The following is a 288,358-nucleotide window of genomic DNA, read 5'->3' as shown; positions in this document are numbered from 1 at the left end:
TGCCAAGAATCTTACCATTAGCCTAGTACTCTGTTTTCCTGTTATTCCTTCCAAAATGAATCACCTCACACATTTCTGCATTAAACTCCATTTTCCACCTCTCAGCCCAGCGCTGCAGCTTATCTATGTCCCTCTGTAACTTGTAACATCCTTCCGCACTGTCCACAGCTCCACCAACTTTAGTGTCATCTGCAAATTTACTCACCCATCCTTCTACGCCGTTCTCCAGGTCATTTATAAAAATGACAAACAGCAGTGGCCCCAAAACAGACCCTTGTGGTACACCACTAGTAACTGGACTCCAGTCTAAACATTTCCCATCAACCACCACCCTTTGTCTTCTTCCAGCTAACCAATTTCTGATCCAAACTGCCAAATCTCCCTGAATCCCATGCTTCCGTATTTTCTGCAGTAGCCTACCGTGGGGAACCTTATCAAACGCTTTACTGAAATCCATATTCACCACATCAACTGCTTTACCCTCATCCACCTGTTTGGCCACATTCTCAAAGAACTCAATAAGGTTTGTGAGGCACGACCTACCCTTCACAAAACCGTGTTGACTATGTCTAATCAAATTATTCCATTCCAGATGATTATACACCCTATCTCTTATAAACCTTTCCAAGATTTTGCCCACAACAGAAGTAAGGCTCACTGGTCTATAGTTCCCTAGCTTCCCAGAGAATCCTAGGATAAATCCCATCCGGCCCAGGGGTCTTATCTATTTTCACATATTCCAGGATTGTTAACGCCTCCTTCTTATGAACCTCAAGCCCTTCTAGTCTAGTAGCCTGAATCTCAGTATTCTCCTCGACAACATTGTCTTTTTCCTGTGTGAATACTGACGGAAAATATTCTTTTAGCACCTCTCCTATCTCCTCGGACTCCAAGCACAACTTCCCACTACTGTCCTTGACTGGCCCTACTCTTACCCTCGAGATTCATTTATTCCTGACATATCTATAGAAAGCTTTAGGGTTATCCTTGCCAATGACTTCTCATGTCCCCTCCTGGCTCTTCTTAGCTCTCTCTTTAAGTCCTTCCTAGCTAACTTGTAACTCTCGAGTGCCCTAACTGAACCTTCATGTCTCATCATTAGATAAGCCTCCTTCTTCCTCTTGACAAGTGTTTCGACTGCTTTAGTAAACCACGGTTCCCTTGCTCGACCACTTCCTCCCTGTCTGGCAGGTACGCAATTATCACAAGCTCCACATTTCCATTGTGCCATCCCCTGCAGTTTCTCTCTCCATCCGATGTATCCTAAGTCTTGCCTCACCGCATCATAATTGCCTTTCCCCCATATATAGCTCTTGCCCTGCGGTATATACCTATCCGTTTCCATCACTAAAGTAAACGTAATCGAATTGTGGTCACTATCACCAAAGTGCTCACCTACCTCCAAATCTAACACCTGTCCTGGTTCATTACCCAGTACCAAATCTAATATGGCCACGCCTCTCGTTGGCCTATCTACATACTGTGTCAGGAAACCCTCCTGCACACATTGGACAAAACCGGACCCATCTAACGTACTCTAACTATAGCGTTTCCAGTCAATATTTGGAAAGTTGAAGTCCCCCATAGCAACTACTCTGTTGCTTTCGCTCCTATCCAGCACCATCTTTGCAATCCTTTGCTCTACATCTCTGGAACGTTTCGGAAGCCTATAGAAAACCCCTAACAGGGTGACCGCTCCTTTCCTGTTTCTAATCTCAACCCATTCTACCTCAGTACACGAGTCCTCATTAAACGTCCTTTCTGCCACAGTAATACTGTCCTTGAATAACAATGCCACCCCTCCCCCTCTTTTACCACCTTCCCTGAGCTTACTGAAATATCTAAACCCCGGCACCTGCAACAACCATTCCTGTCCCTGCTCTATCCATGTCTCCGAAAAGGCCACAACATCGAAGTCCCAGGTACCAACCCATGCCGCAAGTTCACCCACCTTATTCCGGATGCTCCTGGCATTGAAGAAGACACACTTTAAACCACCTTCCTGCCTGCCGATACACTCCTCCAACTTTGAAACCTTACTCATGACCTCACTACTCTCAACCTCCTGTATACTGGAGCTACAATTCATGTTCCCAAGCCCCTGCTGAACTAGTTTAAACCCTCCCGAAGAGCATTAGCAAATTATCCCCCCGAGAATATTGGTACCCCTCTGGTCCATGTGTAGACCATCCCGTTTGTAGAGGTCCCACCGACCCCAGAATGAGCCCCAATTATCCAGCAATCTGAAACCCTCCCTCCTGCACCATCCCTGTAGCCACGTGTTGTAAGGTTTTCGGGCAATTCGGCCCTTTTTGGACTGCCCAAGGATAAAACCCAGAGACTGTAAACTGGACACTTTTCAGCCAAGGGAACGTAACCAGATTTCCCAGCAGGCTTGGTCCGCTGAGCTGAGTAGGGGCATAGGTATTTACAAACCCCCCCAGGAGCTACAAGGAAGAAGGAGCCAGACAACTAGATGAGATTAAAACACAGACAAAGGGGCATGGTAATGCTGTAAGGGGCCTGCCTGCAAGCAGGACAATGGGATGGTCATAGCCCCATGCAGATGTAAATGACTTGGCCTCCACCAGAGCAGAATCCAATTAACACCCCATCAACATAGCAAGGTGAGAATAGCAGCCATCTCCGGAGCAGCTGGAAGACTTTGAAAATCTTCACAAGAGAGCTTAACCTTGTTATCCCAAAAAGCAGACTGTCTGGGCTCAGTATATTGCGCTGGAAAAGCCCCTTGAAGATAAACGGTAGAAAAAAACAAGTTGGAGGCGGACCTGGGGGAGGTACTCCAATCCTGACAGAAGCCACCGGCAGGAACTCACTGGGTGGAGGGGGCGGAGCCGGCGCCAAATTCAAATCGCGGCAGGTCTGCCTGGCTGGAAGGAGCGGACCTGCGAGGAGAACCCGGAAGCGAACAGCTCTGACCGGCTCAAAGGGGGCGGGACCAGCGGGAACTTTAAACTTGGACCGATACAACGCAAAGGGGGAGGAAAACCCGGAAGTCGACAGCTCTGACCGGCTCAAAGGGGGCGGGACCAGCGGGAACTTTAAACCTTATGAATTCAATGCAAAAGGGGCTGGCCGAACACAGGAAAAAGCCAGGTAAAACGGATATAAAAGGGGCTGTGTTTCGATTGAGGGTCTCTTGGCTTGACCTCTCCACCTTTGACTTGACCTCCTGCAGCCTGTGACTGTAAGTACCCTGCAGCAGCTTGCGAAACTCCCTTGACCTTGATAGTGGTTGAGGCTTTGGGGAAGGGGACTTGATTTGTGTTCTGTGTCATTGCTAAAACTGTGTAACAATAAGATTTTTCGTTGTGTCCGTTATAGTACTTTCTGAATAGACTTAGTTTGTGTTAGAGTTTAAGATTTTATTATAATTTCTTCTGTTTGATGATTTTGACCTGGGTTTTGCAATAAACCTTGATTTGCTGATAATTGGAGTCGTTTAAATTCTTCAATCTCGCACCAGCGATCTCTGACCAAGTCATTGTTAAGATATTCCTCACCTTAAATCCGGGTTCGAGAATCTAGGGTCATCTTCAACGATTCACTCAGGACAGGCTGCTGGTTAGGTAATAAACAGCAGTGTCCTATTCTCTCTCTTGGGAAAGCTACTTCAGCGAAGTAGGAACCGGGTGGGTGTTGCACCACCGGCAAGAGAGAGAATCACCTGGGCATTGGTGGGGGTCTGGATATCTGTGTGATATAAGCCTCAGGCTTCCGGTTAGGGATAAACGGCAGGCTTGATTCAGTGCTCTCTTCCGTGGAGGTGTCCCAGTGCGGCATCCCCTGGCCTCTGAAGTTTCAGTGCCAGCTGGAGAGAGACACACACAGATACTCAAACCCCAGATATCGGCCCAGTAGTGGAGTAGCAGAGATGGCACCCTCTACAATGGCGACCGCGGCAGGACACCGGTGGCGTGGAGTATGTGACTTGGCAGAGGGGGTGAGGGAACGAAGTAAAATGGAGGAGAGAATCTTCTCGTATATGTGGCAAAAGGTCAACCTCACCAAACCTTGGGTCTCAGAACTAATCAATGCGGAGCAACCGGTAATGGCAGCGGCTGCATGGACAGAAAGTAAGGCGCACAAAAGGCACTTGGAGAAGGCAGTTTGGCTGGTCTGCCTGTCCCAGCAGGTAGTCAAAACAGAGCAAAGGATCGAAGAGTTAGAGCAGGAGGCTAGCGCAGCGGAACGACTGCGGGAGGAATTGGCAGAAATGAAACAGGAAAGCGAGTCTAACCGGTGCGAGAAGGACTATCTCCACTGCCAGATAGTGGAGGGTAAAGAAAAGGAACGGAGGCTCCAGGAACTCTATGCTCGGAGTACAGAGCAGTGTAGGAAGCTGGAGGGGAAGTTCCGGGACATCCAGGCAGCGTACCGAGTGGCTCGCGAGGAAGTAGGGGACTGTGTCCATGGGCCGTGCCAGGCACGAATAACGGAGTTGGAGGAGACCTTGTCCAAGGTCAGGGGACAGATACACCTGGTAGGTCCAGGGGGGTTCCCTAGGGGCAAGGTGTTCCTCGCAGCGGATGATTCCCCAAAGGCCAAGGGGAATAGACCGCCTCCTGAGGCACCGGGATCGTGCCCGGGTCGGCAGGCGGGGAACGGGGAGTCCAGGAAGGGACGGGCCCAAGGGGGAGCAGAGAGGGATCCCCAGGTAACAGCATCTCCTGTGTGGGTAGTTAACCCAGGGGTGGTAGGGCGAGAGGACACAGGAGAAGAAGAGTCAGACAGTGAGGCGGAGGAGCAGGAACCCCAGGTAGGGCAGATGTGCCCTGTCAGGCAGAGAAGGTATGGTCCCCCGGCGGGGCTGGCAGATAGGGGACTGGTTGAGGGCGACATTATCATTCCTCATGGGGCATCCGCGCTCAGGGGGATGGTGGCCCACGTTCCCAGGCTAACTCCAAAAGGGGATCCGTCGCTTCATTTTATGGAGGTGGAGCAGGCAGCCAGCATTAATGACTGCGACGAGGGGGAGCAAATAAGGATGCTCCTGATGACCCTAGATCCCCAACTATGCAGGGCAGTGACCTCCGGGAATGGGGGAAGACCTGACACATGGGCGGCAGCACAGACTGCTGTTCTGGAGGCGATGGGCTTGAATCTGGGGAGCCCTTTCATGAGGGTGGGGGAAACCGAGCAGCAACCAGGGGAATCTCCCACCATGTTCGCAGACAGGCTGTGGATTGTCTATATGGAGGCATGCGGGGTTCCCGCGGATAGACGGAATTTAGGGGAAAGAACCGCCCACTGGCTGAAGACCCTAGTTGCCAACTGTCTCCCTAACGTTAGGGCGAAAGCCGAACACTGGTTCGACCCGCAGACCCCGGCCCTTAATGAGGAAGAGGTCCTTAGGAAACTTACCCTCGCATATCGTAATGGGGAGAGGGGTGAGGACAAGCCCCTTAAGGGTAGGGTGCATGAAATCGCGCCAGCAGCCCCTAAGAGAGAGTGGAAGCATGAGGGCACCCGGACCTCCGACAAGAAACCGGTATGCTACGGGTGTGGGAAGGCCGGGCATTTCAAGAGGGAATGTAAAAACCCTAGCAAGCAGGAGAGGGCTCCCGCAGTAGAGAGTCAGACCCCGGCGGCAGGAGCAGCTGCCCCGGAAACCATCGAGGTAAAGAAACTTTTAGCCTTTTTGCAGAGCCTAGCAGCTGGGTCGGGACAGGTGGCAATGGCAACGGGCCAGGGCCTGCCCGCACCCACACCACAAGAACCCGTATGACTACCCAGGGAGCAGCCTCAGGAAAAAGGGAGCGCAGGGATAGTTCTAGCCCCAGACCCTGGGCCGGTCCAGGTGCAGGGTCCCATTCTGCAGGCTGCCTCAGGGGCTATTTGCAGTTTAAATCCCTTAAGGTGGGACCCATGCGAACGCCACATCAGCCAATTTAAATTGTTCCACCCCATAAGGGCAAGAAAGAGCAAGGTGGGGGGAAGACTGGGGGTGGTAGTGGAGAAACCCCCCGTAGAATTAACGACGGTGGGGGAGGTCCCTGACTCCACGGTCACACAACCGGTGACAAGGTGCTGTCCCGAAGGGGCAGTCCCAAAGAAATCGACAGTGCTGCAAGCACCCAGCCCAGGGACAGTAACGATTCCCAAGCCCTTACCTGTGGGTCAGGTGGCCTGCCTTAGTATAGAGGCTAAGGAGGCGGAGGAAGTGGAAGTATCACCTTGGGTTTGGGAACCATTCAGGGGACGAAGGAGCAATCGGGTCTCCAAGCCCCCGGTAAGATGGTCCCCATCACACCTCCCTAGAGCCCGGTCCCGCAGTAAGGGGGCCCGAGTAGAAGGGAGCGCTGAGGGATCTCCGAACCCTGTTGGGGAAGGAGGGGCAAGGGGCAGTCCGGACCCCCGGGAGGGGACGGTCTGGCCCGAGCCGTTGGACCAAACAGGTGAACTGCCCCAGTTTAGCGGGGTCCAGTTTTAATTTGGCCACCCGGAGACGGGTGGCATTGTATATAGCATTCCCCCCCCGTTAGTTCTAATTAGTGTGTAGTAGTGTGTGGGTTAAGTAGGATCGTGGGATCACAGAAGCGCATAGTGCAGTGGTATAATGATTGAGCAGCAGGCACTAGGACCCTGGTGGAGCCGGGCTGTGGACACAGAACCACAGACAGGCTGCGGCAATTTCATGTTGATTTCACAACTTCAAAGCGGGAGCTGCTGCTGCCGCTGGATAGAAGCCATGCACTTTAAGGTAGGTAGTTCTGTAGAGGCAAGGATGTGTTTTGTCTGTTTTACAGATGGGGCACCCGACGATGTGGAGCTTGCTGATGATCTTGGCGATGGTGGGACCGGGAGAACTCCGCAGAGGCGAGACAGAAGAGTCCTTCGTCTACGGGTGCTCTGGCAGCAGAGCCCCTCTTGTCACTACCGGACAGGGAGGCCAGGTGGCCACAGAGCAGACCCGCTACTCACACCTGGGGAGGTGGCCTGGGTGGCTGGGGTCGAACTCGACCAGGTACTCCAGCCACCAGAGCTTCACCTATGGAGAGGCCTCTGTACTCTGCGAGGAGATACAGGTGGCGACTGACCGGGTTAGGGTGACCGAGGGCAGGCGGGTGTGTTTAACCTGTGAGGGGGACGTTCCTTTGGGGAGATGGTGGTGGCTCAGGAAGCTGAGCCTGGACATGAGGGATCGGTCCTCGGACTGGGAACGCCTGGACAACAGCACCTACCGGACCATCACGGGGTCACCGGGTAGGATCACCGTTTGCTGGGATAAGTGGTGGGCTTCCGACCAGGGCATTTATTTATGTTTGTGGGGTTCGGCCAAGGCATGTCCACAAGGGGCATCGATCACTTTTGTTAGGTGGTGGCAGAACCCAGGGAACGGGATGAATTGACCGCAGTGGGGAGGGATGTGTAACGCCCAGGGAAGGGATGATTGTAAAAGCTACCGAACTGCTGGTTCAGGTAAAGCGACCCCTGCCCACAGCCCAACCAATCGACCCTCACAACTGTCCGATCACCACCAGGGGGGCCTGAGAATGGTTTAGTGTTTGTCCCCACAAAGAAAATGTTGTACCAGGGGGTACATTATGCTGTCGCCTCAGTTGTACTGAACCTCTCAGCTGCAGGTATCGACGATGGAGGAAAATGAAGAGCCTTCAACGGGAAGAAGCGAAGTGCAGCCAAGAAAAGAGGATCCTTAGTGAAATAAAGAGATTCAAATGTAAATAGTTGTATGGATTCGCGGGTTTCAGTTACTTGATTGTGATATATGTACAGGGACCCTTACGTTTGGGGTTCCGGTGAAATGTGTGTATGTTACTGTGTGTTTGAATTAAGTGTGGTCTTGTCTTTCCCTTTCAATGAAATTAGGGGTAGCCTAGATTAAGGGAACTGTCTTGGGACTTGTAGTTTTGCATGTTGTTGAGGGGGGGCCTACGGTCCACACAAAAGGAAATGATTGCCCTTCACCTGTGTCGATACGGTCCAAGCAGGTAGGGACGTATCGAAGGGGCATCTGTAAGGTTTTCGGGCAATTCGGCCCTTTTTGGACTGCCCAAGGATAAAACCCAGAGACTAAACTGGACACTTTTCAGCCAAGGGAACGTAACCAGATTTCCCAGCAGGCTTGGTCCACTGAGCCGAGTAGGGGCATAGGTATTTACAAACCCCCCCCCAGGAGCTACAAGGAAGAAGGAGCCAGACAACTAGATAAGATTAAACACAGAGACAAAGGGGCATGGTAATGCTGTAAGGGGCCTGCCTGCAAGCAGGACAATGGGATGGTCATAGCCCCATGCAGATGTAAATGACTTTGCCTCCACCAGAGCAGAATCCAATCAACACCCCATCAACATAGCAGCGATCTCCAGAGCAGATGGAAGACTTTGAAAATCTTCACAAGGGAGCTCAACCTCGTTATCTCGAAAAGCAGACTGGAGGCGGAGCTAGGGGAGGTACTCCCATCTTGACAGGTCTGACCGGCTCAAAGGGGGCAGGACCAGCGGGAACTTTAAACCTTATGGATTCAATGCAAAAGGGGCTGGCCGAACACAGGAAAAAGCCTGGTAAAACGGATATAAAAGGGGCTGTGTTTCGATTGAGGGTCTCTTGGCTTGACCTCTCCACCTTTGACTTGACCTCCTGCAGCTTGTGACTGTAAGTACCCTGCAGCAGCTTGCGAAACTCCCTTGACCTTGATAGTGGTTGAGGCTTTGGGGAAGGGGACTTGATTTGTGTTCTGTGTCATTGCTAAAACTGTGTAACAATAAGATTTTTCGTTGTGTCCGTTATAGTGCTTTCTGAATAGACGTAGTTTGTGTTAGAGTTTAAGATTTTATTATAATTTCTTCTGTTTGATGATTTTGACCTGGGTTTTGCAATAAACCTTGATTTGCTGATAATTGGAGTCGTTTAAATTCTTCAATCTCTCACCAGCGATCTCTGACCAAGTCATTGTTAAGATATTCCTCACCTTAATTCCGGGTTCTAGAATCTAGGGTCATCTTGAGCGATTCACTCAGGACAGGCTGCTGGTTAGGTAATAAACAGCAGTGTCCTATTCTCTCTCTTGGGAAAGCTACTCCAGCGAAGTAGGAACCGGGTGGGTGTTGCACCACCGGCAAGAGAGAGAATCACCTGGGCATTGGTAGGGGTCTGGATATCTGTGTGATATAAGCCTCAGGCTTCCGGTTAGGGATAAACGGCAGGCTTGATTCAGTGCTCTCTTCCGTGGAGGTGTCCCAGTGCGGCATCCCCTGGCCTCTGAAGTTTCAGTACCAGCTGGAGAGAGACACACACAGATACTCAAACCCCAGATATCGGCCCAGTAGTGGAGTAGCAGAGATGGCACCCTCTACAGTGTTCAACTCCTCTCTCTCCCTATTCCTCATCTCGCTATCACGTGGCACGGGCAACAACCCAGAGATAATAACTCTGTTTGTCATAGATCGAAGTTTCCACCCTAGCTCCCTGAATTCCTGCCTTACATCCCTATCCGTTTTCCTACCTATGTTGTTGGTACCTATGTGGACCACGACTTGGGACTGCTCCCCGTCCCCTTTAAGGATCCCGATAACACGATCCGAGACATCACGCACCCTGGCACCTAGGAGGCAACACACCAACCGCGAGTCTCTCTCGTTCCCACAGAATCTCCTATCTATCCCCCTAACTATGGAGTCTCCAATGACTCATGCTCTACTCCTCTCCCCCCTTCCCTTCTGAGCAACAGGGGTAGACTCTGTGCCAGATACCTGTACCCCATGGCTTACCCCTGTCATGACTACTTACCAGTTCCCCCCAACAGTATCCAAAGCGGTATAGTTGTTACTGAGGGGAACGACCGCAGGGTATCCCTGTACTGACTGCTTCCTCCCAGCCCCTCTCAACGTGACCCATCTATCTTTATTCTTCGGAGTAACTACATCCCTGAAGCTTCTATCTATGACCACCTCTGCCTCCCAAATGATCCGAAGTTCATCCAGCTTTAGCTGCAGATCCCTAACGCGGTTTCTGAGGAGCTGGAGATGGTGCACTTCCCACAGATGAAATCAGCAGGGACACTGACGGTGTCCCTCACCTCAAACATTCTGCAGGAGGAACATTTCACTGCCTTCCCTGTCATCCCCTCTAGATAGGAAAAGAAAAAGAAATTCACTCCCTTGCTCAGCAAGCACTCACTCAGCAACCTCTACGCCGCGCACGATAACACCTGAGGGAAAAGAAAAGAAAAACTACTTACCAGTCACCAGCCAATCCCTTACCTGCAGGCTGTGACATCACGGTTCAACTTCCTTTTACTTCTACCTGCCCAGGCTATTAGAATAGATGGCATTGAGGTACGTAGGGAAGAGGTGTTGGCAATTCTGGACAGGCAGAAAATAGATAAGTCCCTGGGGCCTGATGGGATTTATCCTAGGATTCTCTGGGAAGCCAGGGAAGAGATTGCTGGACCATTGGCTCTGATTTTTATGTCATCATTGGCTACAGGAATAATGCCAGAGGATAGCAAATGTGGTCCCTTTGTTCAAAAAGGGGAGCAGAGGCAACACCGGCAACTATAGACCAGTGAGCCTCACGTCTGTAGTGGGTAAAGTCTTGGAGGGGATTATAAGAGACAAGATTTACAATCATCTAGATAGGAATAATATGATCAGGGATAGTCAGCATGGCTTTGTGAAGGGTAGGTCATGCCTCACAAACCTTATCGAGTTCTTTGAGAAGGTGACTGAACAGGTAGACGAGGGTAGAGCAGTTGATGTGGTGTATATGGATTTCAGTAAAGCGTTTGATAAGGTTCCCCACGGTAGGCTATTGCAGAAAATACGGAGGCTGGGGATTGAGGGAGATTTAGAGATGTGGATCAGAAATTGGCTAGCTAAAAGAAGACAGAGGGTGGTGGTTGATGGGAAATGTTCAGAATGGAGTTCAGTTACAAGTGGCGTACCACAAGGATCTGTTCTGGGGCCATTGCTGTTTGTCATTTTTATCAATGACCTAGAGAAGGGCGCAGAAGGGTGGGTGAGTAAATTTGCAGACGATACTAAAGTCGGTGGTGTTGTCGACAGTGTGGAAGGATGTAGCAGGTTACAGAGGGATATAGATAAGCTGCAGAGCTGGGCTGAGAGGTGGCAAATGGAGTTTACTGTAGAGAAGTGTGAGGTGATTCACTTTGGAAGGAATAACAGGAATGCGGAATATTTGGCTAATGGTAAAGTTCTTGGAAGTGTGGATGAGCAGAGGGATCTAGGTGTCCATGTACATAGATCCCTGAAAGTTGCCACCCAGGTTGATAGGGTTGTGAAGAAGGCCTATGGAGTGTTGGCCTTTATTGGTAGAGGGATTGAGTTCCGGAGTCAGGAGGTCATGTTGCAGCTGTACAAAACTCTGGTACGGCCGCATTTGGAGTATTGCGTACAGTTCTGGTCACCGCATTATAGGAAGGACGTGGAGGCTTTGGAGCGGGTGCAGAGGAGATTTACCAGGATGTTGCCTGGTATGGAGGGAAAATCTTATGAGGAAAGGCTGATGGACCTAAGGTTGTTTTCGTTGGAGAGAAGAAGGTTAAGAGGAGACTTAATAGAGGCATACAAAATGATCAGGGGGTTAGATAGGGTGGACAGTGAGAGCTTTCTCCCGCGGATAAAAATGGCTGGCACGAGGGGACATAGCTTTAAACTGAGGGGTAATATATATAGGACAGAGGTCAGAGGTAGGTTCTTTACGCAAAGAGTAGTGAGGCCGTGGAATGCCCTACCTGCTACAGTAGTGAACTCGCCAACATTGAGGGCATTTAAAAGTTTATTGGATAAACATATGGATGATAATGGCACAGTGTAGGTTAGATGGCTTTTGTTTCGGTGCAACATCGTGGGCCGAAGGGCCTGTACTGCGCTGTATCGTTCTATGTTCTATGTTCTATGCCCTCGAGCCTTCCTCTTGATCTGTAAAGCGGTACTTCCCAATTTATCTCCACAAACTTGCCCATGTGATATCAATAACTCAGGTCAGTTCATTCTTCCTCTGGAAGGCAACTTAACAATTCATCCCAATTTTTAAGAACATCCTCATTTCCAATTTGATTTGATGTATGTCAAATTCACAGTCATCTGGATTGGGTTCCTCAATTTGAGTTAGAATCATTAAAACCACCTTTTTCTCTCCTTCCCTTTCAAAGTACCTTTTAAGCATATTCACATGACACACTCGGTGAGTCTTCCTTCTATCTGGTGTTTTTACCACATAATTCACCTCACTTAATTTCCTTTCAATGTAATACGGCCCACAAAACCGAGCTTTTAAAGGCTCCCCTACCACTGGTAACAATAGTAAAACTTTATCCCCACTGGCAAAACTACAAACCTTGGATTTCTTGTCCACTAACCGTTTCATCACAATTTGTGCAATTTTCAAATGTTGTCTCGCCAATTCACCTGCTCTATTTAATCATTCCCTAAAATTTGACACGTAATCCAATAGTGTAATTTCCGATTTCTCACCCACCAATTTTTCCTTAATCAGTTAAAGTGGTCCTCTTACCTCATGACCAAAAATTAGTTCAAAAGTACTAAATTTGGTAGACTCATTAGGTGCATCCCTAATTGCAAACAATACGAATGGGATTCCTTTATCCCAATCCTCTGGATAATCGTGACAATACGCCTTCGATATTGTCTTTAATGTCTGATGTCACCTTTCTGACGCTCCCTGCGATTCTGGATGGTACGCAGTTGATTTAAATAGTTTTATTCCTAAGCTATCATAGAATCATAGAAGTTTACAGCATGGAAACAGGCCCTTCGGCCCAACCAGTCCATGCCGCCCAGTTTTTACCATTAAGCTAGTCCCAGTTGCCCGCACTTGGCCCATAACCCTCTATACCCATCTTACCCATGTAACTATCTAAATGCTTTTTAAAAGACACAATTGTACCCGCCTCTACTACTACCTCTGGCAGCCCATTCCAGACACTCACTACCCTCTGAGTGAAGAAATTGCCTCTCTGGGCCCTTCTGAATCTCTCCCCTCTCACCTTAAACCTATGCCCTCTAGTTTTAGACTCCCCTACCTTTGGGAAAAGATGTTGACTATCTACCTTATCAATGCCCCTCATTATTTTATAGACCTCTACAAGATCACCCCTAAGCCTCCTACGCTCCAGGGAAAAAAGTCCCAGTCTATCCAGCCTCTCCTTATAACTCGGACCATCAAGTCCCGGTAACATCCTAGTAAATCTTTTCTGCACTCTTTCTAGTTTAACAATATCCTTTCTATAATAGGGTGACCAGAACTGCACACAGTATTCCAAGTGTGGCCGTACCAATGTCTTGTACAACTTCAACAAGACGTCCCAACTCCTGTATTCAATGTTCTGACCAATGAAACCAAGCATGCCGAATGCCTTCTTCACCACCCTGTCCACCTGCGACTCCACCTTCAAGGAGCTATGAACCTGTACTCCTAGATCTCTTTGTTCTATAACTCTCCCCAACGCCATACCATTAACTGAGTAGGTCCTGGCCTGATTCGATCTGCCAAAATGCATCACCTCGCATTAATCTAAATTAAACTCCATCTGCCATTCGTCGGCCCACTGGCCTAATTGATCAAGATCCCGTTGCAATCCTAGATAACCTTCTTCACTATCCACTGTGCCACCAATCTTGGTGTCATCTGCAAACTTACTAACCATGCCTCCTAAATTCTCATCCAAATCATTAATATATATCACAAATAACAGTGGACCCAGCACCGATCCCTGAGGCACACCACTGGTCACAGGCCTCCAGTTTGAAAAACAACCCTCTACAACCACCCTCTGCCTTCTGTCGTCCAGCCAATTTTGAATCCAATTGGCAACCTCACCCTGGATCCCATGAGCTTTAACCTTCTGCAACAACCTACCATGCGGTACCTTGTCAAAGGCTTTGCTAAAGTCCATGTAGACAACGTCTACTGCACTGCCCTCATCTACCTTCTTGGTCACCCCCTCAAAAAACTCAATCAAATTTGTGAGACATGATTTTCCACGCACAAAGCCATGCTGACTGCCCCGAATCAGTCCTTGCCTCTCTAAATGCTTGTAGATCCTGTCTCTCAGAATACCTTCTAGCAACTTACCTACTACAGACGTTAGGCTCACCGGTCTGTAGTTCCCAGGCTTTTCCCTGCTGCCCTTCTTAAACAAGGGCACAACATTCGCCACTCTCCAATCTTCAGGCACCTCACCTGTGGCTGCCGATGATTCAAATATCTCGGTTAGGGGACCCGCAATTTCCTCCCTAGCCTCCCACAACATCCTGGGATACATTTCATCAGGTCCCGGGGATTTATCTACCTTGATGCGCTTTAAGACTTCCAGCACCTCCTCCTCTGTAATATGCACACTTCTCAAGACATCACTATTTATTTCCCTTAGTTTCCTAACATCCATGCCTTTCTCCACCGTGAATACCGATGAGAAATATTCATTCAGGATCTCACCCAACTCTTGTGGCTCTGCACATAAATGCCCTTGTTGATCCTTAAGAGGCCCTACTCTGTCCCTAGTTACTCTTTTCCCCTTTATGTATCTGTAGAATCTCTTTGGATTCTCCCTTGCATTATTTGCCAAAGCAATTTCATGTCCCCTTTTTGCCCTCCTGATTTCCCTCTTAACTCTATTTCGACTATCCATAACTTTGAATAACTTTGAAGTAAAATTTGATTCCGATTGAATTTCTGTGGGTAGTCCATATCTAGTAAAGAATTTAAGTAACTCCTCCACAATCCTTTTAGCTGTAATATTACGTACGGAATAGCCTCTGGAAACCTAGTAGACACATCCATTATAGTCAAAAGACATTGATTCCCACTTTTTGTTTTAGGAAGCGGTCCTCCACAATCGATTAGGATCCTTGTAAAATGTTCTTCAAATGCTGGAATGGGTATTAAGGGCGCTGGTTTTATCACTGCTTGAGGTCTCCCTATCACTTGACATGTGTGACATGATTGACAAAATTTAACTAAATTTAAGTCCAGGCCAATAAAAATGTTTCTGGATTTTAGCTTGAGTTTTCCTTATTCCCAAATGACCTCCCACTGGTACCTCATGTGCAACCCGCAACACCTCCTTTCTATACCCTACCGGCAATACTACTTGATGAACTTCTCTCCCACTTTTCATCCGCCTGCATATGTTCAGGTCTCCATTTTCTCATCAAGGCATCATTTTTAGGGTAATAACTCTCTGGTATACTCTCAGATTCCTCTTCAGTATATGCTTTCTGGTATATCCGTTTTATTTCTACATCTTTCTGTTGTAACTCCGCCAATTTTCCTGAACTAAAATTATCCGCCTCATCCTCCACCTGTTCTTGTTCTTTTTCAAGCATCTTATCAAAAATCGTTTCTGATAATTGCACTTCAACTTCATCTTCACTCTTTGATTTCTCCTCTTGTCATAACCTGTGACTTTGCGATCTTGTTACTACACAATCCGGAAAAATCACAGGATATTCGTCCTTCAACACTTATGCTGACTGATTTTCCACTGGCTTATCAACCACCATAGGCATCACTCCCACCTGCGATCCAGCTATACCATTACCCAAGATAAACCGTATTCCTGGACAAGATAGTTTATCTATTACTCCTACTACCACTTCACCACTCATCACTGGACTTTCCAACCTTACCTTATATAATGGAACACTACTCCTCTCACCCTGAATTCCACATATCACCACCTTTTCTGGCAACATTCTTGCCAAACTACATAATTCCTCATCTCTTACCATTAAAGATTGACTAGCCCATGTATCTCTTAAAATTGTGACTTCTTTACCTGCTCCTCCTGATACACATGAGTAAACTTTACCCACACAAGTAAATTCCTGAAAGACATCTGGCATCTTCTTTTTTTTTTTAATAAATATTTTATTGAAAATTTTTGGTCAACCAACACAGTACAGTGTGCATCCTTTACACAACATTATAACACTACAGATAATAATGACCTTTTTTATATAAACAAAAAACAACAAATAAATAAATATTAAATAACAAAAATGAAAACTAGCCCTAATTGGCAACTGCCTTGTCACAGGCTATACCCCCCCCCACCCACCCACCCCCATCCCTCCCCCCCCCCCCCAAGTCCTGGGCTGCTGCTGCTGCCTTCTTTTTTCCCCCATCTATCTTTCCGCAAGATATTCGACGAACGGTTGCCACCGCCTGGTGAACCCTTGAGCCGACCCCCTTAGGACGAACTTAATCCGCTCTAGCTTTATGAACCCCGCCATATCATTTATCCAGGTCTCCACCCCCGGGGGCTTGGCTTCTTTCCACATTAGCAATATCCTGCGCCGGGCTACTAGGGACGCAAAGGCCAAAACATCGGCCTCTCTCGCCTCCTGCACTCCCGGCTCTTGTGCAACCCCAAATATAGCCAACCCCCAGCTTGGTTCGACCCGGACTCCTACTACTTTTGAAAGCGCCTTTGTCACCCCCACCCAAAACCCCTGTAGTGCCGGGCATGACCAAAACATATGGGTATGATTCGCTGGGCTTCTCGAGCACCTCGCACACCTATCCTCCACCCCAAAAAATTTACTGAGCCATGTTCCAGTCATATGTGCCCTGTGTAATACCTTAAACTGAATCAGGCTTAGCCTGGCGCACGAGGACGACGAGTTTACCCTGTTTAGGGCATCTGCCCACAGCCCCTCCTCGATCTCCTCCCCTAGCTCTTCTTCCCATTTCCCTTTTAGTTCGTCCACCATAGTCTCCCCTTCGTCCCTCATTTCCCTATATATATCCGACACCTTACCATCCCCCACCCATTTCTTTGAGATGACTCTGTCCTGCACCTCTTGTGCCGGGAGCTGCGGGAATTCCCTCACCTGTTGCCTCGCAAAAGCCCTCAATTGCATGTACCTGAATGCATTCCCTTGGGGCAACCCATATATCTCGGCCAGCGCTCCCAGACTTGCGAACTTCCCGTCCACAAATAGATCTTTCAGTTGCGTTATTCCTGCTCTTTGCCACATTCCATATCCCCCATCCATTCCCCCCGGGGCAAACCTATGGTTGTTTCTTATCGGGGACCCCCCCAATGCTCCGGTCTTTCCCCTATGTCGTCTCCACTGTCCCCAAATCTTCAGTGTAGCGACCACCACCGGGCTCGTGGTGTAGTTCCTCGGTGAGAACGGCAATGGGGCTGTCACCATAGCCTGCAGGCTGGTCCCCCTACAGGACGCCCTCTCTAATCTCTTCCACGCCGCTCCCTCCTCCTCTCCCATCCACTTACTCACCATTGAAATATTAGCGGCCCAATAATACTCACTTAGGCTCGGTAATGCCAGCCCCCCCCTATCCCTGCTACGCTGTAAGAATCCCTTCCTCACTCTCGGAGTCTTCCCGGCCCAAACAAAACCCATGATGCTCTTTTCTATCCTTTTTAAAAAAGCCTTCGTGATCACCACCGGGAGGCACTGAAACACAAAGAGGAATCTCGGGAGGACCACCATCTTAACCGCCTGCACCCTCCCTGCCATTGACAGTGCTACCATATCCCATCTCTTGAAATCTTCCTCCATCTGTTCCACCAACCGCGTTAAATTTAGCCTGTGCAATGTGCCCCAATTCTTAGCTATCTGGATCCCCAGGTAACGAAAGTCTCTTGTTACCTTCCTCAACGGTAGGTCTTCTATTTCTCTACTCTGCTCCCCTGGATGCACCACAAACAGCTCACTCTTCCCCATGTTCAATTTATACCCTGAAAAATCCCCAAACTCCCCAAGTATCCGCATTATTTCTGGCATCCCCTCCGCCGGATCCGCCACATATAGTAGCAGATCATCCGCATATAAAGATACCCGGTGTTCTTCTCCTCCCCTAAGTATTCCCCTCCATCTTCTGGAACCTCTCAGCGCTATCGCCAGGGGCTCAATCGCCAGTGCAAACAGTAATGGGGACTGAGGACATCCCTGCCTTGTCCCTCTATGGAGCCGAAAATATGCCGATCCCCGTCCATTCGTGACCACACTCGCCACTGGGGCCCTATACAACAGCTGCACCCATCTAACATACCCCTCTCCATAGTGGGCAGCACGGTAGCATTGTGGATAGCACAAATGCTTCACAGCTCCAGGGTCCCAGGTTCGATTCCGGCTTGGGTCACTGTCTGTGCGGAGTCTGCACATCCTCCCCGTGTGTGCGTGGGTTTCCTCCGGGTGCTCCGGTTTCCTCCCACAGTCCAAAGATGTGCGGGTTAGGTGGATTGGCCATGCTAAATTGCCCATAGTGTCCAAAATTGCCCTTAGTGTTGGGTGGGGTTACTGGGTTATGGGGATAGGGTGGAGGTGTGGACCTTGGGTGGGGTGCTCTTTCCAAGAGCCGGTGCAGACTCGATGGGCCGAATGGCCTCCTTCTGCACTGTAAATTCTATGATTCTATGAAAACCAAATCTCCTCAACACCTCCCACAGATAATCCCATTCCACTCTATCAAATGCTTTCTCGGCATCCATCGCCACTACTATCTCCGTTTCACCCTCTGGTGGGGCCATCATCATTACCCCTAACAGCCTCCGTATATTCGTGTTCAGCTGTCTCCCCTTCACAAACCCAGTTTGGTCCTCGTGAACCACCCCCGGGACACATTCCTCTATTCTCATTGCCATTACCTTGGCCAGGACCTTGGCATCCACATTTAGGAGGGAAATTGGTCTGTAGGACCCGCATTGTAGCGGATCCTTTTCCTTCTTTAAGAGAAGCGATATCGTTGCTTCAGACATAGTCGGGGGCAGTTGTCCCCTTTCCTTTGCCTCGTTAAAGGTCCTCGTCAGAACCGGGGCGAGCAAGTCCAAATACTTTCTGTAAAATTCAACTGGGAATCCGTCCGGTCCCGGGGCCTTTCCCGTCTGCATGTTCCTAATTCCTTTCACCACTTCTTCTACCGTGATCTGTGCTCCCAGTCCCACCCTTTCCTGCTCTTCCACCTTGGGAATTTCCAGCCGATCCAAAAAATCCATCATTCTCTCCCTCCCATCCGGGGGTTGAGCTTCATACAATTTTTTATAAAATGTCTTGAACACTTCATTCACTCTCTTCGCCCCCCGCTCCATCTCTCCTTCCTCATCCCTCACTCCCCCTATTTCCCTCGCTGCTCCCCTTTTCCTCAATTGGTGTGCCAGCAATCTGCTCGCCTTCTCCCCATATTCATACTGTACACCCTGCGCCTTCCTCCATTGTGCCTCTGCAGTGCCTGTAGTCAGCAAGTCAAATTCCACATGCAGCCTTTGCCTTTCCCTGTACAGTCCCTCCTCCGGTGCTTCTGCATATTGTCTGTCCACCCTCAAAAGTTCTTGCAGCAACCGCTCCCGTTCCTTACTCTCCTGCTTCCCTTTATGTGTCCTTATTGATATCAGCTCCCCCCTAACCACCGCCTTCAACGCCTCCCAGACCACTCCCACCTGAACCTCCCCATTGTCATTGAGTTCCAAGTACTTTTCAATACATCCCCTCACCCTTAGGCACACCCCCTCATCCGCCATTAGTCCCATGTCCATTCTCCAGGGTGAGCGCCCTCCTGTTTCCTCCCCTATCTCCAAGTCTACCCAGTGTGGGGCATGATCCGAAATGGCTATAGCCGTATATTCCGTTCCCCTCACCTTCGGGATCAATGCCCTACCCAACACAAAAAAGTCTATGCGCGAATAGACTTTATGGACATAGGAGAAAAACGAGAACTCCTTACTCCTAGGTCTACTGAATCTCCACGGGTCCACACCTCCCATCTGCTCCATAAAATCCTTAAGCACCTTGGCTGCTGCCGGCCTCCTACCAGTCCTGGACTTCGACCTATCCAGCCTTGGTTCCAACACCGTGTTAAAGTCTCCCCCCATTATCAGCTTTCCCGTCTCTAGGTCCGGGATGCGTCCTAGCATTCGCCTCATAAAGTTGGCATCATCCCAGTTCGGGGCATACACGTTTACCAAAACCACCATCTCTCCCTGTAATTTGCCACTCACCATCACGTATCTGCCCCCGTTATCCACCACTATAGTCTTTGCCTCGAACATTACCCGCTTCCCCACTAATATAGCCACCCCCCTGTTTTTCGCATCCAGCCCCGAATGGAACACCTGCCCCACCCATCCTTTACGCAGCCTAACCTGATCTATCAGTTTCAGGTGCGTTTCCTGTAACATAACCACATCTGCTTTAAGTTTCTTAAGGTGTGCGAGTACTCGTGCCCTCTTTATCGGCCCGTTGAGCCCTCTCACGTTCCACGTGATCAGCCGAGTTGGGGGGCTTCCCACCCCCCCCCCTTGCCGGTTAGCCATCATCTTTTTCCAGCTTCTCACCCAGTTCCCACGCAGCTGTATCTCCCCCAGGCGGTGCCCCCCCGCCCATCCTCTCCCGTACCCACTCCCCCCTTTCCCCAGCAGCAGCAACCCAGTAATTCCCCCCTCCCACCCCGCTAGCGTAATTACTCCCCCCATGTTGCTCCCAGAAGTCAGCAAACTCTGGCTGACCTCGGCTTCCCCCCGTGACCATGGCTCGCACCGTGCGACGCCCCCTCCTTCCTGCTTCTCTATTCCCGCCATAATTATCATAGCGCGGGAGCCAAGCCCGCACCTCTCCCTCGGCCCCGCCTCCCATGGCCAACGCCCCATCTCCTCTCCCTCCCCACCTCCCCCCATCACCACCTGTGGGAGAAAGAAAAGTTACCATACCGCAGGATTAGAACATAAAACCCCTCTTCGCCCCCCCCATTCGCCCCACCACTTTGTTCGAGCGTTCTTTTTCATAATCCACTCATTCCAGTTTTTCTTCTACAATAAAAGTCCACGCTTCATCCGCCGTCTCAAAGTAGTGGTGCCTCCCTTGATATGTGACCCACAGTCTTGCCGGTTGCAGCATTCCAAATTTTATCTTACTTTTGTGAAGTACCGCCTTGGCCCGATTAAAGCTCGCCCTCCTTCTCGCCACCTCCGCACTCCAGTCTTGATAAACGCGGATCACCGCGTTCTCCCATTTACTGCACCGAGTTCTCTTCGCCCATCTAAGGACCATTTCTCTATCCTTAAAACGGAGGAATCTCACCACTATGGCTCTGGGAGTTTCTCCTACTCTCGGTCCTCGCGCCATCACTCGGTATGCTCCCTCCACCTCCAACGGACCCGTCGGGGCCTCTGCTCCCATTAATGAATGCAGCATCGTGCTCACATATGCCCCGACGTCCGCCCCCTCCACACCTTCAGGAAGGCCAAGAATCCTCAGGTTGTTCCTCCTTGCGTTGTTTTCCAGTGCCTCCAACCTCTCCACACATCGTTTCTGGTGTGCCTCCTGTATCTCCGACTTCACCACCAGGCCCTGTATATCGTTCTCATTCTCGGCTGCTTTCGCCTTCACGACCCGAAGCTCCTGCTCCTGGGTCTTTTGTTCCTCCTTTAGCCCTTCGATCGCCTGTAGTATCGGGGCCAACAACTCTTTCTTCATTTCCTTTTTTATCTCCTCCACGCAGCATTTCAAGAACTCTTGTTGTTCAGGGCCCCATATGAAACTGCCACCTTCCGACGCCATCTTGGTTTTTGCTTGCCTTCCTTGCCGCTGTTCTAAAGGATCCGCTGCAATCCGGCCACTTTCCTCTCCTTTTTCCATCCGTGTCCAGGGGGAACACCCTCCTGGTTTACCGCACGGTGTTTTTAGCCGTTAAAATTGCCGTTGGGGCTCCTATCAAGAGCCCAAAAGTCCGTTTCACAGGGAGCTGCCGAAACGTGCGACTCAGCTGGTCATCGCCGCACCCGGAAGTCTTGACATCTGGCATCTTCTTAACAATTACTTCTTGGACAGGCTGTACAATCGTTTACACCTCCTTAGCTTCCCTTGGGCTTTCCTTTACCACTCTAACAAACCCCACTGTCTTATCCTGTTTTACCACATCAGCCTTCCCAGTGCTTTTCTTCAACCACCAACACTGACTTTACATGGCCTAGTTTATTACAGTGAAAACATCTGAAACTTTTCATTTCTTTTCCACCCTCCTGGATTTATTTTTTAATCTGAGGTACACTCTCTTTATTGTCTCCCATCAGATCACCTTTACATTTACCACTTGAGTATTTCTCATGCCCCAGTTTCTATCCCTCACCGGCTGAAACTGATGTCGGAAACCAATCTTTGATTTATGAACTAATTCATAATCATCTGCCATCTCCGCTGCTAATGTTGCAGTTTTAACCCTCTGTTCTTCCACATGAGTTCTCACTACATCAGGAATTGAATTTTTAAACTCCTCCAAAAGTATAATTTCTCTGAGAGCTTCATACGTTTGGTCTATTTTCAAAGCCCTTATCCACCTATCAAAATTCCTCTGTTTGAGCCTTTCAAACTCCATGTATGTTTGGAAAAATTATTTCCGTAAATTTCTAAACCTTTGTGAGTAAGCTTCAGGCACTAGCTCATATGCACTTAAGATGGATTTCTTCACCTCCTCATACGTTCCAGATACCTCCTCCAGTAGTGTTGCAAACACTTCACTAGCTCTACCTACCAGCTTGGTTGAATCAGTAACACCCACATGTCCTGTGGCCATTTCATCTGTTTAGCTACCTTCTCAAATGAAATGAAAAAGGCTTCTACCTCCTTCTCGTCAAACCTTGGCAATGCTTGGACATATTTAAATAGATTCCCACCAAGCCTTCGACTTTGACGCTCTTTCTCACTATCTTCATCGCTATCATCCAACTGTACGATTCCCTTTACGTCTGCGCCAATTTTAACTGATTGTCATGTTTCATGGCCATTTTCTGAAGTTCAAACTCCCTCTCTTTATCTTTTCCCCTGATCTGTATCTCCCTTTATTTTTCTTTCTGTTCTGCTAGGGCTATTCTTTCTTTTCTCATTTCTTCTCTCTCCTTTTCTTTTTCCTCTCTCTCACTCTCGTATTCAAGCTGCTTTAATTCTTTCTCATGTTCCATTTGTTTAATTTGCAACTGAATTTTTGCCATTTCCAATGAGTCAAACTCTATCTCAGGCAACTTTAAATGCTTAACCACCGCCATAATTACCTCATGTTTTCTCATTTTGTCAGGTAATGTTAACTGCAATGTTCTTGCCAAATCTAACAGTCTGCTTTTTTTTTTCTGTCCGTAAGGTACTACGTGTGACATTCTCCACCCCCAAAAACGTCTGAGCCTCTGAAAGCGCCATTGCGCACTCTCCTCACTTAAACTGAAATACCACACCGGAAAAGCAACAATTCTGCACTGCCTTTAGGTTCACAAAAAACAATCCAATAGATAGACTTTTATCCCGGACGAGCCCCCAATTGTTATAGGCGAGTCGTTTTCAGAACCCCAAAATGTATCACGGAGATCAACCAACCTCCCCCCTTTAATGTATTTGTTGCTTCTCCTAGCACATGGCTTTTTCCCGAGGTGTGGGATTACAATTATGGACACGTGGGTTTTTAAACACAAAACACTGTTTATTCCATGAACTCAACTTAACTTCATAAATAAACATTGGATCTCTTAACACCCCTTACTTCAAAGATAACTCCGAAAATATTGCAACAGTAAATAATTCCTCAAAACGTTCCTTCAAACTTCCAAGAGACTTAACACCTTTAAACAGAATCACATCAGGTTAAAGGCTTTACTATTATGAGTTTAAATCACCCAAATGATCCAGAGAGTCTTTAATGGCTGAGATCCAGCTCACTGCAAACACAGACACTCCGAAGCTCTTTTCAAACTGCAAAACTAAACTGCAAAATGGCTGACCTGACATCAACTCCACCCACTCTCTGACATCACTGTTTTCTTAAAGGTACATTGCTTAAACATCCATGTCTTAAAGGTACTCTCACATGACAACAGTTATTTTATCATCATAATTTGAACAAGGCACCATTATTTTGGGAACAGCTTTATAACTCTGAAACTCCGTACAAAACATCACCTCATAACGGTGACCGACTCCAAAACTGCTGCTTTGAAATGTAAGTAAGCCCAGAATAAATGTAATTCAGAACAGAGCGACAATTAAATATTTTCGCAAGTGAATAGCAATAATGTGGAGCTAACCGACACATGGACTGATTCGGGTGGAATGAAGGGGAATCTGGGTAAGCACACGATGTATAGAAGTATATGAAGGTTTGGTGGCACGAGGTACTGTCAACTTGCTTCGTGTAGGACACATATCACAGTATAGTCAGGTTTGGCTGCACGACCAGCTCTTCATTTTCGGGAGCGGGAGAGAGAGAGGGTGCCGGAGCGTAGCGAGTGCAGCTTGGGATTCAGGTGAGTGTTTCAACTTGCCCCCAGGTTCCAGGGGCCTTCATTTTCGTGAGCGGGAGAGAGAGAGGGAGCCGGAACGCAGCGAGTGCAGCTTGGGATTCAGGTAGGTGTTTAAACTTGACCCCAGGCTCCAGAGGCCTTCGTTTCCGGGAGCGGGAGAGAGAGAGGGAGCCGGAGTGCAGCTTGGGAATCAGGTAGGTGCTTAAGAGTTTGATTTTTACCTCTATTTAAGTTGGGCGGTTGCTAAACCCGAGACACTACACTTGTAGTGTCTCCCACCCTTCCACCTCCTCTAACCTAAGGGGGTGAGTGAATATCAGGTAAGCTCTCTCTTTTCTTTTTCTTTTATCCGCAAGTTATAGCTTCAGATTTTCGGCGGGCGCAGTGGCCAGGGGTCTGTCGGGAAGGTAAGTTTACCCCTTAAAAACATACCTTGCAGGAGAAGCGGCCTTCAGATTTTCGGCGGGAGCAGTGGCCAGGGGTCTGTCGGGAAGATAAGTAGCTGGGAGAAATTTAACACTTCGTGCGTTGTTAAGTATTGTGATTGGTAAGTAAAATCCTTGTTCCTTTCACTTATTCGTTATTTGATATATTTTTAATCAGTTAAGGTAAAATGTAAAAATGGCAGGAGATCATGGACCCATGTTATGCTCCTCGTGCTCAATGTGGGAGTTCAGGGACGCGGCTGATGCCCCTGACTCCTTCATGTGCGGGAAGTGTGTCCAGCTGCAGCTCCTGTTAAACTGCATGACGGCTCTGGAGCTGCGGATGGACTCACTTTGGAGCATCCGCGATGCTGAGGAGGTCGTGGATAGCACGTTCAGTGAGTTGGTCACACCGCAGATTAGGATTGGTGAGGGAGACAGGGAATGGGTGACCAAAAGGCAGAGAAATAGCAGGAAGGAAATGCAGGTGTCCCCTGCGGTCATCTCCCTCCAAAACAGGTACACCATTTTGGATACTGTTGGGGGAGGTGACTCACCAGGGGAAGGCAGTAGTAACCAGGCTCATGGCACCGTGGCTGGCTCTGCTGCACAGAAGGTAGGGGAAAAGACTGGCAGGGTTATAGTCATAGGGGATTCAATCGTAAGGGGAGTAGACGGGCGTTTCTGTGGTCGAAAACGAGACTCCCGAATGGTATGTTGCCTCCCGGGTGCACGGAGTCAGGGATGTCTCAGATCGGCTGCAGGACATACTGAAGGGGGAGGATGAACAGCCAGTTGTCATGGTGCATATAGGCACCAACGATATAGGTAAAAAACGGGATGAGGTCCTACAATCAGAATTTAGGGAGTTAGGAGATAAGCATAAAAGTTGGACCTCAAAGGTAGTAATCTCGGGATTGCTACCAATGCTACGTGACAGTCAGAGTAGAAATTCAAGAATAGTCAGAATGAATACGTGGCTTGAGAGGGTGCAGGAGGGAGGGGTTCAGATTTTTGGGACATTGGAACCGGTTCTGGGGATGGTAGGACCATCACAAATTGGATGGTCTACACCTGGGCAGGACTGGAACCGATGTCCTATGGGGTGCTTTTGCTAACACTGTTGGGGAGGTTTTAAACTAATGTGGCAGGGGGATGGGAACCAGATTAGGAAGTTAGAGGTCAGTGAAGAGCCAGCGACTAAAGCCAGTAAGGTTCTAGATAACAAACTCAATGTGACTAAGAGGAAGAGTAGATAGGGAAGAGATGAAGAACGCAAAGGGACAGGTGGTCTGAGGTGCATTTGTTTCAATGCGAGAAGTGTAACAGGTAAGGCAGATGAATTTAGGGCTTGGATTAGTACCTGGGAATATGATGTTATTGGTATTACGGAGACTTGGTTGAGGGAAGGGCAAGACTGGCAACTAAATATCCCAGGGTATAGATGCTTCAGGAGGGATAGAGAGGGAGGTAAAAGGGATGGAGAAGTTGCATTACTGGTCAGAGATGATATCACAGTTATGATTAAGGAGGGCACGATGGAGGATTCGAGCACTGAGGCAATTTGGGTAGAGCTAAGAAATAGGAAGGGTGCACTAACATTTTTGGGACTTTACTACAGGCCTCCCAAAAGCGAGCGTGAAGTAGAGGTACACATATGTAGACAGATTATAGAAAAATGTAGGAGCAATAGGGTGGTCGTAATGGGAGATTTTAACTTCCCTAACATTGAATGGGACTCATGTAGTGTTGGAGGTGTAGATGGAGCAGAATTTGTAAAGAGCATCCAGGAGAGTTTTTTTTAGAGCAATATGTAAATAGTCCAACTCGGGAAGGGGCCATACTGGACCTGGTATTGGGGAATGATCCCGGCCAGGTGGTTAAAGTTTCAGTCGGTGATTACTTTGGGAATAGCGATCACAATTCCGTAAGTTTTAGAATACTCATGGACAAAGACGAGAGTGGTCCTAAAGGAAGAGTGCTAAATTGGGGAAAATTCGGCAGGAGCTAGGGAATGTGGATTGGGAGCAGCTCTATAAGGGTAAATCCACATTTGAAATGTGGGAGTCTTTTAAGGAAAGGTTGATTTGAGTGCAGGACAGACATGTCACTGTGAAAATGAGGGATAGAAATGGCAAGATTAGGGAACCATGGATGACGGGTAGAACTGTGAGAATAGCTAAGATGAAAAAGGAAGCATACATAAGATCTAGGCGACTTAAATCTGATGAAGCTTTGGAGGAATATCGTGAAAGTAGGACAAATCTCAAACGCGCAATAAAGAGGGCTAAAAGGGGTCATGAAATATCTTTGGCTAACAGGGTTCAGGAAAATCCCAAAGCATTTTATTCGTATATAAGGAGCAAGAGAGTAACTAGAGAAAGGATTGGCCCACTCAAAGACAAAAGAGGGAATTTATGCGTGGAGTCAGAGGAAATGGGTGAGATTCTTAATGAGTAATTTGCATCGGTATTCACCAAGGAGAGGGACATGACGGATGCTGAGGCTAAGGATGGATGTTTAAATACTCTAGGTCAAGTCGGCATAAGGAAGGGGGAAGTTTTGGGTATTCTAAAAGGCATTAAGGTGGACAAGTCCCCAGGTCCGGATGGGATCTATCCCAGGATACTGAGGGAAGCGAGGGAAAAAATAGCTGGGGCGTTAACAGATATCTTTGCAGCATCCTTGAGCACGGGCGAGGTCCCGGAGGACTGGATAATTGCTAATGTTGTCCCTTTGTTTAAGAAGGGTAGCAGGGATAATCCAGGGAATCATAGACCTGTGAGCTTGACGTCAGTGGTAGGCAAACCGTTGGAGAAGATGCTGAGGGATAGGATCTATTCACATTTGGAAGAAAATAGACTTATCAATGATAGGCAGCATGGTTTTGTGCAGGGAAGGTCATGTCTTACAAACCTAATAGAATTATTTGAGGAAGTGACAACGTTAATTGATGAGGGAAGGGCTGTAGATGTCATATACATGGACTTCAGTAAGGCGTTTGATAAAGTTTCCCATGGCAGTTTGATGGAAAAAGTGAAGTCGTATGGGGTTCAGGGTGTACTAGCTAGATGGATAAAGAACAGGCTGGGCAACAGGAGACAGAGAGTAGTGGTGGAAGGGAGTGTCTCAAAATGGAGAGAGGTGACTAGTGGTGTTCCACAGGGATCCGTGCTCGGACCACTGTTGTTTGTGATATACATAAATGATCTGGACGAAGGTATAGGTGATCTGATTAGCAAGTTTTCAGGGGATACTAAGATTGGTGGAGTTTCAGGTGGCGAGGGGGACTGTCAGAGAGTACAGCAAAATATAAATAGATTGGAGAGTTCGGCAGAGAAATGGCAGATGGAGTTCAGTCCAGGCAAATGCGAGGTGATGCATTTTGGAAGATCTAATTCAAGAGCGGACTATATGGTCAATGGAAGAGTCCTGGGGAAAATTGATGTACAGAGAGTTCAGGTCCATTGTACCCTGAAGGTGGCAACGCAGGTCAATAGAGTGGTAGAGAAGGCATACAGCATGCTTGCCTTCATCGGACGGGGTATTGAGTACAAGAGTCGGCAGGTCATTTTACAGTTGGATAGGACTTTAGTTAGGCCACATTTGGAATACTGCGTGCAGTTCTGGTCACCACATTACCAGAAGGATGTGGATGCTTTAGAGAGGGTGCAGGGGAGGTTCACCAGGATGTTGCCTGATATGGAGGGTGCTAGCTATGAAGAAAGGTTGAGTAGATTAGGATTGTTTTCATTGGAAAGACGGAGGTTGAGGGGGGACCTGATTGAGGTCTACAAAATTATGAGAGGTATGGACAGGGTGGATAGCAACAAGCTTTTTCCAAGAGTCAATTACATGGGCTCACGATTTCAAGGTGAGAGGGGAAAAGTTGAAGGGAGATGTGCACTGAGTGCTGAATTTGGTGCATTTGAGTGCTTTAGTAAGAGTTTGGTGACCGAGGGAGTATAAGGCTTCATTTTTATCTAAAGTTTAGTCTTTCTTTTATTTAGTTAATTAACTTAAAAGGTGCTGTTTGGTTTAGAAGAAGGTGAATTTTCAATCTGCTTTAAACAGGCTTCTACTTGCAGCTGGAGCTTGTTAATTAGTTAATTGGATTAGGCCAGTTTTCAGAGGCTAGATTCACAGTATAAAAGTGATCCCCTACAGTGCAGACTTTGTTTGCACTGAGTGCTGAATTTGGTGCTTTTTGAGTGCTATAGTAAGAGTTTGGTGACCGAGGGAGTGCTGAATTTGGTGCTTTTTGAGTGCTATAGTAAGAGTTTGGTGACCGAGGGAGTTAGGTGAGGAGGGAGTAAGGTGCTCCTTTCATTTTGTTTCCGACATTTCCGCAAAGAGTGCGAAGAGAGCCAGGAGTTTCCAGAAAGTGGAGCTGACTGGAAGCAGAGTCGGAGGGCGGAGATCTAGTTGGTCCACAGGGAAGCTATATTCTGTCAGGTAAGAGGGGATGGAGGCTAGGCCAGTTGCATGCTCCTCCTGTAGGATGTGGGTGGTGAGGGGTACCACCGGTGTCCCCGCTGACTATACCTGCGGGAAGTGCACCCAACTTCTGCTCCTCAAAGATCGTGTTAGGGAACTGGAGCTGAAGCTGGATGAACTTCGGATCATCCGGGAGGCAGAGGGGGTGATTGAGAAGAGTTACAGGGAGGTAGCCACACCCAAGGTACAGGACAAGAATAGCTGGGTTACAGTCAGGGGGAAAAAAACCAAACAAACAGGCAGACAGTGCAGGGATCCCTCGTGGCCGTTCCCCTTCAAAACAAGTATACCGTTTTGGATGCTGTTGGGGGGGGGGAATGACCTACCGGGGGAAGGTCCTAGCGACCAGGTCTCTGGCACTGAGTCTGGCTCTGGGGCTCAGAAGGGAAGGGGGAGAATAGAAAAGCAATAGTTGTAGGAGATTCAATGGTTTGGGGAATAGATAGGAGATTCTGTGGTCGCGAGCGAGACTCCCGGAAGGTATGTTGCCTCCCGGGTGCCAGGGCCAGGGATGTCTCGGATCGTGTCTTCAGGATCCTTAAGGGGGAGGGGGAGCAGCCAGAAGTCGTGGTGCACATTGGTACCAACGACATAGGTAGAAAAAGGGGTGAGGAGGTAATAAACAAGTTTAGGGAGTTAGGCTGGAAGTTAAAAGCCAGGACAGACAGAGTTGTCATCTCTGGTTTGTTGCCGGTGCAACGTGATAGCGAGGCTAGGAATAGGGAGAGAGTGCAGCTGAACACTTGGCTGCAGGAATGGTGTAGGAGGGAGGGCTTCAGGTATTTGGATAATTGGAGCGCATTCTGGGGAAGGTGGGACCTGTACAAGCAGGACGGGTTGCATCTGAACCAGAGGGGCACCAATATCCTGGGAGGGAGGTTTTCTAGTACTCTTCGGGAGGGTTTAAACTAATTTGGCAGGGGAATGGGAACCGGATTTGTAGTCCAGCAACTAAGGTAGCCGATATTCAGGACGCCAAAGCGTGTAATGAGGCAGTGGGGAAGGGAACACTGACAAAGGAGAGTACTTGCAGGCACGGAGATGGGTTGAAGTGTGTATACTTCAACGCAAGAAGCATCAGGAATAAGGAGGGTGAACTTAAGGCATGGATCGGTACTTGGGACTACGATGTGGTGGCCATCACGGAAACTTGGATAGAAGAGGGGCAGAAATGGTTGTTGGAGGTCTCTGGTTATAGATGTTTCAATAAGATTAGGGAGGGTGGCAAAAGAGGTGGGGGGCGGGGTGGCATTGTTAATTAGAGATAGTATAACAGCTGTAGAAAGGCAGTTCGAGGAGTATCTGCCTACTGAGGTAGTATGGGTTGAAGTCAGAAATAGGAAAGGAGCAGTCACCTTGTTCCTTGTTAGGAGTTTTCTATAGGCACCCCCCCAATAGTAGCAGAGATGTGGAGGAACAGATTGGGAAACGGATTTTGGAAAGGTGCAGAAGTCACAGGGTAGTAGTCATGGGTGACTTTAACTTCCCAAATATTGAGTGGAAACTCTTCAGATCAAATAGCTTGGATGGGGTGGTGTTTGTGCAGTGTGTCCAGGAAGCTTTTCTAACACATTATGTAGATTGCCCGACCAGAGGAGGGGCAATATTGGATTTAGTACTTGGTAATGAACCAGGGCAAGTGATAGATTTGTTAGTGGGGGAATATGTTGGAGATAGTGACCACAATTCTGTGACTTTCACTTTAGTAATGGAGAGGGATGGGTGCGTGCAACAGGGCAAGGTTTACAATTGGGGGACGGGTAAATACGATGTTGTCAGACAAGAATTGAAGTGCATAAGTTGGGAACATAGGCTGTCAGGGAAGGACACAAGAGAAATGTGGAACTTGTTCAAGGAAGAGGTACTACGTGTCATAGAATAGAATCATAGAAGTTTACAGCATGGAAACAGACCCTTCGGCCCAACCAGTCCATGCCGCCCAGTTTTTACCATTAAGCTAGTCCCAGTTGCCCGCACTTGGCCCATAACCCTCTATACCCATCTTACCCATGTAACTATCTAAATGCTTTTTAAAAGACACAATTGTACCCGCCTCTACTACTACCTCTGGCAGTCCATTCCAGACACTCACTACCCTCTGAGTGAAGAAATTGCCCCTCTGGGCCCTTCTGAAACTCTCCCCTCTCACCTTAAACCTATGCCCTCTAGTTTTAGACTCCCCTACCTTTGGGAAAAGATGTTGACTATCTACCTTAGCTATGCCCCTCATTATTTTATAGACCTCTATAAGATCACCCCTAAGTCTCCTACGCTCCAGTGAAAAAAGTCCCAGTCTATCCAGCCTCTTCTTATAACTCAAACCATCAAGTCCCGGTAACATCCTAGTAAATCTTTTCTGCACTCTTTCTAGTTTAATAATATCCTTTCTATAATAGGGTGACCAGAACTGCACACAGTATTCCAAGTGTGGCCGTACCAATGTCTTGTACAACTTCAACAAGACGTCCCAACTCCTGTATTCAATGTTCTGACCAATGAAACCAAGCATGCCGAATGCCGCCTTCACCACCCTGTCCACCTGCGACTCCACCTTCAAGGAGCTATGAACCTGTACTCCTAGATCTTTTGGTTCTATAACTCCCCCCAGCGCCATACCATTAACTGAGTAGGTCCTGGCCTGATTCGATCTGCCAAAATGCATCACCTCACATTTATCTAAATTAAACTCCATCTGCCATTCGTCGGCCCACTGGCCTAATTGATCAAGATCCCGTTGCAATCCTAGATAACCTTCTTCAGTATCCACTGTGCCACCAATCTTGGTGTCATCTGCAAACTTACTAACCATGCCTCCTAAATTCTCATCCAAATCATTAATATAAATCACAAATAACAGTGGACCCAGCACCGATCCCTGAGGCACACCACTGGTCACAGGCCTCCAGTTTGAAAAACAACCCTCTACAACCACCCTCTGTATTCTGTCGTCCAGCCAATTTTGAATCCAATTGGCAACCTCACCCTGGATCCCGTGAGCTTTAATCTTCTGCAACAACCTACCATGCGGTACCTTGTCAAAGGCTTTGCTAAAGTCCATGTAGACAACGTCTACTGCACTGCCCTCATCTACCTTGATATTAGGAGAGCTACGAGAGGGCATGAACAATCTTTGGCGGGTAGGATCAAGGAAAACCCCAAGGCCTTTTACACATATGTGAGAAATATGAGAATGACTAGAGCGAGGGTAGGTCCGATCAAGGACAGTAGCGGGAGATTGTGTATTGAGTCTGAAGAGATAGGAGAGGTCTTGAACGAGTACTTTTCTTCTGTATTTACAAATGAGAGGGGCGATATTGTTGGAGAGGACAGTGTGAAACAGATGTGTAAGCTCGAGGAAATACTTGTTAGGAAGGAAGATGTGTTGGGCATTTTGATAAACTTGAGGATAGACAAGTCCACCGGGCCTGACGGGATATATCCAAGGATTCTATGGGAAGCAAGAGATGAAATTGCAGAGCCGTTGGCAATGATCTTTTCATCCTCACTGTCAACAGGGATGGTACCAGGGGATTGGAGAGTGGCGAATGTCGTGCCCCTGTTCAAAAAAGGGACTAGGGATAACCCTGGGAATTACAGGCCTGTTAGTCTTACTTCGGTGGTAGGCAAAGTAATGGAAAGGGTACTGAAGGATACGATTTCTGAGCATCTGGAAAGACACTGCTTGATTAGGGATAGTCAGCACGGATTTGTGAGGGGTAGGTCTTGCCTTACAAGTCTTATTGAATTCTTTGAGGAGGTGACCAAGCATGTGGATGAAGATAAAGCAGTGGATGTAGTGTACATGGATTTTAGTAAGGCATTTGATAAGGTTCCCCATAGTAGGCTTCTGCAGAAAGTAAGGAGGCATGGGATAGTGGGAAATTTGGCCAGTTGGATAATGAACTGGCTAACCGATAGAAGTCAGAGAGTGGTGGAGGATGGCATATATTCAGCCTGGATCCCAGTTAACAGTGCCGTACCGCAGGGATCAGTTCTGGGTCCTCTGCTGTTTGTGATTTTCATTAATTACTTGGATGAGGGAGTTGAAGGGTGGGTCAGTAAATTTGCAGACGAGATGAAGATTGGTGGAGTTGTGGATAGTAAGGAGGGCTGTTGTCAGCTGCAAAGAGACATAGATAGGATGCAGAGCTGGGCTCAGAAGTGGCAGATGGAGTTTAAACCTGAAAAGTGTGAGGTTGTGCATTTTGGAAGGACAAATATGAATGCGGAATACAGGGTTAACGGTAGAGTTCTTGGCAATGTGGAGGAGCAGAGAGATCTTGGGGTCTATGTTCATACATCTTTGAAAGTTGCCACGCAAGCGGATAGAGCTGTGAAGAAGGCCTATGGTGTGTTCATTAACAGAGGGATTGAATTTAAGAGCCGTGAGGTGATGATGCAGCTGTACCAAACTTTGGTAAGGCCACATTTGGAATGTACAGTTCTGGTCGCCTCATTTTAGGAAGGATGTGGAAGCTTTGGAAAAGGTGCAAAGGAGATTTACCAGGATGTTACCTGGAATGGAGAGTAGGTCTTACGAGGAAAGGTTGAGGGTGCTAGGCCTTTTCGCATTAGAACGGAGAAGGATGAGGGGCTACTTGATAGAGGTTTATAAGATGATCAAGGGAATAGATAGAGTAGACAGTCAGAGACTTTTTCCCCGGGTGGAACAAACCATTACAAGGGGACATAAATTTAAGGTGAAAGGTGGAAGATAGAGGAGGCATATCAGAGGTAGGTTCTTTACCCAGATAGTAGTGGGGGCATGGAATGCACTACCTGTGGAAGTAGTTGAGTCGGAAACATTAGGGACCTTCAAGCAGCTATTGGATATGTACATGGATTACGGTAAAATGATATAGTGTAGATTTATTTGTTCTTAAGGGCAGCACGGTAGCATTGTGGATAGCACAATTGCTTCACAGCTCCAGGGTCCCAGGTTCGATTCCGGCTTGGATCACTGTCTGTGTGGAGTCTGCACGTCCTCCCCGTGTCTGCGTGGGTTTCCTCCGGGTGCTCCGGTTTCCTCCCACAGTCCAAAGATGTGCAGGTTAGGTGGATTGGCCACGATAAATTGCCCTTAGTGTCCAAAATTGCCCTTGGTTTGGGTAGGGTGCTCTTTCCAAGATCCGGTGCAGACTCAAAGGGCCGAATGGCCTCCTTCTGCACTGTAAATTCAATGATAATCTATGATTAATCTAGGACAAAGGTTCGGCACAACATCGTGGGCCGAAGGGCCTGTTCTGTGCTGTATTTCCTATGTTCTATGTTCTATGTGCGTGGAAATTTTTTTTACGCAGAGGTGGTAGAGGCGGGCACGATAGCATCATTTAAGATGCATCTAGACAGATATATGAATGAGCGGGGAACAGAGGGAAGTAGATCCTTGGAAAATAGGCGACAGGTTTAGATAAAGGATCTGGATGGGCGCAGGCTGGGAGGGCCGAAGGGCCTGTTCCTGTGCTGTAATTTTCTTTGTTCTTTGTTCTTGTTCTCTTTTACTCCAATCCAGTGTCTCCGAATCGCCATTGCAAATACTAGATTTGTTGCAAATTTACTGAACCGAAGCGGAATTCCACAATTGCCCTGGTGGAATATTAACTCACGTCGTAGCTAATTAACCCAGATCCTAGATTGATCATCGATGAGGTAATGTTGCCCGGATGCTTGACTAACTATTCAGCCATTGATGTACTTGGCTAATACTTTCACTGAACACAGCTCTGCGATTTCAAAGGAAAAGCTGTGCCCACGGAGTCAAGCTGCCAACTCATCCCATGTCACGCAGATAAGAAACACCTTGGGATAGGATGTCATTGTCAGTCACTCCCCTATAAGTGCGGTAATAAAGGCAGGAAACTCTCCCGATGTGTGTTTCGATTCAAGGTGACGGATGTTGAGTCTGTAAAAATGCCTAAGACGATGAATGCTCTGCTATTCGTTCTTGGGCTCCTAATTGTTGGCGTTGAAGAGTTAATCATTCAATCAGCTTCCAAAGGTAACAGTCCTTCACTTCTCCAATCTCTGACCAGCCCATCTTTAAACTATTCTACTTTTTAAATTTTTTCTCTCTGCTTTCATAATGAGGTTTTGATTGTTTGACTGAAGAAGATTGTGACCGGCGGGTTTAGGATTTTAATCTAAACTAATTCTACCACAAATTGTGTCTGGATGCCTGACCGGGTGAAGGGAAAGACAGATGTTCAGAGTTGAGCCAAGCACACAAGCAACGCGCGGTCAAACTGTTGTCCCCTTTTGCAGTGATAGTCGCCAGCCGGAATGTGGATCATGTTTCGAAGTAAGGTTACAGCCCAGATTCTAGAAAGGGATAAACTCACAAAACCTGAGGCAGGCTCCTGCTCCTTGATTGACGGTGTGAGAAATTGAAATTAAAAAAAAAAATTCACAGGATGCTGAACTCCCGAGACACATTTCCCGACATCCCAGTGTGCAGTTTCACAGTTTCAGAACTGACAATTGTGAGCAATGCTGCAACAATATGCACCCGAACAAGAAGAACCCAAAGCAGGAGCAGACCATTCAGTCTGACCAAGCCTGGTATTCGGGGGAAAGTATAACTTCCCTCCCTCCACCTCCCTCCAGCCCCACAGCTACATCCACAAACACATCTGCTCTTTTATCATTTCCGTCCAGGCAAAAATAAACTTCGCTATTCTCACTTTGCCGACGTTAAATGTTGGATCATTCCCTACAGTCTGGGGGCAGAGGAATCCAGGTTTCACTAGTGTGAAGACATGCCTCCTCATCTCACTCCATAATGACCAGTAGTCTAATGCGGCAGCGGGATGGAAACCAATGTAGCGAGTCAGAGGGTAGTAAAGAAGGGGACAGAAACGAGTTCGGAGAAAAGTGGAAGGCAGAGAAATAGTTTGAACTGCCTAGAATGGCAGGAGGTGGGAACCAGAGCAGTAGGTCAACGGGAGAAATAACTGAGGGAGAGCTACAGACTGAGGCCAGTGAGATTAAGAGGAAGAGCAGGCACGGAATGGTTGGTCAACGCAGCGGGGCTGGTGGGCTGAAGTGCATCAGGTTCAATGCGAGGAATATTTCAGGGAAGGGAGATGAACTTAGAGCTTGGATTAGTCCGTGGAATTATGAGGTTGTTGCTATAACAGAAACTTGGTTGAAAGAGGGAAAGAATTGGCAACTAAACATTCCAGGATTTAGATATGTAGTGGAGATGCCGGCGTTGGACTGGGGTGAGCACAGTACGAAGTCTTACAACACCAGGTTAAAGTCCAACAGGTTTGTTTTGATGTCACTAGCTTTCGGAGCGCTGCTCCTTCCTCAGGTGAATGAAGAGGTCCCGGAGAGACCTCTTCATTCACCTGAGGAAGGAGCAGTGCTCCGAAAGCTAGTGACATCGAAACAAACCTGTTGGACTTTAACCTGGTGTTGTAAGACTTCGTACAAGGATTTAGATACTTCAGGCAGGACAGAGGGGTTTCAAAAGGGGTGGGGGAGTTGCATTACTGGTTGAGGACAATATCACAGCTGTGCTGAGGGCGGACACCTTGGCGGGTTCATGCAGGGAGGCAATCTGGGTAAATCTCAGGAATAGGAAGGGTGCTGTCACAACGTTGGGGATTTACTATAGACCTCCTAACTGCCAGCGGGAGATAGAGGAGCAGATATGCAGACACATTGGATTGGATTGGATTTGTTTATTGTCACGTGTACCGAGGTACAGTGAAAAGTATTTTTCTGCGAACAGCTCAACAGACCTAATGTACATGGGAAGAAAAGGAAATACATAATAGGGCAACACAAGGTATACAATGTAACTACATAAGCACTGGCATCGGATGAAGCTGGTGCAGGAGTGAGGGTTTCCGTTATCTGGAGCACTGGGAGCTCTTCCGGGGCAGGTGTGACCTATATAAGAAGGAAGGGTTGCATCTAAACCGGAGAGGCATAAATATCCTGGCCGCGAGGTTTGCTAGTGTCACACGGGAGGGTTTAAACTAGTATGGCAGGGGGGTGGGCACGGGAGCAATAGGTCAGAAGGTGAGAGCATTGAGGGAGAACTAGGGAATAGGGACAGTGTGGCTCTGAGGCAGAGCAGACAGGGAGAAGTTGCTGAACACAGCGGGTCTGGTGGCCTGAAGTGCATATGTTTTAATGCAAGAAGTATTACGGGTAAGGCAGATGAACTTAGATCTTGGATTAGTACTTGGAACTATGATGTTGTTGCCATTACAGAGACCTGGTTGAGGGAAGGGCAGGATTGGCAGCTAAACGTTCCAGGATTTAGATGTTTCAGGCGGGATAGAGGGGGATGTAAAAGGGGAGGCGGAGTTGCGCTACTTGTTCGGGAGAATATCACAGCTATACTGCGAGAGGACACCTCAGAGGGCAGTGAGGCTATATGGGTAGAGATCAGCAATAAGAAGGGTGCAGTCACAATGTTGGGGGTTTACTACAGGCCTCCCAACAGCCAGCGGGAGATAGAGGAGCAGCTAGGTAGACAGATTTTGGAAAGTATAAAAACAACAGGGTTGTGGTGATGGGAGACTTCAACTTCCCCAATATTGCCAGGATGTTGCCTGGAATGGAGATTAGGTCTTACGAGGAAAGGTTGAGGGTGCTAGGCCTTTTCTCATTAGAGCGGAGAAGGATGAGGGGCGACTTGTTAGAGGTTTATAAGCTGATCAGGGGAATAGATAGAGTAGACAGTCAGAGACTTTTTCCCCAGGTGGAACAAACCATTACAAGGGGACATAAATTTAAGGTGAAAGGTGGAAGATATAGGAGGGATATCAGAGGTAGGTTCTTTACCCAGAGAGTAGTGGGGGCATGGAATGCACTGCCTGTGGAAGTAGTTGAGTCGGAAACATTAGGGACCTTCAAGCAGCTATTGGATAGGTACATGGATGACGGTAAAATGATATAGTGTAGATTTATTTGTTCTTAAGGGCAGCACGGTAGCATTGTGGATAGCACAATTGCTTCGCAGCTCCATGGTCCCAGGTTCGATTCCGGCTTGGGTCATTGTCTGTGCGGAGTCTGCACGTCCTCCCCGTGTCTGTGTGGGTTTCCTCCGGGTGCTCCGGTTTCCTCCCACAGTCCAAAGATGTGCGGGTTAGGTGAATTGGCCAATGATAAATTGCCCTTAATGTCCAAATTGCCCTTGGGGTTGGGTGGAGGTGTTGAGTTTGGGTATGGTGCTCTTTCCAAGAGCCGGTGCGGACTCAAAGGGCCGAATGACCGCCTTCTGCACTGTAAATTCAATGATAATCTATGATTAATCTAGGACAAAGGTTCGGCACAACATCGTGGGCCGAAGGGCCTGTTCTGTGCTGTATTTTCTATGTTCTATGTTCTATGTTTGACTGGAACTCACTTAGTGCCAGGGACTTAGACGGGGCAGAGTTTGTAAGGAGCATCCAGGAGGGCTTCTTAAAACAATATGTAGACAGTCCAACTAGGGAAGGGGCGGTACTGGGCCTGGTATTGGGGAAAGAGCCCGGCCAGGTGGTAGATGTTTCAGTAGGGGAACATTTCGGGAACAGTGACCACAATTCAGTAAGTTTTAAAGTGCTGGTGGACAAGGATAAGTGGTCCTAGGGTGAATGTGCTAAATTGGAGGAAGGCTAATTATAACAATATTAGGCGGGAACTGAAGAACCTAGATTGGGGGCGGATGTTTGAGGGCAAATCAACATCTGACATGTGGGAGGCTTTCAAGTGTCAGTTGAAAGGAATTCAGGACCGGTATGTTCCTGTGAGGAAGAAGGATAACTACGGCAATTTTCGGGAACCTTGGATAATGAGAGATATTGTAGGTCTCGTCAAAAAGTAAAAGGAGGCATTTGTCAGGGCTAAAAGGCTGGGAACAGACGAAGCCTGTGTGGAAAATAAGGAAGGTAGGAAGGAACTTAAGCAACGAGTCAGGAGGGCTAGAAGGGGTCACGAAAAGTCATTGGCAAATAGGGTTAAGGAAAATCCCAAGGCTTTTTACACGTACATAAAAAGCAAGTGGGTAGGCAGAGAAAGGGTTGGCCCACTGAAGGATAGGCAAGGGAATCGATGTGTGGAGCCAGAGGAAATGGGCGAGGCACTAAATGAATACTTTGCATCTGTATTCACCAAAGAGAAGGAATTGGTAGATGTTGAGTCTGGAGAAGGGTGTGTAGATAGCCTGGGTCACATTGAGATCCAAAAAGTCGAGGTGTTGGGCGTCTTAAAAAATATTAAGGTAGATAAGTCCCCAGGGCCTGATGGGATCTACCCCAGATAACTGAAGGGGGCTGGAGAGGAAATTGCTGAGGCCTTGACAGAAATCTTTGGATCCTCACTGTCTTCAGGTGATGTCCCGGAGGACTGGAGCCTAGCCAATGTTGTTCCTCTGTTTACGAAGGGTAGCAAGGGAACTACAGGCCGGTGAGCCTTACTTCAGTGGTAGGGAACTAACTGGAGAGAATTCTTCGAGACAGGATCGACTCCCACTTGGAAGCAAATGGACGTATTAGTGAGAGGCAGCATGGTTTTCTGAAGGGGAGGTCGTGTCTCACTAACTTGATAGATTTGTTCGAGGAGGTCACAAAGATGATTGATGCAGGTAAGGCAGTGGATGTTGTCTATACGGACTTCAGTAAGGCCTTTGACAAGGTCCCTCATGGTAGACTAGTACAAAAGGTGAAGTCACACGGGATCAGAGGTGAGCTGGCAAGGTGGATACAGAACTGGCTAGGTCATAGAAGGCAGAGAGTAGCAATGGAAGGATGCTTTTCTAATTGGAGGGCTGTGACCAGTGGTGTTCCGCAGGGATCAGTGCTGGGACCTTTGCTGTTTGTAGTATATATAAATGATTTGGAGGAAAATGTAACTGGTCTGATTAGTAAGTTTGCAGACGACACAAAGGTTAGTGGAATTGCGGATAGCGATGAGGACTGTCAGAGGATACCGCAGGATTTAGATTGTTTGGAGACTTGGGCGGAGAGATGGCAGATAGAACATAGAACATAACAGCGCAGTACAGGCCTTTCAGCCCTCGATGTTGCGCCGACTTGTGAAACCATTCTAAAGCCCATCTACGCTATTCCCTTATCGTCCATATGTCTATCCAATGACCATTTGAATACCCTTAGTGTTGGCGAGTCCACTACTGTTGCAGGCAGGGCATTCCACACCCTTACTACTCTCTGAGTAAAGAACCTACCTCTGACATCTGTCTTATATCTATCACCCCTCATTATGTCCCCTCGTGCTAGACATCACCATCCGAGGAAAAAGGCTCTCACTGTCCACCCTATCCAATCCTCTGATCATCTTGAATGCCTCAATTAAGTCACCTCGTAACCGTCTTCTCTCTAACGAAAACAGCCTCAAGTCCCTCAGCCTTTCCACATAAGATCTTCCCTCCATACCAGACAACATTCTGGTAAATCTCCTCTGCACCCTTTCCAATGCTTCCACACCCTTCCTATAATGCGGCGACCAGTATTGCACGCAATACACCGAATGCGGCCGCACCAGAGTTTTGTACAGCTGCAACATGACCTCATGACTCCGAAACTCAATCCCTCTACGTTAGCTTTTATTAGTAAAAGCTAACGCACCGTAAGCCGTCTTAACAACCCTCTCAACCTGAGTGGCAATTTTCAGGGATCTATGTACATGGACACCGAGGTCTCTCTACTCATCCACACTGCCAAGAATCTTACAATTAGCCCAGTACTCTGTCTTCCTGTTATTCCTTCCAAAATGAATCACCTCACACTTTTCTGCATTAAACTCCATTTGCCACCTGTCAGCCCAGTGCTGCAGCTTATCTATGTCCCTCTGCAACTTGTAACATCCTTCCGTACTGTCCACAACTCCACCGACTTTAGTGTCATCTGCAAATTTACTCACCCATCCTCCTACGCCCTCCTCCAGGTCATTTATAAAAACAGCAGTGGCCCCAAAACAGATCCTTGTGGTACACCACTAGTAACTGGACTCCAGTCTGAACACTTCCCATCAACCACCACCCTTTGTCTTCTTCCAGCTAGCCAATTTCTGATCCAAACTGCTAAATCTCCCTGAATCCCATGCTTCCGTATTTTCTGCTGTAGCCTACCGTGGGAACCTCATCAAACGCTTTACTGAAATCCATATACACCACATCAACTGCTTTACCCTCATCCACCTGTTTGGTCACCTTTTCAAAGAACTCAATGAGGTTTGTGAGGCACGACCTACCCTTCACAAAACCGTGTTGATTATGTCTAATCAAATTATTCCTTTCCAGATGATTATACACCCTATCTCTTAAAAAACTTTCCAAGATTTTGCCCACAACAGAAGTAAGGCTCACTGGTCTATAGTTACCGGGGTTGTCTCTACTCCCCTTCTTGAACAAGGGGACAACATTTGCTATCCTCCAATCTTCTGGCACTATTCCTGTTGACAAAGATGACTTATAGATCAAAGCCAAAGGCTCAGCAATCTCATTCCTAGCTCCCCAGAGAATCCTAGGATAAATCCCATCCGGCCCAGGGGACTTATCTATTTTCACCCTTTCCAGAATTGTTAACACCTCCTCCTTATGAACCTCAAGCCCTCCTAGTCTTGTAGCCTGAATCTCAGTACTCTCCTCGACAACATTGTCTTTTTCCTGTGTGAATACTGACGAGAAATATTCATTTAGCACCTCTCCTATCTCCTCGGACTCCAAGCACAACTTCCCACTACTGTCCTTGACTGGCCCTACTCTTACCCTAGTCATTCTTTTATTCCTGACATATCATTCGAAAGCTTTAGGGTTATCCTTGATCCTACCTGCCAAAGACTTCTCATGTCGCCCCCTGGCTCTTCTTAGCTCTCCCTTTAGGTCCTTCCGAGCTAACTTGTAACTCTCGAGCGCCCTTACTGAACCTTCATGTCTCATCTTTACGTAAGCCTCCTTCTTCCTCTTGACAAGTGTTTCGACTGCTTTAGTAAACCACGGTTCCCTTGCTCGACCACTTCCTCCCTGCCTGACAGGTACATACTTATCAAGGACACGCAGTAGCTGTTCCTTGAACAAGCTCCACATTTCCATTGTGCCCATCCCCTGCAGTTTTCCTCTCCATCTGATGCATCCTAAGTCTTGCCTCATCGCACCATAATTGCCTTTCCCCCAGATATAACTCTTGCCCTGCGGTATATACCTATCCCTTTCCATCACTCAAGTAAACGTAATCGAATTGTGGTCACTATCCCCAAAGTGCTCACCTACCTCCAAATCTAACACCTGTCCTGGTTCATTACCCAGTCCCAAATCCAATACGGCCTCGCCTCTCGTTGGCCCATCTACATACTGTGTCAGGAAACCCTCCTGCACACATTGGATTTGTCAACGGACCCATCTAAAGTACTCGAACCAGAGCGTTTCCAGTCAATATTTGCAAAGTTAAAGTCCCCCATAACAACTACCCTGTTGCTTTCGCACCTATCCAGAATCGTCTTTGCAATCCTTTCCTCTACATCTCTGGAACTTTTCGGAGGCCTATAGAAAACCCCTAACAGAAAACCCCTAACAGAGTCCGGATTAAAACCTAGCAGCATTTAGATTGTTTGGAGGCTTGGGCGGAGAGATGGCAGATGGAGTTTAATCCGGACAAATGTGAGGTAATGCATTTTGGAAGGTCTAATGCAGGTAGGGAATATACATTGAAAGGTGGAACCCTCAAGAGTATTGAAAGTCAGAGAGATCTAGGTGTACAGGTCCACAGGTCACTGAAAGGGGCAACACAGGTGGAGAAGGTAGTCAAGAAGGCATACGGCATGCTTGCCTTCATTGGCCGGGGCATTGAGTATAAGAATTGGCAAGTCATGTTGCAGCTGTATAGAACCTTAGTTAGGCCACACTTGGAGCATAGTGTTCAATTCTGGTCACCACACTTGTGGAGGCTTTAGAGAGGGTGCAGAAGAGATTCACCAGAATGTTGCCTGGTATGGAGGGCATTAGCTATGAGGAGCGGTTGAATAAACTCGGTTTGTTCTCACTGGAACGACGGAGGTTGAGGGGTGACCTAATAGAGGTCTACAAAATTAGGAGGGGCATAGACAGAGTGGATAGTCAGAGGCTTTTCCCCGGGGTAGAGGGGTCAATTACTAGGGGGCATAGGTTTAAGGCGAGAGGGGCAAGGTTTAGAGTAGATGTATAAGGCAAGTTTTTTACACAGTGGGTAGTGGGTGCCTGGAACTCGCTACCGGAGGAGGTGGTGGAAGCAGGGACGATAGTGACATTTAAGGGGCATCTTGACAAATACATGACTAGGATGGGAATAGAGGGATACGGACCCAGGAAGTGTAGAAGATTGTAGTTTAGTCGGGCAGCATGGTCGGCACGGGCTTGGAGGGCCGAAGGGCCTGTTCCTGTGCTGTACATTTCTTTGTTCTTTGTTCTTTGTTATTTATATACCTACAGAAAACTGGGATTTCCACTTTATCGAAAGAGAAAATGCTGGAAAATCTCAAAATGTCCGGTAGCATCTGGAGGGAGAGAAAATGGCTAGCGTTTCGAGTCAAATGACTCTTTGTCAAAGCTAACAGATAGAGAAAGTGGAAAATATTTATACTGTGGAATAAGAATTAATTTGCTTTTACTTCCACTTTATGTTGGTTGCCAGCCTTTTCTCATAATCAGTCTTAGCTTCTCTAATTATCTTCTTTCATCTTCCCTCTGAATCTTCTCTCTGCGTCTTGGTTCTCTACAATCTTTTCTACCTTCGATCTGTCATAAGCACTCTTTTTATTCCTTATATTAATTTTTGTCTCCTTTGTCATACTCGTACCCTGCTCAGGAAATATACGTGATTGTGAATCAGGACCATTTATGATTTGAAGGTAACCGAATGACCAGCTACAGTTTTTCCCCTCCAACTTGTCTTTCCCATCTAACTGTCCCAGCTCCCCTCATGCCCCATTGAGGTTACCCCCCCCCCATTAACTCTGGATTACCCCCCCCCCCCCCCCATTAACTCTGGATTACTGATTTTCCGTAACCATCATCAGCATTCAAGTTATGATAAAATGATCACTGAGTCCGAAATGTTCCCCCATTGACAGCCCGCCCACATCAGTTCCACGAACCAGGTCGAACAGTGCGTTGTTTCTTGATGGACTGGACATAGATCGCTTTAAAAAAGTTTCCTGAACATTACCTAAACACATTTGCCCCTTTCCGGCCTTTACAAATCAGTTGTTTCAGCCTGCGTTCGGGTAATTGCAGACCCCGCTTACAACTGCTCAATGATGTTTGCGTTATTCTGTAATTCCAGCGCATTCTTTTAAATTAAAAAGAACAAAACGTTTTAATGAAATGTACAGATTAAATTTATTTTTTTAAATATACATTTAGAGTACCCAATTCATTTTTTTCCCAATTAAGGTGCAATTTAGTGTGGCCAATCCACCTACCCTGCACATCTTTGGGTTGTGGGGGTGAAACCCACGCAGACACGGGGAGAATGTGCAAACTCCACACGGACAGTGACCCAGACCCGTGATCGAACCTGGGACCTCGGCGCCACGAGGCCGCAAGTGCTAACCCACTGCTCCACCGTGCTGCCCACCAGATTACATTTATTGATGGAAAGAGTAAAATGATAAATTTTATTAATAAAGACGCCGAGAAGCAAGGTGCAAAAAACGCTAAAATTCCGAGGTCGTGCAGGAGCACAGCTTCCGAATATTTGAAGACGGCAGGGCATATTTAAAGTGGGGCGAACAATCCATACGGTGTTTTGGACTTTATAATAATGAGTAAGAAAACAAGAAAGCAATCACACCTGAAAAAAGAACTGCTTTTTTGAAGAATATGAAAACAACACACAGGTTACATAAATGTACCACATGAATGGCTCCAGGGAGTCGGAACTTCAGTTTATTAGATAGAGGAATGATGCTGAGTCCACTTGTCTTATAAAAGGGAATGTTGCTCGGATATTTAATCAAGACATTCCAAATCATGAAGAGGTTTGGTCAGAGAAGATGGGAGAGAAACGTCCCATTGATGCAATTTTCGAAAATCCACAGAGACCGAGTTAAGATGATTGGTGAAAGCAGAAGATATCTTTCTTGACATCCAATGTTTACCTTCCCAGGTGCACTACCTGAGAGCTGATTGATTCAATGACTTCCACTAGAATGTTATAGTCATCTGTAGGGTAAAACTATGAAGCTCCATGGCAAAACGTCGGGTTGGTCAATTGCACATGAATAGAGCCAGGGTGACACGAATGGTCCTAAGATCTTACACTTTGTTTAAACGCTTCTCTCTTTCCATCAGTAGAATCCAGTAGTCCTATCATAGTGCATTAAACATTTATGTGCTTACTTACCCAAGGGACTTTGGAAAACCAGATGCACTAGATCTCCGTGTTTCTTGTTTTCCAAACCATTTTTCCCCTCCACAAAAGATGAAATATGTATGTCAGACAAGGCTTCATTTTCTGAAAACCATCATCGCTGAATCGAATTTTACCTTTCTTGTAAGGAGGCATTGTTAAATAATAATTTCCAACATTTTCCCAATAACTGTCAGTTGGCTATGTAATGTTCAATTCTCCGTCTTACTCCTACCTGCTTCCATGAATAGAATTGTCTCAGGTCTCAGAAATATTCTATCTCAATCTGACTAAAAGCCTGTCTTCGATTCAGGACAAAGATGGAGTCTGTGCCTGTCATAGGCCCATACAGAGAGTGATTATAGCACAGTATTCCTCACAGAACCATCCCTCTAATCCTCCCGATGACGTAAAAATATTCTCTTTTCCTTTCATCTCCGACTTCATTCCTCTCAGCACATATTTGACCTCATATTTCCCAAACATATGGTAGTATTTCACGATTCTATTTTGTCTCGGTTTTGGGGTCAATAGATTGGAATGTACTCTATTCTGTGTGTGCATGGAACTCATCAAAGATGTTAAATGTTTTTTTTGCAGCCTCTGAATTTATTTTGTTATTCAACAGTTGATCCTGGCCGAGATACTTATTAACTACTTAACCAGGAAACATCCACAATAAATGTACGCATCTTGCACCTTTACACTTCTAATAATATTAATCTTTTAGTGTCACAAGTTATTGTGAAAAGCTCCGAGTCGGCACATTCCGGAACCTGTACCTGGCTCCATTTAACCGATCCACATCTTAATTAATCATTCACAGCCACACACACACACACATTAGTGTAATATCCCTACAACATATTTTTAAAAGTAACATGATTTCTCACATGGATGGCAGGATGTCCCGATTTAATACCACTCCCTACATCAAAAGAGGAGATTTCTCCTCAATCCTGCCATTATTTCCTACTTTTCTTGCAGCAAGTATGCTCACTGATTCGTTGCACAGTCAGTTAGAAGAAAGAGCAATACAGCACTGGAACAGGCCCTTCTGTAATCCAAGCCTGTACCGGTCATAGTACCAGACTTGGCCAAAATCTTCAGCACTTCCTCGTGCCGTATCCCTCTTTACCCATAAGAACTTCTTTATCAAACGTCTCATCAGTCTTCTTTGTTCCAAACTAACCTTTCAGCATTGCAGCATTCTATTAAATCAATCAGGAGGTGGCTCTGGAAATAGGGGATGCATTGGTGGTCATCTTCCTGGATTCTATACTCTGGATCTGTCCCTGCAGATTGGAGGGTAGCTCACGTCACTCCGATATTGAAAAAGGGAGGTCGAGAGAAAGCAGGGAATTATAGACAAGTAAGCCTAACATCGGAAGTGGGGAAAATGCTTGAATCCCTTATCAAGGACTTTATAGCAGAACATTTAGAAAGCAGTGGCAGTGATCCAGCCAGAATCAGCATGGATTTATGAAGGGAAATCATGCTTGACAGATCAGTTGGAATTCTTTAAAGAGGTAACCAGTACAGTGGACAACGGAGCCAGTCGATGTGGTATATTTGGACTTTCAGAAGGCGTTTGACAAAGTCCCGCATAAGAGATTATTGTGCAGAATTAAAATGCATGGGATTGGGGGAAATGGATTGAGGTGGATGGAAAACTGGTTGGCAGAGAGGAAACAAAGAGTAGGAATTAACGGGTCTTTTCCAAATTGGCAGGCAGTAACCAGTGGGGTACCACAGTGATCGGTGCTGGGACCCCAGCTATTCACAATACATATTAATGATTTGGGTGAGGGAACAAAATGTAACATCTCAAAGTTTGCAGATGATACCAAATTAGGTGGGAGGGTGAATTGTGATGAGGATGCAGGGCGGCGGGATTCTCCGATCCAGTGGCTAAATGTTGATGCAGATGTAAAAGCCGGATGTTTTACAATGGCGTGAATGGGCCGCTGTGAGTAGCAATTCTGGCCCGCAAAAGGAGCTAGCACAGGAGCCGCGAGAAGTGGGGATCAGACCGACGCATCAATGACGCTGGCCCTCACTCAGTCGTAAGATCCGCAAGATTGCCGCCGCCCGCCGGGCCGCCCCAAGGTTCAGGGACCTGGATACGCTGCTGGACACGGGAGAGGAGAGGAGGGCGGTCCTGTGCCCCACACGTGGACACCACCAGTCCGGCGTTTGTGGAGGGAGGTGGGCAATTCTGTCAGCGCCACAGGGCACAAACAGAGCCGCGATAAGATGCACGACCTTACGAGAGCAGGCAGGGTGAGTACACAGCAACGTGCCCCTGACACCACCCCGCATACCACCCACACATATGAAAGGTGCCCCCAGGGTGACGGCACAACCCCGATGTGACCCATATGGGCTGCACCCACCCATGCGGGTGCCCCGTGCTGCCCTGCCATCATTTACCCACCATCAGCGCTGCCTGCATCGGGCCGCCAAACCCTGATGTTTGTTTCTCCCGCCCCCACGCCCCACTGCCCACAACCACAGGGAGAGAACCGGAGGGGTTCTACCCATACCGCACCCCCTCACCGTCCATGAGTGAACAGAGGGCCGCAGGCAGAGCCGAGGGCCGGGAGGTTGCCGGCTGCCAGGTCGAGGCGAACCAACAAGTGAGACTCCCCCGCCTGACGTCAGCCCCCTCACCCCATCCCCCCCACTCCACCCCCTCCACCGTCCCCCACTGCACCCCCCTCACTCCACCCCCCCCACTCCACCCCCTCACCCCATCCCCCACTGCCCCCCCTCACTCCACCCCCTCCACCGTCCTCCACTGCACCCCCCTCACCCCATCCCCCATTCCACCCCCTCCACCCTCTCCCACTGCACCCCCCTCACCCCATCCCCCCATCCCCCACTGCACCCCCCTCACTCCACCCCCCCCACTCCACCCCCTCACCCCATCCCCCACTGCCCCCCCCTCACTCCACCCCCTCCACCGTCCTCCACTGCATCCCCCTCACCCCATCCCCCACTGCACCCCCTCACTCCATCCCCCCCACTCCACCCCCTCCACCCTCTCCCACTGCACCACCCTCACCCCATCCCCCACTGCACCCCCCTCACCCCATCCCCCACTCCACCCCCTCCACCCTCTCCCACTGCACCCCCCTCACCCCATCCCCCCATCCCCCACTGCACCCCCCTCACTCCACCCCCCCCACTCCACCCCCTCACCCCATCCCCCACTGCCCCCCCCTCACTCCACCCCCTCCACCGTCCTCCACTGCATCCCCCTCACCCCATCCCCCACTGCACCCCCTCACTCCATCCCCCCCACTCCACCCCCTCCACCCTCTCCCACTGCACCACCCTCACCCCATCCCCCACTGCACTCTCCTCACTCCATCCCCCCCACTCCACCCCCTCCACCCTCTCCCACTGCACCCCCCTCACCCCATCCCCCACTGCACCCCCCTCACCCCATCCCATGCAACACCCCCCCACCCCATGCCCCACTGCACCCACTGACCTCCTTTCGTCTGTTTAATGATATGTGTTGTCTTGTGTCTTACAGGACAAGCCGCCGGTGGTCCTGGCCCATCTAGCATTGCAGGCCCATGGCCAGTGCCAGGCCCAGTGGCCCCCGTGGCACGCAGACCACGGCGGGGAGGCGGGAAGACCTTCCACTGACAGGGTGACCAAGGACACTGAGAGAAAGAGGACGACACCCGGGACACCGAAAGCCAAGACACAGGCACCCTATCCCCTGATGCACACGACACCGAGAGCACTGCCACACAGAGCACGCCAACCCAGAGGACTGATGGGCCGGACAGTGACACGCACACGGGGGCAACACAGGCCAATCGGGCCAGGGGTCGACCGCAGGAGACCCCGGATTTTGGCCCTGACGACGACCTTGACTTCTCGGACTGATGTAACCCAGACCCTCCACCATCGCGAGACACTCGCTGCGGTCGGGCACTTTAGCCATGAGGCTTCTGGGACACTCACTGGTGCGCACCGCACAGCCGCTCTGGTACAGCAGGTGGAGGTAGGAGCAGCCGAGGGGCCGGACGGTCGGAGGGCAGCCCAGCCGCGGCATCCAGCTGCCGCCCAGAAGGGTGCCGGGTTCCTGGACTTACCAGACCCACCCACAGACCCGATGCGTTTGGAAACCCAGGGAGTGGACAACGGGATGACAGCCGCCTTCCAGAATCTGCAGACGCAGGTGGAGGAGTCCATCCGCTCCAGGAGCAGCGAGTGGTACCGGTCACGGCTGCCTCCCAGGCCGACACCGCACGGGTGGCGTCCGCGATGGAGGCAATCGGGACAACGGTTTCGACCATAGGTCAAGGTTCTGCAAGTCCTGGGGCTTCCCCATGTCCCAGAGCCAACTGGACATTGCCGCCGGGCTTCGGGGTCTGGCGGAGTCTCAGCAGGCCTTCTCTGAGAGCATCGGCGACATCTCCCAGGTGCTGCTGGCGTTGCACAAGCCCAGAGGGAGGTGGCAGGGTGACAGTCCCAGGCAGGGATGACCCACTCCCTGAGCTCCATCGCTGCTGAGGTTCGGACCCTGGTCGACAGCACAGCGGGCCTCCAGGACTGGCAGCGCCAGGTGTCGGTGGTGCCTCGGGGCTTGTCTCCGCTCGCACCCCCATCCCCTGGAGAGGCCCGGGGACACCGGGCACACCGAGGGAGGAGGAGGTGCTGGGGCCCGTGCCGGTGACTCCTGCAGGGGAGGTCCCGGAACACCGCGGCACCTCGGACTCCCCTCGTCCCATCCCTGGTGCACCTGGTGGACAGCGGGCAGAACAGGGGGGCTCCATGCCATCCAGGATGCCCGAGGAGCAGCCTGGCCCATCCAGGTTGGGCCGACCCAGGAAACGAGCGCCAACGGGGAGCCAAGTCGCAGGACAGGAAGTCTCAGCCGTCCGCCTCCACTCCTGCTGTACCGTCTGGGGATGTAAGGCCAGGAAGTTCGACACCTAGTAAGTTGGCATGGGTGCAGGGCACAGTTTAGTTATAGGGGCTAGGGCACGTGTATGTAACCTTTCTAATTAAACTCACTGTTACACCAATGCAAGCTGCCTCTGGGATATGTCCGATGATGGTGGGTTCGGGTAGGGGACTGAGTGCCGCGGTGGTCGACGGGTAAAGGAATGTTGAGCCCCGGTGGGTGTAATGTGTGCCCCCCCCCCACCCGGACGTCCACGCCACCCCGCCCCCAGCGATTCGACAGGGCCATGTGAAGGAGTGTCCAGGCCACATACAGGGACTACCCAGGTGGAGGGGGCAAATGTGGCCATGAGTCAGACATTGTCTAACGATTTGGAGCTGACAGCTCATCGCAGAGCGGGTTGTCATCATCCTCCATGGCATCGAGCACAGCCGCTTCCACAAGCAACCGTGTGAGCCCAGCCCATTGTGCCACAGGTGGATGTGTAATGGAGGGTGTGGTGCATGAGGTTGTGTGGGAGGTAAGGGTGGTGGGTGGTGGGGGAGGTGGGGGTGCGGGGAGGTGACGTGGTGCCAGTGCCACTGCTCAGCGAGCCTCTGCCCCCCTAGTTGGTGAAGCGTGCTCGCTGGCCCTGCCGATGGCATTGTGCAGCCTCCCGTCCATATACGGCCCCCATGTCCCGTCGATTGCCCCGCCCCTCCCCATCCTCCTCATCTGGAGAACGGTGCCCTTCCACGGGCTCCCCCTCTGCCTCCTATTCCTCCTCCTCCAGCACATCGCCCTCTGCTGGGCGATGTTGTGCAGGACACAGCAGACCAGAACGATGCAGCTGACCCTCTCCGACGGGTACTGGAGGACCCCCCACAGAACGGTCCAGGCACCTGAAGCGCATCTTCAGCAGCCCAAAGCACCTCTCGACCACACCCCTGGGCGCTGCATGGACATCGTTGTAGCAGCGCTCCTCGTCGGTCTGTGGCCTCCGTATTGGCTTCACCAGCCACGACCGCAACAGGTAAACCTTGTCGCCCAGCAACCAGCCCTGCAGTCTGGGGGGGGGTGGGGGGGGGGGGGGGGGGCGGGGGGCGTCCCTCGAACATGGCGGGGATGAACGATTGGGCCAGGATAAATGCCGGGGTAGCGGGTGCAGACGTGCAGGATCTTCATCCGATGGTCACAGACCACCTGAACGTTCATGGAGTGGGACCCCTTCCTGTTCATGAACACGGCCCTGTTATCCGCTGATGGCCACATGAACCCCATCGATCGCCCACTGGACCATGGGCATCCTGGCCACGGCAGCGAATCCCGCACCCGGGCATCCTGGCTGGCCCGGAACCCGATGTAGCGGCCGGCGATGGCATACAGGGCGTCGGTCACTGCACGGGTGCACCGGTGCCTGCGAGATGCCGGACAGGTCCTGACTCGGCAACTGGAACATAAAAGTTCAAGGCCACCGTCACCTTAAAGGCCATCAGGAGACGCTGTCCCCGCCCCCCCCGCAGTCCCACGTGGTGCCAGGTGTGCAATCAGGTGGTGAATATGGGCGATGGTCTCCCGGCTCATCCAAAGTCTCCTCCAGCATGTCCCGTCCGGCAGCTCCTCGAAGGACATGCGGCGCCAGTATACACGAGGCCTCATCGGCTGCCACCTGGCCCCCTGCAGCCCGTCCCTCTGCTGCAGCTGCCGCCACCTCTTTAAGCAGCCTGCGCATACGCTGCCACAGGGCCGCATGCAGGGCAGCCGCCGCCGCCACGGCGGCCAACATCGCTGGCTGGTGCCCAAAGATGATGATCTGCAGGGCGTGGGGGTGGGGGTAGGCAACAGATTGAACCATGGCGCATGGTCCCTTCCACAAGCCGCCCAGGTTGGTCGATTGTGCCACGCTTGCACCACACAAATGCATGCCCATCAACCGCTGGCCGCACCCTCTGTGCCCCGGCTCCTGTTGCCCGTGCCTCCTGATAGCGCCACCGTTGGATGGCAGTGCCCTTGGTGGGGGATGCCATGGAAGCCCCTACCTCCTGGTGGGCGCCATCGGCTGGGTGGCCGGCCCCCCGGGGGTGGGGGTTGGGTCTGTCACCCATCCACAGGGTCGGGGTCTCGCGCTCAGCGAGCGCCCAGGGTCGGTGCCCATTAGCCTGGCCACCAGGGGGATTCAGTCTGAGGATTCAGGGTAAACCATTTTGGACAGAGATAAGGAGACACTTATTCACACAAATAATAGTGGCACATTCCCGGCCGGCAGAGCTGTCCTCCCCACGAACCCCCCTGAATCTGGAGGCCCTTCCCCCGTCAGCCCCTCGCCCCCAGCCACGGCCGTGCCCGTCCCGACACCCGTGCGTCCCCCCATGCCGGCCCCTTAGCTCCTGCTTCCGAGTCTTGAGTCAGCGACTTGCGCACGATTTTTAAAAGCCGGTTGGGGGCGCCGCCGTGACCTGGGATCTGGACTTCAGTCCATCACCGGGGAATCACCGGGGCCCAGCGAATCGCTAAACGGGCATCTCCGGCGATTCTCCGGGCCGTTCGGCGCCGAGGACAACCATGCTGGTTTCGCTTGTTGGCAGAATCGCAAAACGGCGTCGGCATATCGTTGGGAACAGAGATTCTCCAAACCGGCGTGGGCTGAGAGAATCCCACCCAGAGATCCAACAGCAATATCTGGACAGGTTGGACGAGTGGGCAAACCAATGGTAGATGCAGTATAAGTTGAATAAGTGTGACGTTATTCATTTTGGAAGCAAGAACAGGAAGACAGATTACTACCCGAATGTTTGTAAATTGGGAGAGGGGAGTGTGCAGCGGGACCTGGGTGTCCTTGTGCATCATTCGCTGAAGGTAAGCATGCAGGTGCAGCAGGCGGTAAAGAAGGCTAATGGTATGTTGCCCTTCATTGCGAGAGGTTTCGAGTATAGAAGCAGGGATGTGTTGCTGTGATTTTCCAGGGTCTTGGTGAGGCCACACTTGGAGTATTGTGGGCAGTTTTGGTCTCCTTCTCTGAGGAAGGATGTTCTTGCTCTCGAGGGAGAGCAGCGAAGGTTTACCAGACTGATTCCAGGGATGGCGGGACTGTCATACGAGGAGAGATTGACTCGGTTGGGATTGTTCTCGCTGGAGTTCAGAAGAATGAGGGGGGACCTCATAGAGACTTATAAAATTCTAACAGGACTGGACAGGGTAGATGCAGGGAAGATGTTACCAATGATGGGTGTGTCCAGAACCAGGGGTCACAGTCTGAGGATTCAGGGTAAACCATTTTGGACAGAGATAAGGAGACACTTATTCACACAAAGAATGGTGAGCCTGTGGAATACATTACCACAGAAAGTAGTTGATGCTAAAACTTTGAATATATTCATGATGCGGCTGGATATAGCACTTGGGGAGAATGGGATCAAAGGTTATGGGGAGAAAGCAGGATTAGGCTATTGAATTGGATGATCAGCCATGATGGTGATGAATGGCGGAGCAGGCTCGAAGGGCCAAAACACCTCCTCCTTCTCCTATCTTCTATGTATCTATGTAATCCCCCCATTTCACCTCCAAACCTTTAATATATAGAACAAGAAAACGTGGGAATATCACTTATATCCCACTGGACAAATATCTCGCAGGCACTGACAAGTAACCTTTCTTTCCCACTGAGCCAATTGTGTGTCCAGTAGGCTACATTCCGCAGGAACCCATGGAGACTTATTTGTAACCACTCTGTCATGTGGGAATTTGTCAAGAGTCGTGATATAATCTATGCAGCCCACACCATGCCAACAGCAATGGAGATACTATAATTATGATAGATGATAGAGCATTCAGATAGTTTTAGTCCAACAAAAAAGTTGACCTGGGTTCGTTTGCGGAAATTAACTACCGTCACCAATCTTACTTGTCACTTGCTCAATCTTCATTCAACTTAGTCAGTCACGGTCTTCTGTTAACATCCCCGCTGACTGTCTTCGATTAATCTGCGCCTTTTGAAGTGACAGTTTATCCTGTCCCGATGAACTGATTCCAATAAATTGACCACAACTGAGGTTCGATTGACTGACCTGCCATTGTTCGATATATAGAACATAGAATACAGAACGTTACAGCACAGTACAGGCCCTTCGGCCCATGATGTTGTGCCGACCATTTATCCTAATCTAAGATCAACCTAAGCTACACACCTTCAGTTTTCTGCTGTCCATGTGCCAGTCCAAGAGTTGCTTAAATGCCCCTAATGACTTTGACTTCACCACCTCCGCTGGCAGTGCGTACCACCTGGTATCGGGGACGGCACAGTGGCACAGTAGTTAGCACTGCTGCCTCACAGCTCCAGGGACACGGGCTCAATTCCAGCCATGTGTTTGTGGAGTTTGCACTTTCTCCACTTCTCCGTGGGTTTCCTCCGGGTGCTCCGATTTCCTCCTACAGTCCAAAGGTGAGCTGATTCGGTGTATTGGCCATGCCAAATTGCCCTTAGTGTCCAAATGTGTGCCGTTTATGAGGGGTTACAGGGATAGGGCAGGGGAGTGGGCCTCGGTATGAAGCTTCAAGGATTGGATCAAGTCCAACTGGGGTGGGTTATTGATTTTTGGAAATCGTATAATTGATGTGTTTTTATCAGTGTTTGTAGATAGGTCTTGACAAGCAGACAGATCTCATCTCTCCTGTACACGGCATCAAGCTTGGGTTAATAAAGCCGTCTTATCCAGGTTGTTGTCTCTGTTCCTCTCTGTACTGAGTTGAGCCATAACCACAGGGAAGAACCCCACGTGAAATCTGACTCAATACAGAGGTTTTGAAAACGCTCCTATAGCATCCTTATGCACTGTGGGAAATATGTGGTTAATCCTATCATGTCATCAAACGTATCTGTTATTGGATTTAAAAGACCTAGATTTTCCTTTGCACATAGATGGCAGAGGAGATCTTCCTACTTGTGAGGTGCAGGTTCGCTGGGATTATGGAAATGGGGTGCCGGAGTTTGTCTGGTTAGGTTGCTCTTTTGGATGGTCGCTACAGGCTCTCTGGGCCTCATGGCCTGATTCTGCAACGTAGGGGTTATACGGTTCTATAACTGAAAGTAGCTGTTCTTTTAAAACTGATTTCGCATTTTTAAACCAAAACATAACATTTCCACTTTGAATGGCCTTTAGTTATGGCAAGTGTTCTAATATCATTTTCTAAAATAAAGATATGGTATATTCCACGTTGGTTGAAGAATAGCATGTAGATTTAATAAACCCAAAATAGAAACTGTTAATGGATACTACAGAGTTAGTCGCAATAGCACTGTCCAGCCAGCTGCCAATTTCAGCATTAGGCATTCGCACATTCAATCAATAATTTATTCATTTTATTTTGAAATTCAGAATTTTTGAGTCTCTGCAACTTGCCTGGAACAATGTGCCGGAAGAGGGATTGCAAACCGGAAGAGGACTATTTCCCTTTACATTGCTACCATGGTTTGGAATGTTGCAAGATCCGCTTTCAGCCACTCGACAGCATTGGAGCCCCAGTAGACCGTGGTCCTTTTCTTCAGTGAATGACTTTCATTGGCTCTCTGATTGTTTGCGAGCAGATACAGTCACTCTGTATTGCTAAACAAGGCTGTACTCAGAATTAAGATTAATTGCATTTACCACTGCTTTCAATCCTTTCCTTATTTCTCGTTAATATTTGTCTGTCTGCATTCGGGATAACTGAGGCAGCAATGTGGGTAGTAAGAAACCTGGGAATCACAGAAAGTGCTGAGAAGAGCTTCGGAAGTCTTAAAAATAACACATTCTGAGCGTGATGCTGCAACCTGATGAATCCCATAATGTGCGGACTCTAACCATTGTGCGTTCAATGGAATTAGACCATAAGACATATGAGCAGAGATTGGCGATTCCACATCTCGAGTCTGCTCTACCATTCAATGAGATCATAGCTGATCTGATGTGACAATCCTCACGTCCACTTTGCCGCCATATTCAAACAAACAAAGAACAAAGAAATGTACAGCACAGGAACAGGCCCTTTAGCCTTCCAAGCCCGTGCCGACCATGCTGCCCGACTAAGCTACAATCTTCTAAACTTCCTGGGTCCGTATCCCTCTATTCCCATCCTATTCATGGATTTGTCAAGATGCCCCTTAAATGTCCCTATCGTCCCTGCTTCCACCACCTCCTCCGGTAGCGAGGTCCAGACACCCACTACCCTCTGCGTAAAAAACTTGCCTCGTACATCTACTCTAAACCTTGCCCCTCTCACCTTAAACCTATGCCCCCTAGTAATTGACCCCTCTACCCTGGGGAAAAGCCTCTGACTATTCACTCTGTCTATGCCCCTCATAATTTTGTAGACCTCTATCAGGTCGCCCCTCAACCTCCGTCGTTCCAATGAGAACAAACCTAGTTTATTCAACCGCTCCTCATAGCTAATGCCCTCCATACCAGGCAACATTCTGGTAAATCTCTTCTGCACCCTCTCTAAAGCCTCCACATCCTTCTGGTAATGTGGCGACCAGAATTGAACACTATACTCCAAGTGTGGCCTAACTAAGATTCTATACAGCTGCAACATGACTTGCCAATTCTTATACTCAATGCCCCGGCCAATGAAGGCAAGCATGCCGTATGCCTTCTTGACTACCTTCTCCACCTGTGTTGCCCCTTTCAATGACCTGTGGACCTGTATTCCTAGATCTCTTTGACTTTCAATACTCTTGAGGGTTCTACCATTCACTGTATATTCCCTACCTGCCAAAATGCATTACCTCACATTTGTCCGGATTAAACTCCATCTGCCATCTCTCCGCCCAAGTCTCCAAACAATCTAAATCCTGCTGTATCCTCTGACAGTCCTCATCGCTATCCGCAATTCCACCAACCTTTGTGTCGTCTGCAAACTTACTAATCAGACCAGTTACATTTTCCTCCAAATCATTTATATATACTACAAACAGCAAAAGTCCCAGCACTGATCCGTGTGGAACGCCACTGGTCACAGCCCTCCAATTAGAAAAGCATCCCTCCATTGCTACCCTCTGTCTTCTATGTCCTAGCCAGTTCTGTATCCACCTTGCCAGCTCACCCCTGATCCCGTGTGACTTCACCTTTTGTACTAGTCTACCATGAGGGACCTTGTCAAAGGCCTTACTGAAGTCCATATAGACAACATCCACTGCCCTACCTGCATCAATCATCTTAGTGACCGCCTCGAAAAACTCTATCACGTTAGTGAGACACGACCTTCCCTTCACAAAACCGTGCTGCCTCTCACTAATACGTCCATTTGCTTCCAAATGGGAGTAGATCCTGTCTCGAAGAATTCTCTCCAATAATTCACATAACTCTTGATTCCCACACTGATCAACCATCTGTCTATCTCAACCTTGAACACATTTAACGATCCAGCCTCTACAATTCTCTGCAGTAAATAATTCCACAGATTCATTTTCTTCTGAGAGAAAAAATTCCGCTTCATCGGTGTCCCAAATTATAAGACCATAAGATATAGGAGCAAAATGAGGCCACTTGGCCCATCAAGTCTGCTCCGCCATTCAATCATGGCGGATATTTTCTCATCCCCATTCTCCTGCCTTCTCCCCACAACCCCTGATCCCCTTATTAATCAAGAACGTATCTATCTCTGTCTTAAAGACACTCAGTGATTTGGCTTCCACAGCCTTCTGCGGCAAAGAGTTCCACAGATTCACCATCCTCTAGCTGAAAAAAATCCTCCTCATCTCTGTTTTAAAGGATCGTCCCTTTAGTCTGAGATGGTGTCTTCTGGATCGGGTTTTTCCTACAAGTGGAAACATCCTCTCCACGTCCACTCTATCCAGGCCTCGCAGAATGAGAGGAGAACTAGCTAAGGTAGACTGGGAGCAAAGACTTCATGGTGAAGCAGTTGAGGAACAGTGGAGAACCTTCCGAGCGATCTTTCACAGTGTTCAGAAAAGGTTCATACCGACAAAAAAGAAAGACGGTAGAAAGGGGAAAAATTGACCGTGGATATTGAAGGAGGTGAGGGAGAGTATCAAATTGAAGGAAAAAACATCCAAAGTGGCAAAAATTAGTGGGAGACTAGAGGACTGGGAAGTCTTTAGGGGACAACAGAAAGCTACTAAAAAAGCTATAAAGAAGAGTAAGGTAGACTATGAAAGTAAACTGGCTCAGAACATAAAAGCAGATAGTAAAAGCTTCTACAAATATATAAGACAAAAGAGAGTGGCTAAGGTAAATATTGGTCCTTTGGAAGATGAGAAGGGAGATTTAATAATAGGAGACGGGGAAATGGCTGAGGAGCTGAACAGGTTTTTTGGGTCAGTGGAGGACACAAATAACATGCCAGTGACTGATGGAAATAAAGATATGATAGGTGAGGACCTTGAGATGATTGAAATCACTAAAGAAATATCTAATGTATTGCGCAAGCTAATGGGGCTAAAGGTAGACAAGTTTCCTGGCCCTGATGGGATGCATCCCAGAGTGTTAAAAGAGATGGCTAGGGAAATTGTAAACGCACTAGTGATAATTTATCAAAATTCACTAGACTCTGGGGTGGTCCCAGAGGATTGGAAAGTAGCAAACGTGACACCAATGTTTAAAAAAGGAGGTCGGCAGAAAGCGGGTAATTATAGGCCGGTAAGCTTAACTTCGGTTGTAGGGAAAATGCTGGAATCTATCATTAAGGAGGAAATAGCGGGGCACCTGGAGGGAAATTGTCCCATTGGGCAGATGCACCATGGGTTCACAAAGGGTAGGTCGTGTCTGACTAATTTGGTAGAATTTTTTGAGGACATTACCAGTGCAGGAGATAACGGGGAGCCAATGGATGTGGTATATCTGGATTTCCAGAAAGCTTTTGACAAGGTGCCACACAAAAGTTTGCTGCATAAACTAAAGATTCATGGCATTGAGGTTAAAGTGGTAGCATGGGTAGAGGATTGGTTAACTAACAGAAAGCAGAGAGTGGGGATAAATGGGTGTTTCTCTGGTTGGCAAACTGACTTCCCATGTCCGTGCAACATCGTGGGCTGAAGGGCCTGTACTGCGCTGTATCGTTCTATAGAACATAGAACATAGAACAATACAGAGCAGTACAGGCCCTTCGGCCCACGATGTTGCACCGAAACAAAAGCCATCTAACCTACACTATGCCATTATCATCCATATGTTTATCCAATAAACTTTTAAATGCCCTCAATGTTGGCGAGTTCACGACTGTAGCAGGTAGGGCATTTCACGGCCTCACTACTCTTTGCGTAAAGAACCTACCTCTGACCTCTGTCCTATATCTATTACCCTTCAGTTTAAAGTTATGTCCCCTCGTGCCAGCCATTTCCATCCGCGGGAGAAGGCTCTCACTGTCCACCCTATCCAACCCCCTGATCATTTTGTATGCCTCTTTTAAGTCTCCTCTTAACCTTCTTCTCTCCAACGAAAAAACCTCAAGTCCATCAGCCTTTCCTCATAAGATTTTCCCTCCATACCAGGCAACATCCTGGTAAATCTCCTCTGCACCCGCTCCAAAGCCTCCACGTCCTTCCTATAATGCGGTGACCAGAACTGTACGCAATACTCCAAATGCGGCCGTACCAGAGTTCTGTACTCTGCAACATGACCTCCCGACTCCGGAACTCAATCCCTCTACCAATAAAGGCCAACACTCCATAGGCCTTCTTCACAACCCTATCAACCTGGGTGGCAACTTTCAGGGATCTATGTACATGGACACCTAGGTCCCTCTGCTCATCCACACTTCCAAGAACTTTACCATTAGCCAAATATTCCGCATTCCTGTTATTCCTTCCAAAGTGAATCACTTCACACTTCTCTACATTAAACTTCATTTGCCACCTCTCAGCCCAGCTCTGCAGCTTATCTATATCCCTCTGTAACCTGCTACATCCTTCCACACTATCGACAACACCACCGACTTTAGTATCGTCTGCAAATTTACTCACCCACCCTTCTGCGCCTTCCTCTAGGTCATTGATAAAAATGACGAACAGCAACGGCCCCAGAACAGATCCTTGTGGTACTCCACTTGTGACTGTACTCCATTCTGAACATTTCCCATCAACCACCACCCTCTGTCTTCTTTCAGCTAGCCAATTTCTGATCCACATCTATAAATCACCCTCAATCCCCAGCCTCCGTATTTTCTGCAATAGCCGACCATGGGGAACCATATCAAACGCTTTGCTGAAATCCATATACACCACATCAACTGCTCTACCCTCATCTATCTGTTCAGTCACCTTCTCAAAGAACTCAATAAGGTTTGTGAGGCATGACCTACCCTTCACAAAGCCATGCTGACTATCCCTGATCATATTATTCCTATCTAGATGATTATAAATCTTGTCTCTTATAATCCCCTCCAAGACTTTACCCACTACAGACATGAGGCTCACCGGTCTATAGTTGCCGGGGTTGTCTCTGCTCCCCTTTTTGAACAAAGGACCACATTTGCTGTCCTCCAGTCCTCTGGCACTATTCCTGTAGCCAATGATGACATAAAAATCAAAGCCAAAGGTCCAGCAATCTCTTCCCTGGCCTCCCAGAGAATCCTAGGATAAATCCCATCAGGTCCCGGGGACGTATCTATTTTCAGCCTGTCCAGAATTGCCAACACCTCTTCCCTCCGTACCTCAATGCCATCTATTCTATTAGCCTGGGGCTCAGCATTCTCCTCCACAACATTATCTTTTTCCTGAGTGAATACTGACGAAAAATATTCATTTAGTATCTCGCCTATCTCTTCAGACTCCACACACAACTTCCCATCCCTGTCCTTGACTGGTCCTACTCTTTCCCTAGTCATTCGCTTATTCCTGACATACCTATAGAAAGCTTTTGGGTTTTCCTTGATCCTTCCTGCCAAATACTTCTCATGTCCCCTCCTTGCTCGTCTTAGCTCTCTCTTTAGATCCTTCCTCGCTACCTTGTAACTATCCATCGCCCCAACTGAAATTTCACACCTCATCTTCACATAGGCCTCCTTCTTCCTCTTAACAAGAGATTCCACTTCCTTGGTAAACCACGGTTCCCTCGCTCGACGCCTTCCTCCCTGCCTGACCGGTACATACTTATCACAAACACGCAGTAGCTGATCCTTGAACAAGCCCCACTTATCCAGTGTGCCCAACACTTGCAGCCTACTTCTCCACCTTATCCCCCCCAAGTCACGTCTAATGGCATCATAATTGCCATTCCCCCAGCTATAACTCTTGTCCTGCGGTGTATACTTATCCCTTTCCATCATTAACGTAAACGTCACCGAATTGTGGTCACTGTCCCCAAAGTGCTCTCCTACCTCCAAATCCAACACCTGGCCTGGTTCATTCCCCAAAACCAAATCCAACGTGGCCTCGCCTCTTGTTGGCCTGTCAACATATTGTTTCAGGAAACCCTCCTGCACACACTGTACAAAAAACGACCCATCTATTGTACTCGAACTATATCTTTTCCAGTCAATATTTGGAAAGTTAAAGTCTCCCATAATAACTACCCTGTTACTTTCGCTCTTATCCAGGATCATCTTCGCCATCCTTTCCTCTACATCCCTAGAACTATTAGGAGGCCTATAAAAACTCCCAACAGGGTGACCTCTCCTTTGCTGTTTCCAACTTCAGCCCATACTACCTTGGAAGAAGAGTCCCCATCTAGCATCCTCTCCGCCACCGTAATACTGCTCTTGACTAGCAGCGCCACACCTCCCCCTCTTTTGCCTCTTTCTCGGAGCTTACTAAAACACCTAAACCCCGGAACCTACAACATCCATTCCTGTCCCTGCTCTATCCATGTCTCCGAAATGGCCACAACATCGAAGTCCCAGGTACCAACCCATGCTGCCAGTTCCCCTACCTTGTTTCGTATACTCCTGGCATTGAAGTAGACACACTTCAAACCACCTACCTGAACACTGGCCCCCTCCTGCGACGTCAAATCTGTGCTCCTGACCTCTATACTCTCATTCTCCCTTACCCTAAAACTACAATCCAGGTACCCATGCCCCTGCTGCATTAGTTTAAACCCCCCCAAAGAGCACTAACAAATCTCCCCCCCAGGATATTTGTGCCCCGCAGGTTCAGATGTAGACCATCCTGTCTGTAGAGGTCCCACCTTCCCCAGAAAGAGCCCCAGTTATCCAGAAATCTGAATCCGTCCCGCCTGCACCATCCCTGTAGCCATGTGTTTAAATGCTCTCTCTCCCTATTCCTCATCTCACTATCACGTGGCACGGGCAACAACCCAGAGATAACAACTCTGTTTGTTCTAGTTCTGAGCTTCCATCCTAGCTCCCTGAAAGCCTGCCTGACATCCTTGTCCCCTTTCCTACCTATGTCGTTCGTGCCAATGTGGACCACGACTTGGGGCTGCTCCCCCTCCCCCCTAAGGACCCGGAAAACACGATCCGAGACATCACGTACCCTTGCACCTTGGCGGCATCACACCAAACGTGAGTCTCTCACGCTCCCACAAAATCTCCTATCTGTGCCCCTGACTATAGAGTCCCCAATTACTAATGCTCTGCTCCTCTCCCCCCTTCCCTTCTGAGCAACAGGGACAGACTCCGTGCCAGAGGCCCGTACCCCATGGCTTACCCCTGGTAATTCCCCCCCCCCCCCCCACAAGTATACAAAGCGGTATACTTGTTTCTCAGGGGAATGACCGCAGGGGATCCCTGCACTGACTGCTTTTTCCCAGTCCCTCTTACAGTTACCCACCTATCTCCAATCTTTGGTGTAACTAATTCCCTGAAGCTGCTATCTATGACCCCTTCTGCCTCCCGAATGATCCGAAGTTCTTCCAACTCCAGCTCCAGTTCCCTAACTCGGTCTTGGAGGAGCTGGAGATGGCAGCACTTCCTGCAGGTAAAATCAGCAGGGACACTAACTGCATCCCTCATCTCAAACATCCTGCAGGAGGAACATTGCACTCCCTTCCCTGCCATTCCTCTTACTTTCTACCAAGATCTGGCTAACAACTAAATTAAATTTTTTATAAAAAATAATAATAATATAATAAAATATGGTACTTACCTCAGACCAATGGGTTTTATTATTAGGTTAGAGGAGGAGGGCGGGTGGGAGACACTACACGTGTAGTGTCTCGGGTTTCCTCTCCACCAGAATTTATTGGTGAGGGTCTTCCCAGACGTCCGCGGGTCGACTTCCTGTTCCCGCCTAAAAAACTAATTAAAAAAAAAGAAAAATTCTCAGCTCCTGCTGAAATTAACTAACCAGCCAGCTCCACTCCCGCCGAAATCGACTGGCCTGCCCCTGCAAAGACAAGTGCTTTTAAAGGACAGACTTACCTCCCAGCAACCACTTCCGCAATGCTCCCGCTGAAACTGACTCACCAGCTGATTCTCCCGCCGAAATCGACTCGCTCTACGCCTTCCTCCCTGCCTGACCGGTACGTACTTATCAAGAACACGCAGTAGCTGATCCTTGAACAAGCTCCACTTATCCAGTGTGCCCTACACTTGCAGTCTACTTCTCCAACCTATCCCCCCCAAGTCTCGTCTAATGGCATCATAATTGCCCTTCCCCCAGCTATAACTCTTGCCCTGCGGTGTATACTTATCCCTTTCCGTCACTAGCGTAAACGTCACCGAATTGTGGTCACTGTCCCCAAAGTGCTCTCCTACCTCCAAATCCAACACCTGGCCAGGTTCATTACCCAAAACCAAATCCAACGTGGCCTCGCCTCTTGTTGGCCTGTCAACATATTGTTTCAGAAACCCTCCTGCACACACTGTACAAAAAACGACCCATCTATTGTACTCGAACTATATCTTTTCCAGTCAATATTTGGAAAGTTAAAGTCTCCAATAATAACTACCCTGTTACTTTCGCTCTTATCCAGGATCATCCTCGCCATCCTTTATCCATGCTCTATCCATGTCTCCAAAATGGCCACAACATCGAAGTCCCAGGTACCAACCCATGCTGCCAGTTCCCCTACCTTATTTCGTATATTCCTGGCATTGAAGTAGACACACTTCAAACCACCTACCTGAACACTGGCCCCCTCCTGCGATGTCAAATCTGTGCTCCTGACCTCTATACTCTCATTCTCCCTTACCCTAAAACTACAATCCAGGTTCCCATGCCCCTGCTGCATTAGTTTAAACCCCCCCAGAGAGCACTAACAAATCTCCCCCCCAGGATATTTGTGCCCCTCAGGTTCAGATGTAGACCATCCTGTCTGTAGAGGTCCCACCTTCCCCAGAAAGAGCCCCAGTTATCCAGAAATCTGAATCCCTCCCGCCTGCACCATCCCTGTAGCCACGTGTTTAATTGCTCTCTCTCCCTATTCCTCATCTCATTATCACGTGGCATGGGCAACAACCCAGAGATAACAACTCTGTTTGTTCTTGTTCTGAGCTTCCATCCTAGCTCCCTGAAAGCCTGCCTGACATCCTTGTCCCCTTTCCTACCTATGTCGTTAGTGCCAATGTGGACCACGACTTGGGGCTGCTCCCCCTCCCCCTTAAGGACCCGGAAAACACGATCCGAGACATCACATACCCTTGCACCTGGGAGGCAACATACCAAACGTGAGTCTCTCACGCTCCCACAAAATCTCCTATCTGTGCCCCTGACTATCGAGTCCCCAATTACTAATGCTCTGCTCCTCTCCCCCCTTCCCATCTGAGCAACAGGGACAGACTCCGAGCCAGAGGCCCGTACCCCATGGCTTACCCCTGGTAAGTCCCCCCCCCTTCCCCCACAAGTATCCAAATTACTATTGCTCTTCTGCGCTTTAACCCTCCCTTCTGAACATCAGAGCCAGCCGTGGTGCACTGCCCTGGCTGCTGCTGTTGTCCCCTGATAGGCTATCCCCCCCGACAGTAACCAAAGGGGTATACCTGTTCGAGAGGGGGACAACCACAGGGGATTCCTGCACTGACTGCCTGCCCTTTCTGGTGGTCACCCATTTCTCTGCCTGCACCTTGGGTGTGACCACATTTACATAACTGCGATCTATGACGCTTTCCGCCACCTGCATGCTCCTAAGTGCATCCAATTGCTGCTCCAATCGAACCGTGCGGTCTGTGAGGCGCTCTAGTTGGGTGCACTTTCTGCAGATGAAGCCCTCCGGGACGCTGGAAGCCTCCCGGACCTGCCACATCTCACAGTCAGAGCACTGCACCCCTCTAACTGACATTGCGTCAATTAATTAGTAAATTAAAAGTTAAAATTAAAACAAAAAGTTACTGTTAACTATCTGTTTCCCAGCATTAGATTTCAATTATAAACGTGGAAGCTAAATATAGTCCTCTCCGATACCCTCTAAATTATAATTAAGTAATTATGTTTAATTAGTTACCAATGCTTAATTGTTTTAATTTAGTGTAGATTCCCAACCAGCCACTCAGGTCACAGCTTTTCTGTGCTGTCACTTCCGTCCTCCCTCCTGTCCCCCCCACACACACACAATTTGAAAAGTTAATAAAAGTAAAAATGAGTAAAAATCACTTACTTACCTTCTGAGTGTTTTGATGTTCTCAGATTCTCTCCTTGACAGAGACTGCTCCTCCTCCTCCGAACGGCTCCCGAAACTAGGCTGTGATCTTTTTAAATCTCTGCTCCGAGTCGCAGCTCCCGCTCTTTTTAAATCTCCGCTCCGACTCGCAGCTCCCGCCCTTTTTAAATCTCCACTCTTAAAAAAGAAAATCCCTCGGCGTGGGTTTACAATTATGGACACGTGGGTTTCTAAACACAAAATACTGTTTATTCCATGAACTCAACTTAACATCTTAAATAAACATTGGATCTCTTAACACCCCTTACTTCAAAGATAACTCCAAAATATTGCAACAGTAAATAATTCCTCAAAATGTTCCTTCAAACTTCCAAGAGACTTAACACCTTTAAATAGAATCACATCATAAGAACATAAGAACTAGGAGCAGGAGTCGGCCATCTGGCCCCTCGAGCCTGCTCCGCCATTCAATGAGATCATGGCTGATCTTTTGTGGACTCAGCTCCACTTTCCGGCCCGAACACCATAACCCTTAATCCCTTTATTCTTCAAAAAACTATCTATCTTTATCTTAAAAACATTTAATGAAGGAGCCTCTACTGCTTCACTGGGCAAGGAATTCCATAGATTCACAACCCTTTGGGTGAAGAAGTTCCTCCTAAACTCAGTCCTAAATCTACTTCCCCTTATTTTGAGGTTATGCCCCCTAGTTCTGCTTTCACCCGCCAGTGGAAACAACCTGCCTGCATCTATCCTATCTATTCCCTTCATAATCTTATATGCTTCTATAAGATCCCCCCTCATCCTTCTAAATTCCAACGAGTACAGTCCCAGTCTACTCAACCTCTCCTCGTAATCCAACCCCTTCAGCTCTGGGATTAACCTAGTGAATCTCCTCTGCACACCCTCCAGTGCCAGTACATCCTTTCTCAAGTAAGGAGACCAAAACTGAACACAATACTCCAGGTGTGGCCTCACTAACACCTTATACAATTCCAGCATAACCTCCCTAGTCTTAAACTCCATCCCTCTAGCAATGAAGGACAAAATTCCATTTGCCTTCTTAATCACCTGTTGCACCTGAAAACCAACTTTCTGCGACTCATGCACTAGCACACCCAGGTCTCTCTGCACAGCAGCATGTTTTAATTTTTTATCATTTAAATAATAATCCCTTTTGCCGTTATTCTTACCAAAATGGATAACCTCACATTTGTCAACATTCTATTCCATCTGCCAGACCCTAGCCCATTCACTTAGCCTGTCCAAATCCCTCTGCAGACTTCCAGTATCCTCTGCACTTTTTCCTTTACCACTTATCTTAGTGTTGTCTGCAAACTTGGACACATTGCCCTTGGTCCCCAACTCCAAATCATCTCTGTAAATTGTGAACAGTTGTGGGCCCAACACTGATCCCTGAGGGACACCACTAGCTACTGATTGCCAACCAGAGAAACACCCATTAATCCCCACTCTTTGCTTTCTATTAATTAACCAATCCTCTATCCATGCTCCTACTTTCCCCTTAATGCCATGCATCTTTATCATATGCAACAACCTTTTGTGTGGCACCTTGTCAAAGGCTTTCTGGAAATCCAGATATACCACATCCATTGGCTCCCCGTTATCTACCGCACTGTTAATGTCCTCAAAAAAATCTACTAAATTAGTTAGGCACGACCTGCCCTTTATGAACCCATGCTGCGTCTGTCCAATGGGACAATTTCCATCCAGATGCCTCGCTATTTCTTCCTTGATGATAGATTCCAGCATCTTCCCTACTACCGAAGTTAAGCTCACTGGCCTATAATTACCCACTTTCTGCCTACCTCCTTTTTTAAACAGTGGTGTCACGTTTGCTAATTTCCGATCCGACGGGACCACCCCAGAGTCTAGTGAATTTTGGTAAATTATCACTAGTGCATTTGCAATTTCCCTAGCCATCTCTTTTAGCACTCTGGGATGCATTCCATCAGGGCCAGGAGACTTGTCTACCTTTAGCCCCATTAGCTTGCCCATCACTACCTCCTTGGTGATATCAATCCTCTCAAGGTCCTCACCTGTCATAGCCTCATTTCCATCAGTCACTGGCATGTTATTTGTGTCTTCCACTGTGAAGACCGACCCAAAAAACCTGTTCAGTTCCTCAGCCATTTCCTCATCTCCCATTATTAAATCTCCCTTCTCATCCTCTAAAGGACCAATATTTACCTTAGCCACTCTTTTTTGTTTTATGTATTTATAGAAACTTTTACTATCTGTTTTTATATTCTGAGCAAGTTTACTCTCATAATCTATCTTACTCTTCTTTATAGCTTTTTTAGTAGCTTTCTGTTGCCCCCTAAAGATTTCCCAGTCCTCTAGTCTCCCACTGATCTTTGCTACATCAGGTTAAAGGCTTTACTATTATGAGTTTAAATCACCCAAATGATCCAGAGATAGTCTTTCATGTCAGACATCCAGCTCACTGCAAACACAGACACTCCCAAGCTCTTTTCAAACTGCAAAACTAAACTGCAAAATGGCAGCTCCACCCACTCTCTGACATCACTATTTTCTAAAGGTATATTGCTTAGACATCCATGCATTAACTGTACTCTCACATGACACCTTGTAATGGTTTGTTCTATCCGTGGGAAACGTCTCTGACTGTCTACCCTATCTATTCCCTTGATCATCTGATTAACCTCTATCAAGTCACCCCTCATCCTTCTCCGTTCTAATAAGAAAAGACCTAGCACCGTCACCCTTTCCTCGGAAGACCTATTCTTCATTCCAGGCAACATCGAGGTAAATCTCCTTTGCACCATTTCCAAATCTTCCACATCCTTCCGAAAATGAGGCGACCAGAACTGTACACAGTACTCCAAATGTGGCCTTACCAAGGTTTTGTACAACTGCATCATCACCTCACGGCTCTTAAATTCTAGCACACCATAGGCCTTCTTCACAGCTCTATTCAGTTCAGTGGCAACATTCAAAGATGTATGAACATAGACCCCAAGATCTCTCTGCTCCTCCACATTGCCAAGAACTCTACCGTTAACCTTGTATTCTGCATTCATATTTGTCCTTCCAAAATGGACAACCTCACACTTTTCAGGGTTAAACTCCATCTGCCGCTTCTCAGCCCAGCTCTGCATCCTATCTATGTCTATTTGCAGCCGATAACAGCCCTATCCACAATCCACAACTCCACTACTCTTCGTATCGTCTGCAAATTTACTGACCCACCCTTCAACTCCCTCATCCAAGTCATTAATGAAAATCACAAACAGCAGAGGACCCAGAACTGATCCCTGCGGTACGCCACTGGTAACTGGGTTCCAGGCTGAATATTTGCCATCCACCACCACTCTCTGACTTCTATCGGTTAGCCAGTTCGTTATCAAACTGCCCAGATTTCCCACTATCCCATGCCTCCTTACTTTCTGCATAAGCCTTACTAAAATCCATCTACACTACATCCACTGTTTTACTTTATCCACGAGCTTGGTCAACTCCTCAAAGAATTCAAAAAGACTTGTGAGGCAAGATCTATCCCTCACAAATCCGTGCTGACTATCCCTAATGAAATGAAAATGAAAGGAAAATCGCTGATTGTCACAAGTAGGCTTCAATGAAGTTACTGTGAAAAGCCCCTAGTCGCCACATTCCGGCGCCTGGTACGGGAATTGAACCGTGCTGCTGGCCGTCCTTGGTCTGCTTTAAAAGCCAGCGATTTAGCCCAGTGAGCTAAACCAGCCTCTGTAGTAATCAAGCAGTGTCTTTCCAGATGCTCAGAAATCCTATCCTTCAGTACTCTTTCCATTACTTTGCCGACCACCGAAGTAAGACTAACTGGCCTGTAATTCCCAGGGTTAGCCCTAGTCCCTTTTCTGAACAGGGGCACGACATTCGCCACTCTCCAATCCCCTGGTACCATCCCTGTTGACAGTGAGGACGAAAAGATCATTGCCAACGGCTCTGCAATTTCATCTCTTGCTTCCCATAGAATCCTTGGATATATCCCGTCAGGCCCGGGGGACTTGTCTATCCTCAAGTTTTTCAAAATGCACAACACATCTTCCTTCCTAACAAGTATTTCCTCGAGCTTACCAATCTGTTTCATACTGTCCTCTCCAATAATATCGCCCCTCTCATTTGTAAATACAGAAGAAAAGTACTCGTTCAAGACCTCTCCTATCTCTTCAGACTCAATACACAATCTCCCGCTACTGTCCTTGATCGGACCTACCCTCGCTCTAGTCATTCTCATATTTCTCACATATGTGTAAAAGGCCTTGGGGTTTTCCTTGATCCTACCCGCCAAAGATTTTTCATGCCCTCTCTTAGCCCTTTCTTCAGTTCCCTCCTGGCTATCTTGTATCCCTCCAATGCCCTGTCTGAACCTTGTTTCCTCAGCCTTACATAAGTCTCCTTTTTCCTCTTAACAAGACATTCAACCTCTCTTGTCAACCATGGTTCCCTCACTCGACCATCTCTTCCCTGCCTGACAGGGACATACATATCAAGGACACGTAGCACCTGTTCCTTGAACAAGTTCCACATTTCACTTGTGTCCTTCCCTGCCAGCCTATGTTCCCAACTTATGCACTTCAATTCTTGTCTGACAACATCGTATTTACCCTTCCCCCAATTGTAAACCTTGCCCTGTTGCACGTACCTATCCCTCTCCATTACTAAAGTGAAAGTCACAAAATTGTGGTCACTATCTCCAAAATGCTCCCCCACTAACAAATCTATCACTTGCCCTGGCTCATTACCCAGTACTAAATCCAATATTGCCCCTCCTCTGGTCGGACAATCTACATACTGCGTTAGAAAAGCTTCCTGGACACACTGCACAAACACCACCCCATCCAAACTATTTGATCTAAAGAGTTTCCACTCATTATTTGGGAAGTTAAAGTCGCCCATGACTACTACCCTATGACTTCTGCACCTTTCCAAAATCTGTTTCCCAATCTGTTCCTCCACATCTCTGCTACTATTGGGGGGCCTATAGAAAACTCCTAACAAGGTGACTGCTCCTTTCCTATTTCTTACTTCAACCCATACTACCTCAGTAGGCAGATCCTTCTCGAACTGCCTTTCTGCAGCTGTTATACTATCTCTAATTAACAACAGTACGAAGTCTTACAACACCAGGTTAAAGTCCAACAGGTTTGTTTCGATGTCACTAGCTTTCGGAGCGCTGCTCCTTCCTCAGGTGAATGAAGAGGTCTGTTCCAGAAACACATATATAGACAAATTCAAAGATGCCAAACAATGCTAGGAATGAGACCATTAGCAGGTGATTAAATCTTTACAGATCCAGAGATGGGGTAACCCCAGGTTAAAGAGGTGTGAATTGTATCAAGCCAGGACAGTTGGTAGGATTTCGCAGGCCAGATGGTGGGGGATGAATGTAATGCGACATGAATCCCAGGTCCCGGTTGAGGCCGCACTCATGTGTGCGGAACTTGGCTCTCAGTTTCTGCTCGGCGATTCTAATTAACAATGCCACCCCCCCCCCCCCCCCACCTCTTTAACCAGCTTCCCTAATCTTATTGAAACATCTATAACCAGGGACCTCCAACAACAATTTCTGCCCCTCTTCTATCCAAGTTTCCGTGATGGCCACCACATCGTAGTCCCAAGTACCGGTCCATGCCTTCTGTTCACCCACCTTATTCCTGATGCTTCTTGCGTTGAAGGATACACACTTGTCAGTGTTACCTGGAGGGAAAATCTTGTGAGGAAAGGCTGATGGACTTGAGGTTGTTTTCGTTGGAGAGAAGAAGGTTAAGAGGAGACTTAATAGAGGCATACAAAATGATCAGGGGGTTAGATAGGGTGGACAGTGAGAGCCTTCTCCCGCGGATGGAAATGGCTGGCACGAGGGGACATAGCTTTAAACTGAGGGGTAATAGATATAGGACAGAGGTCAGAGGTAGGTTCTTTACGCAAAGAGTGGTGAGGCCGTGGAATGCCCTACCTGCTACAGTAGTGAACACGCCAACATTGAGGGCATTTAAAACTTTATTGGATAAGCATATGGATGATAATGGCATAGTGTAGGTTAGATGGCTTTTGTTTCGGTGCAACATCGTGGGCCGAAGGGCCTGTACTGCGCTGTATCGTTCTATGTTCTATGTACCTTCCCTACTGCCTCACTACATGTTTTGACGTCCTGAACATCGGCTACTTTAGTTGCTGGACTACAAATCCGGTTCCCATTCCCCTGCCAAATTAGTTTAAACCCTCCCGAAGAGTACAAGAAAACCTCCCTCCCAGGATATTGGTGCCCCTCTGGTTCAGATGCAACCCGTCCTGCTTGTACAGGTCCCACCTTCCCCAGAATGCACTCCAATTATCCAAATACCTGAAGCCCTCCCTCCTACACCATTCCTGCAGCCACGTGTTCAACTGCACTCTCTCCCTATTCCTAGCCTCGCTGTCACGTGGCACCGGTAACAAACCAGAGATGACAACTCTGTCTGTCCTGGCTTTTAACTTCCAGCCTAACTCCCTAAACTCGTTTATTACATCCACACCCCTTTTCCTACCTACGTCGTTGGTACCAATGTGCACCACGACTTCTGGCTGCTCCCCCTCCCCCTTAACGATCCTGAAGACACGACCCGAGACGTCATGGACCCTGGCACCCGGGAGGCAACAAACTATCCGAGAGTCTCGCCCGTGCCCACAGAACCGCCTGTCTGTACCTCTAACTATTGAGTCCCCTATAACTAGTGCTCTCCTAATCTCCCCCCTTCCCTTCTGAGCCCCAGAGCCGGACCTCGTGCCAGAGACCCGGTCACTGCAGCCCACCCCTGCTGGGTAATCCCCCCAACAGTATCCAAAGCGGTATTCTTATTTTTGAGAGGAACGACCAAAGGAGATCCCTGCACTGACTGCTGCCTCCTCTTCCCACCTCTAACTGTTACCCGGCTACCTTTGTTCTCAGGTGTAACTATGTCCCTGCAGCTTCTATCTATTACCCCCTCAGCATCCCGAATGATCCTCAGTTCCTCAAGCTCCAGCTCCCGTTCCCTAACACGGTCTGTCAGAAAATGTATAGAAGACTGCATGCCAAAGAAAACAGTTGTTTCCCAACCGGAAACCATGGCTCAATCAGAGAATTGACTCCCAGGTCTCAGGCATTCAAGTCATTTGACGCTGACCAATACACAAAATTCAGGTATGACCTCTGCAAAGTCATCAGCGATGCTAAGAGACAATATCAAACAAGAACAAAGAACAAAGAAATGTACAGCACAGGAACAGGCCCTTCGGCCCTCCAAGCCCGTGCCGACCATACTGCCCGACTAAGCTACAATCTTCTACCCTTCCTGGGTCCGTATCCTTCTATTCCCATCCTATTCATATATTTGTCAAGATGCCCCTTAAATGTCCCTATCGTCCCTGCCTCCACTACCTCCTCCGGTAGTGAGTTCCAGGCACCCACTACCCTCTGCGTAAAAAACTTGCCTCGTACATCTACTCTAAACTTTGCCCCTCTCACCTTAAACCTATGCCCCCTAGTAATTGACCCCTCTACCCTGGGGAAAAGCCTCTGACTATCCACTCTGTCTATGCCCCTCATAATTTTGTATACCTCTATCAGGTCGCCCCTCAACCTCCTTCGTTCCAGTGAGAACAAACCGAGTTTATTCAATCGCTCCTCATAGCTTATGCCCTCCATACCAGGCAACATTCTGGTAAATCTCTTCTGCACCCTCTCTAAAGCCTCCACATCCTTCTGGTAGTGTGGCGACCAGAATTGAACACTATACTCCAAGTGTGGCCTAACTAAGGTTCTATACAGCTGCAACATGACATGCCACTTCTTATACTCAATGCCCCGGCCAATGAAGGCAAGCATGCCGTATGCCTTCTTGACTACCTTCTCCACCTGTGTAGCCCCTTTCAGTGATCTGTGGACCTGTACTCCTAGATCTCTTTGACTTTCAATACTCTTGAGGGTTCTACCATTCACTGTATATTCCCTACCTGCATTAGCCCTTCCAAAATGCATTACCTCACATTTGTCCAGGTTAAACTCCATCTGCCATCTCTCCGCCCAAGTCTCCAGACAATCTAAATCCTGCTGTATCCTCAGACAGTCCTCATCGCTATCCGCAATTCCACCAACCTTTGTGTCGTCTGCAAACTTACTAATCAGACCAGTTACATTTTCCTCCAAATCATTTATATATACTACAAAGAGCAAAGGTCCCAGCACTGATCCCTGTGGAACACCACTGGTCACAGCCCTCCAATTAGAAAAGCATCCCTCCATTGCTACCCTCTGCCTTCTATGGCCTAGCCAGTTCTGTATCCACCTTGCCAGTTCACCCCTGATCCCGTGTGACTTCATCAGACCAAGGTAGAGTCACAGACTAAAGTCACGGATGGTCGTCGGCTGTGGCAACATAACGGGCTACAAAGCAAAGCCGAGCAGGATCTCCGGCAGCAGTGTACCCCTTGCCATGAATCCAATGGTGAGGGGTGCACTATGCTCGGTTCGAGCAGGAAACCATCGATCCGCTGTAGAGTGCCCCAGCAGCCCCGGACACACCCATACCCACCGTCACAGCTTCCGAAGTCATGTTCGCCTTCTTCAAAATGAACGCTGGAAAGGTTCATGCACTAAGGTCTTGAACGGACCAGCTGACAAATGTGTTTGTGGACACTTTCAACCTCTCCCTACTCTGTTCCGAGGTCCCCACCTGCTTCACGAAGACCACCATCATATCGGTACCACAGAGGAACCAGCCTCAATGTGCCAGAGGCTTTGGCATCGATCATAATGAAGTTCTTTGAGAAGTGCATTATCTCCACGCTTGCAGAATGCCTAGAACCAGTGTCATTCGCATACCGCCGCAACTGGTCCTCAGCAGACGCCATCTTCCTGGCCCTACACTCATTCCGTGGTCAGCGTGACTCCTCACCCATGGGACTGAGGCAGTGCCCAGGCACGGACCACCATTACCACAGACACTTTGCTGCACACACACTGACCATCTGTGGTTCTGCAGAGTGACACTGTGTGGGTAGCATGGTGGCCAGCACAATTGCTTCACAGCTCCAGAGTCCCAGGTTTGATTCCGGCTTGGGTCACTGTCTGTGCGGAGTCTGCACATCCTCCCAGTGTCTGCGTGGGTTTCCTCCGGGTGCTCCGGTTTCCTCCCACAGTCCAAAGATGTGCAGGTTAGGTGGATTGGCCATGATAAATTGCCATTAGATTAGGTCGGGTTACTGGGTTACGGGGATAGGGTGGAGGTGTGGCCTTAAGTGGGGTGCTCTTTCCAAGAGCTGGTGCAGACTCGATGGGCCGAATAGTCTCCTTCAGCACTGTAAATTTGATGATGATGATGATGATGATGCCCCCACCCTCTACCACCTCCGTACCCCACCCTCCGCCGCACCTCCCACCCAGTTGGCACCCACAGATGACCCAGCCAGGACCACAGCCACAGTAACCTCTACGGGTGCCACGGTGCATATCCCTACTGGGGGAAGTTCCAGCCGACGGTGCCCCTGGCATCAGGCACAGGCGTCATGGCCAAGGCCCCCATGTTGCCCGCCACCGATGGGGGATGCATGCAGCCCAAAGTGCCAACGAAGACCATCATGCAGCCTGGTGTGTGATGAAACATATTTTGCAGAAGACCTATAATAATTAGGTAGTGTTAGTAGATTGTTATTTTATTTATTCTGGCTACCTTTACCACTCACTTATTTAGAAGAAATTATTTAAACTAGATGTTGGTCATGCATCATTCACATTGGCCACTCTACAGAACACGACATGGTACCAGAATTGACGATTAATTAAGAATGAGATAATTCTGCAAACAATTCCGAACTATTAAAGAAAACATGGAAGGAGAAGAAATAAAACATATTTTTTTCTACTAACCTTGCAAATTACTGGCAACTTGTGCTTAACGCGCGGAACTTGGAAGCCCAGGATGAAAGGTATCAAGGGACGGGGATGGAAACCAGAGCTATGGATCAGAGGATAGGGAAGCTTTTGAACAGGCAGAAATCGAATGCAGCAAGTCTGTGAGGAAGGATAGACAGTTGATGGGGAAAAGTTGCACTCAGTGGAATCGGTTAATGTCTGTCTGTTGCAATGCAAGGAGCGTCAGGAATAAGGAAGATGAACTTGGAGCATGGAGGAGGGAGGGGAGGGGGAGGCGGGTGGGAGGGAGGAGGGTGAGGGGGATGGAAAGAATCCCCAAGACTACACTGCAGGGCATAAGAAACATGGGTGGCCTGGCCCTCCTGAAGCTGGCCAGTCACAGCTCAGGGAGTAAGGGAACCGAGGAAAGAATGGGTGAGAATGGAAGACTCGGGATTGGTCATAGAATTTACAGTGCAGAAGGAGGCCATTCGGCCCATCGAGTCTGCACCAGCTCTTGGAAAGAGCACCCTACCCAAGGTCAACACCTCCACCCTATCCCGTTAACCCAGTAACCCCACCCAACACTATGGGCAATTTTGGACATTAAGGGCAATTTATCATGGCCAATCCACCTAACCTGCACATCTTTGGACTGGGAGGAAACCGGAGCACCCGGAGAAAACCCACGCACACACGGGGAGGACGTGCAGACTCCGCACAGACAGTGACCCAAGTCGGAATCGAACCTGGGACCCTGGAGCTGTGAAGCGATTGTGCTAACCACAATGCTACCGTGCTGCCCTCCCAGGTGTCTTGCCTCCCAGGTGCCAGGGTGCGTGATGTCTCGGATCGTGTTTTCCAGGTCCTTAAGGGGGAGGGGGAGCAGCCCCAAGTCGTGGTCCACATTGGTACCAACGACATAGATAGGAAAAGGGATAGGGATGTAAGGCAGGAATTCAGGGAGCTAGGGTGGAAATGTAGATCGAGGACAAACAGAGTTATTATCTCTGGGTTGTTACCTGTGCCACGTGCTAGTGAGACGAGGAATAGGGAGAGAGAGGAGTTGAACACGTGGCTACAGGGATGGTGCAGGAGGTAGGGCTTCAGATTTCTGGATAATTGGGGCTCATTCTGGGGTCGGTGGGACCTCTACAAACGGGACGGTCTACACCTGGACCAGAGGGGTACCATTATCCTGGGGGGGGGGGGGGTAAATTTGCTAATGCTCTTCGGGAGGGTTTAAACGAGTTCAACAGGGGCTTGGGAACCTGAATTGTAGCTCCAGTATACAGGAGGTTGAGAGTAGTGAGGTCATGAGTAGGGTTTCAAAGTTGCAGGAGTTACCGGCAGGCAGGAAGGTGGTTTAAAGTGTGTCTACTTCAATGCCAGGAGCATCCGGAATAAGGTGGGTGAATAAGGTTGGTAACTGGGACTTCGATGTTGTGGCCATTTCGGAGACATGGATACAGCAGGGACAGGAATGGTTGTTGCAGGTGCCGGGGTTTAGATATTTCAGGAAGCTCAGGGAAGGTGGTAAAAGAGGGGGAGGGGTAGCATTGTTAGTCAAGGACAGTATTACGGTGGCAGACAGGACGTTTGATGAGGCCTCGTCTACTGAGGTAGTATGGGCTGAGGTTAAAAACAGGAAAGGAGAGGTCACCCTGTTAGGGGTTTTCTATAGGCCTCCGAAAAGTTCTAGAGATGTAGAGGAAAGGATTGCAAAGATGATTCTGGATAGGAGCGAAAGCAACAGGGTAGTTGTTATGGGGGACTTTAACTTTCCAAATATTGACTGGAAACGCTATAGTTCGAGTACTTTAGATGAAATGAAAAATGAAATGAAAATCGCTTATTGTCACAAGTAGGCTTCAAATGAAGTTACTGTGAAAAGCCCCTAGTCGCCACATTCCGGCACCTGTTCGGGGAGGCTGATACGGGAATTGAACCGTGCTGTTGGCCTGCCTTAGTCTGCTTTCAAAGCCAGCGATTTAGCCCTGTGCTAAACAGTCCCTAACGGGCTGAAAGGATGGGTCCGTTTTTGTCCAATGTGTGCAGGAGGGTTTCCTGACACAGTATGTAGATAGGCCAATGAGAGGCGAGGCCATATTGGATTTGGTACCAGGACAGGTGTTAGATTTGGAGGTAGGTGAGCACTTTGGTGATAGTGACCACAATTCGATTATGTTTACTTTTGTGAGAAGAAGGTTAAGAGGAGACTTAATAGAGGCATACAAAATGATCAGGGGGTTAGATAGGGTGGACAGTGAGAGCCTTCTCCCGCGGATGGAAATGGCTGGCACGAGGAGACATAGCTTTAAACTGAGGGGTAATAGATATAGGACAGAGGTCAGAGGTAGGTTCTTTACGCAAAGAGTAGTGAGGCCGTGGAATGCCCTACCTGCAACAGTAGTGAACTCGCCAACATTGAGGGCATTTAAAAGTTTGTTGGATAAACATATGGATGATAATGGCATAGTGTAGGTTAGATGGCTTTTGTTTCAGTGGAACATCGTGGGCTGAAGGGGCTGTACTGCGCTGTATCGTTCTATGTTCTATGTTCTATGTACCGCAGGGCAAGAGTTATATCTGGGGGAAAGGCAATTATGATGCGATGAGGCAAGACTTAGGATGCATCGGATGGAGAGGAAAACTGCAGGGGATGGGCACAATGGAAATGTGGAGCTTGTTCAAGGAACAGCTACTGCGTGTCCTTGATAAGTATGTACCTGTCAGGCAGGGAGGAAGTTGTCGAGCCAGGGAACTGTGGTTTACTAAAGCAGTCGAAACACTTGTCAAGAGGAAGAAGGAGGCTTATGTACAGTTGAGACATGAAGGTCCAGTTAGGGCGATCAAGAGTTACAAGTTACAAGAAGGACCGAAAGAGAGAGCTAAGAAGAGCCAGGAGGGGACATGAGAAGTCTTTGGCAGTTAGGATCAAGGTTAACCCTAAAGCTTTCTATAGATATGTCAGGAATAAATGAATGACTAGGGTAAGAGTAGGGCCAGTCAAGGACAGTAGTGGGAAGTTGTGCTTGGAGGTCGAGGAGATAGGAGAGGTGCTAAATGAATATTGTTCGTCAGTATTCACACAGGAAAAAGACAATGTTGTCGAGGAGAATACTGAGATTCAGGCTACTAGACTAGAAGGGCTTGAGGTGCATAAGGAGGAGGCGTTAGCAATCCTGTTTAACATGTTAAAACATCTGGAAAGGGTAAAAATAGATAAGTCCCCTGGGCCGGATGGGATTTATCCGAGGATTCTCTGGGAAGGTAAGGAGGAGATTGCTGAGCCTTTGGCTTTGATCTTTAAGTCATCTTTGTCTAAAGGAATAGTGCCAGAAGACTGGAGGATAGCAAATGTTGTCCCCTTGTTCAAGAAGGGGAGTAGAGACAACCCCGGTAACTATAGACCAGTGAGCCTTACTTCTGTTTTGGGAAAAATCTTGGACAGGTTTATAAGAGATAGGATGTATAATCATCTGGAAAGGAATAATTTGATTAGAGATAGTCAACACGGTTTTGTGAAGGGTAGGTCGTGCCTCACAAACCTGATTGAGTTCTTTGAGAAGGTGACCAAACAGGTGGATGAGGGTAAAGCAGTTGATGTGGTGTATATGGATTTCAATAAAGCGTTTGATAAGGTAAGGGGCATCTTGACAAATACATGAATAGGATGGGAATAGAGGGATACGGACCCAGGAAGTGTAGAAGATTGTAGTTTAGTCGGGCAGCATGGTCGGCACGGGCTTGGAGGGCCGAAGGGCCTGTTCCTGTGCTGTACATTTCTTTGTTCTTTGTTCTTTGTTCCCCACGGTAGGCTACTGCATAAAATACGGAGGCATGGGTTTCAGGGTGATTTAGCAGTTTGGATCAGAAATTGGCTAGCTGGAAGAAGAAAAAGGATGGTGGTTGATGGGAAATGTTCAGGCTGGAGTCCAGTTACTAGTGGTGTACCACAAGAATCTGTTTTGGGGCCACTGCTGTTTGTCATTTTGACCTGGAGGAGGGCGTAGAAAGATGGGTGAGTAAATTTGCGGATGACAATAAAGTCGGTGGAGTTGTGGACAGTGCGGAAGGATGTTACAAGTTACAGAGGGACATATGTCAGATGCAGCGCTGGGCTGAGAGGTGGCAAATGGAGTTTAATGCAGAAAAGTGCGAGGTGATTCATTTTGGAAGGAATAACAGAAAGACAGAGTACTGGGCTAATGGTAAGATTCTTGGCAGTGTGGATGAGCAGAGAGATCTCGGTGTCCATGTACATAGATCCCTGAAAGTTGCCACACAGGTTGAGAGGGTTGTTAAGAAGGCATACGGTGTGTTAGCTTTTATTGGTAGAGGGATTGAGTTTCGGAGCCATGAGGTCATGTTGCAGCTGTACAAAACTCTGGTGCGGCCGCATTTGGAGTATTGCATGCAATTCTGGTCGCCACATTATAGGAAGGATGTGGAGGCTTTGGAGCGGGTGCAGAGGAGATTTACCAGAACGTTGCCTGGTATGGAGGGAAGATCTTATGAGGAAAGGCTGTGGGACTTGAAGCTGTTTTCGTTAGAGAGAAGAAGGATAAGAGGTGACTTAATTGAGGCATACAAGATGATCAGAGGATTGGATAGGGTGGACAGAGAGAGCCTTTTTCCTTGGATGGTGATGTCTAGCACGAGGGGACATAGCTTTAAATTGAGGGGAGATAGATATAAGACAGATGTCAGAGGTAGGTTCTTTACTCAGAGTGGAATGCCCTGCCTGCAACAGTACAACAAACAACAAAGAACAAAGAAATGTACAGCACAGGAACAGGCCCTTCGGCCCTCCAAGCCCGTGCCGACCATGCTGCCCGACAAAACTACAATCTTCTACCCTTCCTGGGTCCGTATCCCTCTATTCCCATCCTATTCATGTATTTGTCAAGATGCCCCTTAAATGTCACTATCGTCCCTGCTTCCACCACCTCCTCCGGTAGCGAGTTCCAGGCACCCACTGCCCTCTGCGTAAAAAACATGCCTCGTACATCTCCTCTAAACCTTGCCCCTCGCACCTTAAACCTATGCCCCCTAGTAATTGACCCCTCTACCCTGGGGAAAAGCCTCTGACTATCCACTCTGTCTATGCCCCTCATAATTTTGTATACCTCTATCAGGTCTCCCCTCAACCTCCATCGAGTAGTGGACTCGCCAACACTAAGGGCATTGAAATGGTCATTGGATAGACATATGGACGATAAGGGAATAGTGTAGATGGGCTTTAGAGTGGTTTCACAGGTCGGCGCAACATCGAGGGCCGAAGGGCCTGTACTGCGCTGTAATGTTCTATGTTCTATGTTGTTGCTAGTGGTGGCAGCCACACTGAAAACATGGAACCTGATGACACTACAATTCAGCTGAACCAAGAAATCCGCCTCAGTCGCCATCTACAGTAATCACAAATTCCCACCAACCATGCCAGATGCCACTTTTAAGAAGTGGATACAGGACGGGGCAATGCTCGTGATCAGGGCCTTCTACATGGGGGCAGACTCACAAACCTCGACGGGCTGATGGAGAGACTAGAACTACCGAATGGTCAAGAACTCCGACACTTACAAATAGAACATAGAACATAGAACAATACAGCGCAGTACAGGCCCTTCGGCCCATGATGTTGCACCGAAACAAAAGCCATCTAACCTACACTATGCCATTATCATCCATATGTTTATCCAATAAACTTTTAAAGGCCCTCAATGTTGGCGAGTTCACTACTGTAGCAGGTAGGGCATTCCACGGCCTCACTACTCTTTGTGTAAAGAACCTACCTCTGACCTCTGTCCTATATCTATTACCCCTCAGTTTAAAGTTATGTCCCCTCGTGCTAGCCATTTCCATCCGCGGGAGAAGGCTCTCACTGTCCACCCTATCCAACCCCTGATCATTTTGTATGCCTCTATTAAGTCTCCTCTTAACCTTCTTCTCTCCAACGAAAACAACCTCAAGTCCATCAGCCTTTCCTCATAAGATTTTCCCTCCATACCAGGCAACATCCTGGTAAATCTCCTCTGCACCCGCTCCAAAGCCTCCACGTCCTTCCTATAATGTGGTGACCAGAACTGTACGCAATACTCCAAATGTGGCCGTACCAGAGTTCTGTACAGCTGCAACATGACCTCCTGACTCCGGAACTCAACCCCTCTACCAATAAAGGCCAACACTCCATAGGCCTTCTTCACAACCCTATCAACCTGGGTGGCAACTTTCAGGGATCTATGTACATGGACACCTAGATCCCTCTGCACATCCACACTTCCAAGAACTTTACCATTAGCCAAATATTCCGCATTCCTGTTATTCCTTCCAAAGTGAATCACCTCACACTTCTCTACATTAAACTCCATTTGCCACCTCTCAGCCCAGCTCTGCAGCTTATCTATATCCCTCTGTAACCTGCTACATCCTTCCACACTATCGACAACACCACCGACTTTAGTATCATCTGCAAATTTACTCACCCACCCTTATGCGCCTTCCTCTAGGTCATTGATAAAAATGACAAACAGCAACGGCCCCAGAACAGATCCTTGTAGTACTCGACTTGTAACTTAACTCCATTCTGAACATTTCCCATCAACCACCACCCTCTGTCTTCTTTCAGCTAGCCAATTTCTGATCCACATCTCTAAATCTCCCTCAATCCCCAGCCTCCGTATTTTCTGCAATAGCCTATCGTGGGGAACCTTATCAAACGCTTTGATGAAATCCATATACACCACATCAACTGCTCGACCCTTGTCTACCTGTTCAGTCACCTTCTCAAAGAACTCGATAAGGTTTGTGAGGCATGACCTACCCTTCACAAAGCCATGCTGACTATCCCTGATCATATTATTCCTATCTAGATGATTATAAATCTTGTCTCTTATACTCCCCTCCAAGACTTTACCCACTACAGACGTGAGGCTCACCGGTCTATAGTTGCCGAGGTTGTCTCTGCTCCCCTTTTTGAACAAAGGGACCACATTTGCTGTCCTCCAGTCCTCTGGTGCTATTCCTGTAGCCAATGATGACATAAAAATCAAAGCCAAAGGTCCAGCAATCTCTTCCCTGGCCTCCCAGAGCATCCTAGGATAAATCCCATCAGGCCCCGGGGACATATTTTTTTCAGCCTGTCTAGAATTGCCAACACCTCTTCCCTACGTACCTCAATGCCATCTATTCTATTAGCCTGGGGCTCAGCATTCTCCTCCACAACATTATCTTTTTCCTGAGTGAATACTGACGAAAAATATTCATTTAGTATCTCGCCTATCTCTTCAGACTCCACACACAACTTCCCATCGCTGTCCTTGACTGGTCCTACTCTTTCCCTAGTCATTCGCTTAGTCCTGACATACCTATAGAAAGCTTTTGGGTTTTCCATGATCCTACCTGCCAAATACTTCTCATGTCCCCTCCTTGCTCGTCTTAGCTCTCTCTTTAGATCCTTCCTCGCTACCTTGTAACTATCCATCGCCCCAACTGAAACTTCACATCTCATCTTCACATAGGCCTCCTTCTTCCTCTTAACAAGAGATTCCACTTCTTTGGTAAACCACGGTTCCCTCGCTCGACGTCTTCCTCCCTGTCTGACCGGTATATACTTATTAAGAACACGCAGCAGCTGATCCTTGAACAAGCTCCACTTATCCAGTGTGCCCAACACTTGCAGCCTACTTCCCCACCTTATCCCCCCCAAGTCACGTCTAATGGCATCATAATTGCCATTCCCCCAGCTATAACTCTTGCCCTGCGGTGTATACTTATCCCTTTCCATCATTAACGTAAACGTCACCGAATTGTGGTCACTGTCCCCAAAGTGCTCTCCTACCTCCAAATCCAACACCGGGCCTGGTTCATTACCCAAAACCAAATCCAACGTGGCCTCGCCTCTTGTTGGCCTGTCAACATATTGTGTCAGGAAACCCTCCTGCACACACTGTACAAAAAAGCGACCCATCTAATGTACTCGAACTATATCTTTTCCAGTCAATATTTGGAAAGTTAAAGTCTCCCATAATAACTACCCTGTTAGTTTCGCTCTTATCCAGGATCATCCTCGCCATCCTTTCCTCTACATCCCTAGAACTATTTGGAGGCCTATAGAAGACTCCCAACAGTGTGACCTCTCCTTTCATGTTTCTAACCTCAGCCCATACTACCTCGGAAGATGAGTCCCCATCTAGCATCCTCTCCGCCACCGTAATACTGCTCTTGACTAGCAGCGCCACACCTCCCCCTCTTTTGCCTCCTTCTCTGAGCTTACTAAAACACCTAAACCCCGGAACCTGCAACATCCATTCCTGTCCATGCTCTATCCATGTCTCCGAAATGGCCACAACATCCAAGTCCCAGGTACCAACCCATGCTGCCATTTCCCCTACCTTATTTCGTATACTCCTGGCATTGAAGTAGACACACTTCAAACCACCTACCTGAACACTGGCCCCCTCCTGCGACGTCAAATCTGTGCTCCTGACCTCTATACTCTCATTCTCCCTTACCCTAAAACTACAATCCAGGTTCTCATGCCCCTGCTGCATTAGTTTAAACCCTATTCCTCATCTCACTATCACGTGGCACGGGCAACAACCCAGAGATAACAACTCTGTTTGTTCTAGTTCTGAGCTTCCATCCTAGCTCCCTGAAAGCCTGCCTGACATCCTTGTCCCCTTTCCTACCTATGTCGTTAGTGCCAATGTGGACCACGACTTGGGGCTGCTCCCCCTCCCCCTAAGGACCCGGAAAACATGATCCGAGACATCACGTACCCTTGCACCTGGGAGGCAACATACCAAACGTGAGTCTCTGACGCTCCCACAAAATCTCCTACCTGTGCCCCTGACTATCGAGTCCCTAATTACTAATGCTCTGCTCCTCTCCCCCCTTCCCTTCTGAGCAACAGGGACAGACTCCGTGCCAGAGGCCCGTACCCCATGGCTTACCCCTGGTAAGTCTTCCCCCCCACAAGTATCCAAAGCGGTATACTTGTTTCTCAGGGGAACGACCGCAGGGGATCCCTGCACTGACTGCTTCTTCCCAGTCCCTCTTACAGTTACCCATCTATCTCCAATCTTTGGTGTAACTAATTCCCTGAAGCTGCTATCTATGACCCCCTCTGCCTCCCAAATGATCCAAAGTTCTTCCAACTCCAGCTCCAGATCCCTAACTCGTTCTTGGAGGAGCTGGAGATGGCTGCACTTCCTGCAGGTAAAATCAGCAGGGACACTAACGGCATCCCTCACCTCAAAAACTTTCTCCGCTAGGAGACGATGAGGTACCCCATGGCCCCGAGAGAGACATTGCTGGAGGAACTGTTGGACATGGTGGACAGTATGGAGAAGGGGAGCTGTGGGGACATTTATGGATGAGTTTTAGAAAGGGTGATAACACCATTAGACGGAGCAAGACAGAACTGGGAGGACGAACTGGGGACAGAGGTAGGATGGGGACTCTGGAGTGAAGCACTGAGCAGGGCGAACTCCACCTCCTCCTGCGCAAGGCTCAGCCTAATGCAGCTCAAAGTGGTGCACAGAGCGCACCTGACCAGAACCCGAATGAGCAGGTTCTTCCCAGAGGTGGAGGACCTAAAGAGAGGCGATGTCCAAGGTTGTGGGGAGGGTGGAGCCGTGTCTGAGAGTGGCAATCTTCGGGGTATCGGACCAGCCAGATTTACACATGGGGAAGGGGGCCAACACCCTGGCCTTTGCTTCCCTAATCACACGCCGGAGAATCCTGCTCGGCTGGCGATCGGCAGCACCACACACAGCTGCAAACTGGCTGGCAGACCTGTTGGAATTTCCCCACCTGGAGCAGATCAAATTCACCATCCAAGGGTCGGACAAGGGCTTCCATAATGCGTGGGGGGCATTCGTCAGTCTGTTCAACCTGCTCAAAGCCAATAACAGATAGGAAGGGAGGGGAAGCAATGAGGACAAACAGGATCACACAGAACAGGTAGGAACAAGGGGGAGGTCGGCAAGGAAGGAACTCAGGGAAGGGACTTGGGAAAGGAGTGAGGGGGAGCAGAGAGCCTCCTCCAGCAAAACCATAGGAGCAACAGCAACAATTACAACATGAAATAAAGACGCATGGTGGAAGAAGGGGGCAAAATGGAGCCTGATTAACAAAAGGGGGTAAGGGAGGGAGAGGGGATAAGGTTGGAGGGGGGGGGGGAGAAGGAAGCAAGGATATGGGGAAGGCCAATGAAAGGAGAACATGTAAATTGGACCTAATAACCGTCTCATTCTGTAACTATTATGAGTTTTATATGTCTAACTGTTAAACAGTTAAAATTGGAAAGCTCTATTCAAAATATTTGTAAAATTCTTTGTCTCGTGATCAGCCCTTACCTCTCCATTCTCACACGAATACACCAGCTTGATCTGCAATTACTGCACCCCCCCCCCCCCCCAAACCCCCACCACCAACCACACTCTGTATCCCGCAAACATTTCCAAATGGTAACGTTTGTGAACGAGTCTTGGAAAGGCCTGGGTTCAAATTCACTCTCAGCGACAGAGCAGTTTCAAGACAATTAAATTACAAACCTGCGTCATCAACGATGATCAGTAACTGAGTGGACTGCTGTAAATAAACGACCCCCCCTCCCCATCCCGCAGGGAGGGAAACCTGCTGCCCTGAGCTGATATGGACCGGAGCTGATATGGACCGGAGCTGATATGGACCTGAGCTGATATGGACCTGAGCTGATATGGACCTGAGCTGATATGGACCTGAGCTGATATGGACCTGAGCTGATATGGACCGGAGCTGATATGGACCGGAGCTGATATGGACCGGAGCTGATATGGACCGGAGCTGATATGGACCGGAGCTGATATGGACCGGAGCTGATATGGACCGGAGCTGATATGGACCGGAGCTGATATGGACCGGAGCTGATATGGACCGGAGCTGATATGGACCGGAGCTGATATGGACCGGAGCTGATATGGACCTGAGCTGATATGGACCTGAGCTGATATGGACCTGAGCTGATATGGACCGGAGCTGATTTGGACCGGAGCTGATTTGGACCGGAGCTGATTTGGACCGGAGCTGATATGGACCGGAGCTGATATGGACCGGAGCTGATATGGACCGGAGCTGATATGGACCGGAGCTGATATGGACCGGAGCTGATATGGACCGGAGCTGATATGGACCGGAGCTGATATGGACCGGAGCTGATATGGACCGGAGCTGATATGGACCGGAGCTGATATGGATGTGGATCCCTGTGCTGGGAGAGCCACAATGGGATATGAGATTTGCAAACCCAATGCTTTCCCCAATTGTTAAATATGCTTCACGGGAAGTTGACAGATCGCTAAAGCCCACAGGGACTGATAGACTGCTAGTCAGGGAATTTGGGGATTTTAATTCAGCAACAGTGAAGGAACAACAATATGTTTACAATTCAGCCAGGGGAGTGGGTTGGGAGGGAGGATGCTGGTTGCCTCACAAGCCTCTTTGAATTCTTTGAGGATGTGGCGAGACACATTGATGAATGTCGGGCAGTGGATGTGGTGTATATGGATTTCAGTAAGGCATTTGATAAGGTTCCCCATGGTAGGGTCATTCAGAAAATCAGGGGGCCTGGGATACAGGGAAATTTGGCTGTCTGAACAAAGAACTAAGAAATGTACAGCACAGGAACAGGCCCTTCGGCCCTCCAAGCCCATGCCGACCATACTGCCCGTCTAAACTACAATCTTCTACACTTCCGGGGTCCGTATCCTTCTATTCCCATCTTATTCATGTATTTGTCAAGGTGCCCCTTAAATGTCACTATCGTCCCTGCTTCCACCACCTCCTCCGGTAGCGAGTTCCAGGCACCCACTACCCTCTGACTATCCACTCTGTCTATGCCCCTCATAATTTTGTAGACCTCTCAACCTCCTTCGTTCCAGTGAAAACAAACCGAGTTTATTCAACCGCTCCTCATAGCTAATGCCCTCCATACCAGGCAACATTCTGGTAAATCTCTTCTGCACCCTCTCTAAAGCCTCCACATCCTTCTGGTAGTGTGGCGACCAGAATTGAACACTATACTCCAAGTGTGGCCTAACTAAGGTTCTATACAGCTGCAACATGACTTGTCAATTCTTATACTCAATGCCCCGGCCAATTGAGGCAAGCATGCCGTTTGCCTTCTTGACTACCTTCTCCACATGTGTTGCCCCTTTCAGTGACCTGTGGACCTATACTCCTAGATCTCTTTGACTTTCAATACACTTGAGGGTTCTACCATTCACTGTATATTCCCTACCTGCATTAGACCTTCCAAAATGCATTACCCCACATTTGTCCGGATTAAACTCCATCTGCCATCTCGCCGCCCAAGTCTCCAAACAATCTAAAGCCTGCTGTATCCTCTGACAGTCCTCATCACTATCCGCAATTCCACCAACCTTTGTGACGTCTGCAAACTTACTAATTAGACCAGTTACATTTTCCTCCAAATCATTTATATATACTACAAACAGCAAAGGTCCCAGCACTGATCCCTGTGGAACACCACTGGTCACAGCCCTCCAATTAGAAAAGCATCCTTCCATTGCTACTCTCTGCCTTCTATGGCCTAGCCAGTTCTGTATCCACCTTGCCAGCTCACCCCTGATCCCGTGCGACTTCACCTTTTGTACTAGTCTACCATGAGGGACCTTGTCAAAGGCCTTACTGAAGTCCATATAGACAACATCCATTGCCCTACCTGCATCAATCATCTTTGTGATCTCATAGAATCATAGAATCATAGAAGTTTACAGCATGGAAACAGGCCCTTCGGCCCAACCAGTCCATGCCGCCCAGTTTTTTACCATTAAGCTAGTCCCAGTTGCCCGCACTTGGCCCATAACCCTCTATACCCATCTTACCCATGTAACCATCTAAATGCTTTTTGAAAGACACAATTGTACCCGCTTCTACTACTACCTCTGGCAGCCCATTCCAGACACTCACTACCCTCTGAGTGAAGAAATTGCCCCTCTGGGCCCTTCTGAATCTCTCCCCTCTCACCTTAAACCTATGTCCTCTAGTTTTAGACTCCCCTACCTTTGGGAAAAGATGTTGACTATCTACCTTATCTATGCCCCTCATTATTTTATAGACCTCTATAAGATCACCCCTAAGCCTCCTACGCTCCAGGGAAAAAAGTCCCAGTCTATCCAGCCTCTCCTTATAACTCAAACCATCAAGTCCCGGCAACATCCTAGTAAATCTTTTCAGCACTCTTTCTAGTTTAATAATATCCTTTCTATAATAGGGTGACCAGAACTGCACACAGTATTCCAAGTGTGGCCGTACCAATGTCTTGTACAACTTCAACAAGACGTCCCAACTCCTATATTCAATGTTCTGACCAATGAAACCAAGCATACCGAATGCCTTCTTCACCAACCTGTCCACCTGTGACTCCACCTTCAAGGAGCTATGAACCTGTACTCCTAGATCTCTTTGTTCTATAACTCTCCCCAACGCCATACCATTAACTGAGTAGGTCCTGGCCTGATTCGATCTGCCAAAATGCATCACCTCACATTTATCTAAATTAAATTCCATCTGCCATTCGTCGGCCCACTGGCCTAATTGATCAAGATCCCGTTGCAATCCTAGATAACCTTCTTCACTATCCACTGTGCCACCAATCTTGGTGTCATCTGCAAACTTACTAACCATGCCTCCTAAATTCTCATCCAAATCATTAATATAAATCACAAATAACAGTGGACCCAGCACCGATCCCTGAGGCACACCACTGGTCACAGGCCTCCAGTTTGAAAAACAACCCTCTACAACCACCCTCTGCCTTCTGTCGTCCAGCCAATTTTGAATCCAATTGGCAACCTCACCCTGGATCCCGTGAGCTTTAACCTTCTGCAACAACCTACCATGCGGTACCTTGTCAAAGGCTTTGCTAAAGTCCATGTAGACAACGTCTACTGCACTACCCTCATCTACCTTCTTGGTCACTCCCTCAAAAAACTCAATCAAATTTGTGAGACATGATTTTCCACGCACAAAGCCATGCTGACTGCCCCGAATCAGTCCTTGCCTCTCTAAATGCTTGTAGATCCTGTCTCTCAGAATACCTTCTAGCAACTTACCTACGACAGACGTTAGGCTCACCGGTCTGTAGTTCCCAGGCTTTTCCCTGCTGCCCTTCTTAAACAAGGGCACAACATTCGCCACTCTCCAATCTTCAGGCACCTCACCTGTGGCTGCCGATGATTCAAATATCTCGGTTAGGGGACCCGCAATTTCCTCCCTAGCCTCCCACAACATCCTGGGATACATTTCATCAGGTCCCGGGGATTTATCTACCTTGATGCGCTTTAAGACTTCCAGCACCTCCTCCTCTGTAATATGCACGCTTCTCAAGACATCACTATTTATTTCCCTTAGTTTCCTAACATCCATGCCTTTCTCCACCGTGAATACCGATGAGAAATATTCATTCAGGATCTCACCCAACTCTTGTGGCTCTGCACATAGATGCCCTTGTTGATCCTTAAGAGGCCCTACTCTGTCCCTAGTTACTCTTTTCCCCTTTATGTATCTGTAGAATCTCTTTGGATTCTCCCTTGCATTATTTGCCAAAGCAATTTCATGTCCCCTTTTTGCCCTCCTGATTTCCCTCTTAACTCTATTTCGACAATCTCTATACTCTTCAAGGGATCTACTTGATCCCAGTTGCTTATGTACGTCATATGCCTCCTTCTTCTTTTTGACCAGAGTCTCAATATCTCGAGTCATCCAGGGTTCCCTACTTCTACCAGCCTTGCCCTTCACTCTAAAGGGAATGTGCTTACCCTGCACCCTTGTTAACACATTTTTAAAAGCCTCCCATTTACCAGCCGTCCCTTTGTCTGCCAATAGTCTCCCCCAATCTACCTCTGCAAGTTCCTGTCTGATACCATCAAAATTGGCCTTGCCCCAATTAAGAATTTTAACTCTTGGGCCAGACCTATCATTCTCCATAGCTATCTTAAAACTAATGGAATTATGGTCACTTGTCCCAAAGTGATCCCTCACTAGCACTTCTATCACTTGCCCTTCCTTATTTCCCAAGACGAGGTCAAGTTTTGCCCCCTCTCTAGTCGGTCCATCCACATACTGAATGAGAAATTCCTCCTGAATACACTCAACAAATTTCCCTCCATCCAAGCCCCTAATGCTATGGCTGTCCCAGTCAATGTTGGGAAAGTTAAAGTCCCCTACTACTACCACCCTATTATTCTTGCAGCTATCTGTAATCTCCTTACATATTTGCTCCTCAATTTCCCGCTGACTATTTGGGGGCCTGTAGTACAGTCCTACCAAGGTGATCTCTCCCTTCTTATTTTTCAGTTCCACCCATATAGACTCAGTGGGCGAACCCTCGGATATATCCCCTCTAAGTACTGCCGTGATGTTCTCCCTAATCAAAAACGCCACTCCCCCTCCTCTCTTACCTCCTGTTCTATCCTTTCTATAGCATCTGTACCCCGGAACATTGAGCTGCCAGTCCTGCCACTCCCTTAGCCATGTTTCAGTCATAGCTATAATATCCCAGTCCCATGTGCCCGTCCATGCCCTGAGTTCATCCGCTTTGCCCGTCAGGCCCCTTGCATTGAAATAAATGCAGTTTAATGTAGACCTTCCTTGCTCTCTGCCCTGCTTTCTCTGGTCATGCTTTACACACTCTCCCTTCCTGCCTTTTGTTTCTGTCCCCACTGACTTCCTACATCGGTTCCCATCCCCCTGGCACATTAGTTTAAACCCTCCCCAACTGCACTAGCAAACACCCCCCCGAGAACATTGGTTCCGGTCCCACCCAGATGCAGACCGTCCGATTTGTACAGGTCCCACCTCCCCCAGAATCGGTCCCAATGTCCCAGGAATTTGAAACCCTCCCTCTTGCACCATCTCTCAAGCCACGTATTCATCCTAGCTATCCTGTCATTCCTACTCTGACTATCACGTGGCACTGGTAGCAATCCTGAGATTACTACCTTTGAGGTCCTACTTTTTAGTTTAACTCCTAACTCCCTAAATTCAGCTTGTAGGACCTCATCCCGTTTTTTACCTATATCGTTGGTGCCTATATGCACCACGACAGCTGGCTGTTCACCCTCCCCCTCCAGAATGCCCTGCAGCCGCTCCGAGACATCCTTGACCCTTGCACCAGGGAGGCAACATACCAACCTGGATTCTCGTTTGCGTCCGCAGAAACGCCTGTCTATTCCCCTTACAATTGAATCCCCTATCACTATAGCTCTGCCACTCTTTTTCCCGCCCTTCTGTGCAGCAGAGCCAGCCACGGTGCCATGAACCTGGCTGCTGCCACTTTCCCCTGGTGAGCCATCTCCCCCAACAGTTTCCAAAACGGTAAATCTGTTTTGGAGGGAGATGACCGCAGGGGATCCCTGCACTGCCTTCCTACTCTTCCTCTGTCTGTTGGTCACCCTTTCCCTATCTGCCTCAGTAATTTTAATCTGCGGCGTGACCAACTCACTGAATGTGCTTTCCACAACTTCCTCAGCATCGCGGATGCTCCAAAGTGAGTCCATCCGCAGCTCCAGAGCCGTCAAGCGGTCTAACAGGAGCTGCAGTTGGACACACTTCTTGCAGATGAAGGAGTCAGGGACACCAGAAGGGTCCCTGACTTGCCACATCTCACAAGAGGAGCATGACACGGGTCTGAGCTCTCCTGCCATGACTTAAACCTGAAGTTAAATTTGAACTACACTACACAGCTAGGAGAAAGTCAAAGAGAGAGAAATCACTTCCCAGTTACAAGCCAATCACTTACCTGCTGGCTGTGATGCAATTGCTCCAGAGACTCCCTCACAGGTCTCCTCGAAAAACTCTACCAAGTTAGTGAGACACGACCTCCCCTTCACAAAACCATGCTGCCTCTCACTAATGCGTCCATTTGCTTCCAAATGGGAGTAGATCCTGTCTCGAAGAATTCTCTCCAGTAATTTCCCTACCACTGAAGTAAGGCTCACTGGCCTGTAGTTCCCGGGATTACCCTTGCTACCCTTCTTAAACAGAGGAACAACATTGGCTATTCTCCAGTCATAGAATCATAGAAGTTTACAGCATGGAAACAGGCTCTTCGGCCCAACCAGTCCATGCCGCCCAGTTTTTACCATTAAGCTAGTCCCAGTTGCCCGCACTTGGCCCATAACCCTCTATACCCATCTTACCCATGTAACCATCTAAATGCTTTTTGAAAGACACAATTGTACCCGCCTCTACTACTACCTCTGGCAGCCCATTCCAGACACTCACTACCCTCTGAGTGAAGAAATTGCCCCTCTGGGCCCTTCTGAATCTCTCCCCTCTCACCTTAAACCTATGCCCTCTAGTTTTAGACTCCCCTACCTTTGGGAAAAGATGTTGACTATCTACCTTATCTATGCCCCTCATTATTTTATAGACCTCTATAAGATCACCCCTAAGCCTCCTACGCTCCAGGGAAAAAAGTCCCAGTCTATCCAGCCTCTCCTTATAACTCAAACCATCAAGTCCCGGCAACATCCTAGTAAATCTTTTCTGCACTCTTTCTAGTTTAATAATATCCTTTCTATAATAGGGTGACCAGAACTGCACACAGTATTCCAAGTGTGGCCGTACCAATGTCTTGTACAACTTCAACAAGACGTCCCAACTCCTATATTCAATGTTCTGACCAATGAAACCAAGCATGCCGAATGCCTTCTTCACCACCCTGTCCACCTGCGACTCCACCTTCAAGGAGCTATGAACCTGTACTCCTAGATCTCTTTGTTCTATAACTCTCCCCAACGCCATACCATTAACTGAGTAGGTCCTGGCCTGATTCGATCTGCCAAAATGCATCACCTCACATTAATCTAAATTAAACTCCATCTGCCATTCGTCGGCCCACTGGCCTAATTGATCAAGATCCCGTTGCAATCCTAGATAACCTTCTTCACTATCCACTGTGCCACCAATCTTGGTGTCATCTGCAAACTTACTAACCATGCCTCCTAAATTCTCATCCAAATCATTAATATAAATCACAAATAACAGTGGACCCAGCACCGATCCCTGAGGCACACCACTGGTCACAGGCCTCCAGTTTGAAAAACAACCCTCTACAACCACCCTCTCTGCCTTCTGTCGTCCAGCCAATTTTGAATCCAATTGGCAACCTCACCCTGGATGCCGTGAGCTTTAACCTTCTGCAACAACCTACCATGCGGTACCTTGTCAAAGGCTTTGCTAAAGTCCATGTAGACAACTTCTACTGCACTGCCCTCATCTACCTTCTTGGTCACTCCCTCAAAAAACTCAATCAAATTTGTGAGACATGATTTTCCACGCACAAAGCCATGCTGACTGCCCCGAATCAGTCCTTGCCTCTCTAAATGCTTGTAGATCCTGTCTCTCAGAATACCTTCTAGCAACTTACCTACTACAGACGTTAGGCTCACCGGTCTGTAGTTCCCAGGCTTTTCCCTGCTGCCCTTCTTAAACAAGGGCACAACATTCGCCACTCTCCAATCTTCAGGCACCTCACCTGTGGCTGCCGATGATTCAAATATCTCGGTTAGGGGACCCGCAATTTCCTCCCTAGCCTCCCACAACATCCTGGGATACATTTCATCAGGTCCCGGGGATTTATCTACCTTGATGCGCTTTAAGACTTCCAGCACCTCCTCGTCTGTAATATGCACACTTCTCAAGACATCACTATTTATTTCCCTTAGTTTCCTAACATCCATGCCTTTCTCCACCGTGAATACCGATGAGAAATATTCATTCAGGATCTCACCCAACTCTTGTGGCTCTGCACATAGATGCCCTTGTTGATCCTTAAGAGGCCCTACTCTGTCCCTAGTTACTCTTTTCCCCTTTATGTATCTGTAGAATCTCTTTGGATTCTCCCTTGCATTATTTGCCAAAGCAATTTCATGTCCCCTTTTTGCCCTCCTGATTTCCCTCTTAACTCTATTTCGACAATCTCTATACTCTTCAAGGGATCTACTTGATCCCAGTTGCTTATGTACGTCATATGCCTCCTTCTTCTTTTTGACCAGAGTCTCAATATCTCGAGTCATCCAGGGTTCCCTACTTCTACCAGCCTTGCCCTTCACTCTAAATGGAATGTGCTTACCCTGCACCCTGGTTAACACATTTTTAAAAGCCTCCCATTTACCAGCCGTCCCTTTGTCTGCCAATAGTCTCCCCCAATCTACCTCTGCAAGTTCCTGTCTGATACCATCAAAATTGGCCTTGCCCCAATTAAGAATTTTAACTCTTGGGCCAGACCTATCATTCTCCATAGCTATCTTAAAACTAATGGAATTATGGTCACTTGTCCCAAAGTGATCCCTCACTAGCACTTCTGTCACTTGCCCTTCCTTATTTCCCAAGAGGAGGTCAAGTTTTGCCCCCTCTCTAGTCGGTCCATCCACATACTGAATGAGAAATTCCTCCTGAATACACTCAACAAATTTCCCTCCATCCAAGCCCCTAATGCTATGGCTGTCCCAGTCAATGTTGGGAAAGTTAAAGTCCCCTACTACTACCACCCTATTATTCTTGCAGCTATCTGTAATCTCCTTACATATTTGCTCCTCAATTTCCCGCTGATTATTTGGGGGCCTGTAGTACAGTCCTACCAAGGTGATCTCTCCCTTCTTATTTTTCAGTTCCACCCATATAGACTCAGTGGGCGAACCCTCGGATATATCCCCTCTAAGTACTGCTGTGATGTTCTCCCTAATCAAAAACGCCACTCCCCCTCCTCTCTTACCTCCTGTTCTATCCTTTCTATAGCATCTGTACCCCGGAACATTGAGCTGCCAGTCCTGCCCCTCCCTTAGCCATGTTTCAGTCATAGCTATAATATCCCAGTCCCATGTGCCCGTCCATGCCCTGAGTTCATCCGCTTTGCCCGTCAGGCCCCTTGCATTGAAATAAATGCAGTTTAATGTAGACCTTCCTTGCTCTCTGCCCTGCTTTCTCTGGTCATGCTTTACACACTCTCCCTTCCTGCCTTTTGTTTCTGTCCCCACTGACTTCCTACATCGGTTCCCATCCCCCTGGCACATTAGTTTAAACCCTCCCCAACTGCACTAGCAAACACCCCCCCGAGAACATTGGTTCTGGTCCCACCCAGATGCAGACCGTCCGATTTGTACAGGTCCCACCTCCCCCAGAATCGGTCCCAATGTCCCAGGAATTTGAAACCCTCCCTCTTGCACCATCTCTCAAGCCACGTATTCATCCTAGCTATCCTGTCATTCCTACTCTGACTATCACGTGGCACTGGTAGCAATCCTGAGATTACTACCTTTGAGGTCCTACTTTTTAGTTTAACTCCTAACTCCCTAAATTCAGCTTGTAGGACCTCAGCCCGTTTTTTACCTATGTCGTTGGTGCCTATATGCACCACGACAGCTGGCTGTTCACCCTCCCCCTCCAGAATGCCCTGCAGCCGCTCCGAGACACCCTTGACCCTTGCACCAGGGAGGCAACATACCAACCTGGATTCTCGTTTGCGTCCGCAGAAACGCCTGTCTATTCCCCTTACAATTGAATCCCCTATCACTATAGCTCTGCCACTCTTTTTCCCGCCCTTCTGTGCAGCAGAGCCAGCCACGGTGCCATGAACCTGGCTGCTGCCACCTTCCCCTGGTGAGCCATCTCCCCCAACAGTTTCCAAAACGGTAAATCTGTTTTGGAGGGAGATGACCGCAGGGGATCCCTGCACTGCCTTCCTACTCTTCCTCTGTCTGTTGGTCACCCATTCCCTATCTGCCTCAGTAATTTTAATCTGCGGTGTGACCAACTCACTGAATGTGCTATCCACAACTTCCTCAGCATCGCGGATGCTCCAAAGTGAATCCATCCGCAGCTCCAGAGCCGTCAAGCGGTCTAACAGGAGCTGCAGTTGGACACACTTCTTGCAGATGAAGGAGTCAGGGACACCAGAAGGGTCCCTGACTTGCCACATCTCACAAGAGGAGCATGACACGGGTCTGAGCTCTCCTGCCATGACTTAAACCTGAAGTTAAATTTGAACTACACTACACAGCTAAGAGAAAGTCAAAGAGAGAGAAATCACTTACCAGTTACAAGCCAATCACTTACCTGCTGGCTGTGATGCAATTGCTGCAGAGACTCCCTCACAGGTCTGCTTCTCTGCACCTCCTTCAGGTGAGCACCAAATTCCCTTAACTAGTTAATTAATTTGATTTTTTTTTGTCACTCCCCTCTTACCCGAACTCAGCCTTACCCAAACTCAGATACACTCTGTTTGCCTTCAGCACTGTTTCTAAAGGCACTTCAGCCACACCCTTTGTATCCTTCCTGATTTACAGTCAGCCAATAGGCCTGCTCCCAAAACTGATCTCTCTCCCGAACAGCTGACCTGCAAGGTAAGGAAGTGGTTAATCAGTACTTACCTCACCCACGGCGCGCCCTTTTAAACTGTCCCCTCTGCCTCGCAGCTCCCGCGCTTTTTGAAACTCCCGCGCTGTTTCCAAGGTCCTGGCTCCCTCTCTCTCCCGAACAGCTGACCTGCAAGGTAAGGAAGTGGTTAAGCAGTACTTACCTCACCCACGGCGCGCCCTTTTAAACTGTCCCCTCTGCCTCGCAGCTCCCGCGCTTTTTGAAACTCCCGCGCTGTTTCCAAGGTCCCGGCTCCCTCTCTCTCCCGAACAGCTGACCTGCAAGGTAAGGAAGTGGTTAAGCAGTACTTACCTCACCCACGGCGCGCCCTTTTAAACTGTCCCCTCTGCCTCGCAGCTCCCGCGCTTTTTGAAACTCCCGCGCTGTTTCCAAGGTCCCGGCTCCCTCTCTCTCCCGAACAGCTGACCTGCAAGGTAAGGAAGTGGTTAAGCAGTACTTACCTCACCCACGGCGCGCCCTTTTAAACTGTCCCCTCTGCCTCGCAGCTCCCGCGCTTTTTGAAACTCCCGCGCTGTTTCCAAGGTCCTAGCTCCCTCTCTCTCCCGAACAGCTGACCTGCAAGGTAAGGAAGTGGTTAAGCAGTACTTACCTCACCCACGGCGCGCCCTTTTAAACTGTCCCCTCTGCCTCGCAGCTCCCGCGCTTTTTGAAACTCCCGCGCTGTTTCCAAGGTCCTGGCTCCCTCTCTCTCCCGAACAGCTGACCTGCAAGGTAAGGAAGTGGTTAAGCAGTCCTCCGGGACATCCCCTGAAGACAGTGAGGATCCAAAGATTTCTGTCAAGGCCTCAGCAATTTCCTCTCCAGCCTCCTTCAGTATTCTGGGGTAGATCCCATCAGGCCCTGGGGACTTATCTACCTTAATATTTTTTAAGACACCCAACACCTCGACTTTCTGGATCTTAATGTGACCCAGGCTATCTACACACCCTTCATCATCTACCAATTTCTTCTCTTTGGAGAATACTGATGCAAAGTATTCATTTAGTACCTCGCCCATTTCCTCTGCCTCCACGCATAGATTCCCTTGCCTATCCTTCAGTGGGCCAACCTTTTCCCTGGCTACCCTCTTGCTTTTTATGTACGTGTAAAAAGCCTTGGGATTTTCCTTCACCCTATTTGCCAATGACGTTTCGTGACCCCTTCTAGCCCTCCTGACTCCTTGCTTAAGTTCCTTCCTACTTTCCTTATATTCCACACAGGCTTCGTCTGTTCCCAGCCTTTTAGCCCTGACAAATGCCTCCTTTTTCTTTTTGACGAGGCCTACAATGTCTCTCGTTATCCACGTTTCCCGAAAATTGCCGTATTTATCCTTCTTCCTCACAGGAACATGCCGGTGCTGAATTCCTTTCAACTGACACTTGAAAGCCTCCCTCATGTCAGATGTTGATTTGCCCTCAAACATCCGCCCCCAATCTATGTTCTTCAGTTCCCGCCTAATATTGTTATAATTAGCCTTCCCTCAATTTAGCACATTCATCCTAGGACCACTCTTATCCTTGTCCACCAGCACTTTAAAACTTACTGAATTGTGGTCACTGTTCCCGAAATGCTCCCCTACTGAAAATTCCACCACCTGGCCGGGCTCATTCCCCAATACCAGGTCCAGTACCGCCCCTTCCCTAGTTGGACTGTCTACATATTGTTTTAAGAAGGCCTCCTGGATGCTCCTTACAAACTCCGCCCTGGCACGAAGTGAGTCCCAGTCAATATTGGGGAAGTTGAAGTCTCCCATCATCACAACCCTGTTGTTTTTACTCTTTTCCAAAATCTGTCTACCTATCTGCTCCTCTATCTCCCGCTGGCTGTTGGGAGGCCTGTAGTAAACCCCCGACATTGTGACTGCACCCTTCTTATTCCTGATCTCTACCCATATAGCCTCACTGCCCTCTGTGATGTCCTCCCGCAGTACAGCTGTGATATCCTCCCTAAACAGTAGCGCAACTCCACCTCCACTTTTACATCCCCCTCTACCCGCCTGAAACATCTAAATCATGGAACGTTTAGCTGCCAATCCTGCCCTTCCCTCAACCAGGTCTCTGTAATGGCAACAACATCATAGTTCCAAGTACTAATCCAAGCTCTAAGTTCATCTGCCTTACCCGTAATACTTCTTGCAGTAAACATATGTACTTCAGGCCACCAGACCCGCTGAGTTCAGCAACATCTCCCTGCCTGCTGTGCCTCAGAGCTATACTGGCCATATTCCCTAGTTCTCCCTCAATGCTCTCACCTTCTGACCTATTGCTCCCATGCCCACCCCCCTGCCATACTAGTTTAAACCCTCCCTTGTGACACTAGCAAACCTCGCAGCCAGGATATTTATGCCTCTCCAGTTTAGATGCAACCCGTCCTTCTTATATAGGTCACACCTGCCCCGGAAGAGCTCCCAGTGGTCCAGATAACAACCCTCCCTCCTAAACCAGCTGTTTAGCCACGAGTTTAGCTGCTCTATCTTCCTATTTCTAGCCTCACTGGCACGTGGCACAGGGAGTAATCCCGAGATTACAACCCTAGAGGTCCTGTCTTTTAACTTTCTGCCTAGCTCCCTGAACTCCTGCTGCAGGACCTCATGGCCCTTCCTGCCTATGTCGTTAATACCAATATGTACAATGACCACTGCCTGTTTGCTCTCCCTCTACCCGTTCGGAGACATCCTGGACCCTGGCAGCAGGGAGGCAACATACCATCCTGGAGTCTCTTTCACGCCCACAGAAGCGCCTATCTGTGCCCCTGACTATAGAGTCCCCTATTACTACTGCTCTTCTGCGCTTTGACCCTCCCTGCTGAACATCAGAGCCAGCCGTGGTGCCACTGCTCTGGCTGCTGCTGTTTTCCCCTGATAGGCTATCCCCCCCGACAGTATCCAAAGAGGTGTACCTGTTCGAGAGGGGGACAACCACAGGGGATTCCTGCACTGCCTGCCTGCCCTTTCTGGTGGTCACCCATTTCTCTGCCTGCACCTTGGGTGTGACCACATTTATATAACTGAGATCTATGACGCTTTCCGCCACCTGCATGCTCCTAAGTGCATCCAATTGCTGCTCCAACCGAACCATGCGGTCTGTGAGGAGCTCCAGTTTGGTGCATTTTCTGCAGATGAAGCTATCCGGGACGCTGGAAGCCTCCCGGACCTGCCACATCTCACAGTCAGAGCATTGCACCCCTCTAACTGACATTGCGTCAATTAATTAAAATTAAAAGTTAAAAAAAAAAAAAAATTCTTTAAGGTTACTGTTAACTATCTGTTTCCTAGCACTAGATTTCTAATATAAATGTGAAAGCTAAATATAGTCCTCTCCGATCTCTGGCTTAGATACCCCTCTAAATTATAATTCTGTCTGGATGCAGAATTGGCTGCTGAAAGAAGGCAGCAAGTGGTAGTGGATTTCCGCCTGTAGGTCGGTGACCAGTGGTGTCCCTTAGGGATCTGTTCTGGGATCTCTGCTCTTTGTGCTTTTTATAAATGAGGAATGATGTGGAGATGCCGGCGTTGGACTGGGGTGAGCACAGTTTTACAACACCAGGTTAAAGTCCAACAGGTTTGTTTCAATGTCACTAGCTTTCGGAGCGCTGCTCCTTCCTCAGGTGAATGAAGAGGTCTGTTCCAGAAACACATATATAGACAAATTCAAAGATGCCAAATAATGCTAGGAATGCGAGCATTAGCAGGTGATTAAATCTTTACAGGTCCAGAGATGGGGTAACCCCAGGTTAAAGAGGTGTGAATTGTCTCAAGCCAGGACAGTTGGTAGGATTTCGCAGGCCAGGAGCAGGAGGAGGCCTTTAGGCCCTTCGAGCCTGCTCCGCAATTCATCACGATCATGGCTGATCATCCAACTCAATAGCCTAATCCTGCTTTCTCCCCATAGCCTTTGATCCAATTCGCCCCAAGTGCTATATCCAGCCGCCTCTTGAATATATTCAATGTTTTAGCATCAACTACTTCCTGTGGTAATGAATTCCACAGGCTCACCGCTCTTTGGGTGAAGAAACGTCTCCTTATATCTGTCCGAAATGGTTTACCCTGAATCCTCAGGCTGTGACCCCTGGGGCGAAATTCTCCTCCCCGCCCCGCCACATTTCTGCGCCGACCGGCCGGCGGGAGTCTCCATAACACCGGCGGTCAATGGGGTTTCCCATTGTGGGGCAGCCCCACGCCGTCGGGAAACCCCCAGGCACCGGCAAAACGGAGACTCCCGCCGGCGGAGAATGACGACCCTGGTTCTGGACACACCCGTCATTGGCAACATCTTCCCTGCATCTACCCTGTCTAGTCCCGTTAATTTTTTTAAGTCCCCATGAGATCCCCCCTCATTCTACTGAACTCCAGTAAGGTAAGCTGGGCAGCACGGTAGCACAGTAGGTAGCACAGTTGCTTCACAGCTCCAGGGTCCCAGTTCGATTCCCGGGTCTGTGTGGAGTCTGCACCATCTCTCCGTGTCCGCGTGGGTTTCCTCCGGGTGCTCCGGTTTCCTCCCACAGTCCAAAGATGTGCAGGTTAGGTTGATTGACCATGAAGCATTTCCCTCAGTGTTCAAAAAGGTTAGGTAGGGTTACTGGGTTACAGGGATAGGGTGGTGTTCTTTCCAAGGGCTGGTGCAGACTCGATGGACCGAATGGCCGCCTTCTACACTGTAAATTCTATGAAAATTCTATGAAAAGACAAGGCCCCAGCAATTTCCTCCCTGACTTCCCTCTGTATTCTGGAGTGAATCCCATCCGGCCCAAAAGGTGTATCTACCTTAATATCATTTAAAAGACCCAATACCTCCTTCTTTTCAATGTTAACATGATCCAGACTGTCCACACCCTACCCAAGAATCATCTTCTACAAAGTCCTTTTCTTCAGTGAACACTGATGCAAAGTACTCATTTAGTACCTCACCCATTTCCTCTGGGCCAACACATAGATTCCCTCCACTGTCCTTGAATGGTCCTTTCCCTGGCCACCCTCTGATTTTACATATGAATAAAAACCTTCGGGATTCACCTTAATCCTACTTGCCAAGGAATTTTCATGATCCCTCCTCGTCCTCCAAATGTACCACTTCAGTACTTTCCTACTTTCTTTATACGCCTCAAGGGTTTCGACTGTCCCAACCCTTCTAGGCCGTACACAATTCTCCTTTTTCTTTTTGACGAGGTTCGCAATATCCCTTTTATCCAAGTTTCCTAAACTTCCCATACGTATCTTTTATTCTCTCAGGAACGTAAAAATACGGCAATTTTCGGGAACCTTGGATGACGAGTGATATTGTAGGCCTCGTCAAAAAGAAAAAGGAGGCATTTGTCAGGGCTAAAAGGCTGGGAACAGACGAAGCCTGTGTGGCATATAAGGAAAGTAGGAAGGAACTTAAGCAAGGAGTCAGGAGGGCTAGAAGGGGTCATGAAAAGTAATTGGCAAATAGGGTTAAGGAAAATCCCAAGGCTTTTTACACGTACATAAAAAGCAAGAGGGTAGCCAGGGAAAGGGTTGGCCCACTGAAGGATAGGCAAGGGAATCTATGTGTGGAGCCAGAGGAAATGGGCGAGGTACTAAATGAATACTTTGCATCAGTATTCACCAAAGAGAAGGAATTGGTAGATGTTGAGTCTGGAGAAGGGGGTGTAGATAGCCTGGGTCACATTGTGATCCAAAAAGACGAGGTGTTGGGTGTCTTAAAAAATATTAAGGTAGATTGAAGGAATCTATAATTTATAGGATCTTAACCTGTCGAACCACGCCAAGTTTGGGGGAAGCTTAGTTGATGAATCAAGTCCTGGCGCAATACGACAAGTTGTAAGATTTGTAATATTTATCGACTGTGTTAAGTTGTTCGATTCCTTGTATTATTCGACTGTGTATAGTTGAAGGAATTTATATCATCTCTGCTATTCGGTTATCAGTAGCACTTTGCGAATACTGGAACTCAGCAGAAATTTGCAGTATAAACTCCTCAGGTGCCAAAAAGAATTGTTTTATTTGTAGTCGCTTGATTACAATTTGAAAGTCATTTAAAAGGCAATTCGTAGACAATTCGAAGCTTTCAGAGAATTACAGACATTATCTTTCTTTGCTTAGGCAGACAGCTCGAAAGTAACTTTTAAAAGGTCAAAGTCTGGCAATGAAACATGAAAAGAGAGAGAAAGCTAATCTTCAGCTAAACTCAAACTCAAAGTCAAAAGTGGACTAACATCACTGACACAGACTGTTAAACTGACAGAACCCCCAAAAGACATAAACTAAAATGGAGACTAGAATCAAAGGCAAAAAACTGACTAAACTAACAGAAAGACAAAACTTAACCTACAAAGACAATACTCACAAAGACAACAAAACCCAACCTAACCTAAAATGGCCGGGAGAAACTTTTCAGTTATACACTTTCATATCTGTCTTAAATCGTCTAATTACACCCCAATATAATCCTAATTGGTTTGGGTTAGACTCAAACACATTTGATTTGATGGCAAGCCGTCCATCTTCAATGTGCAACATCAGCTTTTCTGACCTAGCTGTTATCTGCATTGTGAACCATGGTGCTGCGTATTCAATCCCTTGACCTTGACAATTAGCACAAGACAGTGTCATTATCTTGAAAATATGCATTTGCCAGAACAACGGACTTCAGTAAAAGTGAATTATGCTGTATAAATGGGTATTTAAAACTGGGGCTCAACATTTATGCTTAAACAGCTATCTTTTACCTATACTAGTTGTATTTGAAATACTTGGCTTCTACAATAAGTCCCCAGGGCCTGATGGGATCTACCCCAGAATACTGAAGGAGGCTGGAGAGGAAATTGCTGAGGCCTTGACAGAAATCTTTGGATCCTCGCTGTCTTCAGGGGATGTCCCGGAGGACTGGAGAATAGCCAATGTTGTTCCTCTGTTTAAGAAGGGTAGCAAGGATAATCCCGGGAACTACAGGCCGGTGAGCCTTACTTCAGTGGTAGGGAAATTACTGGAGAGAATTCTTCGAGACAGGATCTACTCCCATTTGGAAGCAAATGGACGTATTAGTGAGAGGCAGCACGGTTTTGTGAAGGGGAGGTCGTGTCTCACTAACTTGATAGAGTTTTTCGAGGAGGTCACTAAGATGATTGATGCAGGTAGGGCAGTAGATGTTGTCTATATGGACTTCAGTAAGGCCTTTGACAAGGTCCCTCATGGTAGACTAGTACAAAAGGTGAAGTCACACGGGATCAGGGGTGAACTGGCAAGGTGGATACAGAACTGGCTAGGCCATAGAAGGCAGAGGGTAGCAATGGAGGGATGCTTTTCTAATTGGAGGGCTGTGACCAGTGGTGTTCCACAGGGATCAGTGCTGGGACCTTTGCTGTTTGTAGTATATATAAATGATTTGGAGGAAAATGTAACTGGTCTGATTAGTAAGTTTGCAGACGACACAAAGGTTGGTGGAATTGCAGATAGCGATGAGGACTGTCTGAGGATACAGCAGGATTTAGATTGTCTGGAGACTTGGGCGGAGAGATGGCAGATGGAGTTTAATCCGGACAAATGTGAGGTAATGCATTTTGGAAGGGCTAATGCAGGTAGGGAATATACAGTGAATGGTAGAACCCTCAAGAGTATTGAAAGTCAAAGAGATCTAGGAGTACAGGTCCACAGGTCATTGAAAGGGGCAACACAGGTGGAGAAGGTAGTCAAGGAGGCATACGGCATGCTTGCCTTCATTGGCCGGGGCATTGAGTATAAGAATTGGCAAGTCATGTCGCAGCTGTATAGAACCTTAGTTAGGCCACACTTGGAGTATAGTGTTCAATTCTGGTCGCCACACTACCAGAAGGATGTGGAGGCTTTAGAGAGGTTGCAGGAGAGATTTACCAGAATGTTGTCTGGTATGGAGGGCATAAGCTATGAGGAGCGATTGAATAAACTTGGTTTGTTCTCACTGGAACGAAGGAGGTTGAGGGGCGACCTGATAGAGGTATACAAAATTATGAGGGGCATAGACAGAGTGGATAGTCAGAGGCTTTTCCCCAGGGTAGAGGGGTCAATTACTAGGGGGCATAGGTTTAAGGTGAGAGGGGCAAGGTTTAGAGTAGATGTACGAGGCAAGTTTTTTACGCAGAGGGTAGTGGGTGCCTGGAACTCGCTACCGGAGGAGGTAGTGGAAGCAGGGACGATAGGGACATTTAAGGGACATCTTGACAAATATATGAATAGGATGGGAATAGAGGGATACGGACCCAGGAAGTGTAGTTTAGTCGGGCAGTATGGTCGGCATGGGCTTGGAGGGCCGAAGGGCCTGTTCCTGTGCTGTACATTTCTTTGTTCTTTGTTGTTCTTTCCTGAATCCTAATCAACTGTCACTTGAAACACTCACACATGGGCCGATGTCGCTTCACCCTCCATCAGCCGCGCACTTGAAGTTTTCCTTTTTTTTTTTAAGGAGAGCAAGGGCGATCAAACTGCTTGAGAACTTCACCAATGTTCTCGCTGTCTGCCTTGCTTTCGAAGGCAAAGGCGTCAAAATTTCAATTGCTTGGGGACATGCTGCAATCAGCTCTCATCAGTCTGTGCCTGGAGACCAAAAGCTGCAACATTGCGCCTCGCACCTTAAACCTATGCCCCCTAGTAATTAACCCCTTTACCCTGGGAAAAAGTCTTTGACTATCCACTCCGTCTATGCCCCTCATAATTTTGTATACCTCTATCAGGTCGCCCCTCAACCTCCGTCATTCCAGGGAGAACAAACGAGTTTATTCAACCGCTCCTCATAGCTAATGCCCTCCATACCAGGCAACATCCTGGTAAATCTCTTCTGCACCCTCTCTAAAGCCTCCACATTCTTCTGGAAGTAATGCGACCAGAATTGAACACTATACTCCAAGTGTGGCCTAACTAAGGTTCTATACAGCTGCAACATGACTTGCCAATTCTTATACTCAATTCCCCGGCCAATGAAGGCAAGCATGCCGTATGCCTTCTTGACTACCTTCTCCACCTGTGTTGCCCCTTTCACCTGTCCATCAAGATCTTTCTGACTGTCAATACTCTTGAGGGTTCTCCCATTCACTGTATATTCCCTGTCTGTAATAGATCTTCCAAAATGTGTCACCTCACATTTTTCCGGATTAAACTCCATCTGCCATCTCGCCACTCAAATATCCAAACGATTGAAATCCTGCTGTATCCTCCGACAGTCCTCATCGCTATCCGCAATTCCACCAACCTTTGTGTCGTCTGCAAACTTACTAATCAGACCAGTTACATTTTCCTCCAAATCATTTATATATACTACAAACAGCAAAGGTTCCAGCACTGATCCCTGCGGATCACTAGTCACAGCCCTCCAATTAGAAAAGTTCTGTATAATTGTAACATAATTTTCGGTATTTTATACTCTATACCCCGTCCTCTGAAGGCAAGCATGTCATATGTTTTCTTTATCACCATTTCCACCTGTGCTGCCACTTTTAAGGATCTGTGGACCTGCACGCCCAGATCTCTATGTGTCTCTCTGCTCCTGATGGTTCTGCCATTTATTTTTAGCTTCCAGCTGAATTGGATCTACCAAAATGCATCACCTCTCATTTGTCCGGGTTAAATTCAATCTGCCATTTCTCTGCCAATTTTGCAGCCTATCTCTGTCCTGCTGTATTCTCTGGCAATCTTCATCACTATCCACAACTCCAGCAATCTTAGTATCATCTGTAAACCCGCTACGTTTTCTTCCAAGTCATTTATATAGAACATAGAACGATACAGCGCAGTACAGGCCCTTCGGCCCACGATGTTGCACCGAAACAAAAGCCATCTAACCTACACTATCAGAAAGAGCCGAGATCCCAGGACTGATCCCTGCGGAACACCACTAGTTACAGACCTGCATTCGGAAAACACTCTTCCACTGCTACCCTCTGTCTTCTGTGGCCAAGCCAGTTCTGGATCCATCCAGCTATTTCATCCCTAACCTCTTGTGATTTAATCTTTTGCATCCGCCTGCCATGAGGAACCTTATCAAACACAACATCCACAGATCTTCCCTCATCCATCATTTTTGTCACCTCCTCAAAAGCTCCAATCAAATTAGTGAGACATGACCTCCCTCGTATAAAACAATGCTGTCTGTTTCTAATCAAATCATTCACTTCCAAATGTACATAGATCCTATCTCTGACAATTTTTTCAAATGCCGCTGGGTCGCGACCAACCTTTTGATCTCGGCCTCCAGAGCTCTTGTCGCTCTGGTCCATCGACACCTCTAACTCGAGGATCATCTTCCCCGGCACCTCCCTCTTCTTCCCCAGTTCATCGATCGTCATTTCCATGGAGGCCAATGCCTCCGCTACTGGGGGTTCGATTTCCGGCTTGGGTCACTGTCTGTGCACGTTCTCCCCGTGTCTGTGTGGGTTTCCTCCGGGTGCTCCGGTTTCCTCCCATAAGTCCCGAAAGACGTGCTGTTAGGTGAATTGGACATTCTGAATTCTCCCCGTGTACCCAAACACGCCCTGGAATGTGGCGACTAGGGGATTTTCACAGTAACTTCATTGCAGTGTTAATGTAAGCCTACGTGTGACAATAAAGATTATTAAAAGCTACCTTGACCGCCACCTGGATTTCCACCTTTATTGCCTCCCTCTTTGCAGTCAGCACCTTTACGAGGAATGCCTGCCACCCATCTCTATATATGTGTGCGCGTGGCGGTGGGGGGGGGGGGGGGTGCGGGGGAGGCCTTTGTTCGGGGTGTGGTCTCCCTCTCTCTGGGATGTCCGGGGTCCCCCTGTGGGACCGCCGGCTGCTGTTGGTGACCTTTCCCTCTGATCATGCCGTCACTTCGGCCTCTCGAGCCCCCATTTAGCTGGCATAATGTTTCTGCTCTTTCTCTTTCTGAATTGTGAGATGCTCCCAACTGTTCCGGATAATTTCGACTGAAAGTGCCAATATTTGTGATGTTCTGGAGGAGAGCCTCCTGATGTGCATCTGCCCAGCACATCACTGTCACCGAATGTCACCGTGAGGCAAAGATGGGGAGAATCTGAGACACACAAATTGAGACCATTATTTAGTTTACAAACTTCCCTTTATTATCAAGCAAGCAGTTTCTTTCTTTGCGCTCCACATTTGGCACAGAATTTTTAGAGGGACGACGATCATTGGATGAAATTCTGGAGATTTTCCTCAATCAGGTAGCACTTCTCCCTCTGTTGAAGGACCTTCTCCTCCGTCTGAACCATTCATGTTGAGGTTATCTCCCTCGCCATTGTTGTTATTCCGATTGAAAAATCCGACCTATGAAGACCCAGAATTAAATATGAGACCTGGAGAGAATAAGAAATAGGAACAGGAGGAGGCCATTCAGCCCCTCGAACCTGCTCCGCTTTCGAACATTCAATAGGATCATGCCTGGTCCAACATTCGTCACGTCCACTTTCCTGCCCTTTCCCCGTAACCGCTGATTCCCGCCCTGACCAAGAATCTATGTATCTCAGCGTTAAATATACACACGGACTCTGCACCCACAGCTCTCTGCAGCGAGGAGTTCCAAAGATTCGCAACCCTCTGAGAGAAATAATTCCTCTTCATCTCAGTCTGAAATTGCCCCCTTCATTCGGAGACTGGCCCGAGACTCTCTCTTGAGGGGAAACATCCTCTCAGCATTGACCCTGCCCCCTCAGAATCCTCTATGTTCCAATCAGATCACCTCTCACTCTTCTAAATTCCATCGAGTAGAGTTCCCTCCTGTTTAACCTTTGTTCAGAAGGCAATCTCTCCATTCCGGGAATCATCCTTGTGAATCTTCTCTGAAACGCCTCCAATGGAATAATATATCTTCTGAAGTAATGGGAAAGAAACTGCTCCCAGTGCTCCAGATGTGGTCTCACAAGTACATTGTACAATTGCAGCAAGACTCCCCATTCTAATACTCCAACCCCCTTGGAATAAGGACCAATTTTACATGAACCTTCCACATTACCTGCACAAGTACCCACAAGACCCTGTGTGTTGCCGCTTGCTGCAGTTTTTCTCCATTTGAATAATAATCTGTTCTTCTGCACCCCCTTCCAAAATTAACAACTTCATATTTTCACACATTCTCCTGCATTGGCCAACTTTTTGCCCACTTCCTTCTCTTTACAAACTGTTTGTATCCATCTCACAATTTGCCTTCCCATCTACTTTTGTGTCATCTGTAAATTTGTCAGCTGTACATTCACCTCCTTCCCTCATCTCATTTATATAAATAGGAAACAGTTGCAGCCCTAGCACTAATCCCTCTGGAATCCATTGGGTACAGGACGCCCAACTTGAAAAATAATCCCTTAACCTCACTCGCTGTTTCCTGCTCATTCTCCATTCTCGATCCATGCCAATATACTGCCTCCAACACCACGGACTCTCATCTTCTCACTTAACCATTTGTGAGGTACCTTGTCAAATGCTTTCTGGGACTCCAAACACACCACATCTACTGGTTCCCCTCTATCTACTCTGCTTTAGGCTCCCTCAAAATACTCCAAATAATTAGTCAGACACTCCCTCAGCACTGACCGTCTGGCAGTGCAGCACCCCCTCAGTACTGACCCTCTGACAGTGCAGCACTCCCTCAGCACTGACCGTCTGGCAGTGCAGCACCCCCTCAGTACTGACCCTCTGACAGTGCAGCACTCCCTCAGTACTGACCCTCTGACAGTGCAGCACTCCCTCAGTACTGACCCTCTGACAGTGCGGCTCCCTCAGTACTGACCCTCTGACAGTGCAGCGCTCCCTCAGTACTGACCCTCTGACAGTGCGGCACTCCCTCAGTACTAACCCTCAGACAGTGCAGCACTCGCTCAATACTCATATAGATATAGAACATTCCAGCGCAGTACAGGCCCTGCGGCCCTCGATGTTGCGCCGACCTGTGAAACCACTCTAAAGCCCATCTACACTATTCCCTTATCGTCCATATGTCTATCCCATGACCATTTAAATGCCCTTAGAGTTGGCGAGTCCACTACTGTTGCACGGTAAGGGCAGCACGGTAGCACAAGTGATTAGCACTGTGGCTTCACAGCGCCAGGGTCCCAGGTTCGATTCCCCGCTGGGTCACTGTCTGTGCGGAGTTTGCACGTTCTCCCCGTGTCCGCGTGGGTTTCCTCCGGGTGCTCCGGTTTCCTCCCACAGTCCAAAGACGTGCAGGTTAGGTGGATTGGCCATGCTAAATTACCCGTAGTGTCCATAAGGGTTGGGAGGGGTTATTGGGTTGCGGGGATAAGGTGGAAGTGAGGGATTAATGTGGGTCGGTGCAGACTCGATGGGCCGAATGGCCTCCTTCTGCACTGTATGTTCTATGTAATCTATGTTGCAGGCAGGGCATTCCACGCCCTTACTACTCTCTGAGTAAAGAACCTACCTCTGACATCTGTCTTATATCTATCTCCCCTCAATTTAAACCTATGTCCCCTTGTGCTAGACATCACCACATTAGGAAAAAGGCTCTCACTGTCCACCCTATCCAATCCTCTGATCATCTTGTATGCCTCAATTAAATCACCTCTTAACCTTCTTCTATCTAACGAAAACAGCCTCAGGTCCCTGAGCCTTTCCTCATAAGATCTTCCCTCCCTACCAGGAAACATTCTAGTAAACCTCCTCTGCACCCTTTCCAATGCTTCCACATCCTTCCTATTATGCGGCGACCAGAATTGCATGCAATACTCCAAATGCGGCCGCACCAGAGTTTTGTACAGCTGCAACATGACCTCATGGCTCCGAAACTTAACCCCTCTACCAATAAAAGCTAACACACCGTACGCCTTCTTAACAACCCTCTCAACCTATGAGGCAACTTTCAGGGACCTATGTACATGGACACCGAGATCTCTCTGCTCATCCACACTGCCAAGAATCTTACCATTAGCCCAGTACTCTGTCTTCCTGTTATTCCTTCCAAAATGAATCACCTCACACTTTTCTGCATTAAACTCCATTTGCCACCCCTCAGCCCAGCGCTGCAGCTTATCTATGTCCCTCTGTAACTTGTAACATCCTTCTGCACTGTCCACAACTCCACCGACTTTAGTGTCATCTGCAAATTTACTTACCCATCCTTCTACGCCCTCCTCCAGGTCATTTATAAAAATGACAAACAGCAGTGGCCCCAAAACAGATCCTTGTGGTACACCACTAGTAACTGGACTCCAGTCTGAACATTTCCCACCAACCACCACCCTTTGTCTTCTTCCAGCTAGCCAATTTCTGATCCAAACTGCTCAATCACCCTGAATCCCATGCCTCCGTATCTTCTGCAGTAGCCTACCGTGGGGAACCTTTTCAAACGCTTTACTGAAATCCATATACACCACATCAACTGCTTTACCCTCATCCACCTGTTTGGTCACCTTCTCAAAGAACTCAATAAGGTTTGTGAGGCACGACCTACCCTTCACAAAACCGTGTTGACTATCTCTAATCAAATTATTCCATTCCAGGTGATTATACATCCTATCTCTTATAAACCTTTCCAAGATTTTGCCCACAACAGAAGTCTATAGTTACCGGGGTTGTCTCTACTCCCCGTCTTGAACAAGTAGACAACATTTGCTATCCTCCAGTCTTCTGGCACTATTCCTGTAGACAAAGATGACTTAAAGATCAAAGCCAAAGGCTCAGCAATCTCCTCCCTAGCTTCCCAGAGAATCTGAGGATAAATCCCATCCGGCCCAGGGCACTTATCTATTTTCACAATTTCCAGAATTGCTAACACCTCCTCCTTGTGAACCTCAAGCCCTTCTAGTCTAGTAGCCTGAATCTCAGTATTCTCCTCGACAACATTGTCTTTTTCCTGTGCGAATACTGATTAAAAATATTCATTTAGCACCGCTCCTATCTCCTTGGACTCCAAGCACAACTTCCCACTACTGTTCTTGACTGTCCCTACTCTTGCCTAGTCATTCGTTTATTCCTGACATACCTATAGAAAGCTTTAAGGGTTATCCTTGATCCTACCTGCCAAAGACTCCTCATTTCCCCTCCTGGCTCTTGTTAAGCTCTCTCTTTAGGTCCTTCCTAGCTAACTTGTAACTCTCGAGCGCCCTAACTGAACCTTCATGTCTCATCTTTACATAAGCCTCCTTCTTTCTCTTGACAAGTGACCTTCTGACAGCACAGCACTCCCTCAGTACTGACCCTCTGACAGTGCAGCACTCCCTCAGTACTGACCCTCTGACAATGCAGCACTCTCTCAGTACTGACCATCTGACAATGCAGCACTCTCTCAGTACTGACCCTCTGACAGCGCAGCACTCCCTCAGTACTGACCATCTGACAATGCAGCACTCTCTCAGTACTGACCCTCTGACAGTGCGGCACTCCCTCAGTACTGACCATCTGACAATGCAGCACTCTCTCAGTACTGACCCTCTGACAGTGCAGCACTCCCTCAGTACTGACCATCTGACAATGCAGCACTCTCTCAGTACTGACCCTCTGACAGCGCAGCACTCCCTCAGTACTGACCGTCTCTACAGTCAGAGGGTGTTACCCTCCCAGTGCCTTCCCTGTCCACAGTCACAGGGAGATCTCTCCCAGTGTCTTCCCTGTCCACAGTCCAAGGGAGATCCCTCCCAGTGCTTACCCTGTCCACAGTCAGAGGGAGATCCCTCCCAGTGTCTTCCCTGTCCACAGTCCAAGGGAGATCCCTCCCAGTGCCTACCCTGTCCACAGTCAGAGGGAGATAAGCTCAAAGAGTCCAGCCTGTCAAAGTTGGAAGTGTGGAGCAATGTTCACTGAAGCCAGACTGCAACTCACTTTGTAAAGCGCGATGATTAACAAAATGAGCAGGACTAATCCACCAATGCTGCCACCAATTATCATCGGCAGGCGGTTCACCTCTTCCACAACGTCCACCTCCGTCTCCAACTGCACGTTCAAAAAGGAATTTTAAAGATGTAAACAGGGTAAGACTTGACTCTCCGTCTGCACCAGCTGGAACCCCTTCAAGTCACTCACCACCCTGACTTGCAAATATATCGGCCGTTCGCTGGGCAACATCCTGGAACTCCCCACCTGACAGCACAGTGAGTGTACCTAAACCTCATGGACTGCAGCAGCTCAAGAAAGCACAGTCCCATAGTGGTTAGCACAGTTGCTTCACAGCGCCAGGGTCCCAAGTTCGATTCCCTGCTGGGTCACTGTCTGTGCGAAGTCTGCACGTTCTCCCCGTGTCTGCGTGGGTTTCCTCCGGGTGCTCCGGTTTCCTCCCACAGTCCAAAGATGTGCGGGTTAGGTGGATTGGCCATGCTAAATTGCCCTTAGTGTCTGAAAAATGTTAAGTGGGGGTTACTGGGTTACGGGGATCGGGTAGATACGTGGGCTTCAGTAGGGTGCTCTTTGTAAGGGCCGGTGCAGACTCGATGGTCCAAATGGCCTCCTTCTTTCAATGTAAATTCTCTGATTCTATGAAAGCAACTTAGCACCAGCTTCTGAAGTCTCACAATACCAGGTAAGTCCAACAGGTTTGTTTCTAATCACTAGCTTTCGAAGCTGGTAAAAATGGAAAGTGTGGACAGGTTGGGTCAAAGGGCCTGTTTCCATGCTGTAAACCTTTATGACTCTATGACCTGCTCAGGGATGCGGACTTTGCACATATGGCACAAGGACTCTGCTTATGCGGGACGCGGTCTCTGCCTATACGGGACGCGGACTCTGCCTATACGGGACGCGGACTCCGCCTCTCTAGAACCTTAGTTAGGCCACACTTGGAGTATAGTGTTCAATTCTGGTCGCCACACTACCAGAAGGATGTGGAGGCTTTAGAGAGGGTGCAGAAGAGATTTACCAGAATGTTGCCTGGTATGGAGGGCATTAGCTATGAGGAGCGATTGAATAAACTCGGTTTGTTCTCACTGGAACGAAGGAGGTTGAGGGGAGACCTGATAGAGGTATATAAAATTATGAGGGGCATAGACAGAGTGGATAGTCAGAGGCTTTTCCCCGGGGTAGAGGGGTCAATTACTAGGGGGCATAGGTTTAAGGTGAGAGGGGCAAGGTTTAGAGTAGATGTACGAGGCAAGTTTTTTACGCAGAGGGTAGTGGGTGCCTGGAACTCGCTACCGGAGGAGGTAGTGGAAGCAGGGACGATAGGGACATTGCAGGGGCATCTTGACAAATACATGAATAGGATGGGAATAGAAGGATACGGACCCAGGAAGTGTAGAAGATTGTAGTTTAGTCGGGCAGCATGGTCGGCACGGGCTTGGAGGGCCGAAGGGCCTGTTCCTGTGCTGTACATTTCTTTGTTCTTTGTTCTTTGTTGACGCAGACTCTGCCTATACAGGCAGCACGGTAGCATTGTGGATAGCACAATTGCTTCACAGCTCCAGGGTCCCAGGTTGGATTCCGGCTTGGGTCACTGTCTGTGCGGAGTTTGCACATCCTCCCCGTGTGTGCGTGGGTTTCCTCCGGGTGCTCCGGTTTCCTCCCACAGTCCAAAGATGTACAGGTTAGGTGGATTGGCCATGATAAATTGCTCATAGTGACCAAAATTGCCCTTAGTGTTGGGTGTGGTTACTGGGTTATGGGGATAGTGTGGAGCTGTTAATCTTGAGTGGGGTGCTCTTTCCAAGAGCCAGTGCAGACTCGATGGGCCGAATGGCCTCCTTCTGCACTGTAAATTCTATGATACGGGACCCAGACTCCGCCTATACGGGACATGGACTCTGCATATACGGGATGAGAACTCTGCATATAAGGGACACGGACTCCGCATATACGGGACACGGACTCTGCATATACGGGATGAGAACTCTGCATATAATGGACATGGACTCCGCATATACGGGACACGGACTCCGCCTATACGGGACGCGGACTCTGCCTATACGGGACATGGACTCTGCATATACGGGATGAGAACGGCATATAAGGGACACGGACTCCGCATATACGGGGCACGGGCTCCGCATATACGGGGCACGGGCTCCGCATATACGGGACACGGACTCCGCATATACGGGACACGGACTCCGCATATACGGGACACGGACTCTGCCTATACGGGACACGGACTCTGTATATACGGGACACGGACTCTGTATACACGGGACACGGACTCCGCATATACGGGACACGGACTCCGCATACACGGGACATGGACTCGGTCTGTACGGGACATGGACTTTATATATACGGGACACAGACTCTGTATATACGGCACATGGGCTCCGCATATACGGGACATGGATTCTGTATATACAGGAAATGGCCTCTGCCTATACTTGACACGGTCTCTGCCTAAACGGGACACGGACTCTGTCTATGCGGGACACGGACTCTGCCTGGATGGTACACGGACAGGGACTCCGCTTATAAGGGACACGGACTCCGCATATACGGGACACTGGCTCCATATATACGGGACACGGAATCTGTATATACGGGACACGGACTCTGTATATACGGGACACGGACTTTAGATATACGGGACACGGACTCTGTCTACAAGGGACACGGACTTTGTCTATATGGGTCACGGATTCTGTATATACGGGACACGGACACTGTATATACGAGACACGGACCCTGCCTGTACGGGACATGGGCTGTGCCTATACGGGACATGGACTCTGCCTAAACGGGACACGGACTCTGTCTACATGGGACACGGAATTTGTCTATATGGGACACGGACTCTGTATATACGGGACACAGACTCTGTATATAAGGGACATGAACGCTACATATACGACACACGGACTCTGCATGTATGGAACATGGACTCCGCATATACGGGACACGGGCTCTGCATATACGGGACACGGACTCTGCCTAAACGGGACACAGACTCTGTCTACATGGGACACGGACTCTGCCTATACGGGACACGGACTCTGCCTATACGGGACACGGACTCTGCCTATACGGGACATGGACTCTGCATATACGGGACACGGACTCCGCATATACGGGACATGGACTTTATATATACGGGACACAGACTCTGTATATACGGCACATGGACTCCGCATATACGGGACACGGATTCTGTATATACAGGAAATGGCCTCTGCGTAAACGGGACACGGACTCTGCCTATACGGGACACGGACTCTGCCTATACGGGACATGGACTCTGCCTATACGGACACTGACTATGCCTACACGGGACACGGATTTTGACTATACGGGACACGGACTCTGTATATACGGGACACAGACTCTGTATATACGGGACACGGACTCTGCCTATACGGGACATGAACTCTGCCAATACGGGACACGAACTCTGCCTATACGGGACACGGAACCTACCTATATAGGGCACAGATGCTGCACATAGGGGACACGGATGCTGTAAATATGGGACTCGGACGTTGCATATAGGGAACAAGGACTCCGCATATAGGGGACAGGGACTCCGCATGTAAGGGACACGGACTCCGCATATACGGGACACGGGCTCCATATATACGGGACATAGACTCTGCATACACGGGACACGGACTCTGTCTGTACAGGACACGGACTCTGTCTGTACAGGACACGGACTCTGTATATACGGGACACGGACTTTAGATATACGGGACATGGACTTTAGATATACGGGACACGGACTTTAGATATACGGCACATGGACTCCGCATATACGGGACTCTGCCTACAGGGGACACGGATTCTGTATATACGGCAAATGGACTCTGCCTCAACGTGACACGGACTCTGTGTATGCGGGACACGGGTGCTACCTATATGGGACACGGACTCCGCATATACGATACACGGACTCGGTCTATAAGGGACACGGACTCCGCATATATGGCACATGGATTCCGTATATACGGGACATGGACTCTGCATGTACGGAACATAGACTCCGCATATACGGGACACGGACTCCGCATATACAGGACACGTCTCCGCATATACGGGACATGGTTTCCGCATATACGGGACACTGACTCCGCATATACGATACACGGACTCTGTCCATAAGGGACACGGACTCCGCATATATGGCACATGGACTCCGTATATACGGGACACAGACTCTGCATCTATGGAACATGGACTCCGCATACACGGGACACGGGCTCCGCATATACGGGAGACGGACTCTGTCTATACGGGAGACGGACTCTGCACTTACGGGTCACGGACTCTGCACATGCGCGACACGGACCCGGCCTATATGGGACATAGACTCTGCCTATATGTGATGCGGACTCTGGCTAGATGGGACACGGACTCTTTCTATACGGGACACGGACTCCGCACATGTGGCACACGGCTTCTGTATATACGGGACATGCACTCTGTATATACGGGACATGGACTCTGCCTATAGGGGGCACGGACTCCGCATATACGGGACACGGACTCCGCATACACGGGGCACGGGCTCCGCATATACGGGACACGGGCTCCGCATATATGGGACACGGACTCTGCCTAAACGGGACACGGACTCTGTCTACATGGGACACGGACTTTGTCTATACGGGACACGGACTCCGCATATACGGGACACAGACTCTGTATATACGGCACATGGACTCCGCATATACGGGACACGGATTCTGTATATACAGGAAATGGCCTCTGCCTATACTTGACACAGTCTCTGCCTAAACGTGACACGGACTTTGTCTATGCGGGACACGGACTCTGCCTGTATGGTACACGGACTCTGTCTACAAGGGACACGGACTTTGTCTATAGGGGACACAGACTCTGTATATACGGGACACGGACTCTGTATATAAGGGACACGGACTCTGCCTATACGGGACATGAACTCTGCCTATATGGGACACGGAAACTACCTATAAAGGGCACAGATGCTGCACATAGGGGACACGGATGCTGCAAATACGGGACTCGGACGTTGCATATACGGAACAAGGACTCCGCATATACGGGACAGGGACTCCGCATATACGGGACACTGGCTCCATATATACGGGACACGGACTCTGCCTACACGGGACACGGATTTTGACTATACGGGACACAGACTCTGTATATATGGGACACGGACTCTGTATATACGGGACACGGACTTTAGATATACGGGACACAGACTCTAGATATACGGCACATGGATTCCGCATATACGGGACACGGACTCTGCCTACAGGGGACTACGGATTCTGTATATACGGCGCATGGACTCTGCCTAAACGTGACACGGACTCTGTGTATGCGGGACACGGACTCTGCCTGTACGGGACACAGACTCTGTCTACAAGGGACACGGACTTTGTCTATATGGGTCACGGATTCTGTATATACGGGACACGGACACTGTATATACGAGACACGGACTCTGCCTGTACGGGACATGGCTGTGCCTATACGGGACATGGACTCTGCCTAAACGGGACACGGACTCTGCCTAAACGGGACACGGACTCTGTCTATATGGGACACGGACTCTGTATATACGGGACACGGACTCTGTATATAAGGGACATGAACGCTACATATACGACACACGGACTCTGCATGTATGGAACATGGACTCCGCATATACTGGACACGGGCTCTGCATATACGGGACGCGGACTCTGAATATACGGGATGCGGACTCTGCATATACGGGACGCGGACTCTGCCTAAACGGGACGCGGACTCTGTCTACATGGGACACAGACTTTGTCTATATGGGACACGGACTCTGTATATACGGGACACGGACTCTGTATATAAGGGACATGAACGCTACATATACGACACACGGCCTCTGCATGTATGGAACATGGGCTCCGCATATACGGGACACGGGCTCTGCATATACGGGACGCGGACTCTGAATATACGAGACGCGGACTCTGCATATACGGGACGCGGACTCTGCCTAAACGAGACACAGACTCTGTCTACATGGGACACGGGCTCTGCATATACGGGACGCGGACTCTGAATATACGAGACGCGGACTCTGCATATACGGGACGCGGACTCTGCCTAAACGAGACACAGACTCTGTCTACATGGGACACGGACTCTGTATATACGGCACATGGACTCCGCATATACGGGACACGGATTCTGTATATACAGGAAATGGCCTCTGCCTAAACGGGACACGGACTCTACCTATACGGGACACGGACTCTGTCTACATGGGACACGGACTCTGCCTATACGGGACACGGACTCTGCCTATACGGGACATGGACTCTGCATATACGGACACGGACTCTGCCTACATGGGACACGGACTCTGTATATACGGGACACGGACTCTGTATATACGGGGCACGGACTCTGCCTATACGGGACATGAACTCTGCCAATACGGGACACGAACTCTGCCTATACGGGACACGGAACCTACCTATATAGGGCACAGATGCTGCACATAGGGGACGCGGATGCTGTAAATATGGGACTCGGACGTTGCATATAGGGAACAAGGACTCCGCATATACGGGACAGGGACTCCGCATATACGGGACAGGGACTCCGCATATACGGGACACGGGCTCCATATATACGGGACATAGACTCTGCATACACGGGACACGGACTCTGTCTGTACAGGACACGGACTCTGTATATACGGGACACGGACTTTAGATATACGGCACATGGACTCCGCATATACGGGACATGGACTCTGCCTATACGGGACACGGACTCTGTGTATGCGGGACACGGGTGCTACCTATATGGGACACGGACTCCGCATATACAGGACACGGACTCCGCATATATGGGACACGGACTCCGCATATACGATACACGGACTCTGTCTATAAGGGACACGGACTCCGCATATATGGCACATGGATTCCGTATATGCGGGACACGGACTCTGCATGTATGGAACATGGACTCCGCATATACGGGACACGGACTCCGCATATACGGGACATGGTTTCCGCATATACGGGACACGGACTCCGCATATACGATACACGGACTCTGTCCATAAGGGACACGGACTCCGCATATATGGCACATGGACTCCGTATATTCGGGACACGGACTCTGCATCTATGGAACATGGACTCCGCATATACGGGAGACGGACTCTGTCTATACGGGAGATGGACTCTGCACTTACGGGTCACGGACTCTGCACATGCGCGACACGGACTCGGCCTATATGGGACATAGACTCTGCCTATATGTGATGCGGACTCTGGCTAGATGGGACACGGACTCTTTCTATACGGGACACGGACTCCGCACATGTGGCACACGGCTTCTGTATATACGGGACATGCACTCTGTATATACGGGACATGGACTCTGCCTATACGGGACACGGACTCCGCATATACGGGACACGGATTCCGCATATACGGGACACGGGCTACGCATATACGGGACAAGGACTCTGCCTAAACGGGACACGGACTCTGTCTACATGGGACACGGACTTTGTCTATACAGGACACGGACTCCGCATATACGGGACACGGACTCCGCATACACGGGACACGGACTCGGTCTGTACGGGACACGGACTTTGTATATACGGGACATGGACTTTATATATACGGGACACAGACTCTGTATATACGGCACATGGACTCCGCATATACGGGACACGGATTCTGTATATACAGGAAATGGCCTCTGCCTATACTTGACATGGTCTCTGCCTAAACGTGACACGGACTCTGTCTATGCGGGACATGGACTCTGCCTGTATGGTACACGGACTCTGTCTACAAGGGACATGGACTTTGTCTATATGGGTCACGGATTCTGTATATACGGGACACGGACACTGTATATACAAGACACGGACTCTGCCTAAACGGGACACGGACTCTGTCTACATGGGACACGGACTCTGCCTATACGGGACACGGACTCAGCCTACACGGGACACGGATTTTGACTATACGGGACACGGACTCTGTATATACGGGACACGGACTCTGTATATACGGGACACGGACTCTGCCTATACGGGACATGAACTCTGCCAATACGGGACACGAACTCTGCCTATACGGGACACGGAACCTTCCTATATAGGGCACAGATGCTGCACATAGGGGACACCAATGCTGCATATACAGGACTCTGCCGATACGGGGCACGGACTCTGCACATACGGGACATGGACTTTGCGTATAGGGGACACAGACTCTGCATATACAGGACACGGACTTTGCACATACGGGACACGGACTCCGCATATTCGGGACACGGACTCCGCATATTCGGGACACGGACTCGGTCGATACGGGACACGGACTCCGCATATGTGGCACACAAATTCTGTCTATACGGGGCACGGACTCAGCGTATATGGGACACGGACTCTGCGTATACGGTACGCGGACTCTGCCTATACGGGACACGGACTCGGCCTATACGGAACACGTACTCCGCACATACGGGCATGGACTCCGCACATACAGGAGACGGACTCTGCCTATACGGGACGCGGACTCTGCCTATATGGGACACGAATGCTGCATATACGGGACACGGACCCTACCAATATAGGGCATAGATGCTGCACATAGGGGACACGGATGCTGCAAATACGGGACTCGGACGTTGCATATAGGGATCAAGGACTCCGCATATATGGGACACGGACTTTGCACATACGGGACATGGACTTTGCATATACAGGACACGGACTCCGCATATTCGGGACACGGACTCTGTCTATACGGGACACGGACTCTATCCATACGGGACACAGACTCCGCATATACGGGACACGCACTCCGCATATTCGGGACACGGGCTCTGTCGATACGGGACACGGACTCCGCATATATGGCACACAAATTCTGTCTCTACGGGACACAGACTCTGCCTATACGGGACACAGACTCTGTCTATATGGGGGACAGACTCTGCGTATACGGGACACGGACTCTGCGTATACGGGACACGGACTCGGTCTATATGGGACACGGACTCTGCCTATACGGGACACAGACTCTGCCTAAACGTGACACGGACTCTGCCTATACGGCACACGGACTCTGCACATACGGCACACGGACTCTGCACATACGGCACACGGACTCTGCACATACGGGACAAGAATGCTACCTATAAGGGACATGGATGCTGCATGTACGGAACACGGACTCTACCCAAAAAGGACACAGATGCTGCACATACGGGGAATGATCGCTGCACATACGGAACACGGACTCCGCACATACGGGACACGGACTCCGCATATACGGGACGTGGACTCTGCATATACGGGACGTGGAGTCTGCATATACGGGACGTGGAGTCTGCATATACGGGACACGGACTCCGCATATACGGGACATGGAGTCTGCATATACGGGACGTGGAGTCTGCATATACGGGACGTGGACTCTGCATATATGGGACGTGGAGCCTGCATATACGGGACGTGGAGTCTGCATATATGGGACACGGACTCCGCATATACGGGACGTGGACTCTGCATATACGGGACGTGGAGTCTGCATATACGGGACGTGGAGTCTGCATATACAGGATGTGGACTCTGCAGATATGGGACGTGGACTCCGCCTATACGGGGTGCGGACTCTGCATATACGGGACGTTGACTCTGCATATATGGGACGTGGACTCTGCATATACGGGACGTGGACTCTGCATATACGGCACACGAACTCTGTCTATACGGGACACGGACTCCGCATATACGGGATACGGAATTCGCATGTATGGAACATGGACTCTGCCTATACGGGACACGGACACTGTTTATACCGGATGTGGACTCTCCCTATACGGGACACGGACTCTGCATATACATGACATGGGCTGTGCCTATACAGGACGTGGACTCCGCCTATACGGGTCACAGACTCCGCACGGGACGTGGAGTCTGCATATACGGGACGTGGAGTCTGCATATACGGGACGTGGACTCTGCATATATGGGACGTGGACTCCGCCTATACGGGGTGCGGACTCTGCGTATACGGGACGTGGACTCTGCATATACAGGACGTGGAGTCTGCATATACGGGCGTGGAGTCTGCATATACGGGACGTGGACTCTGCATATATGGGACGTGGAGTCTGCATATACGGGACGTGGAGTCTGCATATACGGGACACGGACTCCGCATATACGGGACGTGGACTCTGCATATACGGGACGTGGAGTCTGCATATACGGGACGTGGAGTCTGCATATACGGGACGTGGACTCTGCATATATGGGACGTGGACTCCGCCTATACGGGGTGCGGACTCTGCATATACGGGACGTTGACTCTGCATATATGGGACGTGGACTCTGCATATACGGGACGTGGAGTCTGCATATACGGGACACGGACTCCGCATATACGGGATACGGAATCCGCATGTATGGAACATGGACTCTGCCTATACGGGACACGGACACTGTCTATACCGGACGTGGACTCTCCCTATACGGGACACGGACTCTGCATATACATGACATGGACTGTGCCTATACAGGACGTGGACTCAGCCTATACGGGGCACAGACTCCGCACATACGGGACGTGGATACTGCATATACGGGACGTGGACTCTGCATATACGGGACGTGGACTCTGCATATACGGGACGTGGACTCTGCATATACGGGACGTGGACTCTGCATATACGGCACGCGGACTCAGCATATACGGGACACGAACACTGTCTATACGGGACACGGACTCTGCCTATACGGGACGCGGACTCAGCATATACGGGACACGGACTCTGCATATACGGGACACGGACTCTGCACATACAGGACACAGATGCTGCACATACGGGGCACAGACGCTGCACATACGGAACACGTACTCCGCACATACGGGCATGGACTCCGCACATACAGGAGACGGACTCTGCCTATACGGGACGCGGACTCTGCCTATACGGGACGTGGACTCTGCCTATACGGGACGTGGACTCTGCCTTTATGGGACACGGATGCTGCATACACGGGACACGGACCCTACCAATATAGGGCATAGATGCTGCAAATACGGGACTCGGACGTTGCATATAGGGAACAAGGACTCCGCATATATGGGACACAGACTCCGCATACACAGGACTCTGCCTATATGGGGCACGGACTCTGCTGATACGGCACATGGACTTTGCGTATAGGAGACACAGACTCTGCGCGTACAGGACACGGACTTTGCACGTACGGGACACGGACTCCGCGTGTACGGGACACGGACTCCGCATGTACGGGACACGGACTCCGCATGTACGGGACACGGACTCCGCATGTACGGGACACGGACTCCGCATGTACGGGACACGGACTCCGCATGTACGGGACATGGACTCCGCATGTACGGGACACGGACTCCGCATGTACGGGACACGAACTCCGCATGTACGGGACACGAACTCCGCATGTACGGGACACGGACTCTGTATATACGGCACATGGGTTTGCACTGAGTGCTGAATTTGGTGCTTTTTGAGTGCGATAGTAAGAGTTTGGTGACCGAGGGAGTATAAGGCTTCATTTTTATCTAAAGTTTAGTCTTTCTTTTATTTAGTTAATTAACTTAAAAGTTGCTGTTTGGTTTAGAAGAAGGTGAATTTTCAATAAGCTTTAAACAGGCTTCTACTTGTAGGCACTTGCAGCTGGAGCTTGTTAATTAGTTAATTGGATTAGGCCAGTTTTCAGAGGCTAGATTCACAGTATAAAAGTGATCCCCTACAGTGCAGACTTTGTTTGCACTGAGTGCTGAATTTGGTGCTTTTTGAGTGCTATAGTAAGAGTTTGGTGACCGACGGAGTGCTGAATTTGGTGCATTTTGAGTGCTATAGTAAGAGTTTGGTGACCGAGGGAGTTAGGTGAGGAGGGAGTAAGGTGTTCCTTTCATTTTGTTTCTGACATTTCCGCAAAGAGTGCGAAGAGAGCCAGGAGTTTACAGAAAGTGTAGCTGACTGGGAGCAGAGTCGGAGGGCGGAGATCTAGTTAGTCCACACGGCAGCTATAATCTGTAAGGTAAGAGGGGATGGAGGCTAGGCCAGTTGCATGCTCCTCCTGTAGGATGTGGGTGGTGAGGGATACCACTGGTGTCCCCGCTGACTGTACCTGCGGGAAGTGCACCCAACTTCAGCTCCTCAAAGACCGTGTTAGGGAACTGGAGCTGAAGCTGGATGAACTTCGGATCATCCGGGAGGCAGAGGGGGTGATTGAGAAGAGTTACAAGGAGGTAACCACACCCAAGGTACAGGACAAGGATAGCTGGGTTACAGTCAGGGGGAAAAAAAACAAACAGGCAGACAGTGCAGGGATCCCTCGTGGCCGTTCCCCTTCAAAACAAGTATACCGTTTTGGATGCTGTTGGGGGGGGGGGTGACCTACCGGGGGAAGGCCCTAGCGGCCAGGTCTCTGGCACTGAGTCTGGCTCTGGGGCTCAGAAGGGAAGGGGGGGAGAATAGAAAAGCAATAGTTGTAGGAGATTCAATGGTTAGGGGAATAGATAGGAGATTCTGTGGTCTCGAGCGAGACTCCCGGAAGGTATGTTGCCTCCCGGGTGCCAGGGCCAGGGATGTCTCGGATCGTGTCTTCAGGATCCTTAAGGGGGAGGGGGAGCAGCCAGAAGTCGTGGTGCACATTGGTACCAACGACATAGGTAGGAAAAGGGGAGTGGAGGTAATAAACAAGTTTAGGGAGTTAGGCTGGAAGTTAAAAGCCAGGACAGACAGAGTTGTCATCTCTGGTTTGTTGCCGGTGCCACGTGATAGCGAGGCTAGGAATAGGGAGAGAGGGCAGTTGAACACGTGGCTGCAGGAATGGTGTAGGAGGGAGGGCTTCAGGTATTTGGATAATTGGAGCGCATTCTGGGGAAGGTGGGACCTGTACAAGCAGGACGGGTTGCATCTGAACCAGAGGGGCACCAATATCCTGGGAGGGAGGTTTTCTAGTACTCTTCGGGAGGGTTTAAACTAATTTGGCTGGGGAATGGGAACCGGATTTGTAGTCCAGCAACTAAGGTAGCCGATATTCAAGACGCCAAAGCGTGTAATGAGGCAGTGGGGAAGGGAACACTGACAAAGGAGAGTACTTGCAGGCACGGAGAGGGGTTGAAGTGTGTATACTTCAACGCAAGAAGCATCAGGAATAAGGTGGGTGAACTTAAGGCATGGATCGGTACTTGGGACTATGATGTGGTGGCCATCACGGAAACTTGGATAGAAGAGGGGCAGAAATGGTTGTTGGAGGTCCCTGGTTATAGATGTTTCAATAAGATTAGGGAGGGTGGTAAAAGAGGTGGGGGGGGTGGCATTATTAATTAGAGATAGTATAACAGCTGCAGAAAGGCAGTTTGAGGAGTATCACCCTATTGAGGTAGTATGGGTTGAAGTCAGAAATAGGAAAGGAGCAGTCACCTTGTTAGGAGTTTTCTATAGGCCCCCCAATAGTAGCAGAGATGTGGAGGAACAGATTGGGAAACAGATTTTGGAAAGGTGCAGAAGTCATAGGGTAGTAGTCATGGGCGACTTTAACTTCCCAAATATTGAGTGGAAACTCTTTAGATCAAATAGTTTGGATGGGGTGGTGTTTGTGCAGTGTGTCCAGGAAGCTTTTCTAACACAGTATCTGTGGTCTCGAGCGAGACTCCCGGAAGGTATGTTGATTGGTATGAAGGTATGAAGATTGTCCGACCAGAGGAGGGGCAATGTTGGATTTAGTACTGGGTAATGAACCAGGGCAAGTGATATATTTGTTAGTGGGGGAGCATTTTGGAGATAGTGACCACAATTCTGTGACTTTCACTTTAGTAATGGAGAGGGATAGGTACGTGCAACAGGGCAAGGTTTACAATTGGGGGAAGGGTAAATACGATGTTGTCAGACAAGAATTGAAGTGCATAAGTTGGGAACATAGGCTGGCAGGGAAGGACACAAGTGAAATGTGGAACTTGTTCAAGGAACAGGTGCTACGTGTCCTTGATATGTATGTCCCTGTCAGGCAGGGAAGAGATGGTCGAGTGAGGGAACCATGGTTGACAAGAGAGGTTGAATGTCTTGTTAAGAGGAAAAAGGAGACTTATGTAAGGCTGAGGAAACAAGGTTCAGACAGGGCATTGGAGGGATACAAGATAGCCAGGAGGGAACTGAAGAAAGGGATTAGGAGAGCTAAGAGAGGGCATGAACAATCTTTGGCGGGTAGGATCAAGGAAAACCCCAAGGCCTTTTACACATATGTGAGAAATATGAGAATGACTAGAGCGAGGGTAGGTCCGATCAAGGACAGTAGCGGGAGATTGTGTATTGAGTCTGAAGAGATAGGAGAGGTCTTGAACGAGTACTTTTCTTCTGTATTTACAAATGAGAGGGGCGAAATTGTTGGAGAGGACTGTGTGAAACAGATTGGTAAGCTCGAGGAAATACTTGTTCGGAAGGAAGATGTGTTGTGCATTTTGAAGAACTTGAGGATAGACAAGTCCCCCGGGCCTGACGGGATAAATCCAAGGATTCTATGGGAAGCAAGAGATGAAATTGCAGAGCTGTTGGCAATTATCTTTTCGTCCTCACTGTCAACAGGGGTGGTACCAGGGGATTGGAGAGTGGCGAATGTCGTGCCCCTGTTCAAAAAAGGAACTAGGGATAACCCTGGGAATTACAGGCCAGTTAGTCTTACTTCGGTGGTAGGCAAAGTAATGGAAAGGGTACTGAAGGATAGGATTTCTGAGCATCTGGAAAGACACTGCTTGATTAGGGATAGTCAGCACGGATTTGTGAGGGGTAGGTCTTGCCTTACAAGTCTTATTGAATTCTTTGAGGAGGTGACCAAGCATGTGGATGAAGGTAAAGCAGTGGATGTAGTGTACATGGATTTTAGTAAGGCATTTGATAAGGTTCCCCATGGTAGGCTTATGCAGAAAGTAAGGAGGCATGGGATAGTGGGAAATTTGGCCAGTTGGATAACGAACTGGCTAACCGATAGAAGTCAGAGAGTGGTGGTGGATGGTAAATATTCAGCCTGGATCCCAGTTACCAGTGGCGTACCGCAGGGATCAGTTCTGGGTCCTCTGCTGTTTGTGATTTTCATTAATGACTTGGATGAGGGAGTTGAAGGGTGGGTCAGTAAATTTGCAGACGATACGAAGATTGGTGGAGTTGTGGATAGTAAGGAGGGCTGTTGTCGGCTGCAAAGAGACATAGATAGGATGCAGAGCTGGGCTGAGAAGTGGCAGATGGAGTTTAACCCTGAAAAGTGTGAGGTTGTCCATTTTGGAAGGACAAATATGAATGCGGAATACAGGGTTAACGGTAGAGTTCTTGGCAATGTGGAGGAGCAGAGAGATCTTGGGGTCTATGTTCATACATCTTTGAAAGTTGCCACTCAAGTGGATAGAGCTGTGAAGAAGGCCTATGGTGTGCTAGCGTTCATTAACAGAGGGATTGAATTTAAGAGCCGTGAGGTGATGATGCAGCTGTACAAAACTTTGGTAAGGCCACATTTGGAGTACTGTATACAGTTCTGGTCACCTCATTTTAGGAAGGATGTGGAAGCTTTGGAAAAGGTGCAAAGAAGATTTACCAGGATGTTGCCTGGAATGGAGAGTAGGTCTTACGAGGAAAGGTTGAGGGTGCTAGGCCTTTTCTCATTTGAACGGAGAAGGACGAGGGGCGACTTGATAGAGGTTTATAAGATGATCAGGGGAATAGATAGAGTAGACAGTCAGAGACTTTTTCCCCGGGTGGAACAAACCATTACAAGGGGACATAAATTTAAGGTGAAAGGTGGAAGATATAGGAGGGATATCAGAGGTAGGTTCTTTACCCAGAGAATAGTGGGGGCATGGAATGCACTGCCTGTGGAAGTAGTTGAGTCGGAAACATTAGGGACCTTCAAGCAGCTATTGGATAGGTACATGGATTACGGTAAAATTATATAGTGTAGATTTATTTGTTCTTAAGGGCAGCACGGTAGCATTGTGGATAGCACAATTGCTTCACAGCTCCAGGAACCAGGTTCGATTCCGGCTTGGGTCACTGTCTGTGCGGAGTCTGCACGTCCTCCCCGTGTCTGCGTGGGTTTCCTCCGGGTGCTCCGGTTTCCTCCCACAGTCCAAAGATGTGCAGGTTAGGTGAATTGGCCAATGATAAATTGCCCTTAATGTCCAAAATTGCCCTTGGTGTTGGGTGGAGGTGTTGAGTTTGGGTAGGGTGCTCTTTCCAGGAGCCGGTGCAGACTCAAAGGGCCGAATGGCCTCCTTCTGCACTGTAAATTCAATGATAATCTATGATTAATCTAGGACAAAGGTTCGGCACAACATCGTGGGCCGAAGGGCCTGTTCTGTGCTGTATTTTCTATGTCTATGTTCTATGGACTCCGCACATACGGGACATGGACTCTGTCTATATGGGAAAAGGACTGTCTATACGGGACACGGACTCTGTCTATACGGGACACTGACTCTGCCTATACGGGACACGGACTCTGTCAATAAGGGATACAAAAGCTGCATATATAGAACATAGAACAATACAGCACAGTACAGGCCCTTCGGCCCACGATGTTGCACCGAAACAAAAGCCATCTAACCTACACTATGCCATTATCATCCATATGTTTATCCAATAAACTTTTAAATGCCCTCAATGTTGGCGAGTTCACTACTGTAGCAGGTAGGGCATTCCACGGCCTCACTACTCTTTGCGTAAAGAACCTACCTCTGACCTCTGTCCTATATCTATTACCCCTCAGTTTAAAGCTATGTCCCCTCGTGCCAGCCATTTCCATCCGCGGGAGAAGGCTCTCACTGTCCACCCTATCCAACCCCCTCATCATTTTGTATACCTCTATTAAGTCTCCTCTTAACCTTCTTCTCTCCAACGAAAACAACCTCAAGTCCATCAGCCTTTCCTCATAAGATTTTCCCTCCATACCAGGCAACATCCTGGTAAATCTCCTCTGCACCCGCTCCATATATGGGACACGAACTCCTGCCATGTGAGAGTACCTTTAAGACATGGATGTTTAAGCAATGTACCTTTAAGAAAACAGTGATGTCAGAGAGTGGGTGGAGCTGAGGTCAGGTCAGCCATTTTGCAGGTTAGTTTTTCAGTTTAAAAAGCAGCTTGTGTGTGTCTGTGTGTTTCCAGAGAGCTGCAGTTTGGAGTTTGAAGGAGCTTGAGAGTGTCTGTGTTTGCAGTGAGCTGGATCTCTGCCATGAAAGACTATCTCTGGATCATTTGGGTGATTTAAACTCATAATAGTGAAGCCTTTAACCTGATGTGATTCTATTTAAAGGCGTTAAGTCTCTTGGAAGTTTGAAGGAACATTTTGAGGAATTATTTACAGTTGCAATATTTTCTGAGTTATCTTTGAAGTAAGGGGCGTTAAGAGATCCAATGTTTATTTAACATGTTAAGTTGAGCTCATGGAAAAAACAGTGCTTTGTGTTTAAAAACCCACGTGTCCATAATTGTAATCCCACCCCTAGGGAACAAGCCGTGTGCTCGGAAAAGCAACAAATACATCAAAGGGGAGGTTGGTTGAACTCCATGATACATTTTGGGGTTCTGAAAACGCCTCACCCACAACACTCCGCATATATGGGACACGGATTCCGCACATATGGGACACGGACTCCGCATATAGGGGACACGGACCCCACATATACGGGACACGGCCTCCGCATATACAGAACACGGACTCCGCATATATGGCACACGGCCTCGGTCTATACGGGACACGGACTCTGTCTACATGGGACACGGACTTTGTCGATATGGGACATGGACTCTGCCTATACGGGACATGGACTCTGCCTATACGGGACATGGAATTTGTCTATACGGGACACGGACACTGTCTGTACGACGCAAGGGTTCTGCCTGTCCGGGACACGAAAGCTGCATGTACGACACACAGACTCTGCATCTATGGGACATGGACTCCGCATATACGGGACACGGGCTCCATATATACGGGACATGGGCTCCGCATATACGGGACACGGGCTCCGCATATATGGGACATGTCCTCCGCATATACAGGACACGGACTCGGTCTATACGGCACACGGACTCTGTCTACATGGGACACGGACTTTGTCGATACGGGACATGGACTTTGTATATACGGGACTCAGACTCTGTCTATACAGGACATGGACTCTGCCTATACGGGACATGGAATTTGTCTATACGGAACACGGACACTGTCTGTACGATGCAAGGATTCTGCCTGTCCGGGACATGAAAGCTGCATATACGACACACAGACACTGCATCTATGGGACGTGGACTCCGCATATACGGGACACGGGCTCCATATATACGGAACACAGGCTCCGCATATACGGGACACGGGCTCCGCATATACGGGACACGGGCTCCGCATATATGGGACACGGACTCCGCATATACAGGACACGGACTCGGTCTATAAGGGACAGGGACTCTGTATATAAGGGGTATGGACTCTGTATATACGGGACACGGACTTTGTATATACGGACAGGGACTCTATCTATACGGGAATGGACTCTGTCTATACAGACAGGGATTCTGTCTATCCGGGACACAGACTGTGCGTATACGGGAACGGACTCTGTCTATACAGACAGGGATTCGGTCTATACGGGACACGGATTTGGCCTATACGGACAGGGACTCTGTCTATACGGACAGGGACTCTGTCTATACGGACAGGGACTCTGTCTATACGGACAGGGACTCTGTCTATACGGGACACGGATTCGGTCTATACGGACAGGGACTCTGTCTATACGGGAAACGGATTTGGTCTATACGGACAGGGACTCTGCCTATACAGGACACGGATTTGGGCTATACGGGACACGGACTCTGTCTATACGGGACATGGATTTGGTCTATACGGACAGGGACTCGGTCTATACGGACATGGACTCTGTCTATATGGGACACGGATTTGGTCTATACGGATAGGGACCCGGTCTATACGGGACATGGACTCTGTCTATACGGGACACGGATTTGGTCTATACGGACAGGGACCCGGTCTATACGGGACATGGACTCTGTCTATACGGGACACGGATTTGGTCTATACGGACAGGGACTCGGTCTATACGGGACATGGACTCTGTCTATACGGGACACGGATTTGGTCTATACGGACAGGGACCCGGTCTATACGGGACATGGACTCTGTCTATACGGGACACGGATTTGGTCTATACGGACAGGGACCCGGTCTATACGGGACACTAGTATTGTGGTTGCTTGCACAGTTTGGTGAGCACTATCTTGTGCCAGTTGTGCTTGGTGGGTGCTGCATGTGAGGGCCCTCCCGAATGTGAACAAACAAACTGATCGTGTCCAAGAGAAAAAAGAGGAAATGTCTGTGGTCTGGGACTGTGTCCCAGGAAGCGTTTCCCACTAGCAAAGCACTCACCGTCGCTTCCTTGAAAGGGGCAGTCACCTCGGATATGTCCACATACTTGTCCCCATCGTAACTCAGGCTGACTTTACTGACAAGCAGCAACTCCTTCACTTTGAGCTGCAGAAAGGGAGAATATTACTGACTGAGACACTGGTGTGGACAGAACCCAACTATTCAGACCAAATGTATGTTCCTTGTCTTTATACAGCAGAGAGAACAGAATGAGGAACATTGTCCAGGGGTGCCCTGTACACAATAAACAGGACAAATCCTACCCAGCCAATTCCCGATCTATCCGTCTTCTCTCCTTCATCAGCAAAGTGAGGGAAGGAGTCATCAACAGTTCTATCAAGCGGCACTTACTCAGCAATAACCTGCTCACGGGCGCTCAGTTTGGGTTCTGCCAGGGTCACTCAGCTCCTGACCTCATTACAGCCTTGGTTCAAACATGGACAAAAGAGCTGAATGCCAGAGGTGAGGTGAGACTGACTGCACTCAGCGTCAAGGCAGCATTTGACCGAGTGTGGCATCAAGGAGCCCGAGCTAAACTGGAGTCAATGGGAATCAGGGGGGAAACTCTCCGCTGGTTGGAGTCATACCCGGCACAAAGGAAGATGGTTGTGGAGGTTGGAGGTCAATATCTCAGCTCCAGGACATCACTGCAGGAGTTACTCAGGGTTGTGTCCTCGGCCCAACCATCTTCTGCTACTTCGTCAATGATCTCCCTTCCATCATGTGGTGGGGATGTTTGCGGATGACTGCACAATGTTCAGCACCATTCGCGACTCCTCAGATAATGAAACAGTCCCTCTGACTGTGCTGCACTCCCTCAATACTGACCCTCTGACTGTGCTGCACTCCCTCAATACTGACCCTCTGACAGTGCAGCACACCCTCAGTACTGACCCTCTGACAGTGCAGCACTCCCTCAGTACTGACCCTCTGACAGTGCAGCACTCCCTCGGTACTGACCCTCTGACAGTGCAGCACTCCCTCAGTACTGACCCTCTGACAGTGCAGCACTCCCTCAGTACTGACACTCTGACAGTGCAGCACTCCCTCAGTACTGACCCTCTGACAGTGCAGCACTCCCTCAGTACTGACCCTCTGACAGTGCAGCACTCCCTCAGTACTGACCCTCTGACAGTGCAGCACTCCCTCGGTACTGACCCTCTGACAGTGCAGCACTCCCTCAGTACTGACCCTCTGACAGTGCAGCACTCCCTCAGTACTGACCCTCTGACAGTGCAGCACTCCCTCAGTACTGACCCTCTGACAGTGCAGCACTCCCTCAGTACTGACCCTCTGACAGTGCGACGCTCCCTCAGAACTGACCCTCTGACAGTGCAGCACTCCCTCAGTACTGACCCTCTAACAGTGCAGCACTCCCTCAGTACTGACCCCCTAACAGTGCAGCACTCCCTCAGTACTGAGCCTCTGACAGTGCAGCACTCCCTCAGTACTGACCCTCTGACAGTGCAGCACTCCCTCAGGACTGACCCTCTAACAGTGCAGCACTCCCTGAGTACTGACTCTCTGACAGTGTGGCACTCGCTCAATACTGACCCTCTGACAGTGCGCACTCCCTCAGTACTGACCCTCTGACAGTGCAACACTCCCTCAGTACTGACCCTCTGACAGTGAGGCACTCCCTCAGTACTGACCCTCTGACAGTGCAGCACCCCCTCAGTACTGACCCTCTGACAGTGCGGCACTCATTCAGAACTGAACCTTTGACAGTGCGGCACTCCCTCAGTACTGACTCTCTGACAGTGCGGCACTACCTCAGTACTGACCCTCTGACAGTGCGGCACTCCCTCAGTACTGACCCTCTAACAGTGCAGCACCCCCTCAGTACTGACCCTCTAACAGTGCAGCACACTCTCAGTACTGACACTCTGACAGTGTGGCACTCGCTCAATACTGACCCTCTGACCGTGCGCACTCCCTCAGTACTGACCCTCTGACAGTGCAACACTCCCTCAGCACTGACCCTCTGACAGTGCAGCACTCCCTCAGTACTGACCCTCTGACAGTGCGGCACTCCCTCAGTACTGACCCTCTGACAGTGCGGCACTCATTCAGAACTGAACCTTTGACAGTGCAGCACTCCCTCAGTACTGACCCTCTGACAGTGCGGCACTCCCTCAGTACTGACCCTCTAACAGTGCAGCACCCCCTCAGTACTGACCCTCTGACAGTGCGGCACTCATTCAGAACTGAACCTTTGACAGTGCAGCTCTCCCTCAGTACTGACCCTCTAACAGTGCAGCACCCCCTCAGTACTGACCCTCTGACAGTGCGGCACTCATTCAGAACTGAACCTTTGACAGTGCAGCTCTCCCTCAGTACTGACCCTCTAACAGTGCAGCACCCCCTCAGTACTGACCCTCTGACAGTGCGGCACTCATTCAGAACTGAACCTTTGACAGTGCGGCACTCCCTCAGTACTGACCCTCTCACAGTACAGCACTCCCTCAGAACTGACCCTTTGACAGTGCAGCACTCCCTCAGTACTGACCCTCTGACAGTGCGGCACTCCCTCAGTATGACCCTCTGATAGTACAGCGCACCCTCAGTACTGACCCTTTAACAGTGCAGCACTCACTCAGTACTGACCCTCTGACAGTGCGGCACTCATTCAGAACTGAACCTTTGACAGTGCGGCACTCCCTCAGTACTGACCCTCTCACAGTACAGCACTCCCTCAGAACTGACCCTTTGACAGTGCAGCACTCCCTCAGTATGACCCTCTGATAGTACAGCGCACCCTCAGTACTGACCCTTTAACAGTGCAACACTCCCTCAGTACTGACCCTCTGACAGTTCATAGAACATAGAACAATACAGCGCAGTACAGGCCCTTTGGCCCACGATGTTGCACCGAAACAAAAGCCATCTAACCTACACTATGCCATTATCATCCATATGCTTATCCAATAAACTTTTAAATGCCCTCAATGTTGGCGAGTTCACTACTGTTGCAGGTAGGGCATTCCACGGCCTCACCACTCTTTGCGTAAAGAACCTACCTCTGACCTCTGTCCGATATCTATTATCCCTCAAAGAACAAAGAACAAAGAAATGTACAGCACAGGAACAGGCCCTTCGGCCCTCCAAGCCCGTGCCGACCATGCTGCCCGACTAAACTACAATCTTCTACACTTCCTGGGTCCGTATCCTTCTATTCCCATCCTATTCATATATTTGTCAAGATGCCCCTTAAATGTCCCTATCGTCCCTGCCTCCACTACCTCCTCCGGTAGTGAGTTCCAGGCACCCACTACCCTCTGCGTAAAAAACTTGCCTCGTACATCTACTCTAAACCTTGCCCCTCTCACCTTAAACCTATGCCCCCTAGTAATTGACCCCTCTACCCCGGGGAAAAGCCTCTGACTATCCACTCTGTCTATGCCCCTCATAATTTTGTATACCTCTATCAGGTCGCCCCTCAACCTCCTTCGTTCCAGTGAGAACAAACCGAGTTTATTCAATCGCTCCTCATAGCTAATGCCCTCCATACCAGGCAACATTCTGGTAAATCTCTTCTGCACCCTCTCTAAAGCCTCCACATCCTTCTGGTAGTGTGGCGACCAGAATTGAACACTATACTCCAAGTGTGGCCTAACTAAGGTTCTATACAGCTGCAACATGACTTGCCAATTCTTATACTCAATGCCCCGGCCAATGAAGGCAAGCATGCCGTATGCCTTCTTGACTACCTTCTCCACCTGTGTAGCCCCTTTCAATGACCTGTGGACCTGTACTCCTAGATCTCTTTGACTTTCAATACTCTTGAGGGTTCTACCATTCACTGTATATTCCCTACCTGCATTAGCCCTTCCAAAATGCATTACCTCACATTTGTCCAGGTTAAACTCCATCTGCCATCTCTCCGCCCAAGTCTCCAGACAATCTAAATCCTGCTGTATCCTCAGACAGTCCTCATCGCTATCCGCAATTCCACCAACCTTTGTGTCGTCTGCAAACTTACTAATCAGACCAGTTACATTTTCCTCCAAATCATTTATATATACTACAAAGAGCAAAGGTCCCAGCACTGATCCCTGTGGAACACCACTGGTCACAGCCCTCCAATTAGAAAAGCATCCCTCCATTGCTACCCTCTGCCTTCTATGGCCTAGCCAGTTCTGTATCCACCTTGCCAGTTCACCCCTGATCCCGTGTGACTTCACCTTTTGTACTAGTCTACCATGAGGGACCTTGTCAAAGGCCTTACTGAAGTCCATATAGACAACATCTACTGCCCTACCTGCATCAATCATCCTAGTGACCTCCTCGAAAAACTCTATCAAGTTAGTGAGACACGACCTCCCCTTCACAAAACCGTGCTGCCTCTCACTAATACGTCCATTTGCTTCCAAATGGGAGTAGATCCTGTCTCGAAGAATTCTCTCCAGTAATTTCCCTACCACTGAAGTAAGGCTCACCGGCCTGTAGTTCCCGGGATTATCCCTGCCACCCTTCTTAAATAGAGGAACAACATTGGCTATTCTCCAGTCCTCCGGGACATCCCCTGAAGACAGCGAGGATCCAAAGATTTCTGTCAAGGCCTCAGCAATTTCCTCTCCAGCCTCCTTCAGTATTCTGGGGTAGATCCCATCCGGCCCTGGGGACTTATCTACCTTAATATTTTTTAAGACACCCAACACCTCGTCTTTTTGGATCACAATGTGACCCAGGCTATCTACACCCCCTTCTCCAGACTCAACATCTACCAATTCCTTCTCTTTGGTGAATACTGATGCAAAGTATTCATTTAGTACCTCGCCCATTTCCTCTGGCTCCACACATAGATTCCCTTGCCTATCCTTCAGTGGGCCAACCCTTTCCCTGGCTACCCTCTTGCTTTTTATGTCAGTGTAAAAAGCCTTGGGATTTTCCTTAACCCTATTTGCCAATGACTTTTCATGACCCCTTCTAGCCCTCCTGACTCCCTGCTTAAGTTCCTTCCTACTTTCCTTATATGCCACACAGGCTTCGTCTGTTCCCAGCCTTTTAGCCCTGACAAATGCCTCCTTTTTCTTTTTGACGAGGCCTACAATATCATTCGTCATCCAAGGTTCCCGAAAATTGCCGTATTTATCTTTCTTCCTCACAGGAACATGCCTGTCCTGTATTCCTATCAACTGACACTTGAAAGCCTCCCACATGTCAGATGTTGATTTGCCCTCAAACATCCGCCCCCAATCTATGTTCTTCAGTTCCCGCCTAATATTGTTATAATTAGCCTTCCCCCAATTTAGCACATTCATCCTCGGACCACTCTTATCCTTGTCCACCAGTACTTTAAAACTTACTGAATTGTGGTCACTGTTACCGAAATGCTCCCCTACTGAAACATCTACCACCTGGCCGGGCTCATTCCCCAATACCAGGTCCAGTACCGCCTCTTCCCTAGTTGGACTGTTTACATATTGTTTTAAGAAGCCCTCCTGGATGCTCCTTACAAACTCCGCCCCGTCTAAGCCCCTGGCACTAAGTGAGTCCCAGTCAATATTGGGGAAGTTGAAGTCTCCCATCACCACAACCCTGTTGTTTTTACTCTTTTCCAAAATCTGTCTACCTATCTGCTCCTCTATCTCCCGCTGGCTGTTGGGAGGCCTGTAGTATACCCCCAACATTGTGACTGCACCCTTCTTATTCCTGATCTCTACCCATATAGCCTCACTGCCCTCTGAGGTGTCCTCTCGCTGTATAGCTGTGATACTCTCCTGAACAAGTAGCGCAACTCCGCCTCCCCTTTTACATCCCCCTCTATCCCGCCTGAAACATCTAAATCCTGGAACGTTTAGCTGCCAATCCTGCCCTTCCCTCAACCAGGTCTCTGTAATGGCAACAACATCATAGTTCCAAGTAGTAATCCAAGCTCTAAGTTCATCTGCCTTACCCGTAATGCTCCTTGCATTAAAACATATGCACTTCAGGCCACCAGACCCGCTGTGTTCAGCAACTTCTCCCCGTCTGCTCTGCCTCAGAGCCACACTGTCCCTATTCCCTAGTTCTCCCTCAACGCTCACACCTTCTGACCTATTGCTCCCGTGCCCACCCCCCTGCCATACTAGTTTAAACCCGCCCGTGTGACACTAGCAAATCTCGCGGCCAGGATATTTATGCCTCTCCGGTTTAGATGCAACCCGTCCATCTTATACAGGTCACACCTGCCCCGGAAGAGCTCCCAGTGGTCCAGATAACAGAAACCCTCCCTCCTACACCAGCTGTTTAGCCACGTGTTTGTCTGCTCTATCTTCCTATTTCTAGCCTCACTGGCACGTGGCACAGGGAGTAATCCCGAGATTACAACCCTCGAGGTCCTGTCTTTTAACTTTCTGCCTAGCTCCCTGAACTCCTGCTGCAGGACCTCATGCCCCTTCCTGCCTATGTCGTTAGTACCAATATGTACAACGACCTCTACCTGTTTGCCCTCCCCCTTCAGGATTCCCTCTACCCGTTCGGAGACATCCTGGACCCTGGCACCAGGGAGGCAACATACCATCCTGGAGTCTCTTTCACGTCCACAGAAGCGCCTATCTGTTCCCCTGACTATAGAGTCCCCTATAACTATTACTCTTCTGCGCTTTGACCCTCCCTTCTGAACATCAGAGCCAGCCGTGGTGCCACTGCTCTGGCTGCTGCTGTTTTCCCCTGATAGGCTATCCCCCCCGACAGTATCCAAAGGGGTATATCTGTTGGAGAGGGGGACAACCACAGGGGATTCCTGCACTGACTGCCTGCCCTTTCTGGTGGTCACCCATTTCTCTGCCTGCACCTTGGGTGTGACCACACTTACATAACTGCGATCTATGACGCTTTCCGCCACCTGCATGCTCCTAAGTGCATCCAATTGCTGCTCCAACCGAACCATGCGGTCTGTGAGGAGCTGCAGTTGGGTGCACTTTCTGCAGATGAAGCCATCCGGGACGCTGGAAGCCTCCCGGACCTGCCACATCTCACAGTCAGAGCACAGCACCCCTCTAACTGACATTGCGTCAATTAATTAAAATTAAAATTTGTCTTTTTTTTTTAATAAATACTTTTTTAAATTACAAAGTTACTGTCAACTGTCTGTTTCCTAGCACTAGATTTCTAATAGAAATGCGATAGCTAACTATAATATCCTCCGATCTCTGGCTTAGATATCCTCTAAATTATAATTAAGTTATTATGTTTAATTAGTTCCCAAATACTCAAAAAAATTTAGGTTAGAATCCCAACCAGCCACTCAGGTCACAGCTTTTCTGTGATGTCACTTCAGTTTCCCCCCGACACACACAATTTGAAAAAAAGGTATAAAAGTAAAAATCACTTGCTTACCTTCTGAGATGTTCTCAGGTTCTCTCGCTGACAGAGACTGCTCCTCCACCTCCAATCCTTGGCCTGCACAATGCTAATAATGTAATAATATAATATGGCACTTACCTTACACCAATGGGTCTTATTATTAGGTTAGAGGAGGAGGGTGGGTGGGAGACACTACACGTGTAGTGTCTCGGGTTTCCTCTCCACCAGAATTTATTGGGGGGGGGGGGCGGGGGGGACTTGCCAGAGGTCGAACTTCCGGTTCCCGCCGAAATCCAAAGGGCTGCTCCTGTAAAGGTAAGGTTTTTAAACTCACTACTCACCTCCCAGAAGGCCCCTGCGCACCGCTGCCGCCGAAATCCAAAGGGCTGCTCCTGTAAAGGTAAGGTTTTTAAACTCACTACTCACCTCCCAGAAGGCCCCTGCGCACCGCTGCCGCCGAAATCCAAAGGGCTGCTCCTGTAAAGGTAAGGTTTTTAAACTCACTACTCACCTCCCAGAAGGCCCCTGCGCACCGCTGCCGCCGAAATCCAAAGGGCTGCTCCAGTAAAGGTAAGGTTTTTAAACTCACTACTCACCTCCCAGAAGGCCCCTGCGCACCGCTGCCGCCGAAATCCAAAGGGCTGCTCCTGTAAAGGTAAGGTTTTTAAACTCACTACTCACCTCCCAGAAGGCCCCTGCGCACCGCTGCCGCCGAAATCCAAAGGGCTGCTCCTGTAAAGGTAAGGTTTTTAAACTCACTACTCACCTCCCAGAAGGCCCCTGCGCACCGCTGCCGCCGAAATCCAAAGGGCTGCTCCTGTAAAGGTAAGGTTTTTAAACTCACTACTCACCTCCAAGAAGGCCCCTGCGCACCGCTGCCGCCGAAATCCAAAGGGCTGCTCCTGTAAAGGTAAGGTTTTTAAACTCACTACTCACCTCCCAGAAGGCCCCTGCGCACCGCTGCCGCCGAAATCCAAAGGGCTGCTCCTGTAAAGGTAAGGTTTAAAGCTATGTCCCCTCGTGCCAGCCATTTCCATCCGCGGGAGAAGGCTCTCACTGTCCACCCTATCTAACCCCCTCATCATTTTGTATGCATTAAGTCTCCTCTTAACCTTCTTCTCTCCAACGAAAACAACCTCAAGTCCATCAGCCTTTCCTCATAAGATTTTCCCTCCATACCAGGCAACATCCTGGTAAATCTCCTCTGCACCCGCTCCAAAGCCTCCACGTCCTTCCTATAATGCGTTGACCAGAACTGTACGCAATACTCCAAATGCGGCCGTACCAGAGTTTTGTACAGCTGCAACATGACCTCATGACTCCGGAACTCAATCCCTCTACCAATAAAGGCCAACACTCCATAGGCCTTCTTCACAACCCTATCAACCTGGGTGGCAACTTTCAGGGATCTATGTACATGGACACCTAGATCCCTCTGCTCATCCACACTTCCAAGAACTTTACCATTAGCCAAATATTCCGCATTCCTGCTGTTCCTTCCAAAGTGAATCACCTCACACTTCTCTACATTAAATTCCATTTGCCACCTTTCAGCCCAGCTCTGCAGCTTATCTATATCCCTCTGTAACCTGCTACATCCTTCCTCACTGTCGACAACACCACCGACTTTAGTGTCGTCTGCAAATTTACTCACCCACCCTTCTGCGCCTTCCTCTAGGTCATTGATAAAAATGACAAACAGCAACGGCCCCAGAACAGATCCTTGTGGTACGCCACTTGTAACTGAACTCCATTCTGAACATTTCCCATCAACCACCACCCTCTGTCTTCTTTCAGCTAGCCAATTTCTGATCCACATCTCTAAATCTCCCTCAATCCCCAGCCTCCGTATTTTCTGCAATAGCCTACCGTGGGGAACCTTATCAAACGCTTTACTGAAATCCATATACAACACATCAACTGCTCTACCCTCGTCTAACTGTTCAGTCACCTTCTCAAGGAACTCGATAAGGTTTGTGAGGCATGACCTACCCTTCACAAAACCATGCTGACGATCCCTGATCATATTATTCCTATCCAGATGATTATAAATCTTGTCTCTTATAATCCCCTCCAAGACTTTACCCACTACAGACGTGAGGCTCACCGGTCTATCATTGCCGGGGTTGTCTCTGCTCCCCTTTTTGAACAAAGGGACCACATTTGCTATCCTCCAGTCCTCTGGCACTATTCCTTAAGCCAATGATGACATAAAAATCAAAGCAAAAGGTCCAGCAATCTCTTCCCTGGCCTCCCAGAGATTCCTAGGATAAATCCCATCAGGCCCCGGGGACTTATCTATATTCAGCCTGTCCAGAATTGCCAACACCTCTTCCCTACGTACCTCAATGCCATCTATTCTAATAGCCTGGGTCTCAGCATTCTCCTCCACAACATTATCTTTTTCCTGAGTGAATACTGACGAAAAATATTCATTTAGTATCTCGCCCATCTCTTCAGACTCCACACACAACTTCCCATCCCTGTCCTTGACTGGTCCTACTCTTACCCTAGTCATTCGCTTATTCCTGACATACCTATAGAAAGCTTTTGGGTTTTCCTTGATCCTACCTGCCAAATACTTCTCATGTCCCTCCTTGCACGTCTTAGCTCTCTCTTTAGATCCTTCCTCGCTACCTTGTAACTATCCATCGCCCCAACTGAAACTTCACACCTCATCTTCACATAGGCCTCCTTCTTCCTCTTAACAAGAGATTCCACTTCTTTGGTAAACCACGGTTCCCTCGCTCTACGCCTTAGTCCCTGCCTGACCGGTACGTACTTATCAAGAACACGCAGTAGCTGATCCTTGAACAAGCTCCACTTATCCACTGTGCCCATTACTTGCAGCCTACTTCTCCAACCTATCCCCCCCAGGTCACGTCTAATGGCATCATAATTGCCCTTCCCCCAGCTATAACTCTTGCCCTGCGGTGTATACTTATCCCTTTCCATCATTAACGTAAACGTCACCGAATTGTGGTCACTGTCCCCAAAGTGCTCTCCTACCTCCAAATCCAGCACTCCCTCAGTAATGACCCTCTGACAGTGCAGCACTCCCTCAGTACTGACCCTCTGACAGTGCAGCGCTCCCTCAGTACTGACCCTCTGACAGTGCGGCACTCCCTCAGTACTGACCCTCCGACAGTGCAGCACTGCCTCAGAACTGATACACTGACAGTGCAGCACTCCCTCAGTACTGACCCTCTGCCAGTGCAGCACTCCCTCAGTACTGACCCCAAAACAGTGCAGCACTCCCTGAGTATTGACTCTCTGACAGTGTGGCACTCCCTCAGTACTGACCCACTGACAGTCAGCAGTCCCTCAGAACTGACCCCCTCACAGTACAGCTGTCCCTCAGTACTGACCCTCTAACAGTGCAGCACTCCCTCAGTCCCGGCACACAGACAGTCCAGCACTCCCTCAGTACTGACCCTTTGACAGTGCAGCACTCCCTCACTACTGACCCTATGACAGTGCAGCACTCCCTCAGTATGACCCTCTGATAGTACAGCGCACCCTCAGCACTGACCCACTGACAGTGCAGGAGTCCCTCAGAACTGACCCTCTCACAGTACAGCACTCCCTCAGTACTGACCCTCTGACAGTGCGGCTCTCCCTCAGTACTGACCCTTTGACAGTGCGGCACTCCCTCATAACTGAACCTCTGACAGTGCAGTACTCCCTCAGTACTGACCCTCTGCCAGTGCAGCACTCCCTCAGTACTGACCCTCTGCCAGTGCAGCACTCCCTCAGTACTGACCCTCTGACAGTGCGGCACTCCCTCAATACTGAGCCTCTGACAGTGCAGCACTCCCTCAGTACTGACCCTCTGACAGTGCAGCACTCCCTCAGTACTGACCCTCTGACAGTGCGGCACTCCCTCAGTACTGACTCTCTGACAGTGCGGCACTCCCTCAGTACTGACCCTCTGACAGTGCGGCACTCCCTCAGTACTGACCCTATAGCATTGCAGTGCTCCCTCAGTACTGACCCTCTGACAGTGCAGCACTCCCTCAGTACTGACCCTCTGACAGTGCGGCACTCCCTCAGTACTGACTCTCTGACAGTGCGGCACTCCCTCATTACTGACCACGAACAACACAATGCGATGGGGTGATTGCAGACAGTGATGATTTTAGATTAGGTCCATACCTCCGCAATAGCTGACGACATCAACTTCCCTTGGAGACGGAAAATCACTACACCATGGTACTCCAGCACTGCCACCTCGCAAAGCAGCTCCGTGCACAGTGCAATCCCACAGTCCTGGAAAGAAAAGGATGAGATTTCCGAGTTTTTGACAAAATCCTGCATCCTGCAGCAGAGTGTGGGCAGTGCAGACAGAGACAGTAGGGCAGGAGTCACGGCAAACTCTCCATTAAATACATCTTAGAAAGACCTGGAATTGTTCAAGCGAGGCATCATTTCAAAATTTACCCATGACACGAATCTGGGAAATGAAACAGCAGATGATACAAAGATCTGTAGAGGGACAGGTAGTATTGAGGAAGCAAGGGGGCTGCAGACGGATTTGGACAGGCTAGGAGAGTGGGGAATGAAGTGGCAGATGGAACACAATGTGGAAAAGTGTGAGGTTCTGCACTTTGGAAGGAGGAATGGAGGCATAGACTATTTTTTAAATGGGGAAATGCTTCGGGAAGCAGAAGCACAAAGGGACTTGTGAGTCCTTGTTCACGATTCTCTTTAGGTTAATGTGTAGGTTCAGTCGGCAGTTAGGAAGGCAAATGCAATGTTGGCTTTAATGTCGAGAGGGCGAGAATACAAGACCAGGGATGTACTTCTGAGGCTCTGATCAGATCCCATTTGGAGTATTGTGAGCTGTTTTGGGCCCCGTATCTAACGGAGGATGTGCTGGCCTTGGAAACGTGTGGTAGTCACCACTAACTGTATATTAGATGTAGTACGGTAAGGCACTTGTACTAGAGGTACAGGGGTAAATCCCTGCCTGCTGGCCGCCCAGTACACGGGTGAGCTCTGATATTTTTCCCCTTATCCGGCATACGCCCACTTACGCAATGGAGCTCCTGAAAGGACATTACGTTCGGCTGGTTAACAAACTCTACGCCAGGCACTTCCTGTCCACGTGACAGCAACTCCCCGGTGAGTCCCTAGATGATTTCTGGCGTGCCCTGCACATCCTGGCGAGGAACTGTGACTGCCAGGCAGTTTCGGCAGTCGAGCATACAGAGTTTTTAATCAGAGACGCTTTTGTTACGGGCATAGGATCGGCGTACATCTGCCAGCACTTATTGGAAGGGGGTACGCTTGACCTTGCGGTGACCAGGCAGCTCGCAAATTCACTAACAGATGCCTCCCGTTATGTACGCCCCTGACCGCACGACACCCTCGTGGACATCGTGGGCCCCACCAGCTACTGCCCCCTACCCACCCCAAGCTTGTGCGGCAGCCAGCCAACCCCGGGGGGCCCAAATGCTACTTCTGCGGGCAGACCAAACGCTCCTGGCAGCGCTGCCCAGCGCGGAGCGCAACCTGCAAGGGCTGCTTTACGCAAAGGGACATTTTGCTGCTGTGTGCCAGGCCCGGTCGATCGCTGCTGTTTCTAAGCCCAGCGTTTCTACACCCCCCGCGTGCGCCCCGTGGGCGCTGCCATCTTCGGTGCCATTTTGGACGCCGCCTCAGGACCCCTGCTTGTCGGGAACTTTGTCTGGCCGTTCATCGCCTGCCACCACCGCCGACCAGCTCGGGGCCCACCAGCACCAGCCGCAGCTCGCCTCCCCCACGCTCGGCCAGTCCCGGCCTCACAACCGCAACAACTACAGTGAAAATCGACAGGCACAAGACTTCCTGCCTTCTGGACTCCGGGAGCACGGGCAGCTTCATCCACCCCACTACGGTGCTGCTCCCTCGCGGTACACCCCGTTACCCAGAGAATCTCCCTGGCCTCCGGATCCCATTCCGTGGAAATCCGGGGGTACTGCATCGCGACCCTCACCATCCAGGGCGTAGAGTTCAGCAGCTTCCGGCTCTACGTCCTCCCCCACCTCTGCGCTGCCCTGTTGCTTGGCCTGGGCTTCCAGTGCAACCTCCAAAGCTTAACTTTAAAATTTGGCGAACCCCTACCCCCCCATACCGTATGCGGCCTCACAACCCTGAAGGTCGATCCACCTTCCTTGTTTGCAAACCTCACCCCGGATTGCAAACCCGTTGCCACCAGGAGCAGATGGTACATGCCCAGGACAGGACCTTCATCAGGTCAGAGGTCCAGCGGCTGCTGCGGGAAGGGGTCATCGAGGCCAGCAACAGCCCCTGGAGAGCCCGAGTGGTAGTAGTAAAGACTGGGGAGAAACACAGGATGGTCATTGACTACAGTCAGACCATCAATCGGTACACGCAGCTCGACGCGTACCCCCTCCCACGCATATCTGATATGGCCAATCAGATTGCGCAGTACCGGGCCTTCGACAGTAGACCTCAAATCCGCCGACCACCAGCTCCCCATCCGCAAGGCGAACCGCCCGTACACTACGTTTGAAGCAGATGGTCGCCTCTATCATTTCCTTAGGGTTCCCTTCGGCGTCACAAACAGGGTCTCGGTCTTCCAAAATGAGATGGACCGAATGGTTGACTGGTACGGACTGCGAGGCACCTTCCCGTACCTAGACAACGCCACCATCTGCGGCCACGATCGGCAGGACTACGACGCTAACCGTCTCAAATTTCTCCACACCGTCTCACGTGCAATAAGGAGAAATGCGTGTTCCGCACCAACCGCTTAACCATCCTTGGCTATGTTGTAGAAAACGGAGTTCTAGGGCCCGACCCCGACCGCAGGAGCCCCCTCATGGAACTCCCCCTCCCCCACTGCCCGAAGGCCCTCAAATGCTGCCTGGGCTTTTTCTCCTATTATGCCCAGTGGGTCCCTAACTATGTGGACAAGGCCCGCCCACTCATCCACTCCACAGTTTTTTCCCCTGACGGCTCAGGCCCGCCAGGTCCGCCAGGCCTTCAACCGCATCAAGGCCGACATCGCCAAGGCCGCGATGCACGCGGTCGACGAGTCCCTCCCTTTTCAGGTTGAGAGCGATGCATCGGACGTCGCAGGCAGGCCGGTGGCATTCTTTTCCTGCACCCTCCACGCCTCCAAAATTCGGCACTCCTCTGTTGAAAAGGAGGCCCAAGCCATCGTGGAAGCTGTGCGGCACTGGAGGCATTACCTGGCCGGCAGGAGGTTCACTCTCCTCACTGACCAACGGTCGGTTGCCTTCATGTTCAATAACACACAGCGAGGCAAGATCAAAAATGATAAAATCTTAAGGTGGGGGATCAGCTCTCCACCTACAATTACAAGATTTTGTATCGCCCCGGCAAGCTCAACGAGTCCCCCGATGTCCTGCCCCGAGGTACATGTGCCAGCGCACAAGTGGACCAACTCCGGGTCCTACACGATGGTCTCTGTCACCCGGGGGTCATCCGGTTCTTCAACTTCATAAAGTCCCGCAACGTGCCCTACTCCATTGCGGAGGTCAGAGCTGTCACCAGAGACTGCCAGGTCTGTGCGGAGTACAAACTGCCCTTCTACCGGCCGGACCGAGTGCACCTGGTGAAGGCCTCCCGCCCTTTTGAACGTCTCTGCATCGACTTCAAAGGGCCCCTCCCCTCCACCGACCGAAACACGTACTTCCTGAACGTGGTTGATGAGTACTCCCGGTTTCCCTTCGCCATCCCATGCCCCGATATGATGTCTGCCACGGTCATTAAAGCCCTCAACAGCATCTTCGCCCTGTTCGGTTTCCCCGCTTATGTCCACAGCGACCGGGGATCCTCCTTTATGAGCGATGAGCTGCGTCAGTTCCTGCTCAGCAAGGGCATCGCCTCGAGCAGGTCGACCAGCTACAACCACCAGGGAAACGGGCAGCTGGAGAGGGAGAATGGGACGGTCTGTAAGGCCGTCCTGCTGGTCCTACGGTCTAAAAATCTCCTGGCCTCCAGCTGGCAGGAGGTCTTCCCCGATGCGCTCCACTCCATCCGATCGCTACTCTGCACTGCAACTAACGAAACCCCCCATGAACGTCTCCTTGCCATCCCCAGGAAGTCCACCTCCGGTGTTTCGCTCCCAACATGGCTGGCAGCTCCAGGACCCGTCCTCCTCCGCAAACACGTGCGGACCCGTACAATTCCGTAGTAATTGATAGTTCATCAAAAGGGTCCAGGGGAGGTTCACATGATCCCTGGAATGAAGAACTTGTCGTGTGAGGAACGGTTGTGGACTCTGGGTCTGTACTCATTAGAGTTTAGAAGGATGAGGGAGGTCTTATTGAAACTTACAGGATACTGCGAGGCCTGGATAGAGTGGACATGAGAGGATGTTTCCACTTGTAGGAAAAACTAGAACCAGAGGACACCATCTCAGACTAAAGGGACGATCCTTTAAAACCGAGATGAGGAGGAATTTCTTCAGCCAGAGGGTGGTGAATCTGTGGAACTCTTTGCCGCAGAAGGCTGTGGAGGCCAAATCACTGAGTGTCTTTAAGACAGAGTTAGATAGGTTCCTGATTAATAAGGGGATCAGGGGTTATGTGGAGAAGGCAGGAGAATGGGGATGAGAAAATATCAGCCATGATTGAATGGCGGAGCAGAATCAATGGGCCGAGTGGCCTAATTCTGCTCCTATGTCTTATGGACTAAAATTCAGGGAAATCGAGGGAGACAGCAGAAAGACGGCTGAAATTGAAGGAAGGAGAAAGGGATCCAGTTTGAGGTCAGGAATGAGGAGCCAATAAAAACTAACAGGTGCAATTTCCAACTGGAGTGCAGGGAGAACGAGAGCTGGCGGTGTCAGTACATCAGTCCCTGACAGAGACAGGACATGGTGAGGAGATTGTGTCATGTGAGAGCACCTTTAAGACATGGATGTTTAAGCAATGTACCTTTAAGAAAACAGTGATGTCAAAGAGTGGGTGCAGCTGAGCAGATCAGCCATTTTGGAAGTTTCAGTTGGAAAAAGCAGCTTGTGTGTGTCTGTGTGTTTCCAGAGAGCTGCAGTTTGGAGGAAAAGAGCTTGGGAAGTGTCTGTGTTTTGCACTGAGCTGGATTTGCTGTGATGTCTGCCATGAAAGACAATCTCTGGATCATTTGGGTGATTTAAACTCAGAATAGTAAAGCCTTTAACCTGATGTGATTCTGTTTAAAGGTGTTAAGTCTCTTGGACGTTTGATGGAACATTTTAAGGAATTCTTTACAGTTGCAATATTTTCTGAGTTATCTTTGAAGTAAGGGGTGTTAAGAGATCCAATGTTTATTTAAGATGTTAAGTTGAGTTCATGGAATAAACAGTGTTTTGTGTTTAAAAACCCACGTGTCCATAATTGTAATCCCACACCTAGGGAAAAGCCGTGTGCTCGGAAAAGCAACAAATACATTAAAGGGAGAGGTTGGTTGAACTCCATGATACATTTTGGGGTTCTGAAAACGCCTCGCCCAGAACAATTGGGGGCTCGAGGGGGATAAAAGTCTATCTATTGGATTGGCTTTTGTGGACTTAAAGACAGTGAAGGATTGTTGCTTTTCCGATGTGGTATTTTAGTTTAAGTGGGGAGTGTGTTGTGGACAATGGCTCTTTCAGAGTTTTTGGGGGTGGAGACTGTCACACGCAGTACTTTACGGACAGAGACAAAAAGCAGACTGTTGGGTCTGGCAAAAACATTGTAGTGAACATTAGCTGACAAAATGCGAAAAGATGAGGTAATTATGGCGGTGGTTAAGCATTTAAAGTTGTCTGAGATAGAGTTTGACTCATGGGAAATGGCAAAAATTCAGTTGCAAATTAAACAAATGGAACATAAGAAAGATTTAAAGCAGCTTGAATATGAAAGAGAGAGAGCGGAAAAAGAAAGAGAAAGAGATAGAGAGGAAAAAGAAAAGGAGACAGAAGAAAGAAACAAAGAAAGAGATAGAGAGGAAAGGAGAGTCTGAACTTCGGAAAATGGCTCTGAAACATGAAAATCAGTTCAAATTGGCAGACGCAAAGGGACATGTACAGTTGGAGGAGATAGAAGATAGAACATAGAAAATACAGCACAGAACAGGCCCTTCGGCCCACGATGTTGTGCCGAACCTTTGTCCGAGATTAATCATAGATTATCATTGAATTTACAGTGCAGAAGGAGGCCATTCGGCCCTTTGAGTCTGCACCGGGTCCTGGAAAGAGCACCCTACCCAAACTCAACACCTCCACCCAACACCAAGGGCAATTTTGGACACTAAGGGCAATTTATCATGGCCAGTCCACATAACCTGCACATCTTTGGACTGTGGGAGGAAACCGGAGCACCCGGAGGAAACCCACGCAGACACGGGGAGGATGTGCAGACTCTGCACAGACAGTGACCCAAGCCGGAATCGAACCTGAGACCCTGGAGCTGTGAAGCAATTGTGCTATCCACAATGCTACCGTGCTGCCCTCAAGAACAAATAAATCTACACTATATCATTTTCCCGTAATCCATGTACCTATCCAATAGCGGGTTGAAGGTCCCTAATGTTTCCGACTCAACTACTTCCACAGGCAGTGCATTCCATGCCCCCACTACTCACTGGGTAAAGAACCTACCTCTGATATCCCTCCTATTTGGGCAGCACGGTAGCATTGTGGATAGCACAATTGCTTCACAGCTCCAGGGTCCCAAGTTCGATTCCGGTTTGGGTCACTGTCTGTGCGGAGTCTGCACATCCTCCCCGTGTCTGCGTGGACTTCCTCCGGGTGCTCCGGGTTCCTCCCACAGTCCAAAGATGTGCAGGTTAGGTGGATTGGCCATGATAAATTTCCCTTAGTGTCCGAAATTGCCCTTAGTGTTGGGTGGGGTTACTGGGTTATGGGGATAGGGTGTGGAGGTGTTGACCTTGGGTAGGGTGCTCTTTCCAAGAGCTGGTGCGGACTCGATGGGCCGAATGGCCTCCTTCTGCACTGTAAATTCTATGATATCTTCCACCATTCACCTTCAATTTATGTCCCCTTGTAATGGTTTGTTCCACCCGGGGAAAAAGTCTCTGATTGTCTACTCTATCTATTCCCCTGATCATCTTATAAACCTCTATCAAGCCGCCCCCTCATCCTTCTCTGTTCTAACGAGAAAAGGCCTAGCACCCTCAACCTTTCCTCGTAAGATCTACTCTCCATTCCAGGCAACATCCTGGTAAATCTCCTTTGCACCTTTTCCAAAGCTTCCACATCCTTCCTAAACTGATGCGACCAGAACTGTACACAGTACTCCAAATGTGGTCTTACCAAGGTTTTGTACAGCTGCATCATCACCTCACGGCTCTTAAATTCAATCGCTCTGTTAATGAACGCGAGCACACCATAGGCCTTCTTCACAGCTCTATCCACTTGAGTGGCAACTTTCAAAGATGTATGAACATAGATCTCTCTGCTCCTCCACATTGCCAAGAACTCTACCGTTAACCCTGTATTCCGCATTCATATTTGTCCTTCCAAAATGGACAACCTCACACTTTTCAGGGTTAAACTCCATCTGCCACTTCTGAGCCCAGCTCTGCATCCTCTCTATGTCTCTTTGCAGCCGACAACAGCCCTCCTCACTATCCACAACTCCACCAATCTTCAGATCATCTGCAAATTTACTGACCCACCCTTCAACTCCCTCATCCAAGTCATTAATGAAAATCACAAACAGCAGAGGACCCAGAACTGATCCCTGCGGTACGCCACTGGTAACTGGGATCCAGGCTGAATATTTGCCATCCACCCCAACTCTCTGACTTCTATTGGTTAGCCAGTTCGTTATCCAACTGGCCAGATTTCCCACTATCCCATGTCTCCTTACTTTCTGCAGAAGCCTACCATGGGTAACCTTATCAAATGCCTTACTAAAATCCATGTACACTACATCCACTGCTTTACCTTGATCCACATGCTTGGTCACCTCCTCAAAGAATTCAATAAGACTTGTAAGGCAAGACCTACCACTCACAAATCCGTGATGCCTATCCCTAATCAAGCAGTGTCTTTCCAGATGCTCAGAAATCCTATCCTTCAGTACCATTTCCATTACTTTGCCTACCACCGAAGTAAGACTAACTGGCCTGTAATTCCCAGGGTTATCCATAGTCCCTTTTTTGAACAGGGGCATGACATTCGCCACTCTCCAATCCCCTGGTACCACACCTGTTTACAGTGAGGACGAAAAGATCATTGCCAACGGCTCTGCAATTTCATCTCTTACTTCCCATAGAATCCTTGGATATATCCCGTCAGGCCCGGGGGACTTGTCTATCCTCAAGTTTTTCAAAATGCCCAACACATCTTCCTTCCCAACAAGTATTTCCTCGAGCTTACCAGTCTGTTTCACACCGTCCTCTCCAACAATATGGCCCCTCTCATTTGTAAATACAGAAGAAAAGTACTCGTTCAAGACCTCTCCTATCTCTTCAGACTCAATACACAATCTCCCGCGACTGTCCTTGATCGGACCTACCCTCGCTCTAGTCATTCTCATATTTCTCACATATGTGTAAAAGGCCTTGGGGTTTTCCTTGATCCTACCCGCCAAAGATTGTTCATGCCCTCTCTTAGCTCTCCTAATCCCTTTCTTCAGTTCCCTCCTGGCTATCTTGTATCCCTCCAATGCCCTGTCTGAACCTTGTTTCCTCAGCCTTACATAAGTCTCCTTTTTCCTCTTAACAAGACATTCAACCTCTCTTGTCAACCATGGTTCCCTCACTCGACCATCTCTTCCCTGCCTGACAGGGACATACATATCGAGGACACGTAGCACCTGTTCCTTGAACAAGTTCCACATTTCACTTGTGTCCTTCCCTGCCAGCCTATGTTCCCAACTTATGCACTTCAATTCTTGTCTGACAACATCGTATTTACCCTTCCCCCAATTGTAAACCTTGCCCTGTTGCACGCACCTATCCCTCTCCATTACTAAAGTGAAAGTCACAGAATTGTGGTCACTATCTCCAAAATGCTCCCCCACTAACAAATCTATCACTTGCCCTGGTTCATTACCAAGTACTAAATCCAATATTGCCCCTCCTCTGGTCGGACAATCTGCATACTGTGTTAGAAAAGCTTCCTGGACACACTGCACAAACACCACCCCATCCAAACTATTTGATCTGAAGAGTTTCCACTCAATATTTGGGAAGTTAAAGTCACCCATGACTCCTACCCTGTGACTTCTGCACCTTTCCAAAATCTGTTTCCCAATCTGTTCCTCCACATCTCTGCTACTATTGGGGGGCATTTAGAAAACTCCTAACAAGGTGACTGCTCCTTTCCTATTTCTGACTTCAACCCATACTACCTCAGTAGGCTAATACTCCTCGAACTGCCTTTCTGCAGCTGTTATACTATCTCTAATTAACAATGCCACCCCCACCTCTTTTACCACCCTCCCTAATCTTATTGAAACATCTATAACCAGGGATCTCCAACAACCATTTCTGCCCCTCTTCTATCCAAGTTTCACATTGTAACCTCAAGTACCGATCCATGCCTTAAGTTCACCCACCTTATTCCTGATGCTTCTTGCGTTGAAGTATACACACTTCAACCCATCTCTGTGCCTGCAAGTACTCTCCTTTGTCAGTGTTCCCTTCCCCACTGCCTCATTACACGCTTTGGCGTCCTGAATATCGGCTACCTTAGTTGCTGAACCAAATCCGGTTCCCATTCCCCTGCCAAATTAGTTTAAACTCTCCCGTAGAGTACTAGAAAACCTCCATCCCAGGATATTGGTGCCCCTCTGGTTCAGATGCAACCTGTCCTGCTTGTACAGGTCCCACCTTCCCCAGAATGCGCTCCAGTTATCCAAATACCTGAAGCCCTCCCTCCTACACCATTCCTGCAGCCACGTGTTCAACTGCCCTCTCTCCCTATTCCTAGCCTCGCTATCACGTGGCACCGGCAACAAACCAGAGATGACAACTCTGTCTGTCCTGGCTTTTAACTTCCAGCCTAACTCCCTAAACTCGTTTATTACCTCCACACCCCTTTTCCTACCTACGTCGTTGGTACCAATGTGCACCACGACTTCTGGCTGCTCCCTCTCCCCCTTAAGGATCCTGAAGACAAGATCCGAGACATCCCTGGCCCTGGCACCCGGGAGGCAACATACCTTCTGGGAGTCTCGCTCGCGACCACAGAATCTCCTATCTATTCCCCTAACCATTGAATCTCCTACAACTATTGCTTTTCTATTCTCCCCCCTTCCCTTCTGAGCCCCAGAGCCAGACTCAGTGCCAGAGACCTGGCCGCTAGGGCCTTCCCCCGGGAGGTCATCCCCCCCAACAGCATCTAAAACGGTATACTTGTTTTGAAGGGGAACGGCCACGAGGGATCCCTGCACTGTCTGCCTGTTTGTTTTCTTTCCCCTGACTGTAACCCAGCTATTCTTGTCCTGTACCTTGGGTGTGCTTGCCTCCCTGTAACTCTTCTCAATCACCCCCTCTGCCTCCCGGATGATCCAAAGTTCATCCAGCTTCAGCTCCAGTTCCCTAACACGGTCTCTGAGGAGACATTTGGGTGCATTTCCCGCAGGTATAGTCAGCGGGGACACCGGTGGTATCCCTCACCACCCACATCCTACAGGAGGAGCATGCAACTGCCCTAGCCTCCATCCCCTCTTACCTTACAGAATATAGCTGCCCTGTGGACCAACTGGACCTTCGCCCTCCCACTCTGCTCCCAGTCAGCTACACTCTCTATAAACTCCTGGCTCCCTTCACGCTCTTTGAGCAAATGTAGGAAATGAAATGAAAGGAACACTTTACTTCCTCCTCGCCTAACTCCCTCAGTCACCAAACTCTCACTGTAACACTCAAATGCACAAAATTCAGCACACAGTGCAGAGGCGGGCACAATAGCATCATTTAAGATGCATCTAGACAGATATATGAACGGGCGGGGAACAGAGGGAAGTAGATCCTTGGAAAATAGGCGACAGGTTTAGATAAAGGATCTGGATCGGCGCAGGCTGGGAGGGCCGAAGGGCCTGTTCTTGTGCTGTAATTCTCTTTGTTCTTTGAGTTCATTGAATAAATATTGCTTTGTGTTTAAAAACCCACGTGTCCATAATTGTAATCCCACGCCTCGGGAGCAAGCCGGGTGCTCGGAAAAGCAAGAAATCCATTAAAGGGGGAGGTTGGTTGAACTCCATGATGCATTTTGGGGTTCTGAAAACACCTCGCCCATAACAATTGTTAAAGGTGCAAATTCAATCCTTCGATATATTCACAGAGGAATTGGACAGAAACACCAGCAAGCTATTCTGAACCCAATTTGGAAATCCTGCTTCGACACCAGCGGTAGGATTGGGTCCAATCCTGGGCCCCACACGTTCAGAGAGCTTGGAGAGGGAGTGGGCGAGTTTTCCCAGACTGTTCCCGGGGTGAGAGACTTCAGGTTAATACGGGACAGGCTGGAGAATCTAGGAATGTCCTGCTTTGAGCAGGGAAGCTTTAGGGGGAGTTAGCACAATGTTTAGCACTGCTGTCTCACAGTGCCAGGGACACGGGTTAACACTGCTGTCTCACAGTGCCAGGGACCCGGGTTAACACTGCTGTCTCACAGTGCCAGGGACACGGGTTAACACTGCTGTCTCACAGTGCCAGGGACACGGGTTAACATTGCTGTCTCACAGTGCCAGGGACCCGGGTTAACACTGCTGTCTCACAGTGCCAGGGACCCGGGTTAACACTGCTGTCTCACAGTGCCAGGGACACGGGTTAACACTGCTGTCTCACAGTGCCAGGGACACGGGTTAACATTGCTGTCTCACAGTGCCAGGGGCCCGGGTTAACACTGCTGACTCACAGTGCCAGTCATCCGGGTTAACACTGCTGACTCACAGTGCCAGGGACCCGGGATAACACTGCTGTCTCACAGTGCCAGGGACCCGGGTTAACACTGCTGTCGCACAGTGCCAGGGACCCGGGTTAACACTGCTGTCTCACAGTGCCAGGGACACGGGTTAACACTGCTGTCTCACAGTGCCAGGGACACGGGTTAACACTGCTGTCTCACAGTGCCAGGGATCCGGGTTAACTCTGCTGACTCACAGTGCCAGGGACACGGGTTAACACTGCTGTCACACAGTGCCAGGGACCCGGGTTAACACTGCTGTCTCACAGTGCCAGGGACACGGGTTAACACTGCTGTCTCACAGTGCCAGGGACACGGGTTAACACTGCTGTCTCACAGTGCCAGGGATCCGGGTTAAAACTGCTGACTCACAGTGCCAGGGATCCGGGTTAACACTGCTGTCTCACAGTGCCAGGGACACGGGTTAACACTGCTGTCTCACAGTGCCAGGGACACGGGTTAACACTGCTGTCTCACAGTGCCAGGGACTGGGTGGTTAACACTGCTGACTCACAGCGCCAGTAATCTGGGTTAACACTGCTGTCTCACAGTGCCAGGGATACGGGTTAACACTGCTGTCTCACAGTGCCAGGGACCGGGTTAACACTGCTGACTCACAGCGCCAGTAATCCGGGTTAACACTGCTGACTCACAGTGCCAGTGTCCCGGGTTAACACTGCTGTCTCACAGTGCCAGGGACCCGGGTTAACAATGCTGTCTCACAGTGCCAGGGACCGGGTTAACACTGCTGTCTCACAGTGCCAGGGACCCGGGTTAACACTGCTGTCTCACAGTGCCAGGGTCCCGGGTTAACACTGTTGTCTCACAGTGCCATGGACCCGGGTTAACACTGCTGTCTCACATGTGGGGTTACAGGGATGGGGTGAGGGAGTGGGCCTATGTGGGCTGCTTTTTGGAGGGTTGGTGCAGACTTCAAGGGTTGAAAGGCCTTCTGCACTGCAAGAATTAAATGGTTCTATGGGAGATTGTAAAGTAAAGTAACCTTTATTGTCACAAGTAGGCTTCCCCTAACACTGCATTGAAGTTACTGTGAAAAGCCACTAGTCGCCACATTCTGGCGCCTGTTCGGCTACACAGAGGGAGAATTCAGAATGTCCAATTCAGCTAACCGCATGCGGTTCAGGATTAGTGGGAGGAAACCGGAGCACCCAGAGGAAACCCACGCAGTCACGGGGAGAACGTGCAGAGGGAGGGGCGGGGGGGTGATGGTGGGTAACCAGACGGACACAGAGGGGGGGGGGGGTAACCAGACGGACACAGAGGAGGGGGTAACCAGACGGACACAGGGGGGGGGGTCGGTAACCAGACGGACACAGAGGGGGGGGGGGTAACCAGACGGACACAGAGGGGGGGGGGGTAACCAGACGGATACAGGGGGGGGGGGTCGGTAACCAGACGGACACAAGGGGGGGGGGGAGGGTAACCAGATGGATACAGAGGGGGGGGGGGGTAACCAATGGTCACAGAGGGGGGGGTGTAACCAGACGGACACAGACGGGGGCGGGGGGGGGGGGGGGGTAACCAGACGGGCACAGAGGGGGGGGGATAGTGGGTAGAAGGTGAGAGCATTGAGGGAGAACTAGGGAATAGGGCCAGTTTGGCTCTGAGGCAGAGCAGACAGGGAGAAGTTGCCGAAAACAGCGGGACTGGTGGCCTGAAGTGCATATGTTTTAATGCAAGAAGTATTACGGGTGAGGCAGATGAACTTAGAGCTTGGATTAGTACTTGGAACTATGATGTTGTTGCCATTACAGAGACCTGGTTGAGGGAAGGACAGGATTGGCAGCTAAACGTTCCAGGATTTAGATGTTTCAGGCGGGATAGAGGGGGATGTAAAAGGGGAGGCGGAGTTGCGCTACTGGTTAGGGAGAATATCACAGCTGTACTCCGGGAGGACACCTCAGAGGGCAGTGACGCTATATGGGTAGAGATCAGGAATAAGAAGGGTGCAGTCACAATGTTGGGGGTTTACTACAGGCCTCCCAACAGCCAGCGGGAGATAGAGGAGCAGATAGGTAGACAGATGTTGGAAACGAGTAAAAACAACAGGGTTGTGGTAATGGGAGACTTCAACTTCCCCAATATTGACTGGGACTCACTTAGTGCCAGGGCAGAGTTTGTAAGGAGCATCCAGGAGGGCTTCTTAAAACAATATGTAGACAGTCCAACTAGGGAAGGGGCGGTACTGGACCTGGTATTGGGGAATGAGCCCGGCCAGGTGGTAGAAGTTCCAGTAGGGGAACATTTCGGGAACAGTGACCACAATTCAGTAAGTTTTAAAGTGCTGGTGGACAAGGATAAGAGTGGTCCTGGGGTGAATGAGCTAAATTGGGGGAACGCTAATTATAACAATATTAGAACATTACAGCGCAGTACAGGCCCTTCGGCGGGAATATTAGGCGGGAACTGAAGAACCTAGATTGGGGGCGGATGTTTGAGGGTAAATCAACATGACATGTGGGAGGCTTTCAAGTGGCAGTTGAAAGGAATTCAGGACCGGCAGGTCCCTATGCGGCAGAAGGATAAATACGGCAAATTTCGGGAATCTTGGATGACGAGAGATATTGTAGGCCTCGTCAAAAGTAAAAAGGAGGCATTTTTCAGGGCTAAAAGGCTGGGAACAGACGAATCCTGTGTGGAATATAAGGAAAGTAGGAGTCAGGAGGGCTAGAAGGGGGTCACGAAAAGTCATTGGCAAATAGGGTTAAGGAAAATCCCAAGGCTTTTTACACGTACATAAAAAGCAAGAGTAGCCAGGGAAAGAGTTGGCCCACTGAAGGACAGACAAGGGAATCTAGGTGTGGAGCCAGAGGAAATGGGTGAGATACTAAACGAATACTTTGCATCAGAATTCACCAAACAGAAGGAATTGGTGGATTTTGAGTCTGGAGAAGGGTGTGTAGATAGCCTGGGTCACATTGAGATCCAAAAAGACGAGGTGTTGGGCATCTTGAAAAATATTAAGGTAGATAAGTCCCCAGGGCATGATGGGATCTACCACAGAATACTGAAGGAGGCTGGAGAGGAAATTGTTGAGGCCTTGACAGAAATCTTGGATCCTCACTGTCCTCAGGTGATGTCCCGGCGGACAGGAGAATAGCCAATGTTGTTCCTCTGTTTAAGAAGGGTAGCAAGGATAATCCAGGGAACTACAGGCCAGTGAGCCTTACGTCAGTGGTAGGGAAATTACTGGAGAGAATTCTTCGAGACAGGATCTACTCCCATTTGGAAGCAAATGGACGGATTAGCGAGAGACAGCATGGTTTTGTGAAGGGGAGGTCGTGTCTCACTAACTTGATACAGTTTTTCGAAGAGGTCAGAAACATGATTGATGCAGGTAGGGCAGTGGGTGTTATCTATATGGACTTCAGTAAGGCCTTTGACAAGGTCCCTCATGGCAGACTGGTACAAAAGATGAAGTCACACGGGATCAGGGGTGAGTTGGCATGATGGATACAGAACTTGCTCGGTCACAGAGGCAGAGAGTAGCAATGGAAGGGTGCTTTTCTGATTGGAGGGCTGTGACTAGTGGTGTTCTGCAGGGATCAGTGCTGGGACCTTTGCTGTTTGTAGTATATATAAATGATTGGGAGGAAAATGTAACTGGTCTGATTAGTAAGTTTGCAGACGACACAAAGGTTGGTGGATTTGCGGATAGCGATGAGGACTGTCAGAGGATACAGCAGGATTTAGATTGTTTGGAAACTTGGGCGGAGAGATGGCAGATGGAGTTTAATCCAGACAAATATGAGGTAATGTAGTTTGGAAGGTCTAATACTGGTAGGGAATATATAGTGAATGGTAGAACCCTCAAGAGCATTGAAAGTCAAAGAGATCTAGGTGTACAGGTCCACAGGTCACTGAAAGGGGCAACACAGGTGGAGAAGGTAGTCAAGAAGGCATACGGCATGCTTGCCTTCATTGGCCGGGGCACTGAGTATAAGAATTGGCAAGTCATGTTGCAGCTGTATAGAACCTTAGTTAGGCCACACTTGGAGTATAGTGTTCAATTCTGGTCGCCACACTACCAGAAGGATGTGGAGGCTTTCGAGAGGGTGCAGAAGAGATTTACCAGGATGTTGCCTGGTATGGAGGGCATTAGCTATGAGGAGCGGTTAAATAAACTCGGTTTGTTCTCACTGGAACGACGGAGGTTGAGGGGCGACCTGATAGAGGTCTACAAAATTATGAGGGGCATAGACAGAGTGGATAGTCAGAGGCTTTTCCCCAGGGTAGAGGGGTAAATTACTAGGGGGCATAGGTTTAAGGTGCGAGGGGCAAGGTTTAGAGGAGATGTAGGAGGCAAGTATTTTACACAGAGGGTAGTGGGTGCCTGGAACTCTCTGCCGGAGGAGGTGGTGGAAGCAGGGACGATAGTGACATTTAAGGGGCATCTTGACAAATACATGAATAGGATGGGAATAGAGGGATACGGACCCAGGAAGTGTAGAAGATTGTAGTTTAGTCGGGCAGCATGGTCGGCACGGGCTTGGAGGGCCGAATGGCCTGTTCCTGGGCTGTACTTTTCTTTGTTCTTGTAACCAGACGGACACAGAGGATGGGCGGGGGGGGGGGGGGGTAACCAGGCGGACACAGAGAATGGGCGGGGGGGGTAGCCAGATGGACAGAGGCTGGGGGGGGGGGATGTGAAAAAATGAAAATGAAATGAAAATCGTTTATTGTCACAAGTAGGCTTCAAATGAAGTTACTGTGAAAAGCCCCTAGTTGCCACATTCCGGCGCCTGTTCGGGGAGGCTGTTACGGGTATGTGGGTAACCAGACGGACACAGAGGGGGGGGTGGTGAGGGGGAATATTTTTTGCACAGCGAGGTGTGATCTGCAATGTGCAGCCTGATACCAGCAGGAGCAGATTGAACAGAAACTGTCCAAAGGGGGAATTGTAAAAATGGTGGAAACTGGCGGAGAGCGGGAAAGAGAGGGAGATTGGGATTAGCTGGATAGCTCGAGCAGGGAGCAGCAGAGATACTCTGGGAGACTGGTCTCCTGCAGGTCTGTGGGATTTAGCCGGGATTCTCCAGTGCAAGTTGTGCTTCGCGACGATGAACATGATGCGCCAAATCTCCCATTGACTGCAGCCGGAAGGGAAACTTCCGATCCTGAGAATGGACACAGAATCACACCCTTCATCTTTCTCCAATGTCCGACACCATTGTCGGGTCAGTGAACAGTTATTACCAATCTGATGTAGTCTTGAGCCTCCCTCGCTGTTCCGGACTGCACCGCTGCCAATCGCTGAGCAAGAGGCTGGCAGACTGAACGGTTACCCTGGTGAAAGTGGACACAAAGGAGAGAAGACCAGACATGAGCATCGTCAGTGCCACCTGGCAAATTGCAGTCATGATGACAGGAAACATCTGCCAGTAACGTCCCAATGCCAGTCATTGTGACCAGCTTGTATGTGAACCAACAGTCCCGTTAACCCGCTGTGTCCTTCCCAAAACCAACACCAACTCGCCATATTCAAAACCCTGGAAATTAAAAATCCCAACCCCGTCTCCAACATCCTGCCAGCGTCATTACCTCCTCCAGAACCTACACCCTCCCTATCTCTGTAACCTCCTCCAACCCCCTACACCCTCCCCATCTCTGTAACCTCCTCCAGCCCCCGACACCCTCCCCATCTCTGTAACCTCCTCCAGCCCCCGACACCCTCCCCATCTCTGTAACCTCCTCCAGCCCCCGACACCCTCCCCATCTCTGTAACCTCCTCCAGCCCCCGACACCCTCCCCATCTCTGTAACCTCCTCCAGAACCTACACCCCTCCCTATCTCTGTAACCTCCTCCAACCCCCTACAACCCTCCCTATCTCTGTAACCTCCTCCAGCCCCCGACACCCTCCCCATCTCTGTAACCTCCTCCAGCCCCCTACACCCCTCCCTATCTCTGTAACCTCCTCCAGCCCCTACACCCCTCCCTATCTCTGTAACCTCCTCCAGGCCCAACACCTCTCCCTATCTCTGTAACCTCCTCCAGCCCCCGACACCCTCCCCATCTCTGTAACCTCCTCCAGCCCCCTACAACCCTCCCTATCTCTGTAACCTCCTCCAGAACCTACACCCCTCCCTATCTCTGTAACCTCCTCCAACCCCCTACACCCTCCCTATCTCTGTAACCTCCTCCAGCCCCCTACACCCTCCCCATCTCTGTAACCTCCTCCAGCCTTTACAACCCTCCCCATCTCTGTAACCTCCTCCAGCCCCGACAACCCTCCCTATCTCTGTAAGTACCTCCAGCGCCCAACAACCCTCCGTATCTCTTTAACCTCCTCCAGGCTGGAGAACCATCCCCATCTCTCGAACCTCCTCCAGCCCCTACACCCCTCCCTATCTCTGTATCCCCGACAAACCTCCCTATCTCTGTAACCTCGTCCAGCCCCTACACCCCTCCCTATCTCTCTAAACTCCTCCAGCCCCTACAACCCTCCCCATCTCTCTAACCTCCTCCATCCCCGACAACCCGCCCTATCTCTCTAAACACCTCCAGACCCTACAACCATCCCTTTCTCTGTCATCTCTTCCAGATCCTACATACCTCCCTATTTCTCTAAACTCCTCCAGCCCCTACACCCCTCCATATCTCGGTAACCTCCTCCAGCTCCTACAACCCTCCCTATCTCTCTAACCTCCTCCAACCTCGACAACCCACCCTATCTCTCTAACCTCCTCCAGCCCCGACAACCCTCCCTATCTCCCTAACCTCCTCCAGTCACCTACAACCCTCCATATATCGGAAACCTCCTCCAGCTCCTACAACCCTCCCTATCTCTCCAACCTCCTCCAGCCACGACTACCTTCCCTATCTCTCTAACCTCCTCCAGCCCCTAGACCCCTCCCTATCTCTCTAAACTCCTCCAGACCCTGCACCCCTCACTATCTCTCTAACCTCCTCCAGCCCCAAGAGCCCTCCCTACGTCTCGAACCTCCTCCAGCCCCGTCAACCCTCCCTATCTCTCTAACCTCCTCCAGCCCCGACAACCCTCCCCATCTCTGTAAACTCCTCCAGCCTCTACACCGTTCCCTATCTCTCTAACAACCTTCAGCCTCGACAACCCTCCCTATCTCTGTAACCTCCTCCAGCCCCTATACCTCTCCCTATCTCTCGAACCCCCTACAACCCTCCCTATTTCTCAAACCTCCTCCAGCCCCTACACCCCTCCCTATCTCTCTAACCTCCTCAAGCCGCGACAACCCTCTCTATCTCTCTAACCACCTCCAGCCCCGACAAACCTCCCTAACTCTATAACCGCCTCAAGTCCCTACAAACCTCCCTATCTCTCTAACCTCCTCCAGCCCCGACAACCCTCCCTATCTCTCTAACCTCCTCCAGCCCCGACAACCCTCCCTATCTCTGTAACCTCCTCCAGCCCCGACAACCCTCCCTATCTCTCTAACCTCCTCCAGTCACCTACAACCCTCCCTATCTCTGTAACCTCCTCCAGCCCCGACAACCCTTCCTATCTCTGAAACGTCCTCCGCTACAAGCCTCCCTACCTCTCGAACCTCCTCCAGACCCTACACCCCTCTCTATCTCTCTAACCTACGACAACCCCGACAACCCTCCCTATCTCTCTAACCTCCTCCAGCTCCTACAACCCTCCATATCTATCCAACCTCCTCCATCCACTGCACCGTTCCCGATCTCTCTAACCTCCTCCAGCCCCGACAAACCTCCCTATCTCTCTAATCCCCCCAGCCCCTACAACCCTCCCTATCTCCCTAACCTCCTCCAGTCACCTACAACCCTCCCCATCTCTGTAACCTCCTCCGCTACAAGCCTCCCTATCTCTTGAACCTCCTCCAGACCCTACACCCCTCCGTATCTCTGTAGCCCCGACAACCCTCCCTATCTCTGTAACCTCGTTGAGCCCCGACAACCCTCTGTATCTCTCTAACCTCCTCCAGCCCCGACTACCTTCCCTATCTCTGTAACTTCCACCAGCCCCTACACCCCTCCATATCTCTGTAACCTCCAGCAGCCCCTGAACCTCTCCCTATCTCTCTAACCTCCTCCAGCCCCAAGAGCCCTCCCTACGTCTCGAACCTCCTCCAGCCCCGTCAACCCTCCCTATCTCTCTAACCACCTTCAGCCTCGACAACCCTCCCTATCTCTGTAACCTCCTCCAGCCCCTATACCTCTCCCTATCTCTCTAACCCCCTACAACCCTCCCTATTTCTCAAACCTCCTCCAGCCCCTACACCCCTCCCTATCTCTCTAACCTCCTCAAGCCACGACAACCCTCTCTATCTCTCTAACCACCACCAGCCCCGACAAACCTCCCTAACTCTATAGCCGCCTCAAGTCCCTACAAACCTCCCTATCTCTCTAACCTCCTCCAGCCCCGACAACCCTCCCTATCTCTGTAACCTCCTCCAGCCCCGACAACCCTCCCTATCTCTCTAACCTCCTCCAGTCACCTACAACCCTGCCTATCTCTGTAACCTCCTCCAGCCCTGACAACCCTTCCTATCTCTGAAACGTCCTCCGCTACAAGCCTCCCTACCTCTCGAACCTCCTCCAGACCCTACACCCCTCTCTATCTCTCTAACCTACGACAACCCCGACAACCCTCCCGATCTCTCTAACCTCCTCCAGCTCCTACAACCCTCCATATCTATCCAACCTCCTCCATCCACTGCACCGTTCCCGATCTCTCTAACCTCCTCCAGCCCCGACAACCCTCCCTATCTCTCTAACCTCCTCCAGCCCCGACAAACCTCCCTATCTCTCTAACCCCCCCAGCCCCTACAACCCTCCCTATCTCCCTAACCTCCTCCAGTCACCTACAACCCTCCCCATCTCTGTAACCTCCTCCCCTACAAGCCTCCCTATCTCTCGAACCTCCTCCAGACCCTACACCCCTCCGTATCTCTGTAGCCCCGACAACCCTCCCTATCTCTGTAACCTCGTTGAGCCCCGACAACCCTCTGTATCTCTCTAACCTCCTCCAGCCCCGACTACCTTCCCTATCTCTGTAACTTCCACCAGCCCCGACACCCTCCATATCTCTGTAACCTCCAGCAGCCCCTGAACCTCTCCCTATCTCTCTAACCTCCTCCAGCCCCGACATCCCTCCCTATCTCTCTAACTGCCTCCAGCCCCTACAACCCTCCCTATCTCTCTAACCTCCTCCAGCCCCGACAACACCCCCAATCTCTGTAACCTCCTCCAACCCCGACACCCCTCCCTATCTCTCTAACCTCCTCCAGCCCCGTCAACCCTCCATATCTCTCTAAATTACAGCCCTACAACCCTCCCTATTTCTTAACCTCCTCCAGCCATTACACCCCTCCCTATCCCTCTAACCTCCTTCAGCCCCGACAACCCTCCCTATCTCTCTAACCTCCTCCAGCCGCTACAACCCTCCCTGTCTCTGTAACGTCCTCCAGCCCCTACACCCCTACATATCTCTGTAACCTCCACCAGCCCCATAACCTCTCCCTATCTCTCTAACCTCCTCCAGCCCCTACACCCCTCCCTATCTCTCTAACCTCTTCCAGCCCCGACAACCCTCCCTGTCTCTGTAACTTCCTCCAGCCCCTACACCCCTCCATATCTCTGTAACCTCCACCAGCCCCATAACCTCTCCCTATCTCTCTAACCTCCTCCAGCCCCGACAACCCTCCCTATGTCTCTAACATTCTGCAGACCCTATAACCCTCCCTTTCTCTGTCACTTCTTCCAGCCCCTAAACCCCTCCCTATTTCTCTAACATCCCCCAGTCCCTACACCCCTCCATATCTCGGTAACATCCTCCACCTCCTACAACCCTCCCTATCTCTCTAACTCCTCCAGCCCCGACACCCCTCCCTATCTCTTAAACGCCTCCAGCCCCTACAACACTCCCTATCTCTCTAACCTCCACCAGCCCCTACAGCCCTCCTACCTCTCCAACCTCCTCCAGCCCCGACAACCCTCCCGATCTCTGTTACCTCTTCCAGCCCCTACGCCACTCCCTATCTCTCCAACCTCCTCCAGCCCCTACACCACTCCCTATCTCTCTAACCTCCTCCAGCCCCGTCAACCCTCCTTATCTCTCTAACCTCCTCCAGCCCCTACAACCCTCCCTATCTCTCTAACCTCCTCCAGCCCCTACAACCCTCCCTATCTCTCTAACCTCCTCAGCCCCGAGACCACTTCCTATCTCTCTAACCTCCTCCAGCCCTCACAACCCTCCCTATCTCTCTAACCTCCTCCAGCCCCTACAACCCTCCCTATCTCTCTAACCTCCTCAGCCCCGAGACCACTTCCTATCTCTCTAACCTCCTCCAGCCCTCACAACCCTCCCCATCTCTCTGACCTCCTCCAGCCCCCTACAAACCTACCTATCTCTGTAACCTCCTCCAGCCCCGACAATCCTCCCTCCCTGTCTCTCTAACCTAATCCAGCCTCTACACCCCTCCCTATCTCTCTAACCCCCTCCAGTCCTGACAACCCTCCCTATCTGTCTAACCTCCTCCAGCCCCTACAATCCTCCCTTTCTCTGTAACCTCCTCCAGCCTATTCTACATCACTGCATATCTCTGTAACCTCCTCCAGCTCCTACAACCCTCCCTATCTCTCTAACCTCATCCAACCACGACAATCTTCCATATCTCTCTAACCTCAGACCCCTACAACCCTCCCAGTCCCTCTAACCTCCTCCAGCCGTGACAACCCTCCCTATCTCTGTAACGTCCTCCAGCCCCTACACCCCTCCATATCTCTCTAACCTCCTCCAGCCCCTAGACCTCTCCCTATCTCTCTAACCTCCTCCAGCCCCGACAACCCTCCCTATCTCACTAACCTCCTCCAGCCCTTACAACCCTCCCTATCTCTCTAACCTCGTCCAGCCCCCTACAACCCTCCCCATCTCTGTAATCTCCTCCAGCCCCTAAACTCCTTCCTATCTCTGTAACCTCTTCCAGCCCCGACAATCCTCCCTATCTCTCAAGCCACATCCAGCCCCGACAACCCTCCCTATCTCTCTAACCTCCTCCAGCCCGTACAACCATCCCTATCCTGTAACCTCCTCCAGCCCCTACAACCCTTACTATCTCTCTAACCTCCTCCAGCCCCTAGACCTCTCCCTATCTCTCTAACCTCCTCCAGCCCGACAACCCTCCCTATCTCACTAACCTCCTCCAGCCCTTACAACTCTCCCTATCTCTCTAACCTCATCCAGCCCCCGAGAACCCTCCCCACCTCTGTCACCTCCTCCAGCCCCTAAACTCCTCCCTATCTCTGTAACCACATCCCGCCCGTACAACCCTCCCTATTCTGTAACCTCCTCCAGCCCCTACAACACTCCCTATGTCTGTAACCTCCTCCAGCCCCTACACCCCTCCCTATCTCTCTAACCTCCTCCAGCCCCTACAACCCTTACTATCTCTCTAACCTCCTCCAGCCCCTACAACCCTCCCTATCTCTCTAACCTCCTCCAGACCCTACACCCCGCCCTATCTCTCTAACCTCCTCCAACCACGACAACCTTCCCTATCTCTGTAACCTCCTCCAGGCCTTTCGCCCCTCCCTATCTCTCTAACCTCCTCCAGCCCCGACAAGCCTCCCTATCTCTCTAACCTCCTCCAGCCTCTACACCCCTCCCTATCTGTCTAACCTCCTCCAGCCCCTACAATCCTCCCTTTCTCTGTAACCTCCTCCAGCCCCTATAACCCTCCCTATCTATCTAGCGTCCCCCAGCCCGAAAACCCTCCCTATCTCTCTAACCTCCTCCAGCCCCTACGTCCCTGCATATCTCTGTAACCTCCTCCAGCCCCTACATCCCTCCAGATCTCTGTAACCTCCTCCAGCTCCTACAACCCTCCCTATCTATCCAAACTCCTCCATCCACTACACTGCTCCCTATCTCTCTAACCTCCTCCAACCACGACAACCCTCCATATCTCTCTAACTCAGGCCCCTGCAACCCTCCCTGTCCCTCTAACCTCCTCCAGCCGTGACAACCCTCCCTATCTCTGTAACGTCCTCCAGCCCCTACACCCCTCCATATCTCTCTAACCTCCTCCAGCCCCTAGACCTCTCCCTATCTCTCTAACCTCCTCCAGCCCCGACAACCCTCCCTATCTCACTAACCTCCTCCAGCCCTTACACCCTCCCTATCTCGCTAACCTCGTCCAGCCCCCTACAACCCTCCCCATCTCTGTAACCTCCCCCAGCCCCTAAACTCCTCCCTATCTCTGTAACCTCTTCCAGCCCCGACAACCCTCCCTATCTCTCTAACCTCATCCAGCCCCCAACAACTCTCCCTATCTCTGTAACCTCCTCCAACCCCTACACTCCTCCCTATCTCTGTAACCTCCTCCAGCCCCGACAATCCTCCCTATCCCTCAAACCACCTCCAGCCCCGACAACCCTCCCTATCTCTCTAACCTCCTCCAGCCCGTACAACCCTCTCTATCCTGTAACCTCCTCCAGCCCCTACAACCCTCCCTATCTCTCTAACATCCTCCAGACCCTACACCCCGCCCTATCTCTCTAACCTCCTCCAACCCCGACAACCGTCCCTATCTCTGTAACCTCCTCCAGCACCTACAACCCTCCCTATCTCTCTAACCTCCTCCAGACCCTACACCCCGCCCTATCTCTCTAACCTCCTCCAACCACGACAACCTTCCCTATCTCTCTAACCTCCTCCAGCCCCGACAAGCCTGCCTATCTCTCTAACCGGCTCCAGCCCCTACACCCCTACCTATCTCTCTAACCTCTTCCAGCCCCGACAAACCTCCCTATCTCTCTAACCTCCTCCAGCCCCTACAACCCTCCCTATCTCTCTAACCTCCTCCAGCCCCTACAACCCTCCCTATCTCTCTAACATCCTCCAGACCCTACACCCCGCCCTATCTCTCTAACCTCCTCCAACCCCGACAACCGTCCCTATCTCTGTAACCTCCTCCAGCCCCGACAACCCTCCCTATCTCTCTAACCGGCTCCAGCCCCGACAACCCTCCCTATCCTTTGGATTTCCCTCCCTCCCTTTGGATTTCAGCGGGAGCGGTGCACAAGGGCCTTCTGGGAGGTAAGTTTTTACTTTAAAAACCCTTACCTGGTCCCGTTTCTGTTCTTCTTTTCTGTTTTTTTTTTAAGGCGGGAACCGGAACTTCGACCCACGGACTTCTGGGAAGGTTTCCCCCCCCCCCCCTCCTCCCACCCCCCCCCCCCTCCCCCCAACCAATAAATTCTGGTGGAGAGGAAACCCGAGACACTACACGTGTAGTGTCTCCCACCCGCCCTCCTCCTCTAACCTAATAATAAAACCCATTGGTGTGAGGTAAGTGCCATATTATATTATTATATATATTTTTTTATTTAAAATTTTTTTTATTTATTAACCAGATCTTGGTAGAAAGTTGGAGGAATGGCAGGGAAGGGAGTGCAATGTTCCTCTTGCAGGATGTTTGAGGTGAGGGATGCAGTTAGTGTCCCTGCTGATTTTACCTGCAGGAAGTGCTGCCATCTCCAGCTCCTCCAAGACCGAGTTAGGGAACTGGAGCTGGAGTTGGATGAACTTCGGATCATTCGGGAGGCAGAAGGGGTCATAGATAGCAGCTTCAGGGAATTAGTTACACCAAAGATTGGAGATAGGTGGGTAACTGTAAGAGGGACTGGGAAGAAGCAGTCAGTGCAGGGAACCTCTGCGGTCGTTCCCCTGAGTAACAAGTATACCGCTTTGGATACTTGTGGGGGGGGGGGGGGTACTTACCAGGGGTAAGCCATGGGGTACGGGCCTCTGGCACGGAGTCTGTCCCTGTTGCTCAGAAGGGAAGGGGGGAGAGGAGCAGAGCATTAGTAATTGGGGACTCTATAGTCAGGGGCACAGATAGGAGATTTTGTCGGAGCGAGAGAGACTCACGTTTGGTATGTTGCCTCCCAGGTGCAAGGGTACGTGATGTCTCGGATCGTGTTTTCCGGGTCCTTAATGGGGAGGGGGAGCAGCCCCAAGTCGTGGTCCACATTGGCACTAACGACATAGGTAGGAAAGGGGACAAGGATGTCAGGCAGGCTTTCAGGGAGCTAGGATGGAAGCTCAGAACGAGAACAAACAGAGTTGTTATCTCTGGGTAGTTGCCCGTGCCACGTGATAGTGAGATGAGGAATAGGGAGAGAGAGCAATTAAACACGTGGCTAGGGAAGGTGGGACCTCTACAGACAGGATGGTCTACATCTGAACCCGAGGGGCACAAATATCCTGGGGGGGAGATTTGTTAGTGCTCTTTGGGGGGGTTTAAACTAATGCAGCAGGGGCATGGGAACCTGGATTGTAGTTTTAGGGTACGGGAGATTGAGAGTATAGAGGTCAGGAGCACAGATTTGACGTCGCAGGAGGGGGCCAGTGTGCAGGTAGGTTGTTTGAAGTGTGTCTACTTCAATGCCAGGAGTCTACATAATAAGGTAGGGGAACTGGCAGCATGGGTTGGTACCTGGGACTTCGATGTTGTGGCCATTTCGGAGACATGGATAGAGCATGGACAGGAATGGATGTTGCAGGTTCCGGGGTTTAGGTGTTTTAGTAAGCTCAGAGAAGGAGGCAAAAGAGGGGGAGGTGTGGCGCTGCTAGTCAAGAGCAGTATTACGGTGGTGGAGAGGATGCTAGATGGGGACTCTTCTTCCGAGGTAGTATGGGCTGAAGTTAGAAACATTAAAGGAGAGGTCACCCTGTTGGGAGTTTTCTATAGGCCTCCAAATAGTTCTAGGGATGTGGAGGAAAGGATGGCGAAGATGATTCTGGATAAGAGCGAAAGTAACAGAGTAGTTATTATGGGAGACTTTAACTTTCCAAATATTGACTGGAAAAGATATAGTTCGAGTACATTAGATGGGTCGTACTGCGCTGTATCATTCTATGTTCTATGTTCTATCTCTCTAACCTCCTCTAGCCCCGACAACCCTCCCCATCTCTGTAACCTCCTCCAGGCCCTTCCCCATGACGAATGTGATATAAAATAGTTACTTTAGAGATACTAGCTAATGTAATGTAAGCCACTTTGATTCTGGCAGTTAAGGACAAAGGGATTTGAGACCGCATGGAAAAAGCAGGAAGAGGTGTGTCTATGAGAGTGATGCTGCATTGATAGGGGCCAGAGAAAGGGATTGGAAGTGAGCCAATCAGAATAGATCAAACAGGTCAGGAGGGACATAGGCTGACCTATGGGCGTCGAGTATTTGAAACTTGATACCATTTGAATTGATTTTGCAGAGATCCTTTTGTCTCTTTGTTCAGTCGCTTTCTGGAGTGTAAGAGACTGGATGTCTCTTATGTTTCTGTAAGATGAATTAAGCTTGCAAGCTAAATAAATAACTTCTTTTTACGTGCGAATCCATCTCAACTTTTATTGAGGCCAGACTGACAGAGAAAGAAATTTGGGAATCAACACCCACTCCCTATCTCTGTGAACTCCTCCAGCCCCTACAACCCTCCCTATGTCTGTAACCTCCTCCAGGCCCTTCCCCCCCTCCCTATCTCTCTAACCTCCTCCAGCCCCCTACAACCCTCCCTATCTCTGTAAGCTCCTCCAGTCCCTACACTCCTCCCTATCTCTCTAACCTCCTCCAGCCCCTACACCCCTCCCTATCTCTGTAACCTCCTCCAGCCCCGACAACCCTCCCTATCTCTGTGAACTCCTCCAGCCCCTACACCCCTCCCTATCTCTGTAACCTCCTCCAGCCCCGACAACCCTCCCTATCTCTGTGAACTCCTCCAGCCCCTACAACACTACCTATCTGTGTAACCTCTTACACTCTCACGCCCTCTTTCACGTTCGCCCTCACTGACGCTCTCTCTCTCACTCTCACTTTTACGCTCCCTCTTGCGCATGCCCGCTCCCTCTCGCGCACGCCCGCTCCTTCTCGCGCACGCCCGCTCATTCTCGCGCACGACCGCTCTCTCTCGTGCACGACCGCTCTCTCTCGCGCATGCCCACTCTCTCTCGCGCACGCCCGCTCTGTCTCGCGCACGCCCGTCCTCTCCCGTGCACGCTCGCTCCCACTTGCGCACGCCCGCTCCATCTCACGCACACCCGCTCCCTCTCGCGCACGCTCGCCCTCTCTCGCGCACGCTCGCCCTCTCTCACGCACGCTCGCTCTCTCTCGTGCATGCTCGCTCTCGCTACTGTATAACCTCTTGCACTCTCACACCCTCTTTCACGCTCTCTCACTCTCATGCTCGCTCTCTCTCAGGTTCTCTCTCTCTCTCTTACCCTCTCCCTCTCTCTCAATTTCCCGCTCGCTCTCTCACTTTCCCACTCTCTCTCTCGCGCACACCCGTTCTCTCTCGCGCATTCCCGCTCTCTCTCATGCGCACCCGCCCTCTCTCGCGCACACCCGCTCTCTCGCGCACACCTGCTCTCTCTCGCGCACACCCGCTCTCTCTCGCGCACACCCTCTGACTATCGCGCACACCCACTCTCTCCCGTGCACACCCGCTCTCTCTCGCGCGCACCTGCTCTCTCTCGCGCACAATCGCTCTCTCTCGCGCACACCCGCTCCCTATCGCGCACACCCGCTCTCTCACGCGCACCTGCTCTCTCTCGCGCACACTCGCTCTCTCTCGCGCACACTCGCTCCCTATCGCGCACACCCGCTCCCTATCGCGCACACCCGCTCTCTCTCACGTGCACCCACTCTCTCTCGCGCACACTCGCTCTCTCTCGCGCACACCCGCTCCCTATCGCGCACACCCGCTCTCTCTCGCGCATTCCCGCTCTCTCTCATGCGCACCCGCCCTCTCTCGCGCACACCCGCTCTCTCGCGCACACCTGCTCTCTCTCGCGCACACCCGCTCTCTCTCGCGCACACCCACTGACTATCGCGCACACCCGCTCTCTCCCGTGCACACCCGCTCTCTCTTGCGCGCACCTGCTCTCTCTCGCGCACAATCGCTCTCTCTCGCGCACACCCGCTCCCTATCGCGCACACCCGCTCTCTCACGCGCACCTGCTCTCTCTCGCGCACACTCGCTCTCTCTCGCGCACACTCGCTCCCTATCGCGCACACCCGCTCCCTATCGCGCACATCCGCTCTTTCTCACGTGCACCCACTCTCTCTCGCGCACACTCGCTCTCTCTCGCGCACACCCGCTCCCTATCGCGCACACCCGCTCCCTATCGCGCACGCCCCGCTCTCTCTCACGCACGCCTGCTCTCTCACGCGCACACTCTCTCTCTCCCGCGCACACCCGCTCTCTCTCATGCGCACCCGCCCTCTCTCACGCACACCCACTCCCTCTCGCGCACACCCGCTCCCTATCGCGCACACCCACTCTCTCTCACGCACACTCGTGCACACCCACTCCCTATCGCGCACACCCGCTCTCTCTCGTGCACGCCCCGCTCTCTCTCACGCACGCCCGCTCTCTCACGTGAACGCTCTCTCTCTCTCGCGCACACCCGCTCTCTCTCGCGCATACCCGCTCTCTCTCGCGCGTACCCGCTCTCTCTCGCGCACACCCGCTCCCTATCGCGCACACCCGCTCACTCACGCGCACCTGCTCTCTCTCGCGCACACTCGCTCTCTCTCGCGCACACTCGCTCCCTATCGCGCACACCCGCTCCCTATCGTGCACACCCGCTCCCTATCGCGCACACCCGCTCTCTCTCATGCGCACCCACTCTCTCTCGCGCACACTCGCTCTCTCTCGCGCACACCCACTCCCTATCGCGCACGTCCCGCTCTCTCTCGTGCACGTCCCGCTCTCTCTCACGCACGCCCGCTCTCTCACGCGCACGCTCTCTCTCTCTCGCGCACACCCGCTCTCTCTCGCGCATACCCGCTCTCTCTCATGCGCACCTGCCCTCTCTCGCGCACACCCGCTCTCTCTCGCACACACCCGCTCTCTCTCGCGCACACCCGCTCTCTCTCGCGCACACCCGCTCTCTCTCGCGCACACCCGCTCTCTCTCGCGCACACCCGCTCCCTATCGCGCACACCCACTCCCTATCGCGCACACCCACTCTCTCTCACGCACACTCGTGCACACCCACTCCCGATAGCGCACACCCGCTCTCTCTCGTGCACGCCCCGCTCTCTCTCACGCACGCCCGCTCTCTCATGCGAACGCTCTCTCTCTCTCTCGCGCACACCCGCTCTCTCTCGCGCATACCCGCTCTCTCTCATGCGCAGCCGCTCTCTCTCGCGCACGCCCGCTCCCTCCCGCGCACACCCGCTCTCTCTCACACGCACCCGCTCTCTCTCACGCGCACCCGCTCTCTCTCGCGCACACCCGCTTTCTCTCGCGCACACCCGCTCTCTCTCGCGCACAATCGCTCTCTCTCACGCACACCCACTGACTATCGCGCACACCCGCTCCCTTCCGCGCACACCCGCTCCCTTCCGCGCACACCCGCTCCCTCCCGCGCGCACCCGCACTCTCTCACGCGCACCCGCTCTCTCTCGCGCACAATCGCTCTCTCTCGCGCACACCCGCTCCCTATCGCGCACACCTGCTCTCTCACGCGCACACTCGCTCTCTCTCGCGCACACTCGCTCTCTCTCACGCACACCCGCTCCCTATCGCGCACACCCGCTCCCTATCGCGCACACCCGCTCTCTCTCGCGCACACTCGCTCTCTCTCGCGCACACTCGCTCTCTCTCGCGCACACCCACTCCCTATCGCGCACATCCGCTCTCTCTCGTGCACGCCCCGCTCACTCTCACGCACGCCCGCTCTCTCTCGCACACACCCGCTCTCTCTCGCGCACACACCCGCTCTCTCTCGCGCACACCCGCTCTCTCTCACGCACACCCGCTCTCTCTCACGCACACACGCTCTCTCTCGCGCACACCCGCTCCCTATCGCGCACACCCGCTCTCTCTCATGCGCACCCACTCTCTCTCGCGCACACTCGTGCACACCCACTCCCTATCGCGCACACCCGCTCTCTCTCGTGCACGCCCCGCTCTCTCTCACGCGAACGCTCTCTCTCTCTCGCGCACACCCGCTCTCTCTCGCGCATACCCGCTCTCTCTCGCGCACACCCGCTCTCTCTCGCACACACCCGCTCTCTCTCACGCGCACCCGCCCTCTCTCTCTCACGCGCACCCGCCCTCTCTCTCTCACGCACACCCACCCTCTCTTGCGCACACCCGCTCTCTCTCACGCACACTCGCTCTCTCTCGCGCACGCCCGCTCTCTCACGCGCACGCTCTCTCTCTCTCGCGCATACCCGCTCTCTCTCATGTGCACCCGCTCTCTCTCGCACACACCCTCTCACTCTAGCGCACACCCGCTCTCTCTCGCGCGCACCCGCTCTCTCGCGCGCGCACCCGCTCTCTCGCGCGCGCACCCGCTCTCTCGCGCGCGCACCCGCTCTCTCGCGCGCGCACCCGCTCTCTCGCGCGCGCACCCGCTCTCTCGCGCGCGCACCCGCTCTCTCGCGCGCGCACACCGCTCTCTCGCGCGCGCACCCGCTCTCTCGCGCGCGCACCCGCTCTCTCGCGCGCGCACCCGCTCTCTCGCGCGCGCACCCGCTCTCTCGCGCGCGCACCCCGCTCTCTCTCACGCGCAACCGCTCTCTCTCACGCGCAACCGCTCTCTCGCGTGCACCAGCACTCTCTCGCGCGCACCCACTCTCTCTCATGCACACTCGCTCTCTCTCGCGCACACCCGCTCCCTATTGCGCTCACCCACTCTCTCACGTGCACCCGCTCTCCCTCGCGCACACTCGCTCCCTATCGCGCACACCCGCTTCCTATTGCGCACACCCGCTCTCTCTCACGCGCACCCGCTCTCTCTCGCGCACGCTCGCCCTCTCTCGCGCACACCCGCTCCCTATCGCGCACACCCACTCCCTATCACGCGCACCCGCTGTCTCTCGCGCACACCCGCTCTCTCTCTCGCGCACCCCCACTCCCTATCGCGCACACCCGCTCTCTCTCGTGCACGCCCCGCTCTCTCTCGCGCACGCCCCGCTCTCTCACGCGCACGCCCGCTCTCTAACGCGTACACCCGCTCTCTCTCGCGCACACCCGCTCTCTCCTGCGCACACCCGCCCTCACCCGCTCTCACGCACGCTCGCTCTCACACTCGCTATCTGTGTAACCTCTTGCACTCTCACACCCTCTTTCACGCTCTCTCACTCTCATGCTCGCTCTCTCTCAGGTTCTCTCTCTCTCTCTGTTACTCTCTCCCTCACTCACCCTCTCCCTCTCTCTTTCTCTCACTTTCACGCTCGCTCTCTCACTTTCACGCTCGCTCTCTCACTTTCACGCTCGCTCTCTCACTTTCACGCTCATTCGCATACTCGCCCACTCTCGCGCACACCCGCCCTCTCTCGCGCACACCCGCCCTCACTCGCGCACACCCGCCCTCTCTCGTGCACACCCGCCCTCTCTCGCGCACACTCGCTCTCTCTCGCGCACACCCGCTCTCTCTCGCGCACATCCGCTCTCTCTCGCGCACACCCGCTCGCTCACACACTCGCTCGCTCTCACACACTCGTTCTCTCACTGGAACAAAGGAGGTTGAGGGGAGACCTGTTAGGGGTCTACAAAATTATGAGGGGCATAGGCAGAGTGGATAGTCAGAGGCTTTTTCCCAGGGTAGAGGGGTCAATTACTAGGGGGCATAGGTTTAAGGTGTGAGGGTGAAGGTTTAGAGTAGATGTACGAGGCAAGTTTTTTACGCAGAGGGTAGTGGGTGCCTGGAACTTAGTACCAGAGGAGGTGGTGGAAGCAGGGCGATAGTGACATTTAAGGGGCATCTTGACAAATACATGAATAGGATGGGAATAGAGGGATACGGACCCAGGAAGTGTAGAAGATTGTAGTTTAGTCGGGCAGCATGGTCGGCACAGGCTTGGAGGGCTGAAGGGCCTGTTCCTGTGCTGTACATTTCTTTGATCTTTGTTCTCGCTCACACACACCCGGGGCGGGGTGTCCCGGCGGGACAGAGTGGCGTGAACCACTCCAGAGTCGGGCCGTACCTTTAGGGGCTAGGCCCGCCTCAGAGTGGTTGGCGCCGCGCCAGCCGGCGGGAGTCCACGCATGCTGGGGGGGGGGGGGGGTCACCTACGCGTCGGCCATTGCGGAGGCTGACGTGGTTGACGCGTAGGAAAAGAGTGCCCCCCCGGCACAGGCCTGCCCGCGGATCGGTGGGCCCCGATCGCGAGCCAGGCCACCGTGGGGACACCCTTCGGGGCCAGATCACCCCGCGCCCCCCCAAGCCTCTCTCTCCCTCTCACTCTGTTGTGGGTAAAGTCTTGGAGGGGATTATAAGAGACAAGATTTATAATCATCTAGATAGGAATAATATGATCAGGGATAGTCAGCATGGCTTTGTGAAGGGTAGGTCATGCCTCACAAACCTTATTGAGTTCTTTGAGAAGGTGACTGAACAGGTAGACGAGGGTAGAGCAGTTGATGTGGTGTATATGGATTTCAGCAAAGCGTTTGATAAGGTTCGCCACGGTAGGCTATTGCAGAAAATACGGAGGCTGGGGATTGAGGGTGATTTAGAGATGTGGATCAGAAATTGGCTAGCTGAAAGAAGACAGAGGGTGGTGGTTGATGGGAAATGTTCAGAATGGAGTTCAGTCACAAGTGGAGTACCACAAGGATCTGTTCTGGGGCCGTTGCTGTTTGTCATTTTTATCAATGACCTAGAGGAGGGCGTAGAAGGGTGGGTGAGTAAATTTGCAGACGATACTAAAGTCGGTGGTGTTGTCGATAGTGTGGAAGGAAGTAGCAGGTTACAGAGGGATATAGATAAGCTGCAGTGCTGGGTTGAGAGGTGGCAAATGGAGTTTAATGTAGAGAAGTGTGAGGTGATTCACTTTGGAAGGAATTTCAGGAATGCGGAATATTTGGCTAATGGTAAAGTTCTTGGAAGTGTGGATGAGCAGAGGGATCTAGGTGTCCATGTACATAGATCCCTGAAAGTTGCCACCCAGGTTGATAGGATTGTGAAGAAGGCCTATGGAGTGTTGGCCTTTATTGGTAGAGGGATTGAGTTCCGGAGTCATGAGGTCATGTTGCAGCTGTACAGAACTCTGGTACGGCCGCATTTGGAGTATTGCGTACAGTTCTGGTCACCGCATTATAGGAAGGACGTGGAAGCTTTGGAGCGGGTGCAGAGGAGATTTACCAGGATGTTGCCTGGTATGGAGGGAAAATCTTATGAGGAAAGGCTGATGGACTTGAGGTTGGTTTCGGTAGAGAGATGGTTAAGAGGAGACTTAATAGAGGCATACAAAATGATCAGGGGGTTAGATAGGGTGGACAGTGAGAGCCTTCTCCCGCGGATGGAAATGGCTGGCACGAGGGGACATAGCCCTAAACTGAGGGGTAATAGATATAGGACAGAGGTCAGAGGTAGGTTCTTTACGCAAAGAGTGGCGAGGCCGTGGAATACCCTACCTGCAACAGTAGTGAACTTGCCAACATTGAGGGCCTTTAAAAGTTTATTGGATAAGCATGTGGATGATAATGGCATAGTGTAGGTTAGATGGCTTTTGTTTCGGTGCAACATCGTGGGCCGAAGGGCCTGTACTGCGCTGTATCGTTCTATGTTCTATGTTCTATCACGCCCTCTCTCTCTCTCATGCTCTCTCTCCCTCACGCTCTCTCTCCCTCATGCTCGCTCTCTCCCTCATGCTTTCTCAAGTTCGCTCTGACATGCTCGCTCCCTCACACTCTCTCTCCCTCACGCTCGCTCTCCCTCACGCTCGCTCTCCCTCCCGCTCGCTCTCTCTCACGCTCGCTCTCTCTCCATCACACTCTCTCTCACTCACGCTCTCTCCCACTCACGCTCTCTCTCCCTCACGCTCTCTCTCTCTCACGCTCTCTCTCTCACGCTCTCTCTCTCTCACGCTCTCTCTCTCACGCTCTCTCTATCTCACGCTCTCTCTCCCTTATGCTGTCTCTCTCTTTCACGCTCTCTCTCTCTCACGCTCTCTCTCTCACACGCTGTCTCAGTCTCACGCTCGCCCCCTCGCTCTCTCACGCTCCCTCTTTCTCATGCTCTCTCTCACTCTCGCTCTATCTCTCTCACGCTCTCCCTCTCATGCTTGCTCTCCCTCTTTTTGCTCGCTCCCCCTCACGCTCGCTCCCTCTCACGCTCGCTCCCTCTCACGCTTGCTCCCTCTCACGCTCTCTCTCTCACGCCCTCTCTCTCACGACCTCTCACTCTCACGCCCTCTCTCTCACCCTCTCTCTCTTTCTCACACTCTCTCTCTCTCTCATGCTCTCTCTCTCACGCTCTCTCTCTTTCTCACGCTCTCTCTCTTTCTCACTCTCTCTCTCTCACGCTCTCTCTCTCTCACGCTTTCGCTCTCACGCTCGCTCTCCCTCTCATGCTCGCTCTCCCTCTCATGCTCGCTCCCTCTCATGCTTGCTCCCTCTGACGCTCTCGCTCCCTGACGCCTTCTCTCTCTCACGCCCTCTCTCTCTCACGCCCTCTCTCTCACACGCCCTCTCTCTCGCCCTCTCGCTCTTTCTCACGCTCTCTCTCTCTCTCATGCTCTTTCTCTCTCATCCTCTCTCTCACGCTCTCTCTCTTTCTCACACTCTCTCTCTCACTCTCTCTCTCTCACGCTCGCTCTCCCTCTCATGCTCGCTCTCCCTCTCATGCTCACTCCCTCTCATGCTCGATCCCTCTGACGCCCTCTCTCTCTTACTCTCACTCTTTCTCACGTTCCCTCTTTCTCATGCTCTCTCTCACTCTCGCTCTCTCTCTTTCTAACGCTCTCTCTCTCATGCTCTTTCTCTCTCATCCTCTCTCATCCTCTCTCTCTCACGTTCTCCCTCTCTCACGCTCTCTCTCTCACGCTCACTCTCTCTCATGCTTGCTTTCACGTTCTCTCCCTCACACACTCTCTCTCCCTCACGCTATCTCTCCCTCATGCTCCCTCACGCTCTCTCACCCTCACGCTCTCTCTCACGCTCTCTCACACCCTCTCTCTCTCTCAAGCTCTCTCTCTCATGCTCACTCTCTCTCACACGCTCTCTCTTTCTCTCACTCTCTCTCACGCTCTCTCTCTCATGCTTGCTACCCCTCACGCTCTCTCTCTCATGCTCGCTCTCTCTCACGCTCTTGCTCTCTCATGCTCACACTCTCCCTCACGGTCTCTCTCTCTCTCACGCTCTTTCTCTCTCACACTCTCTCGCTCTCACTCTCTCGCTCTCACACTCTCTCTCTCACGCTCTCTCTCACGCTCTCTCTCACGCTCTCTCTCACGCTCTCACGCTCGCTCTCTTTCTCACACTCTCTCTCCCTTATGCTGTCTCTCTCTCACGCTCTCTCTCTCACACGCCCTCTCTCTCACCCTCTCTCTCTTTCTCACGCTCTCTCTCTCTCTCATGCTCATTCACTCTCATCCTCTCTCTCTCACGCTCTCTCTCTTACTCACGCTCTCTCTCTTTCTCACTCTCTCTCTCTCACGCTCTCTCACTCTCACGCTTTCGCTCTCACGCTCGCTCTCCCTCTCATGCTCGCTCTCACTCTCATGCTTGCTCCCTCTCATGCTCGCTCCCTCTGACGCTCTCGCTCCCTGACGCTCTCTCTCTCTCTCACGCCCTCTCTCTCACACGCCCACTCTCTCGCCCTCTCGCTCTTTCTCACGCTCTCTCTCTCTCATGCTCTTTCTCTCTCATCCTCTCTCTCACGCTCTCTCTCTTTCTCACACTCTCTCTCTCACTCTCTCTCTCTCACGCTTTCGCTCTCATGCTCGCTCTCCCTCTCATGCTCGCTCTCCCTCTCATGCTCGCTCCCTCTCATGCTCACTCCCTCTCATGCTCGCTCCCTCTGACGCTCTCTCTCACGCCCTCTCTCTCTTACTCTCACTCTTTCTCATGTTCCCTCTTTCTCATGCTCTCTCTCACTCTCGCTCTCTCACTTTCTAACGCTCTCTCTCTCATGCTCTTTCACTCTCATCCTCTCTCTCTCACGTTCTCCCTCTCTCACGCTCTCTCTCACGCTCACTCTCTCTCATGCTTGCTTTCACGTTCTCTCCCTCACACACTCTCTCTCCCTCACGCTATCTCTCCCTCATGCTCCCTCACGCTCTCTCACCCTCACGCTCTCTCTCACGCTCTCTCACACCCTCTCTCTCTCTCAAGCTCTCTCTCTCATGCTCACTCTCTCTCACACGCTCTCTCTTTCTCTCACTCTCTCTCACGCTCTCTCTCTCATGCTTGCTACCCCTCACGCTCTCTCTCTCATGCTCGCTCTCTCTCACGCTCTTGCTCTCTCATGCTCACACTCTCCATCACGGTCTCTCTCTCTCTCACGCTCTTTCTCTCTCACACTCTCTCGCTCTCACTCTCTCGCTCTCACACTCTCTCTCTCACGCTCTCTCTCACGCTCTCTCTCACGCTCTCTCTCACGCTCTCACGCTCGCTCTCTTTCTCACACTCTCTCTCCCTTATGCTGTCTCTCTCTCACGCTCTCTCTCTCTCATGCTCTCTCTATCTCACGCTCTCTCTCCCTTATGCTGTCTCTCTCTCACGCTCTCTCTCTCACACGCCCTCTCTCTCACCCTCTCTCTCTTTCTCACGCTCTCTCTCTCTCTCATGCTCATTCACTCTCATCCTCTCTCTCTCACGCTCTCTCTCTTACTCACGCTCTCTCTCTTTCTCACTCTCTCTCTCTCACGCTCTCTCACTCTCACGCTTTCGCTCTCACGCTCGCTCTCCCTCTCATGCTCGCTCTCACTCTCATGCTTGCTCCCTCTCATGCTCGCTCCCTCTGACGCTCTCGCTCCCTGACGCTCTCTCTCTCTCTCACGCCCTCTCTCTCTCACGCCCTCTCTCTCACACGCCCACTCTCTCGCCCTCTCGCTCTTTCTCACGCTCTCTCTCTCTCTCATGCTCTTTCTCTCTCATCCTCTCTCTCACGCTCTCTCTCTTTCTCACACTCTCTCTCTCACTCTCTCTCTCTCACGCTTTCGCTCTCACGCTCGCTCTCCCTCTCATGCTCGCTCTCCCTCTCATGCTCACTCCCTCTCATGCTCGCTCCCTCTCATGCTCGCTCCCTCTGACGCTCTCTCTCACGCCCTCTCTCTCTTACTCTCACTCTTTCTCATGTTCCCTCTTTCTCATGCTCTCTCTCACTCTCGCTCTCTCACTTTCTAACGCTCTCTCTCTCATGCTCTTTCACTCTCATCCTCTCTCTCTCACGTTCTCCCTCTCTCACGCTCTCTCTCACGCTCACTCTCTCTCATGCTTGCTTTCACGTTCTCTCCCTCACACACTCTCTCTCCCTCACGCTATCTCTCCCTCATGCTCCCTCACGCTCTCTCACCCTCACGCTCTCTCTCACGCTCTCTCACACCCTCTCTCTCTCTCAAGCTCTCTCTCTCATGCTCACTCTCTCTCACACGCTCTCTCGTTCTCTCACTCTCTCTCACGCTCTCTCTCTCATGCTTGCTACCCCTCACTCTCTATCACGCTATCTCTCCCTCATGCTCCCTCACGCTCTCTCACCCTCACGCTCTCTCTCACGTTCTCTCACAGTCTCTCTCTCTCTCACGCTCTCGCTCTCTCACGCTCACACTCTCTCTCACGCTCTCGCTCTCTCACGCTCACACTCTCTCTCACGCTCACACTCTCTCTCACGGTCTCTCTCTTTCTCATGCTCGCTCTTCCTCACGCTCTGTCTCTCTCATAACCGCTCTCTCTCAAGCTCCCTCTCTCTCTTTCTCTCACTCTCTCTCACACGCTCTCTCTCTCATGCTTGCTACCCCTCATGCTCGCTCTCTCTCACGCTCACTCTCTATCACTTTCTCTCATGCTCGCTCTCTCTCACGCTTGCTCTCTCATGCTCGCTCTCTCTCACTTTCTCTCATGCGCTCTATCTCATGCTCGCTCCCTCTCATTCTCTCTTTCATGCTCGCTCTCTCTCTCTCTCAGACGCTCTCTCTCACACACTCTCTCTCTCTCACGCACTCTTTCTCTCTCACGCGCTCTCTCTCTCTCTCTCGCGCTCTCTCTCTCTCTCGCGCTCTCTCTCTCTCTCACGCGCTCTCTCTCTCTCTCACGCGCTCTCTCTCTCTCACGCGCTCTCTCTCTCTCTCATGCGCTCTCTCTCACACTCTCTCCCGCTCTCCCTCCCTCACGCTCTCCCTCTCTCACGCTCTCCCTCTCTCCCTCTCTCACGCTCTCCCTCTCTCCCTCTCTCTCCCGCTCTCCCTCTCCCTCCCGTTCTCCCTCTCACGCTCTCCCTCTCTCACGCTCTCCCTCTCTCACGCTCTCCCTCTCACACGCTCTCCCTCTCACACGCTCTCCCTCTCACACGCTCTCCCTCTCTCACGCTCTCCCTCTCTCACGCTCTCCCTCTCTCACGCTGTCCCTCTCTCACACTCTCCCTCTCTCACGCTCTCCCTCTCTCACGCTCTCCCTCTCTCACGCTCTCCCTCTCACACGCTCTCCCTCTCACGCGCTCTCCCACTCTCACGCTCTCTCTCTCACACTCTCTCTCTCACTCTCTCTCTCTCACGCTCGCTCTCTTTCTCACACTCTCTCTCCCTTATGCTGTCTCTCTCTCACGCTCTCTCTCTCACACGCTGTCTCAGTCTCATGCTCGCCCGCTCGCTCTCTCACGCTCCCTCTTTCTCATGCTCTCTCACTCACGCTCTCTCTCTCTCACGCTCTCTCTCTCTCACGCTCTCTCTATCTCACGCTCTCTCTCCCTTATGCTGTCTCTCTCTCACGCTCTCTCTCTCACATGCCCTCTCTCTCACCCTCTCTCTCTTTCTCACGCTCTCTCTCTTTCTCACTCTCTCTCTCTCACGCTCTCTCACTCTCACGCTTTCGCTCTCACGCTCGCTCTCCCTCTCATGCTCGCTCTCACTCTCATGCTTGCTCCCTCTCATGCTCGCTCCCTCTGACGCTCTCGCTCCCTGCCGCTCTCTCTCTCTCTCTCTCACGCCCTCTCTCTCTCACGCCCTCTCTCTCACACGCCCACTCTCTCGCCCTCTCGCTCTTTCTCACGCTCTCTCTCATGCTCTTTCTCTCTCATCCTCTCTCTCACGCTCTCTCTCTTTCTCACACTCTCTCTCTCACTCTCTCTCTCTCACGCTTTCGCTCTCACGCTCGCTCTCCCTCTCATGCTCGCTCTCCCTCTCATGCTCACTCCCTCTCATGCTCGCTCCCTCTCATGCTCGCTCCCTCTGACGCTCTCTCTCACGCCCTCTCTCTTACTCTCACTCTTTCTCACGTTCCCTCTTTCTCATGCTCTCTCTCACTCTCGCTCTCTCTCTTTCTAACGCTCTCTCTCTCATGCTCTTTCACTCTCATCCTCTCTCATCCTCTCTCTCTCACGTTCTCCCTCTCTCACGCTCTCTGTCACGCTCACTCTCTCTCATGCTTGCTTTCACGTTCTCTCCCTCACACACTCTCTCTCCCTCACGCTATCTCTCCCTCATGCTCCCTCACGCTCTCTCACCCTCACGCTCTCCCTCACGCTCTCTCACACCCTCTCTCTCTCTCAAGCTCTCTCTCTCATGCTCGCTCTCTCTCACACGCTCTCTCGTTCTCTCACTCTCTCTCACTCTCTCTCTCTCATGCTTGCTACCCCTCACGCTCTCTCTCTCATGCTCGCTCTCTCTCTCACGCTCTCTCTCTCTCACGCTCTCTCTCTCTCTCACGCTCTCTCTCTCTCACGCTCTCTCTCTCTCTCACGCTCTCGCTCTCTCACGCTCTCTCTAACTCACGCTCTCTCTCTCTCTCACGCTCTCTCTCTCTCACGCTCTCTCTCTCTCACGCTCTCTCTCTCTCTCATGCTCTCTCTCTCTCACGCTCTCTCTCTCTCTCACGCTCTCTCTCTCTCTCACGCTCCCTCTCCCATCCTCTCTCTCTCTCTCTCTCTCTCACGCTCTCGCTCTCTCACGCTCACACTCTCTCTCACGGTCTCTCTCTCTCTCACGCTCTCTCTCTCTCACGCTCTCTCTCTCATGCTCGCTCTCTCTCACGCTCTCGCTCTCTCACTCTCACACTCTCTCTCACGCTCTCGCTCTCTCACGCTCTCTCTCTCTCATGCTCGCTCTCTCTCACGCTCTCTCTCTCTCATGCTCTCTCTCTCTCACGCTCGCTCTCTCTCACGCTCGCTCTCTCTCACTTTCTCTCATGCGCTCTATCTCATGCTCGCTCCCTCTCATTCTCTCTTTCATGCTCGCTCTCTCTCTCTCTCAGACGCTCTCTCTCACACACTCTCCCTCTCTCAAGCACTCTCTCTCTCTCTCACGCGCTCTCTCTCTCTCTCAGGCGCTCTCTCTCTCTCTCACGCGCTCTCTCTCTCTCTCATGCGCTCTCTCTCACACTCTCTCCCTCTCTCACGCTCTCCCTCTCTCACGCTCTCCCTCTCTCACGCTCTACCTCTCTCTCCCGCTCTCCCTCTCTCCCTCTCACGCTCTCCCTCTCACGCTCTCCCTCTCTCGCGCTCCCCCTCTCTCACGCTCTCCCTCTCTCACGCTCTCCCTCTCACACGCTCTCCCTCTCACACGCTCTCCCTCTCACACGCTCTCCCTCTCTCACGCTCGCCCTCTCTCACGCTCTCCCTCTCACACGCTCTCCCTCTCACACGCTCTCCCTCTCACACGCTCTACCTCTCACACGCTCTCCCTCTCACACGCTCTCCCTCTCACACGCTCTCCCTCTCACACGCTCTCCCTCTCACACGCTCTCCCTCTCATACGCTCTCCCTCTCTCACGCTCTCCCACTCTCACGCTCTCCCTCTCTCACGCTCTCCCTCTCTCACGCTCTCTCTCTCTCACGCTCTCTCTCTCTCACGCTCTTTCTCTCTCACGCTCTTTCTCTCTCACACTCTCTCTCTCTCACACTCTCTCGCTCTCACACTCTCTCGCTCTCACACTCTCTCGCTCTCACACTCTCTCACTCTCACACTCTCTCGCTCTCACACTCTCTCTCACGCTCTCTCTCACTCACACTCTCTCTCTCTGACGCTCGCTCTCTTTCTCACACTCTCTCTCCCTTATGCTGTCTCTCTCTCACGCTCTCTCTCTCACACGCTGTCTCAGTCTCATGCTCGCCCGCTCGCTCTCTCACGCTCCCTCTTTCTCATGCTCTCTCACTCACGCTCTCTCTCTCTCACGCTCTCTCTCTCTCACGCTCTCTCTATCTCACGCTCTCTCTCCCTTATGCTGTCTCTCTCTCACGCTCTCTCTCTCACATGCCCTCTCTCTCACCCTCTCTCTCTTTCTCACGCTCTCTCTCTTTCTCACTCTCTCACTCTCACGCTTTCGCTCTCACGCTCGCTCTCCCTCTCATGCTCGCTCTCACTCTCATGCTTGCTCCCTCTCATGCTCGCTCCCTCTGACGCTCTCGCTCCCTGCCGCTCTCTCTCTCTCTCTCTCACGCCCTCTCTCTCTCACGCCCTCTCTCTCACACGCCCACTCTCTCGCCCTCTCGCTCTTTCTCACGCTCTCTCTCATGCTCTTTCTCTCTCATCCTCTCTCTCACGCTCTCTCTCTTTCTCACACTCTCTCTCTCACTCTCTCTCTCTCACGCTTTCGCTCTCACGCTCGCTCTCCCTCTCATGCTCGCTCTCCCTCTCATGCTCACTCCCTCTCATGCTCGCTCCCTCTCATGCTCGCTCCCTCTGACGCTCTCTCTCACGCCCTCTCTCTTACTCTCACTCTTTCTCACGTTCCCTCTTTCTCATGCTCTCTCTCACTCTCGCTCTCTCTCTTTCTAACGCTCTCTCTCTCATGCTCTTTCACTCTCATCCTCTCTCATCCTCTCTCTCTCACGTTCTCCCTCTCTCACGCTCTCTGTCACGCTCACTCTCTCTCATGCTTGCTTTCACGTTCTCTCCCTCACACACTCTCTCTCCCTCACGCTATCTCTCCCTCATGCTCCCTCACGCTCTCTCACCCTCACGCTCTCTCTCACGCTCTCTCACACCCTCTCTCTCTCTCTCAAGCTCTCTCTCTCATGCTCGCTCTCTCTCACACGCTCTCTCGTTCTCTCACTCTCTCTCACTCTCTCTCTCTCATGCTTGCTACCCCTCACGCTCTCTCTCTCATGCTCGCTCTCTCTCTCACGCTCTCTCTCTCTCACGCTCTCTCTCTCTCTCACGCTCTCTCTCTCTCACGCTCTCTCTCTCTCTCACGCTCTCGCTCTCTCACGCTCTCTCTAACTCACGCTCTCTCTCTCTCTCACGCTCTCTCTCTCTCACGCTCTCTCTCTCTCATGCTCTCTCTCTCTCTCATGCTCTCTCTCTCTCACGCTCTCTCTCTCTCTCACGCTCTCTCTCTCTCTCACGCTCCCTCTCCCATCCGCTCTCTCTCTCTCTCTCTCTCACGCTCTCGCTCTCTCACGCTCACACTCTCTCTCACGGTCTCTCTCTCTCTCACGCTCTCTCTCTCTCACGCTCTCTCTCTCATGCTCGCTCTCTCTCACGCTCTCGCTCTCTCACTCTCACACTCTCTCTCACGCTCTCGCTCTCTCACGCTCTCTCTCTCTCATGCTCGCTCTCTCTCACGCTCTCTCTCTCTCATGCTCTCTCTCTCTCACGCTCGCTCTCTCTCACGCTCGCTCTCTCTCACTTTCTCTCATGCGCTCTATCTCATGCTCGCTCCCTCTCATTCTCTCTTTCATGCTCGCTCTCTCTCTCTCTCAGATGCTCTCTCTCACACACTCTCCCTCTCTCAAGCACTCTCTCTCTCTCTCACGCGCTCTCTCTCTCTCTCAGGCGCTCTCTCTCTCTCTCACGCGCTCTCTCTCTCTCTCATGCGCTCTCTCTCACACTCTCTCCCTCTCTCACGCTCTCCCTCTCTCACGCTCTCCCTCTCTCACGCTCTACCTCTCTCTCCCGCTCTCCCTCTCTCCCTCTCATGCTCTCCCTCTCACGCTCTCCCTCTCTCGCGCTCCCCCTCTCTCACGCTCTCCCTCTCTCACGCTCTCCCTCTCACACGCTCTCCCTCTCACACGCTCTCCCTCTCACACGCTCTCCCTCTCTCACGCTCGCCCTCTCTCACGCTCTCCCTCTCTCACGCTCTCCCTCTCACACGCTCTCCCTCTCACACGCTCTCCCTCTCACACGCTCTACCTCTCACACGCTCTCCCTCTCACACGCTCTCCCTCTCACACGCTCTCCCTCTCACACGCTCTCCCTCTCATACGCTCTCCCTCTCTCACGCTCTCCCACTCTCACGCTCTCCCTCTCTCACGCTCTCCCTCTCTCACGCTCTCTCTCTCTCACGCTCTCTCTCTCTCACGCTCTTTCTCTCTCACGCTCTTTCTCTCTCACACTCTCTCTCTCTCACACTCTCTCGCTCTCACACTCTCTCGCTCTCACACTCTCTCGCTCTCACACTCTCTCACTCTCACACTCTCTCGCTCTCACACTCTCTCTCACGCTCTCTCTCACTCACACTCTCTCTCTCTGACGCTCGCTCTCTTTCTCACACTCTCTCTCCCTTATGCTGTCTCTCTCTCACGCTCTCTCTCTCACACGCTGTCTCAGTCTCACGCTTGCCCGCTCGCTCTCTCACGCTCCCTCTTTCTCATACTCTCTCACTCACGCTCTCTCTCACTCACGCTCTCGCTCACTCACGCTCTCTCTCACGCACGCTCTCTCCCCCTCACGCTCTCTCTCTCTCATGCTCTCTCTCTCTCATGCTCTCTCTCTCTCATGCTCTCTCTCACTCTCGCTCTATCTCTCTCATGCTCTCCCTCTCATGTTCGCTCTCCCTCTCATGCTTGTTCTCCCTCTCTCACGCTCTCTCTCACGCTCTCTCTCTCTCACGCTCTTTCTCTCTCACACTCTCTCTCTCTCACACTCTCTCGCTCTCACACTCTCTCGCTCTCACACTCTCTCGCTCTCACACTCTCTCTCTCATGCTCTCTCTCACGCTCTCTCTCACGCTCTCTCTATCTCACGCTCTCTCACCCTTATGCTGTCTCTCTCTCACGCTCTCTCTCTCACACGCTGTCTCAGTCTCACACTCGCCCCCTCGCTCTCTCACGCTCCCTCTTTCTCATGCTCTCTCTCACTCTCGCTCTATCTCTCTCACGCTCTCCCTCTCATGCTTGCTCTCCCTCTCATGCTTGCTCTCCCTCTTTTTGCTCGCTCCCTCTCACGCTCGCTCCCTCTCACGCTCGCTCCCTCTCACGCTCTCTCTCTCACGCCCTCTCTCTCACGCCCTCTCACTCTCACGCCCTCTCACTCTCACGCCCTCTCTCTCACCCTCTCTCTCTTTCTCACGCTCTCTCTCTCTCTCATGCTCATTCTCTCTCATCCTCTCTCTCTCACGCTCTCTCTCTTTCTCACGCTCTCTCTCTTTCTCACTCTCTCTCTCTCACGCTCTCTCACTCTCACGCTTTCGCTCTCACGCTCGCTCTCCCTCTCATGCTCGCTCTCCCTCTCATGCTTGCTCCCTCTCATGCTCGCTCCCTCTGACGCTCTCGCTCCCTGACGCTCTCTCTCTCTCTCACGCCCTCTCTCTCACACGCCCACTCTCTCGCCCTCTCGCTCTTTCTCACGCTCTCTCTCTCTCATGCTCTTTCTCTCTCATCCTCTCTCTCACGCTCTCTCTCTCTCTCACGCTCTCTCTCTCTCACGCTCTCTCTCTTTCTCACGCTCTCGCTCTCTCACGCTCTCTCTAACTCACGCTCTCTCTCTCTCTCACGCTCTCTCTCTCTCACGCTCTCTCTCTCTCACGCTCTCTCTCTCTCTCATGCTCTCTCTCTCTCACGCTCTCTCTCTCTCTCACGCTCTCTCTCTCTCTCACGCTCCCTCTCCCATCCTCTCTCTCTCTCTCTCTCTCTCACGCTCTCGCTCTCTCACGCTCACACTCTCTCTCACGGTCTCTCTCTCTCTCACGCTCTCTCTCTCTCACGCTCTCTCTCTCATGCTCGCTCTCTCTCACGCTCTCGCTCTCTCACTCTCACACTCTCTCTCACGCTCTCGCTCTCTCAAGCTCTCTCTCTCTCATGCTCGCTCTCTCTCACGCTCTCTCTCTCTCATGCTCTCTCTCTCTCACGCTCGCTCTCTCTCACGCTCGCTCTCTCTCACTTTCTCTCATGCGCTCTATCTCATGCTCGCTCCCTCTCATTCTCTCTTTCATGCTCGCTCTCTCTCTCTCTCAGATGCTCTCTCTCACACACTCTCCCTCTCTCAAGCACTCTCTCTCTCTCTCACGCGCTCTCTCTCTCTCTCAGGCGCTCTCTCTCTCTCTCACGCGCTCTCTCTCTCTCTCATGCGCTCTCTCTCACACTCTCTCCCTCTCTCACGCTCTCCCTCTCTCACGCTCTCCCTCTCTCACGCTCTACCTCTCTCTCCCGCTCTCCCTCTCTCCCTCTCACGCTCTACCTCTCACGCTCTCCCTCTCTCGCGCTCCCCCTCTCTCACGCTCTCCCTCTCTCACGCTCTCCCTCTCTCACGCTCTCTCTCTCTCACGCTCTCTCTCTCTCACGCTCTTTCTCTCTCACGCTCTTTCTCTCTCACACTCTCTCTCTCTCACACTCTCTCGCTCTCACACTCTCTCGCTCTCACACTCTCTCGCTCTCACACTCTCTCACTCTCACACTCTCTCGCTCTCACACTCTCTCTCACGCTCTCTCTCACTCACACTCTCTCTCTCTGACGCTCGCTCTCTTTCTCACACTCTCTCTCCCTTATGCTGTCTCTCTCTCACGCTCTCTCTCTCACACGCTGTCTCAGTCTCACGCTTGCCCGCTCGCTCTCTCACGCTCCCTCTTTCTCATACTCTCTCACTCACGCTCTCTCTCACTCACGCTCTCGCTCACTCACGCTCTCTCTCACGCACGCTCTCTCCCCCTCACGCTCTCTCTCTCTCATGCTCTCTCTCTCTCATGCTCTCTCTCTCTCATGCTCTCTCTCACTCTCGCTCTATCTCTCTCATGCTCTCCCTCTCATGTTCGCTCTCCCTCTCATGCTTGTTCTCCCTCTCTCACGCTCTCTCTCACGCTCTCTCTCTCTCACGCTCTTTCTCTCTCACACTCTCTCTCTCTCACACTCTCTCGCTCTCACACTCTCTCGCTCTCACACTCTCTCGCTCTCACACTCTCTCTCTCATGCTCTCTCTCACGCTCTCTCTCACGCTCTCTCTATCTCACGCTCTCTCACCCTTATGCTGTCTCTCTCTCACGCTCTCTCTCTCACACGCTGTCTCAGTCTCACACTCGCCCCCTCGCTCTCTCACGCTCCCTCTTTCTCATGCTCTCTCTCACTCTCGCTCTATCTCTCTCACGCTCTCCCTCTCATGCTTGCTCTCCCTCTCATGCTTGCTCTCCCTCTTTTTGCTCGCTCCCTCTCACGCTCGCTCCCTCTCACGCTCGCTCCCTCTCACGCTCTCTCTCTCACGCCCTCTCTCTCACGCCCTCTCACTCTCACGCCCTCTCACTCTCACGCCCTCTCTCTCACCCTCTCTCTCTTTCTCACGCTCTCTCTCTCTCTCATGCTCATTCTCTCTCATCCTCTCTCTCTCACGCTCTCTCTCTTTCTCACGCTCTCTCTCTTTCTCACTCTCTCTCTCTCACGCTCTCTCACTCTCACGCTTTCGCTCTCACGCTCGCTCTCCCTCTCATGCTCGCTCTCCCTCTCATGCTTGCTCCCTCTCATGCTCGCTCCCTCTGACGCTCTCGCTCCCTGACGCTCTCTCTCTCTCTCACGCCCTCTCTCTCACACGCCCACTCTCTCGCCCTCTCGCTCTTTCTCACGCTCTCTCTCTCTCATGCTCTTTCTCTCTCATCCTCTCTCTCACGCTCTCTCTCTTTCTCACACTCTCTCTCTCACTCTCTCTCTCTCACGCTTTCGCTCTCATGCTCGCTCTCCCTCTCATGCTCGCTCTCCCTCTCATGCTCGCTCCCTCTCATGCTCGCTCCCTCTGACGCTCTCTCTCACGCCCTCTCTCTCTTACTCTCACTCTTTCTCACGTTCCCTCTTTCTCATGCTCTCTCTCACTCTCGCTCTCTCTCTTTCTAACGCTCTCTCTCTCATGCTCTTTCACTCTCATCCTCTCTCATCCTCTCTCTCTCACGTTCTCCCTCTCTCACGCTCTCTGTCACGCTCACTCTCTCTCATGCTTGCTTTCACGTTCTCTCCCTCACACACTCTCTCTCCCTCACGCTATCTCTCCCTCATGCTCCCTCACGCTCTCTCTCACGCTCTCTCACACCCTCTCTCTCTCTCAAGCTCTCTCTCTCATGCTCGCTCTCTCTCACACGCTCTCTCGTTCTCTCACTCTCTCTCACTCTCTCTCTCTCATGCTTGCTACCCCTCACGCTCTCTCTCTCATGCTCGCTCTCTCTCTCACGCTCTCTCTCTCTCACGCTCTCTCTCTCTCTCACGCTCTCTCTCTCTCATGCTCTCTCTCTCTCTCACGCTCTCTCTCTCTCTCACGCTCTCTCTCTCTCTCACGCTCTCTCTCTCTCTCACGCTCTCGCTCTCTCACGCTCTCTCTAACTCACGCTCTCTCTCTCACGCTCTCTCTCTCTCACGCTCTCTCTCTCTCTCATGCTCTCTCTCTCTCACGCTCTCTCTCTCTCTCACGCTCTCTCTCTCTCTCACGCTCCCTCTCCCATCCTCTCTCTCTCTCTCTCTCTCTCACGCTCTCGCTCTCTCACGCTCACACTCTCTCTCACGGTCTCTCTCTCTCTCACGCTCTCTCTCTCTCACGCTCTCTCTCTCATGCTCGCTCTCTCTCACGCTCTCGCTCTCTCACTCTCACACTCTCTCTCACGCTCTCGCTCTCTCACGCTCTCTCTCTCTCATGCTCGCTCTCTCTCACGCTCTCTCTCTCTCATGCTCTCTCTCTCTCACGCTCGCTCTCTCTCACGCTCGCTCTCTCTCACTTTCTCTCATGCGCTCTATCTCATGCTCGCTCCCTCTCATTCTCTCTTTCATGCTCGCTCTCTCTCTCTCTCAGACGCTCTCTCTCACACACTCTCCCTCTCTCAAGCACTCTCTCTCTCTCTCACGCGCTCTCTCTCTCTCTCAGGCGCTCTCTCTCTCTCTCACACGCTCTCTCTCTCTCTCACGCGCTCTCTCTCTCTCTCATGCGCTCTCTCTCACACTCTCTCCCTCTCTCACGCTCTCCCTCTCTCACGCTCTCCCTCTCTCACGCTCTACCTCTCTCTCCCGCTCTCCCTCTCTCCCTCTCACGCTCTCCCTCTCACGCTCTCCCTCTCTCGCGCTCCCCCTCTCTCACGCTCTCCCTCTCTCACGCTCTCCCTCTCACACGCTCTCCCTCTCACACGCTCTCCCTCTCACACGCTCTCCCTCTCTCACGCTCGCCCTCTCTCACGCTCTCCCTCTCACACGCTCTCCCTCTCACACGCTCTACCTCTCACACGCTCTCCCTCTCACACGCTCTCCCTCTCACACGCTCTCCCTCTCACACGCTCTCCCTCTCTCACGCTCTCCCACTCTCACGCTCTCCCTCTCTCACGCTCTCCCTCTCTCACGCTCTCTCTCTCTCACGCTCTCTCTCTCTCACGCTCTTTCTCTCTCACGCTCTTTCTCTCTCACACTCTCTCTCTCTCACACTCTCTCGCTCTCACACTCTCTCGCTCTCACACTCTCTCGCTCTCACACTCTCTCACTCTCACACTCTCTCGCTCTCACACTCTCTCTCACGCTCTCTCTCACTCACACTCTCTCTCTCTGACGCTCGCTCTCTTTCTCACACTCTCTCTCCCTTATGCTGTCTCTCTCTCACGCTCTCTCTCTCACACGCTGTCTCAGTCTCACGCTTGCCCGCTCGCTCTCTCACGCTCCCTCTTTCTCATACTCTCTCACTCACGCTCTCTCTCACTCACGCTCTCGCTCACTCACGCTCTCTCTCACGCACGCTCTCTCCCCCTCACGCTCTCTCTCTCTCACGCTCTCTCTCTCTCATGCTCTCTCTCTCTCATGCTCTCTCTCACTCTCGCTCTATCTCTCTCATGCTCTCCCTCTCATGTTCGCTCTCCCTCTCATGCTCGTTCTCCCTCTCTCACGCTCTCTCTCACGCTCTCTCTCTCTCACGCTCTTTCTCTCTCACACTCTCTCTCTCTCACACTCTCTCGCTCTCACACTCTCTCGCTCTCACACTCTCTCGCTCTCACACTCTCTCTCTCATGCTCTCTCTCACGCTCTCTCTCACGCTCTCTCTATCTCACGCTCTCTCACCCTTATGCTGTCTCTCTCTCACGCCCTCTCTCTCACACGCTGTCTCAGTCTCACACTCGCCCCCTCGCTCTCTCACGCTCCCTCTTTCTCATGCTCTCTCTCACTCTCGCTCTATCGCTCTCACGCTCTCCCTCTCATGCTTGCTCTCCCTCTCATGCTTGCTCTCCCTCTTTTTGCTCGCTCCCTCTCACGCTCGCTCCCTCTCACGCTCGCTCCCTCTCACGCTCTCTCTCTCACGCCCTCTCTCTCACGCCCTCTCACTCTCACGCCCTCTCACTCTCACGCCCTCTCTCTCACCCTCTCTCTCTTTCTCACGCTCTCTCTCTCTCTCATGCTCATTCTCTCTCATCCTCTCTCTCTCACGCTCTCTCTCTTTCTCACGCTCTCTCTTTCTCACTCTCTCTCTCTCACGCTCTCTCACTCTCACGCTTTCGCTCTCACGCTCGCTCTCCCTCTCATGCTCGCTCTCCCTCTCATGCTTGCTCCCTCTCATGCTCGCTCCCTCTGACGCTCTCGCTCCCTGACGCTCTCTCTCTCTCTCACGCCCTCTCTCTCACACGCCCACTCTCTCGCCCTCTCGCTCTTTCTCACGCTCTCTCTCTCTTATGCTCTTTCTCTCTCATCCTCTCTCTCACGCTCTCTCTCTTTCTCACACTCTCTCTCTCACTCTCTCTCTCTCACGCTTTCGCTCTCATGCTCGCTCTCCCTCTCATGCTCGCTCTCCCTCTCATGCTCGCTCCCTCTCATGCTCGCTCCCTCTGACGCTCTCTCTCACGCCCTCTCTCTCTTACTCTCACTCTTTCTCACGTTCCCTCTTTCTCATGCTCTCTCTCACTCTCGCTCTCTCTCTTTCTAACGCATTCTCTCTCATGCTCTTTCACTCTCATCCTCTCTCTCTCACGTTCTCCCTCTCTCACGCTCTCTCTCACGCTCACTCTCTCTCATGCTTGCTTTCACGTTCTCTCCCTCACACACTCTCTCTCCCTCACGCTATCTCACCCTCACGCTCACTCTCAAGCTCTCTCTCTCATGCTTGCTACCCCTCACGCTCTCTCTCTCATGCTCGCTCTCTCTCACGCTCACTCTCTATCACTTTCTCTCACGCTCGCTCTCTCTCACGCTCGCTCTCTCTCACTTTCTCTCTTTCATGCTCGCTCTCTCTCTCTCTCAGACGCTCTCTCTCGCACTCTCTCTCTCTCACGCGCTCTCCCTCTCTCTCAGGCGCTCTCTCTCTCTCTCACACGCTCTCTCTCTCTCTCACACTCCCTCTCTCACGCTCTCCCTCTCTCTCCCGCTCTCCCTCTCTCTCCCGCTCTCCCTCTCTCTCCCGCTCTCCCTCTCTCTCCCGCTCACGCTCTCCCTCTCTCGCGCTCCCCCCTCTCTCACGCTCTCCCTCTCTCACGCTCTCCCTCTCTCACGCTCTCCCTCTCTCACGCTCTCCCTCTCTCTCATGCTCATTCTCTCTCATCCACTCTCTCTCACGCTCTCTCTGTTTCTCACGCTCTCTCTCTTTCTCACTCTCTCTCTCTCACGCTCTCTCACTCTCACGCTTTCGCTCTCACGCTCGCTCTCCCTCTCATGCTCGCTCTCCCTCTCATGCTTGCTCCCTCTCATGCTCGCTCCCTCTGACGCTCTCGCTCCCTGACGCTCTCTCTCTCTCTCACGCCCTCTCTCTCACACGCCCACTCTCTCGCCCTCTCGCTCTTTCTCACGCTCTCTCTCTCTCATCCTCTCTCTCACGCTCTCTCTCTTTCTCACACTCTCTCTCTCACTCTCTCTCTCTCACGCTTTCGCTCTCATGCTCGCTCTCCCTCTCATGCTCGCTCTCCCTCTCATGCTCGCTCCCTCTCATGCTCGCTCCCTCTGACGCTCTCTCTCACGCCCTCTCTCTCTTACTCTCACTCTTTCTCACGTTCCCTCTTTCTCATGCTCTCTCTCACTCTCGCTCTCTCTCTTTCTAACGCATTCTCTCTCATGCTCTTTCACTCTCATCCTCTCTCTCTCACGTTCTCCCTCTCTCACGCTCTCTCTCACGCTCACTCTCTCTCATGCTTGCTTTCACGTTCTCTCCCTCACACACTCTCTCTCCCTCACGCTATCTCACCCTCACGCTCACTATCAAGCTCTCTCTCTCATGCTTGCTATCCCTGATGCTCTCCCTCTCACACGCTCTCCCTCTCACACGCTCTCCCTCTCACACGCTCTCACTCTCTCACGCTCTCCCACTCTCACGCTCTCCCTCTCTCACGCTCTTTCTCTCTCACACTCTCTCTCTCTCACACTCTCTCTCTCTCACACTCTCTCTCACTCACACTCTCTCTCTCACACTCTCTCGCTCTCACACTCTCTCGCTCTCACACTCTCTCTCACGCTCTCTCTCACTCACACTCTCTCTCTCACGCTCGCTCTCTTTCTCACACTCTCTCTCCCTTATGCTGTCTCTCTCTCACGCTCTCTCTCTCAGACGCTGTCTCAGTCTCACGCTCGCCCGCTCGCTCTCTCACGCTCCCTCTTTCTCATGCTCTCTCACTCACGCTCTCTCTCACTCACGCTCTCGCTCACTCACGCTCTCTCTCACGCACGCTCTCTCTCACGCACGCTCTCTCCCCCTCACGCTCTCTCTCTCTCACGCTCTCTCTCTCTCACGCTCTCTCTCTCTCACGCTCTCTCTCTCTCACGCTCTCTCTCTCATGCTCTCTCTTTCTCACACTCTCTCTCCCTTATGCTGTCTCTCTCTCACGCTCTCTCTCTCACACGCTGTCTCAGTCTCACGCTCGCCTGCTCGCTCTCTCACGCTCCCTCTTTCTCATGCTCTCTCACTCACGCTCTCTCTCACTCACGCTCTCGCTCACTCACGCTCTCTCTCACGTACGCTCTCTCCCCCTCACGCTCTCTCTCTCTCACGCTCTCTCTCTCTCACGCTCTCTCTCTCTCATGCTCTCCATCTCTCATGCTCTCTCTCACTCTCGCTCTATCTCTCTCATGCTCTCCCTCTCATGTTCGCTCTCCCTCTCATGCTCGTTCTCCCTCTCTCACGCTCTCACTCTCACGCTCTCTCTCTCTCACGCTCTTTCTCTCTCATGCTCTCTCTCTCTCACACTCTCTCGCTCTCACACTCTCTCGCTCTCACACTCTCTCGCTCTCACGCTCTCTCTCACGCTCTCTCTCTCTCTCTCGCTCTCTTTCTCACACTCTCTCTCCCTTATGCTGTCTCTCTCTCACGCTCTCTCTCTCACACGCTGTCTCAGTCTCACGCTCGCCCGCTCGCTCTCTCACGCTCCCTCTTTCTCATGCTCTCTCACTCACGCTCTCTCTCTTTCACGCTCTCTCTCTCTCACGCTCTCTCTCCCTTATGCTGTCTCTCTCTCACGCTCTCTCTCTCACACGCTGTCTCAGTCTCACGCTCGCCCCCTCGCTCTCTCACGCTCCCTCTTTCTCATGCTCTCTCTCACTCGCGCTCTATCTCTCTCATGCTCTCCCTCTCATGCTTGCTCTCCCTCTTTTTTCTCGCTCCCTCTCACGCTCGCTCCCTCTCACGCTCGCTCCCTCTCACGCTCGCTCCCTCTCACGCTCTCTCTCTCACGCCCTCTCTCTCACGCCCTCTCACTCTCACGCCCTCTCACTCTCACGCCCTCTCTCTCACCCTCTCTCTCTTTCTCACGCTCTCTCTCTCTCTCTCATGCTCATTCTCTCTCATCCTCTCTCTCTCACGCTCTCTCTCTTTCTCACGCTCTCTCTCTTTCTCACTCTCTCTCTCTCACGCTCTCTCACTCTCACGCTTTCGCTCTCACGCTCGCTCTCCCTCTCATGCTCGCTCTCACTCTCATGCTTGCTCCCTCTCATGCTCGCTCCCTCTGACACTCTCGCTCCCTGACGCTCTCTCTCTCTCTCACGCCCTCTCTCTCTCACGCCCTCTCTCTCACACGCCCACTATCTCGCCCTCTCGCTCTTTCTCACGCTCTCTCTCATGCTCTTTCTCTCTCATCCTCTCTCTCACGCTCTCTCTCTTTCTCACACTCTCTCTCTCACTCTCTCTCTCTCACGCTTTCGCTCTCACGCTCGCTCTCCCTCTCATGCTCGCTCTCCCTCTCATGCTCACTCCCTCTCATACTCGCTCACTCTGACGCTCTCTCTCACGCCCTCTCTCTCTTATTCTCACTCTTTCTCACATTCCCTCTTTCTCATGCTCTCTCTCACTCTCGCTCTCTCTCTTTCTAACGCTCTCTCTCTCATGCTCTTTCACTCTCAGCCTCTCTCATCCTCTGTCTCTCACGTTCTCCCACTCTCACGCTCTCCCTCTCTCACGCTCTTTCTCTCTCACACTCTCTCTCTCTCACACTCTCTCTCTCTCACATTCTCTCTCTCTCACACTCTCTCTCTCTCACACTCTCTCGCTCTCACACTCTCTCGCTCTCACACTCTCTCTCACGCTCTCTCTCACTCACACTCTCTCTCTCACGCTCGCTCTCTTTCTCACACTCTCTCTCCCTTATGCTGTCTCTCTCTCACGCTCTCTCTCTCACACGCTGTCTCAGTCTCACGCTCGCCCTCTCACGCTCCCTCTTTCTCATGCTCTCTCACTCACCCTCTCTCTCACTCACGCTCTCGCTCACTCACGCTCTCTCTCACGCACGCTCTCGCTCACGCACGCTCTCTCCCCCTCACGCTCTCTCTCTCTCACGCTCTCTCTCTCTCACGCTCTCTCTCTCTCTCACGCTCTCTCTCTCTCATGCTCTCTCTTTCTCACACTCTCTCTCCCTTATGCTGTCTCTCTCTCACGCTCTCTCTCTCACACGCTGTCTCAGTCTCACGCTCGCCCGCTCGCTCTCTCACGCTCCCTCTTTCTCATGCTCTCTCACTCACGCTCTCTCTCACTCACGCTCTCGCTCACTCACGCTCTCTCTCACGTACGCTCTCTCCCCCTCACGCTCTCTCTCTCTCACGCTCTCTCTCTCTCACGCTCTCTCTCTCTCACGCTCTCTCTCTCTCACGCTCTCTCTCTCTCATGCTCTCTCTCTCTCATGCTCTCTCTCTCTCATGCTCTCTCTCACTCTCGCTCTATCTCTCTCATGCTCTCCCTCTCATGTTCGCTCTCCCTCTCATGCTCGTTCTCCCTCTCTCACGCTCTGACTCTCACGCTCTCTCTCTCTCACGCTCTTTCTCTCTCACGCTCTCTCTCTCTCACACTCTCTCGCTCTCACACTCTCTCGCTCTCACACTCTCTCGCTCTCACGCTCTCTCTCACGCTCTCTCTCTCTCTCTCACGCTCGCTCTCTTTCTCACACTCTCTCTCCCTTATGCTGTCTCTCTCTCACGCTCTCTCTCTCACACGCTGTCTCAGTCTCACGCTCGCCCGCTCGCTCTCTCACGCTCCCTCTTTCTCATGCTCTCTCACTCACGCTCTCTCTCTTTCACGCTCTCTCTCTCTCACGCTCTCTCTCCCTTATGCTGTCTCTCTCTCACGCTCTCTCTCTCACACGCTGTCTCAGCCTCACGCTCGCCCCCTCGCTCTCTCACGCTCCCTCTTTCTCATGCTCTCCCTCACTCTCGCTCTATCTCTCTCACGCTCTCCCTCTCATGCTTGCTCTCCCTCTTTTTTCTCGCTCCCTCTCACGCTCGCTCCCTCTCACGCTCGCTCCCTCTCACGCTCTCTCTCTCACGCCCTCTCTCTCACGCCCTCTCTCTCACGCCCTCGCACTCTCACGCCCTCTCACTCCCTCTCTCTCACCCTCTCTCTCTTTCTCACGCTCTCTCTCTCATGCTCATTCTCTCTCACCCTCTCTCTCTTTCTCACGCTCTCTCTCTCTCTCATGCTCATTCTCTCTCATCCTCTCTCTCTCACGCTCTCTCTCTTTCTCACGCTCTCTCTCTTTCTCACTCTCTCTCTCTCACGCTCTCTCACTCTCACGCTCGCTCTCCCTCTCATGCTCGCTCTCACTCTCATGCTTGCTCCCTCTCATGCTCGCTCCCTCTGACACTCTCGCTCCCTGACGCTCTCTCTCTCTCTCACGCCCTCTCTCTCTCACGCCCTCTCTCTCACACGCCCACTATCTCGCCCTCTCGCTCTTTCTCACGCTCTCTCTCATGCTCTTCTCTCTCATCCTCTCTCTCACGCTCTGTCTCTTTCTCACACTCTCTCTCTCACTCTCTCTCTCTCACGCTTTCGCTCTCACGCTCGCTCTCCCTCTCATGCTCGCTCTCCCTCTCATGCTCACTCCCTCTCATGCTCGCTCCCTCTGACGCTCTCTCTCACGCCCTCTCTCTCTTACTCTCACTCTTTCTCACGTTCCCTCTTTCTCATGCTCTCTCTCACTCTCGCTCTCTCTCTTTCTAACGCTCTCTCTCTCATGCTCTTTCACTCTCATCCTCTCTCATCCTCTGTCTCTCACGTTCTCCCTCTCTCACGCTCTCTCTCACGCTCACTCTCTCTCATGCTTGCTTTCACGTTCTCTCCCTCACACACTCTCTCTCCCTCACGCTATCTCTCCCTCATGCTCCCTCACGCTCTCTCACCCTCACGCTCTCTCTCACGCTCTCTCACACCCTCTCTCTCTCTCAAGCTCTCTCTCTCATGCTCACTCTCTCTCACACGCTCTCTCGTTCTCTCACTCTCTCTCACGCTTGCTACCCCTCACGCTCTCTCTCTGTCACGCTCTCTCTCTCTCATGCTCTCTCTCTCTCATGCTCTCTCTCTCTCATGCTCTCTCTCACTCTCGCTCTATCTCTCTCATGCTCTCCCTCTCATGTTCGCTCTCCCTCTCATGCTCGTTCTCCCTCTCTCACGCTCTCACTCTCACGCTCTCTCACGCTCTTTCTCTCACGCTCTCTCTCCCTCTCTCATCCTCTCTCTCTTTCTCATGCTCGCTCTTCCTCACGCTCTGTCTCTCTCATAACCGCTCTCTCTCAAGCTCCCTCTCTCTCTTTCTCTCACTCTCTCTCTCACGCTCTCTCTCTCATGCTTGCTACCCCTCATGCTCGCTCTCTCTCACGCTCACTCTCTATCACTTTCTCTCATGCGCTCTATCTCATGCTCGCTCCCTCTCATTCTCTCTTTCATGCTCGCTCTCTCACTCTCTCACACACTCTCCCTCTCTCACGCACTCTCTCTCTCTCTCACGCGCTCTCTCTCTCTCTCAGGTGCTCTCTCTCTCTCTCACGCGCTCTCTCTCTCTCTCATGCGCTCTCTCTCACACTCTCTCCCGCTCTCACGCTCTCCCTCTCTCACGCTCTCCCTCTCTCACGCTCTCCCTCTCTCACGCTCTCCCTCTCTCTCCCGCTCTCCCTCCCTCTCTCGCTCTCCCTCTCACGCTCTCCCTCTCGCGCTCTCCCTCTCTCACGCTCTCCCTCTCTCACGCTCTCCCTCTCTCACGCTCTCCCTCTCTCACGCTCTCCCTCTCTCACGCTCTCCCTCTCTCACGCTCTCCCTCTCTCACGCTCTCCCTCTCTCACGCTCTCCCTCTCTCACGCTCTCCCTCTCACACGCTCTCCCTCTCACACGCTCTCCCTCTCACACGCTCTCTCTCTCACACGCTCTCTCTCTCACACGCTCTCCCTCTCTCACGCTCTCCCTCTCACACGCTCTCCCTCTCACACGCTCTCCCTCTCACACGCTCTCCTTCTCACACGCTCTCCCTCTCTCACGCTCTCCCACTCTCACGCTCTCCCTCTCTCACGCTCTCCCTCTCTCACGCTCTCTCTCTCACGCTCTTTCTCTCTCACACTCTCTCGCTATCACACTCTCTCGCTCTCACACTCTCTCTCTCACGCTCTCTCTCACGCTCTCTCTCCCTTATGCTGTCTCTCTCTCACGCTCTCTCTCTCACACGCTGTCTCAGTCTCACGCTCGCCCGCTCGCTCTCTCACGCTCCCTCTTTCTCATGCTCTCTCAGTCACGCTCTCTCTCACTTACGCTCTCGCTCACTCACGCTCTCTCACGCACGCTCTCTCCCCCTCACGCTCTCTCTCTCACGCTCTCTCTCTCTCACGCTCTCTCTCTCTCACGCTCTCTCTCTCTCATGCTCTCTCTCTCTCATGCTCTCTCTCACTCTCGCTCTATCTCTCTCATGCTCTCCCTCTCATGTTCGCTCTCCCTCTCATGCTCGTTCCCCCTCTTTTTGCTCGCTCCCTCTCACGCTCTCTCTCTCTGACGCTCGCTCCCTCTCACGCTCGCTTCCTCTCACGCTCGCTCCCTCTCACGCTCGCTCTCTCTCCATCACGCTCTCTCTCACTCACGCTCTCTCTCACTCACGCTCTCTCTCACTCACGCTCTCTCTCTCACGCTCTCTCTCTCCCTTATGCTGTCTCTCTCGCACGCTCTCTCTCTCACACGCTGTCTCAGTCTCACGCTGGCCCCCTCGCTCTCTCACGCTCCCTCTTTCTCATGCTCTCTCTCACTCTCGCTCTATCTCTCTCACGTTCTCCCTCTTTTTGCTCGCTCCCTCTCACGCTCGCTCCCTCTCACGCTCGCTCCCTCTCACGCCCTCTCTCTCTCACGCCCTCTCTCTCTCACGCCCTCTCTCTCTCACGCCCTCTCCCTCTCACGCCCTCTCTCTCACCCTCTCTCTTTCTCACGCTCTCTCTCTCTCTCATGCTCTTTCTCTCTCTCATCCTCTCTCTCTCACGCTCTCTCTCTTTCTCACGCTCTCTCTCTTTCTCACTCTCTCACGCTCTCTCTCTCTCACGCTTTCACTCTCACGCTCGCTCTCCCTCTCATGCTCGCTCTCACTCTCATGCTCGCTCCCTCTCATGCTCGCTCCCTCTCATGCTCGCTCCCTCTGACGCTCTCGCTCCCTCTGACGCTCTCGCTCCCTCTGACGCTCTCTCTCTCTCACGCCCTCTCTCTCACACGCCCTCTCTCTCGCCCTCTCGCTCTTTCTCACGCTCACCTCTCTCTCTCATGCTCTTTCTCTCTCATCCTCTCACTCACGCTCTCTCTCTTTCTCACACTCTCTCTCTCACACTCTCTCTTTCACGCTTTCGCTCTCACGCTCGCTCTCCCTCTCATGCTCGCTCTCCCTCTCATGCTCACTCCCTCTCATGCTCGCTCCCTCTCATGCTCGCTCCCTCTGACGCTCTCTCTCTCACGCCCTCTCTCTCTTACTCTCACTCTTTCTCACGTTCCCTCTTTCTCATGCTCACTCTCGCTCTCTCTCTTTCTAACGCTCTCTCTCTCATGCTCTTTCTCTCTCATCCTCTCTCATCTTCTCTCTCTCACGTTCTCCCTCTTTCACGCGCTCTCTCTCTCTCACGCTCACTCTCTCTCATGCTTGCTTTCACGTTCTCTCCCTCACACACTCTCTCTCCCTCACGCTATCTCTCCCTCATGCTCCCTCACGCTCTCTCACCCTCACGCTCTCTCTCACACTCTCTCACACCCTCTCTCTCTCTCATGCTCACTCTCTCTCACACGCTCTCTCTTTCTCTCACTCTCTCACGCTCCCTCTCTCATGCTTGCTACCCCTCACGCTCTCTCTCTCATGCTTGCTCTCTCTCACGCTCTCGCTCTCTCACGCTCACTCTCTCTCTCACGGTCTCTCTCTCTCTCACGCTCTCTCTCTCTCACGCTCCCTCTCTCATCCTCTCTCTCTTTCTCATGCTCGCTCTTCCTCACGCTCTGTCTCTCTCATAACCGCTCTCTCTCAAGCTCCCTCTCTCTCACACGCTCTCTCTTTCTCTCACTCTCTCTCTCACGCTCTCTCTCTCATGCTTGCTACCCCTCATGCTCTCTCTCTCATGCTCGTTCTCTCACGCTCACTCTCTATCACTTTCTCTCATGCTCGCTCTCTCTCACGCTCGCACTCTCTCATGCTCGCTCTCTCTCACTTTCTCTCATGCTCTCTATCTCATGCTCGCTCCCTCTCATTCTCTCTCTCTCTCTTTCAGACGCTCTCTCTCACACACTCTCTCTCTCTCACGCACTCTCTCTCTCTCACGCGCTCTCTCTCTCTCTCACGCGCGCTCTCTCTCTCTCACGCGCGCTCTCTCTCTCTCTCACGCGCTCTCTCTCTCTCTCACGCGCTCTCTCACGCGCTCTCTCTCTCTCATGCGCTCTCTCTCACACTCTCTCCCGCTCTCACGCTCTCCCTCTCTCACGCTCTCCCTCTCTCCCTCCCTCACGCTCTCCCTCTCTCACGCTCTCCCTCTCTCACGCGCTCCCTCTCTCACGTTCTCCCTCTCTCACGTTCTCCCTCTCTCCCGCTCTCCCTCTCTCTCACGCTCTCCCTCTCTCACGTTCTCCCTCTCTCCCGCTCTCCCTCTCTCTCACGCTCTCCCTCTCTCACGCTCTCCCTCTCTCACGCTCTCCCTCTCTCACGCTCTCCCTCTCTCACGCTCTCCCTCTCTCACGCTCTCCCTCTCTCACGCTCTCCCTCTCTCACGCTCTCCATCTCTCACGCTCTCCCTCTCTCACGCTCTCCCTCTCTCACGCTCTCCCTATCTCACGCTCTCCCTCTCTCACGCTCTCCCTCTCACGCTCTCCCTCTCTCACGCTCTCCCTCTCTCACGCTCTCTCTCTCTCACGCTCTCTCTCTCACGCTCTTTCTCTCTCACACTCTCTCTCTCTCACACTCTCTCTCTCTCTCTCTCACACTCGCTCTCTCTCACGCTCTCTCTCTCACGCTCTCTCTCTCACGCACTTTCTCTCTCTCACACTCTCTCTCTCACACTCTCTCTCTCTCACACTCTCTCTCTTTCACACTCTCTCTCTCTCACACTCTCTCTCTCTCACACTCTCTCTCTCTCACGCTCTCTCTCTCTCATGCTCTCTCTCTCTCATGCTCTCTCTCTCTCATGCTCTCTCTCACTCTCGCTCTATCTCTCTCATGCTCTCCCTCTCATGTTCGCTCTCCCTCTCATGCTCGTTCTCCCTCTCTCACGCTCTCACTCTCACGCTCTCTCTCTCTCACGCTCTTTCTCTCACGCTCTCTCTCCCTCTCTCATCCTCTCTCTCTTTCTCATGCTCGCTCTTCCTCACGCTCTGTCTCTCTCATAACCGCTCTCTCAAGCTCCCTCTCTCTCTTTCTCTCACTCTCTCTCTCACGCTCTCTCTCTCATGTTTGCTACCCCTCATGCTCGCTCTCTCTCACGCTCACTCTCTATCACTTTCTCTCATGCGCTCTATCTCATGCTCGCTCCCTCTCATTCTCTCTTTCATGCTCGCTCTCTCTCTCTCTCACACACTCTCCCTCTCTCACGCACTCTCTCTCTCTCTCACGTGCTCTCTCTCTCTCTCAGGCGCTCTCTCTCTCTCTCACGCGCTCTCTCTCTCTCTCATGCGCTCTCTCTCACACTCTCTCCCGCTCTCACGCTCTCCCTCTCTCACGCTCTCCCTCTCTCACGCTCTCCCTCTCTCACGCTCTCCCTCTCTCTCCCGCTCTCCCTCTCTCTCCCGCTCTCCCTCTCTCTCCCGCTCTCCCGCCCTCTCTCGCTCTCCCTCTCACGCTCTCCCTCTCGCGCTCTCCCTCTCACTCTCTCCCTCTCTCATGCTCTCCCTCTCTCACGCTCTCCCTCTCTCACGCTCTCCCTCTCTCTCGCTCTCCCTCTCTCACGCTCTCCCTCACTCACGCTCTCCCTCACTCTCCCGCTCTCCCTCTCTCTCCCGCTCTCCCTCTCTCTCCCGCTCTCCCTCCCTCTCTCGCTCTCCCTCTCACGCTCTCCCTCTCGCGCTCTCCCTCTCACGCTCTCCCTCTCTCACGCTCTCCCTCTCTCACGCTCTCCCTCTCTCACGCTCTCCCTCTCTCACGCTCTCCCTCTCTCACGCTCTCCCTCTCTCACGCTCTCCCTCTCTCACGTTCTCTCTCTCACACGCTCTCCCTCTCTCACGCTCTCCCTCTCACACGCTCTCCCTCTCACACGCTCTCCTTCTCACACGCTCTCCCTCTCTCACGCTCTCCCACTCTCACGCTCTCCCACTCTCACGCTCTCCCTCTCTCACGCTCTCCCTCTCTCACGCTCTCTCTCTCACGCTCTTTCTCTCACACTCTCTCGCTCTCACACTCTCTCTCTCACGCTCTCTCTCACGCTCTCTCTCCCTGATGCTGTCTCACTCTCACGCTCTCTCTCTCACACGCTGTCTCAGTCTCACGCTCGCCCGCTCGCTCTCTCACGCTCCCTCTTTCTCATGCTCTCTCAGTCACGCTCTCTGTCACTCACGCTCTCGCTCACTCACGCTCTCTCACGCACGCTCTCTCCCCTTCACGCTCTCTCTCTCACGCTCTCTCTCTCTCACGCTCTCTCTCTCTCACGCTCTCTCTCTCTCATGCTCTCTCACTCTCGCTCTATCTCTCTCATGCTCTCCCTCTCATGTTCGCTCTCCCTCTCATGCTCGTTCCCCCTCTTTTTGCTCGCTCCCTCTCACGCTCTCTCTCTCTCACGCTCTCTCCCTCTCACGCTCGCTTCCTCTCACGCTCGCTCCCTCTCACGCTCGCTCTCTCTCCATCACGCTCTCTCTCACTCACGCTCTCTCTCACTCACGCTCTCTCTCACTCACGCTCTCTCTCACTCACGCTCTCTCTCACTCACGCTCTCTCTCACTCACGCTCTCTCTCTCACGCTCTCTCTCTCCCTTATGCTGTCTCTCTCTCACGCTCTCTCTCTCACACGCTGTCTCAGTCTCACGCTCGCCCCCTCGCTCTCTCACGCTCCCTCTTTCTCATGCTCTCTCTCACTCTCGCTCTATCTCTCTCACGTTCTCCCTCTTTTTGCTCGCTCCCTCTCACGCTCGCTCCCTCTCACGCTCGCTCCATCTCACGCCCTCTCTCTCTCACGCCCTCTCTCTCTCACGCCCTCTCCCTCTCTCGCCCTCTCTCTCACCCTCTCTCTTTCTCACGCTCTCTCTCTCTCTCATGCTCTTTCTCTCTCTCATCCTCTCTCTCTCACGCTCTCTCTCTTTCTCACGCTCTCTCTCTCTCACGCTTTCACTCTCACGCTCGCTCTCCCTCTCATGCTCGCTCTCACTCTCATGCTCGCTCCCTCTCATGCTCACTCCCTCTCATGCTCGCTCCCTCTGACGCTCTCGCTCCCTCTGACGCTCTCTCTCTCACGCCCTCTCTCTCACACGCCCTCTCTCTCGCCCTCTCGCTCTTTCTCACGCTCACCTCTCTCTCTCATGCTCTTTCTCTCTCATCCTCTCACTCACGCTCTCTCTCTTTCTCACACTCTCTCTCTCACACTCTCTCTTTCACGCTTTCGCTCTCACGCTCGCTCTCCCTCTCATGCTCGCTCTCCCTCTCATGCTCACTCCCTCTCATGCTCGCTCCCTCTCATGCTCGCTCCCTCTGACGCTCTCTCTCTCACGCCCTCTCTCTCTTACTCTCACTCTTTCTCACGTTCCCTCTTTCTCATGCTCACTCACGCTCTCTCTCTTTCTAACGCTCTCTCTCTCATGCTCTTTCTCTCTCATCCTCTCTCATCTTCTCTCTCTCACGTTCTCCCTCTTTCACGCGCTCACCCTCTCTCACGCTCACTCTCTCATGCTTGCTTTCACGTTCTCTCCCTCACACACTCTCTCTCCCTCACGCTATCTCTCCCTCATGCTCCCTCACGCTCTCTCACCCTCACGCTCTCTCTCACACTCTCTCACACCCTCTCTCTCTCTCATGCTCACTCTCTCTCACACGCTCTCTCTTTCTCTCACTCTCTCACGCTCCCTCTCTCATGCTTGCTCTCTCTCACGCTCTCGCTCTCTCACGCTCACTCTCTCTCTCACGGTCTCTCTCTCTCTCACGCTCTCTCTCTCTCACGCTCCCTCTCTCATCCTCTCTCTCTTTCTCATGCTCGCTCTTCCTCACGCTCTGTCTCTCTCATAACCGCTCTCTCTCAAGCTCCCTCTCTCTCACACGCTCTCTCTTTCTCTCACTCTCTCTCTCACGCTCTCTCTCTCATGCTTGCTACCCCTCATGCTCTCTCTCTCATGCTCGTTCTCTCACGCTCACTCTCTATCACTTTCTCTCATGCTCGCTCTCTCTCACGCTCGCACTCTCTCATGCTCGCTCTCTCTCACTTTCTCTCATGCTCTCTATCTCATGCTCGCTCCCTCTCATTCTCTCTCTCTCTCTTTCAGACGCTCTCTCTCACACACTCTCTCTCTCTCACGCACTCTCTCTCTCTCACGCGCTCTCTCTCTCACGCGCGCTCTCTCTCTCTCACGCGCGCTCTCTCTCTCTCTCACGCGCTCTCTCTCTCTCACGCGCTCTCTCTCTCTCACGCGCTCTTTCTCTCTCTCATGCGCTCTCTCTCACACTCTCTCCCGCTCTCACGCTCTCCCTCTCTCACGCTCTCCCTCTCTCACGCTCTCCCTCTCTCACGCGCTCCCTCTCTCACGTTCTCCCTCTCTCACGTTCTCCCTCTCTCCCACTCTCCCTCTCTCTCACGCTCTCCCTCTCTCACGCTCTCCCTCTCTCACGCTCTCCCTCTCTCACGCTCTCCCTCTCTCACGCTCTCCCTCTCTCACGCTCTCCATCTCTCACGCTCTCCATCTCTCACGCTCTCCCTCTCTCACGCTCTCCCTCTCTCACGCTCTCCCTCTCTCACGCTCTCCCTATCTCACGCTCTCCCTCTCTCACGCTCTCCCTCTCACGCTCTCCCTCTCTCACGCTCTCCCTCTCTCACGCTCTCTCTCTCTCACGCTCTCTCTCTCACGCTCTTTCTCTCTCACACTCTCTCTCTCTCACACTCTCTCTCTCTCACACTCTCTCTCTCTCACACTCTCTCTCTCTCACACTCTCTCTCTCTCACGCTCTCTCTCTCTCACGCTCTCTCTCTCTCACGCTCTCTCTCTCACGCTCTCTCTCTCACGCTCTTTCTCTCTCTCACGCTCTTTCTCTCTCTCACACTCTCTCTCTCTCACACTCTCTCTCTCTCACACTCTCTCTCTCTCACACTCTCTCTCTCTCACACTCTCTCTCTCTCACACTCTCTCTCTCTCACACTCTCTCTCTCTCACACTCTCTCTCTCTCACACTCTCTCTCTCTCACACTCTCTCTCTCACACTCTCTCTCTCTCACACTCTCTCTCTCTCTCTCACACTCTCTCTCTCTCACACTCTCTCGCTCTGACACTCTCTCTCTCTCTCTCTCACGCTCTCTCTCTCTCACGCTCTTTCTCTCTCTCACGCTCTCTCCCTCACGCTCTCTCACTCTCACGCTCTCTCTCTCTCACTCTCTCTCTCTCTCACTCTCTCTCTCTCACGCTCACTCTCTTTCTCACACTCTCTCTCCCTTATGCTGTCTCTCTCTCACGCTCTCTCTCTCACACGCTGTCTCAGTCTCACGCTCGCCCGCTCGCTCTCTCACGCTCCCTCTTTCTCATGCTCTCTCTCACTCACGCTCTCCCTCTCATGCTCTCCCTCTCACGCTCTCCCTCTCTCACGCTCTCCCTCTCTCACGCTCTCCCTCTCTCACGCTGTCCCTCTCTCACGCTCTCTCTCTCACGCTCTCTCTCTCACGCTCTCTCTCTCACGCTCTTTCTCTCACGCTCTCTCTCTCTCACACTCTCTCGCTCTCTCACACTCTCTCGCTCTCTCACGCTCTCTCTCTCTCACGCTCTCTCTCACTCACGCTCTCTCTCACTCACGCTCTCTCCCTCACGCTCTCTCACTCTCATGCTCTCTCTCTCTCACTCTCACGCTCGCTCTCTTTCTCACACTCTCTCTCCCTTTTGCTGTCTCAGTCTCACGCTCGCCCGCTCTCTCTCTCACGCTCCCTCTTTCTCATGCTCTCTCTCACTCATGCTCTCTCTCACTCACGCTCTCTCTCACTCACGCTCTCTCTCCCTCACGCTCTCTCTCTCTCACGCACTCTCTCACGCTCTCTCTCTCTCACGCTCTCTCGCTCTCTCACGCACTCTCTCACGCTCTCTCTCTCTCACGCTCTCTCGCTCTCTCACGCTCTCTCTCTCTCACGCTCTCTCTCTCTCACGCTCTCTCTCTCACGCTCTCTCTCTCACGCTCTCTCTCTCTCACGCTCTCTCCCTCACGCTCTGTCACTCTCACGCTCTCTCTCTCTCACTCTCTCGCTCTCACGCTCGCTCTCTTTCTCACACTCTCTCTCCCTTTTGCTGTCTCAGTCTCACGCTCTCCCGCTCGCTCTCTCACGCTCCTTCTTTCTCATGCTCTCCCTCTCATGTTCGCTCTCCCTCTCATGCTCGTTCTCCCTCTTTTTGCTCGCTCCCTCTCACGCTCTCTCTCTCTCACGCTCGCTCCCTATCACGCTCGCTCCCTCTCATGCTCGCTCCCTCTCACGATCGCTCCCTCTCACAAACGCTCCCTCTCACGCCCGCTCCCTCTCACGCCCGCTCCCTCTCACGCCCTCTCTTTCACCCTCTCTCTCTTTCTCACGCTCTCTCTCATGGTCTTTCTCTCTCATCCTCTCTCTCTTTCTCATGCTCTCTCTCTTTCTCACACTCTCTCTCTCTCACACTCTCTCTCTCTCACACTCTCTCTCTCTCACACTCTCACTCTCTCACGCTCTCACTCTCTCTCTCTCTCACGCTCTCTCTCTCTCACGCTCTCTCTCTCTCACGCTCTCTCTCTCACGCTCTCTCTCTCTCACGCTCTCTCTCTCTCACGCTCTCTCTCTCTCACGCTCTCTCTCTCTCTCACGCTCTCTCTCTCTCACGCTCTCTCTCTCACGCTCTCTCTCACAAACGCTCTCTCTCACTCACGCTCTCTCTCCCTCACGCTCTCTCTCCCTCACACTCTCTCTCCCTCACGCTCTCGCTCTCTCACGCTCTCTCTCTCACACGCTCGCTCTCTCTCACGCTCTCTCTCTCTCACGCTCTCTCTCTCACGCTCGCTCTCTTTCTCACACTCTCTCTCCCTTATGCTGTCTCTCTCACGCTCTCTCTCTCTCACGCTCTCTCTCTCTCACGCTCTCTCTCTCTTCACGCTCTCTCTCTCTCACGCTCTCTCTCTCTCACGCTCTCTCTCACAAACGCTCTCTCTCACTCACGCTCTCTCTCCCTCACGCTCTCTCTCCCTCACGCTCTCTCTCTCTCACGCTCTCTCTCTCACACGCTCGCTCTCTCTCACGCTCTCTCTCTCACGCTCTCTCTCTCACGCTCGCTCTCTTTCCCACACTCTCTCTCCCTTATGCTGTCTCTCTCACGCTCTCTCTCTCACACGCTGTCTCAGTCTCACGCTCGCCCGCTCGCTCTCTCACGCTCCCTCTTTCTCATGCTCTCTCTCACTCACGCTCTCTCTCACTCACGCTCTCGCTCACGCACGCTCTCGCTCCCTCACGCTTGCTTTCACGTTCTCTCCCTCACACACTCTGTCTCCCTCATGCTATCTCTCCCTCATGCTCCCTCACGCTTTCTCACCCTCACGCTCTCTCTCGCGCTCTCTCTCACCCTCTCTCTTTCTCATGCTCGCTCTCCCTCACGCTGTGTCTCGCTCATATGCGCTCTCTCTCTCAAGCTCTCTCTCTCATGCTCCCTCTCTCTCACACGCTCTCTTTCTCTCACTCTCTCTCACGCTCTCTCTCTCATGCTTGCTAACCCTCACGCTCTCTCTCTCACGCTCGCTCTCTCTCATTTTCTCTCATGCTCTCTCTCTCATGCTCGCTCCCTCACTCTCTCTCTCATGCTCCCTCTCTCTCACACGCTCTCTCTCTCTCACGCTCTCTCTCCCTCTCATGCTCTCTCTCTCTCACGCTCCCTCTGACGCTCCCTCTCTCACCCTCTCTCTCTTTCTCATGCTCGCTCTTCCTCACGGTCTGTCTCTCTCATAACCGCTCTCTCTCAAGCTCCCTCTCTCTCACACGCTCTCTCTTTCTCTCACTCTCTCTCTCACGCTCTCTCGCTCATGCTTGCTACCCCTCACGCTCTCTCTCTCATGCTCGCTCTCTCTCACGCTCACTCTCTATCACTTTCTCTCATGCTCGCTCTCTCTGACGCTCGCTCTCTCTCATGCTCTCTCTCTCTCACTTTCTCTCATGCTCTCTATCTCATGCTCGCTCCCTGTCATTCTCTCTTTCATGCTCGCTCTCTCTCTCTCTCTGACGCTCTCTCTCACACGCTCTCTCTCTCACGCGCTCTTTCTCTCTCTCACGCTCTCTCTCACACACTCTCACTCACACTCTCACTCTCACACTCTCTCTCTCACACTCTCTCTCTCACACTCTCTCCCTCACACGCTCTCTCTCCCTCACACGCTCTCTCTCCCTCACACACTCTCTCTCTCTCTCACACTCTCTCTCTCTCTCACCCTCTCCCTCGCTCTCGCTCTCTCTCTCACGCTCTCTCTCCCTCACGCTCTCTCTCCCTCGCGCTCGCTCTCCCTCGCGCTCGCTCTCCCTCGCGCTCGCTCTCCCTCGCGCTCGCTCTCCCTCGCGCTCACTCTCCCTCGCGCTCACTCTCCCTCGCGCTCACTCTCCCTCGCGCTCACTCTCCCTCGCGCTCACTCTCCCTCGCGCTCACTCTCCCTCACGCTCACTCTCCCTCGTGCTCACTCTCCCTCACGCTCACTCTCGCTCTCTCTCACCCTCGCTCTCTTTCTCACACTCTCTCTCCCTTATGCTGTCTCTCTCTCACGCTTTCCCTCTCACACGCTGTCTCAGTCTCACGCTCGCCCTCTCGCTCTCTCACGCTCCCTCTTTCTCATGCTCTCTCTCACTCTCACTCTCTCACGCTCTATCTCTCTCACGCTCTCCCTCTCATGTTCGCTCTCCCTCTCATGCTCGCTCTCCCTCTTTTTGCTCGCTCCCTCTCACGCTCGCTCCCTCTCACGCCCTCTCTCTCTCACGACCTCTCTCTCTCACGCCCTCTCTCTCTCACGCCCTCTCTCTCTCACGCCCTCTCTCTCACGCCCTCTCTCTCATGCCCTCCCTCTCACGCCCTCTCTCTCACGCCCTCTCTCTCACGCCCTCTCTCTCACGCTCTCTCTCTCTCATGCTCTTTCTCTCTCATCCTCTCTCTCTCACGCACTCTCTCACGCTTTCGCTCTCATGCTCGCTCTCCCTCTCACGTTCGCTCCCTCTCATGCTCGCTCCCTCTCATGCTCTCTCTCTCACGCCCTCTCTCTCTTACTCTCACTCTTTCTCACGTTCCCTCTTTCTCATGCTCTCTCTCACTCTCGCTCTCTCTCTTTCTAACGCTCTCTCTCTCTCATCCTCTCTCTCACGTTTTCCCTCTCTCACGCTCTCCCTCTCTCACGCTCTCCCTCTCTCACGCTCTCCCTCTCTCACGCTCTCCCTCTCTCACGCTCTCTCTCTCTCACGCTCTCTCTCTCTCATGCTTGCTTTCACGTTCTCTCCCTCACACACTCTCTCTCCCTCACGCTCTCTCTCTCCCTCACGCTTTTTCTCCCTCACGCTCTCTCTCCCTCACGCTCTCTCTCTCTCTCATGCTTTCTCTCCCTCACTCTCTATCTCCCTCACGCTCTCTCTCCCTCACGCTCTCTCTCCCTCACGGTCTCTCTCCCTCACGGTCTCTCTCTCCCTCACGGTCTCTCTCTCCCTCATGCTCTCCCTCTCTCACGGTCTCTCTCTCTCTCACGCTCTCTCTCCCTCACGCTCTCTCTCCCTCACGCTCTCTCTCACTCACGCTCTCTCTCACTCACGCTCTCTCTCACTCACGCTCTCTCTCACCCTCTCTCTTTCTCATACGCGCTCTCTCTCAAGCTCTCTCTCATGCTCCCTCTCTCTCGCGCTCTCTCTTTCTCTCACTCTCCCTCACGCTCTCTCTCTCTCATGCTCGCTCCCTCACTCTCTCTCTCTCTCACGCTCCCTCTCTCACGCTCTCTCTCTCTCACGCTCTCCCGCCCTCACGCACTCTCCCGCCCTCACGCACTCTCCCACCCTCACGCACTCTCCCGCCCTCACGCACTCTCCCGCCCTCACGCACTCTCCCGCCCTCACGCACTCTCTCGCCCTCACGCACTCTCCCGCCCTCACGCACTCTCCCGCCCTCACGCACTCTCGCCCTCTCACGCCCTCACGCACTCTCTCGCCCTCACGCACTCTCGCCCTCACGCATTCTCTCGCCCTCACGCACTCTCTCGCCCTCTCTCGCACTCTCGCCCTCTCTCGCACTCTCTCGCCCTCACGCACTCTCGCCCTCTCCCGCCCTCACGCACTCTCCCGCCCTCATGCACTCTCTCGCCCTCACGCACTCTCCCGCCCTCACGCACTCTCGCCCTCTCCCGCCCTCACGCTCTCTCCCGCCCTCACGCACTCTCCCGCCCTCACGCACTCTCTCTCCCTCACGCACTCTCGCCCTCTCCCGCCCTCACGCACTCTCCCGCCCTCACGCACTCTCTCTCCCTCACGCACTCTCCCGCCCTCACGCACTCTCCCGCCCTCACGCACTCTCCCGCCCTCACGCACTCTCGCCCTCTCCTGCCCTCAAGCACTCTCCCGCCCTCACGCACTCTCCCGCCCTCACGCACTCTCCCGCCCTCACGCACTCTCCCGCCCTCACGCACTCTCTCGCCCTCACGCACTCTCCCGCCCCCACGCACTCTCACGCCCTCACGCACTCTCCCGCCCTCACGCACTCTCCCGCCCTCACGCACTCTCGCCCTCTCCCGCCCTCACGCACTCTCTCGCCCTCACGCACACTCGCCCTCTCCCGCCCTCACGCACTCTCGCCCTCTCCCGCCCTCACGCACTCTCGCCCTCTCCCGCCCTCACGCACTCTCTCTCCCTCACCCACTCTCCTGCCCTCACGCACTCTCCCGCCCTCACACACTCTCCCGCCCTCACGCACTCTCTCTCCCTCACCCACTCTCTTGCCCTCACGCACTCTCGCCCTCTCCCGCCCTCACGCACTCTCTCGCCCTCACGCACTCTCCCGCCCTCACGCACTCTCCCGCCCTCACGCACTCTCTCGCCCTCACGCACTCTCTCGCCCTCACGCACTCTCTCGCCCTCACGCACTCTCTCGCCCTCACGCACTCTCCCGCCCTCCGCACTCTCGCCCTCTCCCGCCCTCACGCACTCTCTCGCCCCCACGCACTCTCCCGCACTCACGCACTCTCCCGCACTCACGCACTCTCGCCCTCTCCCGCCCTCACGCACTCTCTCGCCCTCACGAACTCTCCCGCCCTCACGCACTCTCCCGCCCTCACGCACTCTCCCGCCCTCACGCACTCTCGCCCTCTCCCGCCCTCACGCACTCTCGCCCTCTCCTGCCCTCACGCACTCTCTCTCCCTCACCCACTCTCCTGCCCTCACGCACTCTCGCCCTCACGCACTCTCTCGCCCTCACGCACTCTCTCGCCCTCACGCACTCTCCCGCCCTCACGCACTCTCGCCCTCTCCCGCCCTCACGCACTCTCTCGCCCTCACGCACTCTCTCGCCCCCACGCACTCTCCCGCACTCACGCACTCTCGCCCTCTCCCGCCCTCACGCACTCTCTCGCCCTCACGCACTCTCTCTCCCTCACGCACTCTTGCCCTCTCCCGCCCTCACGCACTCTCCCGCCCTCACGCACTCTCTCGCCCTCACGCACTCTCTCTCCCTCACGCACTCTTGCCCTCTCCCGCCCTCACGCACTCTCCCGCCCTCACGCCCTCTCCCGCCCTCACGCCCTCACGCACTCTCCCGCCCTCACGCACTCTCCCGCCCTCACGCACTCTCCCGCCCCCACGCACTCTCTCGGCCCCACGCACTCTCCCACCCTCACGCACTCTCTCACCCTCACGCACTCTCTCACCCTCACGCACTCTCTCACCCTCACGCACTCTCGCCCTCACGCACTCTCCCGCCCTCACGCACTCTCCCGCCCTCACGCACTCTCCCGCCCTCACGCACTCTCCCGCCCTCACGCACTCTCCCGCCCTCACGCACTCTCGCCCTCTCCCGCCCTCTCTCGCCCTCACGCACTCTCCCGCCCTCACGCGCTCTCACGCCCTCACGCACTCTCTCTCCCTCACGCACTCTCTCTCCCTCACGCACTCTCGCCCTCTCCCGCCCTCACGCACTCTCGCCCTCTCCCGCCCTCACGCACTCTCTCGCCCTCACGCACTCTCGCCCTCTCCCGCCCTCACGCACTCTCTCGCCCTCACGCACTCTCCCGCCCTCACGCACTCTCCCGCCCTCACGCACTCTCGCCCTCTCCCGCCCTCACGCACTCTCTCCCTCACGCACTCTCGCCCTCTCCCGCCCTCTCTCGCCCTCACGCACTCTCTCGCCCTCACGCACTCTCTCTCCCTCACGCACACTCGCCCTCTCCCGCCCTCACGCACTCTCACCCTCTCCCGCCCTCACGCACTCACTCGCCCTCACGCACTCTCGCCCTCTCCCGCCCTCACGCACTCTCGCCCTCTCCCGCCCTCACGCACTCTCTCTCCCTCACGCACTCTTGCCCTCTCCCGCCCTCACGCACTCTCTCGCCCTCACGTACTCTCTCGCACACTCGCACACTCCCGCCCTCACGCACTCTCCCGCCCTCAAGCACTCTCCCGCCCTCAAGCACTCTCTCGCCTTCACGCACTCTCCCGCCCTCACGCACTCTCCCGCCCTCTCCCGCCCTCACGCACTCTCTCGCCCTAACGCACTCTCTCGCCCTCACGCCCTCTCGCCCTCACGCACTCTCGCCCTCACGCACTCTCTCGCCCTCTCGCACACTCCCGCCCTCACGCACTCTCCCGCCCTCACGCACTCTCCCGCCCTCACGCACTCTCCCGCCCTCACGCACTCTCCCGCCCTCACGCACTCTCCCGCCCTCACGCACTCTCTCGCCCTCACGCACTCTCGCCCTCACGCCCTCTCGCCCACACGCACTCTCTCGCCCTCTCACCCTCACGCACTCTCCCGCCCTCACGCACTCTCCCGCCCTCACGCACTCTCTCGCCCTCATGCACTCTCGCCCTCACGCACTCTCCCGCCCTCACGCACACTCCCGCCCTCACGCACTCTCGCCCTCACGCACTCTCTCGCCCTCTCGCACACTCCCGCCCTCACGCACACTCCCGCCCTCACGCACTCTCCCGCCCTCACGCACTCTCCCGCCCTCACGCACTCTCTCGCCCTCACGCCCTCTCGCCCTCACGCTCTCCCTCTCTCACGCTCTCTCTCTCTCACGCTCTCTCTCTCTCATGCTTGCTTTCACGTTCTCTCCCTCACACACTCTCTCTCCCTCACGCTCTCTCTCTCCCTCACGCTTTTTCTCCCTCACGCTCTCTTTCCCTCACGCTCTCTCTCTCTCTCATGCTTTCTCTCCCTCACTCTCTCTCTCCCTCACGCTCTCTCTCCCTCACGCTCTCTCTCCCTCACGCTCTCTCTCCCTCACGGTCTCTCTCCCTCACGGTCTCTCTCTCCCTCATGCTCTCCCTCTCTCACGGTCTCTCTCTCTCTCACGCTCTCTCTCCCTCACGCTCTCTCTCCCTCACGCTCTCTCTCCCTCACGCTCTCTCTCACTCACGCTCTCTCTCACTCACGCTCTCTCTCACTCACGCTCTCTCTCACCCTCTCTCTTTCTCATACGCGCTCTCTCTCAAGCTCTCTCTCTCATGCTCCCTCTCTCTCGCGCTCTCTCTTTCTCTCACTCTCCCTCACGCTCTCTCTCTCTCATGCTCGCTCCCTCACTCTCTCTCTCTCTCACGCTCCCTCTCTCACGCTCTCTCTCTCTCACGCTCTCCCGCCCTCACGCACTCTCCCGCCCTCACGCACTCTCCCGCCCTCACGCACTCTCCCGCCCTCACGCACTCTCCCGCCCTCACGCACTCTCCCGCCCTCACGCACTCTCCCGCCCTCACGCACTCTCCCGCCCTCACGCACTCTCCCGCCCTCACGCACTCTCCCGCCCTCACGCACTCTCGCCCTCTCCCGCCCTCACGCACTCTCTCGCCCTCACGCACTCTCGCCCTCACGCATTCTCTCGCCCTCACGCACTCTCTCGCCCTCTCTCGCACTCTCGCCCTCTCTCGCACTCTCTCGCCCTCACGCACTCTCGCCCTCTCCCGCCCTCACGCACTCTCCCGCCCTCATGCACTCTCTCGCCCTCACGCACTCTCTCGCCCTCACGCACTCTCCCGCCCTCACGCACTCTCGCCCTCTCCCTCCCTCACGCTCTCTCCTGCCCTCACGCACTCTCCCGCCCTCACGCACTCTCTCTCCCTCACGCACTCTCGCCCTCTCCCGCCCTCACGCACTCTCCCGCCCTCACGCACTCTCTCTCCCTCACGCACTCTCCCGCCCTCACGCACTCTCTCGCCCTCACGCACTCTCTCGCCCTCACGCACTCTCCCGCCCTCACGCACTCTCCCGCCCTCACGCACTCTCCCGCCCTCACGCACTCTCCCGCCCTCACGCACTCTCGCCCTCTCCTGCCCTCACGCACTCTCCCGCCCTCACGCACTCTCCCGCCCTCACGCACTCTCCCGCCCTCACGCACTCTCCCGCCCTCACGCACTCTCGCTCTCCCGCCCTCACGCACTCTCCCGCCCCCACGCACTCTCACGCCCTCACGCACTCTCCCGCCCTCACGCACTCTCGCCCTCTCCCGCCCTCACGCACTCTCTCGCCCTCACGCACTCTCGCCCTCTCCCGCCCTCACGCACTCTCGCCCTCTCCCGCCCTCACGCACTCTTGCCCTCTCCCGCCCTCACGCACTCTCGCCCTCTCCTGCCCTCACGCACTCTCTCTCCCTCACCCACTCTCCTGCCCTCACGCACTCTCCCGCCCTCACACACTCTCCCGCCCTCACGCACTCTCTCTCCCTCACCCACTCTCCTGCCCTCACGCACTCTCGCCCTCTCCCGTCCTCACGCACTCTCTCGCCCTCACGCACTCTCCCGCCCTCACGCACTCTCCCGCCCTCACGCACTCTCTCGCCCTCACGCACTCTCTCGCCCTCACGCACTCTCTCGCCCTCACGCACTCTCTCGCCCTCACGCACTCTCCCGCCCTCACGCACTCTCGCCCTCTCCCGCCCTCACGCACTCTCTCGCCCCCACGCACTCTCCCGCACTCACGCACTCTCCCGCACTCACGCACTCTCGCCCTCTCCCGCCCTCACGCACTCTCTCGCCCTCACGCACTCTCCCGCCCTCACGCACTCTCCCGCCCTCACGCACTCTCCCGCCCTCACGCACTCTCGCCCTCTCCCGCCCTCACGCACTCTCGCCCTCTCCTGCCCTCACGCACTCTCTCTCCCTCACCCACTCTCCTGCCCTCACGCACTCTCGCCCTCTCCCGCCCTCACGCACTCTCTCGCCCTCACGCACTCTCCCGCCCTCACGCACTCTCTCGCCCTCACGCACTCTCTCGCCCTCACGCACTCTCTCGCCCTCACGCACTCTCCCGCCCTCACGCACTCTCGCCCTCTCCCGCCCTCACGCACTCTCTCGCCCTCACGCACTCTCTCGCCCCCACGCACTCTCCCGCACTCACGCACTCTCGCCCTCTCCCGCCCTCACGCACTCTCTCGCCCTCACGCACTCTCTCTCCCTCACGCACTCTTGCCCTCTCCCGCCCTCACGCACTCTCCCGCCCTCACGCACTCTCTCGCCCTCACGCACTCTCTCTCCCTCACGCACTCTTGCCCTCTCCCGCCCTCACGCACTCTCCCGCCCTCACGCCCTCACGCACTCTCCCGCCCTCACGCACTCTCCCGCCCTCACGCACTCTCTCGCCCCCACGCACTCTCTCGGCCCCACGCACTCTCCCACCCTCACGCACTCTCTCACCCTCACGCACTCTCTCACCCTCACGCACTCTCTCACCCTCACGCACTCTCGCCCTCACGCACTCTCTCGCCCTCACGCACTCTCCCGCCCTCACGCACTCTCCCGCCCTCACGCACTCTCCCGCCCTCACGCACTCTCCCGCCCTCACGCACTCTCCCGCCCTCACGCACTCTCCCGCCCTCACGCACTCTCCCGCCCTCACGCACTCTCGCCCTCTCCCGCCCTCTCTCGCCCTCACGCACTCTCCCGCCCTCACGCACTCTCACGCCCTCACGCACTCTCTCTCCCTCACGCACTCTCTCTCCCTCACGCACTCTCGCCCTCTCCCGCCCTCACGCACTCTCGCCCTCTCCCGCCCTCACGCACTCTCTCGCCCTCACGCACTCTCGCCCTCTCCCGCCCTCACGCACTCTCTCGCCCTCACGCACTCTCCCGCCCTCACGCACTCTCCCGCCCTCACGCACTCTCGCCCTCTCCCGCCCTCACGCACTCTCTCCCTCACGCACTCTCGCCCTCTCCCGCCCTCACGCACTCTCTCGCCCTCACGCACTCTCTCGCCCTCACGCACTCTCTCTCCCTCACGCACACTCGCCCTCTCCCGCCCTCACGCACTCTCGCCCTCTCCCGCCCTCACGCACTCACTCGCCCTCACGCACTCTCGCCCTCTCCCGCGGTCACGCACTCTCGCCCTCTCCCGCCCTCACGCACTCTCTCTCCCTCACGCACTCTTGCCCTCTCCCGCCCTCACGCACTCTCTCGCCCTCACGTACTCTCTCGCCCTCTCGCACACTCCCGCCCTCACGCACTCTCCCGCCCTCAAGCACTCTCCCGCCCTCAAGCACTCTCTCGCCTTCACGCACTCTCCCGCCCTCACGCACTCTCCCGCCCTCTCCCGCCCTCACGCACTCTCTCGCCCTAACACACTCTCTCGCCCTCACGCCCTCTCGCCCTCACGCACTCTCGCCCTCACGCACTCTCTCGCCCTCTCGCACACTCCCGCCCTCACGCACTCTCCCGCCCTCACGCACTCTCCCGCCCTCACGCACTCTCCCGCCCTCACGCACTCTCTCGCCCTCACGCCCTCTCGCCCACACGCACTCTCTCGCCCTCTCGCCCTCACGCACTCTCCCGCCCTCACGCACTCTCCCGCCCTCACGCACTCTCTCGCCCTCATGCACTCTCGCCCTCACGCACTCTCCCGCCCTCACGCACTCTCCCGCCCTCACGCACTCTCGCCCTCACGCACTCTCTCGCCCTCTCGCACACTCCCGCCCTCACGCACACTCCCGCCCTCACTCACTCTCCCGCCCTCACGCACTCTCCCGCCCTCACGCACTCTCTCGCCCTCACGCCCTCTCGCCCTCTCGCCCTCACGCACTCTCTCGCCCTCTCGCCCTCACGCACTCTCCCGCCCTCACGCACTCTCCCGCCCTCACGCACACTCCCGCCCTCACGCACACTCCCGCCCTCACGGACTCTCTCGCCCTCACGCACTCTCCCGCCCTCACGCACTCTCGCCCTCTCTCGCCCCCACGCACTCTCCCGCCCTCACGCACTCTCCCGCCCTCACGCACTCTCCCGCCCTCACGCACTCTCTCGCCCTCACGCACTCTCTCGCCCTCACGAACTCTCGCCCTCACGCACTCTCCCGCCCTCACGCCCTCTCCCGCTCTCTCCCGCCCTCACGCACTCTCCCGCCCTCATGCACTCTCCCGCCCTCACGCACTCTCCCGCCCTCATGCACTCTCGCACTCTCCCGCCCTCACGCACTCTCCCGCCCTCACGCACTCTCCCGCCCTCACGCACTCTCCCGCCCTCACGCACTCTCGCCCTCACGCACTCTCTCGCCCTCACGCACTCTCTCGCCCTCACCCACTCTCGCCCTAACCCTCTCTCGCCCTCACGCACTCTCTCGCCCTCACGCACTCTCCCGCCCTCACGCACTCTCCCGCCCTCACGCACTCTCGCCCTCACGCACTCTCCCGCCCTCACCCTCACGCACTCTCTCGCCCTCACGCACTCTCGCCCTCACCCACTCTCGCCGTCACGCACTCTCTCGCCCTCACGCACTCTCGCCCTCACGCACTCTCTCGCCCTCACGCACTCTCCCGCCCTCACGCACTCTCGCCCTCACGCACTCTCGCCCTCACGCACTCTCGCCCTCACGCACTCTCCCGCCCTCACGCACTCTCTCGCCCTCACGCACTCTCCCGCCCTCACGCACTCTCGCCCTCACGCACTCTCTCGCCCTCACGCACTCTCTCGCCCTCACGCACTCTCCCGCCCTCACGCACTCTCTCGCCCTCACGCACTCTCGCCCTCTCCCGCCCTCACGCACTCTCCCGCCCTCACGCACTCTCCCGCCCTCACGCACTCTCTCGCCCTCACGCACTCTCGCCCTCACGCACTCTCGCCCTCACGCACTCTCCCGCCCTCACGCACTCTCCCGCCCTCACGCACTCTCCCGCCCTCACGCACTCTCTCGCCCTCACGCACTCTCTCGCCCTCACGCACTCTCTCGCCCTCACGCACTCTCTCGCCCTCACGCACTCCCGCCCTCACGCACTCTCCCGCCCTCACGCACTCTCCCGCCCTCACGCACTCTCCCGCCCTCACGCACTCTCCCGCCCTCACGCACTCTCCCGCCCTCACGCACTCTCTCGCCTTCACGCACTCTCTCGCCCTCACGCACTCTCTCGCCCTCACGAACTCACGCCCTCACGCCGTCTCCGCCCTCACGCACACTCGCCCTCACGCACTCTCCCGCCCTCACGCACTCTCGCTCTCACGCACTCTCCCGCCCTCATGCACTCTCCCGCCCTCACCCACTCTCCCGCCCTCTCGCCCTCACGAACTCTCGCCCTCACGCCCTCTCCCGCCCTCATGCACTCTCGCCCTCTCTCGCCCACACGCACTCTCGCCCTCACGCACTCTCTCGCCCCCACGCACTCTCCCGCCCTCACGCACTCTCGCCCTCTCTCGCCCCCACGCACTCTCCCGCCCTCACGCACTCTCCCGCCCTCACGCACTCTCCCGCCCTCACGCACTCACTCGCCCTCACGCACTCTCTCGCCCTCACGCACTCTCTCGCCCTCACGCACTCTCCCGCCCTCACGCACTCTCCCGCCCTCACGCACTCTCCCGCCCTCACGCACTCTCCCGCCCTCACGCACTCTCCCGCCCTCACGCACTCTCCCGCCCTCACGCACTCTCCCGCCCTCACGCACTCTCCCGCCCTCACGCACTCTCCCGCCCTCACGCACTCTCCCGCCCTCACGCACTCTCTCACCCTCACCCACTCTCGCCCTCACGCACTCTCTCACCCTCACTCTCTCTCGCCCTCACGCACTCTCTCGCCCTCACGCACTCTCTCGCCCTCACGCACTCTCTCGCCCTCACGCACTCTCCCGCTCTCACGCACTCTCTCGCTCTCACGCACTCTCTCGCCCTCACGCTCTCTCGCCCTCACCCACTCTCGCCCTCACGCACTCTCGCCCTCATGCTCGCTCGCCCTCACGCTCTCTCACCCTCACGCTCTCTCTCCCTCACGCTCTCTCTCCCTCACGCTCTCTCTCCCTCACGCTCTCTCTCCCTCACGCTCTCTCTCCCTCACGCTCTCTCTCCCTCACGCACTCTCTCTCGTGCTCTCCCTCTCGCGCTCTCTCTCTCATGCTCTCTCTCTCACACGCTGTCTCAGTCTCATGCTTGCTCTCTCACGATCTCTCTCACGCTTGCTCTCTCTTTCTCACACTCTCTCTTTCGTACGCTGTCTCTCTCTCACGCTCTCTCTCGCACGCTGTCTCAGTCTCACGCTCTCTCATGCTCTCTCTCTCTCACCCTCTTTCTCTCTCACGCTCTCTCTCATGCTCGCTCTCTCTTTCTCACACTCTCTCTCTTACGCTGTCTCTCTCTCACGCTCTCTCTCTCACGCTGTCTCAGTCTCACGCTCTCTCTCTCTCACGCTCTCTCTCTCTCACGCTCTCTCTCTCTCTCACGTGCTCTCTCTCGCTCTCTCTCACACTCTCTCTCTTTCTCACACCCTCTCTCTCTCACGCTCTTTCTCTCTCATGCTCTCTCTCTATTATACTCGCTCTCCCTCAGGCTCCCTATCTCACTCTCTCTCTCACGCTCTCTCCTCTCATGCTCACTCCCTCTGATGCTCACTCCCTTTCATGCTCGCTCGCTCTCTCGCGCTCTCTCTATCGCGCTCTCTCTCGCGCTCTCTCTCTCGCGCTCTCTCTCTCGCGCTCTCTCTCTCGCGCTCTCTCTCTCTCGCTCTCTCTCTCACGCTCTCTCTCTCACGCTCTCTATCTCTCTCTCATGCTCTCTATCTCTCTCTCACGCTTTCTCTCTCTCACGCTTTCTCTCGCTCATGCTCTTTCTCTCACGCGGTCTGTTCCCAGAGTCCGGACTGTGTGGGACGCTGGTCCTTTCCGGGAGTCCGGACTGTGTGGGACGCTGGTCCTTTCCGGGAGTCCGGACTGTGTGGGACGCTGGTCCTTGCCCGGAGTCCGGACTGTGTGGGACGCTGGTCCTTTCCCGGAGTCCGGACTGTGTGGGACAATGTGAGGTGAGGGACGCCGTCAGTGTCCCTGCTGATTTCACCTGTGGGAAGTGCACCCATCTCCAGCTCCTCAGAAACCGCGTTAGGGAACTGGAGCTGGAGCTGGATGAACTTCGGATCATTCGGGAGTCAGAGGTGGTCATAGACAGAAGCTTCAGGGATGTAGTCACTCCGAAGAATCAAGATAGATGGGTGACGGTGAGAGGGGCTGGGAGGAAGCAGTCAGTGCAGGGATCCCCTGTGGTCGTTCTCCTTAGTAACAAGTATACCGCTTTGTACATATTGGTACTAACGACATAGGCAGGAAGGGGCATAAGGTCCTGCAGCAGGAGTTCAGGGAGCTAGGCAGAAAGTTAAAAGACAGGACCTCTAGGGTTGTAATCTCGGGATTGCTCCCTGTGCCACGTGCCAGTGAGGCTAGAAATAGGAAGATAGAGCAGCTAAACACGTGGCTAAATAGCTGGTGTAGGAGGGAGGGTTTCCGTTATCTGGAACACTGGGAGCTCTTCCGGGGCAGGTGTGACCTATATAAGAAGGATGGGTTGCATCTAAACCGGAGAGGCATAAATATCCTGGCCGCGAGGTTTGCTCGTGTCACGCGGGAGGGTTTAAACTAGTATGGCAAGGGGGTGGGCACAGGAGCAATAGGTCAGAAGGTAAGATAGTCAACATGGTTTTGTGAAGGGTAGGTCGTGCCTCACAAACCTTATAGAGTTCTTTGAGAAGGTGACCAAACAGATGGATGAGGGTAAAGCAGTTGATGTGCTGTATATGGATTTCAGTAAAGCGTTTGATAAGTTCCCCATGGTAGGCTTCTGCAGAAAATACGGAGGCATGGGATTCAGGGTGATTTAGCAGTTTGGATCAGAAATTGGCGAGCTGGAAGAAGACAAAGGGTTGTGGTTGATGGGAAATGTTCAGACTGGAGTCCAGTTACTAGTGGTGTACCACAAGGATCTGTTTTGGGGCCACTTTTGTCATTGTTTGTCATTTGACCTGGAGGAGGGCGTAGAAGGCGTAGAAGGATGGGTGAGTAAATTTGCAGATGACACTAAAGTCGGTGGGTTTGTGGACAGTGCGGAAGGATGTTACAAGTTACAGAGGGACATAGATGACTTGGGCAGCATGGTAGCATTGTGGATAGCACAAATGCTTCACAGCTCCAGGGTCCCAGGTTCGATTCCGGCTTGGGTCACTGTCTGTGCGGAGTCTGCACATCCTCCCAGTGTGTGCGTGGGTTTCCTCCGGGTGCTCCGGTTTCCTCCCACAGTTCAAAGATGTGCGGGTTAGGTGGATTGGCCATGCTAAATTGCCCATAGTGTCCAAAATTGCCCTTAGTTGGGTGGGGTTACTGGGTTGTGGGGATAGGGTGGAGGTGTGGACCTTGAGTGGGGTGCTCTTTCCGGGAGCCGGTGCGTACTCGATGGGCCGAATGGCCTCCTTCTGCACTGTAAATTCTGAGATAAGCTGCAGAGCTGGGCTGAGAGGTGGCAAATGCAGTTTAATGCAGAAAAGTGTGAGGTGATTCATTTTGGAAGGAATAACAGGAAGACAGAGTACTGGGCTAATGGTAAGATTCTTGGTAGTGTGGATGAGCAGAGAGATCTCGGTGTCCATGTACATAGATCCCTGAAATTTGCCACCCAGGTTGAGAGGGTTGTTAAACAGGCGTACGGTGTGTTAGCTTTTATTGGTAGAGGGATTGAGTTTCGGAGCCATGAGGTCATGTTGCAGCTATACAACACTCTGGTGCGGCTGCATTTGGAGTATTGCGTGCAATTCTGGTCGCCGCATTATAGAAAAGATGTGGAAGCATTGGAAAGGGTGCAGAGGAGATTTACCAGAATGTTGCCTGGTATGGAGGGAAGATCTTATGAGGAAAGGCTGAGGGACTTGAGGCTGTTTTTGTTCGAGAGAAGAAGGTTAAGAGGTGACTTAATTGAGGCATACAAGATGATCAGAGGATTGGATAGGGTGGACAGTGAGAGCCTTTTTCCTCGGATGGTGATGTCTAGCACGAGGGGACATAGCTTTAAATTGAGGGGAGATAGTTATAGGACAGATGTCAGAGGTAGGTTCTTTACTCAGAGAGTAGTAAGGGTGTGGAATGCCCTGCCTGCAACAGTAGTGGACTCGCCAACACTAAGGGCATTCAAATGGTCATTGGATAGACATATGGACGATAAGGGAATAGTGTAGATGGGCTTTAGAGTGGTTTCACAGGTCGGTGCAACATCGAGGGCCGAAGGGCCTGTACTGCGCTGTAATGTTCTATGTTCTATGAGTGGGACACGGGTCCAGTCGCTGGGAATTTTCACACCGCGATTATAAAGGCCAAACCTTCCTTTCCAGCTGCGTGCTGCTCTGTTCGGTTTTGGCCAGTGTGCGGGATGTAAAGGCGCCTCTGTACCGTCGGACATGCTATGTGCCAGGACCACTGTGATGCCGTACGGCGAGGCATCGCAAGTCAGAACAATGAACAGTACAACACAGGAACAGGCCGTTCGGCTCTCCAAGCCTGCGCTGATCACGTGTCCTATCTACACCAACCGCCTGGAGCCTTCTATACCCCGTCTGTTCATGTGTCAATCCAGACACGTGTTAAAGGTCACAACGTATCTGCCCCAACCGCCTCACTGGGCCGTGCATTCCAGACCACCACCACCACCCTGTGTAAAAAAACTTCCCCCGCACATCTCCACCGAACCTCCCCCACCCCCTCCCTCCCCCACCCCCACCCCGTCCCTCACCCCTCCCTCCCCCACCTCCCCTCCCCCTCACCCACCCCCCTCCCTCCCCCACCCCCACCCCGTCCTCCCTCACCCCCCCTCCCCCTCACCCACCCCCCTCCCTCCCCCCTACCCACCACTCCCCCCCACCCACCCCTCCCTCCCCCACCCCCTCCCTCCCCCACCCCCACCTCGTCCCTCACCCCTCCCTCCCCCACCCCCCCCTCCCCCACCCCCACCCCCCCTCCCCCTCACCCACCCCCCTCCCTCCCCCACCCCCACCCCATCCTCCCTCACCCCCCCTCCCTCACCCCCTACCCACCCCTCCCCCCACCCACCCCTCCCTCCCCCACCCACCCTCCCTCCACCCTACCCCCTCCCTCCCCCCCACCCCTCCCCTCCCCAGCCTCCCCTCCCCCCGCAGACTCCCTCCCTCCCCCCCAGCCCCTCTCCCTCCCCCCCCACCCACCCCTCCCCCCCACCCACCCACCCCTCCCTCCCCCCTCCCCCCACCCACCCACCCCTCCCCCCCACCCCCCTCCCTCCCCCCCTACCCACCCATCCCCCCCACCCACCCCTCCCTCCCCCACCCCTCCTCCCTCACCCCCAGCCTCCCTCCACCCTCCCCCTCCCTCCCCCCACCCCTCCCCTCCCCAGCCTCCCCTCCCCCCCCAGCCTCCCTCCCTCCCCCCCAGCCCCTCTCCCTCCCCCCCACCCACCCCTCCCCCCACCCACCCACCCACCCCTCCCTCCCCCACCCCCACCCTCCCTCCCCCCCACCCTCCCTCCACCCCACCCTCCCTCCACCCCCACCCTCCCTCCCCCTACCCCCTCTTTCCCCCCCACCCCTCCCCTCCCCAGCCCCCCTCCCCCCCCCAGCCTCCCTCCCTCCCCGCCCCAGCCCCCCTCCCTCCCCCCCTCCAGCCCCCCTCCCTCCCCCCCCCCCCCCCAGCTTTATAAACTTCCATCAGGTCGCCCCCTCAGCCTCCATCTCTCTCGGGAGAACAATCCCAGTTTATTGAATCTCTCCTCATAAGACATAGGAGCAGAATTAGGCCACTCGGCCCATCGAGTCCGCTCCGCCATTCAATCATGGCTGATATTTTCTCATCCCCATTCTCCTGCCTTCTCCCCATAACCCCTGAACCCCTTATTAATCTAGAACCTATCTATAAGACCATAAGACATAGGAGCGGAAGTAAGGCCATTCGGCCCATCGAGTCCACTCCACCATTCAATCATGGCTGATTTCAACTCCATTTACCCGCTCTCTCTCCATAGCCCTTAATTCCTCGTGAAATCAAGAATTTATCAACTTCTGTCTCAAAGACACTCAACGTCCCGGCCTCCACCGCCCTCTGTGGCAATGAATTCCACAGACCCACCACTCTCTGGCTGAAGAAATTTCTCCTCATCTCTGTTCTAAGGTGACTCCCTTTTATTCTAAGGCTGTGCCCCCGGGTCCTAGTCTCCCCTGCTAATGGAAACAACTTCCCTACATCCACCCTATCGAAGCCATTCATTATCTTGTAAGTTTCTATTAGATCTCCCCTCAACCTCCTAAACTCCAATGAATATAATCCCAGGATCCTCAGATGTTCATCATATGTTAGGCCTACCATTCCTGGGATCATCGTGTGAATCTCCGCTGGACCCGCTCCAGTGCCAGTATGCCCTTCCTGACGTGTGGGGCCCAAAATTGCTCACAGTATTCTAAATGGGGCCTAACTAATGCTTTATAAAGCTTCAGAAGTACATCCCTGCTTTTATATTCCAAGCCTCTTGAGATGAATGACAACATTGCATTTGCTTTCTTAATTACGGACTCAACCTGCAAGTTTACCTTTAGAGAATCCTGGACTAGGACTCCCAAGTCCCTTTGCACTTCAGCATTATGAATTTTGTCACCGTTTAGAAAATAGTCCATGCCTCTATTCTTTTTTCCAAAGTGCAAGTCCTCGCACTTGCCCACGTTGAATTTCATCAGCCATTTCTTGGACCACTCTCCTAAACTGTCTAAATCTTTCTCCAGCCTCCCCACCTCCTCCATACTACCTGCCCCCCCACCTATCTTTGTATCATCGGCAAACTTAGCCAGAATGCCCCCAGTCCCGTCATCTAGATCGTTAATATATAAAGAGAACAGCTGTGGCCCCAACACTGAACCCTGCGGGACACCACTCGTCACCGGTTGCCATTCCGAAGAAGAACCTTTTATCGCAACTCTCTGCCTTCTGCCTGACAGCCAATCGTCAATCCAGGTTAGTACCTTGCCTCGAATACCATGGGCCCTTTTTTACTCAGCAGTCTCCCGTGAGGCACCTTATCAAAGGCCTTTTGGAAGTCAAGATAGATAACATCCATTGACTCTCCTTGGTCTAACCTATTTGTTATCTCTTCAAAGAACTCTAACAGGTTTGTCAGGCACGACCTCCCATTACTAAATCCATGCCGACTTGTCCTAATCCGACCCTGTACTTCCAAGAATTTAGAAATCTCATCTTTAACAATGGATTCTAGAATCTTGCCAACAACCGAGGGTAGGCTAATTGGACTATAATTTTCCATCTTTTTCCTTGTTCCCTTCTTGAACAGGGGGGTTACAACAGCGATTTTCCAATCCTTTGGGACTTTCCCTGACTCCAGTGACTTTTGAAAGATCATAACTAACGCCTCCACTATTTCTTCAGCTATCTCCTTTAGAACTCTAGGATGTAGTCCATCTGGGCCCGGAGATTTATCAATTTTTAGACCTCTTAGTTTCTCTAGCACTTTCTCCTTTGTGATGGCTACCATATTCAACTCTGCCCCCTGACTCTCCTGAATTGTTGGGATATTACTCATGTCTTCTACTGTGAAGACTGACGCAAAGTACTTATTTATTAGGGGTGGTGGGGGGGGGTGGGGGGGTGGGGGGGTGGGGGAAATAAACAGTTTCAGAAGGTAAGTAACTATTTGCAGAGAGTGAGATAAAGGCGACCGTCCTCTGCCGCTCCAGACCCAAGACTGACAAGGAAAACCTGCGCTCAGCCCAGGATCTGTGCCCTCCAACCCGATGGGACGAACGGGTTCTGCCATTTATTTTACAGCTTCCAGCTGAATTGGATCGACCAAAATGCATCACCTCGCATTTGTCCGGGTTAAACTCCATCTGCCATTTCTCTGCCCAATTTTGCAGTCTATCTATATCCTGTTGTATTCTCTGACAATCTTCATCACCATCTGCAACTCCTGCAATCTTAGTATCATCCGCAAACTTGCTAATCAGACCCACTACGTTTTCTTCCACATCATCCCCCCCTCTATACTCCCAACCACACCCCACCCCCAGACAGCAGTGACCCCCAGGCAGCAGTGACCCCCAGACAGCAGTGACCCCCAGACAGCAGTGACCCCCAGGCAGCAGTGACCCCCAGACAGCAGTGACCCCCAGACAGCAGTGACCCCCAGACAGCAGTGACCCCCAGGCAGCAGTGACCCCCAGACAGCAGTGACCCCCAGACAGCAGTGACCCCCAGACAGCAGTGACCCCCAGGCAGCAGTGACCCCCAGGCAGCAGTGACCCCCAGGCAGCAGTGACCCCCAGGCAGCAGTGACCCCCAGACAGCAGTGACCCCCAGACAGCAGTGACCCCCAGACAGCAGTGACCTCCAGACAGCAGTGACCCCCAGACAGCAGTGACCCCCAGACAGCAGTGACCCCCAGACAGCAGTGACCCCCAGACAGCAGTGACCCCCAGACAGCAGTGTCCCCCAGACAGCAGTGACCTCCAGACATCAGTGACCCCCACCCCCAATCCCACACTGACCGGTGTTATCTGGGACACGGACACGTTCCATAGGGATTTGTTGCCGATTCTCGTTGGGAAAGTCAGCTTGACTCGGATTGGGAGCGAGCGCGGAGCCAGATTCTCCACCTGTCAATGTGTCAAACAGCAATGAGCGAGAGGCAGGTACAACCATTCCCCTCCCCCCTCACCCATCCCTCCCTCTCCCCCTCCCCCTCATCCCTCCCCACCATCTCTCCCCCTGCACCCCTCCCTGCCCCTCCACCCCTCCCCTCCATCACTCCCCTCAACCCCTCCCCTCCCCCTCCCTCCCATCCCCTCCATCACCCCCCTCCCCCTCCATCCCTCCACTCTCCCTCTCCCCCTCCACCCCTCCCCCTCCCTCAGCTCCCCCTCCCTCAGCCCCCCTCTCTCAGCCCCCCTCCCTCAGCCCCCTCCCTCAGCTCCCCCTCCCTCAGCTCCCCCTCCCTCAGCTCCCCCTCCCTCAGCTCCCCCTCCCTCAGCTCCCCCTCCCTCAGCTCCCCCTCCCTCAGCTCCCCCTCCCTCAGCCCCCTCTCCCTCAGCTCCCTCTCCCTCAGCTCCCTCTCCCTCAGCTCCCCCTCCCTCAGTTCCCCGTCCCTCAGCTCCCCCTCCCTCAGCTCCCCCTCCCTCAGCTCCCTCTCCCTCAGCTCCCCCTCCCTCAGCTCCCTCTCCCTCAGCCCCCTTTCCCTCAGCTCCCCGTCCCTCAGCTCCCCCTCCCTCAGCTCCCTCTCCCTCAGCTCCCCGTCCCTCAGCTCCCTCTCCCTCAGCCCCCTCTCCCTCAGCCCCCTTTCCCTCAGCTCCCCGTCCCTCAGCTCCCCGTCCCTCAGCTCCCTCTCCCTCAGCCCCCTTTCCCTCAGCTCCCCGTCCCTCAGCTCCCTTTCCCTCAGCTCCCTCTCCCTCAGCTCCCTCTCCCTCAGCTCCCTCTCCCTCAGCTCCCCGTCCCTCAGCTCCCTTTCCCTCAGCTCCCCCTCCCTCAGCCCCCTTTCCCTCAGCTCCCTGTCCCTCAGCTCCCCGTCCCTCAGCTCCCCGTCCCTCAGCTCCCCCTCCCTCAGCTCCCCCTCCCTCAGCTCCCTCTCCCTCAGCTCCCTCTCCCTCAGCTCCCTCTCCCTCAGCTCCCTCTCCCTCAGTTCCCCCTCCCTCAGCTCCCCGTCCCTCAGCTCCCTCTCCCTCAGCCCCCTCGCCCTCAGCTCCCCGTCCCTCAGCTTTCTCCCTCAGCTCCCTCTCCCTCAGCTCCCTCTCCCTCAGCTCCCTCTCCCTCAGCTCCCTCTCCCTCAGCTCCCTCTCCCTCAGCTCCCCGTCCCTCAGCTCCCCGTCCCTCAGCTTTCTCCCTCAGCTCCCTCTCCCTCAGCTCCCTCTCCCTCAGCTCCCTCTCCCTCAGCTCCCTCTCCCTCAGCTCCCTCTCCCTCAGCTCCCCGTCCCTCAGCTCCCCGTCCCTCAGCTCCCCCTCCCTCAGCCCCCTTTCCCTCAGCTCCCCCTCCCTCAGCCCCCTCTCCCTCAGCCCCCTCTCCCTCAGCTCACTTTCCCTCAGCTCCCTCTCCCTCAGCTCCCCCTCCCTCAGCTCCCCCTCCCTCAGCTCCCCCTCCCTCAGCTCCCTCTCCCTCAGCTCCCTTTCCCTCAGCTCCCCCTCCCTCAGCTCCCCCTCCCTCAGCTCCCCCTCCCTCAGCTCCCTCTCCCTCAGCTCCCTTTCCCTCAGCTCCCCCTCCCTCAGCTCCCCCTCCCTCAGCTCCCCCTCCCTCAGCTCCCCCTCCCTCAGCTCCCCCTCCCTCAGCTCCCCCTCCCTCATCTCCCCCTCCCTCAGCTCCCCCTCCCTCAGCTCCCCCTCCCTCAGCCCCCTCTCCCTCAGCTCCCTCTCCCTCAGCTCCCTCTCCCTCAGCTCCCCCTCCCTCAGTTCCCCGTCCCTCAGCTCCCCCTCCCTCAGCTCCCCCTCCCTCAGCTCCCTCTCCCTCAGCTCCCCCTCCCTCAGCTCCCTCTCCCTCAGCCCCCTTTCCCTCAGCTCCCCGTCCCTCAGCTCCCCCTCCCTCAGCTCCCTCTCCCTCAGCTCCCCGTCCCTCAGCTCCCTCTCCCTCAGCCCCCTCTCCCTCAGCCCCCTTTCCCTCAGCTCCCCGTCCCTCAGCTCCCCGTCCCTCAGCTCCCTCTCCCTCAGCCCCCTTTCCCTCAGCTCCCCGTCCCTCAGCTCCCTTTCCCTCAGCTCCCTCTCCCTCAGCTCCCTCTCCCTCAGCTCCCTCTCCCTCAGCTCCCCGTCCCTCAGCTCCCTTTCCCTCAGCTCCCCCTCCCTCAGCCCCCTTTCCCTCAGCTCCCTGTCCCTCAGCTCCCCGTCCCTCAGCTCCCCGTCCCTCAGCTCCCCCTCCCTCAGCTCCCCCTCCCTCAGCTCCCTCTCCCTCAGCTCCCTCTCCCTCAGCTCCCTCTCCCTCAGCTCCCTCTCCCTCAGCTCCCTCTCCCTCAGTTCCCCCTCCCTCAGCTCCCCGTCCCTCAGCTCCCTCTCCCTCAGCCCCCTCGCCCTCAGCTCCCCGTCCCTCAGCTTTCTCCCTCAGCTCCCTCTCCCTCAGCTCCCTCTCCCTCAGCTCCCTCTCCCTCAGCTCCCTCTCCCTCAGCTCCCTCTCCCTCAGCTCCCCGTCCCTCGGCTCCCCGTCCCTCAGCTTTCTCCCTCAGCTCCCTCTCCCTCAGCTCCCTCTCCCTCAGCTCCCTCTCCCTCAGCTCCCTCTCCCTCAGCTCCCTCTCCCTCAGCTCCCCGTCCCTCAGCTCCCCGTCCCTCAGCTCCCCCTCCCTCAGCCCCCTTTCACTCAGCTCCCCCTCCCTCAGCCCCCTCTCCCTCAGCTCCCTTTCCCTCAGCTCCCCCTCCCTCAGCTCCCTCTCCCTCAGCTCCCTCTCCCTCAGCTCCCTCTCCCTCAGCTCCCCCTCCCTCAGCTCCCTCTCCCTCAGCTCCCCGTCCCTCAGCTCCCCCTCCCTCAGCCCCCTTTCCCTCAGCTCCCCCTCCCTCAGCCCCCTCTCCCTCAGCCCCCTCTCCCTCAGCTCCCTTTCCCTCAGCTCCCTCTCCCTCAGCTCCCCCTCCCTCAGCTCCCCCTCCCTCAGCTCCCTCTCCCTCAGCTCCCTTTCCCTCAGCTCCCCCTCCCTCAGCTCCCCCTCCCTCAGCTCCCCCTCCCTCAGCTCCCTCTCCCTCAGCTCCCTTTCCCTCAGCTCCCTCTCCCTCAGCTCCCTCTCCCTCAGCTCCCTCTCCCTCAGCTCCCTCTCCCTCAGCTCCCTCTCCCTCAGCTCCCCGTCCCTCAGCTCCCCGTCCCTCAGCTCCCCCTCCCTCAGCCCCCTTTCCCTCAGCTCCCCCTCCCTCAGCCCCCTCTCCCTCAGCCCCCTCTCCCTCAGCTCCCTTTCCCTCAGCTCCCTCTCCCTCAGCTCCCCCTCCCTCAGCTCCCCCTCCCTCAGCTCCCCCTCCCTCAGCTCCCTCTCCCTCAGCTCCCTCCCATTGGACATTACCAGACTGAGGCTCTGTCTCTGCCAAAGTGAGTCTGTAACATCCAAGCGGGGGCCTGAGGCCCACTCGGGGCTCACACCCAGACCCAGACAGACCCAGACCCAGACCGACCCAGACAGACCCAGTGCCAGACGGCGGACCCAGTCCCAGACAGACCCAATCGCAGACGGCAATGTCAATGAGTCTGCCTCACCTTGTAGGAGTGTTTGACCAGCCGCTCCTCCTGATGTCCGGCTCTGAAGATAACGTGTCGGGTGCATTCGATTCTGCTGGGGGAGAGGACATCCCGGGTCAGTGACCAGTTTGCAGAGACCATTCCTGACCAAGGCAGCCCTGAAGCAGAGCCCGGGTGGCAGGAGTGTGACACAGAATTAGGGCGGTACCCACAGCAGCTTGTCTGCACATTCTGGGACTGGCCGGCAACACACGAGAAAGAACAGTAACACTTAGCAACAACTACCACAACATGGGGCAGACTGGGACAAGCTGCCAGTATTCTTCCAGCAGACTGGTTTAGCACACAGGGCTATATCGCTGACTTTTAAAGCAGACCAAGGCAGGCCAGCAGCACGGTTCAATTCCCGTATCAGCCTCCCCGAACAGTGCCGGAATGTGGCGACTAGGGGCTTTTCACAGAAACATCATTGAAGCCTACTTGTGATAATAAGCGATTTTCATTTCATTTCATTTCAAGTTATGAGGAAAATAAATCAAGGCACTCAAAATCAAAAGCCGTGTCAGAAGACTTATTAAGGAGAAAGTAGCAGAAGGCAGAGTAGCAACACCTGAACAAGCTGCAGAGTAACCAGAGACACAGACTGCAGAGTAACCAGAGACACAGACTGCATAGTAACCAGAGACACAGACTGCAGAGTAACCAGACACACGGACTGCAGAGTAACCAGAGAGACAGACTGCAGAGTAACCAGAGAGACACAGGCTGCAGAGTAACCAGAGACACAGACTGCAGAGTAACCAGAGAGACAGATTGCAGAGTTACCAGAGACACAGACTGCAGAGTAACCAGACACACGGACTGCAGAGTAACCAGAGAGACAGACTGCAGAGTAACCAGAGACACAGACTGCAGAGTAACCAAACAGACAGACTGCAGAGTAACCAGAGACACAGACTGCAGAGTAACCAGAGACACAGACTGCAGAGTAACCAGAGAGACAGATTGCAGAGTAACCAGAGAGACACAGACTGCAGAGTAACCAGAGACACAGACTGCAGAGTAACCAGAGACACAGGCTGCAGAGTAACCAGAGAGACACAGACTGCAAAGTAACCAGAGAGACAGACTGCAGAGTAACCAGAGACACAGACTGCAGAGTAACCAGACAGACAGACTGCAGAGTAACCAGAGACACAGACTGCAGAGTAACCAGAGACACAGACTGCAGAGTAACCAGAGAGACAGATTGCAGAGTAACCAGAGACACAGACTGCAGAGTAACCAGAGAGACAGACTGCAGAGTAACCAGAGACACAGGCTGCAGAGTAACCAGAGAGACACAGACTGCAAAGTAACCAGAGACACAGACTGCAGAGTAACCAGAGACACAGACTGCAGAGTAACCAGAGACACAGACTGCAGAGTAACCAGAGACACAGACTGCAGAGTAACCAGAGACACAGACTGCAGAGTAACCAGAGAGACAGACAGCAGAGTAACCAGAGAGACACAGACTGCAGAGTAACCAGAGACACAGACTGCAGAGTAACCAGAGACACAGACTGCAGAGTAACCAGAGAGACACAGACTGCAGAGGAACCAGAGACACAGACTGCAGAGTAACCAGAGAGACACAGACTGCAGAGTAACCAGAGACAGACTGCAGGGTAACCAGAGAGACAGGCTGCAGAGTAACCAGAGACACAGACTGCAGAGTAACCAGAGAGACAGACTGCAGAGTAACCAGAGAGACAGACTGCAGAGTAACCAGAGACACAGACTGCAGAGTAACCAGAGAGACAGACTGCAGAGTAACCAGAGAGACAGACTGCAGAGTAACCAGAGAGACACAGACTGCAGAGTAACCAGAGACAGACTGCAGGGTAACCAGAGAGACAGGCTGCAGAGTAACCAGAGACACAGACTGCAGAGTAACCAGAGAGACAGACTGCAGAGTAACCAGAGAGACAGACTGCAGAGTAACCAGAGACACAGACTGCAGAGTAACCAGAGAGACAGACTGCAGAGTAACCAGAGAGACAGACTGCAGAGTAACCAGAGAGACAGACTGCAGAGTAACCAAAGAGACAGACTGCAGAGTAACCAGAGACACAGACTGCAGAGTAACCAGAGACACAGACTGCAGAGTAACCAGAGACACAGACTGCAGAGTAACCAGAGAGACACAGACTGCAGAGCAACCAGAGACACAGACTGCAGAGTAACCAGAGACACAGACTGCAGAGTAACCAGAGACACAGACTGCAGAGTAACCAGAGAGACAGACTGCAGAGAAACCCGAGAGACAGACTGCAGAGTAACCAGAGACACAGACTGCAGAGTAACCAGAGACACAGACTGCAGAGTAACCAGAGACACAGACTGCAGATTAACCAGAGAGACAGACTGCAGAGTAACCAGAGAGACAGACTGCAGAGTAACCAGAGAGACACAGACTGCAGAGTAACCAGAGAGACACAGACTGCAGAGTAACCAGAGACACGGACTACAGAGTAACCAGAGAGACAGACTGCAGAGTAACCAGAGACACAGACTGCAGAGTAACCAGAGAGACACAGACTGCAGTCTGTGGGTAGTGGGTGCCTGGAACTCGCTACCGGAGGAGGTAGTGGAAGCAGGGACGATCGGGACATTTAAGGGGCATCTTGACAAATACATGAATAGGATGGGAATAGAAGGATACGGACCCAGGAAGTGTAGAAGATTGTAGTTTAGTCGGGCAGCATGGTCGGCACGGGCTTGGAGGGCCGAAGGGCCTGTTCCTGTGCTGTACATTTTTTTGTTCTTTGTTCTTTGCAGAGTAACCAGAGAATCAAAGACTGCAGAGTAACCAGAGACACAGACTGCAGAGTACCCAGAGAGACACAGACTGCAGAGTAACCAGAGACACAGACTGCAGAGTACCCAGAGAGACACAGACTGCAGAGTAACCTGAGACACAGACTGCAGAGTACCCAGAGAGACACAGACTGCAGAGTAACCAGAGACACAGACTGCACAGTAACCAGAGAGACAGACTGCAGAGTAACCAGAGACACAGACTGCAGAGTAACCAGAGACACAGACTGCAGAGTAACCAGAGAGACAGACTGCAGAGTAACCAGAGACACAGACTGCAGAGTAACCAGAGACACAGACTGCAGAGTAACCAGAGACATAGACTGCAGAGTAACCAGAGACACGGACTGCAGAGTAACCAGAGACACAGACTGCAGAGTAACCAGAGCCACAGACTGCAGAATAACCAGAGAAACAGACTGCAGAGTAACCAGGGACACAGACAGCAGAGTAACCAGAGACACAGACTGCAGAGTAACCAGGGACACAGACTGCAGAGTAACCAGAGACACAGACTGCAGAGTAACCAGAGACACAGACTGCAGAGTAACCAGAGGCACAGACTGCAGAGTAACCAGAGAGACGGACTGCAGAGTAACCAGAGACATGGACTGCAGAGTAACCAGAGACACGGACTGCAGAGTAACCAGAGACACGGACTGCAGAGTAACCAGAGAGACACAGACTGCAGAGTAACCAGAGACACAGACTGCAGAGTAACCAGAGAGACAGACTGCAGAGTAACCAGAGACACAGACTGCAGAGTAACCAGAGACACGGACTGCAGAGTAACCAGAGACACGGACTGCAGAGTAACCAGAGAGACAGATTGCAGAGTAACCAGAGACACAGACTGCAGAGTAACCAGAGAGACAGACTGCAGAGTAACCAGAGACACAGACTGCAGAGTACCCAGAGAGACACAGACTGCAGAGTAACCAGGGACACGGACTGCAGAGTAACCAGAGAGACAGATTGCAGAGTAACCAGAGACACAGACTGCAGAGTAACCAGAGAGACAGACTGCAGAGTAACCAGAGACACAGACTGCAGAGTAACCAGAGAGACACAGACTGCAGAGTAACCAGGGACACGGACTGCAGAGTAACCAGAGAGACACAGCCTGCAGAGTAACCAGAGACACAGACTGCAGAGTAACCAGAGAGACAGACTGCAGAGTAACCAGAGACACGGACTGCAGAGTAACCAGAGACACAGACTGCAGAGTACCCAGAGAGACACAGACTGCAGAGTAACCAGGGACACGGACTGCAGAGTAACCAGAGAGACACAGCCTGCAGAGTAACCAGAGACACAGACTGCTGAGTAACCAGAGAGACAGAGACTGCAGAGTAACCAGAGACACAGACTGCAGAGTAACCAGAGACACAGACTGCAGAGTAACCAGAGAGACAGACTGCAGAGTAACCAGAGGCACAGACTGCAGAGTAACCAGAGACACAGACTGCAGAGTAACCAGAGACACAGACTGCAGAGTAACCAGAGACACAGACTGCAGAGTAACCAGAGAGAGACACAGACTGCAGAGTAACCAGAGAGACAGACTGCAGAGTATCCAGAGGGACACAGACTGCAGGGGGGGGGGGGGGGGGGGGGGGGGATTAATAAGTTGAAGCCAGCAGAAGCAAGATGGTCCGAATGGCCCTTTGTCTGCTGTGTGGGTCTGTGGAAGCGGATATAATACTGATCGGGGTGAATGGCCCTGAATCTCTGTATTCGGAGGGCGAAGAATCGCAGAACCAGCGGGGTCTGGGGACTGGATGAATTCTCTGATTGGGGAGCTGGATTGGGAATGTTGTTGAGATGTGGAGCAGAGGGATTAAATACCAGGAATTGGGCACAGGGAGAGGAGGAAATGTCCGGCAAGAATTGGGCTGGATTCTCCAGGCCCCGATGCCGAAATCACGTTCCGTGACAGGGTGGGCAATCCCTTTTTCCTCGTGAAATCGGGACCCCGCTGGTTCTGCGATTCTTCGCCCTCCAATTATCCACCAGCTCAGGCCATTGGCTGAGGCCCGCCTCCCTATTCTCCGCCCCCAACCAGCCGAATTTCTCACAGCGTATTTCTAATGTGGTTCTGCCATTGGGGAAACTCGCGAGACGTCAGCGGACTCAATCTCAGCCTGGGGAGGGCCGATCAGGTGGCAGGGGGGCCTCATTCGGGAATGGCGGCTATGTGTGTGGGCAGTCCAGGTCGGGCAAGCGGCCAAATCGGGGGCAGTTTTTCAGCGGTCCAGGTCCGGGGGTTCCCCCAGGGCCGGATCCCCCGCCGAGTCCGCTATGGAGCTGGAGCCTGCCACTGTGCGCACTGTGCCACTTATCCGTGACAGAGAAGTGTGGGGGGGCCGTATCTGCGGAGCTGCGAGCTCCAAGACAGCTGCCTGCTGGCCTCCAGCAACACGGTCAGCCTGTGGCCTCTTGGCGCCGTTTTACTGGCCCCACGGACGGGATTCTCCCGGACTTGGCGGGGCGGCCCGTACCAGGGGCAAGAGTGGCGCGAACCACTCCGGCATCATGCCGACAGGAAGTAGCGGAATCCTCTGCACACCCAGGGGCTAGTCTGGTGGTGGTGGGGTTGGCACTGCGCCAACCGGCGCCGAAGAGCTGCTGCGGCCGGTGCGAGGTGGCGCTTGCGCAGAACGTCGGTGTGTTTCCTGTGCACGCGCGCCAGCCATGGCGGAGCTTTACCCCCACGGCAAAGGCCCGCACGCAGATTAACGCCGCCCCCCCCGGCGAGTCTCCCTCCCCCCCCCCACCCCGGCGGGGGGTCGGAGAATCCAACCCAAGGTTCTCCACACCCCCCCCCACCCCACCCCCACCACAGGCATCATCATCACTCACCCTGTGGCAGCAACATTGACTGCGTAGCGAAGGAGAGTGCTGCGTGTAAAAGAACTCTCGTTTGTGATTCGCAGAGAGTTCTCGCTGCAAAAAGAGAGTGAAAGAGGCAATGTTACTCAGTCCTTTCCTCACCCAAACCCCTCGCATCACCATCTGTACACCTTGAATTGACAGATTGAAGATGTTGGAATGCACATTAAGGAAGGTTTACTCTGTATCTAACCCCGTGCTGTACCTGTCCTGGGAGTGTTTGATGGGGACAGTGTAGAGGGAGCTTTACTCTGTATCTAACCCCGTGCTGTACCTGTCCTGGGAGTGTTTGATGGGGACAGTGTAGAGGGAGCTTTACTCTGTATCTAACCCCGTGCTGTACCTGTCCTGGGAGTGTTTGATGGGGACAGTGTAGAGGGAGCGTTACTCTGTATCTAACCCCGTGCTGTACCTGTCCTGGGAGTGTTTGATGGGGACAGTGTAGAGGGAGCGTTACTCTGTATCTAACCCCGTGCTGTACCTGTGCTGGGAGTGTTTGATGGGGACAGTGTAGAGGGAGCTTTACTCTGTATCTAACCCCGTGCTGTACCTGTCCTGGGAGTGTTTGATGGGGACAGTGTAGAGGGAGCGTTACTCTGTATCTAACCCCGTGCTGTACCTGTCCTGGGAGTGTTTGATGGGGACAGTGTAGAGGGAGCTTTACTCTGTATCTAACCCCGTGCTGTACCTGTCCTGAGAGTGTTTGATGGGGACAGTGTAGAGGGAGCTTTACTCTGTATCTAACCCCGTGCTGTACCTGTCCTGAGAGTGTTTGATGGGGACAGTGTAGAGGGAGCTTTACTCTGTATCTAACCCCGTGCTGTACCTGTCCTGGGAGTGTTTGATGGGGACAGTGTAGAGGGAGCGTTACTCTGTATCTAACCCCGTGCTGTACCTGTCCTGGGAGTGTTTGATGGGGACAGTGTAGAGGGAGCTTTACTCTGTATCCAACCATGTGCTGTACCTGTCCTGGGAGTGTTTGATGGAGACAGTGTAGAGGGAGCTTTACTCTGTATCTAACCCCGTGCTGTACCTGTCTTGGGAGTGTTTGATGGAGACAGTGTAGAGGGAGCTTTACTCTGTATCTAACCCAATGCTGTACCTGTCCTGGGAGTGTTTGATGGGGACAGTGGAGAGAGAGCTTTACTCTGTATCTAACCCCGTGCTGTACCTGTCCTGGGAGTGTTTGATGGGGACAGTGTAGAGGGAGCGTTACTCTGTATCTAACCCCGTGCTGTACCTGTCCTGGGAGTGTTTGATGGGGACAGTGTAGAGGGAGCTTTACTCTGTATCTAAACCCGTGCTGTAACTGTCCTGGGAGTGTTTGATGGGGACAGTGTAGAGGGAGCTTTACTCTGTATCTAACCCCGTGCTGTACCTGTCCTGGGAGTGTTTGATGGGGACAGGGTAGAGGGAGCTTTACTCTGTGTCTCCGTTTTTTACCTGTCCTGGGAGTGTTTGATGGGGACAGTGTAGAACATAGAACATAGAACATAGAACGATACAGCGCAGTACAGGCCCTTCGGCCCACGATGTTGCACCGATACAAACGCCATCTAACCTACACTATGCCATTATCATCCATATGTTTATCCAATAAACTTTTAAACGCCCTCAATGTTGGCGAGTTCACTACTGTTGCAGGTAGGGCATTCCACGGCCTCACTACTCCTTGCGTAAAGAACCTACCTCTGACCTCTGTCCTATATCTATTGCCCCTCAGTTTAAAGCTATGTCCCCTCGTGCCAGCCATTTCCATCCGCGGGAGAAGGCTCTCACTGTCCACCCTATCTAACCCCCTGATCATTTTGTATGCCTCTATTCAGTCTCCTCTTAACCTTCTTCTCTCTAACGAAAACAACCTCAAGTCCATCAGCCTTTCCTCATAAGATTTTCCCTCCATACCAGGCAACATCCTGGTAAATCTCCTCTGCACCCGCTCCAAAGCTTCCACGTCCTTCCTATAATGCGGTGACCAGAACTGTACGCAATACTCCAAATGCGGCCGTACCAGAGTTTTGTACAGCTGCAACATGACCTCCTGACTCTGGAACTCAATCCCTCTACCAATAAAGGCCAACACTCCATAGGCCTTCTTCACAATTCTATCAACCTGGGTGGCAACTTTCAGGGATCTATGTACATGGACACCTAGATCCCTCTGCTCATCCACACTTCCAAGAACTTTACCATTAGCCAAATATTCCGCATTCCTGCTGTTCCTTCCAAAGTGAATCACCTCACACTTCTCTACATTAAACTCCATTTGCCACCTCTCAGCCCAGCTCTGCAGCTTATCTATATCCCTCTGTAACCTACTACATCCTTCCACACTGTCGACAACACCACCGACTTTAGTGTCGTCTGCAAATTTACTCACCCACCCTTCTGCGCCCTCCTCTAGGTCGTTGATAAAAATGACAAACAGCAACGGCCCCAGAACAGATCATTGTGGTACTCCACTTGTAACTAAACTCCATTCTGAACATTTCCCATCAACCACCACCTTCTTTCAGCTAGCCAATTTCTGATCCACATCTCTAAATCACCCTCAATCCCCAGCCTCCGTATTTTCTGCAATAGCCTACCGTGGGGAACCTTATCAAACGCTTTACTGAAACCCATATACACCACATCAACTGCTCTACCCTCGTCTACCTGTTCAGTCACCTTCTCAAAGAACTCGATAAGGTTTGTGAGGCATGACCTACCCTTCACAAAGCCATGCTGACTATCCCTATCATATTATTCCTATCTAGATGATTATAAATCTTGCCTCTTATAATCCCCTCCAAGACTTTACCCACAACAGACGTGAGGCTCACCGGTCTATAGTTGCCGGGGTTGTCTCTACTCCCCTTTTTGTACAAAGGGACCACATTTGCTATCCTCTAGTCCTCTGGAACTATTCCTGTAGCCAATGATGACATAAAAATCAAAGCCAAAGGCCCAGCAATCTCTTCCCTGGCTTCCCAGAGAATCCTAGGATAAATCCCATCAGGCCCCAGGGACTTATCTATTTTCAGCCTGTCCAGAATTGCCAACACCTCTTCCCTACGTACCTCAATGCCATCTATTCTAATAGCCTGGGTCTCAGCATTCTCCTCTACAACATTATCTTTTTCCTGAGTGAATACTGACGAAAAATATTCATTTAGTATCTCGCCTATCTCTTCAGACTCCACACACAACTTCCCATCCCTGTCCTTGACTGGTCCTACTCTTACCCTAGTCATTCGCTTATTCCTGACATACCTACAGAAAGCTTTTGGGTTTTCCTTGATCCTTCCTGCCAAATACTTCTCATGTCCCCTCCTTGCTCGTCTTAACTCTCTCTTTAGATGTTTCCTCGCTACCTTGTAACTATCCATCGCCCCAACTGAAACTTCACACCTCATCTTCACATAGGCCTCCTTCTTCCTCTTAACAAGAGATTCCACTTCTTTGGTAAACCATGGTTCCCTCGCTCGACACCTTCCTCCCTGCCTGACCGGTACATACTTATCAAGAGCACGCAGTAGCTGTTCCTTGAACAAGCTCCACTTATCCAGTGTGCCCAACACTTGCAGCCTACTTCTCCAACCTATCCCCCCCACATCACGTCTAATGACATCATAATTGCCATTCCCCCAGCTATAACTCTTACCCTGCGGTGTATACTTATCCCTTTCCATCCTTAACGTAAACGTCACCGAATTGTGGTCACTGTCCCCAAAGTGCTCTCCTACCTCCAAATCCAACACCTGGCCTGGTTCATTACCCAAAACCAAATCCAAAGTGGCCTCGCCTCTTATTGGCCTGTCAACATATTGTGCCAGGAAATATCCTGCACACATTGTACAAACAACGACCCATCTATTGTACTCGAACTATATCTTTTCCAGTCAATATTTGGAAAGTTAAAGTCTCCCATAATAACTACCCTGTTACTTTCGCTCATATCCAGAATCATCTTCGCCATCCTTTCCTCTACATCCCTAGAACTATTTGGAGGCCTATAGAAAACTCCCAACAGGGTGACCTCTCCTTTCCTGTTTCTAACCTCAGCCCATACTACCTCGGAAGAAGAGTCCCCATCTAGCATCCTCTCCGCCACCGTAATACTGCTCTTGACTAGCAACGCCACACCTCCCCCTCTTTTGCCTCCTTCTTTGAGCTTACTAAAACACCTAAACCCCGGAACCCGCAACATCCATTCCTGTCCCTGCTCTATCCATGTCTCCGAAAAAGCCACAACATCGAAGTCCCAGGTACCAATCCATGCTGCCAGTTCCCCTACCTTATTTTGTATACTCCTGGCATTGAAGTAGACACACTTCAAACCACCTACCTAAACACTGGCCCCCGCCTGCGAAGTCAAATCTGTGCTCCTGACCTCTATACTCTCATTCTCCCGTACCCTAAAACTACAATCCAGGTTCCCATGCCCCTGCTGCATTAGTTTAAACCCCCCCCAAAGAGCACTAACAAATCTCCCCCCCCCCAGGAATTTGTGCCCCTCAGGTTCAGATGTCGACCATCCTGTCTGAAGAGGTCCCACCTTCCCCAGAAAGAGCCCCAGTTATCCAGAAATCTGAATCCCTCACGCCTGCACCATCCCTGTAGCCACGTGTTTAATTGCTCTCTCTCTCTATTCCTCATCTCATTATCACGTGGCACGGGCAACAACCCAGAGATAACAACTCTGTTTGTTCTCATTCTGAGCTTCCATCCTAGCTCCCTGAAAGCCTGCCTGACATCCTTGTCCCCTTTCCTACCTATGTTGTTAGTGCCAATGTGGACCACGACTTGGGGCTGCTCCCCCTCCCCCTTAAGGACCCGGAAAACACGATCCGAGACATCACGTACTCTTGCACCTGGGAGGCAACATACCAAACATGAGTCTTTCTCGCTCCCACAAAATCTCCTATCTGTGCCCATGACTATCGAGTCCCCAATTACTAATGCTCTGCTCCTCTCCCCCTTCCCTTCTGAGCAACAGGGACAGACTCCGTGCCAGAGGCCCGTACCCCATGGCTTACCCCTGGTAAGTCCCCCCCCCCCACAAGTATCCAAAGCGGTATACTTGTTACTCAGGGGAACGACCGCAGAGGTTCCCTGCACGGACTGCTTCTTCCCAGTCCCTCTTACAGTTACCCATCTATCTCCAATCTTTGGTGTAACTAATTCCCTGAAGCTGCTATCTATGACCCCCTCTGCCTCCCGAATGATCCGAAGTTCATCCAACTCCAGCTCCAGTTCCTTACCTCGGTCTTGGAGGAGCTGGAGGGAGAGTAGAGGGAGCTTTACTCTGTATCTAACCCCGTGCTGTACCTGTCCTGGGGACAGTTTCTGGGTAATATACCTGGTCGCAGGCAATTGTGAAATTTGCTGACGTTTCTTGTATCCCCGATGCAGTGATGTCGAAAACTGTGTTGAAGATTACCTGTGGAGAGAGATGTGACAATATCTGTATAACTGGTGTCCATCTCATGGAGCAGAGTTTCAATCCAGGATTGAGGCACTGGAGTAAATAAATAATAGCCCAGAGATAGATCAGTCCACAGAGGGGCTGACACGGGAGTGAGGGAGAGAGCCACAGGGTGGAGAAGAAGACCGAGGGTAGGGGAGGATAGAAGAGGCAGAGGAAGGGAGGTGTGATTGCAAAGGAAATTGACAGGCATTTCTGTGGCAGCAAATGAGGATAGTGTGTTGCCTCCCTGGTGCTAGGGTCAAGGATGTCTCGGAGCGGCTGCAGGACATTCTGGAGGGGGAGGGTGAACAGCCAGTAGTCGTGGTCACATCGGTACAAACGGCATCGGTAAAAAAAAAGGGATGAGGTCCTAAAAGCCAAATCTCGAGAGTTAGGAAGAAAGTTCAGAAGTCGGACTTTTAAAGTAGTGATCTGAGGATTAGCACCAGTGCCCCATGCTAGTTCGAGTAGAAATAGCAGGATCTATTGAATAGTTATGTAGCTGAAGAGATCCTGTGAGGTGGGGGGGTTTCAGAGTCCTGGGGCATTGGGAGTGTTCTGGGAAAGGTGGGACCTGAATGAATTGGTTTGGTTACATCTGGGCAGGACTGGGACTGTTGTCGTGGGGAAGTATTTGCTAGAGTGTTGGGGATGGTTTAAACAAAAATGTCAGTGGTCTGACTTTGTTCACATCGGGTCACAATTATATCAATCGCTTGGCACGACAGTTCACATCACTCACCTGACTCCACACTCAATGAGGCAGCATTTAGAAATACACTGTGGCCAGGACAGGTACAGCACGGGGTCAGATACAGAGTAGAGCTCCCTCTACACTGTCCCCATCAAACACTCCCAGGACAGGTACAGCACGGGGTTAGATACAGAGTAAAGCTCCCTCTACACTGTCCCCGTCAAACACTCCCAGGACAGGTACGGCACGGGGTTAGATACAGAGTAAAGCTCCCTCTACACTGTCCCCATCAAACACTTCCAGGACAGGTACAGCACGGGGTTAGATACAGAGTAAATCTCCCTCTACACTGTTCCTATCAAACACTCCCAGGACAGGTACAGTGTGGGGTTAGATACAGAGTAAAGCTCCCACTACACTGTCCCCATTAAACACTCCCAGGACAGGTACAGCACGGCGTTAGATACAGAGTAATGCTCCCTCTACTTTGATCCAGCAGAGGACAGTAGAGCGGAGCTTCTGATTGGCTGTTGCGGGGAAAATTTGCATACGTCCAGTGTGGCCTCTCTAACTTGAAGGTGTACCTGTGCAAGAGACCCTAGGTGTTCAAGTGAAGACAAGCATCCAGCAGAGGACAGTAGAGCAGAGCTGCTGATTGGCTGTTGCGGGAAAAATCTGCATACGTCCGGTGCGGTCACTCTAAATTGAAGGTGGTTTGTGGAGGAGCTGTTGTCAAGTGACACTTAAACCTGAAACATTCTTCAGTGTTTCACTCCCTACCCCCTCCTCTAACCAAAAAAAAAACGCTGTAAAGATCAAGAGGAAGGTTCGAGGGCAGGTAGAAGTGGAAAGAAGTCGAACCGTGACATCACAGCCTGCAGGTAAGGGATTGGCTGGTGACTGGTAAGATGTTTTTCTTTTATTTTCCCTCGGGTGTTATCGTGCGGGGCGTAGAAGTTGCTGAGTGATTGCTTGCTGAGAAGGGGAGTGAATAACAGGTAAGCTCTTTCTTTCTTTTTCTTTTTTTATCTAGAGGGGGTGACAGGGAAGGCAGTGCAATGTTCCTCCTGCAGAATGTTTGAGGTGAGGGATGCCGTCAGTGTCCCTGCTGATTTCATCTGTGGGAATTGCACCCATCTCCAGCTCCTCAGAAACCGCGATAGGCAACTGGAGCTGGAGCTGGATGAACTTCGGATCATTCGGGAGGCAGAGGTGGGGATAGATAGAAGCTTCAGGGATGTAGTTACTCCGAAGAATAAAGACAGATGGGTGACGGTGCGAGGGGCTGGGAGGAAGCAATCAGTACAGGGATCCCCTGTGGTCGTTCCCCTTAGTAACAAGTATACCGCTTTGGATACTGTTGGGAGGGGGACTTACCAGGGGTAAGCCATGGGGTACAGGTCTCTGCCACAGAGTCTGTCCCTGTTGCTCAGAAGTGCAGGGGGGAGAGGAGTAGAGCATCAGTCATTGGAGACTCCATAGTTAGGGGGACATATAGGAGGTTCTGTGGGAACGAGAGAGACTCGCGGTTGGTGTGTTGCCTCCCAGGTGACAGGGTCCGTGATGTCTCGGATCGTGTTTTCGGGATCGTTAAGGGGGAGGGGGGGCGGGGCAGCCCCAAGTCGTGGTCCACATAGGTACCAACGACATAGGTAGGAAAAGGGATAGGGATGTAAGGCAGGAATTCAGGGAGCTAGGGTGGAAACTTAGATCTCGGACAAACAGAGTTATTATCTCTGGGTTGTTACCCGTGCCACGTGCTAGCGAGACCAGGAATGGGGAGAGAGAGGAGTTGAACACGTGGCTACAGAAATGGTGCAAGAGGGAGGGTTTCAGATTCCTGGATAATTGGGGTTCATTCCGGGGTCGGTGGGACCTGTACAAACGGGACGGTCTACACCTGGACCAGAGGGGTACCAATATCCTGGGGGGGAAATTTGCTAATGCTCTTCGGGAGGGGTTAAACTAGTTCAGCAGGGGCTTGGGAACCTGAATTGTAGCTCCAGTATACAGGAGGTTGAGAGTACTGAGGTCATGGATAAGGTTTCAAAGTCGGAGTGTACCGGCAGGCAGGAAGGTGGTTTAAAGTGTGTCTTCGTCAATGCCAGGAGTATCCGGAATAAGGTGGGTGAACTTGTGGCATGGGTTGGTACATGGGACTTCGATGTTGTGGCCATTTCGGAGACATGGATAGAGCAAGGACAGAAATGGTTGTTGCAGGTGCCGGGGATTAGATGTTTCAGTAAGCTCAGGGAAGGTGGTACAAGAGGGGGAGGGGTGGCATTGTTAGTCAAGGACAGTATTACGGTGGCAGAAAGGACGTTTGATGAGAACTCGTCTACTGAGGTAGTATGGGCTGAGGTTAAAAACAGGAAAGGAGAGGTCACCCTGTTAGGGGTTTTCTATAGGCCTCCGAAAAATTCCAGAGATGTAGAGGAAAGGATTGCAAAGATGATTCGGATAGGAGCGAAAGCAACAGGGTAGTTGTTATGGGGGACTTTAACTTTCCACATATTGACTGGAAAAGCTATAGTTAGAGTACTTTAGATGGGACCATTTTTGTCCAATGTGTGCAGGAGGGTTTCCTGACACAGTATGTAGATAGGCCAACGAGAGGCGAGGCCATATTGAATTTGGTACTGGGTAATGAACCAGGACAGGTGTTAGATTTGGAGGTAGGTGAGCACTTTGGTGATAGTGGCCACAATTCGATTACGTTTACTTTAGTGATGGAAAGGGATAGGTATATACCGCAGGACAAGAGTTATATCTGGGGGAAAGGCAATTATGATGCGATGAGGCAAAACTTATGATGCATCGGATGGAGAGCAAAACTGCAGGGGATTGGCACAATGGAAATGTGGAGCTTGTTCAAGGAACAGCTACTGCGTGTCCTTGATAAGTATGTACCTGTCAGGCAGGGAGGAAGTGGGCGAGCAAGTGAACCGTGGTTTACTAAGGCAGTCGAAACACTTGTCAAGAGGAAGAAGGAGGCTTTTGTAAAGATGAGACATGAAGGTTCAGTTAGGGCGCTCGAGAGTTACAAGTTAGCTAGGAAGGACCTAAAGAGAGAGCTAAGAAGAGCCAGGAGGGGACATGAGAAGTCTTTGGCAGGTAGGATCAAGGATAACCCTAAAGCTTTCTATAGATATGTCAGGAATAAATGAATGACTAGGGTAAGAATAGGGCCAGTCAAGGACAGTAGTGGGAAGTTGTGCGTGGTGTCCGAGGAGATAGGAGAGGTGCGAAATGAATATTTCTCGTCAGTATTCACACAGGAAAAAGACAATGTTGTCGAGGAGAATACTGAGATTCAGGCTACTAGACTAGAAGGGCTTGAGGTTCATAAGGAGGAGGTGTTAGCAATTCTGGAAAGTGTGAAAATAGATAAGTCCCCTGGGCCGGATGGGATTTATCCTAGGATTCTCTGGGAAGCTAGGGAGGAGATTTCTGAGCCTTTGGCCTTGATCTTTAAGTCATCTTTGTCTACAGGAATAGTGCCAGAAGACTGGAGGATAGCAAATGTTGTCCCCTTGTTCAAGAAGGGGAGTAGAGACAACCCCGGTAACTATAGACCAGTGAGCCTTACTTCTGTTGTGGGCAAAATCTTGGAAAGGTTTCTAAGAGATAGGATGTCTAATCATCTGGAAAGGAATAATTTGATTAGAGATAGTCAACACGGTTTTGTGAAGGGTAGGTCGTGCCTCACAAACCTTATTGAGTTCTTTGAGAAGGTGACCAAACAGGTGGATGAGGGTAAAGCAGTTGATGTGGTGTATATGGATTTCAGAAAAGCGTTTGATAAGTTCCCCACGGTAGGCTTCTGCAGAAAATACGGAGGCATGGGATTCAGGGTGATTTAGCAGTTTGGATCAGAAATTGGTTAGCTGGAAGAAGACAACGGGTGGTGGTTGATGGGAAATGTTCAGAATGTAATCCAGTTACTAGTGGTGTACCACAAGGATCTGTTTTGGGGCCACTGCTGTTTGTCATTTTTATAAATGACCTGGAGGAGGGCGTAGAAGGATGGGTGAGTTAATTTGCAGACGATACTAAAGTCGGTCGTGTTATGGATAGTGCGGAAGGATGTTACAAGTTACAGAGGGACATAGATAAGCTGCAGCGCTGGGCTGAGAGGTGGCAAATGGAGTTTAATGCAGAAAAGTGTGAGGTGATTCATTTTGGAAGGAATAACAGGAAGACAGAACACTGGGCTAATGGTAAGATTCTTGGCATTGTGGGCAGAGAGATCTCGGTGTCCATGTACATAGATCCCTGAAAGTTGCCACTCAGGTGAGAGGGTTGTTAAGAAGGCGTACGGTGTGTTAGCTTTTATTGGTAGAAGGATTGAGTTTCGGAGTCATGAGGTCATGTTGCAGCTGTACAAAACTCTGGTGCGGCCGCATTTAGAGTATTGCGTGCAATTCTGGTCACTGCATTATAGGAAGGGTGTGGAAGCATTGGAAAGGGTGCAGAGGAGATTTACCAGAATGTTGCCTGGTATGGAGGGAAGATCTTATGAGGAAAGGCTGAGGGACTTGTGGCTGTTTTCGTTGGAGAGAAGAAGGTTAAGAGGTGACTTAATTGAGGCATACAAGATGATCAGAGGATTGGATAGGGTGGACAGTGAGAGCCTTTTTCCTCGGATGGTGATGTCTAGCATGAGGGGACATAGCTTTAAATTGAGGGGAGATAGATATAAGACAGATGTCAGAGGTAGGTTCTTTACTCAGAGAGCAGTAAGGGTGTGGAATGCCCTGCCTGCAACAGTAGTGGATTCACCAACACTAAGGACATTCAAATGGTCATTGGCTAGACATATGGACGATAAGGGAATAGTGTAGATGGGCTTTAGAGTGGTTTCACAGGTCGGCGCAACATCGAGTGCCGAAGGGCCTGTACTGCGCTGTAATGTTCTATGTTCTATGTACTTTGTCCCCATCAAACACTCCCAGGACAGGTACAGCACGGGGTTAGATACAGAGTAAAGCTCCCTCTACACTGTCCCCATCAAACACTCCCAGGGCAGGTACAGCACGGGGTTAGATACAGAGTAAAGCTCCCTCTACACTGTCCCCATCAAACACTTCCAGGACAGGGACAGCACAGGGTTAGATACAGACTAAAGCTCCCTCTACTCTCTCTATTCCCATGCATGCAGTCTAATGGCATCATTTGTCTCACGCTGTCTGCGTGTTTAATTGGGCAGCTTTCATGCTGTGGGTGACACGGTAACACAGTGGTTCGCACTGTTGCTTCACAGGGAGAGGGTCCCAGGTTCGATTCCCGGCTTGGGTCACTGTCTGTGTGGAATCTGCACGTTCTCCCCGTGTCTACATAGATGATTTGGAGTTGGGGACCAAGGGCAATGTGTCCAGGTTTGCAGACGACACTAAGATAAGTGGTAAAGCAAAAAGTGCAGAGGATACTGGAAGTCTGCAGAGGGATTTCGATAGGTTAAGTGAATGGGCTAGGGTCTGGCAGATGGAATACAATGTTGACAAATGTGAGGTTATCCATTTTGGTAGGAATAAGAGCAAAAGGGATTATTATTTAAATGATAAAATATTAAAACATGCTGCTGTGCAGAGAGACCTGGGTGTGCTAGTGCATGAGTCGCAAAAAGTTGGTTTACAGGTGCAACAGGTGATTAAGAAGGCAAATGGAATTTTGTCCTTCATTGCTGGAGGGATGGAGTTTAAGACTAGGGAGGAGCTGCTGCAATTGTATAAGGTGTTAGTGAGGCCACACCTGGAGCATTGTGTGCAGTTATGATCTCCTTCTCTGAGGAGGGATGTTCTTGCTCTCGAGGGAGTGCAGCGAAGGTTTACCAGACTGATTTCAGGGATGGCGGGACTGTCATATGAGGAGAGATTGACTCGGTTAGGATTGTTCTCGCTGGAGTTCAGAAGAATGAGGGGGGATCTCATAGAGACGTATAAAATTCTAACAGGACTGGACAGGGTCGATGCAGGGAGGATGTTACCAATGATGGGTGTGTCCAGAACCAGGGGTCACAGCCTGAGGATTCTGGGTAAACCATTTCGGGCAGAGATGAAGAGACATTTCTTTACCCAGCGAGTGGTCGGCCTGTGGAATTCATAGGGCGGGATTCTCCGACCCCCCACCGGGTCGGAGAATCACCAGGGGGGTGGGGGGGGAGGAGGGGGGGGGGGGTGAATCCCGCCCCGAAGCTGGCTGCCGAATTCGCCGCCGATGGTTTTTTGGCACCGGTCGGGGTCGTTGGTAGCGCCCCATTCTCCGCGATGGGCCGAGCAGCCGCCGTTTACGGCCGGTCCTGTTGGCGTAAAATACACCAGGTCCGTACCGGCGGGACCTGGCTCCACGGGCGGCCTGCAGAGTCCATAGGGAGTGCGGGGGGTCAGGCCCCGGGGGGGGGCCACCCATTCGTAGGCGGGCCTGTGCCGTGGGGGCACTCTTTCCTTCCGCACCGGCCGCTGTCAACCTGCACCCTGGCTGGAGCGGAGGAGAAACCCCACCCTGCGCATGCACTGGGAAGACGCCAGCACACGCACCGACCCCGCCGACCCCACCGTCCCCATCGACCCCACCGACCCCGCCGACCCCACCGACCCCGCGGGCACCACCGACCCCGCCGGCACCGCCGACCCCATCGACCCCGCCGGCCCCGCCGACCCCATCGACCCCGCCGGCCCCGCCGACCCCGCCGACCCCATCGACCCCGCCGACCCTGTCGACCCCGCCGGCACCGCCGACCCCATCGACCCCGCCGGCCCCGCCGACCCCGCCGGCTCGGGGGGAATCCCGCCCGGTATGTTTTGAAGAAGCAGCTGGATACACAACTTGGGGCAAAGGGGGTCGAAGGCTGGGGGGGGAAAGCGGGATTAGGATATCGAGTTGGATGATCAGCTGTGATCAGAATAAATGGCGGAGCAGGCGCCGCGGGCCGAATGGCCTCCGCTCCTATCTCTATCTTTCTATGTTTCCAGGGGAGGAGGGGAGGAGATAGGGGAGGGGAGGGGACGGGAGGGGGAGGGGAGGGGAGGAGGAGAGGAGGGGGAGGGGAGGGGAGGGGGAGGGGGAGGGGGAGGGGGAGAGGAGAGGAGGGGAGGGGGAGGGGGGGAGGACGGGAGGGGGAGGGGAGAGGAGGGGAGGGGATGGGAGGGGGAGGGGGAGAGGAGGGGAGGGGGAGGGGGAGGGGGGGAGGGGGAGGGGGAGGGGGGAGGGGAGGGGAGAGGAGGGGAGGGGGAGGGGAGGAGGAGGGGAGGGGGAGGGGAGGGGAGGGGAGGGGGAGGGGAGGGGGAGGGGAGGGGGAGGGGAGGGGGAGGGGAGAGAGGGGGAGGGGAGGGGGAGGGGAGGGGAGAGAGGGGGAGGGGGAGGGGAGAGAGGGGGGGGAGGAGAGAGGGGAGGGGAGGGGAGGAGATGGGGGAGGGGAGGGGAGGGGAGAGGGGGGGGAGGGGAGAGGGGGGAGGGGAGGGGGGAGGGGAGAGGGGGGAGGGGAGGGGGAGGGGAGGGGAGAGGGGGGAGGGGAGAGGGGGGGAGGGGAGGGGAGAGGGGGGAGGGGAGGGGAGAGGGGGAGGGGGAGGGGAGGGGGAGGGGAAGGGGAGGGGGACGGGGAGGGGAGGGGGAGGGGGAGGGGATGGGGAGGGGAGGGGATGGGAGGGGAGGGGATGGGGAGGGGAGGGGATGGGGATGGGGAGGGGAGGGGATTGGGAGGGGAGGGGAGGGGATGGGGAGGGGAGGGGGAGGGGAGGGGGATGGGGAGGGGAGGGGAGGGGGAGGGGAGGGGGATGGGGAGGGGAGGGGAGGGGGAGGGGAGGGGGAGGGGATGGGGAGGGGAGGGGAGGGGGAGGGGAGGGGGATGGGGAGGGGGAGGGGAGGGGGAGGGGAGGGGGAGGGGAGGGGATGGGGAGGGGAGGGGGAGGGGGAGGGGGAGAGGAGGGGGAGGGGAGGGGGAGGGGAGGGGAGGGGGAGGGGAGGGGGAGTGGATGGGGAGGGGAGGGGAAGGGGAGGGGGAGGGGGAGGGGAAGGGGAGGGGGAGGGGGAGGGGGAGTGGGAGGGGAGGGGATGGGGAGGGGATGGGGAGGGGAGGGGATGGGGAGGGGAGGGGATGGGGAGGGGAGGGGAGGGGATGGGGAGGGGAGGGGACGGGAGGGGACGGGAGGGGAGAGGAGGGGAGAGGACGGGAGGGGAGAGGAGGGTAGAGGAGGGGAGAGGAGGGGAGGGGAGGGGAGGGGAGGGGAGAGGAGGGGAAAGGGAGGGGAGAGGAGGGGAGGGGAGAGGGGAGGGGAGAGGAGGGGAGAGGGGAGGGGAGGGGAGGGGAGGGGCGGGGAGAGGGGAGGGGAGGGGAGGGGAGGGGAGGGGGGAGGGGAGGGGACGGGAGGGGAGAGGGGAGAGGAGGGGATTGGTGGCAATGAGTTGAGGCAGGAGAGTGTGAGTTAGTGAGGTAGAGGAAGGTGAGGGGATGCGTAGTGAGGGGAATTGAAGAGGATGCAGGCATCAGACTCGGGGAGAATAATCAGAAAGGTGAGCAATAGAACAAAGAACAAAACAAAGAACAATACAGCCCAGGAACAGGCCCTTCGGCCCTCCCAGCCTGGACCCGGCCATGATACCAACCTTGGCCCAAACCCTCAGCACTTCCTTGTGCCTACCCCTCTATACCCATCCTATCCAGCGGAGGTGGTAGAGGCGGGCACGATAGCATCATTTAAGATGCATCTAGACAGATATATGAACGGGCGGGGAACAGAGGGAACTAAATTCTTGGAAAATAGGCGACAGGTTGAGATAAAGGATCTGGATCGGCGCAGGCTGGGAGGGCCGAAGGGCCTGTTCCTGGGCTTTAATTTTCTTTGATCTTTGTCCTATCCATGTGTTTGTCAAGATGCCTTTTGAACGCCGTTAATGTATCTGCTTCCACAACCTCCCCTGGCCACGCGTTCCAGGCACTCCCCACCCTCTGTGTAAAAACCTGCCTCGCACATCTCCTCTAAACTTTGCCCCACTGACCTTAAACCTCTGCCCCCTGGTGACTGACCCCTCCACCCTGGGAAAGAGTGCCTGTCCATCCACTCTATCCATTCCCCTCATAACCTTGTAGACCTCTATCAGGTCGCCCCCCAACCTCCGTCGTTCTAATGAAAACAGTCCGAGTCTATTCAGCCCCTTCACATAGCTAACACCCTCCAGACCAGGCAACCTCCTGGTAAACCTCCTCTGCACCCTCTCCAAATCCTTCTGGCAGTGTGGCGATCAGAACTGTGCGCAATATTCCAAGTGCGGCCTTACCAAGGTTCTATACGATTGTGACGTGACTTGTCAGTTTTTATACTCGATGCCCCGTCCAATGAAGGCGAGCATTCCGTGAGCTTTCTTCACGACTTTACCCACTTGTGTTGCCACCTTCAAAGGTCTGTGGACCTGCAGACCCAGATCCCCCTGACTTTGTATATTCCGAAAAATTTGACCATTTACGGTATATTTCCCTCTATGTTAGACCCACCAAAATGTATAACATCACATTTGTCCGGATTAAACTCAAGGGCCGGGATTCTCCGACCCCCCGCCAGATCGGAGAATCCCCGGTGGGAGGCGCGAATCCACCCTGACACTAGATGCCCTATTCTCCAGCGCAGTTTTTTGGGTGGGGGCGGGATTCCCGCCACGCCGGTCAGGGGCCGTTGACAGCGGCCTTCCATCTAGTTTTGGCCAGTCCCGCCGACGCAAATTGTTCGGTGAGTAGGCGGGGGCCTGGCCCGCGATTGGAGCCTACCGATCTGCGGGTGGGCTTGTTCCATGGGGGGACTTCTTTCCCCCACGCCGGGCCCCTGCAGGGCTCTGCCATATTGCCCGGGGGCCGGCGGGGAGAAGAGAACCACCTGCGCATGCGCGGAAATACACCAGCCGGTCCACGCATGCGTGAACCCTTTCCCGTCGGCTGGAGCGGCGCCGGAGTGGGTGGCCAGCATGGGGACTGGGAAAATCCCGGCCCATTTCTCATTAAGATGTTCAGAACTTCAGTAGAATCAGAATGACTTACACGAGAACCTTTCTTGAAGATTGGAGGATTCACAGCACATCTTAAACTTCCACTCTCCATCAGCCTGTCATTCTGTTTATCACTGCACACAATCTGAACACTCGATTCCTAAAATACAATGTCACAGACACAGAGTAAAGCTCCCTCTCAATATATTGGTTTATTTACAATTCAACAGTTTGTCATGTGAGAGTACCTTTAAGACATGGATGTTTAAGCATGTACCTTTAAGAAAACAGTGATGTCAGAGAGTGGGTGGAGCTGAGGTTAGGTCAGCCATTTTGCAGTTTAGTTTTGCAGTTTGAAAAGAGCTTGCGAGTGTCTGTGTTTGCAGTGAGCTGGATCGCTGCCATGAAAGACCATCTCTGGATCATTTGGGTGATTTAAACTGATAATAGTAAAGCCTTTAACCTGATGTGATTCTGTTTAAAGGTGTTAAGTCCCTTGGAAGGTTGAAGGAACATTTTGAGAAATTATTTACTGTTGCAATATTTTCGGAGGTATCTTTGAAGTAAGGGGTGTTAAGATATCCAATGTTTATTTAGAACATAGAACATAGAACGATACAGCGCAGTACAGGCCCTTCGGCCCACAATGTTGCACCGAAACAAAAGCCATCTAACCTACACTATGCCATTATCATCCATATGTTTATCCAATAAACTTTTAAATGCCCTCAATGTTGGCGAGTTCACTACTGTTGCAGGTAGGGCATTCCACGGCCTCACCACTCTTTGCGTAAAGAACCTACCTCTGACCTCTGTCCTATATCTATTACCCCTCAGTTTAAAGCTATGTCCCCTCGTGCCAGCCATTTCCATCCGCGGGAGAAGGCTCTCACTGTCCACCCTATCTAACCACCTGATCATTTTGTATACCTCTATTAAGTCTCCTCTTAACCTTCTTCTCTCTAACGAAAACAACCTCAAGTCCATCAGCCTTTCCTCATAAGATTTTCCCTCCATACCAGGCAACATCCTGGTAAATCTCCTCTGCAAGAGGCAAGATTTATAATCATCTAGATAGGAATAATATGATCAGGGATAGTCAGCATGGCTTTGTGAAGGGTAGGTCATGCCTCACAAACCTTACCGAGTTCTTTGAGAAGGTGACTGAACAGGTAGATGAGGGTAGAGCAGTTGATGTGGTGTATATGGATTTCAGTAAAGTGTTTGATAAGGTTCCCCACGGTAGGCTATTGCAGAAAATACGGAGGCTGGGGATTGAGGGAGATTTAGAGATGTGGATCAGAAATTGGCTAGCTGAAAGAAGACAGAGGGTGGTGGTTGATGGGAAATGTTCAGAATGGAGTTCAGTTACAAGTGGCGTACCACAAGGATCTGTTCTGGGGCCGTTGCTGTTTGTCATTTTTATCAATGACCTAGAGGAAGGCGCAGAAGGGTGGGTGAGTAAATTTGCAGACGACACTAAAGTCGGTGGTGTTGTCGACAGTGCGGAAGGATGTAGCAGGTTACAGAGGGATATAGATAAGCTGCAGAGCTGGGCTGAGAGGTGGCAAATGGAGTTTAATGTAGAGAAGTGTGAGGTGATTCACTTTGGAAGGAATAACAGGAATGCGGAATATTTGGCTAATGGTAAGTTCTTGGAAGTGTGGATGAGCAGAGGGGTCTCGGTGTCCATGTACATAGATCCCTGAAAGTTGCCACCCAGGTTGATAGGGTTGTGAAGAAGGCCTATGGAGTGTTGGCCTTTATTGGTAGAGGGATTGAGTTCCGGAGTCATGAGGTCATGTTGCAGCTGTACAAAACTCTGGTACGGCCGCATTTGGAGTATTGCGTACAGTTCTGGTCACCGCATTATCGGAAGGACGTGGAGGCTTTGGAGCGGGTGCAGAGGAGATTTACCAGGATGTTGCCTGGTATGGAGGGAAAATCTTATGAGGAAAGGCTAATGGACTTGAGGTTGTTTTCGTTGGAGAGAAGAAGGTTAAGAGGAGACTTAATAGAGGCATACAAAATGATCAGGGGGTTAGATAGGGTGGACAGTGAGAGCCTTCTCCCGCGGATGGAAATGGCTGGCACGAGGGGACATAACTTTAAACTGAGGGGTAATAGATATAGGACAGAGGTCAGAGGTAGGTTCTTTACGCAAAGAGTAGTGAGGCCGTGGAATGCCCTACCTGTAACAGTAGTGAACTCGCCAACATTGAGGGCATTTAAAAGTTTATTGGATAAACATATGGATGATAATGGCATAGTGTAGGTTAGATGGCTTTTGTTTCGGTGCAACATCGTGGGCTGAAGTGCCTGCACTGCGCTGTATTGTTCTATGTTCTATGTACACTGTCCCCATCAAACACTCCCAGGGCAGGTACAGCACGGGGTTAGATACAGAGTAAAGTTCCCTCTACACCGTCCCCATCAAACACTCCCAGCACAGGTACAGCACGGGGTTAGATACAGAGTAAAGCTCTCTCTACACTGTCCCCATTAAACACTCCCAGGACAGGAACAGCACGGGGTTAGATACAGAGTAAAGCTCCCTCTACACTGTCCCCATCAAACAGTCCCTGGACAGGTACAGCATTCCCAGGACAGGTACAGCATTCCCAGGACAGGTACAGCACTCCCTGGACAGGTACAGCACTCCCTGGACAGGTACAGCACTCCCAGGACAGGTACAGCACTCCCTGGACAGGTACAGCACTCCCTGGACAGGTACAGCACTCCCTGGACAGGTACAGCACTCCCAGGACAGGTACAAGCACTCCCAGGACAGGTACAAGCACTCCCAGGACAGGTACAGCACTCCCAGGACAGGTACAAGCACTCCCAGGACAGGTACAAGCACTCCCAGGACAGGTACAAGCACTCCCGGGACAGGTACAAAGTAAACTTTCACTATTTCCAGAATGAGATGTGTCTACTCATCACCTTACCTGCACCATGGAAATCTTTTTGAAGGAGAGGTAGCTGGGATGGAGGAAGTTGAGTTGTGTGTTGGAGGAGTCCTCGTGCGCATTCTCCAGAACCACAGTCGCTATCAGGACTGTGACCCGCCCAATCACCACCATATCACCCCTGCAGAGATATTGAACAGCAGTATAACTTCTGTCCTAACGAACCCTCTTCCCCAGGTCCACAGATCATTCTCCTAGCGAGTGAATGTAGAAAATAAGCAAAGATGATAACCGGATGTGGACGTCTGTCTGGAAGACCAGGCGGGATACATCAGACGGGATTAGTCATGTTTGGCTTTGGGAAGCACTGATCAGACCACAGCTTGAGTTCCTGGGAGCAGTTTCTCTCCTCACTCATTAGGATTGGAATTTCATGCTTGGAAAAGTGCCATGTATGTTTACCAGAAAAATTGCGGACTCCAGGTTCCATTCCTCGGAGAGTCCAGCACAGAGCCAAGTTGTCTTCCTTGCAATTTCAACGATTACAGGGTTACCTGCCCAAGCTTTGAAGATGTTGAGGGGAGCAGAGAGATTAGACATAGGTCACTGTCTGTGCGGAGTCTGTACGTTCTCCCCGTGTGTGTGTGGGTTTCCTCCGGGTGCTCCGGTTTCCTCCCACAGTTCAGAGAGGTGCAGGATAGCTGGATTGGCCGTGATAAATTGTCCTTAGAGACCAAAAAGGTTAGGAGGGGTTACAGGGTTAGGGTGGAAGTGAGGGCTTCAATGGGTCAGTGCAGACTCGATGGGCCGAATGGCGTCCTTCTGCACTGTATGTTCTATGCTCTATGTAGACAGAGAGATGGGAAATATGACTGGATACAGAACTGGCTCGGTCACAGAAGACAGATGGAAGGGTGGGTTTCTGATTGGAGGGCTGTGACTAGTGGTGTTCCGCAGGGATCAGTGCTGGGACCTTTGCTGTTTGCAATATATATAAATGATTTGGAGGAAAATGTAACTGGGCTGATTAGTAAGTTTACAGTTGACACAGAGGGTGGTGGGAGCCTGGATCTGGCTGCAGGAGTAGGTGGTGGAAGCAGGGGGGGTACATCAATAGGATCGAAACAGAGGGATACGGAAGTGTGGAAGATTTTAGTTTAGACGGGCAGCATGGTCGGCACAGGATTGGAGGGCCGAAGGGCCTGTTCCTGTGCTGTACTTCTCTTTGTTCTTTGTTTGCTGTGTGTGTAGACTCTGGGGAATAGATACAGAATTCAAACCTAACCATTGAATCAAGAAGTCAGATTGGGAACGCTGCAATTATCGGGAATGCTGGGCGGGATTCTCCGACCCCGCAACTGGAGAATCTTGGCGCTGGTCGGGGTCCGCTGAGTTAGGCCGAGTCCCACCGGCAGCGTTCTCGTGTGGTCCTACCCAGCGGAACCTCGGCGTTCATGCTGCATCGGGCGGCCTGGTGGGGAGGGGAGATCTGACTCGAGGGGGAGGCCCCCATGGTGGCCGGGCCACGATCAGGGCCTACCGATCGGCGGGTGGGCTTAACCCGGTGGGGGCCTATGTTCCTCCGCGGCGGGCCCCTATAGCGTTGGGTCCGGCGAATGTGCAGACTCGCGCTGGCCATGCGCGGACCCGCGGCAGCAGTGGCACGCATGCATGACCTCGCGCTGGCCATGCAGGCACCCGATTCAGCAGCTGCAGCTGCGTGAAACGCTCCAGTGCCGTGCTGGCCACTTGTGCGGTGCAGGGTCGCTGATCCTTGGGACCAGATGACACCGTTGTAAAACACTCCAGCGTTAACGACGGCATCAACACTTAGCCCCAGGATCAGAGGATCCTGCCCTCTGTGTTTATTGGGAATGTTGTGTTTATTAGGAATGTTGTGTTTACCAGGGGTGCTGTGTTTATTGGGAATGCGGTGTTTACCAGGGATGCTGTGTTTATTAGGAATGTTGTGTTTATTAGGAATGTTGTGTTTACCAGGGGTGCTGTGTTTATTGAGAATGCGGTGTTTACCAGGGATGCTGTGTTTATTGGGAATGCGGTGTTTACCAGGGATGCTGTGTTTATTAGGAATGTTGAGTTTATTAGGAATGTTGTGTTTATTAGGAATGTGTTTACCAGGGGTGCTGTGTTTATTGGGAATATTGTGTTTACCAGGGGTGCTGTGTTTATTGGGAATGCTGTGTTTATTAGGAATGTTGTGTTTATTAGGAATGTGTTTACCAGGGGTGCTGTGTTTATTGGGAATGTTGTGTTTACCAGGGTTGCTGTGTTTATTGGGAATTCTGTGTTTCTCAGGTATGCTGTATTTATTGGGAATGCTGTATTTATTAGGAATGTTGTGTTTATTAGGAATGCTGTGTTTACCAGGGGTGCTGTGTTTATTGGGAATGTTGTGTTTACCAAGGGTGCTGTGTTTATTGGGAATTCTGTGTTTCTTAGGTATGCTGTGTTTATTGGGAATGTTGTGTTTACCAGGGGTGCTGTGTTTATTGGGAATTCTATGTTTCTCAGGTATGCTGTGTTTATTGGGAATGCTGTGTTTATTGGGAATGATCTGTTTACCAGGGGAGCTGTGTTTATTGGGAATGCTGTATTTCTCAGGTATGCTGTGTTTATTGGGAATGCTGTGTTTATTAGGAATGTTGTGTTTATTAGGAATGCTGTGTTTACCAGGGGTGCTGTGTTTATTGGGAATTCTGTGTTTCTCAGGTATGCTGTGTTTATTGGGAATGTTGTGTTTACCAGGGATGCTGTGTTTATTAGGAATGTTGTGTTTATCAGGGATGCTGTGTTCATTGGGAAGGCTGTGTTTATTGGGAATGCTGTGTTTCATAGGGGTGCTGTGTTTATTGGGAATGTTGTGTTTACCAGGGGTGCTGTGTTTATTGGGAATTCTGTGTTTCTCAGGTATGCTATGTTTATTGGGAATGTTGTGTTTACCAGGGGCGCTGTGTTTATTGGGAATGTTGTATTTATCAGGGATGCTGTGTTTATTGGGAATACTGTGTTTACCAGGGGTGCTGTGTTTGCCAGGAATGCTGTGTTTATTGGGAATGCTGTGTTTACCAAGGGTGCTGTGTTTATTGGGAATGCTGTGTTTATCAGGGATGCTGTGTTTATTGGGAATATTATGTTTACCAGGGATGCTGTGTTTATTGGGAATGTTGTGTTTACCAGGGGTGCTGTGTTTATTGTGAATGCTGTGTTTATCAGGTATGCTGTGTTTATTGGGAATGTTGTGTTTACCAGGGATGCTGTGTTTATTGGCAATGTTGTGTTTACCGGGGGTGCTGTGTTTATTGGCAATGTTGTGTTTACCAGGGGTGCTGTGTTTATTGGGAATGTTGTATTTACCAGGGGTGCGGTGTTTATTGGGAATGCTGTGTTTACCAGGGATGCTGTGTTTATTGGGAATGTTGTGTTTACCAGGGGTGCTGTGTTTACTGAGACTGCTGTGTTTCTTGGAAATGCTGTGTTTACCAGGGATACTCTGTTTATTGGGAATGCTGTGTATATTAGAAATGTTGTGTTTATTAGGAATGTTGTGTTTACCAGGGGTGCTGTGTTTATTGGGAATGTTGCGTTTACCAGGGGTGCTGTGTTCCTTGGGAATGCTGTGTTTATTGGGAATGCTGTGTTTACCAGGGGTTCTGTGTTTATTGGGAATGTTGTGTTTACCAGGGGTGCTGTGTTTATTGGGAATGCTGTGTTTACCAGGGGTGCTGTGTTTATACGGAATGTTGTGTTTGCCAGGGGTGTTGTGTTTATTGGGAATGCTGTGTTTATCAGGTATGCTGTGTTTATTAGGATTGTTGTGTTTACCAGGGGTGCTGTGTTTATCAGGAATGATCTGTTTACCAGGGGTGCTATGTTTATTGGGAATGATCTGTTTACCAGGGGTGCTGTGTTTATTGGGAATGCTGTGTTTATCGGGTATGCTGTGTTTATTATGAATGTTGTGTTTACCAGGGATGCTTTTTTTATTGGGAATGCTGTGTTGACCAGGGGTGCTGTGTTTTTTGGGAAATGGTGTTTATTGGGAGTGCTGTGTCATTTGGGAATGCTTGTTTATTGGGAATGTTGTGTTTACAAGGATGCTGTGTTTATTGGGAATGTTGTGCTTATCAGGAATGTTGTGTTAATTGGGAATGCTGTGTGTATCAGGTATGCTGTGTTTATTAGGAATGCAGTGTTTACCAGTGATGCTGTTAGGAATGTTGTGTTTACCAGGGGTGATGTGTTTATTAGGAATGTTATGTTTATCAGGGATGCTGTGTTTATTGGGAATGCTGTGTTTATCAGGTATGCTGTGTTTATTGGGAATGCTGTGTTTATTGGGAATGCTGTGTTTATCAGGTATGCTGTGTTTATTGGGAATGCTGTGTTTATTAGGTATGCTGTGTTTATTGGGAATGTTGTGTTTACCAGGGGTGCCGTGTTTATTGGGAATGCTGTGTTTATCAGGGCTGCTGTGTTAATTAGGTGTGTTGTGTTTACCAGGGGTGCTGTGTTTGTTGGGAATTCTGTGTTTATCAGGTATGCTGTATTTATTAGGAATGTTGTGTTTACCAGGGATGCTGTGTTTATTGAGAATGTTGTGTTTACCAGGGGTGCTATGTTTATTGGGAATGCTGTGTTTATCAGGCATGCTGTGTTTATTAGGAATGTTGTGTTTACCAGGGATGCTGTGTTTATTAGGAATGTTATGTTTATCAGGGATGCTGTGATTATTGGGAATGCTGTGCTTACCAGGGGTGATGTGTTTATCAGGAATGCTCTGTTTATTGGGAGTGCGGTGTCATTTGGGAATGCTTGTTTATTGGGACTGTTGTGTTTACCAAGGATGCTGTGTTTATTAGGAATTTGTGTTTCATGGGAATGCTGTGTTTATCAGGTATGCTGTGTTTATTAGGAATGTTGTGTTTACCAGGGTGCTGTGTTTATTGGGAATGTTATGTTTATCAGGGATGCTGTGGTTATTGGGAATGCTGTGCTTACCAGGGGTGATGTGTTTATCAGGAATGCTGTGTTTATTGGGAGTGCTGTGTCATTTGGGAATGCTTGTTTATTGGGAATGTTGTGTTTACCAAGGATGCTGTGTTTATTGGGAATGTTGTGCTTATCAGGGGTGCTGTGTTTATTGTGAATGCTGTGTTTATCAGGTATTCTGTGTTTATTGGGAATGTTGTGTTTACCAGGGATGCTGTGTTTATTGGGAATGCTGTGTTTACCAGGGGTGCTGTGTTTATTTGGAACGGTGTGTTCACCAGGGCTGCTGTGTTTATTGGGAATGGTGTGTTTACCAGTTGTGCTGTGTTTATTGGGAATGCTGTGTTTATTGGGAATGCAGTGTTTATCAGGGATGCTGTGTTTATTGGGAATGTTGTGTTTATCAGGGATGCTGTGTTTATTGGGAATGCAGTGTTTATCAGGGATGCTGTGTTTATTGGGAATGTTGTGTTTATCAGGGATGCTGTGTTTATTGGGAATGTTGTGTTTATTGGGAATGTTGTGTTTATCAGGGGTGCTGTGTTTATTGTGAATGCTGTGTTTATCAGGTATGCTGTGTTTATTGGCAATGTTGTGTTTACCAGGGATGCTGTGTTTATTGGGAATGTTGTGTTTACCAGGGGTGCTGTGTTCATTGGGAATGCTGTGTTTACCAGGGTTGCTGTGTTTATTGGGAATGCTGTGTTTATCAGGTGTGCTGTGTTTATTAGGATTGTTGTGTTTACCAGGGGTGCTGTGTTTATCAGGAATGATCTGTTTACCAGGGGTGCTGTGTTTATTGGGAATGATCTGTTTTCCAGGGGTGCTGTGTTTATTGGGAATGCTGTGTTTATTGGGAATGCTGTGTTTATTGGGAATGATCTGTTTACCAGGGGAGCTGTGTTTATTGGGAATGCTGTATTTGTCAGGTATGCTGTGTTTATTGGGAATGCTGTGTTTATTAGGAATGTTGTGTTTATTAGGAATGCTGTGTTTACCAGGGGTGCTGTGTTTATTGGGAATTCTGTGTTTCTCAGGTATGCTGTGTTTATTGGGAATGTTGTGTTTACCAGGGATGCTGTGTTTATTAGGAATGTTGTGTTTATCAGGGATGCTGTGTTCATTGGGAAGGCTGTGTTTATTGGGAATGCTGTGTTTCATAGGGGTGCTGTGTTTATTGGGAATGTTGTGTTTACCAGGGGTGCTGTGTTTATTGGGAATTCTGTGTTTCTCAGGTATGCTGTGTTTATTGGGAATGTTGTGTTTACCAGGGGCGCTGTGTTTATTGGGAATGTTGTATTTATCAGGGATGCTGTGTTTATTGGGAATACTGTGTTTACCAGGGGTGCTGTGTTTGCCAGGAATGCTGTGTTTATTGGGAATGCTGTGTTTACCAAGGGTGCTGTGTTTATTGGGAATGCTGTGTTTATCAGGGATGCTGTGTTTATTGGGAATATTATGTTTACCAGGGATGCTGTGTTTATTGGGAATGTTGTGTTTACCAGGGGTGCTGTGTTTATTGTGAATGCTGTGTTTATCAGGTATGCTGTGTTTATTGGGAATGTTGTGTTTACCAGGGATGCTGTGTTTATTGGCAATGTTGTGTTTACCAGGGGTGCTGTGTTTATTGGGAATGTTGTATTTACCAGGGGTGCGGTGTTTATTGGGAATGCTGTGTTTACCAGGGATGCTGTGTTTATTGGGAATGTTGTGTTTACCAGGGGTGCTGTGTTTACTGAGACTGCTGTGTTTCTTGGAAATGCTGTGTTTACCAGGGATACTCTGTTTATTGGGAATGCTGTGTATATTAGAAATGTTGTATTTATTAGGAATGTTGTGTTTACCAGGGGTGCTGTGTTTATTGGGAATGTTGCGTTTACCAGGGGTGCTGTGTTCCTTGGGAATGCTGTGTTTATTGGGAATGCTGTGTTTACCAGGGGTTCTGTGTTTATTGGGAATGTTGTGTTTACCAGGGGTGCTGTGTTTATTGGGAATGCTGTGTTTACCAGGGGTGCTGTGTTTATACGGAATGTTGTGTTTGCCAGGGGTGTTGTGTTTATTGGGAATGCTGTGTTTATCAGGTATGCTGTGTTTATTAGGATTGTTGTGTTTACCAGGGGTGCTGTGTTTATCAGGAATGATCTGTTTACCAGGGGTGCTATGTTTATTGGGAATGATCTGTTTACCAGGGGTGCTGTGTTTTTTGGGAATGCTGTGTTTATCGGGTATGCTGTGTTTATTTTGAATGTTGTGTTTACCAGGGATGCTTTTTTTATTGGGAATGCTGTGTTGACCAGGGGTGCTGTGTTTATTGGAAATGGTGTTTATTGGGAGTGCTGTGTCATTTGGGAATGCTTGTTTATTGGGAATGTTGTGTTTACAAGGATGCTGTGTTTATTGGGAATGTTGTGCTTATCAGGAATGTTGTGTTAATTGGGAATGCTGTGTGTATCAGGTATGCTGTGTTTATTAGGAATGCAGTGTTTACCAGTGATGCTGTTAGGAATGTTGTGTTTACCAGGGGTGGTGTGTTTATTAGGAATGTTATGTTTATCAGGGATGCTGTGTTTATTGGGAATGCTGTGTTTACCAGGGGTGCTGTGTTTATTGGGAATTCTGTGTTTATTGGGAATGCTGTGTTTATTGGGAATGTTGTGTTTATCAGGGGTGCTGTGTTTATTGTGAATGCTGTGTTTATCAGGTATGCTGTGTTTATTGGCAATGTTGTGTTTACCAGGGGTGCTGTGTTTATTGGGAATGCTGTGTTTATTGGGAATGCTGTGTTTATCAGGTATGCTGTGTTTATTGGGAATGCTGTGTTTATTAGGTATGCTGTGTTTATTGGGAATGTTGTGTTTACCAGGGGTGCCGTGTTTATTGGGAATGCTGTGTTTATCAGGGCTGCTGTGTTAATTAGGTGTGTTGTGTTTACCAGGGGTGCTGTGTTTGTTGGGAATTCTGTGTTTATCAGGTATGCTGTATTTATTAGGAATGTTGTGTTTACCAGGGATGCTGTGTTTATTGAGAATGTTGTGTTTACCAGGGGTGCTGTGATTATTGGGAAAGCTGTGCTTACCAGGGGTGATGTGTTTATCAGGAATGCTGTGTTTATTGGGAGTGCTGTGTCATTTGGGAATGCTTGTTTATTGGGACTGTTGTGTTTACCAAGGATGCTGTGTTTATTAGGAATTTGTGTTTCATGGGAATGCTGTGTTTATCAGGTATGCTGTGTTTATTAGGAATGTTGTGTTTACCAGGGTGCTGTGTTTATTGGGAATGTTATGTTTATCAGGGATGCTGTGGTTATTGGGAATGCTGTGCTTACCAGGGGTGATGTGTTTATCAGGAATGCTGTGTTTATTGGGAGTGCTGTGTCATTTGGGAATGCTTGTTTATTGGGAATGTTGTGTTTACCAAGGATGCTGTGTTTATTGGGAATGTTGTGCTTATCAGGGGTGCTGTGTTTATTGTGAATGCTGTGTTTATCAGGTATGCTGTGTTTATTGGGAATGTTGTGTTTACCAGGGATGCTGTGTTTATTGGGAATGCTGTGTTTACCAGGGGTGCTGTGTTTATTTGGAACGGTGTGTTCACCAGGGCTGCTGTGTTTATTGGGAATGGTGTGTTTACCAGGTGTGCTGTGTTTATTGGGAATGCTGTGTTTATCAGGTATGCTGTGTTGATCAGGAATTCTGTGTTTATTGGGAATGCTGTGTTTATTGGGAATGCAGTGTTTATCAGGGATGCTGTGTTTATTGGGAATGTTGTGTTTATCAGGGATGCTGTGTTTATTGGGAATGTTGTGTTTATTGGGAATGTTGTGTTTATCAGGGGTGCTGTGTTTATTGGGAATGTTGTGTTTATCAGGGATGCTGTGTTTATTGGGAATGTTGTGTTTATTGGGAATGTTGTGTTTATCAGGGGTGCTGTGTTTATTGTGAATGCTGTGTTTATCAGGTATGCTGTGTTTATTGGCAATGTTGTGTTTACCAGGGATGCTGTGTTTATTGGGAATGTTGTGTTTACCAGGGGTGCTGTGTTCATTGGGAATGCTGTGTTTACCAGGGTTGCTGTGTTTATTGGGAATGCTGTGTTTATCAGGTATGCTGTGTTTATTAGGATTGTTGTGTTTACCAGGGGTGCTGTGTTTATCAGGAATGATCTGTTTACCAGGGGTGCTGTGTTTATTGGGAATGATCTGTTTTCCAGGGGTGCTGTGTTTATTGGGAATGCTGTGTTTATCGGGTATGCTGTGTTTATTATGAATGTTGTGTTTACCAGGGATTTTTTTTTATTGGGAATGCTGTGTTGACCAGGGGTGCTGTGTTTATTGGGAAATGGTGTTTATTGGGAGTGCTGTGTCATTTGGGAATGCTTGTTTATTGGGAATGTTGTGTTTACCAAGGATGCTGTGTTTATTGGGAATGTTGTGCTTATCAGGTATGCTGTGTTTATTAGGAATGTTGTGTTTATCAGGTATGCTGTGTTTATTAGGAATGTTGTGTTTATCAGGTATGCTGTGTTTAACAGGAATGTTGTGTTAATTGGGAATGCTGTGTGTATTAGGTATGCTGTGTTTATTAGGAATGCAGTGTTTACCAGTGATGCTGTTAGGAATGTTGTGTTTACCAGGGGTGATGTGTTTATTAGGAATGTTATGTTTATCAGGGATGCTGTGTTTATTGGCAATGTTGTGTTTACCAGGGATGCTGTGTTTATTGGGAATGTTGTGTTTACCAGTGGTGCTGTGTTTATTGGGAATGTTGTGTTTACCAGTGGTGCTGTGTTTATTGGGAATTCTGTGTTTATCAGGGATGCTGTGTTTATTGGGAATGTTGTGTTTACCAGGGGTGCTGTGTTAATTGGGAATGCTGTGTTTATCAGGTATGCTGTGCTTATTAGGAATTTGTGTTTAATGGGGATGCTGTGTTTATCAGGTATACTGTGTTTATTAGGAATGTTGTGTTTACCAGGGATGCTGTGTTTATTGGGAATGCTTTGTTTATCAGGCGTGCTGTGTTTATTAGGAATGTTGTGTTTATCAGGGATGCTGTGATTATTGGGAATGCTGTGTCATTTGGGAATGCCTGTTTATTGTGAATGCTGTGTTTATCAGGTATGCTGTGTTTATTGGGAATGTTGTGCTTATCAGGGGTGCTGTGTTTATTGTGAATGCTGTGTTTATCAGGTATGCTGTGTTTATTGGGAATGTTGTGTTTACCAGGGATGCTGTGTTTATTGGGAATGCTGTGTTTACCAGGGGTGCTGTGTTTATTTGGAACGGTGTGTTCACCAGGGCTGCTGTGTTTATTGGGAATGGTGTGTTTACCAGGTGTGCTGTGTTTATTGGGAATGCTGTGTTTATCAGGTATGCTGTGTTGATCAGGAATTCTGTGTTTATTGGGAATGCTGTGTTTATTGGGAATGCAGTGTTTATCAGGGATGCTGTGTTTATTGGGAATGTTGTGTTTATCAGGGATGCTGTGTTTATTGGGAATGTTGTGTTTATTGGGAATGTTGTGTTTATCAGGGGTGCTGTGTTTATTGTGAATGCTGTGTTTATCAGGTATGCTGTGTTTATTGGCAATGTTGTGTTTACCAGGGATGCTGTGTTTATTGGGAATGTTGTGTTTACCAGGGGTGCTGTGTTCATTGGGAATGCTGTGTTTACCAGGGTTGCTGTGTTTATTGGGAATGCTGTGTTTATCAGGTATGCTGTGTTTATTAGGATTGTTGTGTTTACCAGGGGTGCTGTGTTTATCAGGAATGATCTGTTTACCAGGGGTGCTGTGTTTATTGGGAATGATCTGTTTTCCAGGGGTGCTGTGTTTATTGGGAATGCTGTGTTTATCGGGTATGCTGTGTTTATTATGAATGTTGTGTTTACCAGGGATTTTTTTTTATTGGGAATGCTGTGTTGACCAGGGGTGCTGTGTTTATTGGGAAATGGTGTTTATTGGGAGTGCTGTGTCATTTGGGAATGCTTGTTTATTGGGAATGTTGTGTTTACCAAGGATGCTGTGTTTATTGGGAATGTTGTGCTTATCAGGTATGCTGTGTTTATTAGGAATGTTGTGTTTATCAGGTATGCTGTGTTTATTAGGAATGTTGTGTTTATCAGGTATGCTGTGTTTAACAGGAATGTTGTGTTAATTGGGAATGCTGTGTGTATTAGGTATGCTGTGTTTATTAGGAATGCAGTGTTTACCAGTGATGCTGTTAGGAATGTTGTGTTTACCAGGGGTGATGTGTTTATTAGGAATGTTATGTTTATCAGGGATGCTGTGTTTATTGGCAATGTTGTGTTTACCAGGGATGCTGTGTTTATTGGGAATGTTGTGTTTACCAGTGGTGCTGTGTTTATTGGGAATGTTGTGTTTACCAGTGGTGCTGTGTTTATTGGGAATTCTGTGTTTATCAGGGATGCTGTGTTTATTGGGAATGTTGTGTTTACCAGGGGTGCTGTGTTAATTGGGAATGCTGTGTTTATCAGGTATGCTGTGCTTATTAGGAATTTGTGTTTAATGGGGATGCTGTGTTTATCAGGTATACTGTGTTTATTAGGAATGTTGTGTTTACCAGGGATGCTGTGTTTATTGGGAATGCTTTGTTTATCAGGCGTGCTGTGTTTATTAGGAATGTTGTGTTTATCAGGGATGCTGTGATTATTGGGAATGCTGTGCTTACCTGGGGTGATGTGTTTATCAGGAATGCTGTGTTTATTGGGAATGCTGTGTCATTTGGGAATGCCTGTTTATTGTGAATGCTGTGTTTATCAGGTATGCTGTGTTTATTGGGAATGTTGTGTTTACCAGGGATGCTTTGTTTATTGGGAATGCTGTGTTTACCAGGGGTGCTGTGTTTATTGGGAATGTTGTGTTTACCAGGGCTACTGTGTTTATTGGGAATGGTGTGTTTACCAGGTGTGCTGTGTTTATCTGGTATGCTGTGTTTCCCAGGGGTGCTGTGTTTATTGTGAATGCTGTGTTTATCAGGGATGCTGTGTTTATTAGGAATGTTGTGTTTACCAGAGATGCTGTGTTTATTGGGAATGTGACTTTATCAGTGATGCAGCAGGTGGCAGTAGAGCAGAGCTGCTGATTGGCTGTTGCGGTCACTGGATCCAGAACGTGTACCTGAGTAAGACACCCAAGGTGTTCAAGCAAGGTGAAGGCAAGCATCCAGCAGAGGGCAGTAGAGCAGTAGTGCTCCTTAGGAATGTTGTGTTTACCAGGGATGCTGTGTTTATCAGGAATGCTGTTTTTATTAGGAATGTTGTGTTTACCGGGGTGCTGTGTTTATTGGGACTGCTGTGTTTGTCAGGGATGCTATGTTTATTAGGAATGTCATGTTTATCAGGGATGCTGTGTTTATTGGGAATGCGTCTTTATCAGTGATGCAGCAGAGGGCAGTAGAGCAGAGCTGCTGATTGGCTGTTGCGGGGAATATTTGCATCCGTGCCATGCGGTCACTGGATCCAGAAAGTATACCTGAGTAAGACACCCGAGGTGTTCAAGCAAGGTGAAGGGAAGCATCCAGCAGAGGGCAGTAGAGCAGAGCTGCTGATTGGCTGTTGCGGTGAAAATCTGCATCAGTACATTGCAGTCACCGTATCCTGAAGGTGGTTTGTGGAAGAACAGTTGTCAAGTGACAGTTAATCCCGAAACACTTCTTCAGTGTTTCCCTCCCTACCTCCTCCTCTAACCAAACAAAAAAAAAAACAGGTTAAAGTCCATCAGGTTTGTTTCGATGTCACTAGCTTTCGGAGCGCTGCTCCTTCCTCAGGTGAATGAAGAGGTATGCTCCAGAAACATATATATAGACAGATTCAAAGATGCCAGACAATGCTTGGAATGTGAGCTTTGCAGGTGATTAAATCTTTACAGATCCAGAGATGGGGTAACCCCAGGTGAAAGAGGTATGAATTGAATCAAGCCAGGACAGTTGGTAGGATTTCGCAGGCCAGATGGTGGGGGGGGTGCGACATGAATCCCAGGAAATCCTACCAACTGTCCTGGCTTGAGACAATTCACACCGCTTTAACCTGGGGTTACCCCATCTCTGAATCTGTAAAGATTTAATCACCTGCTAATGCTCGCATTCAAAGCATTGTCTGGCATCTTTGAATCTGTCTATATATGTGTTTCTGGAACAGACCTCTTCATTCACCTGAGGAAGGAGCAGCGCTCCGAAAGCTAGTGACATCGAAACAAACCTGTTGGACTTTAACCTGGTGTTGTAAAACTGTGCTCACCCCAGTCCAACGCCGGCATCTCCACATCAAACAAAAAAAGTCAATCACTGTGAGGATCCAGCCGAGTAAAGGTGAAGAGGGAGACTCGAGGGCAGGTAGAAGTAGAAAGAAGTTGAACCGTGACATCACAGCCTGCAGGTAAGTGATTGGCTGGTGACTGGTAAGTAGTTTTTCTTTTCCCTGAGGTGTTATCGGGCGCAGTGCTTGCTGAGTGAGTGCTTGCTGAGAAGGGGAGTACATTTGTTTTACAACTTACTGTTGGGAGTTTCCAGCTGAATCCGGTCGGAGTGAGGACAGAGTGACTGCTGGGTAAGTAGTAAAGATTTAAATTGTTTGCGCAGCCCCATAACAGCTGATTGTTGTTCTCGCGTGGGGCGCAGTGGTTGCTGGTTAAGTGTTTTATTTTTACCTGTATTGAAGTTGGGCAGTTTCTAAACCCTAGACACTACACTTGTACTGTCCCCCACCCTTCCACCTGCTTTAACATAAGGGGTAGAGTGAATAACAGGTAAGCTCTTTCTTTCTTTTTCTTTTTTTATCTAGAGGGGATGGCAGGGAAGGCAGTGCAATGTTCCTCCTGCAGAATGTTTGAGGTGAGGGACACCTTCAGTGTCCCTGCTGATTTCACCTGTGGGAAGTGCACCCATCTCCAGCTCGTCAAAAACCACGTTCGGGAACTGGAGCTGGAGCTGGATGAACTTCGGATCATTCGGGAGGCAGACGTGGTCATAGATAGAAGCTTCAGGGATGTAGTTACTCCGAAGAATCAAGCTAGATGGGTGACGGTGAGAGGGGCTGGGAGGAAGCAGTCAGTGCAGAGATCCCCTGTCGTCGTTCCCCTTAGTAACAAGTATACCGCTTTGGATACTGTTGAGGAGGACGACCTACCAGGGGTAAGCCACGGTGAACGGATCTCCAGCACTGAGTCCGTCCCTGTGGCTCAGAAGGGAAGGAGGGGGAGCAGGAGAGCAATAGTTATTGGGGACTCGATAGTTAAGGGACAGATAGACGGTTCTGTGGCAGCGAAAGAGACTCACGGGTGGTATGTTGCCTCCCGGGTGCCAGGGTCCGTGATGTCTCGGACCGTGTTTTCAGAATCCTTAAAGGGGGAGGGGAAGCAGTCACAAGTCGTGGTATACATCGGTACCAACGACATAGGTAAGAGAAGGGACGGGGATTTAAAGCAGGAATTTGGGGAGCTAGGGTGGAAGCTGAGAGCCGGGACAAACCATGTTGTCATCTCTGGTTCGTTGCCGGTGCCACGTGCCAGTGAGGTGAGGAACGGGGAGGGAGTGCCGATAAACACGTGGCTGCAGGGATGGTGTAGGAGGGAGGGTTTCAGGTACGTGGATAATTGGAGCCCATTCTGGGGAAGGTGGGACGTGTAGAGACAGGACGGTTTGCACCTGAACCAGAGGGGCACCAATATTCTGGGAGGGAAATTTGCTCCGGCTCCTCGGGGGGGGGGGGGGGGGGGGGGGGGGGGGGGGGGGGGTTAAACTAATTTGTCAGGGGGCTGGGAAAACGAGCTGTACCCCAGAAGCCAGTGTTGAGAGTAGTGAGGTACTGAGGAGGGTATCAAGGTCTCAGGAGTGCACCGGCAGACAGAAAGGTGGGTTGAAGTGTGTCTACTTCAATGCAAGGAGCATCCGGAATAAGGTAGGTGAACTTGGAGCCTGGATTGGTACTTGGGACTATGATGTTGTGGCCATTACGGAGACAAGGGGCGTGATTCTCCCCTACCCGGCGGGGCGGGGGGGGGTCCGGCGTAATGGAGTGGCGGGAACCATTCCAGCGTCGGGCCGCCCTAAAGGTGCGGAAGCTCTTGAGGGGCTAGGCCCGCGCCGGAGTGTTTTCCGCTTCGCCGGCTGGCAGAAAGGCCTTTGCCGAGCGACGCATGCACGGGAGCGTCAGCGTCTGCTAACGTCATTCCCACGCATGCGCAGGGGAGGGGGGTCTCTGTTGAACCGGGCCAAGTGTTAGATTTGTTTGTGGGAGAGCACTTTGGAGATAGTGATCACAATTCGGTGTCTTTCACTATTGCAATGGAGAGGGATAGGGCCATACGGCAGGGCAAGGTTTATAATTGGGGGAGGGGTAATTATGATGCGATTAGGCAAGAATTAGGGAGCATAAGAAAGGAACAGAAACTGTCAGGGAAAGGCACAAATGAAAAGTGGAGCTTGTTCAAGGAACAAATACTGCGTGTCCTTGATAAGTATGTCCCTGTCAGGCAGGGAGGAAATGGCCGTGTGGGGGGAACCATGGTTCACAAAAGAGGTTGAATGTCTTGTCAAGAGGAAAAGGAAGCGTATGTAAGGATGAGAAAACAAGGTTCAGTTGGGTCGCTTGAGGGTTACAAGGTAGCAAGGAATGAACTGACAAAAGGGTTTAGGAGAGCTCGGAGGGGGCATGAGAAGTCCTTGGTGGGTCGGATCAAGGAAAACCCCAAGGCTTTTTACTCTTATGTGAGAAATAAAAGAATGACCAGGGTGAGGGTAGGGCCGGTCAAGGACAGTAGTGGGAACTTGTGCATGGAGTCAGAAGGGATAGGAGAGGCGTTGAATTAATACTTTTCTTCAGTGTTCACCAAGGAGAGGAGCCATGTTTTTGAGGATGAGAGTGTGATTCAGGCGGGCAGGTTGGAGGAAGTAGATGTTCTGAGGAAGGATGTATTAGCAATTTTGAAAAACCTGAGGGTCGACAAGTCCCCTGGGCCAGATGGGATATACCCAAGGATTCTTTGGGAGGCAAGGGATGAGATTGCAGAGCCTTTGGCTTTGATCTTTGGGTCCTCGCTGTCCACGGGGATAGTGCCAGAGGACTGGAGAGTTGCGAATGTTGTTCCTCTGTTCAAGAAAGGGAATAGGAATGACCCTGGTAATTATAGGCCAGTTAGTCTTACTTTGGTGGTCGGGAAGATAATGGAAAAGGTCCTGAAGGATAGGATTTATGACCATTGGAAAGATGCAGCTTAATCCGGGATAGTCAACACGGATTTGTGAAGGGTAGGTCTTGCCTCACAAATTTGATTGAATTCTTTGAGGAGGTAACTAAGTGTGTAGATGAAGGTAGAGCAGTTGATGTTGCACACATGGATTTTAGTAAGGTGTTTGATAAGGTTCCCCATGGTCGGCTCATGAAGAAAGTAAGGAGGTGTGGGATAGAGGGAAATTTGGCCAATTGGATCAGTAACTGGCTATCACATAGAAGACAGAGGGTGGTGGTGGATGGAACATTTTCAGACTGGAGACCAGTTACCAGCGGTGTACCACAGGGATCAGTGCTGGGTCCTCTGCTATTTGTGATTTTTATCAATGACTTGGAGGAGGGGGCTGAAGGGTGGGTCAGTAAATTTGCTGATGACACCAAGATTGGTGGAGTAGTGGATGAGGTGGAGGGCTGTTGTAGGCTGCAAAGAGACATTGATAGGATGCAGAGATGGGCCGGAAAATGGTAGATGGAGTTTAACCCTGATAAGTGCGAGGTGATTCATTTTGGTAGAAAACATTTGAATGCGGATTACAGGGTCAACGGCAGGGTTCTGAGGAATGTTGAGGAACAGAGAGATCTGGGGGTTCATGTCCACAGATCTCTGAAGGTTGCCATTCAAGTGGATAGAGCCGTGAAGAAGGCCTAAAGTGTGTTAACGTTTATCAACAGGGGGCTTGAGTTTAAGAGCCGCGGGGTTATGCTGCAACTATACATGACCCTGGTGAGACCACGTTTGGAGTATTGTGTGCAGTTCTGGTCACCTCATTATAGGAAGGATGTGGAAGCATTGGAAAGGGTGCAAAGGAGATTTGCCAGGATGTTGCCTGGTTTGCAGGATAGGTCTTATGAGGAAAGGTTGAGGGAGCTTGGGCTTTTCTCTTTGGAGTGGAGGAGGATGAGAGGCGACTTAATAGAGGTTCGTAAGATAATGAGGGGGATAGATAGAGTGGACGTTCAGAGACTATTTCCTCAGGTGGATGTAGCTGTTACAAGGGGGCATAACCAAAAGGTTCAGGGTGGGAGATATTGGAGCGATGTCCGAGGTAGGTTCTTTACTCAGAGAGTAAGGTGTAGGATGGACTGCCTGCTGTGATAGTGGAGTCGGACACTTTAGGAACTTTCAAGCGGTTATTGGATAGGCACATGGAGCACACTAGAATGACAGGGAGTGGGATAGCTTGATCTTGGTTTCGGACAATGCTCGACACAACATCGAGGGCCGAAGGGCCTGTTCTGTGCTGTATTGTTCTTTGTTTATTGGGAATGCTGTGTTGATTAGGAATGTTGTGGTTATTGAAAAATGATATGCGCATCAGGGATGCTGTGGATATTGAGCATGGCAGGTTTGAGGGGCTGTATGGCCTCCTCCTCAGATGGTAGATGTTTGTTCTGGTGATGATGGATGTGTTGGAGGGAATGAAAATTTCAGTTCTATAAAAGCTGCCTGAGAATTGAGTTTAACGATTCAGCTTTCAATGCGAGGATAAGTGAGAGAGGAAATGTTTGTCAAATTCTTACCCAGAGAAATTGAAGGAGATTCGCAGATAATCTTCACATTTATTGTCCAGTCCACAGTCCATCTGGAATGGCAGCTGTAACAGCAGGAAGGGAGATGGCAAAGCTCCTCTTACACATCAGCATCTCACGCTAAATTAATCAGTGGTCAGACACCAATATCTAATCTGAAATTTCACAGAAAACTTCAATCTCCCCAGGCCCTGTGTGAATGACTGTATCTCCACTGATAATCCAGCTGCCTCGCACTGTCGCTCAGTAACCCCTCTCCCCCAGCACCCTGTGTTACTGACTATTTCCACTGATGTTAATCCAGCTCCCTCACACTATCACTCACTAACCCCTCTCCCCCAGCACCCTGTGTTACTGACTGTATCTGTACTGATGTTAATCTAGCTCCCTCGCACTGTCACTCAGTAACCCCTCTCCCCCAGCACCCTGTGTTACTGACTGTATCTCTACTGATGTTAATCGAGCTCCCTCACACTGTCACTCAGTAACCCCTCTCCCCCCAGCACCCTGTGTTACTGACTGTATCTCTACTGATGTTAATCCAGCTCGCTCACACTGTCACTCAGTAACCCCTCTCCCCCAGCACCCTGTGTTACTGACTGTATCTCTACTGATGTTAATCTAGCTCCCTCGCACTGTCACTCAGTAACCCCTCTCCCCCAGCACCCTGTGTTACTGACTGTATCTCTACTGATGTTAATCCAGCTCCCTCACACTGTCACTCAGTAACCCCTCTCCCCCAGCACCCTGTGTTACTGACTGTATCTCCACTGATGTTAATCCAGCTCGCTCACACTGTCACTCAGTAACCCCTCTCCCCCAGCACCCTGTGTTACTGACTGTATCTCTACTGATGTTAATCCAGCTCCCTCACACTGTCACTCAGTAACCCCTCTCCCCCAGCACCCTGTGTTACTGACTGTATCTCTACTGATGTTAATCTAGCTCCCTCACACTGTCACACAGTAACCCCTCTCCCCCAGCACCCTGTGTTACTGACTGTATCTCTACTGATGTTAATCCAGCTCCCTCACACTGTCACTCAGTAACCCCTCTCCCCCAGCACCCTGTGTTACTGACTGTATCTCCACTGATGTTAATCCAGCTCGCTCACACTGTCACTCAGTAACCCCTCTCTCCCAGCACCCTGTGTTACTGACTGTATCTCCACTGATGTTAATCCAGCTCGCTCACACTGTCACTCAGTAACCCCTATCCCCCAGCACCCTGTGTTACTGACTGTATCTCTACTGATGTTAATCCAGCTCCCTCACACTGTCACTCAGTAACCCCTCTCCCCCCAGCACCCTGTGTTACTGACTGTATCTCTACTGATGTTAATCCAGCTCGCTCACACTGTCACTCAGTAACCCCTCTCCCCCAGCACCCTGTGTTACTGACTGTATCTCCACTGATGTTAATCCAGCTCCCTCACACTGTCACTCAGTAACATCTCCCCCAGCACCCTGTGTTACTGACTGTATCTCCACTGATGTTAATCCTGCTCCCTCACACTGTCGCTCAGTAACTTCTCTCCCCCCAGCACCCTGTGTTACTGACTGTATCTCTACCGATCTTAATCCAGCTCCCTCACACTGTCACTCAGTAACCCCTCTCCCCCAGCACCCTGTGTTACTGACTGTATCTCCACTGATGTTAATCCAGCTCCCTCACACTGTCACTCAGTAACCTCTCTCCCCCAGCACCCTGTGTGACTGACTGTATCTCTACTGATGTTAATCCAGCTCCCTCACACTGTCACTCAAAGAACAAACAAACAAAGAAATGTACAGCACAGGAACAGGCCCTTCGGCCCTCCAAGCCTGTGCCGACCATGCTGCCTGACTAAACTACAATCTTCTACACTTCCTGGGTCCGTATCCTTCTATTCCCATCCTATTCATATATTTGTCAAGATGCCCCTTAAATGTACCTATCGTCCCTGCTTCCACTCCCTCCTCCGGTAGCGAGTTCCAGGCACCCACTACCCTCTGCGTAAAAAACTTGCCTCGTACATCTACTTTAAAACTTGCCCCTCTCACCTTAAACCTATGCCCCCTAGCAATTGACCCCTCTACCCTGGGGAAAAGCCTCTGACTATCCACTCTGTCTATGCCCCTCATAATTTTGTATACCTCTATCAGGTCTCCCCTCAACCTCCTTCGTTCCAGTGAGAACAAAGCGAGTTTATTCAACCGCTCCTCATAGCTAATGCCCTCCATACCAGGCAACATTCTGGTAAATCTCTTTCTGCACCCTCTCTAAAGCCTCCACATCCTTCTGGTAGTGTGGCGACCAGAATTGAACACTATACTCCAAGTGTGGCCTAACTAAGGTTCTATACAGCTGCAACATGACTTGCCAATTCTTATACTCAATGCCCCGGCCAATGAAGGCAAGCATGCCGTATGCCTTCTTGACTACCTTCTCCACCTGTGTTGCCCCTTTCAATGACCTGTGGGCCTGTACTCCTAGATCTCTTTGACTTTCAATACTCTTGAGGGTTCTACCATTCACTGTATATTCCCTACCTGCATTAGACCTTCCAAAATGCATTACCTCACATTTGTCCGGATTAAACTCCATCTGCCATCTCTCCGCCCAAGTATCCAAACAATCTAAATCCTGCTGTATCCTCCGACAGTCCTCATCGCTATCCGCAATTCCACCAACCTTTGTGTCGTCTGCAAATTTACTAATCAGACCAGTTACATTTTCCTCCAAATCATTTATATTTTTCCTCCAAATCATTTATATCAGTAACCCCTCTCCCCCAGCACCCTGTGTTACTGACTGTATCTCTACTGATGTTAATCCAGCTCCCTCACACTGTCACTCAGTAACCCCTCTCCCCCAGCACCCTGTGTTACTGACTGTATCTGTACTGAGGTTTATCCAGCTCCCTCACACTGTCACTCAGTAACTCTCTCCCTCAGCACCGCGTGTTACTGACTGTATCTCTACTGATGTTAATCCAGCTCCCTCACACTGTCACTCAGTAACCCCTCTCCCCCAGCTCCCTCACACTGTCACTCAGTAACTCTCTCCCTCAGCACCGCGTGTTACTGCCTGTATCTCTACTGATGTTAATCCAGCTCCCTCACACTGTCACTCAGTAACCCCTCTCCCCCAGCATCCTGTGTTACTGACTATCTCTACTGATGTTAATCCAGCTCCCCCACACTATCACTCAGTAACCCCTCTCCCCCAGCACACTGTGTTACTGACTGTATCTCTACTGATGTTAATCCAGCTCCCTCACACTGTCACTCAGTAACCCCTCTCCCCCAGCACCCTGTGTTACTGACTGTATCTCTACTGATGTTAATCCAGCTCCCTCACACTGTCACTCAGTAACCCCTCTCCCCCAGCACCCTGTGTTACTGACTGTATCTCTACTGATGTTAATCCAGCTCCCTCACACTGTCACTCAGTAACCCCTCTCCCCAGCGCCCTGTGTTACTGACTGTATCTCTACTGATGTTAATCCAGCTCCCTCACACTGTCACTCAGTAACCCCTCTCCCCCCAGCACCCTGTGTTACTGACTGTATCTCTACTGATGCTAATCCAGCTCGCTCACACGGTCACTCGGTAACCCCTCTCCCCCAGCACCCTGTGTTACTGACTGTATCTCTACTGATGTTAATCCAGCTCCCTCACACTGTCACTCAGTCACCCCTCTCCCCCAGCACCCTGTGTTACTGACTGTATCTCCACTGATGTTAATCCAGCTCGCTCACACTGTCACTCAGTAACCCCTCTCCCCCAGCACCCTGTGTTACTGACTGTATCTCTACTGATGTTAATCCAGCTCCCTCACACTGTCACTCAGTAACCCCTCTCTCCCAGCACCCTGTGTTACTGACTGTATCTCTACTGATGTTAATCCAGCTCCCTCACACTGTCACTCAGTAACCCCTCTCCCCCAGCACCCTGTGTTACTGACTGTATTCCCGCTCATTACAATCCATTTATTTTGTACCTTATAAGTTTGCGATGTTTCTGTGTACTCGTTTAGAATTGGACGTAACCCCTTGCTATCCGGAATCACCTCACCTGCCAAAGTGAAGTTCAGTGACAGGTCGATAGGTTCAAAATAATCCGTGACACAACTCTGAGTCAGAAAGAGAGAGAGAAAGTATAACCGATCGAGGAGCATGAAAACAATCTCCCCAGCTGCTCCCCGCAAATCTTAGGACATAGAACATAGAACAATACAGCGCAGTACAGGCCCTTTGGCCCACGATGTTGCACCGAAACAAAAGCCATCTAACCTACACTATGCCATTATCATCCATATGTTTATCCAATAAACTTTTAAATGCCCTCAATGTTGGCGAATTCACTACTGTAGCAGGTAGGGCATTCCACGGCCTCACTACTCTTTGCGTAAAGAACCTACCTCTGACCTCTGTCCTATATCTATTACCCCTCAGTTTAAAGTTATGTCCCCTCGTGCCAGCCATATCCATCCGCGGGAGAAGGCTCTCACTGTCCACCCTATCCAACCCCCTGATCATTTTGTATGCCTCTATTAAGTCTCCTCTTAACCTTCTTCTCTCCAACGAAAACAACCTCAAGTCCATCAGCCTTTCCTCATAAGATTTTCCCTCCATACCAGGCAACATCCTGGTAAATCTCCTCTGCACCCGCTCCAAAGCCTCCACATCCTTCCTATAATGCGGTGACCAGAACTGTACGCAATACTCCAAATGCGGCCGTACCAGAGTTCTGTACAGCTGCAACATGACCTCCCGACTCCGGAACTCAATCCCTCTACCAATAAAGGCCAACACTCCATAGGCCTTCTTCACAACCCTATCAACCTGGGTGGCAACTTTCAGGGATCGATGTACATGGACACCTAGATCCCTCTGCTCATCCACACTTTCAAGAACTTTACCATTAGCCAAATATTCCGCATTCCTGTTATTCCTTCCAAAGTGAATCACCTCACACTTCTCTACATTAAACTCCATTTGCCACCTCTCAGCCCAGCTCTGCAGCTTATCTATATCCCTCTGTAACCTGCTACATCCTTCCACACTATCGACAACACCACCGACTTTAGTATCGTCTGCAAATTTACTCACCCACCCTTCTGCGCCTTCCTCTAGGTCATTGATAAAAATGACAAACAGCAACGGCCCCAGAACAGATCCTTGTGGTACTCCACTTGTGACTGTACTCCATTCTGAACATTTCCCATCAACCACCACCCTCTGTCTTCTTTCAGCTAGCCAATTTCTGATCCACATCTCTAAATCACCCTCAATCCCCAGCCTCCGTATTTTTTGCAATAGCCTACCGTGGGGAACCTTATCAAACGCTTTGCTGAAATCCATATACACCACATCAACTGCTCTACCCTCGTCTACCTGTTCAGTCACCTTCTCAAAGAACTCAATAAGGTTTGTGAGGCATGACCTACCCTTCACAAAGCCATGCTGACTATCCCTGATCATATTATTCCTATCTAGATGATTATAAATCTTGCCTCTTGCAGAGGAGATTTACCAGGATGTTGCCTGGTATGGAGGGAAAATCTTATGAGGAAAGGCTGATGGACTTGAGGTTGTTTTCGTGAGAGAGAAGAAGGTTAAGAGGAGACTTAATAGAGGTATACAAAATGATCTAGATGATTATAAATCTTGTCCCTTATAATCCCCTCCAAGACTTTACCCACTACAGACGTGAGGCTCACCGGTCTATAGTTGCCGGGGTTGTCTCTGCTCCCCTTTTTGAACAAAGGGACCACATTTGCTGTCCTCCAGTCCTCTGGCACTATTCCTGTAGCCAATGATGACATAAAAATCAAAGCCAAAGGTCCAGCAATCTCTTCCCTGGCCTCCCAGAGAATCCTAGGATAAATCCCATCAGGTCCCGGGGACTTATCTATTTTCAGCCTGTCCAGAATTGCCAACACCTCTTCCCTACGTACCTCAATGCCATCTATTCTATTAGCCTGGGGCTCAGCATTCTCCTCCACAACATTATCTTTTTCCTGAGTGAATACTGACGAAAAATATTCATTTAGTATCTCGCCTATCTCTTCAGACTACACACACACTTTCCCATCCCTGTCGTTGACTGGTCCTACTCTTTCCCTAGTCATTCGCTTATTCCTGACATACCTATAGAATTTTTGGGTTTTCCTTGATCCTTCCTGCCAAATACTTCTCATGTCCCCTCATTGCTCGTCTTAGCTCCCTCTTTAGATCCTTCCTCGCTACCTTGTAACTATCCATCGCCCCAACCGAAACTTCACACTTCATCATCACATAGGCCTCCTTCTTCCTCTTAACAAGAGATTCCACTTTCTTGGTAAACCACGGTTCCCTCGCTCGACGCCTTCCTCCCTGTCTGACCGGTACATACTTATCAAGAACACGCAGTAGCTGATCCTTGAACAAGCCCCACTTATCCAGTGTGCCCAACACTTGCAGCCTACTTCTCCACCTGATCCCCCCCAAGTCATGTCTAATGGCATCATAATTGCCCTTCCCCCAGCTATAACTCTTGCCCTGCGCTGTATACTTATCCTTTTCCATCATTAACGTAAACGTCACCAAATTGTGGTCACTGTCCCCAAAGTGCTCTCCTACCTCCAAATCCAACACCTGGCCTGGTTCATTACCCAAAACCAAATCCAACGTGGCCTCGCCTCTTGTTGGCCTGTCAACATATTGTTTCAGGAAACCCTCCTGCACACACTGTACAAAAAACGACCCATCTATTGTACTCAAACTATATCTTTTCCAGTCAATATTTGGAAAGTTAAAGTCTCCCATAATAACTACCCTGTTACTTTCGCTCATATCCAGAATCATCTTCGCCATCCTTTCCTCTACATCCCTAGAACTATTAGGAGGCCTATAAAAAACTCCCAACAGGGTGACCTCTCCTTTCCTGTTTCTAACTTCAGCCCATACTACCTCGGAAGAAGAGTCCCCATCTAGCATCCTCTCCGCCACCGTAATACTGCTCTTGACTAGCAGCGCCACACCTCCCCTTCTTTTGCCTCCTTCTCTGAGCTTACTAAAACACCTAAACCCCGGAACCTGCAACATCCATTCCTGTCCCTGCTCTATCCATGTCTCCGAAATGGCCACAACATCCAAGTCCCAGGTACCAACCCATGCTTCCAGTTCCCCTACCTTGTTTCGTATACTCCTGGCATTGAAGTAGACACACTTCAAACCACCTATCTGAACACTGGCCCCCTCCAGCGACGTCAAATCTGTGCTCCTGACCTCTATACTCTCATTCTCCCTTACCCTAAAACTACAATCCAGGTTCCCATGCCCCTGCTGCATTAGTTTAAACCGCCCCCCTTCAGCAATGTTTGATTGAAATGAAGCAAATTTGCGATACTGATCCTCTGACAGTGCAGCACTCCCTCAGTACTGACCCTCTGACAGTGCGGCACTCCCTCAGCACTGACGCTCTGACACTGCAGCACTCCCTCAGTACTGACCCTCTGACAGTGCAGCACTCCCTCAGCACTGACCCTCTGACAGTGCGTCACTCCCTCAGTACTGACCCTCTGACAGTGCAGCACTCCCTCAGTACAGACCCTCTGACAGTGCAGCACTCCCTCAGTACTGACCCTCTGACAGTGCAGCACTCCCTCAGTACTGACCCTCTGACAGTGCAGCACTCCCTCAGTACTGACCCTCTGACAGTGCAGCACTCCCTCAGTACTGACCGTCTGACAGAGCGGCACTCCCTCAGTGCTGACCCTCTAACAGTGCAGAACTCCCTCAGTACTGACCCTCTGACAGTGCAGCACTTCCTCAGTACTGACCCTCTGACAGTGCAGCACTCCCTCAGTACTGACCCTCTGACAGTGCGGCACTCTCTCAGGACTGACCCTCTGACAGTGCGGCACTCCCTCAGTACTAACCCTCTGACAGTGCAGCACTCCCCCAGTACTGACCCTCTGACAGTGCGACACTCCCTCAGTACTGACCCTCTGACAGTGCGGCACTCCCTCAGTACTGACCCTCTGACAGTGCAGCACTCCCTCAGTACTGACCCCCTGACTGTGCAGCACTCCCTCAGAACTGACCCTCTGACAGTGCTACACTCCCTCAGTACTGACCCTCTGACAGTGCAGCACTCCCTCAGTACTGACCCTCTGACAGTGCAGCACTCCCTCAGCACTGACCCTCTGACAGTGCAGCACTCCCTCAGTACTGACCCTCTGACTGTGCAGCACTCCCTCAGTACATGACCCTCTGACAGTGCGGCACTCCCTCAGCACTGACCCTCTGACAGTGCGGCACTCCCTCAGTACTGACCCTCTGACTGTGCGGCACTCCCTCAGTACTGACCCTCTGACAGTGCGGCACTCCCTCAGTACTGACCCTCTGACAGTGCGGCACTCCCTCAGTACTGACCCTCTGACAGTGCAGCACTCCCTCAGCACTGACCCTCTGACAGTGCAGCACTCCCTCAGTCCTGACCCTCTGACAGTGCGGCACTCCCTCAGTACTGACCCAACAACATAGATCCGAATTAAACAGTATTAAACAGCAGAATGTTTCCTAAATGGTTTCCCAGCTGTGAGTCTGTGAGGTGTTTGAATGTTGTCACCGGTAATCTGATTGGGAACTGTTGACAACGCCTTGTCCCAGTGCGGAACTGCAGGTTGCTGGTCAGAGAACTGGACAATGTCTGGAATAGTGCCCTTCCGTGCTGTCGGCCTTTATCCAGCTGCAATCTATACGTGATGTTGGCCTGCAGCACTCCTGCCAAGACAGATGTGGAATATGTCGTTAATGTGAGCAACGCATTCAATACCGGATTCCCTACAGCAGAGGCATCACTCCCCCTGTGTCACTGTCTCCCCCTGTCATACCCATCCCCCCCACACTGCCTCCCTGTGATTCCCATCCTCCCCACACTGTCTCTCCCTGTGATACCCATCCTCCCCACACTGTCTCCCCCTGTCATACCCATCCCCCCCACACTGCCTCCCTGTGATTCCCATCCTCCCCACACTGTCTCTCCCTGTGATACCCATCCCCCCACACTGTCTCCCTGTGATACCCATCCCCCCCACACTGTCTCCCTGTGATACCCATCCCCCCCACACTGTCTCCCTGTGATACCCATCCCCCCCACACTGTCTCCCTGTGATACCCATACTCCCCACACTGTCTCCCCCTGTCATACCCATCCCCCCCACACTGTCTCCCTGTGATATCCATCCCCCCATACTGTCTCTCCCTGTGATACCCATCCCCCACACTGTCTCTCCCTGTGATATCCATCCTCCCCACACTGTCTCTCCCTGTGATACCCATCCTCCCCACACTGTCTCTCCCTGTGATACACATCCCCCCACACTGTCTCTCCCTGTGATACCCATCCCCCCACACTGTCTCTCCCTGTGATACCCATACTCCCCACACTGTCTCCCCCTGTCATACCCATCCCCCCCACACTGTCTCCCTGTCATACCCATCCCCCCCACACTGTCTCCCTGTGATACCCATCCCCCCCACACTGTCTCTCCCTGTGATACCCATCCCCCCCACACTGTCTCTCCCTGTGATACCCATCCTCCCCACACTGTCTCCCTGTGATACCCATCCCCCACACTGTCTCCCCCTGTGATACCCATCCTCCCCACACTGTCTCTCCCTGTGATACCCATCCCCCCACACTGTCTCTCCCTGTGATACCCATCCTCCCCACACTGTCTCCCTGTGATACCCATCCCCCACACTGTCTCCCCCTGTGATACCCATCCCCCCCACACTGTCTCTCCCTGTGATACCCATCCCCCCGCACTGTCTCTCCCTGTGATACCCATCCCCCCCACGCTGTCTCCCCCTGTGATACCCATCCCCCCCACACTGTCTCCCTGTGATACCCATCCCCCCCACGCTGTCTCCCCCTGTGATACCCATCCCCCCCACACTGTCTCTCCCTGTGATACCCATCCCCCCCACACTGTCTCCCCCTGTGATACCCATCCCCCCACACTGTCTCCCTGTGATACCCATCCCCCCACACTGTCTCCCTGTGATACCCATCCCCCCACACTGTCTCCCTGTGATACCCATCCCCCCCACGCTGTCTCCCCCTGTGATACCCATCCCCCCCACACTGTCTCCCTGTGATACCCATCCCCCCACACTGCCTCCCCCTGTGATACCCATCCCCCCCACAGTGTCTCCCCCTGTGATACCCATCCACCCCACACTGTCTCCCCCTGTGATACCCATCCCCCCCACAATGTCTCCCCCTGTGATACCCATCCCCCCCACACTGTCTCTCCCTGTGATACCCATCCCCCCCACACTGTCTCTCCCTGTGACACCCATCCCCCCACACTGTCTCCCCCTGTGATACCCATCCCCCCCACACTGCCTCCCCCTGTGATACCCCCCCCCCACACTGTCTCTCCCTGTGATACCCCCCCCACACTGTCTCCCCCTGTGATACCCATCCCCCCACACTGTCTCTCACTGTGATACCCATCCCCCCACACTGTCTCCCCCTGTGATACCCATCCCCCCACACTGTCTCTCCCTGTGATACCCATCCCCCCCACACTGTCTCTCCCTGTGACACCCATCCCCCCACACTGTCTCCCCCTGTGATACCCATCCCCCCCACACTGCCTCCCCCTGTGATACCCCCCCCCACACTGTCTCTCCCTGTGATACCCCCCCCACACTGTCTCCCCCTGTGATACCCATCCCCCCACACTGTCTCTCACTGTGATACCCATCCCCCCACACTGTCTCCCCCTGTGATACCCATCCCCCCACACTGTCTCTCCCTGTGACACCCATCCCCCCCACACTGTCTCTCCCTCTGATACCCATCCCCCCACACTGTCTCTCCCTGTGATTCCCATCCCCACCACACTGTCTCTCCATGTGATACCCCCCCCCCACACTGTCTCTCCCTGTGATACCCATCCCCCCCACACTTTCTCCCTGTTATACCCAACCCCCCACACTGTCTCTCCCTGTGATACCCATCCCCCCACACTGTCTCTCCTTGTGATACCCATCCTCCCCACACTGTCTCTCCCTGTGATACACATCCCCCCCACACTTTCTCCCTGTGAAACCCATCCTCCCCACACTGTTTCCCCCTGTGATACCCATCCCCCCCACACTGTCTCCCCCTGTGATACCCATCCACCCACACTGTCTCCCTGTGATACCCATCCTCCCCACACTGTCTCCCCCTGTGATACTCATCCCCCCACACTGTCTCCCCCTGTGGTACCCATCCCCCCACACTGTCTCCCTGTTATACCCATCCCCCCCACACTGTCTCTCCCTGTGATACCCATCCCCCCCACTTTGTCTCTCCCTGTTATACCCATCCACCCAACACTGTCACTCCCTGTGATACACATCCCCCCCACACTGTCCCTGTGACACCCATCCCACCCACACTGTATCCCTGTGATACCCATCCCACCCACACTGTCTCCCCCTGTGATACCCCCCCACACTGTCTCTCCCTGTGATACCCATTCCCCCCACACTGTCTCCCCCTGTGATACCCATCCCCCCACACTGTCTCTCCCTGTGATACCCATTCCC

General features: G+C 51.6%; 1 protein-coding gene and 1 long non-coding RNA gene across 2 annotated transcripts; one reads left to right on the top strand and one right to left on the bottom strand.

Annotated features, from left to right (window-relative positions):
• Positions 1–34,865: 34,865 nt before the first annotated feature.
• On the top strand, positions 34,866–56,086 carry LOC140402511 (uncharacterized). Its single transcript, XR_011938146.1, has 2 exons — positions 34,866–35,194; positions 55,818–56,086. It is a non-coding gene; the product is annotated as an uncharacterized lncRNA (long non-coding RNA).
• A 52,200-nt stretch (positions 56,087–108,286) lies between these two features.
• On the bottom strand, positions 108,287–285,527 carry LOC140402258 (integrin alpha-M-like). The gene is made up of 15 exons (XM_072489889.1): positions 285,378–285,527; positions 280,762–280,893; positions 276,769–276,842; positions 259,032–259,173; positions 256,133–256,240; positions 245,307–245,387; positions 240,083–240,093; positions 239,933–240,016; positions 234,227–234,299; positions 230,571–230,678; positions 160,930–161,019; positions 143,994–144,107; positions 132,549–132,653; positions 113,021–113,131; positions 108,287–108,517 (listed from the first exon to the last, which is right to left on the bottom strand). The coding sequence occupies exons 3-15, from the start codon at positions 276,828–276,830 to the stop codon at positions 108,407–108,409; spliced, it is 1,200 nt and encodes a 399-aa protein (XP_072345990.1). The 5' UTR covers positions 276,831–276,842; positions 280,762–280,893; positions 285,378–285,527; the 3' UTR covers positions 108,287–108,406.
• Positions 285,528–288,358: the final 2,831 nt, after the last annotated feature.

The sequence above is a fragment of the Scyliorhinus torazame genome, chromosome 25, assembly GCF_047496885.1.
Source record: "Scyliorhinus torazame isolate Kashiwa2021f chromosome 25, sScyTor2.1, whole genome shotgun sequence".
NCBI classification, from domain to species: domain Eukaryota; kingdom Metazoa; phylum Chordata; class Chondrichthyes; order Carcharhiniformes; family Scyliorhinidae; genus Scyliorhinus; species Scyliorhinus torazame.
The sequence above is the reverse complement of the archived record's forward strand: the minus strand, read 5'-3'. Positions and strand labels throughout refer to the sequence as shown.

Coding starts and splice junctions, on each gene's coding strand:
- LOC140402258 (XM_072489889.1), bottom strand. CDS start 276,830: ATGGACTGTGGACTGGACAATAAATGTGAAGATTATCTGCGAATCTCC. Junction 144,108..160,929: donor CTCAAGACTACATCAGATTG/GTAATAACTGTT, acceptor TTTTCTTTCCAG/GACTGTGGGATTGCACTGTG. Junction 113,132..132,548: donor CCCCTTTCAAGGAAGCGACG/GTGAGTGCTTTG, acceptor TTGAACGTGCAG/TTGGAGACGGAGGTGGACGT.